At 50.0% G+C, this 243793-nt stretch overlaps 12 protein-coding genes across 41 annotated transcripts; 6 read left to right on the forward strand and 6 right to left on the reverse strand.

Annotated features, from left to right (window-relative positions):
• Positions 1 to 31143: 31143 nt before the first annotated feature.
• On the forward strand, positions 31144 to 56091 carry MEIOB (meiosis specific with OB-fold). Of its 4 annotated transcripts, none has more exons than XM_074322943.1 (14): positions 31144 to 31223; positions 35342 to 35418; positions 37028 to 37085; positions 39132 to 39263; positions 41573 to 41645; positions 43947 to 44142; positions 46263 to 46363; positions 47316 to 47368; positions 47458 to 47553; positions 49878 to 49979; positions 51158 to 51311; positions 52991 to 53174; positions 53898 to 53984; positions 55685 to 56091. In XM_074322943.1, the coding sequence occupies exons 2-14, from the start codon at positions 35350 to 35352 to the stop codon at positions 55793 to 55795; spliced, it is 1416 nt and encodes a 471-aa protein (XP_074179044.1). In that variant the 5' UTR covers positions 31144 to 31223; positions 35342 to 35349; the 3' UTR covers positions 55796 to 56091. The 4 variants fall into 4 exon arrangements, with proteins under 4 accessions (XP_074179044.1, XP_074179043.1, XP_074179046.1 ...); XM_074322942.1 differs by having other exon boundaries at positions 31147 to 31344; XM_074322944.1 differs by having other exon boundaries at positions 31168 to 31268.
• Positions 56092 to 58641: 2550 nt separating this feature from the next.
• Positions 58642 to 60288, reverse strand: FAHD1 (fumarylacetoacetate hydrolase domain containing 1). The gene has a single exon (XM_019713093.2). It carries the CDS (start codon positions 59975 to 59977, stop codon positions 59312 to 59314), a length of 666 nt encoding a protein of 221 aa, XP_019568652.2. The 5' UTR covers positions 59978 to 60288; the 3' UTR covers positions 58642 to 59311.
• Positions 60289 to 60395: 107 nt separating this feature from the next.
• On the forward strand, positions 60396 to 82111 carry HAGH (hydroxyacylglutathione hydrolase). 4 transcript variants are annotated; one of them, XM_019713088.2, is made up of 10 exons: positions 60435 to 60552; positions 60838 to 60975; positions 63477 to 63652; positions 64209 to 64273; positions 66297 to 66414; positions 67281 to 67389; positions 70808 to 70911; positions 71228 to 71329; positions 78358 to 78437; positions 78799 to 82111. In XM_019713088.2, exons 1-10 carry the CDS (start codon positions 60477 to 60479, stop codon positions 78896 to 78898), a joined length of 1068 nt encoding a protein of 355 aa, XP_019568647.2. In that variant the 5' UTR covers positions 60435 to 60476; the 3' UTR covers positions 78899 to 82111. The 4 variants fall into 4 exon arrangements, with proteins under 4 accessions (XP_019568646.2, XP_019568647.2, XP_074179047.1 ...); XM_074322946.1 differs by having other exon boundaries at positions 60436 to 60552; positions 60838 to 60903; XM_019713090.2 differs by having other exon boundaries at positions 60456 to 60552; positions 60838 to 60872.
• Positions 82112 to 91739: 9628 nt separating this feature from the next.
• Positions 91740 to 94928, forward strand: IGFALS (insulin like growth factor binding protein acid labile subunit). Of its 2 annotated transcripts, none has more exons than XM_019713081.2 (2): positions 91740 to 91852; positions 92919 to 94928. In XM_019713081.2, exons 1-2 carry the CDS (start codon positions 91837 to 91839, stop codon positions 94718 to 94720), a joined length of 1818 nt encoding a protein of 605 aa, XP_019568640.2. In that variant the 5' UTR covers positions 91740 to 91836; the 3' UTR covers positions 94721 to 94928. The 2 variants fall into 2 exon arrangements, with proteins under 2 accessions (XP_019568640.2, XP_074178862.1); XM_074322761.1 differs by having other exon boundaries at positions 91774 to 91852; positions 92922 to 94928.
• Positions 94929 to 95880: 952 nt separating this feature from the next.
• Positions 95881 to 101270, reverse strand: NUBP2 (NUBP iron-sulfur cluster assembly factor 2, cytosolic). The gene is made up of 7 exons (XM_019713092.2): positions 101131 to 101270; positions 98648 to 98766; positions 98317 to 98515; positions 97421 to 97575; positions 97198 to 97308; positions 96996 to 97065; positions 95881 to 96548 (listed from the first exon to the last, which is right to left on the reverse strand). Exons 1-7 carry the CDS (start codon positions 101147 to 101149, stop codon positions 96403 to 96405), a joined length of 819 nt encoding a protein of 272 aa, XP_019568651.1. The 5' UTR covers positions 101150 to 101270; the 3' UTR covers positions 95881 to 96402.
• Positions 101271 to 101513: 243 nt separating this feature from the next.
• Positions 101514 to 107675, forward strand: SPSB3 (splA/ryanodine receptor domain and SOCS box containing 3). 2 transcript variants are annotated; one of them, XM_074322596.1, is made up of 7 exons: positions 101514 to 101643; positions 103022 to 103159; positions 105844 to 106021; positions 106113 to 106300; positions 106385 to 106487; positions 106574 to 106699; positions 106937 to 107675. In XM_074322596.1, exons 2-7 carry the CDS (start codon positions 103034 to 103036, stop codon positions 107275 to 107277), a joined length of 1062 nt encoding a protein of 353 aa, XP_074178697.1. In that variant the 5' UTR covers positions 101514 to 101643; positions 103022 to 103033; the 3' UTR covers positions 107278 to 107675. The 2 variants fall into 2 exon arrangements, with proteins under 2 accessions (XP_074178697.1, XP_074178696.1); XM_074322595.1 differs by having other exon boundaries at positions 101615 to 102235.
• Positions 106664 to 111516, reverse strand: EME2 (essential meiotic structure-specific endonuclease subunit 2). 2 transcript variants are annotated; one of them, XM_019713084.2, is made up of 8 exons: positions 111228 to 111515; positions 110762 to 110898; positions 110252 to 110344; positions 109438 to 109529; positions 109153 to 109246; positions 108873 to 108988; positions 108519 to 108708; positions 106664 to 108432 (listed from the first exon to the last, which is right to left on the reverse strand). In XM_019713084.2, exons 1-8 carry the CDS (start codon positions 111463 to 111465, stop codon positions 108262 to 108264), a joined length of 1131 nt encoding a protein of 376 aa, XP_019568643.2. In that variant the 5' UTR covers positions 111466 to 111515; the 3' UTR covers positions 106664 to 108261. The 2 variants fall into 2 exon arrangements, with proteins under 2 accessions (XP_019568643.2, XP_019568645.2); XM_019713086.2 differs by lacking the exon at positions 110252 to 110344 and having other exon boundaries at positions 111228 to 111516.
• MRPS34 (mitochondrial ribosomal protein S34) lies at positions 111509 to 112848 on the forward strand. The gene is made up of 3 exons (XM_019713094.2): positions 111509 to 111881; positions 112039 to 112081; positions 112167 to 112848. The coding sequence occupies exons 1-3, from the start codon at positions 111561 to 111563 to the stop codon at positions 112457 to 112459; spliced, it is 657 nt and encodes a 218-aa protein (XP_019568653.1). The 5' UTR covers positions 111509 to 111560; the 3' UTR covers positions 112460 to 112848.
• Positions 112849 to 113072: 224 nt separating this feature from the next.
• NME3 (NME/NM23 nucleoside diphosphate kinase 3) lies at positions 113073 to 114442 on the forward strand. Of its 2 annotated transcripts, none has more exons than XM_019713096.2 (5): positions 113073 to 113266; positions 113364 to 113494; positions 113607 to 113708; positions 113793 to 113897; positions 114012 to 114199. In XM_019713096.2, the coding sequence occupies exons 1-5, from the start codon at positions 113221 to 113223 to the stop codon at positions 114054 to 114056; spliced, it is 429 nt and encodes a 142-aa protein (XP_019568655.2). In that variant the 5' UTR covers positions 113073 to 113220; the 3' UTR covers positions 114057 to 114199. The 2 variants fall into 2 exon arrangements, with proteins under 2 accessions (XP_019568655.2, XP_019568654.2); XM_019713095.2 differs by having other exon boundaries at positions 113099 to 113266; positions 113793 to 113905; positions 114012 to 114442.
• A 10-nt stretch (positions 114443 to 114452) lies between these two features.
• Positions 114453 to 162452, reverse strand: MAPK8IP3 (mitogen-activated protein kinase 8 interacting protein 3). 16 transcript variants are annotated; one of them, XM_019713075.2, is made up of 33 exons: positions 161980 to 162428; positions 149531 to 149651; positions 147158 to 147228; positions 146751 to 146842; positions 142762 to 142785; positions 140053 to 140101; positions 136020 to 136266; positions 135131 to 135233; positions 134764 to 134882; positions 127573 to 127584; positions 126627 to 126644; positions 125251 to 125308; positions 124781 to 124933; positions 123723 to 123804; positions 122276 to 122406; positions 121673 to 121729; positions 121422 to 121592; positions 120503 to 120629; positions 120250 to 120345; positions 119959 to 120117; positions 119173 to 119338; positions 118727 to 118909; positions 118447 to 118636; positions 118232 to 118351; positions 118074 to 118154; positions 117920 to 117987; positions 117647 to 117795; positions 117078 to 117249; positions 116888 to 117001; positions 116653 to 116691; positions 116317 to 116496; positions 116079 to 116228; positions 114453 to 115997 (listed from the first exon to the last, which is right to left on the reverse strand). In XM_019713075.2, exons 1-33 carry the CDS (start codon positions 162295 to 162297, stop codon positions 115876 to 115878), a joined length of 3942 nt encoding a protein of 1313 aa, XP_019568634.2. In that variant the 5' UTR covers positions 162298 to 162428; the 3' UTR covers positions 114453 to 115875. The 16 variants fall into 16 exon arrangements, with proteins under 16 accessions (XP_019568634.2, XP_019568625.2, XP_019568633.2 ...); XM_019713066.2 differs by having other exon boundaries at positions 139960 to 140101; XM_019713074.2 differs by having other exon boundaries at positions 140053 to 140104.
• Positions 162453 to 165926: 3474 nt separating this feature from the next.
• Positions 165927 to 182657, reverse strand: JPT2 (Jupiter microtubule associated homolog 2). Its single transcript, XM_019713187.2, has 5 exons — positions 182517 to 182657; positions 177283 to 177431; positions 172755 to 172897; positions 169468 to 169516; positions 165927 to 168489 (listed from the first exon to the last, which is right to left on the reverse strand). The coding sequence occupies exons 1-5, from the start codon at positions 182558 to 182560 to the stop codon at positions 168302 to 168304; spliced, it is 573 nt and encodes a 190-aa protein (XP_019568746.2). The 5' UTR covers positions 182561 to 182657; the 3' UTR covers positions 165927 to 168301.
• Positions 182658 to 183417: 760 nt separating this feature from the next.
• CRAMP1 (cramped chromatin regulator homolog 1) lies at positions 183418 to 242797 on the reverse strand. 5 transcript variants are annotated; one of them, XM_019713172.2, is made up of 21 exons: positions 242549 to 242797; positions 240111 to 240457; positions 229017 to 229210; positions 223311 to 223464; positions 217815 to 217898; positions 214445 to 214493; positions 206259 to 206344; positions 205712 to 205835; positions 204523 to 204604; positions 202898 to 204040; positions 199933 to 200110; positions 196979 to 197160; positions 196805 to 196879; positions 194265 to 194346; positions 193248 to 193352; positions 192839 to 193017; positions 192118 to 192186; positions 191296 to 191527; positions 190329 to 190493; positions 188148 to 188293; positions 183418 to 187384 (listed from the first exon to the last, which is right to left on the reverse strand). In XM_019713172.2, the coding sequence occupies exons 2-21, from the start codon at positions 240454 to 240456 to the stop codon at positions 187220 to 187222; spliced, it is 3840 nt and encodes a 1279-aa protein (XP_019568731.2). In that variant the 5' UTR covers position 240457; positions 242549 to 242797; the 3' UTR covers positions 183418 to 187219. The 5 variants fall into 5 exon arrangements, with proteins under 5 accessions (XP_019568731.2, XP_074179083.1, XP_074179084.1 ...); XM_074322982.1 differs by lacking the exon at positions 242549 to 242797 and adding an exon at positions 242217 to 242235 and having other exon boundaries at positions 187085 to 187384; XM_074322983.1 differs by lacking the exon at positions 242549 to 242797 and adding an exon at positions 242210 to 242230 and having other exon boundaries at positions 187085 to 187384.
• Positions 242798 to 243793: the final 996 nt, after the last annotated feature.

Raw genomic sequence — 243793 nt, forward strand, 5'->3', positions numbered from 1 at the left:
GTGACTGATAACTCAATTCCCTTGTTGACAAACAGGCAAAGTACACCCAGGACGCTGATAAATATAGTCAACATGGCAGAATTATTTCATACGAGTTTTGATCAGTATTTTCACTGATGTTAGCAACTTGTAGAAACTATAGAAAACAAAGGCATTTACAAAGATCTGGGGGAGACTTCCCCATAGCATCCCATTTCTGAAATACTTATGTTAACTTTTCCTCTACAAATAACCTAGGCGGCCTGTGGTCTCCTGAAATTTGGGGAGTCTTCCCATGCAACTCTTGCGCTAGCAACACAGGAAACAAACCTAATTATTTCTAGCACCTATTTTTATCAGGTGAAAGAACAAACCTTTGTGACTTTTAAGGGAGCCCACTGGGAAATCATGAAGACGGTTTTAGATGAAAAAGATATTCTGAGAGTTTTATTTATTTATTTATTTATTTATTTATTTATTTATTTATTTTATTTATTTATTTATTTTATTTATTTTTGTCCCTACATTTAGAAGCCAGTTGTGGGAAAGCAAAAATCAGAAAGTTGTCAGCGGAGATTTGGATACTTGATTAAGATAGAATCAGGAGTGGTTACCTATTTAATCCTTGGTTACCTATTTAATCAAGGTGGAAATAAAAATTTTAATAATAAACATCGAAGGCAATGTGATGATAAAGAATCTTAGTTCTGTTTTGGGCGAAGTATCTTTGGGTTTTGGTTTTCTACTTAGATAATCAATAAAGTTGACACAGAGCAAGGTGTTGATTCTGGCAAGACCCAGGCAAAGCAAAGACGATTCTTCAGGTTGCAGGAAGAGGCATCAATCAGTCAACTCAGATGGAAGCTCAGCAGGTTTGAGCAAACTTTGCTAAAATTTTATCATGTTTCATAGCTTCTTTCCAGTCCATTATAAACCAAGGCAAATACAGTTTGCTTTTCAAGTTTTGTCTTTATTCTGCTCTTTCAGATTCTGGGACACACTGACTCTTATTTAAGGAGAACACTTCTCTCTCAGGGGATCCCTGAGGTCAAAACAAATTTCATGACAACACTGAGACATTATTTATGTTAACATTCAATGCGTTCATCAGTGCTATCTTCAAATGCATCAATACATATTTTAGGAATGTCATTTGACCCAATCATGTTCTTTCTAGCATTTTTTTTTCCAGTCCAAGGTCTCATATTGCATTTAGTTGTTGCGTCTCTTTAATGTCCTTTAATCTGGAACAGTTTCTCTGCTTTTCTTTTTTTTTTAATGACATTGACATTTTCATATACTCCAGCCTCACCCCCTTGAAAATAAATAGAATGTTTCTCATTTGGGGGTTTCTGATATTTCCTCATGATTAGATTCCCAAGGAATCTACAGTCGGAATTCCACATAAGTGATGTTGTATTCTTGGCGGGGGACCACGTGTATTGGGCCACAGTCCCAGCTGTCCCTTGCTGGGGATCTGAGAGGGAAACTGTAGAGTTACTATTTTCCCCTTGCACCCAATAAGCAATCTGTGAGAAGACGTCGTGCCAACATCATGTTCCACATGAAAATTGCCCCCTACGTTTGACATTCATTCATGTTCTGTATCAATCTTTACTATCATCATTGCAAAATGGCAGTTTTCCAGTTCAGTATCCCTTCACACGTACCAGTTGGCAATTGGCGCTCTACTGCAAGCAAGGGCCCTGTGTTCTCCTCCACTTATTCATTTGTGGTGTGGACTCATGATTTTTAAAAAATAAATTCATTGCAATTTCTTTTCTTTTTAAAAATTCTCTTGGGGAACAGTGTGTTTTTTCCAGGGCCCATCAGCTCCAAGGCAAGTCGTCGTCCTTCAATCTAGTTGTGGAGGGCGCAGCTCACTGGCCCATGTGGGAATCGAACCGACAACCTTGTTGTTAAGAGCATGCGCTCTAGCCAACTGAGCCATCCGGCCGCCCCTTACAATTTCTTAGTTATCTTGGTGCTCAAACTGTGCGAGCTGTGATCAGTGGGAGCCCCATCAAGCTGGCTCCTCGATCCTTTCAACATGCCCCATCCTTTTATTTTGAACACTTCCTTACTTTCTGGGATAATAAGGTAGTTCAGGCTCATCTTGGCCTTTCCTGTCCCAGTCCTGGAATCCTCCATTTTTTCCAAGGAGCCCTGCTTCCTGTTAGTGAGCAGTCGTGTTAGAGAATAAGATCTGGGTGCTGGCTGTGGTCGTTTTTCTGGGGTGTCTCTGTTTTGAGACTCTTCCAGCAGACGGAGTCAGATATTTAGTACATGTGTCTGCACACATCAATATACACACATCATACCCACACAGATATTCACACATATGCAAACACATGCTTATATTTATGCATATACCTGTTTATATTAACACACATGCCACACTGATGCCTCCACTTCCAACCCATCCTCCAATCCATTCTTGTATTTTCTTTCTCCAGTACCATCAATACCTTTGCTCATTTCTCAATCCTCTAATAGATCTAAAATCGCCTCAGAAGTGCTTCGCTACAAACAAAAATGTAATTAAAAGCTCCGGATTTGTTTGTGGTTTTCCTTGCTATGCTGACCTCCCCCTTCATCCCCACCAAGACTGAGAGCACATAGTGAAATCCTGTATTTCTAAGTGCCTGGGGGGTACTTCTCTTCGGTCTCTTCAGTAGAATAACGATATCCATTTGCACTACAGTTGGCTTGGTTTGTTTTTGTTTTTTTTCAGTTTTAGGGTTTTTATCTTCCCATTCTTATTAATGAGCTTTTATTTTTTGAGTATGTGGATGCTTCAAAAATTCAAAACTATACAAACAAGTATACTTGGAGGAGTATCCCCCCTTTCCCGTATTTCACCCTGTGTCGCTGTGTCTCTTGTAGGTAACCAACTTCATTATTGTCTGGTTTAGCTCTTTGTCTGTCTCTCTGTAAAGATTAGCTCCCTTACACACACACACACACACACACACACACACACACACACACACACTTTCTTCTTTTTCCTTAGGCAATGGTAGCACGCTACTTGATCTTTCGTACTTTGCTTTTATCACTTAATCTTACATCTTGGAAATGACTTCATATAGTATCTGTTCCTAGAAAGCTGCTTCTTCTCCTTTTCCTTCTTCCCCTTCCCCTTCCTCTTCCTCCTCCTCCTCCTCCTCCTCCTCCTCCTTCTTCACAGCTGTAGCTACTCCAATTGTGGAGATAAACCTTAATTAATTCAACCAGTCTCTTAAGATTGGTCAATAATTGATGACAACTTTGTATGCCCCTTATGTGCCTTCCAAAAAAATTGTGACAAAATACATATAATACGTAAATCAAATACCAAAGTAGTGCCAATCATATGACAAATCCTTCCTCTTGCCGATATCATCCAAGATAACCCCATCTTTTATCGCTTGACATTCTGACAAGATGGACATGTGACCTCTTTGCACTCATATATTTGTGTTACCTTTATGGTAATTTCCTCTGGGATATAAGTGTATAAGAGAAGAGGTATTTTTAGGCGAAATTAACTGAATTATCCAAGGCACCTTTGGGAAATAACATTATTTCTAGGCTAGTGTTAAATTTTCTCCAGTACTGAGGGGCACAACTGCTGGGTCCCTTAAGGATTTGGAGGGTGGGATTTGATAAATACAAGCAAGAGAATGATTTATTACTCTTGAGGTGATTGGAATAGGAGGTAAATGAAGTAGGACATTGAGGAAACATCGATTGTACCAAATTAACATTTGCATACTACCACCATGATATTGTAGCCAGATTTTAAAGATTCTTTAGCTAAGTCAAGTTCTAGTCAAGCATGTTCATTTCGCTAATGATTTCATCCTGATTTTGAAACAACGTTGGCCTATTCAGTGACCAATTAGTATTATTTAACTTTCACCTGCTGTGGACCCTTCATAGCTGGAGCTCTGCATTTACACAGCATATTGAGGAGATAGTCTTGGAAGAGACCAAGACTCCCATCTGCCCCGGTGGTTGTCCACTCAGCAGAGGTCTGAGTGGTCTGGTGTGGGATCCAGTCCTGGAACTGGGAAGGGGCGATGCAGTCACCGTGAGCTGCCCACCTCACACTTGATGCTCACTCTGATGGATGTTTGCTGTCTTTGATGCCTCGCATCCCCATAGTATCCCATTTCCTGCTGGAGACTATTCTCTTACCTCCTCTGGCTTCAGCAGTGGGATATGTTACGTATCTTGGGTTTGGTCCATGACAGTATTGTCTTTCTTTGGCCATTGTGTTGAGTTCAAGGATGGCAGAAATCCAAGTCTTGAAGACTAGTCTTCAAGGTTCATCCACATGGTAGCATGTGTCAGAGCTTTATTCTTTTTTTTTTTTTTTTTTAAAGATTTTATTGGGGAAGGGGAACAGGACTTCATTGGTGTACTTGCAGGATTTTTTCCAAGTTAAGTTGTTCTTTCAATCGTAGTTGTGGAGGACGCAGTTCAGCTCCAGGTCCTCTGCCATTGTTAGTTGCAGGGGGTGCAGCCCACCATCCCTTGCGGGAGTCTAGCTGGCAACCTTGTGGTTGAGAGCCCACTGGCCCATGTGGGAATCAAACCGGCAGCCTTCGGCGTTAGGAGCACGGAGCTCTAACCGCCTGAGCCACCCGGCTGGCCCCTTCATTCTTTTTTTAAGGTGGAATAATCTTTGGTGTAGTAAACTTTTTCAACAGGTTTGGAGGGCCAATCTGATGCTATCAAAATTTTATAAATATTGGACATAATATATACCTGTGACCTAGTTCTCTTATTTTTTTAGATTCTACGTATAAGTGAAATCGTGTAGTATTTGTCTTTCTCTGTCTGATTTATTTCACTTAGCATAATACCTATGACCTAGTTCTTCAGAAATAAGTGATGGGTCCTACCATAGAAATTCCGGTTTGATTGGTTTAGGGTGTGGCCTGGACATTAGGTGGTTTTAGAACGCCCAGGTGATTCCAATTTGCAGCCAAGGTTGAGAACTGCTGGCCTGGGGCCTGTTCCTCAAAGTCGGCTCCTGAGAGTCCTGGGAGGATGGGAAGCAAGCAGGCAAGGAAGGCTTCCTGGAGGAGGAATAAGAAGGAGGCCACAAGCATTCCAAGCAGAGGGAAGGGCTTGAGGGAAGCAGGGGACAAGAAACAGCACTGAGGGCAGGAAGGAACAAGCTCGTGTTCCTGGATGTCGCAGTTGGGATCTTTTGGGTACAAAGTGAGAGAAAATGTAGTTCAAACAGGCTTCTGTTCAAAGGGAGTTTACTGGTGTAAGCGTTGGCCTCACCTGGGAGCTGGTTAGAAATGCAGGGCCTCAGCCCCGCTGGGGCCTGTGAATCAGAACCCTCATGTTAACAAGATTTGAGAAACATGTCTTCAGAAGGTGAGAAACAAAAACTGGAATTTAACAGAACAGAATATTCTAGCTAACCAGGAGTTTTTCTACAAGGTGGTGTCTCAGATCTAGTCTCCCTGATTTTCCTGTCTATGGTACAAGTGTCAGGAATGTTACTTTATTGCCTCTGAGCAAGGAGCATGCGCATGGCACATTGTTCCAAGTGGGCCCATGGGGCCCAAGGGACCAGGCAGACACCCTGGATTTTCTTAGCTTCATCCTCCAATAGGGACAATGTCTTACTCATCTTTGTATTCCAGCATATGCATTGCAGGAGTGTTTAAATACTGGGAGGAGCTGGGCTAATTGGTATAAAAAGAAAATTCTGAATTGATCATTTGGAATTGTTTATTTCCGTACCCGGCTCGCATACTGACCTGTGTGCTCATTTCCTGCAAGATAAGTGTGATGAGCTATCCATTCCAGGTATGTTAAAGGTACAGCCCATTCTTGTTACTCAGCAGTGGTGCTGTTCTATAAAGTTACCACGAACACTGAATTAGTGAACACCGAACTATCATTCCCCGGGCAGGAGTAGGTACCTACCAGTCTCTGGTCACAACATTTTGTCAACTGATGCATACATAATCTGGTTTTATGAGTGCTTCTGTTTAAAGACCCTTTATTTAATATATGTTATTTTGCATTGGCATTGAACTCACGGCCAGCAGCTCCGAGTGACGCTTACATAACACGAGTATTTTCTCCATGATGCTGGTCTCAGCCTTTGTGTGCTTAGCAACACCAGATAGCACTTCTGCACGTGAGTGCCGTTTGAAATGGCAAAATCGTCAACCGAAACCACAAAAACGAGAAAACAGGTGGCACTAAATAGACCTAAAAAGCCACTTATTTACAGTACGAGAGCTGAAACAACAAGGCAGAGTGTCATTTTGTTCAACCTTGGCTGGGGTTGGAAGACTCAAACTTTACACGGCTCTGCGCATGTCTGTGAATGACCGTGAAAGTGTCAAGTATTGCTTTTGGGGATACAAATACATTTTTAGCGAGTAGGTGAATTCGCAAATACAGGATCTGAGAATAATGAGAAACGATGGTCCATACCTGGAAGAAAAAAGTGTTTTTACCATTGTGAATTCCAACTGAGAGTAAGTCTGGAATTTGAATGCTGAATAATTTTGGAAGATTGATTTTTTTTTTTTTTAATGGATGATTCGAGAAAAGAAATGTCAGCAGATTGGGAATGGAGCCAGAACAAGCCCCATTTTGCTCTGTTGCTGCTTCCTGACCCAGAATAAGGAATACAGCTCAGTGTGCCACCCCCACTGGGTAGACCCTCCCCTCCCATCCCATCAAGAGTCTCTCAAGATCAGGATGATGTGTGCCGGTGGGAAGGCTCCAAAAGGCAGGTGACACATGAATGAATTTATGAATGAATGCAGATAACCTGTCCACACAGGTGTCGGTTTTCCTACTAGTGGAAAAACTCCGACGAAAGAAGTTTTTAAAAGACAAGGACAAAAGAAAGAAGAAAAAAAACACCCTCCCACAGTCACTTGCCTCATGGGCTGTTTTGCTAGACTAGAATGGAGTGCATTGAATTTCACGAGCCCTTTCTCTGAAACCCAATGTCTGAGGGAGCGGAAGGTCGATTATCCTAAAATCTGATAAAAGAGTCTAATATTCAAAATGGCGTGGGTACATGCACAGCCTCGAAAAGAGACACAAGCTAGATGCTCCCAAGATACACTGGTATTACTTTGTTATCTGGAGGAGACACTAATACTTTTGAAGAGTGATGGCGTAAGACAGCTGAAGATTTTCTGTTATTTGAATGTTCATTTATAATTACTCCCAGTCTCAATCATTCCTTATTTTTCTCAAAAACATCAGCAAGGGGTGGCCGGTTAGCTCAGTTGATTAGAGCGCGGTGATAATAACACCAAGGTTGCCAGTTCGATCCCCGCATGGGCCTCTGTGAGCTGCACACACACACACACACACACACACACACACAAAGCGTTAGCAACAAGACCATGAATAAATGCAGACGCTCCATCAGGTTCTTGCCACATGCAGGGACACAGGTGGGAATCCCACAGATTATGGCCTTCCACGGCAGCCAGGAGAGCTGAGAGCATCTGTGCAGGCTGGACCCCAAAAGGGTGTATGGCTTTCTACTCCTGGATCTGCTGGTCAGGAGGAACAAGAGCCCTTGATGGCTGGATTGAGCTTTGCTTCAGGAATTCAGCTCCATCTACCTGTCACAGGAAGCTGAGTTTATATTTCAGAACTCATCAGAATTTCTTTCTAGCCCAAACCTGGAAATCAGGGTTGTGAAAAACGTGTCGACAGCAGATGTTGTTATTCCTAGTGATGAAGTTAAACTGTACAAAAGATTCCCAAACATCAGCATTTATGAGAAAAATAGAGTCTTAAAAGATAGACCATCAAAATGTCCCATGGTACCTGTTCCCCAGGTATTACTAAGCAAGTCAGACTCATTCTGATGGTGGAAGTTACTCAAGGGTCAGAGTGTGTGTGTGTGTGTGTGTGTGTGTGTGTGTGTGTGTGTGTGAGACTTTTTCTGGAGTTAGTACCATCCCCTGTTCTTCTCATTCTGGTCTGTTTACCTCTACCTGTTCTATAGATACCTGGAAAGGGGATGGGGTGTTGGATCCATAAAAGAGAGAGAGTCCATGAGGAAAAATTGGACTGTTTAAGGAAATAATAAACTATTTATAAAATTATAAAATAATAAACTATAAACTCTGAGACCAACTTGCGAATTGTATACAAACCATATGTCACTACACACGAGCATCTCTAGTTTGTACGCCTATAGATCGCCCTTGGGAATTTAGGATTTGAAACCTGTCCAGGCAGCTCTGATTTCCACAGATAACTCCTTCACTCTTCATTGCGGCGCAGCAGCCTGGCCCATCCGTTTGTGTGCACAGAATGCTTCGACTTTGACACAATAAAGGGAAGTTCTTTCACAATGAAGCGGTCTCAGATAGAATCTACACATTCTACAGTGATTTCAGTGCTGGCTAGGGAATACACTTTTTATTTTAAAGCTAAGAACGTAACTGCCAATGCCACTGTTACAAAACAGGAGATTGCCAGAAACAATCATACTTCGGTGTTTCCCTTACAATGCATTTATGCTGGAAGGTTCTGGATGTCTAAGAAAAGGTCATTAGAACAATTAAATTTGAAGAATGCAATAGAGCCCGGATCAAAAATGGCCAGCATAGGGGCCGGCCCTGTGGCTCAGACGGTTGGAGCTCCGTGCTTCTAACTCCAAAGGCTGCCAGTTAGGATCCCACATGGGCCAGTTGGCTCTCAACCACAAGGTTGCCGGTTCAACTCCCGCAAGGAATGGTGGGCTCCGCCCCTGCAACTAAGATTGAACAGGACACCTTGAGCTGAGCTGCGGCTGAGCTCCCGGATGGCTCAGTTGGAGCGCGTCCTCTCAACCACAAGGTTGCCAGTTCGACTCCCGCAAGGGATGGTGGGCTGCGCCCCCTGCAACTGGCAACTGGCAACTGGACCTGGAGCTGAGCTGCACCCTCCACAACTAAGATTGAAAGGATAACAACTTGACTTAGAAAAAAGTCCTGGAAGTACACACTGTTCCCCAATAAAGTCCTGTTCACCTTCCCCAATTAAAAAAAAAAAATGGCCGGCATAATCTAGGCCAAATAAAGCTTGGCCACTGTTTAATGGGGCAGAAAAGGAATGAGTAAGTCCTGTACATGGCATGGCAGGGAGCTAGGTGCCTGGGGAAGGCCACTGAAGAGGATGTGCCAGGGTCCTGGGGCCTTTTCCTTGATCTTGGGCAGCAGCTCCGAGGGGATCCTGGCAATCTAGATGCGCCTTGACTTATGATGGATCCAGATGAACCCATCCTACATTGAAAACATCATAAGTTGAAAACGCATTTAATACACCGAACCGACCGACCGTCAGAGCTCAGCCTGCACTACCTTAAACATGCTCAGAACACTTACATTAGCCTATAGTTGGGCAAGGTCATCTAACACAAAGCCTTATAGTGTTGACTATCTCAGGTAATATATTGAATACTGTACTGAAAATGCAAAACAGAATGGTTGTAGAGTACTCACCATTACTGGGCACAGTTAAAAACACACTGGGCCTGAAGAATAATAAAAGTATCCATTAGCAACAACGAATGAGAATTGATTACTATTAGATATCAGGCAGCATGCTTTTAGGAATCAGATCATTTACTCTTCATAAGAACTCTATGAAGTAGGTTCTACTTTTGTCTCCTTTTAATAGTCAAGCAAACTAAGACAGAGAGGTTAAATAACTTGCCCAAGGGCACACAGCCATTCTCTCCTTCAACTGAGCCAGGATGACCAGTCTACATGCAAACTTGACCAATGCAGGCTTAAGATTTTTATTGTTCCCTGTCCCCCATGCAAATAAAATCAAGGTCAAATGCTTAAAATAAAAATTACTTTGGTTTGAGAGGTCATTGAGGTTCAAATGGAGGGAAGTGACCTTCAATTGTCAGAGTCCTGAACGAGTAAATTATTAGTCATTTCTTTTATTAAATATGCACTGGATGCTTTTAAAAGGCTTTCTAACACCTCAATAATTCACCTACAAATCCTAAACCAAAAAGTCAGCGGAGATGTTAACAATAACGTACTAAAGTGTCAAAATGAGAATTTAGATTAAAATGGCCGTGTATACCTAACATCTGTTTCCTTGCATTCTGACTATTTCAAACATCATTATTACTCAGTCAGCGTTCTCTTCCCAGCAAGTGCAGCCATTGGATGAAGGAAAGAATAATTAACGCCGTCACAGCTTCCTATTTTTCTTGCCACGACTCAGATCAAATAAAATTAAATTACAAGCCTTCTCATTTCACTTTATGTTTTCTTCTCATTTGAAGTATAAACAAGTCTATATTATTTCACCAGTTGTAACAGCACATGGCATAAGTACGCTTTATATTTGGTAACTTGCAATATGATTCTGATCAACCGTTAAGGTTAAGGTTTTACTTGGTAAACTGTCTTAAAGAATTAAAATAGATTTTTTTAAGAGGCAAAATAAATAAATGAATAAAATTCTTGCCTACCATGCACCTAGTATGGATGAAAGCAGTGTGAGCTCTCATAGGAAAACGGTGTTAATCTTGAACAAATTATTTTGTGAATTATTAGATGCTACTAGGAACCACCCCTCTCCCCCATTTGTATTATCAGCAAATTTTGAATTGATTCTCTCTGGGAACATTAACCACAGTAAAATGTTCTGGACAGGGGTATTAGTAACATCTCTCTATTAATTAAAAAAATAAAAAAGTAATATTCTCTGCCAGGTCCCTAGCTGCCTGAGATTTGCTCAGATCCTTCCGTGAACTAGTTAAAGAAAAACAAGCATGAGCTTGCAGTAAACATTTAAGAGTGTGGCTGCTTCAAGGGCTGCGCCAGGCTAGGTTTAAAGACCTAAGCTACTTTGTGTAGAGAATCTGTTGACACCCCCCTCTGATTGTTTTCAGGATCTTTCTAAGCATCCTTCACACCTCACAAGCTACCCATGAGTAGGAGAAGTAGGATTTTGTGTGTTTTAGGCACTTTTGACATTTGAGGTCGAATGTTTTATTATGGGGGCCGTCTTGTGCGCTGTGGGATATTTTGAAGCATTCCTGTCTTCTCCCAATAGGTACCAATAGCAACCGCACCCCCAGCTATGACAACCATCTTCAGGCATTGCAAATGCCCCCCTGCGGGGTGGCGGGGGGAGGATTGACCACCTTCCCTTTGAGACTCACTGTGCTAACTTAGTCATCTGGACGAGTATGCAGGCCACCTTTGCGGGTGGGTGCCACATTTAGCAAATAAAGCTACAGGGTACCTGGTTAAATTTGAATTTCAGATAAACAAAGAATCATTTTTTAGTATAAACACGTCTCAAATATTACATGGACCCTACTGGGTCTCCTGTATTTTATCTGGCAATGCTAAGCAGCTGCAACGGCTACTGGGGAAAGGTCAAGACTTAGGGAGCAAGAGGACACTGAAATGAGCCCCCATATGCAGCTAAAGCAGTGATTGATTCAGAAACAATCCAAGGATCAGAGGTAATTTCCAGAAGGTAGTTTAGTTCTGATCCAGCTCAGAGATCCCCTGTTAAGACTGAATGTAATTAAATGTTTGTGAAGGAAGTAATGTAAGATATGATTCCCATTTTCAGTAGTTTGGAACAATAATCCAATTTTATGATTTTATAAAAACACTACTGCTAAAATATTTCCTTACTTTTCTTCACTTTTTACTAATTTGTGTACAGAAGTGAATTGGCTTCACTGATTTTTATTTGAGTTCAGACTACTTTTTTTTAAATTTTTGTTTTTTGTTGGGGAATGTTGGGGAACAGTGTGTTTTTCCAGGGTCCATCAGCTCCAAGTCAAGTCGTTGTCCTTCAGTCTAGTTGTGGAGGCGCAGCTCAGCTCCAAGTCCAGTCGCCATTTTCAATCTTAGTTGCACAGGGCACAGCCCACTATCCCATGCGGGAATTGAACCAGCAACCTTGTTGTTGAGACCTTGCACTGGAACCAACTGAGCCATCTGGCCGCCCCTCTGGAAGCTCAGCCGCAGCTCATTGTCTTCAATCTAGTTGTGGAGGGCGCCACTCACTGGCCCATGTGGGAATTGAACCGACCACCTTGTTGTTAAGAGCTTGCACTCTAACCAACTGAGCTATCCGGCCATCCCTCCGGCAGCTCAGCAGCAGCTTTTTGTCTTCAGACTAGTTGTGGAGGGTGCAGCTCACTGGCAGCAGCTCATTGTCTTCAGCCTAGTTGCAGGGAGCACAGCCCACCATCCCATGCAGGAATTGAACCGACAACCCTGTTGTTAAGAGCTCGCGCTCTAACCAACTGAGCCATTCAGCTGCCCTCTGACTACTTTTTAAAATATGATAGTTATTGAAAAATAGCTTTGAGTGCCTTTTGTTCTTTTCAAAATAAAATAAAACACAATTTAAAGTGTTGGTAGTAAAAAAATTAAAGCAATTTAAAAAAGTATATAGTGAAAAGTGAAGTCCCTTTTCCACTATCTCTGATCCCCTAGTCCTATTTCCAAAAGTAATCACGACTGATAATTTCTAATGAATTAATCTGTGTTCTACCAGAAGTTTTCTACATGTAAGTAAGCAAGCAAATAAACACACACGTCCTTCCATGGTGGGCAGCCTCTGAGATGACTTCTGGGGACACTTGAATCCTGGTGCTCCCACCCTGTGTCATCCCTGTCCCTTGAGTGTGGGTGACTTGCTACTGCCCAAGAGAATGCAGCAAAGTTGGAGGGATCTCGCTTCCATGATTGGATTAGTTTTTCTAGCAGACTCCATTCCTTTTCAACTTTCACACTTCGATGGAGCAAGCTGCCATGTTGGGAGGTCCCCTCGAGAAACTGAATTCTGCTAACAACCACGTGAGCCTAGAAGTGGATTCTTTCCCAGTCGATCCTTCAGATGTGACCTCAGCCCTGGATGACACCCTGGTTGTTACCTTGTGCCAGACTCTGAGCAGAGGACCCAGCAAAGGAGTGCCCAGGATCCTGACCACAGAAACTGTGATGATAATGGGTGTTTTAAGCTGCTGAGTTTTGTGGTCGTTTGTTACATAGCAAGAGATAATGAATATACCTTCCTTTTATACAGATGGGCTCATACCCTATATGCTGTTTTGAGTGCTCTAAGAAATTAGATACAAGAGTAGGTCAAAAAGGAGAACTATCAGGATAAAGATTAAGGAGAAAAGTTGATGGTTCCTCAATCCCTAAGTATTACAGTCTAGCTGTGTTATCATAGATCCAGTATATAGCCTGGCCCTTGTTTAACTGAGTTTTTTTAATGAAACAATACGTGTTGCCCTAAAAGTATGGGGAGAAATGAAGCCAGGGTCAGGTTACACCTAATATTTAAGAAGTGCAAAAAGGTGATTAAAACCAGAGAAGGGTCCAAAGCTGGACCTTTCCGCCCTGAGTCAGAAACCTGGGAATGATAAACATGTTTGTAAGCTTTGCTCTTTGTGGGTTACTTAACACTGTTATGGTCCCATTATTCCAGTGGTGAACATTTGAGGTCACACATCCAAGTAAAATGAAACACCACAAATATCTAGATGTCATTAACTTTAGATATGGAATAATTTCCTCTTGTTTTATTGACATTTTTACTATAGGTTTTTCTTTTTTGATATAATGCTCTCAAGATTTTTAAAGAGCACTTTTATGGTGCTTCTTAAATGCCCACAGTCACATTTTCCCTGGCAAAATGTCAGCACAGTAAGAGCCGAGCCTTTCAACTTGAGGTTAAGCCTCCCTGACCTGTACTTTTGCTAGTACTGCAAAGCTTTAATTTACAGAGTGAGGAAAACCAAGCCCTCCAGAATGTAACAGCTACATCCATTCCTTTCTCAGATATTAACCTGTCTCACAAACTAGCAATGTATTTCTAAGACATACTGGCTGCCACCCAATCTCCTCAAATGTACCGTGTTTCCTTGAAAATAAGACCGGGTCTTACATTAAGTTTTGCTCCAAAAGACGCATTAGGGCTTATGTTCATGGGATGTCCTCCTGAGAAATCATGCTAGGGCTTATTTTCCGGTTAGGTCTTATTTTGGGGGAAACACGGTAGTTATTCTCCATTTTATATAATGGATACATTTCAGCCGTGTTGATCATAAAGCAATTCCTATATAGAAACCACTCAGTTCTATGATTAAATCATGAAAGTGCACCCAAGAAAAGATTCCCCAATAGGGCAAGTTGTACTTCTAAAAAAATTTATTATTATTTATTTATTGGGGAATATTGGGGACAGTGTCCTCCAGGGCCCATCAGCTCCAAATCAAGTCATTGTCCTTCAATCTAGTTGTGGAGGGCGCAGCTCAGCTCCAAGTCCAGTCGCCATTTTCAATCTTAGTTGCAGGGGGCGCAGCCCACCATCCCATATGGGAATTGAACCGGCAACCTTGTTATTAAGCGCTCATGCTCTAACCCGCTGAGCCATCTGGCTGCCCCCACAAGTTGTACTTTTTGATGGCTAATTTTTACTTACCCACCAGTGTTTTTAACCCTTGCAAACATAAGATTTCCACCTAACACCAGCCACCTTGCTCAATCCCCCACCACAGGATTGCCTTTTATGCCTAGAGAGTATCTAGAAGGGGGGGGTCAATGAAAATTTTGTATGAAAGGCCAGATAGTAAATATTTCAGGCTTAGTGGGCCATAAGGTCTCTGTTGAAACTACAGATGCTCCTAGACTTAAGATGGGGTTATGTCGCAATAAATCGAGCTATGAGAATTGGATTGCACAATTGTATATTTTCAGAAGGTGCAAATATCTAAAAGATCATATTTATCCATTCATTTATACAGACTTTAAAAAGATTTCATCTGGCAATCTTTGTGTTTTGTTGTTGTTGTTGTTTTGTTTTTTTTTACTGGTAAATTTAGTCTATTTACAATAATTATCATTATTGACATGCTTGGACCTGTTCCTACTATCATTTTATTCCACTTTTTCTGTTTCCTTTTAAACCCTTCTTAATTAAAAAATTGATGTCTGTATTTTCCCCATCATTGTATAAGAATTTAGCACGCTCTCATCCCTTGGCCTTCTCCCACCCCCCATTGTGGTGGTAACTTTTAATCTTGTCTCACTGAATATGTTTCTTAAAGACAACAATAATATTTTTCAAGGAATTTTAGCACTTTACCTCATATATCTCTTGCAGCTTCTCCTGTTATTTCCGCCCCCTCTTATTTAAATACTTCATCCCACACAAGTTTCCATGAGTCTTGTGTCTCAAAGCTTCTGAGGCCTTGTATGTCTTAAGAATTTTGTTTTTAATGGCCAAGTAATATTCCATTGTGTATATATATCACGTCTTCTTTATCCAATCATCTATCGAAGGACACTTTGGATGTTTCCATGTCTTGGCCATCATAAATAATGCTGAACTTAGGGGTATATATACATTTATGGATAAATGTTTTCAGGTTTCTTTGGGATGGATCTTGAGATTATCATGCTAAACAAAACAAGTCAGACAGGAAAAGTCAAGAACCATATGACTTCACTCATATGTGGCATGTAAAACTGAAAGCAACAAACAAGACAAACAAACAAAAACTCATAGACACAGACAACAGTTTAGTGGTTACCAGAGTGTGGAGGGACATGGTAGAAGAGGGTAAAGGGGATCAAATATATGGTGATGGAAGGAGAACTGACTCTGGGTGGTGAGCACACAGTGCAATATATAGATGATATATTATAGAATTGTACACTTGAAACCTATATAATTTTATGGACCAATCTCACCCCAATAAATTTAATAAAAATAAGGAAAGAATATTTTTATCATGCCCTCATATTTGAAAGCAGTTTGACTGGACCTAAGAGTCTAAGTTTTAAGTTTTTTTAATACTTTGAAAATACTATTCCATTATCCTTTCCATGTTTTTTTTTTTTGGGGGGGGGAAGGGGAACAGGACTTTATTGGGGAACAGTGTGTACTTTCAAGACTTTTTTCCAAGTCACGTTGTTGTCCTTTCAATTTTAGTTGTGGAGGGCGCAGCTCAGCTCCAGGTCCAGTTGCTGTTGCTAATTGCAGGGGGCACAGCCCACCATCCCTTGTGGGAGTCGAATCTGCAACCCTGTGGTTGAGAGGACGCATTCCAACCAACTGAGCCATCCGGGAGCTCAGTGGCAGCCCAGCTCAAGGTGCCGTGTTCAATCTTAGTTGCAGGGGGCATAGCCCACCATCCCTTGTGGGACTCGAATTGAACTGGCAACCTTGTGGTTGAGAGCCCACTGGTCCATGTGGGAATCGAACCAGCAGCTTTCGGAGTTAGGAGCATGGAGCTCTAACTGCCTGAGCCACTGGGCCAGCCCTCCTTTCCGTGTTTTTAGCTTGCAGTTTCACTGTTGAAACATTTGTTAAAAGGCCCTGATTTTGATCTTTTAAAAATTATTATTACTATTGAGATACAATTCATATACTATAAAATTCACCCTTTTAAAATGTACAGCTCAGCGCTTCCTAGTAGATTCACAAAATTGTGAAACCATCACCACTATCTAATTCCAGAACATTTTTATTATGTAAAAAAGAAAGCCTGTACTTATTAACAGCCACTCCCTGTTTCCTCCAGCTTCTGGCAACCGCTGATCCAATTTCTGTCTCCGGATTTGCCTATGCTGACCATTTCCTGTCACTGGAGAAGACCACGCTTAGTCTTCACCCTATTAAACCAGCCCCCAGGTCAGGTCTTTACTATCTCTTTCTCTTATGAGTTGAACTGCATCTCTAAAAGCTCTGTCTTCCTCCTCAACCCCAGCACCTCAGAATGTGGCCTTATTTGGAAATAGGATCTTTGCAGATTTAACCCATTTAGGATGAGGTCATTCGGGTGGACCCTAATCCAATACGACAGGTGTTCTTACAATAAAGGTAACTTTGGGGACAATTAGACAGCACAGAGGGAAAGAAGACACAGGGAGGAGATGGCCATGTGACAAGCCCAGAACACCAAAGATTGCCAGCAAACACAAGAAGTTGGACGGGACGCGCAAGGATTCTCCCCTGAAGCCCTCAGAGGGAACATGGCCTTGCTGACAACTTGATCTTGATTTCTGGCTTCCAGAATCACAAGATAATGCAGTTTTGTTGGTTAAGTCACTCAGTTTGTGACGCTTTGTTATGGCAACCACAGGACATACACGTACTCCCCCAGGGAGAAAGAGCCTTAGGAGGGGCTGCTTCTCAGATTGTCCCTCTCCAGCTGGGGGCCTGAGAAGAGGGGCAGGGAAGCCACTGCCCAGGACACTTGGGCTCACCCGCTCCATCGCATCTCAAAAGTGCAGGGATTTTGTGCCTCCCAATTTTACCTGAGGCCTCTTGGACCGGACGTCTGGGCCGCTCAAGTGCAGGGAATAGGCAGGCAAAGTTTGTCCAAAGGCAATAGTGGGGAGACGCCAAAGGAGAACTCACAGCGTCCACTGTTCTTACCGCCCCCCCGCCCCAGCCACACTGAGCTGCTCTTGTCACCTGCCACCGAGGGCTGCTCACAGTTTGTCCCGTTTGCCTCCCCAGCTCCTCCAGGGTTGAGGGAGCTGCTGTTGTGCTAACCCCTTATCTTGGTCAGAACAACCCCATCCACCTACTTATATATTAAAAGAACATTTACTGGGCACTGCCTCTGTACCAGGTCCTGGGCCAGGCACTGGATGTAACCAAGATAAAAATGTGGAAGATACCATCCTGTTCTTAGGATGCCCACAGCCTGGTAGGGAGCCGGGATCACAGATCAAGGATAGAAAGTGGATCAGTCACTCCTCACTTCAAGCTCTTTGGATGAAATTCCTTCGCTGCTCCTGCCTTCCTGCCAAACAGCATGCCATGCCCAACCCCTCGCCCCCTGCCCGCTAGCCCCCTGGCCTTTCCCCAGTTCCTTGGACATATGCTGAGTGATGGAGGTAAGAGAAAATATTATTTTAATTTTAGAGATTAGCTGAAGCTCAGAGAGGTTAGATAATGCCCCTCCAATCACTCACTTGGGTGATATTAAAGAAGGATTGAAACTCAGGCCATCTGCACGGCAGAAATGGTTGATTACCATCCTTCCCCGTCCATCTCATTCTCTCCTTCTTGGATAACAGAAGCTTGAGTTTTAGCGAGTTACTCTGCCACCTGCTTCTCTGGGTAATGAGACATAAATCAAAGCATTGCATGGTTCTCCAGGGAGTCTCCTGCAAAGGACAGAGGTACACGCTTCTTTCCTCCCTTCCACCATCCTGCTACTTGGAACACACACAGGACAGCTAGGTCCACGAGGATGGGGCCACATTCAAGGGGTGGCAGAGCAATGAGCTGGGAAAAGCCTGGGTCCCCAATAGCTTTGCCAAGTTGCCCTAGCGTGCCTGCCTTTGGACTTCTATGTGACAAAGAAACAAACTTCTATCTTTTTTAAGCCTCTGTTATTGTTATTATTATTATCATTATTTTTTACTATTATTTGCAGTAAGGATCAACTTCATGCGTGTGAACTGGTAGCCCAGCTTTCCCCGCTTAGAAGGACCCGGCATTTGCTTTACTTCGCTGTTGTCGCCAGCTTGAAATTCTTCATAATATTTGAACAAGGGACTCTGTGTTTTCAGTTTGAACTGGGCCCTGACAATTATGTAGCCAGTTCTGTCTGCAGCTGAACCTAATCCGAAACAATACAGGCGACTTCGAAGCTCACGTTCTTTCCACTTCCTGGTCAGCCATTCTCCTATTTATCCATTTCTAAGATCAACCTGTTGTGTGTGAAGTGTAGGGGACATATGTTGTTTCGACCGCTTAGTGTCTATTGGTGTTTCTGTTAGAAGGCCCCCAAATTGCCTTTGAATTCATGGATTTGGAAGGGATGACCCCACCCCAGCTCCAGGGTTAGACATTTGAAATAGGCCCAAGAAAATCAGTGCTTTCTATCCCCTGGTCATAAGCATTGATTCAGGATGGTGGCAGTGACCCCCTTCCAGCTGATGACAATCAGATCCAGAATTTTTGTTTCATCTGCAGGGAAAAAGAGCTTCCATAGGATGCAGAGAAGCTAAGACTTAAGGACACCTCTTGAGCCCCTGGATTGAGTTTTGCCTCAGCCACCCCCAGACTTTCCAGTTACTGGAGTTAGTAAAATCCACCATCAGCACCACCATCTTTTTCTTAAAAGCCAGTTGAACTGTATTTTCTTGCAATGGCAAAAGCCCTAGTTGATTCATAACATTTTCACAAACACAGGGAAACCCTCACAATAGTATCATAATGAAAATATTAACAGGACTATTATCTTTGCAGGATTTTGGTGTTTTGTTTTGTTTTCTGGATGTTGATGTTTTGTTTTGCTGCTTTAACACGGCAAATCATATTTGGGGAAATGATCATGTTCATTTTCCCTCTCCTAGGGCCTGGGCTAAGAGTCTAACTAGATTCCTCTTCATGCCTCCAGGTCACAGTGTCACAAAGAATCTGTTTAGCAATAGTACACTTTTAGGTCTTTAAGAATTATACTTAGAGGTACACTGGATAAAAGATAAATGCAATGAACAAGCGTAAAAATTATCTATCAATTTTATTAAACAACTATTTTGTCATCATTGAGAGAATAGGAAAGTAAAAAATACTACAATTTTGACTTCTCTAAAATGTTTAATCTCAAGTCAGTATAATTCATAAGTCTGGTATGATTCAATCTCTTTTGTGTGTGTGTGGTAAAATATACCTAACATAAAGAATATACACATAGCATAAAATTTACCATTTGAACAATTTTTCAGTGTACATTTCAAAGACATTAAATACATTCGCAATGTTTATAAACATCACCATTATTTATTTCCAGAACTTTTTCAGCATCCTAAATAGAATTCAATCTTTTGTACTCTAATATTTTTAAATTACAACAAAGAACACTGATACAAAGATGAGCTTGACCCCGTTGGGAAACTTTTCTACCTTAATAGGCTAACTCCTTCTTAAATGCTACAATGGTGAACATATATTCATACCAGTATCCTGGAAGCATTCACATAAGTAGGCAAAGGATTTTCAGATGTTAATGACCTAAGATGAGTCCTACAGCTAGAATGTGAATTTATCTTGTTCCTAAGTTTTTACTCCTTATAATATATTACTACTGTCTTGCCCAATGGGTTAATGAAAATTGTATTAAAGCTTAGAAATACAAGATGTACCCTGTATCGATATTGCCTATCGTAAAATGATTATTTAAAAGTGAATCTCTGTGGAATCACAATTGTAAGCTGTAATATCTTTGCTCTAGTTATAGTTCAAAGAACATTATTTTTTCAAAATGTTTTCTTCAAGTTTTCCCACTTATAGATATAAACAGACTGATACAATAAATATATCTTGCTTATTTGAGAGGCTGGCAAAATATAAATGGAAAGATATGACATGCAAAGTCTGTTTTTCTATTAATCCTTGGCTTAAAGCCTTTGAACTAACTTGATCAGTAGTTGGTATTGTGTGAAATGGTGACCCTAAAACAGTCTGTCAGTTCCCTGGCATGCCATTTTTCATCAGCATGCCGTAATTATAATGGACTTTATTGACATAATAAATATGAGAGCACAGGTGGTATCCATTTCCAGTTGTTTAATTGAAGAAATGAAAGATCTTGTAATATGGAGTTGACACGGAGAATTTGTCAAGCCACAATAAAATTTTGCAATAGCTGTGACCTTGGGGTCATAAAATGACTGATCAAGAGGAAAAAATTTTTATGATATAGAGTGACTATATTGACTTATTTTATTCTTAGCAGTAATGCCAAAGGTGAGAATGAATGGCTTCCCACCACCATCTAGTCTAAAGCTGAGTGGAAAAAATGTATACAAATACTGTCTAAAATCATACGCTATCATTAAATAATAAAACATGGCCAACTTTTATTTGTAGGAATACTGAAAAAAAAAAGTGAAGGGTCCTGGAATTCTACCACCTAGCCTTTTGAAGCCTTTGTCAGCATGCATAAACACTAAAACATGAAGAAAAAACATTAGAGATTTTCTTCCAAACAGTAACTGAGGCCATGTTACAGATGATTTCTTCTCAAGAAGTAAATATCAAAATAACATTTAACATAGGGGCAAAACATAAAAAGTTGTGTAAATTCCAAGGATCTTTAAAAAAAATATAAGCTGACTGCTTTAGATCAGCCAGCTGGAACATAACTGTGCCATTTATGCAATCTGTCATTCATTGCCTCCCTATTATAGCTACGTAGGAATTAAGTGATACGTGGCAAAGAAGCCTTTGGTTGCTGTGTGTTTTCAAAGGGAATTCATGCTGGGAAAACTTGAATTGAAACGTATTACAAATGTGTTATATATGGGCACCTTTTTTCTCCTCCTCCTCCGTAAACCAGAACGTTTAGGACGGTATAGAAATTTCTGGAAGTCCTCTGCAGACTTGAAGTGTTAGGTTTTTCAGTGCCAAGAAGTTCACAGTTGCACAGTTCTGTGTTTCAACAGGAATGATGAAGAAAGTTGAGGCTCATTTAAAAATATATAATAGCTTTATGAGATATAATTCTTAAAGTATACAATTGAATGGTTTTTGGTATATTCACAGAATTGTGCAACCATCATCTCCCCAAAAAACCCCATATCCATAAAGCAGTCACTCCTCAACTATTCATCTACTTTCTGTCTAGACAACTATTCATCTACTTTCTGTCTCCAGGGATTTGCCTATTCTGGTCATTTCATATTAATGCAATCATATAATATGTGGCCTTTTGTGACTGGCTCCTTTTACTTAGCATAATGTTTACAAGGTTTCTCCATGCTGTAACATGTCTCAGTACTTTATTTAGCCTTTTTATGGCCAAATAATATTCCATTATGTGGGTAGGCCACTTTAATTATTTCTAAGTATATCCATCCATTAGGTTAGGGACATTTGGGTTGCTTCTACTTTTTGGTTATTATGAATTATGAGCATTCCTGTACAACTTTTTGCGTGGACATATGTTTTCAATTCCCTTGGAGAAATACCTAGGAGTGCGGTTGCTGGGTCATACAGTAACTATATTTAACTGTTTGAGGAACAGCCAGACTCTGTTCACAGCGGCTGCACCATTTTACATCCCTACCAGCAGTGTGTGAGGGTTCTGATTTCCCTGAATCCCCACCAACACTTATTATTGTCTGTTTTTAATTATAGCCATCCTGTGGGGGTGAAGTGGCATCTCACTGTTGAAACTCTCTTTTCAATATGAATTATTCCATTGTCTTTTGACTAAATGTTTCTTCTCCATTCCCCACCTTACTTCCTACCCCTTCCCATAACTCCCATTGCTAATTTTAGGGTTATGCTTATTTTAACACCTCGTAAAGCCCAATTTCCCCCCATCAAGCCCTATAGCTTAAACCCCTCCAAAGGCAATCTCAAGTCATTCAGGGTTTTCACTCTGATTGTGGTACCAAGTTGGAACTTTCACTACTTAGTTGCATTTCTATGCCTCCCACCTCATTTAAGCCATTCAATCTTGAATTTTAAGCATTTACTAAGGAGCATATTCCTATAAAGTATTTACAACACTTAGCATATGGATGTAGCTTTATAGTAAATTTTTTATTTGTAATAAAAATGACTACGTTCTACACTCTCATATTTTAATAGCCTACTCAAAGTAAGAAAAAATTATTTGCAAACACAAGGCGATCTCCATGATTGGTCTTCCACCTTTTTAAAGTGACTAGTTCTGAGTGTGAAGAGATTGACATGGCAACCTTGATGGAGGTCGGCTTAGTTACAACACACTGCAGTCAATTCATGCCTTTACTGGATTCGGAAACTTGACTTAGGATGTCTGACATGGTAGAGCGTAAAAAAATGATACATTTTCTCACAATTTATAAGATTCGAGAAATTTTAAAAAGTCGTAGAGATGAGAACAGTGGTGTCTATGAAAATACAGTGTGAGATCGTTCTATGATTCATTTCTATGAATTTCAAAACTAAGCACAACTAATTCATGGCTTTAGAAATCAGGATGGTGGTGCCCTGGTGGGGAGGGTGTTGGGAGAGGAAGAGATGTGAGGGGGGTTCTGGGGTGCTGCTTACTACCTTCTGTTTCTTGGGTGGTGAATCGTCCCCTTTGTGAAAATGTATTGAGTTGTACACTTATAATCTATGCACTTTTATTGATGTATGTTACCTTCGATAGGTTTTTAAATGTGAAAACATTGGATATAAGAATCTTTGCCAGTCTTTTACAGAAAGGTCATGTGAGAATTGTACATTTAACAGAATTTTAGAAATAGATTTCATTTTGTAGATAGATTTAGGTTTACAGAAAAATCGAGAAGGTTGTTCAGAGAGTTCCTTATACTCCTTACCCAGTCCCCCATTATTAATATTTTTAGCTTACGTTAGATGGTACATTTGTTACAATGAATAAACCTATATTGAATCATTATTAACTGAAGTGCATAGTTTATTCGGATTTTCTTACTTTTCCTCTAATGTCCTTTTTCTGTCCCAGGATCCCATCCAGGACCTGCCATTGCATTTAGTTGTCCATCTCCTTTGGCTTCTCTTGTAACTATCTCTCAGACTGTTTTTGATGATCTTGACAGTTTTGAGGAGGACTATTTAGGCGTCTTGTAGAATGCCCCACGATTGGGATTTGTCTCACAATTTTCTCATGACTACATGGGCTATAAGTTTTGGGGAGGTCTAACAGTATTTGGTAAAACTTTCTTGAAGATGGTACCATGTTCTTTAATGGCTCTGTACAAGGAATTATGTGATAAATTCCCTTTTTTATCCCATGGAAAAATAAACAGGTCTGTCTCTTTAAATCAATTTGTATATTCTCTTTGTTGGAGAATCAAAACTATATAATCCAATGTGTTTTCCTTTGTGATTCAGCTACCAAAAAAACACCCCAACCCCAATCTTCTCATCTGGGATGCCTGCACACATTGATCCCCTTTGCTGTTTGTATATGGTGGCTCCTTTGTTGCTTTCCCAATCATTCTATTGTGTATTATGATTAACTTGTGAAGCACCTGTATTCATTTCTTAGGGCTGCCATAACAAATTACCATAAAGTGGGTGGCTTCAAACAACAGAAAAATATTCTCTAACAGTTTTAGAGGCTAGAAGTCTGAAATCCAGGTGTTGGCAGGATTGGTTCCTTCCGGAAGCACTGAGGGAGAATCTTCCATGCCTCTCTCCTAGCGTCTGGTGGCTACCAGTAATCCTTGGTGTTCTTTGGCTTGTAAACGCATCACTTCAATCTCTGTTCCATGGTCACATGGCCTCCTCCCTATGTGACTCTGTGTGTCCTCTCCTCTTCTTGTAAGGACACCAGTCATTAGATTTAGGGTCCACCCTAATCCAGTGTGACCTCCTCTTAACTAGTTACATCTGCAAAGACACTATTTCCAAAAAAGATCACATTCTGAGGTTCCAGGTGGACATGAACTTGGGGGGGGGGGCACTATTTAACCCAGTGTAGTACCTCACATCAGTTTGGACATGGGTGAGTATAAATGAAAAGGATCTTTGTCAACCCTTACTAATCTATTGAGTCATCAGAGTCATTAAGTTCTTCATAAACGTGTCGATAGTCTTAGAAGAAAAACAAACTGCCACATAAAACTTTCCAGTGGACTCTGGCTTTTAACCATCAATTGAGATAAAAAAAATAAAGTGATATGAAAAGTGTTAGAAAACCAATATGAGGGAAAGAATTCCCCCTTTAGCGACCTGTGGATGTCTTTGGTGTGGAACATGGTGACACTCATTGAGCACTACTGAGACTGCAGGGCCCTGCGTGGCTGTTTCCATCTGAGCTCTAAGAAGGAAGGGGGAAGGATAAATGGACACTCCCAGAAAACTTGTGACAATGGTCTGCTTCTTTTGTGGAATAGAATCTCTGGTTAACTTAGGGAAAATTGAGTTGAAAAAAGAAGAATGGTAAAGCCATTTCAACCTGTTTTTATCGTCTGCCTAGCCAAAGACACCATGAGGCAGGAATACAGTCACAGCATTATACAACTCATTTTAGTCATGGTTACCAATGAGACATGGCCTTCTGTATTTTTCCAACCATTATTTCCTAGGGATGGCTGTACTATGACCCTTATGAGTTAAAAAAAAAAAAGAGGGGGCATTCATGTTTATTTACACTTTACATGTCATTTTAAGATCTAGAGGAGTTGAGTAACTCTTCTAAGATCATCTAGCAAATTAAGTTAAGGGCTAGAACCAGAAAGAAACCCTACACTACAAGTCTACTAACCTCCCTATCATGGAGTGCAGCAACCTCTCTGCACCCTAAGTGAATAGAATGCCCTCTCCCCTTTTTTGCAACTTTGCCACATATTAGAGGTGGATATTCATGATTATTGGGTGATTCACTCAGCAAACACCAGCCTACGTGCACGGTACTATATTAGCAATGGAAGGATTCTGAGGTGAATGAACAAGCTTTCAAAAAGCTTCAGTCTAGAAGAGACCGACATATACACACATACATCTACTGCATTTTCCCACAGGGTTTGTACCTCTGTATTCATTTTTGTCCCACTGGATCTGTCCAAACCTTTTATTTGACAGATATAGAAAATGATGCTCAGAGAGCTTTGTTTGACAGACAAAGCTAATTAGTGGCAAAGCTGAGATGCTGAGCAGACAGCCTGACTTTTAGTTTCTATGATTCCTGCTAGCTCCTCCTAAACTCCATTTATTTTCTCTTTTGAGACAACTGTGCGATAAAACTGCTAAGATTAGAGAACTCTGCTTAATGTGTACTGATATTAAGCACATTGAGACATATCTCGTATTGCCCTGTTCTCAGAGTGATAATTTAAAAAATGAAAACGTCTTTTGTAATTGAGGTTTCCTGCTTCCTTTAGCATTTCCCAAATATGTAGACAATAATATAGATAAGCTATCGTGCACTGGGTTAATTCCTAAACATGTAAATAAACCTAATAAAGAACAAAGCCTGGGATTTGGACCCAGAAGGAGGGAAAACATACATTGTTCTTGGAAGTCTTTGCTTTTCCCAAGCACCCATGTTTTTATTGTGGAGTGATTTTGGACTTTTAAGATAACCAAATTGAGTAGTATTCATCATTCAAAATGGTACAGTGGCTTCAGGTCTCAAGGCAGCTCTCAAAAATGTTTTCTAGGAGTAATAATGAAGTGATGAGCAATGAGGTGGAGAAGGACGTGGAAATAAAGATATTGTTACCATAGGATCAGTCGTTGTTACATATCTTTAAAAATATGCATATATATGTGCAGGAAATTAATTTCTAAATATAAATTTGTTACCTATAAAAACGTCTTGGGGAAATGGGCATATTTTAGAGAAATGGTGGGAGTTTTAAAATGAGTACAAATTCAAGAAAGTGATGAATGCCAAACGAAAAAAATTGTTACTTTAATCCAGAGGTCTACAAACTATGGCTCACAGGCCAAGTCTGGCCCACTGACTGTTTTGTAAATAAAGTTTTATTGAGACACAGTGATGCTCATTGGTTCAGGTATTGTCTGTGGGTAGTTTCTGCCCTGTAAGGTTTTTGAGTCATTTCAGCAGACACCATATGGCCCACAAAGCGCTTTATATATGACCCCTTACAGAAAACAATTGGGCCCCTATGAGAAAAAGTATTGAAGGTTCCCGACCAGGGGAATATTGTGATGGAAACTATGAGAAGCTTAATGCGGCAGGAGGGTGTAGGACGGGCTGAAGCAGAGATGGGTAAGGGTCCCCACAGCATGCTCCTACAGCCACCAGGGTCTAAATGAAGGTGGTAGCAATAGAAATGGGGAGACAAAGGCAGGTGTGAGAGCTATTCCAAAGAAAAATAGAACCTGACCCCTGATTAGATAAGAATGGAGCAGAAGAGAGGATTGAAGGCCACCTTTGGGGCTCTGAGCGTGGGTTACCAGGTACATGTTTCTGTCAGAACTGAAAGAAGAGAACTGACCTGGTCTGAGCTCCTGAGTTTAGTTTTAGATATACTTGGTCCCCCAAGTGAGTAGAAATGCCCACAGATGGTTGGCAATGTGCAGCTGGAACTTGAGAAGTCAGTGATATGGTAAATTGCAATGCAGTTAGAAAATGTGTGTTGTAATAATTTAGGAAGGTTTAAAAAATTATGTATGTCTAATGTTAACTGTGATTAAACCTGGTCCAGGAGGGCCTCTAAAGAGATGGGCCCTTCCTAATGTTGTCACATGAGTACCTTTCTGGTGGGGCTGGCTGGGGGGCAGCCAGATTCTCTTCCAAAGACCAAAGCCTGAGCTTTGTGTACTCATGACCTTCTCCTCCTCCTCCTTTCTCCTTTCTTTAACACGTTTTCTTCAATCGAGTGTACACCAGGCATGCAGAGCTTAAAAAGGACACACAGCCATACACAGCAGTTCCCGTGCACTGACTACAGATGTGAAATTATTATCATCCATCAGCTTGTACATCAGTTTCACATCGTAGTTCAACCTTGATTCTTACTACTTCCTGTCAAATGCCACCCTTTATGTTTCTTTGCTTGTGGAACAAATCAAGTCTTTTTTGCTTGGGTCACCCAGACTTGAGAAGGGATCTGTTCTTCCCACAACTCTCTGAATCTTGACTCAGCAGTTTGCATGGATTCTCCCCCAGAATTTTCCAGAACATTCCTGGACTCTCAGTCCTCAGGCTACCCCAGAGTTATTACTGCGTTGTTTTTCATGACGTCTCTCCTTTCTAATGCTTCTTCCAACTTTCCTGAATCCAGCTCTGCCCATATGTTCTTTTTACTTTTTGTCTCTTCTGTTTCCTCTCATTTGCTCCAATAGCTCTTAAGTTGCTTCGGTTACCCCCTAAACCTGATCTCCACATCTACCATGTTTCCCCGAAAATAAGACTGGGTCTTATATTAATTTTTGCTGCAAAAGATGCATTAGGGGCTATATTCAGAGGATGTCATCCTGAAAAATCACACTAGGGCTTATTTTCCGGTTAGGTCTTATTTTCAGGGAAACATGGTAGTACTTCCAACCCCACTCACAGGTTACCTTACTCCTCCAAACTTTTGCAAAACTCACACAAATACCTGTAAATGTTAGCATACCTACAATCTATTTAAATGTTGGCTGGTCCTTCAACAGACAGAGTGGGGAGTGAGACTAGTAATTAATTGATCTATCAGTATTTCAGGTCTCTGGGAGGGAATCATAGAATTAACTTTAGAAAAGTTTGTTGTTAAAGATATAAAAAGTGGTCTTATAATTCATTAAAATAACTGTCCATTTTTCCTACTGATTAGTATGTGTGAAGTTGATTACTATATATTTTCCCTGTCACCCCTTTGTGACATGTTCCTAGACGGTTTGACAGCTGGCATGCTCCAGGGAGGTGGTGGATATAGCCTCATACCATTACTTTAGCCAGACACACAAGCTATTTCAGCTCTGACCTTTGTTCACTCATCCTTGACTTCTACATTAAGTGGCAAGGCTAGGCATTTCTCGTCCTCGCTTCTGTTCACATCCATCCAAAATGTATTGACAAGTCAATTCTACGGTTAAGAACAAACCAAGTTCACAGCATTGTTATAATGGAAGAAATGGATTCTTTACACAATCAGGGGGTCCCAATCTCATTATTAATATCAACAATCCCACTCTTTTAGGCTTGTGTTTCGAAGCAGCATGTCTTACGTGAAAAGCCTGTTGTGTCCTGGTGAGGCTGACTATCCATGCTTAATCTTGGACATCTTTCAGCAAAAATTAATTTACTAAAATATGAAAAAATACAAACGAAAATTTAAGATTATATTCCCCCACCGAGGCTCAAATGAAAAATGCATGCAAACTATTTTTATACCTTCTTTTTTCTTTAAAATTGATTTAAAATGCCAGTTCATTCTTTTGGAAAGATCAAAATATGTTCTTTTAAAGACAAAGACTGGAAAAGAATACGGAAAAGTTTTAAAGCTTTCTCCATTAAATTTGAAATGGTGGGAATGCAGATACTTTATTTTGCTTTCCATTATGATTTGGGAGATAAAAATATAACAAATGAAGAAAGAGAAAACTATGTTTTGATAATAAAACTGGTCTCTGATTTGTGTTTTTCTTTTGTTGTATGGTTGTATAATAAGTACCAAAGTTGTTTTTCCTTTTAAAAGAAGTTCAATAATTTATTTTTATTTAAAAAAATTTTTTTTAAACTACAGTTGGTATTATAGTATATTATATTAATTAATTTCAGGTGTACAATGTGATTTGACATTTATATACCTTACAATGTGATCAATACAATGAGTGTAGTAATCGTCTGTCACCGTGCAAACTTATCACAATTATTATTGATTATATCCCCCTTTACCTTTTTCACCTTTCCCTTCACCCCTTTACCTTCTGGCAACCACCACTTTGATCTCTATTTCTATGAGTCTGTTTTTGTTTTGTTTTATTTGTTCATTTGTTTTGTTTTTAGATTCTGCATATAAGTAAAACCATACAGTATTTGTCTTTCTCTATTTGACTTATTGCACTTAGTGTAACACCCTCTAGGTCCATTAATGTTGTTGCAAATGGCAAGATCTCTTTTAAAAAAAATTTTTTTTTAAACTTTTTAAAAAATTTACCTAAGTGTGATTTTCCAGGACCCATCAGCTACAAGTCAAGTAGTTGTTTCAATCTAGTTGTGGAGGGCCCCACACGTTGGTGGCCCATGTGGGGATCGAACCAACAACCTTGTTAAGAGCACCATGCTCTAACCAACTGAGCTAACTGGCCATGCCAAGATGTCATTTTTTATTGCTGAGTAATATTCCATTGCATGTATATACCATATCTTCTTTATCCATTCATCTGTTGATGGACACATAGATTGCTTCCATATCTTGGCTGTTTTTAAAAAAAAAGCTGCAAAGAACATAGGGGTGCATATATCTTTTCAGATTAGTGTTTTCATCTTCTGATAAACACCCAGAAGTGGAATCGCTGGGTCATATGGCAGTTCTATTTTTAGTTTTTTGAGGCATCGCCATACTGTTTTCCATAGTGGCTGCACCAATTTATTGTCCCACACTGTTCACAAGATTTCCCTTTTATCCACATCTTCGTCAACACGTATTATTTGTTGATGTTATTTGATAATGTTATTTGATAGGTGTGAGGTGGTATCTCATTGTGGTTTTGACTTGCATTTCCCTGATGATTAGTGATGTTGAGCATCTTTTCATATGTCTATTCGCCCACTGCATGTCTTCTTTGGAGGAATGTCTCTTCATGTCCTCTGCCCATTTTTTGATTGGATTGTTTACTTTTTGGTTCTTGAGTTGTATGAACAGGTCAATAATTTAAATAATGCAACACTTGGACAGTAGTAGGTGACAAACTTAATGGATTTAGTTGTTGAATCTTAACTTATTTGTCCCTGATTAATACTCTAACAGAAATTAGTTTATAAGTCATTAGGCTAAAAAGATTCCCAATGATAGTAATCAAAATCATGAAGAGCTGGCAAGTGTTTTGTCAGGTTCACCTAAGTCCAATAGTTAGCACATCTAATTATATGTGCAGTCTATATTTATATCTGACATGATATAAATAGTATAATCAGGAAAATATCTTATTAATCTATAGTAGCAGCCTGGCCTTCCTCGCACTCCTTTAGCAGGTAACCAGGGTCCATATCCAGCACCTGCCCCGCCTTCTAAAGCCCTATCAGCAATTGTGCTCCTGTTTTTCTTCTGCGAACTTTCTTTAATTGAGTCACATTCAATATAAGAAATAATAGAGATCCCTGCTACACTTTACCCACTTTTCCCCACTGTAACATCCTGTAGGATCACAACTAGGTTACTGAAGGGACACAGCCCACCGTCTTTTCCAGATTTCTCAGGTTTTCACCAGCACTCGTTTGTGTGTGTAGTCAGCTGCTTCACTTTCTATAGCAACGTCCTCTGCATCTGACATGTTTCCACAGAAAAGACCCCGAGCACCCTACTGGGTCCCCGCTGAAGTTCTCAGCGCCCCGGACACGCTCGGGACCCCGGGAAAGAAAAGAAACGGGAAAGAAAGGAAAGAAACTGGTTCCCCGGAATCTCCCCTCTCACCCCGAGGACCCAAGGCGGGTAGCGGCGGTCCCCAGGGCGGCCAGGAGAACGGGGCGGGGCCGGGGCGGAGCCTGGGCGTGTGGGCGGAGTCGGAGGCCGGCGCGCGGGGCTGGGCGGGTGCTAACGGTCGCGCGCTGTGCTTCGGCGGTGGTGGTTGCGCACCTGCGCTGTGGGCTGAAGGTGCTGTGGAGAAACGCTGGCCGGGCGGCGAGGCGTCGGTGCGGGGTGGGCCACCTTTCAGGAGCGAGGAGCGGTTAGGCAAGGGGAGCGCTCCCGGGAGCGGCCGGCGCTCACGGCTGAGGTGAAGGACCCGCCGTGTGGCGGCGGCGGGTGGCGGGCGGCAGCTCCGGGCCGCGGCGTCCGCGAAGGGGGCGGCCTCCCTGCTGGGGGCCGCGGGCGGGGCGCGGTGGTCGTGAAGGCGAGGCGCGGCCCAGATCTCGGCCTGCCCTCTGCTCGCCCGTGACACCGCGCCGCGGGGCCCGGCGGATTGGGGTGTGTGGGACCCCGCGGCTGTGAAGTGGACAGACGGAGGTCGCCCACGGTCAGAACCCCAGGGGACAGCGTCCTGTCCCGTGGGACCGTGTGGAACGCGTCTGTGCGCGTCGAATGAATGTGCGCCGACGGAAGCGCCCGTGTCGTCAGTGCAGAAGAGACGCGCGTTCCACACGGACTCCGGATACTGTTGTCGCGGGCGTTAGGCTTCCGTCTCGGGCTTGGACGTTCCGTGGGTCTGAGAAACGCGGCAGGACACGTGTCCACGGTGACAGGGCCCCTAGAAGCCCCCTCCCCCCACCCCTGGCCACCCCATCCCGTGAGGGCTCCACAGGTTTTGCCTTTTCCAGGATGTCACACGGCTGGAATCATCAGAATACATTTTCAGACAGGGAGAGTCTCATGTCACCGCGGGGTTTCAGAGGGACCCATGTTTTAGGTCCCCGTCTTAAAGTGGTTGGGGGGGGGCTTGTCACCTCTATAAAGTGCAAACGTGGGCATGAAATGATAAACTTCAGGAAATGGTATTTGAATGCAGCTATTGCAGTTTTCTTTTTCTTTGAAAGCAGCGTTTAGTTACAAACGTGGAACCTCCTTTGAAAGGTTACTTACGAGGGGGCTTCTGTCTCCGTGACATGGAGTTCTCCAGTGGGATGGCCAAACAGCTGAGTTCTCTAATGGACACCCCAGAGTGTGTGCAAATCAGCTAGAATTTCATAATGCAAAGCCTGCTTAGTTCCCATTGATGGAGCTGGAGTAAAAATGACCTTTTCAAATTGGGTTTATAGAGACAGTTGAACGAAATTCTTCCCCTCTTGAACGGAACTCTTCCGCGCTGTGAGAAGGACCAATTTTACCAAAGTTTGTCGCAAAATCTGTGGTTTGTGATGAGAGATTGGGGAGATTTCCATGTACAGAAATGACCACAGAAAGAGGACTTCTTTGCAGTAGCCTAACCCCGCCGCAGTCTATAGAATAAAATAGGAAGTTATAGGAACATCATCCCTGAGCCCCTTGAAAGCTCCACTTGTCTAGAATAGCCAGATATAAACCGTAATTTAAATACTTGATATAAATGTAAATCTAGTTAACTAAAATTCTATCTAAAAAGCTCATTGTAGCAATATCGTTCTCAAATTACAAATCAGATTGATTTTAGGACTCATTCATTTAGTCAGCAAATAACTGGCAGCTACTATGCACGAGGCATTAAATTAACTAGGCCCTGTAGGACACAATAGGGGACAAGATAAGGGACAGCTCTGTCGTTCATGGAGCCGACCTTCTAATGAAGGAGAAAGACAGTGCACCAGCAACAATTATGAATTCGGAATGCTGAGCGGGGAAATAGAAGCTGGATAGTAGGAAAGGCTTCTCTTTGAGACCCAGAGAATGCTGAGGAGCCTGTCTTGGGAATCTGATGGTGAGATTGGGGATGGTGTTCAAGGGAGAGGGAACAGCATGTGCCAAGGCCCCAGGTCCCACTTGAGGAAAGGAGAGCAGCCAGGTGACTGGAGAGGGGTTTCCCCGGAGGAGAGTGATAGGAAATGAAGAAGAGACAGGCGGAGGCAAGATCAGCTGGGAATTACAAGACTGTAGCAAGGAGTTTGGATTTAATTTAGTGTGCAATTGGGAGAGTTTTAAGCAAGGGGGAGACGATCTAAGTTTGTAAAGAATTCTCAGTTGTGTGAAGAAGAGATGGAGGAGGCAAAAGTGGAAGCAGAGAATGGTAAGGCCAGAGAGATGGGGGGGAAGTGATCAGATTCAAGAAATAATTAGGAGGGAGAATTGGCAGGACTTGGTGAGGATTGTTTTGGATCTGGGCAGTCAAGGAGAGGAAGTGCCTATGATGCCAGTGGGCTCTGGGCCAGGCAGGAGGTTGCCTTTCAAAAGTGGGAGGAGGGCTCAGAGCTCAGGGAGGGAAATTTAGGAGACCTCGGTGGGGGGCTGTCAGAGATCATCACGGTGTATCTCACGTCTGTAGTGTAGAGCCAGCCTCCTAGCAGGCACTCCACAACTATTACCTGTGACATTGCCACCATGTTACCTTAACTCGATTAGTTCCATCACCGCCACCTCTTTCTCTCCACCCTTGTTAAGGACCTGGATCAATGGCCTTGAGGCTGTACACATCTGGTCCCACATCTGGCCCTCTGTTTTCATTGCTCCTCTCTGAGGCCCTGGGTGGGCGACCAGCCCCAGCTTTACCCCAACCTGATTTGGGGTACATATCAGACACTCAATACACTAGGTATAAACCAGGTGATTGCAGTACTCTAGGTGAGGAATGACTGAGTCTTGAGCTGAGGAGATGACATTGGCGATGGAGAAAAGGAAACATATTTAAAATATGCTGGGAAAGTAGGAGGGACAGTAGTTGCTGATGAACGATCTCTGTATTACCATAGTGAGCTCTTTATTTCATATTAACTTTGTCAAAATGTCCAGGGAGAGAAGCAAGTTGTCATTTTTGTTTGTAGACAGACACCATGTATTTTGAAGAATAGTGGAAATTGAAGGAACTTCAAAGAGTTCATGTGATATCACGTAAGTCAGGGACCAAACCACTAAGGGGTAAAAATTTGGAGAAGTCAGTTAGTATGTAGGTGGGTAGTGTTTTTATGCATGATCCAGCTACTGAATCGTTCATCCTCTCCAACCTCAAGTGTCTGGCACTTCCCAGACTCTCAGCTAACGCTTGTTGATTGGATGGATGAATGAATGAATCTGTCAAGGTTTGGCAAGTGTTTCAGAGACTGAAATTGTATAGTGCGCCAGATCAGATCAGACCGAAGAATGAGTGGGAAACTTAACACTGCTTAATTCCAGGTTGTTTTTACTGGCACCAAAAGGCCTTGAATGCAGAAATCATTACATTGGATAAGAATGAAAAGCAGTGTTCTTATCTGTTGAGAGTCTGTGAACTTCTAGGCACTTTACATATATTATTTAGAATGTTCACAACAACCCTGTAGGGTAGATACACATAATCCACATTTCATGGATGAGGAAGTTAAACCTCGGTGATTACAAATTAATGGCGCTAGAATTCAAAATCATGTTTGACTAACTTCCCTGAAATTCATGTGTTATGGGCATGTCTTGAAAACAAAGCTGTAGGTGAGGGCATTTACAGTTAAAGAGGTCATGTATTATGACGAGACGTCGAGTAAGTCTGCTAGTTTGGTGTAGCTGGCAGCTGTTACTATACTAGAACCCTTTATAGTGATAACACTGAGGGACAAGCCACCATTTCATTCATTTGATATTTATTGAGTGCTTTTTATGTGTAACATAGCATTGAAATACACACATAAAAATACATCATCTCTGCCCCCATGAAGCTTACCATCTAAAGGTGAGGTTCAAGTTATTCTACCTATCCCTACACACAGTGTAACCAAATGCGTTATTTGAGGTATTTACAGTAGAGTTTTGCTAAATTTTTAGAAGTAGACTTTATGCTAATATTTAAATCCACAAGTGTCCCATTGAATCATCTTTCATCTGAAACTAAATTTTTAGGGTGCTCAAAAATTGTTACATTTTTCCATTTTTGGAAAATGAAGTTAAAAATGGAAACCTAACTATATCATTCAAAATAATAAAAGGACATTTTGAAACATGTTTTTTATAAGTTGAATCTCTATTAACTTATATTTCACTGTTGTAATAAAACTTTTCCCCAAAGAATGAGTAAAATATCAGTGCTTTCCTAAATAAATTCTTTTTTTAATCTTGGAATTTTTCCTGGTTTATTTCAGTTATTTAATTCATGCATCTAAATTATATTTTCTAAAATGCAGATAAAAGTATGGCAAACTTCTGTGTATTGAAGACTTTCACGACACTTTCAGATCTATGTCCAAATATGGCTAATCTGGTAGGTTTCAATGATATAGTGGTTCTATAATGAAATTTTGTGTGGTTATATTACATTATGTCAACATTATTGATTTTTCTGACACATGCTTGAATAATTGACAAATATACAGGTACTCATTGCATTAGTATAATTATTAAATATTAAGTACCCCTAAACTTCTTTGTATTTATGCTGGCTAAATGAAAATTAGTCTTTCTTTTGTGTATACAGTAGGAGATTGTAGGTATGACTAGCAATTGTCAAAATGATCCAAAGTTTATTTGTATTATTGTAATTAAATATTTAATAACCACTCCCCATTAGTACTGTAAAATTAAAACATTTTTGTTCAGCAGTATCTATTCTCTAATCAAATTATCCAAGTGATAGACTTAAATACTTGCCATTATTCTGCTTTTATGACATAAAGGAGTACAACAAGTGTATTTCTGAAATTCATTTTTAGGGGAGGGGCTGTGGGGGAATTCAATCATTTCAAATATACCAAGACTGTTATTTATTTAAAAGAAATATTGGTGGAATCATCTAATAAGGTGAGGAACTTACTGTAAAGCAATTGTCGTACCCCCTTACATTCCCTGCTCCTGAGCAGTCTGCTATTTACATTTTGCATTTGCAAATCAGATTTTTAAAAATGGGATAAATTTATATGTAACTAATAATTTGCAACCTTAAAAGTTTATTAATGTTAAAAATAATCATTGCTGTTATAGTTTTTCTTAAAAGTTAAACTATTTGCTAATTGCCTCTTCAGTTATAAAGTTTGTCACTATTTACATTAGTTGTATTTTCCTACAAAATTCAGTGAGATCTGCATGCATATGAAATTTAAGAAATAATAGCAGCGTGTCTAAGCATAATAAGACTAGCTATTAGCTCAGCTAGGATATGGCATCTTAGAAGCTTGAATGTATTTTAATTGTAACAGATTATTACAAGGTTAAAATCAGTTGCCAGAATTAATATAAGTTTAAGTGTATTCTTTCAAAAAAAGGTAATTATTTTTATTTCTTAAAGCACTTTTTAAATATTAAATCTTTCTTTAGTAGTCATCAAAGAGAATATTAAAATTTTAAGGAGATGTTAATATCTTTAACGTTTAAGATCTAGACTTGAGAGCTTAGATTTATTAGCAGCAATATACAAGTTTGGTGCAATCTAATTTATATTACTGTCCAGCATGTTTGGATTAAGAAGCTAAGCAATTTTATGTGGATTGTTAGAAAACCTTATATAAAAGAAAGCTTTGAAGACCATGGCAAATTAAATTGCATTATACATGTGCTTTGAATGAATTCAGTAAGGATTGATAGGATAGGGCAGTTACTGTGCTCCACCTAGTGATTGAAAATAAAGTAGAAACATACTAAGTATTAAATGATTATATTTGTAATAGCAGTTAACTGTCTTATTACTTTGTACTATTCCTTGTGGAATTGAACATTTATGAAGTTCTTTTAGATGTTTGTCTGGAATAAATACATTTAAATGGTTCCTAGTCCAATATGTTTGTTAGAGCCAGTAAAATATAACAAGTCCATGAAATTAAATTTACCATCTACATCTGTGTTTAATATTCATCTTCTGTAACCTTTTTGTTTTTCAGAAAATAATCGGTATAGTTATTTGGAAAACAGATGTGAAAGGCTTTCCAGACAGAAAAAGCTGAGTTCTGTTTAACTCTTTGCTTCATTTTTCATCAATCATAGCTTATTACTACAACAAAATATATTTAAGTGATTAAATTTCTCATGCCTGTTTAACTCCGTAAGAGCAATGGCTGTGTTCTCTATTGTATGGTAAAGTACTCAATTTAAGGCTATGTGTGTGAGGACATTGAAATCATTTTTTATGATGTTATTTGGTGTTTCTCAAACATAATTTTAAAGGCTTGTATATACAATGCCAAAATAGCTTCTTAAAGTGGTCAACTCATTAATGTGTATCAATGTGTATTATTGCGTACCTCCACTGTGTAAAGCGTAAAGGTAACAGAGGGCAATTACAGTCTCATGTCATCTTCAGATATCATAGTGTCTGAGAGTGTGGCTAGATTGACTAAGGTCACTTAGTCACTGAGTGATCTCAAATCTGTCCTATGTACAGCTGTGAAATTGGGATAAATAGAGCTGGTGTGAGAATTGAATGAGTTCATGCCTGTAAGGGTGTGTAATCCATAGTCAGAACTCCATGTTAATTATCACTTTCAGCCTAAGAGATACAGGTACACAGGTAAATCTCAAATAAGACAGAAAGTGATAAGGCGGAAGGTTTCCAGCAGAGATAATGTCATGATAAAGTAGTGTTGAGGGAGAGAAGTTTGACAGCAATATCTACATATTTACTCAAACAACCAGACAGTTCAGTGAAAAAAATTCATCTTTCACTTGTGGAAAAAACAGTTTATTTTGGCTTTAGTCATTCTTATTGAGTTGGTTGAACTGTACAAGAGTTTTAGGACTGTGGAAACATAATCCAAGACATAAAGTTGGATTTTAAAAATCAACTCACCTTCGAATTTTTGTAGTTGACATGCAAAGATACAATATAGAATGCGAAAACTAGCAACTCACTACTATTAGCTTTTAAAGTGTCAGTGGTGTTTATTAAAGGTTACAGAATAAGTGCTTATACTGCTTGAGGAATCAGAGCTCTAGTCAGCCAGCCAATAATTTTGGCAGAAGACATTTTGTATGAATCACTTGAGTAATTGTGACCGTGTTATTTGACTCAAGATACAGTGATAGGTACTTTAATTTTATTACATATAATATTCTGTTATTATTTTTGAGGTAAATAGCAAAAACGTCATCTCCCACCCATACTCCTTTGTGTCTTCACTTTACTTTATCATAAGTAATTGGAAGTACCACTTGAATAGTTTGAGAAAGTCTACATGTCTGTTTTCTAAGATCTAAAAGGAATAACTTAAAGTGTATGAATTAGAAAAAAGACATTTAAATATTTGCTAAAATTACAACAATGAAATACATTTTCCACCTATCAGGCTGTGAGGGTAGGGAACCACTTGTGTAGTATTTGATGACTTTTTATGATTACATGTACAGTATTCTTCTTTTGAGAAAATATGCTTACTGACTTTAAAAAACATTACACAAATAACATATAAAATATAATTAATACTTTTTCATTAAAAATTCAAGCAGTACAGAAGGTCATAGAGTTGAAAAGTAAAATTCTTCATTTAACCCCCAACTCTTCGCATCCCAGTCCCCATCCCAAAGGTAAACACTAATTACAGTTCAGTACATATCTATAATATGTTAGGTTGTATTACCTTTTTAATTAGCAAAAAACAGTAGAAATTTTATTTTGGAAAGAAATGTACTGACCCCTAGTGGTGTCATTTAGTAGCTCACGTTTATTTGTTTTCAAATAATTTAGATCTGAATTTGACTTAGGTTAAAACAGTAAGAGAGAAATGGAGAATCTAAGCTAACATCTGGATGGTCCAAGACTATGTGTCATTTCCCTCCAAAAACACAGAGAACTGGGGAAAGGGAACAGAGGGATCAATAGTGAGATGATTTTCTGGCAGCTTTGAAATTCATAAAAGCATAATTTATTACAGAATTTTATTTCAAATAATATTTTATACTATATGTTTGAGAATTTTATTATCATAATATTTGTTGAAAACTATAATTAAACATTTCATTTGAAAACTAAAAGCATTGGTTTTCCCTTAGATATTGGGTCAGAAAGGTACACTTTCAGTTTCATCATTCGTGATTCACCAACCCATTTTGTAAATGCAACATCCTGGGGCAACGAAGATTACATCAGATCACTTTCTGACAGCTTCAGGGTTGGCGAGTGTGGTAAGTTGGCATTGATTCTTAAACTGTTTCTATTATAGTATTATTCCTGTGATATGTATGTGGTAACTACACTGAGGGAGTCAAAGTGAAATACAGTTGTCCCCTTATCCACAGGGGATAAACTCCAAGACCCTGATGGATGGATGCATGAAACTACACAGAGTACCAAACCATATATCTCTCTATCTATCTATCTATCTATCTATCTATCTATCTATCTATCTATCTATCATCTATCTACCCATCTCATGTTTTTCCCTTTACACACATGCCTATGATAAAGTTTAATTTGTAAATTAGGTACAATAAGAGATTAACAACAATAACTAATAACAAAATAGAGCAATTATAACAATATACTATAATAAAAATTATGTGAATGTGGTCTCTCTCTGTCTTTCAAAATATCTGATAACTGATCTGGTAATGGAGACAGCCACTAACTGGCGAACAGGTGGGGAGCATACACATCCTGGATACACTGGATGAAGGGATGATTGACATCCCAGGAAGGAGGGAGTGGGATGGCTCGAGATTTCATCATGCTACTCAGAACAGCACACAATTTAAAACTGATGAATTTTTTACTTCTGGGATTTTTCATTTAATATTTTCAGACTTTGGTTGACTGCAGATCAGCAAAACCATGAATAAGGGGAGACTACTGTAAGACACAATTCATAATTCTCAAGAAACTTATCAGAAAAAGTCAAGTGTTAAAAGAATAACATAAGGCACTCAGCATTATTTCTTGAAATATATTTTTACTAGGTAGCTTTATGATCTTTGATTTATTTCATATTTCAGTTTACATCGATCCCTATTGTTGCGATAATCATTTAATATAATAGGGCTGCTAAATAGATTTTGATAAAAGATGATATTTGAATTTTTAATGGATTTTAAGAAACTTTACTTTAATCAAAAATACCAAATCTTTTGCATCCTCTCCCCACCCCAGTATCCCTCTGACAGTGTAGCATAACAAGAACAAGGACTTGGAAAACGGATCCTAGTTCCAACATTTGTTTACATTGTGGCTTTGAGAAAATTTCTTAATCTTATTGGGCCTCAACTACAAGTCGATACCCTATATGTTCTTGTGAATGTTAAATGAGATAGTGTACCTACTATATAGAACTTAGTCACTCAAAAGAGGACAGCTCGAGCCTCATACAAGCAACAGGAAAGGACGTATACCAGCTCTCTTTCATGGTAGAAAAAAGAAGGGAAAGAGTAATGCAGATAATTAAATTACTCTTCTCCAATACTGCAGTATCAAGCAGTTATTTAGTTATTTAGTTATATGTTATTTATTTAGTTATTTAGTACCTAATCATATATTGCCTTGTACCTAATCATATATTGCCTTGTATTATTAACTTTCAGGGTTATATGTAGTATTTTCTCTAATTAAATAATAAAGTAATTGAATATATGGCTTCAAAGCAGAAAACTTTGCAGACTTCACAGGGCCCAGTACAGTTAGAAACATTTCTTGGATGAATGCCAGAATATTAGTTATATGGAGCTAAAGGTATATTTTTGTGTTAAAATATATGTTGTGAGGATGAATGAGATAAAGGACTTTAAAAAGCATAAAGTTGATGATTGTAAATCTAAACAGGATTTTAGTATGGTAGAAAAGTAGAAAAGATTACAGATTTTTTAATCTGAACAATTCTAATTCTAGCTCTACTACTTTCTAGATATAAAACCTCAAGAAAGTTAACCTCTGTGAGCTTCAATCTCTTTATTTGTAGAAAGGAAATGGTTGTGAGAGTAATTAGCAAAATAGAGCATAAAAAAGTTTAACATAGACCGTAAGAAAATAGAAACCCTAAAATGTTAAGTTGTGGCTTATTAAGTTGTGGAGCTCAAATCAGGACCCAGATTTTGCATTGCTTTTTCCACCCTATCACTGTTGCTTTTCGAGAGCAACTGTGAATTGAGTGAAGATCAAGTCCAGTGTTTGTTTTATAGACGGGCATGTTGTAATCAAATCAAATATAGAAGGGCATGTTGTAATCAAATCAAATATTAAGTGTAACTAATCAATAAAGTAATACTAATGTTGGTCATATATTGGGATTTAAACACAAAGCATAAGAAATGTCATCTGGGATCTAACTGGTGGTTCTACCCAAGATTCTGTTTCTCACAGTGACACAAGAAAATGATTGGGAAGAGTATATACTACCAACTCAGAAATCAGAAATAACATTGTAATGCTCATTATTATGTACACTTGTTTTTTATTTATCCTGTTATATTTTTATAATAGCATCATACTCTTCCCTCTGTTTTAGTGATAATTGAAAATCCCCTGATCCAAAGAAAGGAATTTGAAAGAGAAGAAAAATTCAGCCCTGCAACTCCTAGGTAAATATGTAGCACAGATAGCAACAAGCTTTGTGCTGGAATGATCATTACAGTGAGTTTTGTGCATCAGGTTAGCAGAGAGTTAACTAAAGGTGTATACTTCGATTTGAAAATTAGGATTTTAATTCTTCCTCACAATATTTATTTTTGATTATGAAATTTACTTTGATATAAGATCACATGAAAAATGGCTTTGTTTTTAGTACTTTGAGTCTCAGTCTTAGATTTACAAAGATTTGACTCTAGTCACATTAAAGCTGAACAATGAGAAGAAAAGATAAACCTTGGAAGTCACACATATATATATTTTCATATCAAGGCATAGCTCTATTCACATACTATCTGAGTTCAGGTTCCCTGGAAGCAGAAACTGGAGGAGGATTTTTGTGTGAATGATTTACTGAAGGAGAGCTCTCAAGAGCAGCCTGTAAAGATAGGGTGGGGATGTCGGGGAGCTGAGCAAAGAGGCAGGTTCAGCGGGAGCCCAGTCTCAGCCTGACTCAGGAGGGAGCTCTGGAACAAGAGTGGCACCTCAGGGAGGTACTCCCTGAAGGAAGGGGGCTGGGATTTTGTACACAGTATTTATTAATATAATACAAGTCATTGGCTGCAGTCTATCCCCCACTCCTGGGGGGTGGAGGAATAGGGTTATTCCCCCTTAAAGGCATTTCTGGCTGAGGGCAATTCTGGAGAGAAAAGTGAAGCTGGTGAAGGGCTCTGGGTAGGGTACCATGGGCTTTCCTACACACACACCTGCACCCATCTTGACCCTTTCCCACTGATTTTTCTGACCTCATCATATACCAGCCTCAAGTCTCATTTCTCCACAGCCACACTGAACTCCGAGCACCCTGGGCTCATTCTGCGCTAACAGCTTCTGCGCTTCCTTCTCCTCCCATCTGCTTTGAGTATTTATTTGTTCCTTCTCATTGAAGTGTCAGCTTGCATGTCACCTCCTTAGACTTTCTGCATCTACTGCTGTCTGTAGTAGCCCTTCCAGTCCACTACCAGGTCTTTTTCCTATGCTGTGACCATCAAAACCCCAATCACTATCCGAGATTATTCGATCAATTGTCTTGTTTGTCTCCCCCTCTCACACATGTGAACTCCATGAGATCAAAGGTCTTATCTGTCTTCTTCACCTCGTGCCTAGACTACAGCCTGGTACCTAATAGGCTCTCAGTAAATACTTATGGAATGAGTGAATGAATGAATGAATGAATGGAGGGAAGAGCACCCTTGGCAGAGGGAACTAACATGAAACCTCCTGGCCTTTTCCAGAACAGTTGATAGTGGGTTGAACCATATGAAATTGCTGATGTTTGACTATTTTTTGTCTAAAAATATCAATTTCATAGCTAGTAGTCTGATATGGCTGATTTAGGGCAAAGATAGGTGAGCAGCGGGAGAAGCTTGAGAGAGAAGCAGAGACACTTCACAGACAGCTTTGCCTTTGTACCAACTTCATTCCTTTTTGTCTTTGCTTGAATTAGATACATTTATTTTTTTCTATACCTGAATTTGTTTTATTTTTATTAGTTTCAGGTGTATAAAAACTACATGATTAGACATTTACACCCCTCACAAAATGATAACCAACTTCATTCTTTGGTGATGGTTAGCCCAGAACGTCTTTGAGCTGGGAAATAATGTATTCATATTTGTGGTTTAGGAAAATCGCTTTGGCTACCTAAGGAAGATAGTCTGTAAGGGAAGAGAGGGCAGTAGTTTGGGTGAGAAGTGATGAGGTAAACACCTAAAGCAGTAGGAGAGGAGGAGGTGGAGGAGGGTCTGGAAAGAGGCTCCATGGAGGGGACTTGGGGGTTGATTGGCTGAAGGGGAGGAGTGTCTTGATTTAAGTTCAGTGTTTTAATATTGTGCATGAACTGCATACAGAGCACCGCAGGAGTAGGTGAAGTGCAGCCCTTGATTTAAAGCACGTGGGCAGGGTGGTCAGTGTCATAGGGACACAGAGAACAAGCCCCTCTCCCCCAGTAGGTTAGCAGGCTTTTCTACCCTTATTTCAGAGAAGGAAACTGAAGCTGAGTCTTGGACAAAGTCAGACAACTAGTATGCTTAGCACTCAGGCTCAAATTGGTCCGCAAAATTTTTTCTTAATGAAGATACACCTTAGACAAAAAATATTTTACAATATTTTTCAATGTTTCTAAGAATAAAAAGTATACATTTTCTTAATATAGTCTAAATGAGAAGCAAAATAATTTAACTGTGAACTTGGAAGTATTTTTCTATTAGAAAATCATTTGATCTTAACTTTTTATGTGTGTTTTCACAATTTAGTGACTGTAAACTCTTGCTCAGTGAGAATCACTCAACAGTAAAAGTTTGTTCCAGTTATGAAGTGGACACCAAGTTACTTTCTTTGATACACTTACCTGTTAAAGAGTCTCGTGATTATTATTCATTGGGTGACATTGTTGCAAATGGACAAAGTCTCGATGGGAGAATTATTAATGTGCTTGCAGCTGTGAGGTCGGTAAGTTAAAACCTCAACAAAGTCAAGTTCAATTTGGCAGGGGAGTTTTATAACTTAATTTGTGTTTGGAGTAGTAATCAGTTGGAGTAAATTTTCCTCTGTATCTTGATCTGTAGTCAGTTGAATTAAAAAATGGTACCACTTCTCATTGAAGGGAAAGTAGCATTTTATCTGTGAAATGAGTAGCAAAAGACAACTGTATTTGAATGTTCCAAGCAGCACACACTCATAGATGATTCGCTAACTATCTGAGAGCTTTTCATACTTTGGTTAAACAGAACCGCAAATAGAAAGGGTCAGTTCAGTACTTGAAGATTTCCTTGAAGTTCCTTAAGGGGATGTAAGTTGTATAAATCAAGGAATCAATTCTGTGCTTGTTCTCAGAGCTGTCCTGAGATGGGGGAGGGAATGAGAATACCCACTGGACGGCAGAGGGGTCTGGTGATCTACTACAGGGAATCGCATGGGGGAAAGCAGGGCAGGACAACACTCCCTGGGGCTCTGGGAGGGTTTTCGCCATCAGTTGCATCAGCATCTCCCTCTTACTTAATTATTGCCCCAAGTTTTGAACTCTCTTGGACAGACTAAAGTTACTTGGCAGGGACTGAGAAGTGGACCTGAAAAGTAAAGTTTCACAAAATAAAGTACACAAAGAAAATTAAAGGGCAAGACCAGTTCCCCAACGTATGGAAAGCTGATTGTCAAAAGACATTAAAAAAACAAAAAGGAAATCGACTTAGGTACTTGTAGTTAATGTAATTGCTAATTGCCTTTCCATGTTGAATGACTAACCGATAAAGTGTAAACTGTACCTGATGACAAGCCCATGATGGCAGAGACCATGTCTGCTTTGTTCATCATCTCAGCACAATGCCTGCCGCACAGTGAGCACTCAATAAAATTCAGGATGGAAGAATAAACACCTTATGTGACAATCTTGAAAAGTAGGAGAAATCACTTTCTGGGCAATTTAGCTTCAATCTTACTTAAAAAGGCAGGATATGATCTCTCAATTTTCCTGCAATCCTAGATAACGTCATTATATTACAATATAGTAAGATTTTCTAAAACTCAGTTTGAATAGAAGCAAAAGTCTGCGACAGCTTTTTCCATGCCCCTCCCGCCACCTCCACCCTAATGAGTCTGGTACTTTCTTTCACAGGATTACATTACTTTCTTTTTTTCACCTCCTCCTCCCATTTTGCTTCCATGCGTCTTACATTTCCTTTCTTCATATTTTAATTTAACCTGTTCTCTCTTCCTTCTTGCCTCTGCTTAGGTCTTTTTCCTTTAAACGCCTTTTCATACAATTTTCTAAAGTGCTGTGCTATGGCAGACCTCTCTCCTCCTTTGGCTGTCCTTCCTCTGACTTTCTTTCTAGATCCTCCTCTTCTGCTGGCAGCTGTGAGTCTTCCTTCAGCTCCTTCCCGTGGAGCTCAGCCCTGCCAATAGATGCAGTGGTGCCAGTGACATAGGGGGCAGCCAGCTAATTGTCTGTGCTTGGGCCATTGCTGTGCAGCTGTCCGAGGCACCTGCTGTTCCATGTGAGAACCTCCTCTGGGGACAGAAGGACCCCTGAGTTCACCCCCGTTTCTATCCTCTTACCCCCAGTGTGGATCGAATCAGACAGTGTGTTAAAGCACTTTCCCATACATCTCTCATTTGGTCCTCACCTCCTTATCCATCTGAAGGCACAGAGCAAGTATTGCTATCCATCCCTGCGCTAGCAAGGTGAGGACACAGGCTCAGTGAGACTGAGTTCATCCCGTCACATGCACTCCGTGCCAGGCCCTGCGTTAAGCATGTGCTATGACGATATTGAAAATATATGTTCTGCCCTCAGTGAGTCCACATAGATGCCACCCAGGGGCTTCTCATGGAACATTTTTTCTGATATGTTGAAAAGATCCCACAGTCTTAATGAACTTAAAACACATATATCTGTATCTTTCTTCAAAGTGTATAACATACAACATCATCAAATATATGTTAGTATTCTTGTAATTTTGATATTTCCAATTTGCTGTTTAAACGGTAAGCATTTGAGTGTTTCCTTCGACAAATATTTAGATACCTCTACAGCTGTAGCTGAAGAATAATGATTTCCTTCTGTTTCTAAGGTTGGGGAGCCAAAATTCTTTACAACTTCAGACCGAAGAAAAGGCCAGAGGTGTGAAGTTAAGCTCTATGATGAGACGGAGTCTTCTTTTGCAATGATATGGTAACCTCCCCTGTCTGTTCCAAACTGAAATCCCTGCTATTATCTCCAAGACAGAACATTTCAGTTTTATCAAAAAGATGATGGAGTTCATATAAGGAGAAGAGTGATGACAGGAAAGAAATGGTATTTAAAAAACAAACCTTGCTCTCACATATTGAGTTATTACAGGCTGTGCTGTAAGAAGACCTTGAAATGAGATCTTCAGATGGAATGGGGTCACTCACTGTGACTGGCGTATGAGTGTACTCTGTTTTATAACAAACGGTGATTTGTTAGGTCCCACTGATAATGAACGTGCCAGACTTTCTGGGATTCCTTGGGTAATGCTATGGAGCCAGGCCACAGAAAGGTGATAGAAAAGCAAACGTTGTCGCAGGCGGGCTTCTGGGGGCTCCCAGGGTGTTGGTTGCCAGGCAGGACTGCATTCTGAAGCATTGCAGGGTGTAGCTTGGCATTGTGTAGACTCCAGATGCCTGAGTTCTAAGGATGGCACTTAATTTAAAATGAGCCTTCAAAAAAAAAAAATAAAAAAAAAAAAAATAAATAAAATAAAATGAGCCTTCAAGCCATCAAGTCCCCTGAGCAGTTTATCCATTGGGGGTGGGGGCTGGGGGGCCCTCTCTTAATGGTCTGAAACAGTGACTTTAAAGTCTTCAGACTTGTAGTCAATCAGTCCAACCTGCCTGGAGTGACCTGAGTAGTAAGAAAAGAAAGCAGCAGAAGTCGTTGTTAGAGAGGAAGGTATTGAAGAAATGATCCACCCGTAGTAGGTGTTAAACGCTCTGCGTAGCCTGGCAAAACGCAGGAGAAGCCGACATCGGTGCTTCAGCCACACGGGATAATTAACCCCAGACCTTAAGCCATTCTTTTTTGTTGTTGTTGTAAATAATGTGGTCACTGCCAGTTTTTTCTAATGTATTGAATTTTTATCACTTCTTTTTAAAAAATGCAGTTGGGATAATGAAGCCATTCTACTTGCACAGAGCTGGATGCCACGAGAAACAGGTATCATACTTCAATGATTGTGTTCAGTATTTATCATTTTTTATCACCCCCCATGTAATAATTTTAAAATGGCTTTTCCCCCCAAACAGTAATATTTGCCTCAGATGTAAGGATAAGTTTTGACAAATTTCGGAACTGCATGACAGCAACTGTAATCTCAAAAACCATTATTACAACTAATCCAGGTAAAAAGCTATCTGAAATTTCTTATCCCTTTGGAAATGACTGTCTCACACATTCCAGTATTTGTGCAGTGTGTTTAAGAATGAAAATGAAGCTTAGATTTCATTTGAATTAAAAGTAAAATAGTATTTTATATGACCTTTTACAACTTACAATGAGCTATGTCTTTCATATCTTTGCTAAAGAAATGTGAACATCCAGACTCATTTTTAAAGCATCAGCCCTTGTAGTGATTTTTTTATTTCAGACTGCTTAACCACTCCACCATGCTATATATAGCAATGGGAATTATAGAAATAATTTATTATTACTATTTTATTTTTCAGTTACAGTTGACATTCAGTACTATTTTATATAATAACATATAAGTTTCAGGTCCTTTTGATGATTTTTGAGAGATCACTGCTATTGATTGGATAACCTAAATAATTGACTATTTAAAATAAATTCAGTTTCATTGCATTTAAATAAGTTAGTGCTAGGGCACTGAGAATGTATGTGTAGTATCATTAGTTCATAACTGCAACTCAATGCCCAGTTGGCCCCCTGGCGTGGTTGTTGAAAGGAGGTATAGCTTATTCCAGCATGAAATCAGGGGAGCAGGACTTGGGGAGATGGGGGTTTGGTGCCTTTTAGCCCCCTCCGGGTGCTTTGCGGTACAGAGAGAGGTCAGCCCACCACTGCAGAAGTGTGCAGAATTCCAAGAAATGGACTCACCCTTCACAGTCTCAAGAAGGTATAAATATAATAGCGTGTCATTTAAAACAGAAGGTCACACTACTGGTCAATAACAAAGCACCGATAGTGACTGACAGCTATAAAGCAATTTTATATCTTTGACCAAAGCGTTATCAGAATTTTTAAAAATAGAAGTACTACTGAATTTGGCCTGGGGAAAATATCTAAATGATGGTTGGGTTTGTCTGTTGGAAAGGTTACCAAGCTTGACAGAACTAATTGTATCAAAAACTCAAGACTAAGTTAAGGAGACAGATATTCAATGGATATTGCACATTTGGCTCTGAAAACAGATTCAAAGGTGAAATGTCAAAGTGTTTGGAGCAATGCCCACATCATTAGAATAAATGCCTTATTCCTCAAGGAGAGTACTTGTAAGGGTACATGGATTTCAATGCGCTTGTTTAAATCAGACTTAGTTCTAATTTCCTACACCTGCCATTAAGACCCTCTGACGGTGTCAGCTTTCATCCTAGCCAGGAGGTTCAGGCTTCCTTTTGGCTTTCTGTGCCCTGAGAGTGTTCATCAGACAGGGAAGGCAGACATTCTGACAGTCCCACGTGACCCTGTTGTCATCAGAAGGCATCTTTACGGTGGTGTCTGTGCCACACTCTTCCTACCAGTTTCTGTCCCATGAAGCCCACTGGTTTGATTTCTGTGGCCCTAATCCAGCATCTGCTTCCCTCTGGTGTACAGAAATTCTCAGTGTTTCAAAACCGTTCATTCACTCATTAATTTACAAATATTTATTGAATGCCTTTAATGTGCCAACTACTGAGGTAACTTAAATCCTTTCTGCAGCAAGACAGGACACGAGTGGATGGTCAGTTGATGAGTGGAAAGATAGTCACTACATGTATGGGATACTGGAAATACAGAGATGAGAAGGGAAAATCCCTGCTCACAATTGCAGTCTAATTCTGAGAAAGAATAGTGATGGCTTAATGGGAGGAAGAAATGCCTAACTGCCCAGGGCTGTCAGGGTCCAAGCATAGTCAAGACAATTGGTAGAATGTCGCAGTGGGTGAGTGAGGGCTTTCAAAAGATAATCAGATGTGAGAGGCTCGGTGCCAGTGTCACATGAGAGCCCTTTTTTAAAATCACATTCTTGCCTTCTGGCACCCCATCTGACTATCCCTGAGAAGACTCACATCCCAAATTGAGGAGCAAGCTTTTCAGATAACCTTTTAAAAAAATTAAATTCTGATTGGGAAAGAAATACATACAAAATTCAGAAAATACATAAAAGGATAAAAAGGAAAACTAAGATCACTTACAATCTCACCATCCTGTAAGACAGAATCATTTCTTTGATATATATTCTTCCAGATAAGGTTGCATATACTCATATATGTACTTTTTTAATTGAAAAGAAACTGTTCCACATAGTTTTGTGAGCTGCTCATTACACTAACAATATCTGGTGTGTGTCTCCATGTTAACAGAAGGCTACTTCACATTGTTAATGGCTGCCTAATGTTCTATTTGATTGTCTTCACTTCTTACCATTAAAAATAATTTTGGATCATTCACAATTATTTAAAAAGTAACCAGTTTGCTTTTTCTTATTATGCATTTTCAATTTAAGATACACCAGAAGGTAATATCCTATTGAATTTTATAAGAGAAAATAAAGAAACAAATCCTCCGGACGATGAAGTTGAGAGTTATTTGAAAGAATCTATAAATTGTAAGTGACCTTTAAGTATCATTTGAAAATATAAAAGGCCAAAATATACCATATTCTTATTCTGTAATTGCTGTATTTCCACTTTTAAAAGTAGTTTAAAATTTTTGGAGCTTTCAATAAACTTTTGCCAATCTGATGAGAGCTTAAAAAGTGAGTTGACTGTCTTTTTCTTACTGATTTAAAAAAATTTTTTTTTAATCTTTTGTTTTTTAAATTATAGTTGACATACAATATTATATTAGTTTCAGGTGTACAACGTAGTGGTTAGACATTTATACAATATACGAAGTGATCACCCCAATAAATCTACTACCCATCTGACACCATACGTAGTTGTTACAATATTATTGACTATATTCCCTATGGTGTACTTTACATCCTCATGATTATTTTGTAACTACTGATTTGTACTTCTTAATCCCTTCCCCCTCCTATCTGGCAACCATCAAAATGTTCACTGTGTCTATGAGTTTGTTTCCATTTTGTTTGTTCATTTATTGTGTTTTTTGGATTCCAAATGTAAGTGAAATCACATGGTATTTGTCTTTCTCTGTCTGACTTATTTCACTTAGCATAATACCCTGTAGGTCCATCTATGTTGTTGCAGATGGCAAGATTTCATTGTTTTTTATGGCTGAGTCTTACTGATTTTTAAGAATTCTTTATATATTCTGGATATGAGTTTTTTGTCTCCTTATAGATTGTTAGCATCTCCTACTGTGACTTGCCTTTTCACTCTTCTAATGGCATTTTCTTTTTTTCTTTTTTTAAATTTAAATTTATTGGGGTGACACTTGTTAGTAAAATTACATAGATTTCAGGTGTACAATTCTGTATTACATCATCTATAAATCCCATTGTGTGCTCACCACCCAGAGTCAGTTCTCCTTCCATCACCATATATTTGATCCCCCTTACCCTCATCTCCCACCCCCTACCCCCTTCTAATGGCATTTTCTGATGACCATAAATTCTTCATTTTGATGAAGACTAATTTCTCATTCTTTCCCTTTTTTCCCTTTTTGTCCATTTATATAATCATTTTTAATATAGCAAATATAATAATTTTTCTGCTACTTAACTGAAGCTTCTACATGTTCTCATTTGAACTCAGAGAGAGAGAGAGAGAGAGAGAGAGAGAGAGAGAGAATGCTATAATAACTTCTTTTTATTTTTAGTAAATACAATAGTTGATGTCTATACAGTTGAACAATTAAAGGTAAAAGCTTTGAAGAATGCAGGAAAAGCTGATCCCTTCTATGGCATTCTTTATGCTTACATTTCTACACTGAACATTGATGATGAAACCACAAAAGTAGTTCGAAATAGATGGTAAGCAGCCAAATTACTTTTAGCAAATTCATTCTTGCAAGAAATAAAAAACAATTATTGTTAATAAATTTAAAGCTCTATAAAAGTTTAAGCTGTTCTTTGACATCACAGTGGTTATATATTTGAGATAAATGTATAAATAAATAACCTATACTGAAGTTCCCATGGTAAACTATTTAGATTCAAAGATTATAATTGCCTTTCAAAGTAAAATTTAATTTATTTTAAGTCTGTAGTCCTAAACTATAAAGATATGATATTGCCAGAAACTTTGAACTGGAATGACAAACTGCTGTTTTGTAATGTGTTATATATATTGGTTGTCACGTTCTATAGCAATGCAAGTTGACAGCATTTAAAAAAAATTATTTTCAATTGCATGATGAATATGATTTCCAACTTCTTATAGGTCAAAATATCTCCTTGCATAGAAAAGAAAACCCCCATAGATTTAGTAATCTTATCTAAAAGATGCTTGGCAAGAAACATCTAAAATGTTATTGTGAAAGTGTCCCTATGGAGTTTTATAATTGAAATTTTTATTGAGGTAATTCTAGGTTAACATGGAGTTTTAAGAAATAATACAGAGAGCACCCAGTACACTTTATCCAGTTTTCCCCAATGGTAACATTTTGAAAAACTATAACATCACATCACAGCCAGGATATTGACATTAATTCAATCCATTAATTTTATTCAAATTTTCCCAGATTGACATGCAGTCATTTGTGTGCACGTATATGTATGTGTGTTCATTTAGTTCTATGTAGTAGGTTTGTGTACCTACCACCATGGTTAACATATTGACGTATGCATTTATTAAACATTTTATGCTGTGTAAGGCTGGTGTTTATTTTTTGAAAAATAGTTTTTAAAAATGGAAACAATTTTTGTCTCCCTCATTTTTCCCTACATCTTTAATACTGATGTGTGAGGGAACGCGTCTACAATTTACTTTAAAGGTGATCAGTGGTGAGGTAAGCACCCACTATCTTCAGATCACTCCCTCTACTTGAGACATTTGAATTAGTCTTCCTTTATAAATTGGCTCAAGTAAGGCCTGCTTCAAAAATACGAAATAGCATGTAATTACCACCTAAAGAGAGGTGAACGTGTCACTAGCAGTACCAACAGCATTTAGGTGTGAACTTGGCCAACCCTAGAGTTTTTCAGTAAATGTACAGAAAACCTAGTACAGTGCCAATTAGGAACAAGACCCGATTCCTGCCCTCAGAACTCCAAGCCAGGGAGATAAGATGGACATACCTGCAATAACAAGGAATAGATGGGGCAGGCTATATATTGTCAGTGCTGAAGTTTCAGCTCTGCTGCTATTGGGAGAAGGGAAGGGGTAAGGGCTGGTGTGCGGGAAAGGAGGGCCCCTGCAGGGAAATGAGCCTGGGCAGGAATCCCAACCCCAGGGAGTGGGGGGAAGCAGGAGAGTCAGGAGTGACTTATCCCAGTTACACATGAATCACAAATACTGCAAGTGAGATTGACAGGGAAGGATGCACATTTATTCCTTGTAATTTTGTGTGACTGTCTTGTATCCTGCACAATGCTGAGCGCTCTGAAATTACTTACTCTTATTCAGACTTTTACATCATAATACTTCTGCTAGAGATTAGATTTGTCACTTAGGGACTTCACATTTTATCATTGTCTCTGTTTCTTTTCAGTTCGGGCTGTGGTAACATCGTAAATGAAGCGTCCATCACGTGTACAACTTGCAACAAAGATTCTTCGGAATTTAAATCTGTTTTTGCCAGCTTTGATATGCTAATAGATCTTACTGATCACACAGGTACCCTCCATTCCTGTAGTCTCACAGGGAGTGTTGCCGAGGAGACTTTGGGCTGCACGGTAAATAGAAAAATGGAAAACATGTTTAGAAATATTTCCAAATTGGATTCTCTTACCCCCAAAATACAGTTGTTTTGGTGAACATTTGATAGAAATCAATTCATTAATAAAGAAGTCTAGGGGAAAAAAATCCGTCTTGATTTAAACAAGATGAATAAATAATTACATATAGTATATTAAAATCATAGCTAATATTAATCGTCAGGAGTAATGACAGAGGCCTTGGGCCATCGTGGAGAATAAACAAGACTGTATTTTATAGTCTTGCAACAATGGGTAAACAACACAGTGGAGGCGCTTTCCAGCTAGGAGGTGGCTTTTCCAGAAGGAGGGTGTGGCTGTATCTCACCGACCAGCTGCATGTGTTATCCTCCATCCGCTGCTATCGGGTGGAAGCAGATACTTAGAGATTGGCTCATGCACTTGATGAAATGCACTCGTTTTTATTGTTAAAACCAGAACCTGAAGGTTACCGGTAAACCTCAGCTCCAAGTGGTTTCCAGTTTGTCAAAGGGAGTTTTCTGTGCCAAGCCTCCTGATTGGCTTCAGAGATTCAGTTTAGAGCCTTTCTCTGGCCTTGTTTCCTCCATCAAGAGCATTGCGCTGTAATTACTGTGAATAAAATTCCACTTTTAATGAGTAAGTTTGAGTTTCACATTGTTGTCAGTATGAGATCTATATATACTTTGGAAATATTTGTTTGTTTGTTTTGTTTCAAACCAGGTAAATGAGTTTCTTGCAATGACGGATGAACAGAAAACAGCCCTAAAGTGGCAATTTCTCTTGGAAAGAAGCAAAATTTATTTAAAAGTTAGTGTATTTTGTAGTACTATGTTATTCTATATATTCAAACCAAAGAAAATCCTAGAGTATGACCTAATAAATTAGGGAAATTTTTATTTTATTTTATTGGGGAATATTGGGGAACTGTGTTTCTCCAGGACCCATCAGCTCCAAGTTGTTGTCCTTCAATCTAGGTGTGGAGGGCGGAGCTCAGCTCCAAGTCCAGTCGCTGTTTTCAATCTTTAGTTGCAGGGGGCGCAGCCACCATCCCATGCGGGAATTGAACCAGCAACCTTGTTGTTCAGAGCTCGCGCTCTAACACACAGAGCCATCTCGCAGCCCCGGGAATTTATTATTTTTAATAATGCCCAATTCCCAGATGTGCAGACAGTTTTGACTACTGTAGAAACAGTGAAAGTAATCAGGTTTTTTCATCTAGCATGAAGGAGTTACAAATGACACCAAAGAAATAAGTCAACAAAGAATATATCTGGTAATGTTAACTCCAAGACAAGGCAGCGGGCTTTAGAATCAGAGCTGGGTCTGCTCCACCCCAAAACCCATGAGGCAATCTCACCTCAGTGAGCGGGACACAGCAGCACAGGCAGACACTCAGGCATGCTGAAATAGCTTTACTTACAGATGGAACACTGGCCTCTTCTACTGGGCCAAGTCCATTGCATCTTAACCCAGACAGAATTCATTTGGATTTCTATGAGCAGCAGCACCTGTGTCACTATCAGTTTCCCACAACCTACAGTTACAAAACAGCTCAGCCAGTGCCATGAAAGGTGCAGACCATGACAGTGAACTCAGACAACCTGAAAGGTGCTCTTGCCAACACCAGACCATGGGGAAGCATTCCACTGAAAGATGCCCGCTTATCTTTATTGCCCATTTCACAGTTTTCCACAGTGTTCGCTGATATTAGTACATATTCTTCCCTAATAAGTCTTTGAAATTAAATGGCTAGCTAATGTGTCCTTCCACTCTATAGCAAATAAAATGTTGGTGAAAGTGCTTGGTAATCATCAAAAATAAGACATCATTATTAATAAACTTCATCATGTTCCTATAGTCTAACAGATTATTACTACTACAGGGAAACGTCTGGCACAACTGGTAGTTGGAATACACTATAAGCCTTTTTTTCCTACATGTTGGATTTGACATCCCAACTTTCCTACCAGGGAGAAACGTCATGAAGAAAAATGACATGGAGTTTTACAAAATCACTGGCAGAAGCCAGATCTGTAATTTCTTTACCAAACTCTGCCTGAGACTTGAACTCTTTCTATCTTACAACTTTAATTGAAGTTTATATTAACATCTGTAAGCAAACCTCATTGCAGTTCTCTACTGCATTCTCTGCTGTGGTGATTGGTTTTCAATTTTATATACATGGTGACTTTTTTAAAAATTATTTTCTTTTTTCAGTGACAGTTGACTTCCAATATATTTTATATTAGTTTCGGGTATATAGCATAGTGGTTAGACATTTATGTAATTTATGCAGTGATCTCCCCAATTAGTCTGGTACCTATCTGTATACATGGTGATTTTTTTTTCTTGAAATTAAAGTTTATTGGGGCGACAATTGTTAGTCAAGTTACATAGATTTCAGGTGTACAATTCTGTAATACATTATCTATATCTCACATTGTGTGTTCACCACCCTGCATGGTGGTTTTTAAAACTTAACTCTCTTTTTTTTTTTCTCCCTACAGTTTTTTTTATCCCACAAAGCAAGGGGTGGATTGCGAATTAGTGTGCTGTCATGTAAGCCTGCAGATCCTGTTGAGGCAAGTAGGAACTTGTCTGGACAAGAAAATATTTAAACCAGATTATCATTTTAAGCTCTGGAAAAAAATACGAGTTTGAACCCCCCCCTTAAAGTAGAAAATGGGTTTGAAAATTATGGATAACATTGTATTTTGTTCAAATACGGTGAAAGTGTTTCTCTAAATTGTTATATTTCCTCCTGGAGTTGGTTTGGGGATAAGTCTTAAATCTCTCTCTCACCTGAGCTCATTTCTTAGAAGAAGGCTTTTCTACCAGCTTCGCCCTCTGTCTTCCCAAGTTGGAAAATGTTTGCAGGAATTAATAAACAAGTTTCACCTTTTCCACAGATCGATTTCTTGTCCTAAGCCTCTTTCCTCTTTCTCCTATTTCCCTGGAGAAAGATCAGAACCTCTAAAAATGACTAACCTAGAGCGTGGCAATGGCTGTCTGGTTTCCCGTGGCTGAGAGGCTCTGTCCGTGCCAGTGGGACAGAATTCCATGGGCAACGTCGCACATGACTTTCCTTCTCTGATGATACATTGAGGGCCACCCTAGGCTTGTGAAGACTTGCTGACTCGGGTGACATTTATGAGTCTGAACCAACTGGGAGACCAACTTCAAAAGTTCTATGAGCGGTGCTGAATCTCAGGAGCTTGGAAGGGTGGGAGGCCTATTGGGAGCAGGGAGGGGTCAGGTTGGGGAGGAGAGAGAAGTGAGGGCGCCTACCGGAAGCCACATTCACATCCTCTGTTAGTTAAGCAGGAGTGGGTGTCCCAGAGCACCGGAGATGGGGAAGGATGCCTGGCTCAGATGGTGTGTCAGGAGCTGCTATGCCAGGCCTCCTGGGGCCCTGACCTCTAGCAGCAGGTCCCAGAGTGCCACTGTCTGGGCCAAAGGTGCCAGAACCAACTGGGTTGCTACAGTCCATGAGCCTCAGCTGCTCTGGCTTTTTCACCACCGCCTTCAACTGCAAAACACAGGTGCTTAATATAGGCATTCCCCGAGTAGGCGCTTATGCAATTCCCAGTGTTCTGCACCTACAGCCCGTGGAACCCTAGCAGGAACAGAGGGCTCAGAGTGACCTCCTCACTGCTCCCTCAGTGACCTCTCAATCCACTGGCATTTTACTAAGGAGACCCCAGGCCCATTACGGGATGGACACCCAATTGCTTATTTTATCTGATGACAGGAATCTACAGGGCCAGGTGTCAGGCCACGCTGAATCAGAGGTATTGCACAAAGCTTAACTCCCGCATTTATGAAATGGAGATTACAGATTGGTCAATATCTAAATTTGGTTGTAGATTTCCCAGAATGCACACAACTCAAAGAAGTAAAAGGAAGAATATAAATGAAAACAGAAGTAAGAGAAAGAATATAAATGTGGGGAGAGATAGAACAGCAAATGTTACCAACTATTGAATCTAAAAAACAAACAAAAATTATTGAATCTAGTGAAGAGTATGTGGAGTTTATATTAGTCTTTCAACTTTTCAGTAGGTTTAAATTTATTCAAAATAAAAAGTTGGGGGGAAATGTACCTTTGGGTTCTAGGATTATTATGATTTTAGGAACATCAGGATTTGTGGGAATTGGTGAGTCTCTCAATTTTTGATACTTGCAGCCAAGGACTCTGTATGCTACACCTGCAGTGTTGTTGTCAGCTGTTTGTGACAATGTTTGTGCCACCACTGTGGTGAATACTGACCCCAGGGGCACCGTGTCCCACCCAAGGAAACTCCTGCCTTATATCTTTAGCTTGTTTTCAAGTCTGTTAGCTCGGTAGCCTTGTCTCAGTTGAACCTTGTATCTGCTAACTAGACTAATACACTCGAACCTTGATTCAACTCTTCTACTTCTGGGAACCCAGCCAAAGGAAATAACCACAAATGTGCTGATTCTACTAGCAAATAATTAGAAACAATCTCAATGGCCAAAAATGGACTGCCTTCAATCTGATGCAGTCACTGAAAATAGTACTGAGAAATGTGCAGACTAACGTGAAAAGATAGTCACAACATACAGTGAACAAACTAGGTTAGAAAATTGTGTGTTACAAGCAAATATTTTAAAAGGTATAATTACATCCAGATTTGGAAGAATGCACATCAAATGCTTAACTTTGGTTGGGTGGATGAAATTTTGAGTGTTTTGGTTTGTTTTGCTTACCCATATTTTCTAACGCTTTTGTAATAAACATGTATTGCTTCAGCAATTAAAAAAACTTGATTAAAAAAGAAGTTAAGCTAGCATGACATTCCATAAACAAATACAATTATGGGACTGAATCTTTTTATAGATCTATTATACTTAAAGGAGGCAGCCTGCATTGTGGTCAAGATTTCAGGTTCTAGTCTCGGGATATCTGGGTTCCATCTTGGCTGTCACTCAGCTGAGTGACAGTAGTGCTAGGCTGGCCAGCCTCTAAATTTACCTCTTAAGCTATGTAACAGAGACGATAGCAATACCAACCTCCCAGCTTTGTTGAAGGTTAAATAATACATGGAAAGCTGTTGGCACAGGGCCTAGCAGTACTAAGGGCTCAATAAATGTTAGCTATTATTGTTATAGGTCCCCAGCTTTCTTCAAGGGCCAGCAGATGTCGTCCGTTTACACGTACAGTAGGAGCCCTGCCTAAGCTGAAAGGAGTCCACAGCGCAGTCTCTCACCTAGCATTTTTTTAGAGACGGGAGCAGGAGAGAGCCAAAGTAGCGCCCCCGGGCCACTCAACTTGCCGGAATCCTTCTTATCTCTGGTAGGGAGGTACAGACGCTGATCAACTGACGCTAATAAAGCACAGTGCTGACCAAGCTGAAGGTCAATGACCAAGGTCTGAAGCCCCTCAATGAGGAAGTGCCCTTCATAGCTGCTATTAGGGGGAAAAATGCACTTTTAGGCCACACAAAATCCAGCATATTTATTTGGAAAATAGTAGTTTCAAAATTCTCTCTTAAACTTAGAATCTATGAGCTAGGGTACAAATGAGTGAGGTTATCATTCATTGTTAACTTATTAAATAAAATTTTAAATGAACTGATTATGTGGGGTAATGTTTTTCCACATTTCAGTAATAAGAATCACGTGGAGATTAATTCTGCTGATTAGCACAGTGGGCCTCGTATGGGCCAGTAATTTGGAAATTTTCATTTTTACAAATACCTCCAAGATGATTATCATGATCAGTGTGAAACACTGATGTGAAACATGCTTTTCCACTTCTTTCGCAGGTTTTAATTCTTGAACTACTGATTCCAGAATGACCCACTGAAAAGTCTTATCCTGTCCAGTTTTAGGAAAGGGAAGTGAGCGTTCTGAGCATCTGGTTTGCTAAATTCTCCTCGCTGGAAGCATCACAAATACTCTGTTCTAGTAGTTTCCTAGAAGAAACAGTCTCCTTTCCATTTCTGGTCTGGCTCGTCTAGATCGTGTTTTCCTTGGAGGCATAGCAATACAACCAAATCATCTTTAAAAAATGGCTACTTATTAAAGCACTGTCGCTTTTAATACCTTTGCTTGCTTCTGTCCAGCTCCCTTCGCTCATGAAACTTAAGAAGTTTGGGTGCTTTGTAGAATCAGTATTCTGGCCTTTCCACCTTAAATTTCATACTGAGGACCCCATCTATGCCAGCCAGGATCTCGTCGTTTTCTTTAACGGGTCCAACTCCCTTGGGCGTCCCAGTCAAGATAATATCTCCTTCTTCCAAGGTCATTATCTTAGAAACGTAGCTGATGATGTATGGGATGGTAAAGATCATGGAGGATGTCTCACCCTCCTGCCTGAGCTCGCCGTTGACCTTGAGCCAGAGCTTCAGGTTGTGAGGGTCAGGGATCTTCTCTTTGGGCACGAACGCGCTAACGGGGCAGGAGGTTGTGAAGCTCTTAGCCAGAGTCCAGGGCAGCCCCTTCTTCTTGCACTCTTCCTGCACGTCCCTAGCGGTCATGTCCAGACACAAGGCATAACCGGCCACGTAGTCCATGGCTGAGGCCTCCGGGACTGCGCGACCGCGCTTGCCTATCACCACGCCCAGCTCGAGCTCGTGGTGCAGGTTGTGGCTGTAGGCAGGCATGAGGATGGGCGAGCCCTCGGGGGCGTAGGCGGTGGACGGCTTCAGGAAGAGCACCGGCTCGCTGGGCACCGCGCTCTTCATCTCCCTGGCGTGGTCCGCGTAGTTCCTGCCCACGCACACGATGTTCTTCCCCCACTCCCAGAAGCGAGACAACGGCCTGGACGCCGCCATGGTTCCTGCCGGGCGACCCTACAGTCACGTGGACTCTGCCGGGGCCGGTTACCTGACGTCTACGGCTCTCCGGAGAGGACGAACTACCTCGGAGCGCTGCCCCGCCCGCGTTGGCCCGTTCCGCCTTGCGCTCCGCCGGGTGCCCCTGGGTCGCGGTGCTCAGCCTCCTGGGCGCCGCGGTTCGGTGGCCGCCTCCGGGCTGCCGGGCCTTGAGACGCCGGCCTAGACCCGGCAGAGAGGCGAAGGCTCTAACGTTTCTTTCTTGCTGCCGTAGCTTTCCAGTTCCCAGACGGCGGGGGGCGGGCACCGGTTTGGACGCGGGCTCTGATTGGTCGGGAGGTGGGGCGGGGACGCGACTCTGGCGCTGATTGGCTGGAAAGCGGGGCGAGCGGAGGGCATGGTTTGGATGCGAGCACTGATTGGTCAGGAGGTGGGGGGCGAAGCGGGCACTGATTGGCCGCGGCACTTGTACAGCTCCCCTCGCGCCGCCGCCTCTGTCATGGTGCTGGGCTACCGGCTGCTCGGCCGCCGGAGTCTAGCCGCGCTGGGAGCCGCCTGCGCTCGCCACGGCCTGGGTAGGTCGGCCGGGGCCGGCCAGGGCTGGGGCAGGGCTGACAGCGGCAGGGGCGAGAGGTCGGGGACGAGCCGGGAGCCTCCAGGTCCGAGGGTCCTGGCCCGCGTCATAGCCGTGTAAAGGCGGTTAGGCCAGCTGCGCTCGCCGAGACGTTCCGCCCGCAGCCCGCAGCCGGGCGTTGGGCGTTGGGCGCAGACGAAGCCCGCGGGTGGGCGGGCCCGCGCCGGGGGGGCGGCAGGGAGTCGCCGGCCGCCGCGGCTGACGCTGTTTTTTTTTATCGACACAGGATTTTACCTTTCGCGGACGGCGGCGGGCAGGCCGGTAGGGGTCGAGAAGGCTGCACAGCAGTTGGGTCAGACTTTGACAGGGCTGAAGACAGAGTGGGGTAACTGGTCAGCTGGGGTTGCTGAAGGATTTGTGGTCGGTAAGGCCTTGTGTTCCGGGCGCTCGGACCTGCCTACCTGCCGTCAGCCCAGCAGCCCTCGTCCTTCTTGACACTGCGTAGTCAGGGGGTTCCCACATCTTTTCATTTCTCCAGCCCACACAAACCACGTATTTCTAATGCCCTGGGGGTGATGTGACTGCCCCATGAAATGCTGGGTATATTCTCCACAAGGTCAATCACATCTTTTGATGTGAGCTTTTTGCTGACAAAAGAACCTAAGGCACGTGATTCTAAAGTGATGACAAAGGTCAGAGCCCTGGAGCAATACTTGGGTTCCGGTAAGACTGGGTCCTGGTAAGACCGGGTCCCGTGAGCTGTGGGACCCCTGGCCCTCCCTGGCTCGGTTTCCATCCGCACCTCTAAAATGAGAGGCATTGGACACACTGGCCTCCAACGGCCTGCTCTTCCAGCTGTCAGATTTGATTCTCACTGAAACACTTGCTTTGTTGACATATTTGGACCTTTATTTTGAAATCTCCTTTATTTCCTGATATCTGGCGGATGTAGCAAGGGGGGCAGTAGGTTAACCTGAGTCTCTGGGAGCCGGTTAGCTGTTAGCTAAATGATCTCAGGTCACAAGCTAGGTAGATGAGCAGGCAGTCAGGCCATCCTTGGCCATTTTCAAATCCTGCTGACAGCAGTCAAAATGCTGGGTGGAGTGGTTGATGTGCCGCCCTTACTGAAGAAAGAGCCTGGTTTTGTTTTTTTGCTTTTGTTCTTTTTCCCCATGCTAGTTAGGGACACTTACCAAAGCGTCAGGGCTAAGAGTTTTTGTGTCAGGATTTGGGCAGATGGTGTACGTGGGACTGGAGGGAATTGCCAGGATTGTGGCTGCCTCCTTCAAAGGGAGGCCCAGCCCTTTGATACATTGCAGAAGTATGGGCGCCATTCAAAAGAAGTCAAATAAAACATGTCTCAGGACTTGGTCTAGGCTGTGGGCTGCAGGTGTGTGCCCTCTCGTTACCCGAAAAATCACAGTTGCAAACCAGTGAGCTGGGAGCATTTCTCAGGCAGTGGCGGGCTAGGTGATAGGAATTTTTGGAAAAGGAAAAAGGTTTCTGGTGGTGATCACACCAGATGGATTCTTTCCTTAGAGAAAACGGCATCTTCCCCAGGTTCCCCTGGCTCTTGTAGCACCAACTGTAAATAACGCTCCCTTCACCTGGGCAGTCCTGGTAATGTTCTATGGGAAATACATAAACGGGGCCCCCTTTGGAGGAGGATGCTCCCAGAATCGTGGAGTTCTCTTTTAATCCTTCTTTTCTCCTCCCACCTCTAGTCCCACCCCCAATACGCATGCACACTCTGTATAGTTAGGCCTGCTCAGGCTCAGATAGCCCTGGGGCTCAGGGCAGGTGAAACATCACCAACTCGATTATACAAAAATGTTTGTTTTGCTGTGCATGAGAAGGGCCTGTAAAACGCCCAGCTGGTTGTCAAAGGAATGGGGGGATTGGATATCTTTGTGTGCTCATTAGCACTACAGTTCAGGCAGTTTCCCTGGCCATGGCAGATAAGGTTGAATTGAATTCTGCGGCAGACGGTCCCCAGAGATGTGGCCTGTCATCAATCAGTGGGTGCTGCCTGCTTTCTGGATCCCTTTTGGGAGAGGCCCCCATCCCAGCACCTACCCCAGAATTTCATGGCTGTCTTCTGTCACCTTTTGTTGTGCTGTTTTAGTCCCTTTCACGCTAAGACTTAAAATACTATTGGGGCCTCCGTGAATTTTTAGATTGAATAATAGGAGTTTCATTGTTGAAAATATTCTGGCACTTGTCTGCGGGGTGGAGGAAGCTTTTGCCCCTCGGCCACTCCTGGTCACCCTGGCAAGTCCTTTGGCTCCGTAGGATGGTGATTCTGTACCCAGCACACCTGAATCTAGAACAATTGTGGCCAACTTTCCATTTCTCAGGCCCTGGTGTTTTTTGTGCCTTATTCAAGTTTCTAGTTCCTGCCATTTGAAAGTGAAGATTGTTTTCTTCTCTGGCTGGAGGCCCGAGAAGGGCTGTGAGTAATTGCGGGTGACTCAGGCTGTGTTAGCTGGAGAGGCAGCAGTGTGCTGTGGGTAAGAAACAGCCCGACTTGGCACTGTCACTCCAGGTTCCTCTCACCGTAGTCTTCTGAGTTGGGTGTGAACAACCCAGAACTGATGATAGTCATTATGCGGACAGTGTGAATCACAGCCTTAGGCCAGTACTTCTGTCCTTTTGGAACTCTTGGAAAAGAAAAGAAGGATCATAAATCTGAAAGAGCTGATTTCCATGGAGATGAACACAAATCATTTTCTAGATTCTCTTTAACGATGTGGTTAAAGAAGGATATTCTGTTCTCTAATCAAGGAGCTTAGAAAACTCTGCAAAGCGAGTCTCACACTGGATGCTCGCTGCATCTCGTCCCGGGATGTCTCATCCCTGGGATACCCCGACTGCTGGGTCACGTGCCTCACGTGGACACTGACCAAAGCGTCACTCTGTCTTCAGGTCTAGCCCTGCTGGGAAGCCTTCTCCATCACACAGATTTGAGGAAGAGCTTGACCGTGGAACAGGGCGCCATGAAGGTTGAGTTACTGCCAGCTCTGACTGACAACTACATGTACCTGGTCATCGATGAGGACACCAAGGAGGCCGCCATCGTGGACCCGGTGCAGCCCCAGAAGGTGGGAGGCGTGACCCCAGCACCAGTGCTTCATCCTCTGATGGGTTTGATCCCTGCCGTGCTGCTCTTGCGGCTTGGCTAAAGCTAAGTGGAAATTCATCCATTTAGTTTGTTACCAACAAACTAGTGTCCAGCCTCTGTTCTCAGGGCAAAGGACCAGTGAAAGGGGTGGGGGTGACCAGAGGCTTTGGCGTGGACAGAAAAGGGTTCTGTCTGTAAAGTTCCCAGGCGGAGAAGCAGGAGCTGTCCTTGGTGCTATCTTCTCTTCCTTGAGGTTTTGTGCCCTCGGCCAGAGGAGCTTGGTGAGGTTGGGGGGGGGGGGGGGTGAAGAGAGGGGAACGGAGGGGGTGTGCTGAGCTGCCAAATGGATCAAGAGAGAAAAAGACCACCTTCACCCACTGCTCTACTGAGGCTTCGCTGAGTCGTCAGGGTCAGGATTGGTCCTGACCCCTCGTGGCACACCCCTGGGTTCCTCTGGGCACCCCCATCCTGCAGGCTGCCGCGCAGGCAGTGGGAGTGTGACAGTGGTCTTTGTCCTGCCTCCCATGTGGTTGCAGGTTATAGAAACGGTGAAGAAGCACGGCGTCAAGCTGACCACACTGCTCACCACCCACCACCACTGGTAAGCGCTTTGCCGTGGAGGCAGAGCCCAGCTGGTTGGGCCGGATAGCTCCATGCCAGGCACACCCGAGGATGGTGGTGGTGGTGGGGGTGGGGGGTTCTCACAGGCTCTCTGGGCCTCCAGCACCTGGCAGCCTGGGTCACGTCTGCCCCCACAACTGTGTCCACTATGCAGCTGAGGGTTGGCCTCCAGTGGGATTCTGAGATGGCTTCGGGCTTCCGCCTCTTTGCTGCTGCCTGATTCCCTTAGTCCTCCAGGCCCTGGGCCCTTGGCCCTGTGACGGGGTCTGGTAACTTGGGGCCTCTGTGGGAAGATGCTCGCGCTGTGGATCCTTCTGCCGTGGGAGGACCCCCAGCAGCATCTTTGAAAACGCTTGGGCTTGTGTGATCAGGTGTTGGCCTTGATGTCAGGGAAGAAAGTAGACTAGACATCAGTTTTTTCAAAAAATCAGCAGTCATATTTGGAGAGGTTATGTGTGTGTTTTTGACATTTGAAGGCTAACGGATGAAAAAGCACCTGTGTTTGGGTTTAGGCACTAGAGTTGTTGGTCCAAAGCCCTTCTTTTGGAGTTTTGAAATTTTTTAGTGTCAAAGCCGAAAAAAAAAAGTTTATTTGGCTCTGAATTTTCTTTCCCAAATCACTGCTCTAGGGCAGCTAGCGCCTTGGTATGAACCTATGTCTGTGGCACGGCTGTAATTCAGCCCGAGGAGCTCTTCTTCCCGGGCCTCCTCCTCCTGGTAAAAAGTGAGGCTTTTCCCCTGGAGTGTTGCATGGATGTTTTGGCCAGATGTTAAATGGTGGCAAGTCTGGGTCGATGTAACAGTCGCTGAGTCTTGGGGTCATTTAGCCGCTGGGGTATCAGGTACGGATTCCTGTAGGGAAGGGCCCTGCAGCAGCCCTGACCTTGGCCAAGGCGACTTAGCGCAGCCGCTTTCTCTGCTGAAATCCGCCCACACTGAGCCTCCACCTGACTCCTGGGCTGCCACAGGGCTTTGCTTCTCTTTCCCACGCTAAGTAACCCCCATGTCAGACTGCACTTTTCTGGAGGGTTTTCTCAGCACCTTGTGTTTGTGATAGAACATAAACCCTCAGCCAGGCCCTAAACTGGGCTCTGGAGCAGCCCGTGCCTCCCTCCCCCTTATCGGCCCTGGCCTGAGACAGGCAGAGGGCCCGCCTCCTGTGATCTCCGCCCTGCTGTTGCTGGGCCCAGCAGAAGAGCCCGCAGATGAATGTGTAGTGAGGAGCAGGCATGCAGGTGTTCTCTGGAGACCCGAAAGCCCTTGTCCTGGGACAGCGGATCTCCAGGTGTCTCACACTCCCTGCCCCCACCCCCGTGTTCAGGGCCTAGCTGGGCTCGCCCTGGTGTAACTAGCCCCACACGGCCTGGGAATGGAGCTCCTCCTGACCCCTTTCCTAAAGTGCAGCTCAGGCTGTCCCCAGGGAAGCCCTGGGGGCCCCTGGATGAAGGGTCAGAGGTGCCTCAGCTCTGGCCACACGTTAGTCACCTGGGAGGTGATACCAGGCTGGCCTGCCCCTGGGCTGACAAATCGCCCTCCGCTGGCTGGGCATTGCCATTTAGAAGACAGCTTCACCATCTGCTCAGGGTGGTGGGTCAGAGTCATAGGGGCTTTTAGACCTGCCCGCAGGCCACCCCCAGGTTAACTGCGTGGGGCTGTGGGGGTGGGAGTCAGATCTGACTCAGGTGACTCTGACGTGCCCATAGCGTGGGCACCTTTGGCTAGGGAGTATCCAGGTGTCTGTGATTTGGTTCGTCAGCTCTCACAGCGTCTGCAGCCACAGGGCAGGGGCATCGGAATGCCTGGCCTGGGAACAGGGTGCCTGAGGCCATTCTTTTCAGTGAAGCTAAATGACAGACAAGAAGCCAGTTTCCTGTGTTGGGAGATGTGTTTCTACTTCTGAGAAACATCACTGGGCAAATAAAAATTCCATTTGGTCAGGGGTTACAAGCAAGCAGACCCCCTTCACATGAGCGGTAGCCCCAGGTCTCCTTTTCGACTTCCAGGGACCACGCTGGCGGGAATGAGAAACTGGTTAAGCTGGAGCCTGGGCTGAAAGTATACGGGGGCGATGACCGGATTGGGGCCCTGACTCACAAGGTCACACACCTGTCCACACTGCAGGTAAGGAGGGAGCCCAGGGAAGGGACTCCAGGCCCCAGAGCACAGTGTGGGGCGGGGGCACCGTGGGAACGCTGCCTCCGCCTCCTGGCCGTCCCCTCCGTTACCCCAGGGGCCCAGAGGGACACGTCAGGGCTTGGGCTCTGGAGACAGCCTGACCTGCAAATGGATAGGGGCCTCTTGGGGCTCCCTGGGCCTGGACAGTCCCCTCTGTTGAGAGCATCTCAAGCAAATCATTGTGCAAATGGTGACTAGATAAGGGGGGAAGCACTGAGGGGACAGCGTAGAGACAGCCGGACTCCACATGGAATCACCTTCTCATGTTGATGCTGAAGTTCCTGGATGTGATGATGAGACTGAGGCCATGCAGGACGATGCCTCTTCTTGGGGGTGTAACTGGGGTATTTAGGGGCAATCTGTTAGGATGTGTGCGGCTTAAAGTGCATGTGTGGGACAAGCACATGCCGCGGATGTGGAAACGGTCAGCATTTGGTGACTCAGGTAAAGGTTCATCTTTATTTCCAATTTTTTGTAGGTTTGCACATTTTTGAAGTGAAGAAGTGGGGGGAGGAGGGGAGACAGAAGGAAAACAGAAAAAAAGGCTAAGCACCTAAGGAAAACCACCTTTTCTAGCAAGATTCCTGGTTCAGATTTGGTCTGATTTTGAGGGAAAAATACAAAATAAGCCCCTTTAGTTTTGCACACCAGCAAATACCAGGTTCCGGGGGGGTCGCTGTTCCTGGGGGCACAGGCACGGGCTGCGTGCCACGTGTGCCAGCAAGATCCACGTGCTGCTGCGGCGCAGGCATGGGGTCTGAGGCGAGACTTGTGAGCCCTCGGAGCACATGCCGTTGCGTGCTTTGTTACAGGTGGGGTCTCTCAATGTCAAGTGCCTGTCTACTCCGTGCCACACTTCTGGACACATCTGCTACTTTGTGACCAAGCCCGGCAGTTCTGAGCCCCCTGCTGTGTTCACAGGTGAGGGTTCAGGTGTATGTGCTGGGGGTTGGGCGTTCTTTGCAAAGATCCTGGTGGCGTGGGGGTGTCTTTGGAAACCTCTGGGTGGAGAAGCGGAGCATTTCTTGCTGAGACCACACAGGGCTGTGCGAGGAGGACCACAGCCCTCGGGGCAGAGCCTGGGGCTCAGCTTCCAACACATGGAGGTGCAGGCAGGGCGGGTGGACGCGGTGGGAGCGACCCTCCTGGCGGGGCTGTCCGTACGCTCCTCTCTGACCCCAGTCAGCCTGTCAGGTGCCCTGGGGACAAGCCTTTCCTTGGGAGACTCTGCCTGGTGGGGATGCAGCCCCAGTCCCCTCCACCTCCGGCAGTTGACAGGTGGGCAGGGCAGTGAGCCTCAGACCCGTCTCGTGTGGGCCTAACTGATGCCACGCGGTGCACTCACGCTGCCCAAACCCTCCTGGGCTGTACGCTGAGCTGGATGCGGCTAAGTCAGAAGCCAGCCCACGGTCAGGTGTGCTACACAAAGCCCCTCTGCACGGCAGCCCGATGAGCTCCGACGGTGGTGGGTGAGTTCAGGTCGGGGCTGCAACTGTGACGTGAATGAGGTTGGGAAGCACCACCTCGCCCGGGGCTGTGTGAACAGCACTCAGTCAGCAATCGGAGGTGTTTGTCCTCTTCTGAGAGAAAATGGAAGATGCTGATGCTGGTTGGGGAACCACAGGGCGGTGAAGTGGAACCGGTGGGTCAGGGTGGCCTGAGGCAGTGGCCCAAACGAATGGGAACGACCGAGTGATACAGCCCCAGCACAGAGCAAGCTGGGGCTCTGCATGGGCCCCACTGCCCCCTAACTTGTTTAGTGAACGTAAACAGTTGTGAAGCTCTGAGTGTTCCAGAAATTTTAGGTACGATCATGATACGGTAACTGCCGTGGAAGTCGGTTTAAAAGTATGATGGCTGAGTGCAATGTGGGCTCCTAGAGTGGATGTGCCGTGGAAAAAAGGGTGCTAATGGGAGCGGTGCACTGAGTCTGGGGTGGAGTTTAGTTAACAGCAATGGGGACGCAGGCTCGTGGTTTCGATAAATGTACGTGGTGACGTAAGACGTCAACACGAAGGGAGATGCCAGCTCAGTGGAAGGGGCCTCTTGCCAATCTCTGCAGCTTGTCTAGAAATCCCAAATGACCCCCAGAGCTAAGCTGACTTAAAAATATCCAGCTGTTTTCAGTGTCTTCACCACAGTAGTGGAGGTGTGGGCCCCGGGCCGGGTGATGGGACGCCGGGCACGTTGTGGGAGCCCCTGGCATTCACAACGGGCCGTGTCCGACTGTGGTGTAGAATAGGCAAACTGGTCCACACGCCACGTGTGCATTGCGCTGAAGTGGTTTTGCCTGCGTGTGCAGTGAGAGCAGAGTCTGCCCCCCGCCACCCCCATCTCCAGCAGCGTGGGCCTGAGGTGAGAGGAGTGTGAAAGCGGTACCTGGCCTGGGAAAGCCTCAGTACCTCGCACTCCTCTGTTTACTGTGCCATATACACGCCCAGACGTCGGTCTGCCCACCTGTCAGGTGGGAGAGCAGTGCCTGCCTGTCAGGACGGGGGGAGTGGGCGGTTCCCTGGGATGATCCGCGAGCCCGAGGGGCTCCACCAAGCCCCACTTTGGAAGGTGTGGAGGGCTGACTGTTGCAAACACAGACCTGAAGCATGTTCTACACAAGGTGTTACTGTTGTCTGTGTGACAGTGGCTGACAGGGGAGTGCATTGTTTTATAGGTGACTTTTATCATAAATATGTGAAAATCGTACAGTGTCCACAGTGAGGGAGCCTGGGGCATCCACGGTGAGGACTAATGGGGCAGGAAGCAGCGGGCCTGTGTGGGTAGCTGAGGAAGCCACAGTGTCCAGAGGCGGGAGATTGAGGGCCCCAGGCCTCGAGCCTCAGTCTGAGTGATCCAGGGCCATGCTCCCGTCCCCTAAGGATGTAATGGAAGGAGGTGACAGTCCAGAGAAGAGTGTGGCTTTGGCTGTGGGAAGTGGTGGGCAGGACTAGGCACTGATGGCCCAGGGGAGGAGGGGAAGGTGGTCTGGGGGACAGGCTTGGCCTTGGGAGCAGGGTCTACGATGTCAGCTGGTGGGACATCTGCATTTGAAAGGTCAGGGCCTGGGACCTCAGATTTGGGAGCCCAGCTTATGGCAGTGAGCGTCAAGGTCACAGGAACAGCTCAGGTGGCTGGGAAAGGAGGCCGCAGTAGATGCTAGAACCATGGCCGGCTCTGCAAGGCCTAGGACTGGAGGGGGGCTGCTGTGGAGGTAGGACGCCCCCACGTGCTCTCCACTGCTGATGGTGGAAGGTGAGAAGAAGACAGTGAGAGGCTGGGATGCGGGAGAACGGTGGTCCTGGCTGCAAGGGCGGGACTTGGGGGCCACGGGGTCTCTTAGTGTCCCCGCTGCTGTGATGCTGTCTGTGAGGACCTGGCTCCCTGGCCCCGGTGGCAGGAGGCCCCTGGAAAGCCCGAAGGTGTGGGACTAGGAGGTGCTGGTTGTCCCTGGAGGGGATCCCTGTGCCTGCACGGCCTGTCCTTCTCTGGGTGTCCTTGGCCACTTGCCAGTCCCCAGACTCGAGGTGCAGGTCCCTGACCTGCATGTTGAGGCTCTTGCTCCAAGGAGCAGCCTCGATTTCTGCCACGTGGGCCAGGGCCACCCTGGGAAGAGGCCTGGCCAGTGCTGATGGAAACGGAATGTCATCGACGTCGTGGGGTCCCAGGCCTCCCCACTGCAGGGGCCTGGAGAACAAATGCCCATGGGCATCTGCTTGGCATGGAGCCCGTTCTCAGGGCCGATACCAGGGGAGGGAAACAGCCACGCACAGAGACCTGGTGGGCATCAGGCAGACGGGACGCTGCCTAAGGGTGGAGGCAGGAAGGGGTAAGTGTGCCTGTGGCAGGTCTGTGTCTCAAGGGTCCTCATGGGCTGTGGCCCCACGTGAGGGGCACCTGGAGGGCCCAGGTGGGGCTGGTGAGATGGTGGGGGGTTACAGGATGGTGCTGGCTGCCTGAGATAAGGGAAGATGCAGGGAGGCTGGGCCTGGGAGGGGCTGCTGGGCGGGTGGGGATCTCAGAGCTACAGCTGATAGGACTGGGCAGTGAGGGGAGGAGTCAGGGTGACCCTCCGGTTTGGGTTTGAGCAGCTGTTTGGGGGCCCGGGGTGCAGTGAGTGAGACTTGAGCGAAAAGGTTTGGGTCAGGTAGGAGGCTGCGGGTCATCTTTGGGGCTCTGTCGGGCTTGAGGGCCTGTTGGGGGTGTGGGTGGGGGTCAGGTGTGAGGCTGGGCCCGTGAGCAGAGCCCCCGCTGTGGGTGCAGCCCATGGGGGCAGGTGGTCAGCCCCTCGAGGGGGTATGTCCTGCTGGCAGCCCCGCTGCTCCAGGGCTGTCCTCTTGTCTCTCAGGGGACACCCTATTTGTGGCTGGCTGCGGGAAATTCTACGAGGGGACTGCGGACGAGATGTACAAGGCCCTGCTCGAGGTGCTGGGCCGGCTCCCTCCTGAAACGGTAGGTGGCGCCCCCTTGGGGTGTGAGGACACGGCCTGCTCGCCCACTCTGTCCCCTCACCCCTGTCCCGACCCCCCTACTATGTCTGCCCTGTGTATGGGGAAGTGAGAGAGCGGGGGCATTTTCTCTGGAACTGTGGGCTTTCTCTTAAAGTACTTTTTATTATTGTCTCACATACACCTAAGCATCTTGTCCTAAGGGACGTGTCCCTGAGTGTCACTGGCCCAGCCCAGAGCCCTTCAGGCCCATCTCTGAGGGGTTTGAGGGGGGAATTAATGAATCTCTTCGGGGCTCACGGACTTGGCTTTTTCCTCAGAGAGTGTACTGTGGCCATGAATATACCATCAACAACCTCAAGTTCGCCCGCCAGGTGGAGCCCAGCAACGCTGCCATTCGGGAGAAACTGGCCTGGGCCAAGGTGAGTGGGCTGTGCCTCGGGGCACGTCCGATGGGTCAGTCTCTATGAAGGGACTTCCTGGGAATACGGAGGCCGGGTCGCGGGCACTGACGGCGCCATCTCCTGCGTGGGCAGCAAGTGCTCCTCGGGCCGTGGACAAGCCAGGGCTTACACCTGCCCAACTTTGCGCAGGAATCCAGGCGGCCTGGCAGATTCTTTCTGACTCAGTGGGTCTGGGCTGGGCCTGGGAGTCTGCGTTTCCCACAAGTGCCCAGGCAGCTTGGGCAGCAGGTGGGACCCTGTGGCAGCCATTCGCCCTGGACGCTGCTTGTCTGAAAGGCCTTTAGTTCAACAATGGCCCCAAACTTGCTCCGCAGCCTGGCCCAGGGGTTGGCTTATTGCCCTGGAGGTTCTTCTGTGGGGGATCAGGAAACAGCTGCAGATGCCCTGGGTAGGCGGGGAGCTTCTCCTGGACTCCAGGCGTCTGTCTTCTCCCTTCAGTCACTGAGAAATGGTGTCAGGAAGAAACACACACACTTCGGCAGCGTCCAGTGCTGGGCCCCCTTCTGCTGAGCCCAGAGAGTAAAGCTACCTGGCAGAGTTTGGGTTTTTTAAATTAATCACCTGGTTTTGTTGATCATCTGTATCAATTTGGGGTGGGGCGGGGGTGGACTTATAAGAGAGCACCTGTAGAAATTCAGACACTACCTTAATCAGTGGATAAATAGTGCCCCACTTTTTTACTCTGTGCATATATGACTACTTAATAGAAAAGCTCATTCTGTGTATATACTGCACGTACCGCTTTGTGGTTTCCTTTTCTCTTCATACCTGGTCTTAGCGCTCTTTCCATAGCAATTCATACATACTGAACTCATTCTTTTCATGGTTATCTGCTTTTAAAAACTAAACTTTATTGAGGATAATTTACATACAATTCAAAGGTTCCTGAATGAGCAGAGTACAGGTCACCAGATTTTGACAATGTATGCACGTGTGTAACCCCCAACACAATCACAACACAAAACATTTCCACCACTCAATCTGGGTTCTCGTACTCCTTCCCTGCAGTGCCCCCAACTACTGGTCTGGTTTCTGTCACTGCAGGTTACTGTTTTCTAGATTTTCATATAACATTGCTCTGATGCGTCTGGCTCTTTTGTTCAGTGTGGTTTTGAGATTCATTCATGTTTCATTTCTGAGTAGTATCCCGTATGGATATCCTAAAATTTGTTTATCCACTCATCTGTGGATGAACACTTGGGTTGTTTCTGGTTTTTCATTTTTATAAAAAAAAATTGCTGTGATCGTTTGTGTGGACACATGTTTTCACTGCTTGTGGGAACGTGACTAAGAGTGGAATTACTGGGTTGTATGGTGTCTGTTTAACTTTTAAGAAACTGCTAAACTGTTTTCCAGTTGATTGTACCATGTTGCATCCCACCAGCAATGCAAGCCTGGTTGTTCCATGTATTCATCAACACTTGGTATTGTCAATCCTTCCCATTTTAGCCGTTCTAATAGGTGTGTAGTGGTATTTCGTTGTGTGTTTTTTTTTCTTCTTTTTTTTTTCATTGTGGTTTTTAAATTTACATTTCTCTGATGGCTAATGAAATGGAGCGTCTTTTCATGTGCTTATTGATGTTTATATGTCTTTTGTGAAGTGTATGTTCAAATCTTTTGTCCATTTCAAAAATTGGGTTGTTTTCTTACTGAGTTGTAAGAATTTCTTATATATTCTAGAAACAACTCTTTGTCAGACACTGATCTCAAATATTTTCTCCCAGTTTGTGGCTTGCCTTTTCGTTTTCTTAACAGTGTCTTTCAAAGAATAAAAGTTTACACTTTTGGTGAAGTTCAGTTTATTAATTTTTTCTTTGATGCTTTTTGTGCCCTATCTCAGAAATCTGCATCCCCCCTGTATCACAAAGGCTTTCTCCTGTTTTCTCCTAGAAGTTGTATATAGTCTTAGCTTTTATGTTCATATAAATTTATATTTAGGTCCATGATCCATTTCAAGTTAATGTTTGTGTGGTGTAAGGTAAGGGTAGAAGTTTACCTTTTTGCATATTGACATCCAGGTGCTCAGCTCTACAGAAGGCGCCAAAAAAATGTATACACATTTTAAGAAAGGAAAAACTATTACTCAATATATACCAATAACAAAAGATGAATACAAGTCACGTTTGACTTCTGCAATGACAAGAGGTGCTCAGAGTGGTTACCGTCAGCGTCCAGACACTTCTGATTACAACAAACTACTGCTTGAGCAACATTGACTAAAGGGCCACTTGTATACATTTTTTGGCACCCCCCGTATTTGTTGAACAGACTCCTTTCCTCAGTGGATTTCTTTGGTATCTTTGCTGAATAAATTGGACCCTGTAGGCATGAATCTACTTCTGGTCTCTGTTCTGTTCCGTTCGTTGATCTGTATGATTTATCCTTACATCAGTAATACTGTCTTGATTACTGTGGCTTGGGGAAGTCTGAGAATCAGATAGTATAAATCCTCTAACTTCATTCTTTTTAAAAGTTGGTTCTGGATCTTCTAAGCCTTTTGCATTTCATATAAATTTTAGGATCATCTTATTTCTACAAAAAAATTCAGCTTGGCTTTTGATTGGGACTGTTGTAACAAAAGATTTGGAGAAAATTGAGATCTTAACAATGTTGAGTTTTCCATGAACATGATGTAACTTTCCATTGATTGAAGTCTTTAGTTTTTCTCAGCAATATTTGGTAATTTTCAGTGTTAAAGATCTGGCACAGATTGTTAAATGTATCCCTAAGTACTTCAAGCTTTTGGATTTTATTGTAAACTATTATTTGCTAATAGTCTTTAGAAAAGGAATTGATTTTTATATTTTGACCTCATATTCTTGTGACCTTGTTAAACTCATTCTAGCATCTTTTCCATAGATTCCTTAGCATACAATCATTATACCAACTAATAGAGACAGTTTTATTTCTTCCTTTCCAAATTACATGTCTTTTGTGTGTTTTTCCTACATTATTGCACTGGCTAAGATCTTCAGTACAATGTTAAATAGAAGTGGTGAGAGTGGCTTGTTCCCAGTCTTTAGGGGAAAGCATCCAGTCTTTCGCCATTAAGTACGGTATTAACTGTGGGTTTTTCATAAATCCCCTTTATCAGGTTGATGAAGTTCACTTGTATTCCTGAGAGTTTTTCTGAGAGTTTTTATCATGAGTCGGTGTTGAATTTTTCAAATGATTTTTCTTCATCTATTATATAATCATTCTTTCTCCCTCTTTTACTCTGTTAATATGGTGGAATACATCAATTGGTTTCAAATGTAAAAGCAACTTTGCTTTCTGGATGAACCTTCGTCATGGTGTATTACCCTTTTCATATGTTGCTAGAGTCTATTTTTGTGTCTGTGTTCATAAGGGATGTCGGTCTCTAGTTTTATTTTCTTACATTGTCTTTGGTCTTAATATAAGGGCAAAGCTGGCCTCATAAAACGAGTTGGAAAATGTTTCCTCATTCTAGTTTCTGAGTTTTCTATGATTATTACTTCTTCCTTTAATGTTAGCATTCACCAATGAAGCTATGTGGACATTGAAATCTTTTTGTGGAAAGATTTTTTGTTATGAATTAAATTGTGTAGGGCTAGTAGAGTTTTTTATCTTCTTGAATCAGTTTTGTTAGTGAGTTACATTTTTCAAGGAATTTAAGCATTTCATCAAGCTTTTCAAATTTAATTGACAGTTTTCATACTGTTCCCTTTTTAATATCAACATTGTTGAGGTAGAGTTAACATGTAATAAACTGTATCAGTTTTAAAGTGAACAACTGAGTGAAGTTTGACAGATGCACATATACCAGTGAAATGACCACCAGTCCAGTAAAGACACAGGACATTTCCATTGACCCCAGATCTTATTCATGCCTCTTGTTCTCTGCCCTGGCTCCAGAGGACTACTGACGTATTGTATGCCACGAGAGCTTAGTTTGCATTGTTTAGCATTATCTATATATGGAACTATACAGTATGTACTCTTGTATCTTCTTTTTCACTCAGAATGATTTTGAGATTCATTCATGTTACTGCACGTATCAGTAGTTCATTCCTTTTTATTGCTAAATAGTATTTTATTGTTCGGATACACCACATTTTGTTTATCCATTCATCTGTCAAGACATTTGTGTCGCTTCCACCTATTGGCTGCTGTGAATAAAGCTGCTATGAACATTTGTGTACAAGTCTTTGTGTGACATATGTTTTCATTTCTTTTGAGTAAATACCTAGGAGCAGAACGGCTGGGTTGTATTAGGTGTCTGTTTGGCTTGTAAAGAAACTGTCAAACTATTTTCCTAAGTGTTTGTATTATTTTATATTCCTACCAGTAAAGTATGACAGTTCCAGCTGTTCCAATCCTCACCAACACGTGGTACTGTCACTCTTTTTAATTTTAATCATTTTAATGGGTCTATAGTGGTGTTACATTTAAATTTAATTTGCATTTATCCAGTGCCCACTAATGCTGACCATCTTTTTATATGTTTAGTGGCCATTTTGTGAAATGTTTGTTCAAATCTTTTTTCCCGTTTAAAACATTGGATTGTCTTCTTATTGAATAATAAGAGGATGTTTTAAAAAAGTATATTCTGGATATAAGTCCTTTGTCAGATATATGTATGGGGAATAGTTTTTCCCATTCTGTGGCTTGCCTTTTATTTTCTCAACAATGTCTTTTGAAGAGCAATATTTTTTAGATTTATTTGTTTTTTAAGTTTAATTTTGTTATATTAGTTTCAGGTGTACAAAACAACATAATGATTAGACATTTATACCCCCTTAAGTCTACTATCCATCTGACACCATATGAAGCTATTACAATACCACTGACTGTATTCCCCATGGTGTACTTTACATCCCGTGACTATATATAAAATTATCGTTGATGCTCAATATTATTCTCCTTCAGCTTCAGGTGTGCAGTGCAGTGGTCAGGCATCTACACAATCTACGACGTGATCCCCCTGATAAGTCCAGTGCCCATCTGGCAGCCTATATAATCTTTACAACATTATTGATTATATTTCCCATGCTGTATTTGAAGAGCATTTTTAATTTTGATGAAGTCCAGCATGTTAATTTTCTTTTATGGTTCATCCTCTTTGTCTCCTAAGAAATCTTTGCTTTTCCCAAGGTCAGAAATTTTCTCCTCTGTTTTCTTTTGGAAGTTTTATAGTTTTAGCTTTTACTTTTAGATCAATATAATTCCCTCCCCACCAATATCTGTTGGCTCTTTAGTGATATCCCCTTGTCCATTTCTGACATTGGCAATTTGTGTTCTTTTTCTTCATTACTAATCAATTTTCTTGATTTTTTAAAAAGCACAACTTTTGCCTTAATTTTCCATGTTTTTTATTCCATTGCACTGATTTCTGCTCTTTTTAAACTCCTTCCTTTTATTTACTTTAGATTTACTTTGCTCTTCTTTTATAGATTCTTAATATGGAACCCGAGGTAATTGATTGTAGACCTTTCTTCTTTTCTAATATAAGCACTTAAAGCTAAAAACTTACCTCCAAGTACTGCTTTAGCAGCACCCACCAATTCTGAAATACTGTATTTTCATGATCTTCAATTTGAAATATTTAAAACATATCCCTGTGATTTCTTCCTTAATGCATGGGTTATATTGAATTATGTTAAATGTTTTTTAGCCTTTTCAAAACATTTTATTATGAGAATTTTCACACATATAGAAATGTTGAAGGAATTTCATAGTGAACATTCATCCACCCAACACCTACTCTCTACTACTAACATTTTACTGTACCTATTTTATCACTGTCTATCCATCCATCTTACTTTCAAATACACTGCGTGGGTGTCACCCATATATCATTTTACCAATCTTGTTAGAGAGGACGTATAGGGTTTCCAACTTTCTTGCTCTTACGAACTACACTGCAGCGTTTACATTTCTGCATCCGTCCTGCTTCTGTCGGAAAATCACTACCTGTTAACCCTCACTTTAATAGATAATCCAAAAGGTTATGACAGCTTACACTTCCCCAACTATACATGTAAGGACCTGTTTTAAAATTATCCTTAGAAGCATTGGTTTCTTTCTTCATAGGAGGTGGAAGATTTCTTAGGAGAGTACTGGAGGAAGCACAGGGAATATTATAAAACAGTCTAAGCTTGTTTTCACCAGAAGGGAAAGAATAGAGATTAGCCATAACCTTCATCTTGACCTCCTGCCAGATCTCTGCTCGACACACCTCCCACAGTTAAGCATTAAACTTATGGATGCCATTCCTCACAGTGTGTGGGGGGCATGGGATCTGGACCCTCAGGTCTGAGGGACCCCGATGGTCAGGAAGCCAGGGCGTGGGTACCAACAGCTACTGTCCAAGCTTTGGCCCCGTGAGCTTCCAGGTTAGCCCGGCAGAAGGGCAGGGGTTTGGAGGAGGGTGGAGACCCCTAGCTGTTAACTCTGACCTTCTCTCTGTAGAGTTTCCATAGGTGCTAATGGGGCCACATGGCCCCATTTGCATCTTCTCTGTCTCCCCAGGTCAGTGTTATGAGGAGTCAGACCATGAGGGCTCTTCCTGGGTGCTTCTCCCTTGGGAGCCCTTGTACACCCCATGATGAGCACGCAGCTCCCTCTAAGGGGACTGTATCTGAGGGGAAGGACCCTGGGCATCTGTCTTCTCACTGCTCCCAGCGATGAGCTGTGCATGACCCATGAGCTGTCTTGGGAGTTGGGCTGTGGGGGTTTCCTTCTTTTCTGTTTTCTGCATTTTTGCTGGTTATTCCTTCTATAATGTAAAACAGAAACTTCCTACTAATGAAATAAAAGCTCTGTGTCCCCCTCCACCTCCAAGACGGCAAGGGAAGGTGGACAGGCTGTGGGTGACAAGTGCCACCCTCCAATCTCCTCTCCCTGAGCAGCAAGGGCCTGTCCTCCCGCTGACCTCACTGCTCACTTTGCCTTCTCAGTCAGACCCTGTTTTGAAACATTATCCTTAGAAGTTTCTGTATTAAAGTGACATGTTTCTTTTGCAGGAGAAGTACAGTAGTGGGGAGCCCACAGTGCCATCCACCATTGCAGAGGAGTTCACTTACAACCCGTTCATGAGAGTGAGGTGAGGGGGTGAGCAGGTGGGTGCAGGCAGGGCCCACACGGTCCTCGGGCGTCTTCGCCTGGGCTTCACTCAAGCGCTATTTTCCACTCACCGAAACTCCTTCTGAAGACCCCCAATGGAGGAGACTGCCCTGAAATCTTGCTTACATGTAGCCGCAGAATCAGATGCCTTTTCTTAAAGGCGCGGGGCAACACTTTCCTTAATGCCCTGGCAAGGGCACGAGGTCCCTTCCGACCCAAGTCAGAATCTAGGGGCAGGCGACTTTCCTTCCCTGGTGGCCCAGGAGGGGTGGTGGGCCGGCCGGGCGGGCGGGCGGGTGGGCGAGGCGTGGGGCCTGCAGCCTGGTGCTTGGCTTCTGCAGGGAGAAGACCGTGCAGCAGCACGCGGGGGAGACGGACCCGGTCACCACCATGAGGGCCATCCGCAAAGAGAAGGACAATTTCAAGGTGCCCCGGGACTGAGGTGGCTGCAGGGCCTGGAGCCCATGGCAGCTGCCTTCCAGCGCATTTGGATGGTCAGATGTGTTACGTAAACTGCCTGCTGGGAGTGCGGGAAATTCAGTCTTGGTTTAATTTTAAATTAATTTCAGAGCCCTTTGATGGTACTATCAAATGTTTTAATGCATATTTATAAGAGAAGAATTTAGAAAGTGTTTATCCCTGGAAGTTCTGCTTATAGACTGTGTGTTATCTCTGGCTATTTTTTTGTGGGGCCCCCCATGACACCCCAACAAGAGGTACTCCTGTTCCCCCTGCCCAGACCGGCAGCCCCATGCTCACCAGCTCAGGGCCCCTGGGATGGGGGGCCCTCCCCTCCTTTTCCTGGCACCACAAGGAGGTATCTGGCGTTGCGCCCGTTTCTTCCTCAGTCTCCCTCCCTCAGCTCCTCTCACGGATCCTGTGTCAGCATCTTCACAAAGTCAGTTCTGTGTTGATGTGCCCAGGAGCCCCTGCCTGGCTGCGGCACTGACGCAAGGGGCCGGAGGCTGGGGCCAGGCCTGGGGCTCGGGCTGGGAGCCTCTGCCACCTGGTGCGGTGGGGGTCCCAGCGCCACACACCCTGCTCCTGCGAAGGCTGGCCCACCCCGGGGACATTCCCAGGGAGCAGCGTGGGGAAAAGAGCTGACAGGAGCGATGCCAGGCTGGCCTCTGTGGTGGGGAGTGGCCAGGTATCCATGTCGCGGGGAGACACTGTCGGCACCTTGCAGCCTTGGTGCAGGTCTGACCCACTCAGGCTCGGGCAGGGAGAGGCCTCCACATCCTTCCTCCCAGCGGCCTGTGGAGAGGCTGAGGCTGAGCTCTCTATATGGGGGGCCCGCTCTGCCTCCGTTCCCTCTGCTTTCGCCTGAGAAAACTCCAAGCACGGCCTTAGCCGCAGTGTCCAGCGAGGCCTGGGCTCTGGGTGACCGGATGGGTGCTGATGTGCCAAGGCCTGTCCCAGGCGGAACGAGCAGGCGTCTAAGCAGGAGGAACTGGGAGAGGCAGCCACGGGTGTCCTGATGGCACCCAGGGCCTTGAGGTGGGGGGGGGCGCTAGGGGACAGTTGGGGGTAGGAAGGGGCGTTTGTTCCCAATTAATTAGTTTCTGGATCTGGAAGATTTCCTGTGTTCAACGTTTCCATTTGGCTTTGATCTGTGACAAAAGAACAGCACCAAGCACAGGTGCTGAGCTGGTCCCTGCGGCCTCGGGTCCCTGCGGCCTTTGGCCCGTTGTGCTGTGTGACAATATTTATGCAGATGGTGTGCTGCCGCTACTGACGTGGTCCTGTGGGCACAGTGCCCTCTCGTCCCGGCGCCTCAGGTGTTGTTGGCAGCCCCTCCCCAGGGACGGTGGGGTGACTGCTAATTCCCCCCGGCAGGAGAGGCTTCTTCTGTGGCCGCAGGAAGGCTGCGCTCAGAAGCGTTTCTCATCCGCTGCCAACGGGCCCCCCTCCCATCAGCGTCTGCCTTGACCCCCTTCTCTCTTCTGTTTCCTGTGTTCCCCATTGCATGTTGAAATGTCTAAGAGTAGAAACGTTTATAAAAGCTAAGGAACCTAAGGAAAACGTCCCCCACCACCCAGCTGCCGGGCCATCCCTCCTGCTCATCCTCTGGGAGAGCTGAGCCAGAAGTGGGTGCCTTCACCTTGGTGTGATGGGCTCCTGGCCCTCGTGGCCTGGCTGCGTGGACCCTAATTGCAAGTGGAAGAAAGACCCCGTCCATCCGCTGGGCTGGGGTTTGTCTGTGTTTCTTGTTTCCATGGAAGATTTCTCGGTGTGGGGAACTTCTGCAAAGCACAAGAATTACAGGGGCATGTTTCTCTTCAATACTTCAAAGGCACCGCTGTGGCTAGTTTGTAATTGGCTTAATTACGGGAACAGCCATTACAATGGACTCTCTGCTCAATGGGCTTCGCTGGTGCGATGTGTGTGATGGATTAAGATGGGCCTGAGTTGTGCGTCTGGCGGTTCGTAGCCGGCTTGGAATCTAACCTCCCAGTTCCTTCCTCGGTAAAAGTAGTCTTCATGCCCCTTCCCTATACTAATAGCTGACCTTCCTGGGATTTCTCTGGGTGTCATGGCAGGGCTGCTGGAGAGGCAGCAGGGGCGCAGCCCAGGAAAGGCTGGGTGGTGAGGGGAGAGGCAGTGGTGCCCAGTGTGAACTGAGGCGGACGCGAGGGCATTTGCTCCCAGCTCAGATCTGAGCTGTGAGTGCCTTGTTCAGGGGGCTCCACGTCCGTTTACTCACAGGTGGCCTGTGGGGTTAGGTTTGGGCAAGTCGTATTTAAATGCCTGTGAAACATCCCAGTAGGCAGAGGAAATTCAAGGCAAGGCCCAGCCTGGAAATAGACAGGAGAGAGTTGCCAGCAGAGTGGGTCCCAAAGCCAGGAGATGGGTGCAGTCGTGTGGGAATGAGGTCAAGGTGTCAGGCGTTCAAAAGTCCGGAGCCGAAGCGGAGCCCATGCGGTGGAGGAAAACCAGAGGGGCCGTGTTGCCAGGAGGAGGTGGCGGGGGTGGCACAGGCGCGGAGGCCGTTTGTCCCCTCGAAGGTTGGTGGTCAGGCTGAGTAGCTGCTGTCACATTGAACTTGATCCTTCTCCCTAGATGGCATCCCAGTGGGAACTGGATCTGTCACCCTGTTTTTCTGCATCCGTTGACCATTCCCCTTTGGTCTGGTAAATTATGCGAATGGTTTTTCAATGCTGGGTTGTCTCTATGGTCTTGGGCTAAGTCCCATTTCATCAGAACTTCAGCTGCTGCTTCCTTTCTCGTACAATCCGTCTGGTTCTGTTAAATGATAAAGTGACGTGGAACATTTCTTCGCTTCTTGAGGAGTTTGTACAAGGTAATTCGAATCTGAGCCTGGTGTTTTCTTTTGTGGGTATTTTTAAAACCAGTGATTCCATTTTTAAAAGTGGTTCTAGGACTATTGCTTCTACTCTTTTGCAGCCGCTTTTGCTAAGTTTTTCTTCTTTCCTACATTTTCCAATCGGGTCTTCGGGTTTACACCATGGGCACCTGGGTTCCCTCCCCATCCTGACAGCGCCCCTTTTGCCTTCTGTTCTCTTGCTCCTGCTTTCTCAGCTCTTTGGGGAATCTGTCATCTTCCTTCCCAGTAAGAACTTGCCACCTCGAGTGTCCAGTGTCAGGCACGACACGGATGGCTGCATAGAACTTTCATGACTTCTCATTTTTTTATTTTTTTTTAAAACATTGCTGTAAATTTATTTAATAAAAGGGCAGATTTATTTATGTTTACAAACAAGTTTCAAAAACAAGAGGGAAACATGTATGCTTCTACTTATTAACCTTTTTCAAAATGCCAACAGCCCTCATTCTGTATGAAGGTTTCTAAGAATTTATTAGAAAAGTCAATACAGTTCACTCACAGTTCACCAAGACATCACTGAACTAACATGTTTAGACAAAAACAAAAAGGACTAAGGTTCTCTTGTAGTTTGATAGTTTAATTTGATTTGCCTGAAATAACAAAAGCATTTCAAGCATCTTTCATTATGCAGTTGATGTCCCGCATTAAACAATCTACTAAATTCTGAACAAAAGGTTATTAGCAAGTTTTCAAAAATTTTAAAAATTAAACAGTTGTTTCAAAACCATTAAGTAGTAAATGTATTTAAGAAACTAATTAGGACAGATGCCATAACTTCATTAGAACACCACTGCTCATGTTGTTTTTTGTTTTTTTTTAAACAAAGCATTAGTGTTATCTATTTGGCTATCAGTATTAGCAATTTATCTACAATATTTAACAAGTTAAATTGTAGGCAAAAATTTAGTACAGTTTCAATAGAAACACCCCCCCCTTTTTTTCCTGAAAATACAGCAGTATTTGTAGGACTAATTTTTCTCTGCATCAGTTATAAGGAAGCTTCCCATCTATGAACAGGAACGAAAAAAGTATCTACAAACCTTGTAAACAGATCTGTATCATTTATAAACATAAATAATCCCAATTATTAACAGCCAACAGCAGAAATTAAAGTATCAATTCAACAATCCAGGGTTCTTTGCTTGCCCAGCTGTACTCCTCCCTCTCCCATCAAGGACTGAGATAAACTAAAGCTCTGCTAATCCACTGTTCAGGACCATTCTTAGGTACTACTGATGATCCACAGGTCAACTTATGGTGAGTTACTGTTTATCTGTCAGTTCATTTCTCCCACCCCCCAAAAAGCACCCTCAGTCTGGCAGAAAGCTTTGTTTTTTAAAAAAATAAATCTACATTCGTACAAGTGTGTCTTCTGTTGAAATCCAAAGACAAGAATACAATCTTGTCTTGTCACAATATGTGAAGAGACCCAGTTTCAATTTGTTTCTTTACAATGCAGCTAGTGTGTTAACATTCAGCGTACAATCAGAGTGATGTTTCCAAACTATGTAGTGGGCTTCCTGGGGATGAAGAGGTAGCAGACTTGTTCATTTCTATTGTAAGATAAATCCCGCTGTCAATAGCATTGTTATTTTTGTTGGGAGAGGGTAGAGGACTGGAGTTGTTTTGTAGGAGCATCATCTTCTGCATCAGATGACTTCTCATTTTTATTTTCTTCCCTGACACATGCACAGGTGTCTGAGGCGGACTGAAGTTATCCCATCAGATATAAACAGAGCCCTTGTTACTGATTCCTAACCACTCGTTACTGACTTCTCCCTCTTTCCTCTGAGCACTTTTATTTGAAAGTATTTCCTGACTGCTCTGTCACCTGTGTCCCTGGGTGCAGGCTTCATCTCTCACCAAGCCACGTCCCTGGGCATTTGGTGTGATCCTTTGCTGATGCCTCTGGGACGTGCCCCAAGTGGTAGTCTGACGTCCTGGGGGCCGGCACGCTGGTCCTGCCCGGTCCTCACTGTTGCTTTGACAACTGCCTGGCTGACCTGCCGCGTGTCATGCGCTAGTCCCAATGGGGTACCTGTGGGGAGCCATGGTTGCAGTTAACTTTAAAGCCTTAATGGCTCGGTTTATGCTTAACCTATTTCCTCCCCCTGAGGCAATTATCTCTGCCTGCATCTGGAGAGTGCTTGCAGGCTGCTCAGGAATGTGGTGGGAGTGGCCAGTTCCCTGACACAGAAGGCTGATGGCTATTCAAGGCAATTGATAAGGATAATTGCCTTTGGGAGTTTTAGTTATTTTGTAGTTTCTGTGTTTAAAGTTAAAGATTTACTGTCAATGAGGTAATGCATTTTTGTGCTTGTTAAACTGCACGTCCACAGAAGGTATAAATTCTGGGGACAGAATAAACTCAGCGTCTTCAGGATCACTGGAGTCCGCGATCGCCATCATCAAATTGTGTGAGTGTCTTTTTTCATTCCCACTCCCCTTGTCAGGAACCGTTCGACTCGTGGCGGCTGGCTCGCCACAGGTACCTTTCTCTCCAGCTATAAAATCACTTAGGTTTTAGTAGTGACTGTGTTTTACTAATCAGAACTTTTGAGAATTACTGTATTTAAAGTGAGGTGAGATTCACACAACCTACAATTAGCCACTGAAAAGTGTACAATTCAGAGGCACTTAGTACAGTCACAATGTTGTACAGCCCCCACCTCTGTCCAATAATCTGAAACTTGTAATGACTACATTAATCTGTGAGTAAAACTGTAACAGAAGAAGCCGCTCCTGGTCCCCCCACTTCTACGGACGACTGGTTCTGAGTTGGGGCATCAGAGGGCCTGGGGAAGAAACAGATCTCAGTGGATCCAGGCGAGAGGCTGGCCCAGGGGCCCTTGATCCCCAGAGGAAGGCCCCCAGGATATACACACCCTTTCCGTGCAGCTCTGTCTGCTGGAACCTCCGCTCACGGACCCTCAAACCCATATGGGATTCTCCTGAGGCCTGATGGGGCTGAGAGGTAAGCAGACGAGGAGGCAGGATGACTTTCTCTTACTTACTTACTTCTCCAGTCCTTTCCCGACCCCAGCTCAGTTGTTTTTATTCTGTTTGTCAGCAAATATTCTTAGGCCCTAACCTTGACCTCTTAAGCTCTACAACCAATAATTATTTTTCCTTTTCTCTATGATTTCTGTTGTAACAGTCCTCTGTTGAAGCAACGGATACCTCATGTCTGGTGTAATAGGCAAGGGTGGTAGGGCAATCGATGGGGAAAAAGAATCTTGGAAATTAAAAGGAAAAATAGGTAATTTCGCAATAATAACTGAAGATTTTAGAACAACTAGACAAAGCATCAGCAAAAATATAGAAGGAACTATCACTCAGCTGAACCTACTTATTTATAGAACATTCCACCAATATTCTTTTCACTTATCCACAAAACATTCTCCAGGACAGACCATATTTTAGGCCACAAAATAAGTCACCATAAATTTTAAGAGGTTGAAATTGTACAAAATTATGTTCCCTAACCCAGTGGAATTAGGTATCTACAACACAGTGAAGTCTGGAAAAACCCCAAGCATCTGGAAGTTAAATAATACATTTCTAAATAGCACACGGGTCAAATAAGAGTGAATCAAATGTTGTGGGATGCAGCGAAAGCAGTGCTAGTGGGAAAATTATAGCTTTAAACACCTACATGAGAAAAAAAAGAAAGACCTCAAATAGAAAACCTAGGCTTCTACTTTAAGAAACTAGAAAAAAAGACCAAATGAAACCCGAAGGAAGCAGAAGAAGGAAATAATAAATATTAAAGAACTGAATAAAATGGAAAACAGGAAAACCAAGTTCTTTGAAAAGATCAACAAAACTGGTAAACGCTTATCTTAATTATCTGACCAAAAAAATAGAGAACACAAATCACCAAATCACGAATGAAAGAAGGAGAATCACTACCGATCCTACAGAAGTTAACAGGACTTACAAAGGAATACAGACGGTCCCATACAATGGTTTGACTTAATGATGGTGCAAAAGCCATATGCATAACAATTACATGAGATATTCAACACTGTTACAAAACAGACTTCATGTTAAATGACTTGCCTCAACTGTAGGCTCATGTGAGTGTTCTGAGCACGGTTAAACTGGGCTATGATATTTGGTAGGTTAAGTGTATTATCAGGATATAACCACATTGTAAGTCCAGGAGCATCTGTAGTAGGAAAATTCTATACCAACAAATTAGATGAAAAGGACGTATTTCTAAAAATACACAAATCACTTAAATTGACTTAAAAAAAAAGCAGAAAAGCAGAAAAGACCTATAACAAAAAAATTCAATTCATAAAAAGTCTTAAGTCTTCACGCAAAGGAAAGCCCAGGGCCACACGGCTTCACTAATGCATTCTCAGTAACACCAATCACCCACAAAGTCTTTTGGAAAGCAAAGGAGGGAACATTCTAGAAGGGGAGGATCTCTTCTGACCCCCTCTTCTACTTTTAAGGACCCTTGTGATTACAGCGTCCACTTGGAAACTCCACTTAATCTCACTATTTTTAAGGTCAGCTGACGAACAACCTTAATTCCCCTTTGCCATGTAACCTGACGTATTTACTACTCCAGGCATAAGGACATGGGTCTCTGTGGTGGGGGACAGCACTCTGCTTGTCACAGCATCTGTGAAAAACATCGGCTAGCATAATTCATGGTGCACGACTGAATGCTTCCCTCTAAAATCAGAAACAAGGCAAGAATGTCTGCTCTTGCCACTTCAACTCAACATCGTATTAGGTATGCAATAAGGCACAAAGAAAGGAAAGAAAAAGCTTGTATACATATTGGAAGAAATAAAAATGTCCTTATTTGCAGATGACATGATCCTATATGTAGCTAATCCTGAGGAATCCAGGTACACACACTTACCTGGCACTAACAAGTTTAGCAAGGTCCTGGGATACAAGATTAATCAAGAAAAATCCATTTTATTTCTATATACTAATAAGCCAAAAATGAAATTAAGAAAACAATCCAAAATAATATCAACACTAATAAAATACTTAGGAATTTCTTTATCAAAAGTAGTGGAAGAGGGTGGCCCGGATGGCTCAGTTGGTTAGAGCGTGAGCCGGTTTGATTCCCACATGGGCCAGTGAGCTGCGCCCTCTACAGCTAAGATTGTGACACAACAACTTGACCAGGAGCTGGGCTGCCTTGAGCGGCTGGCGGACAGACAGCCAGTGACCGTCCAGGAGAGCGCAAGGCTCATAAAACCCGCATGGGCCAGGGAGCTGTGTCCTACACAACTAGACTGAGAAACAACGGCTTGACTCGGGGTGGGGGGTAAGGGGGAAGAGGGGAAAAAAAGTAGTGAAAGATTTATACACTGAAAACTACAAAAAATTGCTAAAGGAAATTAAAGGAGATCTACGTAAATGGAAAGACATATTTGGAGACAACTGTTAAGATATCAATACTCCCCAAATTGATCTATTCATCCAATTCAATGCCTATCAAATTCCCAGCAGGCTTTTTGGGAGAAAGTAACAAGCTGATCCTAAAATGTGTATGAAAATACAAAGGACCTAGAAGAGCCAAAACAATTTTGAAAAAGAACAAAGTTGAATTACTTACACTGCCCAATTTCAAACTTACTGTAAAGCCATAGTAATAAAATATGTTGGTGCAAGGATTAATATCCATGTGGTTTAACGGATCAGAATTGAGAGGCCAGAAAGAAATGCTTGTATTTATGGTCAATTGATTTCAACAAAGATGCAAAGACATTTCAATGAGGGAAATGATAGTCTTTTCAACAAATGGTGTTGGGACAATTGGGTATCTATGAGTATATGTGAAAACGTGAGCTGAGACCCTCACCTCACACTATACACATAACTAAAAATGGATCGTAGACCTAAATGTAAAAAAAAGCAATCAAGCATTTAGAGGAAAACGTAGAAAACCTTTGTGATCTTGGGTTAGGCAGGGTTCTTAGACATGACAGCAAAGTGTGAGACGTAAAAGAGAAATTGGTAAATTGGACTTCATTAAAATGAAAAACTTTTGCACTTCAAAAGACAGCATTTTAAAAAATGAGACATTCCATAGACTGGGAAAAATACCTTTAAATGTTATATCTGTTAATCTATAATATATAAAGTCTTAGGACTCGATAAGAAAACAATTTGAAAATGGGAAAAAGACCTGAATAAACATTTTACCAAAAAAGATATAAGAATGGTCAACAAATATATGAAAAGGGCCCAACATCATAAATTGTCAGGGAAAACACAAAATTAAAATAGCTGAAAACAAAACAAAACAAAACCTGACCACACCAAATGTTGGTGAGGAAGTAAACAACTGGAAGTCTCATACTTTGTAAAATGATACAATCACTTTGGAAGTGTTTTTTTTTTTTTTTTTTAACTTAAGACAAATCCTATATGAACCAACAATTCCACTCTTAAGAATCTACCCAGGAGGAATGAAACACACGGTCACACAAATGCTCCTGTACCAATATTCAGAGAAGCTTATTCGTAATAACCCTAAGTGGAAACAACTCAAATGTCCACCAGCTGATGAATGGACAAACAGAAGGAGGCAAATCCATACAATGGGATACTGTTCAGCCATAACCAGGAATGAAGTACTAACAGGCTGCCATATTGATAAACCCAGAAAACACTATGCGAAGTGAAAAAGGTGAGACACAAGAGACCACCTATTGCCTGAGAATGTTCTGAAGCTAGATTGTGGATATGGTTGTACACATTTACTGAGAATCAATGAATTGTATACTTGCAATGGGTGCATTTTACGGTGTGTGACAACACGTCAATAAAGCTGTTTCAAAAATTTGTTGGGTAAAAGCACCACATCCGTAAATACTTTATTATGTTACTCCAATATACTTCTGGAAAGCAATTTCAGCCTACACAAACAGAAAATGAAATTAAGGAGGTAAAAAGACAACATGTATAATAGTATCAAAAAGTAACCATCTAGGAAAAAAAAAATCTAGAAAATACATGCAAGATCACAACACAGAAATCTACAAAAACGACAGAGACCAAAGACCTAAATAAGAGAGGGAATTATACCATGTCTACGACCGACCGGAAGACTCAATATTGTGAAGATGTCAATTCTCCCCAAACTGCAACACAGCTCATAATTCAAGAGCCTTTGGTTTTGTTTTAGACACCTGACCAGCTGCTCCCACCGGGGTTAAGGAGATGCAAAGGACTGCCAGTAGCCCAGTGCTTTTGAAGGAGGAGGCAGGACTTCCTGTACTAGTTACCGATGGAGAAGCCGGTGGTTCAGGTGGAGTCCAAGGGAGGTGACGAGAGCCCAGACAGGGCCTGGGCTGAACTGGACTTACAGCAAGGTGGCACCGAAGGGCAGCCACTGACAAAATGGCGGTGAGGCCATTGTAACCCAGCAAAAAAAATTAGACTTGAGCTCTGCCTCACACTCGTTGGAAGTGGACTGGAGAGAAGGTAGCTTTCAGGTGTCAGGGTAAAAGGTAACGTGTTTTCAAGGTATTTTAGAACATATACAAGTCATGTGCCAAATAGGACTTGAAACCATAGAGTTTGATAAATGGGGCTACATCAAAAAACCTTTTTGGAGTTTTTCCATCTTTCTTGTTGGCATTTGAGGAATCAAGTTCAATATGTAATATTTAAGGACTATCTTATGGATCACATTAAATAAGAACTCTCATCAGAACCAGGATGAAGAGAACAAAAGGCAAACTACAGAGGAGAAAACATGGGCTGCACACCTGACAAAGGGCTGGCATCTCATTGTGATGTAAAAAAACCCAAAAAACTTATAAATCAGACTTGACAGATCATGAGACAGAAAACTGGCCAGAGACCGAAACATGCATTTCACAAAACAGGCTAACGCACAGCCACTGGGCTTCTCAGGACTTGCCATCTTGTTGGTGATGGAGAAGACTCAATGACAGCCACTGTCCCCTCTGGGCTCAGAGCAGTGTGTGGCATCGGCCCCAGGAGGGTGTGGCCCCCTACCTACCTAGGAAGGGTTGGCCTCACCTGCTCAGAAGACGTACCCTTTCAGAACCACCAGAAAGGTGCCCATGCCCCAGGAGATGCAGGCCCCCAAGCCTCGCAGCTGCACTGCTAGAAACGCCCCGTGTCCTTTGGCAGATGGATAAATGCATCCTGTGACATGAATGAGAACGCAAGGACAACTATATGCAGACCTGGCTAGTGTCACACGTCACTCATGTGTCCCACAAGCAGCCAGACCCAGTGCTTCTGTGCACCACCATTGACACGAAGACCCGAATCAGACAAACCAAACCAAACTCCTCAGAGGGACCCTCAGTCAGTCAACTAGAAAGATAGGCCAGGGCAGTGAGTGACCTGAGTGAAGCCAGGCCACTGTTGGGGGCACAGGGACCGGAGCCAGCCCAGGAAGCGGTGACACTGAGCACTGATGTTATTGCAGGACTCAAGAAAGTTTAAAAATGCCCAACCCAGCTGCAGAAATCCCGTCAGGTTTCCCCGCCATGTAAGCCTGATGGGCATTTACAGGAATTTCCTGTCCCAACCGTCAAATGTGCAACAATGAGGCTGCAAACTCTCGTTTCCCGGCTCGTGTGAGCCCTGCTCCAGTCTCATCCTCGGGCAGAGGGGGCCCTCCATGCAGGGAACTTTCTGGAGAAGAGGCCCTATTGGCCGCGGAGTTTCTGCTGAGTCTGCACTTTCTCCTGTGTAAATGTGTGTTTACCCTGTAAATTTCTGGGTGTGGACTTTCTCCCTGCCGATCTATAATTTCTCAGAAGCTGAGAAATGACCTGGAAAAAAATCAAAGCTCAATAAAGGGAGGGAGATAAAGCTACCTTCCCTCCACCGCTGGCGAGGCTGGGATGAGGCGCCAAGGGTGGGGGTTGGGAGGGCTCCAGCCTCTCCTGGGCCGAGCCACAGATAAGGACAAGGGCAGAGCTTCCAGACCCCACGGGGACGGTGCGGGCAGCCCCCACCTGCCTCACGCCTTCCCCTCCACCCAGTCAGACACAGATCTGTTCTGTTTGAGAGTCCCCTTAACCTCCACAAGCCTCGGCCTCCCCAGATCTGTGCCTTTACCAGCTCATTCCAAACACAGGCCCACCCCCTCCAGGCAGAGCTAGGGACTGCTGGGCAGCCGTCTGCAGAGGAAGGGGCAGCCAGGGGGCCAGACGACAACTGGCTTGAGGAGGAAGAGCAGAGCCAGGCGCTGGCGGGCAAGGACGTGGTGGGGCTCCCCTCAGCGGCCGCAGCTCCCCCGCGATCACCTTCTTCTACCTCCCGACCCAGGACTACCTCCGGCCGGGCACTGGGCACATGGTCCAGCAGCCCATGCACACAACGGGAGCCTTGTCGCGTCCCCACAGGAGCCTTGCACGACAGCACGGGGCCCCCGGCAGGTGGAGGCTGGCCCTGCGGCCAGGCTGCCCCCCAGTCTCCCTCAGGGAGAGCAAGGCCCGTTGAAAAGCAAACACAAGGAGGCTGGGCCCTGCCAGATGTTCTTAGAAGAGAAGCCCGGGGAGGGGCAGTGGCCAGACACCAGCTGACCCTGAGGTCACAGGAGAAGCCAGTGCTGGGCTGGGCAACCCCACCCAGGCTGTTAGGAAATGGGGAGGGGGGTGGGGCATGGTTCGTGTGCCAGGACAGACGGGCAAGCCCATTGGGAAACGTGGTGGTTCCCACTTAACCCCCACTGGCCATCTGCTACGTGGGGGGACCCCAGGAACAGCCCCAGGAGGCTGACCCATGGGCAGGGGGCCTGCTGAGCGCAGGGGTAGGGGCTCAGGTGCGTTAGCCCTTGGCCCTTGGCGCTGGACCATGGCCGCCCCCAGCCTCTCCCGTGTGGGCTCCACGCCAGGCACCTGGCCTCCTGACAGGAGGGGGTTAATGGAGCCCAGGGCCAGCAGGGCTGGGTTGGCTGGTGACAGGGCGCTGGCTGGCCTGGAGGTGGGGCAATCCAGAGGGCAGGGACAGCAGGAGCCCAGCAGACTGGACGCTCCTGCCGCCTGTGGCCTGCTCTGCATGCGGGATGGCCCTGAGGAAAGGTGAGGCTCCCGTGCCCCCCGAGCCCACTGGGGCAGGGGCAACCCCCAGAGCCTTTGGGAGCCCATGGGGGGAATGGCACTGCAGGGGTACTGGGGGTGCAGCTGCGCCCGGCCACAGAGGGTCTCCTTTCCCTCCTCCTGCCCAAGCACCCAGGATGGCAACACAAGGGAGACAGGGTGGGCATCTAACACCCCCCAGCGGGGTGCCTCGCCCTGCGCCCTCTGCAGGACTGGGGCCTGCTGCCCTCCCAGCCACTTGGAGGCCAAGCCGCTCCTATCTTGTCCCATCTCGGGGCCTAGCCCCACCCAGCTGGCTGTGGGGCACCCTCTAGCACTGCCTCTGCCCCATTCCGAGACCCCCTGAGCTTTCCAAGGGCAGGGATGGGCCAGTTCGGGGGGCAGCCTGGTGCCCAGCAGTGGTTTTGGGGGTATTGCTGCTGAGGGGCCTGGCACCCTTTGTCCCAAGACACAGCCTGACCCTGGTGAGCCGACAGGCTTGAGTCTAGGGTCCCTGGCTGCCACTGAGACCTGCACCCTGTTCCTCTGTCCACACAGGTGCTGGGCCGAGTCCCCGGGTGCAGGCCGCACTCACCCAGCTCACTGTCCAGCCCCAAAGGGCAACAAGTGCATAGCCACCCGGGCCCGCTCCAGAATATTCTCTCGCTCATGCCGTCCTCTAGGCCCACCTGGCAGCCTGGCCTGGCTCAAGTGTTCCCCTTGGGGACGCAGACAGACACGTGGCCTAATCGGCAGGTGCCCAGACCTCAGTTTTCCCTGGAACAGGCGTTGCCACCTCGCCAGTCCTATGATCGTTTTGAGCTGGAGAACGTCCCAGCCGACCTGCCGGCTTTCCAATTCTGGTTTAAGTGAGGTGTCGCATATCATAGCTCACACCTTCTTTGAGTCCCATTAGCAGCATCTCCTCTTACGGTCAGGTGCTGCGGTCCGGGTGCTATGTGGTGGCCTGTATGTGTGGGCTGAGGCCTGGAGGATTCCATGTCTTGACCCCAGGGCTCGCCTCCCGGACCCCTCAGTGCCGCCTCTCCCCAAACCCTTCTCTCTGCAGAAGGCCTGGCCCTGGCAGTGCTGCTGGCCTCCTGGGCAGCACTGGGCCCCTGTGGCCTGGAAGGAGCAGAGCCCCGAGTGCCAGGGGATGCTGAGGGCCTGCAGTGCCCAGCTGTCTGCACCTGCGGCCACGACGACTACACGGACGAGCTGAGCGTCTTCTGCAGCTCCCGGAACCTCACGCGGCTGCCCGACGGCATTCCAGACAGCGCCAGGGCCCTGTGGCTGGACGGCAACAACTTCTCCTCCATCCCCGAGGCGGCCTTCCGGAACCTCTCCGGCCTGGGCTTCCTCAACCTGCAGGGCAGTGGGCTGGCCAGCCTGGAGCCGAAGGCGCTGCTGGGCCTGCAGAACCTGTACCACCTGCACCTGGAACGGAACCAGCTGCGTGGCCTGGCCGCCCGCACCTTCCTGCACACACCGGGCCTGGCTTCACTGGGTCTCAATAACAACCTGCTCAGCAGGGTGGATGAGGGCCTCTTCCAGGGCCTGGCCAACCTCTGGAACCTCAACCTGGGCTGGAACAGCCTGGCCGTGCTTCCCGACACCGCGTTCCAGGGCCTGGCCAACCTGCACGAGCTGGTGCTGGCGGGCAACAAGCTGGCCTACCTGCAGCCCCCGCTCTTCTGCGGCCTGGGCGAGCTCCGGGAGCTGGACCTCAGCAGGAACGCCCTGCGCAGCGTCAAGCCCAATGTCTTCGTCAAGCTGCCCAAGCTCCAGAAGCTCTACCTGGACCACAACCTCATCACGGCCGTGGCCCCGGGCGCCTTCCTGGGCATGAAGGCGCTGCGCTGGCTGGACCTGTCGCACAACCGCGTGGGCGGCCTCCTGGAGGACACCTTCCCGGGCCTGCTGAGCCTGCACGTCCTGCGCCTGTCGCACAACGCCATCGCCGGCCTGCGGCCCCGCACCTTCAAAGACCTGCACTTCCTGGAGGAGCTGCGGCTGGGCCACAACCGCCTCCGGCAGCTGCCGGACAAGGCCTTCGAGGGGCTGGGCCAGCTGGAGGTGCTCACGCTCAACGACAACCAGATCCAGGAGGTCAAGGCAGGGGCCTTCCTCGGCCTGCTGAACGTGGCCGTCATGAACCTGTCCGGCAACTGCCTGCGGAGCCTCCCGGAGCAGGTGTTCCAGGGCCTGGCCCGGCTGCACAGCCTGCACCTGGAAGGCAGCTGCCTGGGCCGCGTGCGCCGCCACACCTTTGCCGGGCTCTCGGGGCTGCGCAGGCTCTTCCTCAAGGACAGTGGCATCGCGGCCATCGACGAGCAGAGCCTGCGGGGGCTGCCTGAGCTCCTGGAGCTGGACCTCACCTCCAACCAGCTCACGCAGCTGCCCAGCCAGCTCTTCCAGGGCCTCGGCAAGCTGGAGTACCTGCTCCTGGCCCGCAACCGGCTGTCAGCACTGTCGGCGGACACGCTGGGCCCTCTGCAGCGCACTTTCTGGCTGGACGTGTCCCACAACCTCCTGGAGGCCCTGCCCGAGGCCGTGCTCTCGCCTCTGGGGAGGCTGCGCTACCTCAGCCTCAGAAACAACTCCTTGCGGACCTTCGTGCCCCAGCACCCCGGCCTGGAGCATCTGTGGCTGGAGGGCAACCCCTGGCACTGTGGCTGCCCCCTCCGGGCCCTGAGGGCCTTTGTCCTGCAGCACCCTGCTGTCGTGCCCCGCTTCGTCCAGGCCGTCGTGGAAGGGGACGACTGTCAGCCCCCCGTGTACACCTATAACAACATCACCTGTGCCAGCCCGCCTGGCATCGTGGGACTGGACCTGCGTGATGTCAGCGAGGACCACTTTGCTCACTGCTGACTCGAGGCTCGTCACGGCCAGACACCACCCGGGGGCACAACAGGCCAGGCCCCATGCTGCTCACTTGTTGGGGTCCCCTCCCCGGGGGACACACAGTCCTGGGCCTTTGCCAGCGTGGGCTCAGGAACTGTGGGCCCCTGCCTGGTCCCTGAGGGCCAAATCAGGAGGGTGGGGCTGTCATCCATTAAACGCAGTCTAATAAACACCACCTGTGAGCACAGAGCTGAAACTTGGGGGAGGGGAGGGAAGCATCAACCTGGGTACCTGCAGGCCCACCTCCTCAGCCAGCTCGGCCCACACCGGCTCTGGCTGCTTCAGGCGCACACAGCTTTCCACTTCCCTTCCTGTGCTCACTCTCTTCACGTCCTCCCACCCCGGGCCCTCCCAGGATGCCCACCTCCACCTGAGGAGTGGGGGGCACTTACTCAGGTCCTCTTTGGGCAGCGTTCTTGGAGGTGGCCTGTTCCTGGGAAGCTGGAGCACAGCAGAGGTGGCCGCTGCTCCAAGACGCCCAGCAGTGCCACCCAAGGCCAGCGTGGGTGCCAATCCTCTCCAAGATCGTGTTCCAGGCCAAACCCCTCAAAGGAGCTTCCTTCTCTCCCCCCCGGCCCCCCCGCCTTCTTCCTTTTGGCACAGTGCCCCCCCCCCAGTACCCCCTTACACTCCCAGGAAACATCCATCCACCCTGCCCCCAGGAAGTGGTACTTGAGGTTACCTCCCTGGACCCCCTGCTATCCCCGCCCCAGGTCTGCCCTCTCTAATGACAGCCTAACGTTTTCCCTTGGCAAGAGTGGCACCATGCTGCTCTCCAGAGTGGTCTTGCCTCCTCCCTTCCTGGGAAACGTGCAGAAGAGCCCTGGGACTGACTGAGTTTCTCGCACCTCTTCTGCTCTCAGCTCTGCCCTCAGATCCCTCCAGTCTGGAGAGCAGGGTGGGCAGTTAGTGCTAGTAGCCAAGGCCCCCCCACCCCGCACACGTTTCTCCAGCATCACAAATTCCTCCCACCAAACTCCAAACACATCCTGGCCCAGGTCTTCAGGGACCTGCTGTCCTTGCCCCTGGGACTTAGGGACAAACACTGTCTGCTATAGAACACAGCCCCTCACTAAGGCACAGGCGGGACCGCGGTGGAAGGATTTAGAAATGTCAGACTTGTAACCGTGGCGACCAGACACGTTTAATCGTGGGCTCCTCTGAAGTTACAGGTTTAAGACCTCACCGGGTGCTCCCGTGTCACCACGATCTCTCCCAGCCTTGCCGGCTGCCGAGCCCCTGAGGACGACGAGACCCCAGCCCGCTTCCAGACCCACAAGCTTTGTGGACAATGTGGAGACACGGGTCAGGAGCGGCCTGTCCATCTGCCTGGGGCACGTGAGTACGACAGCACGAAGAGTGAACGTGCCAGCACCAGAGCTCAGGCCACACACCAGGATCCCACGCTGATCCCCTGGGGTCTGTCACAGGCCAACCCCGCAGAACCGCTCATTGTCAGTGGCCCTGGCGCTGACATGCTGGTGAAGCAGCACTGACATGTCTCCAAGGGACTGGGCAGGGACACGTGCTCAGTGACGGCCCCTCAGCCAGCCCTACAGGATCCAGGAGCTGTGCCCAGGGTGTCTGCTCCAGTTGGTGAGCGCGAGCCCCACAGCAGCGCCAAGAGAAGACACGTGGGGCTGCCTTGGTCAAGAGAGCTGAGCAGACGTCTCGTTCAGAATTTTCTGGGCTATGGCGTAGAGTACGGGAAAGGCAGGGCTCTGAGGGAACTCCTGGATGAAGTCTCGGCCCTCCTCCAGGCTCCTCGTGAGCTCGGGGTCCAGGGGCACGGAGCCTGCGCAGATAGAGGGAAGGGGCCAGGAACGGGGTGCAGTGGTGAGAGGGAAGCCTGGGAGGCCGTGTCCACGCACCTCCCACTGCCCAGGAGCTGCTGTCAGTGCTGCTTTAGGCCAGAGCGGAGTTCAGTCGGCAGAGCTCGGGCTGAGGTGCCTGGACGGGCTCTCGGGCTGTTTCCACCTCAATGGCCGGCAGCCCACCCAGCAGGCCTAGCTCTGCCGCCTCGTGCTCTGCAGGGCGAGCACAGGGGACACATGCCCCCCCACCCCAAGAGGCACTCCCAGAGCCAGAGCCACAGCCTTCCCTCTGCTTCTCCCTCGAGTCTCAGCAGGTGTCAGCTCCGCTCAAAGCCTGGGTAGCACGGCCTTTGTCTCAGGCCGTTTCTTTCCGGCTGGTCAGCAGTGACCAGCGTTAGAGATAAACTGATGCCCGCAGATCTGCTCACCTAGGAAGGGGACCCCAGCGTGTCTGGCCAGCTCCTCACCACCTCCCCTGGAGAAGACGTTGGTGCACTCCTAGGACAGAGCACAGGGTCCCCCTGAGGCCACAGTCGAGGGGTGGGGACTGGGCACTGGGAGCAGGGCGGGGGGCCGCAGGACGTCCTCCCCCGGGGGCTGGTGATGGCCCCACGCCGTCCCACGCCTCACCGTGCAGTGTGGGCAGACAAACCCACTCATGTTCTCCACGACGCCGATCACCCGCAGCCCTGTCTTCCTACAGAAGGTCAGCTCCCGCCTCACGTCCCCCACGGACACTGCCTAGCGACCAGGGGAGAAGTGGCACACACAGGCTGATGGGCATCCTGAGCAGGGAGAGGTGTCTGCCCGGGTGGGGCAGCACCCTGGGAAACGGGCCGGTGCTCCCCAGTACCTGGGGCGTGGTGACCAGGAGGGCCCCCAGGGGGCTGTAGGGGCGCAGGGCATCCAAAGCGGCCATGTGCTCGTCAGAGGTCCCTGGGGGCGTGTCCACAACCAGGTAGTCCAGCTGTCCCCAGGCCACGTCAGACACGAACTGCTTTATCAGCGCTGTAAAGACCCCGGAAGGTCAGACGACAGGGGTCTCAGGAGGGGTCTCCTCAGGCCCACCGCCTCCACCCGGCCTCCAGGGCACCGCGTCTCTGCAGACCCCGTAACCCTGAGCGTACGAGAGCTGCACGCCGCTCCTCATCCAGAGTGGGGGGGACACAGTGCAGCAGGGAGGCCCTCCCATCCGTCCCCCACAAGCACCCCTTTCTTCCCAGCTGTTGGCCACGTCACCCTGCAGGATTTCTGTCCTCTGGCGGAGGACGGCTGGAGCTGTGACCCTCCTGTAACCCCGCCTGGCCTCGGGGACACCTCAATTTTCAGTGGCCTGAGTGGGAGCAGCCCCTGCCCTGTGCCCTCTACTCACACCTGCAGGCTCACCGCCAGTGAGAAGGGCTTTAACGTCACCTGCGGGTACAGCGGCATTGGAGCCCAACCTCGGCGTCACCCCCGCCCCCCTCAACACACTGGGCTCGGGTCTGTGCAGACTTGTCCTTTCGTCCCGGGGAAGGGGGCTCCACAGCTGATGGCCACACAGCTGTGTCTCGCTCTCATCGCCCACACCCACCGTCTGAACTCGCACACCTACACCCACTGGGGCCCGACGGGTGGTGAGCAGCAGGAGGCCCGTGGGGGCAAGGACAGCCCGGGGCGCCTGCTGGACTTTGGCTTTTTAACTGAGCACAGAGGCGTCGGCTAGGGGAGGCTGGAAGGCCACCGTGCTGTCGCCTGCCCCGTCATTACCGTTTTTCTTGGGGCCTCGCCACACCACAGCCTGGTCTGGGTTCTCCAGCAGGAAGCCCACAGACATGAGGGAGATACTCTGCTCCTGGTCGACGAAGACGGGCACCCAGCCGCTGCCACACTGGTGCACGGCCCTGCCCTGGGCCCGGAGCATGCGAGGGATGCTGGGGCCACACAGGTCCACGTCAAGGATCCCCACCTGCAAGATGACCAGGCCGTGGCAGGGTCTCCCGAGGCAGGAAGAAACGAGCTGGCTGCCCCGTGTGTCCACCTGCAAGGGGCAGGGGCTTCAGAGAGGACAGGTGGAGTGGTCGGGGCCAGAGGTACTCACCTTCTTGCCTGCGTGGCGCAGGGCCAGGGCCAGCTCTGTGGAGATGGTGCTTTTCCCAACCCCGCCCTTTCCCGAGAGGACGAGGATGATGTGCCGGACGCCGGCCAGGTTTCCAGGCTCTGCTCAGAAGGGTAAGAGGAGAGACCCTTTGCACAGATGCACTTCACGACCCACTCACCGTGTCACCGTGCACCTCCCATGTCCCAAGACCTGCCCCTTCAGTGGAGGTCGGGCCCCAGGCCTGACCACTAGTTCCTTCAACTCCTGTCTGAAATGCCCCAAACTGCTCCTTTCTAGTGTGTGCATGTGTGTGATCGCACACCTATGAGCTCACACACACACGGGTGAGGAGCCAAAGACTGCTGCCTCCCAGCCAATTCCAACAGAAAGGAGCAGATACTAATGTAAGTGGGATTGTCACAGCCATGAGGTACCTCTGAGCCTGGGCAGCACCCACCCTGCTCCTAGGACCCAGGTCTGACCTGCAGGCGTCCAGCCTGCTCCTCTGGGGTCAGAGAGGCACTCAAGGGAGCCTTGGCCTCCAGTCCTCAGGAGGGATGCTTACAGCTCTAGGGACCCAGAGCAGCTGCAATCAGGCAGGCGTGTGGATGTCCGTGTCACCTGGCTGCCAGCCATGCCGTAAGAAGCCCCAGGTACATAAGGGCAGCCACAGGATGCACCTGCGTCATTGGTCACTCCCATACAGGTCCCGGGCCCAAGAACTCTGCGGATCCCTGTCAGCCACCACCAGCCACTCTGCTCCAGCTCCTCTTCCTTCCAATGTCACCAAATATTCACCGTCCCAATCCCTGCACCTTGCATGGGCTGTCACCTGCATACACACAACCCTCAGCCCCTCTGCAATACCCTCACATCCTTGCCCCGTGCCCTCAGCCCCTCCCCATCCTGACTCCTGCCTGGTCTCCCACAAGCTGCTCTCTCTACCCCCGCCCTGCACGCCTGGGTCCTTGGGCAGGGCTCAAGCATAAATACTGTCCCTCCTGATTCTTTCTCAAGGGTACATTCAAAGGCCGTCACCTCCAAAGCCTCCCCAGGAAGAACTGAGGGCACCTGCCCTGGCTTTCAAGCAGGTCCTTGTCACCAAGGCGTTCCTTTACAGTGCCTGTCCTAGATCTGCTTCCAGCACTCTGGGCGGGGTTACCTTGTAAGGTGGTAAGGAAAGGGCACGGCCCCCCACCCAGCTGACGGCCTGCAAACACCAAGCCCCAGACCATGGCTCCAGGTCACCCCTGCGGCAATTTAAAACGTTACTTAAATTGCTTTCACATTAAAAGGTATTTGGGAGTTTACGTCACTTATGTTGAGGGCGGGGAAGGAGAGGGCTGTGGTGGAAACACAGGAAGAGCCAGATCTGGGTCCTGGTTCAGCCCAGCTGCTAATCACTGGTGGGAGGGGAATTTTATCTGAGAATCAAACAGGACACACATGCGCTCGTCAGGTAACCGGAAGGAGCAGCAAACTTCTCGGACAGCAATCCTTTCACTCCTAAGTAAACTGAGAAAGTTTATAAATGGACTATCAACAAAAGACATTCACCATGTGCCTACTAGGTTTTGCCGAGAGGGTTTGCTGGAAGGGGCAAGAAAAGCAGTACCTCCCCTGAGAAGAAAGTAAGGACCCCGGTTCCCCTTTATGGATAACAAATAACGAGTCTTAGTGAGTCTCATCCTTAAGTACAACTATCCATTATTTGATACACTGGAAAGTTCATAAGCTTCTAAGTAAGGAATCTTTCTAGAACCATACAATTGACACCAGCGATTGCTTCTGGGCACAGGGAGGTTACTCTTTCTTTTTTTTTTTTTTACTGCATACCCGGTTAGGCCTTTTGAAGTTTTATGTGCATTTGCAGAAGATATTCTTATCTTGTAGCAAATCTGCCCTTATAACAACCTGTTTCAAATGGTTTTCTCCAATGTCATGTTTATAATCTGATGAGTGAGTTGGTACCAGACCCAGGCCTTTCAGAAGATAATGGGGCAAACCCTTATTTATGAAAGCCTATTTTAGTTAATCTGTGCAAATCTGATTATTCCCACTTGTATGCATTCTGTCCCACACGAGTTTCATTTTTTTTCAGTATTAAGCTTTAGAAAGCTAGAATAAAAATTTCAACAAAAAATTAAGTGTGCGATGTTTCTTCTTTTTAAAACCCCCTTTTTAAACAAGACTTCTTACTAAGTCTTAAAATCTAAGCCTCAACTCTTGCGACATCACTAAGCCACCAAAAAAAAATCAAAAAAGAATCATGGCATAAAACGGGGCAGTGTTGTGTTCTTAACGACAAACAGCGGATGTGAGTTCCCCAGAACTCACATCCACGAGCAGCGCTGGTTACGTGAAAACTTGTAACTACACGCGTGCCTCCATAACCCTTACTCTGCAAATAAGACGATTTGCTAAACACTAGCAGCAGCTGCGGGCCGGCCCACCCCGCTCCTTAGCCGAGCCCGCAGACTCACCTGCCGCCGCCGCCTCCATCCCTCCCGCGGCGCCGCGCGGTCGTCGTCCGCTTCTCCTCGCTCCGTCCGCCTCCAGCCAGAGTGAAGAGCGTTTGGGCCAATGGCACCTCTTGATAGGCCTGCTCGTGCTTCTCTCAGCCAATCAAGTTGCAAGAGGCGGTGTACGCAGGTTCCGGCGCGGACGTTCGTACCGGAGGTGAATGCACTTCCGTATCACGCCCTAGTGTGAGGCCACCGCCCTTCCTCGTCCCGCGTCCAATAGGCACGCGGACCTTGTCCCCGATCGCTCGAGATGTGACCAATGGGGGCGCCGAGTCAGGATTGACAGTTACAGGAGCCTCTTGGCAAGAGGCATATGCCGCGCGGCCCGCCCCCCTGTCGAAGACCCCGGCCGGGATCGCCCGCGGGCAGCAGTGGGGCCAATACGGCGCGGGGGGCGGGCCGGGGGCGGGGATTGTTTACGTCTTGCTCGGGAGCGGAAAGTGGGTCACGGCCGGCCGCGGAGCAGCTCAGGTGAGGGCGGGTCGCTTCCGCGCTTCCCCGCCCTCCCATCTCGGGACGTTGTGGGATCGCGGGCTGCACGGCCCGGCCGCGCCTTTGTTCCCGCAGGTGGCGCCAGGGGCCCGGGCGGGCGGAGGGGGCAAGCTACCCCGCACGGTAGGCCCGCCGCGCCGGGAGGAGCCGCAGCACCGACCAAAACTGGAATTAGTAAGAGGCCGCTGCTTCGAGGCCGGGGACGTGCCGCCGGCTTCGGGGCGGGGACAGACTCGTGGGCCGGCCACTTCGCGTGCATCGCGTGGCGTCCACTGTGCGCTGCAGACGCAGTGGATGTGGACTAGGCCGGCGAACTAGAGCCGGCTCCAGGGCTGGCTCCGGCCGGTTGGGTGAAGGACCCGTGCGGCGGCGTTGCTGGAGGGAGGGGAGCCTGGTTCTGCAGACGGCGCTCCCATCCCTGGAAAGCAGGACCTGCGCTCATTCACCGACAGTGCTGGCCTGTGTGCCTGGCGGGGTCCTCCCTGGGGGACAGTGCCTGCCCTCCTGGGGTCTTCAGTCCGAGGGAGAGCTAACTAAGCTCGATAATCATAGAAATCGAGGTGTTACTACTGTAAGTAGGATCTATAAGCTGAGCTGAGGGGAGGGGAGGCATTCAGGGCAAAAGGCAGGGAAGAACTACGGCAGCAACTGGGACAAAACCAGTGTGACTTGGAGAAGCGCCGGGGAACGTGATAGGATTTGGGGGCTTTTGCCTTTTATCCTAAGAACAATGGCAAGCCCTGAAGTGTTTTAAGATTTATTAAGATTTGTTGCAAATGTAAAGATTTGTTTCAAAAACAGTCAGCTTGGCTGTAGGGAGAGAAGTGGGTGGGGTGAGACTGGCGTGGTGGACAGATGGATTCAGGGCGTGTTTTGGAGGTGGTGTGGGGTGTGGGGGCCCTGAGGCCACGGTGGGAAGGAGGAAGGCGGGTTGGGGATGACTGTTGTGAGCTTGGCATGAGGAACTGCCAGACTGGAGATGGCATTTGTCAAACTGGGCGACGGAGGAGGAGCCAGGCGAGGTTTGAGAACCCGAGGGACGTACAGGCTGGACAGCTGGGTTCGTGAGGCTGAGCCCAGACAGGGGCTGGGATATGCATTTGAGAGGCATGGATGTCTGGATGGTTTTCTATACACTCTACCTGAGTTTTATCAAGGTGTTTGGACACTGGAGCGAGGTAGGAGCTTTTAAGGAGCCTTCTGGAGCCCCAGCTCAGATTCCACACGGCTCATGGAAACCTCCGTTTTGGGGGTGTGGGAGCTGGCATAGCTGGCCAAGGGCCGAGTGCAGGGCGAGCTGGGAGATCTTCCAGTGTGCTGGGTGTTTCCTGTGCTCAGAACCTGTGTTTTCTTTCAGATCCTGTCCACCATGGCTAGGCGGCCCCGGAGCAGCAGAGCCTGGCATTTTGTCTTGAGTGCAGCCCGCCGAGACGCAGACGCCCGGGCTGTGGCTCTAGCGGGGACCACTAACTGGGGCTACGATTCTGATGGACAGGTAGGTCCCCGGAGATGAGGTGCGTGCTGCTGGACTAAGGTGTGGAGACCCCACCTCCGAGGGCAGAGGGCGGGGACAGGAGGATCCTACTGTTCACCCAGCGCTTACCCTGGTTAGGGACTCAGGTGGCCCTGGGCTGACTGGACCTTAGGAGATATACCACGTTCCTCTCTGTACTCGTTCCACTGAAGAAGGTGGCCATTGGTTCTGTGGTCAGTTCAGTCAACAGAGCACCTCCATTCCATTTACTCAGTCAGTTTCCAAGGTGGCCATTGTTAACTTGACGTGCATCCTTCTGGACTGTTCTTTGCCTGAGCGAATACGTGCTCTGTATTCGTGTATATGTATATAAAGAGGATCTCCGGGTCTTAGAGCCCACGATTTCTGTGCTTTCCCCCACTCAGTGGCTGCTGAGTCTGGGATCCCAGGCCGTGGAGGTGGTCAGCAGAGCAGCTCAGCAGTTTGTCTCAGTGCAGGCTGCCAAAGTACCTAAGGGCGTCCAGCCGGAACCCGGCTGCACTGACTCCTGCCATGGCAGGGCTGTGGCCTTTGCGCCTATTTTCGGGGCACTGGGGGTGGCTTCTCAGTCATCTTCCAGAATGTCTTAGATCTGAGCAGAGGGTTGGCTCTGTCCTGAGTCACCTCTGCTGCTTCCTGCAGGGGTGATCCTTGGGTGACTTGTCTGTGGTTTGTCACAGCCACCCTGCGTTGTTGCTCTGGCTCAGCCAGGTGTCCTGGGTGGGGGTGGGCACCTCTCCTCCCTAGAGTGAGGACAGCTGAGCCCCATGGAATCACCTAGCCTTAGATGAGAATTAGCGGTGACTGTTCTGGGTTGACAGTGTCCGAGGCCCGTTCTTGGGGCCTCCCCAAAATCTCTGCCCAGGTCAGCAAGAGGCCCTGGATTGCATTCCTGTCCCGCCTCTAGCCCCTGTCCAGACCACGTGGCCTGGGGCAGTCTGTTGTCCTGTCTCTGCCTTGCCAGCTCATCACTGTAGGATGCAGGAGGTGTTGGGGGGCTGGGGTGCAGTGTCTGACACATGCTTACATGCTGCTTGCTTTGTCACCTGATGGGCCTGGAGTACTTGTGTGTGTGGGCAGGGAAGTGGGTGTGTCATCCCGGCACCTTTGAAGGCTGAGCACATAACACCTCTCTTTCCTTCTGCTCTCGTGGCTTGCGGTGGGGCTGGCTTTGCCCCCTGCCCAGGTTGACTTCTGGGCCTGTGGTGCTCAGGTCTGCCCCTGGCTCCTGACACCATGGGAAGGGGGTTGCCTTGGCTGGCAGTATGCCTGCCTTGGCTTTTAGGGGATCACTGTTCCATGCTATTTGGGGTGATTTGGGCCTGCATCTAGTCTCCTTTCTGGCGGCTGTCTCTCATTGGGGCTCAACCCCTCAGCTCAGCCTCTCTGGCTGATTCACGAGCTTCAGTACAGGCCCTGAGAGCAACAGAAAAGAAACGAGGACCAGGCTCTTCCTTGCGATTTGTGTTCTAATGGGAGGAGGCAGGTCGACAGGATAAAGGAGATTGTCAGGGGAGCAGCTGAGAAGGAAGAGGACCTGGGAGGGAGGGCTGGGTGAACCTTTGAAAGCTACCATCCAAGGACAAAGAGACACCCCCCTCCCCATGACAGGTGGGGGAAGAGGAAGAGGCGCCAGGGTAGGGAAGGGGCTTGGTAGGCTCTGATGGGGGGATGGGCTCTAACGCAGGGTGGCAGGATCTGTGCCAGGTCTGAGTAAGCACACCTGGACTGCTGTGCAGAGGGTGTTTCAAGCAGGCACGAGGCCAGGAGACCAAGAACAGAGACTGGGACCTGACCAGGACCCTGAGCCAACCCTCGGCTGGCAAAGCAGGCAGGCAGAGGCTGTCTGCACCCTCTGGATCCTGGGCAATGAGACCCCAGCTCCTCGAAGGTTGGGCTGAGGTCCAGAGCCAAGGCGGGTGTCCGGAGCAGCGTATGTGGCTTCAGAGGAGGAATGACGAGGTGCAGAGGCGTCCCTTGCTGGAGCCTCCAGAAGAGTGTGGGTCAGCTGCTCAGCAGAATCAGACCAGCTCAGCCTGCAATCAGGCCTCAGACTTACGAGCAGGTCCCATGAGGACTGAGCTTCCCAGGCAGAGGGCAGCGCCCCCACTCAGTGTTTTCCTGTAACAGAAGCTTAAAGCAGCAACATGAGAGCCTTGGGTTTGTCAGGGCCTTGGGAGGGGGTTAAGAGCCGCCCCTTGAAGGATGGAAAGGGGGCCGTGGCCCAGGAAGGCATGCAGGTACTGCCATAGCAAAGAGCCCGGACTGCCCCTGTTAGGTCAACACTGGGCTTTGCCAAGGGTCAGCCCTGCTTCGGGCCACCCAGTGGGCCCACAGCTTGTCCATGCTCTAGACGCTACTGGAGAAGGCGGAAGGCCGAGCGCGCAGCCCTGCCCTGGGCTTCCAGGCCCCTCGGCTGTGCAGGGAGTGGGGTTGAGCCCACTCCCGGGAAGCCAGCAGCGCGGTAGACCTTTGGGAAGGAGGCCCCCCCACCCAGTTCCTGAGGGAGCAGGTGTCCAGGGTCATGCTGGGGACACTGGGACCAGGGAGACTCCCAGCTCCCTTCCTTGGGGCATGCGCAGTGTACCCATTGGCCTGTGGCGAGTGCTGGGGCAGGCGGAGGGCGGAGGGCAGAGCAGGGGAATCAGCCCGCCCTGTCGCCCCAGCACAGTGACTCCGACTCGGACCCTGAGTGCTCGTCCCTGCCGCTGTCCATCCCCAGCGCAGTGCCTGTGACGGGAGAGTCCTTCTGCGACTGTGACAATCAGAGCGAAGCCTCCTTCTGCGGCAGCCTTCACACGGCCCACCGGGGCAAGGACTGCCGCTGCGGGGAGGAAGACGACTGTGAGCCCCTGGGGTGGGGCCTCCCAGGCGGGGCGGGGCGGGCCTGCTGGGGCTCCAGACAGGGCCCCAACCTGAGCCTCTCCTGTCCCAGATTTTGACTGGGTCTGGGACGACCTGAATAAGTCCTCAGCCACCCTGCTGAGCTGTGACAACCGGAAGGTCAACTTCCACGTGGAGTACAGCTGTGGCACAGCGGCCATCCGTGGCACCAAGGAGCTGGGGGAGGGCCAGCACTTCTGGGAAATCAAGATGACATCGCCCGTCTACGGCACTGACATGGTGAGTGGCTGGTGGGGTGGGGGCGGGGGTGGGGGCGGGGCCAGTACCCTGGCCCTGCCCCTCTGCCCCGCCTGTTAACCCCAGATGGTGGGCATCGGGACGTCGGACGTGGACCTGGACAAGTACCAACACACATTCTGCAGCCTGCTCGGCAGAGACGAGGACAGCTGGGGCCTCTCCTACACGGGTGCGTGGGGCTCTGAGGGCGGATGGACCAGGAAGGGGGAAGGACCCCCAGGCAGCAGGGCTCACCCCCACCTTGCTGCCCCCCAGGGCTCCTCCACCACAAGGGCGACAAGACAAGCTTCTCCTCGCGGTTCGGTCAGGGCTCCATCATCGGCGTGCACCTGGACACCTGGCATGGGACGTTGACCTTCTTTAAGAACCGGAAATGCATAGGTGAGGGCAGCTGGGACGGGGGGGCGGGGGGTACACATGCCCGCAGGCAGTGGAAATGGGCCCAAGCTGAGTGGCCCCAAGGATTCCCGAAAGGCTGTTCTGGAAGAAAGAAGCCTGAGGGTCCCAGGGCCTCCCGAGAGTGGGACAGCACAAGGGCCAAGCCCTCAGTTACTGCAGGGTGTCCAAGTGGCCGGGCTCCCTCGCAGCCCAGGCTTCAGGCTGTGCCCCCTCCTCCAGGAGTGGCGGCCACCAAGCTGCGGAACAGGAAGTTCTACCCGATGGTGTGCTCCACGGCGGCCAAGAGCAGCATGAAGGTCATCCGCTCCTGCGCCAGCGCCACCTCCCTGCAGTACCTGTGCTGCCACCGCCTGCGCCAGCTCCGGCCCGACTCCGGGGACACACTGGAGGGCCTGCCCCTTCCACCGGGCCTCAAGCAGGTGCTGCACCACAAGCTGGGCTGGGTCCTAAGCATGAGCTGCGGCCGTCGCAAGTCCCCTGTGCCCTCGCCCAAGCCCACGGCCAGTCCCAGCAGCCCTGAGACCCGGCGCTGCCAGAGGAAGCGCTGCCGACGGACCTAATGATTTTCCCATTGAAACTGCCTTCGGGGCTGGGACAGCATCTTCTCCATCCCTTCCTTTGGGCCTCGCTCCAGGGCAGCAGGCGAGGGAGGAGTTGGGCCCAGAGCTGTCTGGCCTGATTGCTGCCATCGGAGGCTGGGACAGGCCTTGCCACAGGGGCTTCGGGTCCTGAGACCAGTACTGTCCGATCCACCTGCTTCCTGTGCTCGGTATGGGAGGCGCCGCTTCCCTCCTTGGAGTCTCCTGGGAGTGGCTCCCCCGGCTCCTCTGGACTCGGACTGCAGGCCGTGGGGGGCCTCAGGTTTGTCTTCACTTGCTTTGCATGTTGTCAGCTGCTGTTCCTCTGGTCTGAGACTGAGAGTGACAGTTGGTAATAAACTTGGAGTTCCTGTCTCACACCTCCTGGTGTCATGTTTCACACCAGGCCCTAGCGGTAGAATGAAAGGAGCCCAGATCCAGCTCGGGGGCTCGTGGGTGTCCATGGCTTTTCCCCTGTAACTGATCATGTTGCAACAGCCTTGGGAAGAAGTGGCCTGATTCTCTTCTCCCTTGAGACTTCATCTCACTGCTTCTCCTCTCTGAAGGTGTCACGGCCAAGCCTCCAAGTAATGGGTGTTTGTCCCCTGGCAGGGACTTGGGTGCTCCCAGCCCTTGACTGTCCCCGCTGGCCACCAGGCCTGTGGCCAGTGTGTCCAGTACTCAGGGGCATGTGAAGCCCACCCCCATTCTCTTGCCCCTCCAGCCGGCCGGCATCTCGTGGCAAGAAGTTCTGCTCATCTCAGTTACCCAAGAACCTTTCCTGCTACCCGGGCCTGCCCCTTGGGATGAGATCTGACCGAGAGCCCCTTCCAGGCAGAGTTGCAGGTAGTGCTGGGTGACTGCTCTCCTCCGCCTACCCCTCGTGGTTTCTGGTCACTCCCTTGCTGGACGGCCTGCTGTCCTGCTGGGTGGCGGGAGAAGGCCCAGTAGGTGTGGCAGGCATGGTCAGGAGCTAAGGTCCAGCAGGAGGTCAGGGTTGGTGGCAGTCAGGAAGAGGCAGATGCGGCGGGAAAGGTCAGGGCCCAGCCTTCGGGGCCTCTTGCCCTTGTCTGCCTTCACAGGGAGGTCAGCCAGCAGATCCAGGCGCTCCTGCTCTGTGCCGCAGGCCACGTACGCCTAGGGCAGGCACAGGGATGAGCAGAGCAGGCCTCGGGGACCTGACCATCGTATCTGGGGGGTGGGGGTGGCGGGAGGGGGCCCACCTGCTGCAGAAGACGTGGAGAGGGGAAGGCGGTGACAACAGCATCGGCCATGGCCGGGCTGACCCGGTTGAACTGCCTGATCTGCCGCCACCAGGCGCCCCGCAGCCCTGTGCCGTCTCTTGTCACTCGTGCACCTGCCACCCAGCACGCAGCTGTGCAGAAGGAAATGGCCCGGCGCTCCTGGAAATGCCTAAGGACAGCAAGGTGCAGAGAGGTTTCTGGAGGCTCCCTCGCTCCTGACCACCCAGTCCCCCAGCTCAACAAAGCCCTCAGCCCTCTGCTCCACAGAGGCTGGGAGGTACCACCCCTCCAAGCGTTCCTGTCACCCTCCTAGCTGGGGTGGGGGCCACGCACTTGAAGGGGTGCTGGGCGAGGGCCTTGGTGAAGGCACACACATGCTGACTCAGCTCCTGCCAGGAGGCCACCAGCAGCACATCCAGGTTCGCCCAGAGCTGCAGGAGCACCAGGGCCTGAGGAGGCAAGCCCGTGGGAGGGTGAGAAGAGGGCTCCCCTGGGGGACACCCAGCCAAGAACAACCCCACATGCCACCCTGGGACCAAACCCAGTGGCTGGGCCTCGGCAGCCTGAGACCCAGGGCCAAGGCCAACCACCACCCAACCCGCCATGCCCTCACCTCCTCCACCTCGGGCCAGCCGACTGCCATCATGGCCTGGGCCATCCCTGGACTCTCCGGCTGCTGCATCTCCTGGGTGTTGGGCTGGCGAGACCTAAGCAGAGGTGATTATCCCTTCAGCTTCCCACACCCCATAGATCCCACCCTCCTTGAGTTCTGCTTCCCCTAGAGCCCGCCCAAAGGAGGAGGTGAGCCGTGTCACAGCAGCCCCAGAGCTACCCCAACCTTTTCCCGGAACTGCTCCATCCCAGCCAGGCCTGCTAAGGGTATGAGGGTGGCCAGTACCATAGGTAGGCATCCAGCCCGATGACAGCCAGGTGGGGGCAGGCGGGGCTCTCAGGAAAGATCCAGGGCACCGAGCAGGTTGGGCCACAGACCTGCAAGCCAAGGTTTACCACACCTGCTTCTCTGGGTTGTGGCAGGTAGGGCCCACAAGCCACCAGCCCACTGCCAGTTTGCAGAATGAAGGGGAGCCAGGAAGGCCCAGTGGTGCTGAAATGAGACCGAAGTGGGCTTCCTCTGCTCAGCCAGTTCTCTGGAAAACCAGCTGTGTGCTTCCCATGAGGTCAAGGGGACCCCAGGCCTGTCCCAGCCTCCTAGAAGAGTTGGGCTGAGTCTCCCTCCCCATTCTTGGTCCACCTCTGCACCCCAGCCGGGCATTTGCCTGGCAGCAGATAAATGCGGAACCTCAGACCCTGGGGCAGACAGAGGGTCTAACCTCATGACAGGCTGGCACAAACATCTGCTGAGCAGTCGCTATTCCTCCAGCCAGGCGGGGGCTAGGCTCTTGGCTGGCACAGGTGGCCTGGACAGCCAACCCATAGCCCCAGTCCCCCTGTCACCAATTTCCCACCTCTGGTTTCTGACTGAGCTCTCCAGAGGGCCCGCTTTATCCTGGCTTCTGCCCTCTGTAAGCAGCTGCAGCTCCCGTCTGCTCCCAGGCCAAGCCCAGGTGGCTTCCCCCATCTCACCCACAACATCTGAGCTGCTGACCAGAGAAGAGCCCCTGCCCCTGCATGCCCTCTCCAGCCCCTCTGCCTTGGAGCAGCACTGGCAGAGCAGCACATCCAGGCTGGGAACCCAACCCCCCACCGAGCACCTGCGTGAGCTGGAGGATGCCCTGCAGAAACTCTCCAGGCTCCAGCAGCAGCAGGAGGTCCTGCTCACCGGCAGCCCACACCTCAGGAGGCACCTGTGGGGACACCAGGAGCACCGCTGCCCACCCTCGGCCTTGAATGCCCCAGGGCCTTGGTCTGGGCACCACACAGCTCTGAGGCTCATGGCCACAGCCAAGTCCATGCCAGCCAGGGCCGCTCTACAGAATCCAATGTGGTCTCCTGCTGAGGCCAAGACCAGCCCTGGTCTCCGGGCTGGCAGGAGCCCTGAGCACAGCCTCTGGGGGTGGATCATTCCTCGCACCAGCTGAGTGCAGACCCTGGACCCAGCCCTGCACCGGCACCATAGCGTGGGCATCACCCATTCTTAGTTTATGTGCATGATTAACAGCAGCTACCTCATGAAATCATGGAGATGAAATACCGAACTCAGGGCCGCACTACAGAAACCCAGGAAATGAAGCTGCTGGTGGCAAGGAACCCGGGGCACTCACACCGCTGGGGCAGGGTTCCGGCTTCACTCTGCTCCACCTGAGGCTCCGAGCGGGGCGCTGGGGCTCGATGTGGTACTCACAGCCCAGGGAGCTCAAGGCTTCCAACAGGATGTCAGCACCAGCATCTTCTAGGATGGCTGGGGTGGGCCAGAGAGACAGCTGTCACTCCTTTCCCCCCACGTGAGGACGCTCCTCACAGCCTGACCCATAGCCTGGGCGGCGTGTTACAAACACATCGATTCACCATCAGCTCCAAGAGCGCAGATCGGGCCCAGATCCCAGTCTGTTTTTTAAACAATCTCTCCAGTTGGGAAACCTGCGCCAATTCCTGGCCAAGAGGCGGCCTTGACAGATGCCCCTCTCACCCCGCAGTGGGCCGAGAACCACCTCCCAGTAATTAAGGGGCGCCTCCAAAGCCCGAGCTCCAGCAGAAGTGCAGCTTCTAGGCCCCTGGCCCTGGGCGCACCTGGGTCCACCTGCACCACTAGGCGCCGCACCGCCTGCTCCGGCCGCAGCAGCCGCAGAGCCTCGGCGGCCGCCCTGCGCTGCTCCGCCGGGTCCCGCGCCCTGGCGACAGCCTCCGAATTGGCTTCCGCGCTGGCGGGGCCTTCGGTGTCCGAGTCTGAGATCTCCCAGGTCGGGGCCCGCCGCTGGCCGCGGCCGCGGCGCGAGCCTCCAGCCCTGCCGGCCCCAACCTTCGCCATGGCCCGCCCGGCCTCTACTCCGCTTCCGGCCCCGCCCGGCCTCCTTTACAGGGAACACCGGCCTCTTCCGGCGGCGGCGGCGGCGGGAGCCAACCATGGCGCGGAAGAAGGTGCGGCCCCGGCTGATCGCCGAGCTGGCCCGCCGCGTGCGGGCCCTGCGGGAGCAGCGGGAGCGGCCGCGCGACTCGCAGCGCTACTCCCTGGACTATGAGACGCTGACTCGGCCGTACTCGGAACGTCGGCTGCCTGCGCGGGCCTGGGCCGACGTGCGCAGCGAGAGCCGCCTCCTGCAGCTGCTCGGCCGCCTCCCGTTCTTCGGTCTGGGCCGCCTGGTCACGCGCAAGTCCTGGCTGTGGCAGCACGACGAACCGTGCTACTGGCGCCTCACACGTGTCCGACCGGACTACACGGCGCAGGTGAGTGCGCCCGTCCCCACTTCCCCGCTGCCGAGCTCGGCGAAGCAGCACTGCTGCCCCTGTACGCGACGTTGTGGGACAGGGGGGGTCTCCTGCGTCCTGATCTCTGGGGACAAGAAAGCTTTCTGAGCTGATTCCCTCCCCATTTGTTTTGCAGAACTTGGACCACGGGAAGGCCTGGGGCATCCTGACCTTCAAAGGTAAGGCGTCGGAGACCGGGTTGGGTGGCTGCTGGCAACAGACCGTTCCGCGACTGTGCAATAAACCACGTCCTTCTTTCCCCAGGAAAGACGGAGAGCGAAGCCCGGGAGATCGAACAGGTCATGTACCATGACTGGCGGCTGGTGCCCAAGCACGAGGAGGAGGCCTTTACTGCTTTCAGGCCGGTGTCCGAGGACACTCTGTGCTCCGTGCCCTACCCGCCGCTGCTCCGGGCCATGATCCTAGCAGAGCGACAGAAAAATGGGGACACTAGCACCGAGGAGCCCATGCTGAATCTGGAGAGAACACGCATTGAACCCTGGGACTACCCTGCGAAGCAAGAGGCAAAGAGAAAGGCCAAAGGCACCCCAGTCTAAAATGTCAGAACCCGCGGGATGCCCGAAGGGTGCAAGGCGTTGGGCACCATTTAGATGAAACAGAATGTCTTTGGGTTACACCTCAGAGCTCGGATCTGACGTCAGCGACTTGTTCTAGGCTCTGTACTGAACAAAGAGTAGAAAGGGGTGGCTTAGACCCTGCACCTATGTCTTTCCTCTGTTCCTGTCGCCCCAACACCCAGATCTGACTGAGGGGGCCACACAGGAGGCGGCTGCTGCCGGGGGAAAGCTGACAGAGCAGGGCTAGTGGGTGTGGAGCCCCGCCGCTGGCACCTGTCACTCCCAGGCTGGCTCCCCTTCCTCATAACGTGTTGCCTCAGCCAGGACGCAGATAGAAGCTGTGAACGCGAATAAAGTCAAACGAAGTAGCCCTGGTTTGTAGTACCTTCGATTTTGGGGGACCGTGGCGGGTTGTCTCGTGGAGAGTGGGGTGAAAAAAGCTGACATCGTGGTGAATCTGGCTCGGTGGATGGGAACACCTGAGCGGATTGGGGGGAAGGGGTACAGATGCAGCCGTCGCAGAAAGGTCTCGGGGCCCCGTGGCCGCAGGGGTTCCGGGGTGAGCGTGGACAAGGCACGGCCTCATCGCATAGTCCGCGTTCCCTCAGCCCCCACCCTCGCCGCACCCACGGAGGCAGCCGCGCCAGGGGGCCGGGAACGAGGGGATTCGGGCTGCGGCCCCTTTAAGCACAAGCCCCGCCCCCTCAAGTCCGCGCTCCGCTTCAGTCGCCGTCGCCATCATGATCTGTTTGGTGCTGACCATCTTCGCCAACCTCTTCCCCGCGGGTGAGCGGCGCGGCCGGGGCCGGGGGTTGAGCCGGGCCGGGCCAGGTGGGGTGGGGCTGCGGGCGGCCTGACGCGCGCGCTCCCGCGGGTCCCGCAGCCTGCTCCGGCGTGCACGAGCGCACCTTTCTGGCGGTGAAGCCCGACGGCGTGCAGCGGCGGCTCGTGGGAGAGATCGTGCGGCGCTTAGAGAGGAAGGGCTTCAAGCTGGTGGCGCTGAAGCTGGTGCTGGTAGGGACGGCGGCGAGGGGTCGCGGGGGTGGCGCGGGCGCGGGAGGGGACCCGGCGGGACGGGAGGGGGCGGGGCCCTTGGAGCTGGCGACCCGGCCCCCTCCCTCCCCAGGCCTCCGAGGAGCTGTTGCGCGAACACTACGCCGAGCTGCGCGAGCGCCCTTTCTACGGCCGCCTGGTCAAGTACATGTCCTCCGGGCCGGTGGTGGCCATGGTGAGTGCCGGAGCGCGGGCGGCGTGCTGACCCCGCCCCGACCGCGCGCTGACCCCGCGTCGCCGTCCCCGTCCCCGTCCGCAGGTGTGGCAGGGTTTGAACGTCGTGCGCATCTCGCGGGCGCTCATCGGAGCCACGGATCCTGCGGACGCCCCTCCCGGCACCATCCGCGGGGATTTCTGTATCGAGGTCGGCAAGTAAGGCCGCAGCCGGCCCTCGGGACGTTCTTAGCGCGCGTCCCAACTCCCCTCACTGGGCTGCGTGGGACTCCTGCCCGCGCTGACACAAGCCTCTCCCGCGCAGGAACGTGATTCATGGCAGCGATTCTGTGGAGAACGCCCGCCGTGAGATAGCGCTCTGGTTCCGTCCCGAGGAGCTCCTGTGCTGGGAGGACAGCACGGAGCACTGGCTGTATGAGTAATGGAGCCGCGGGGACCCGGCCTCCTGCAGCGGCAGAGGACCCAAGGCCGGGTGCCCGGGGCCTCTCGGGCAGACGTGCTGCAGTAGGTTGTGGCTGACTTGGCACGCTCCAGTCCCCGGAGGTGGTGCTCAGAACACCCCTTCTGTGACAGGTATCACAGGATCCCTTCAGGACCTCCCAGAGGGCACCTGGGTCTGCCCAAGCCCGGCATGCGACTGTTTGGAAAATGCCTGGAAATGCACCAGGGCGCCAACCCTGGCACTGAGCTTGCTCCAGCATTTCTTTTTATAATAAAATGAAGAAAACCCTTGTACTCACTCATGTTGGTTTGGGGTACCATGTTAAGACATTTATTACATACAGAGCAGATACACGGGTTTGCTTGCAGGGCCAAAGCCTGAGGAGAATTGTCACCCAGCCCCTTCTCCCAGTTGCACCCACCCCGGATAACCCCCGAGTCATTTCATGGCCCTGTGGGAACAGACAAAGGACCTGACGGACATCACAGTGGAGAGTGGCAGGGCGGTGGGGAGAAGCCTGCAGTGGCGTGTGACTGCAGTGGTGTCTGGCTGGGCTGTGGGGTGGCTGCCCGAGATCTGTGCTTCTCTGGTGGGAGGTGGGTGGACAGCAGGGCATGGAGCTGCCCTGATCAGTGCCTTTTGGAGCAGGACTAAAGCCTGGGCAGGTGGGGAGGCAGCAGTCCAGGGCAATGCCCTTCAAAGTAGGCGGGCGCACACTCCTAAGAGCTGGGGGAGGTGGCCCTTGTCCTTAGCCCTTTGGGCCTCTGTTGTTAGCCTGTCGGTTGCCCTCAAGGGAGCAGGCCACACCACCAGCCCAAGGCACTTAGTAGTGTGTCTTGGGAGCTGGGCTCCTTGGAGACTGCTTGGCAGGCAGGCCCTGGAGCACACCTTCCCCATCACCCTGAGGCTAAGCCTGCATCCTAGGACTGACCCCAGGAGAGGCCAGGGGCGCCCCTTTCTTCCTGAGGCTTGGGCCTGCCCTGGCAGCCTGAGAAATTCACCCTAGGGGCTTCCAGGAGTGGCAGGACTCCAGGGTATGCTCCTACAAGGTGGGTCTTCTGCCCAGGAAGGGGGAGGGGACATGGGTCAGTGAGAGCCAGTGAGAGCCTGCCAAACAGGACGATCAGGGTTTGAATGGGATGAGGGCATCTGTTTGTCTTCTCAAACAGCTGCCCCATAGAGTCTGGTTACGTGCTTTCATGCCAGTTCCCGGGGTGGCAGAGATGGGGGGAAGGTCTAGTAGCTGGGCCAGCTCCCTAAGGACCCCCTACCCCTGCATACAGCAGGCAAAGGCAAGTGGACTCGGGTGGGGAGACTTGGAGGTGAAGTCCCTGCTTCCTGCCCTGGGGGTCCAGGGAGTGAGTGATGAGAGTAGGGAGCCCAGGGTGCAGCTGGGAGCGACCTCGGGTCTGTCTCGGCCCAGCCCACCCCAGGACTCTGCGTCATTCTGGCCCTGCAGTGCCCTGGGACTGGGCTGGGGGCCAGCCAGGAGCTGCTGGGAAAAGGGTGTCCGAGAGGTTCTTCCCTCCCACCCACGCCCCCCTCCTCCCAGCCAGACCCTCTTTGCAGCTCTCCGCCCCCTGCCGGCCCCTGGGATGGACCTAAGGTGAAAGCTGCAGGTTGAGAGATTAGAAAGGGGCTGACAGCAGGGGGCAGCCCGTGGCAGCTGGGTGGGGCGGGGTGTATGTACACGATGGCATCAGGCAGGGGCGGTAGAGGCCATGCCTCACTCCGGGGAGTACGAAACCTGCCACACAATGATGTGGCTGCGCTCAGCCTTGGACAACATGGGCTTCACCTGGCTCATGTCCCCCGCGCTCTCCTCCGACTCGTCATCTTCTCCGTCACCTGGGGAGAGCAACTGGCTGTGAGGGGCGGCCCCTGCCGTGCCCTGGGAGCCCCTGGGGCCCGCGGGCAGTGCCCACTCACCTATGCGGAAGTCAATGTAGCCCTCCCCGCCGCTCAGAACCAGCACGTTCTTCAGCTTCTGGCTTTCTGGGTCTGACGCAGCGGCGGCGGGCCCAGGGCTCTCGGATGGGCTGTCCAGCACGCTGCCATTGAGAGTGGCCAACACGTTCCCTGTCATGGGTACAGGGACCTTAGCAGGGCAGCCAGAGAACCCTGAAGGGAGGACACAGCTGCTGCCCTGCAGGACCCAGCCCCTTACCTGGCACCGAGACAAAGAACTTGACGGCGTCACGGTGCCCGTGGAAACAGAGCTGGGCCTGGGCCATGGAGCAGTAGGGGATGAAGCTGCTGGCTGATTTGTCGCTGCTGTCATCACCATACACGTGGATGACGCCCCCTGGGCGGGCCCCCTCCCCAGATGTGGGGGATGTCTTATTGGCTGGGGAGAGAGAGACCCAGAAGGGCTGAGCCCACCTTGAGGGTGGAGGGTAGGAGAGTGCCCGCTGGTGGGGCGTTGCTGGGGCCCATGACCTGGGGCAGGCATCTCCGGCGGGGGGCTTCCTTCTGAGAGCAGGAGGCGGGCGTCTGCACTTACCTCGGAGCCCCAGGAGCTGGCCTCGGTGCAGGACCACGGCTGAGGGCGGCCAGAGGCAGAGCACAGAGGGGAGAGGAGAGAAGCGGTTACAGAAGGGGCAGGTTGAGGGTGGCCGCGGCCAGGGCAGCCCGCCTCCTCCTGAGTGTGGCCTGGCAGAACACGCCCGCCCCGGAACCCTGCCACACGCCCTTTCGCAGCCGCCATCACCATCTCTGCAGATGCCTGGGTCACTCACTCTCGGTCAGTGGGATGGAGATGACGACGCCATTACCGGTGCCGACCCACAGGCGATTGCCCGCGATGAGCAGGGCGGTAATGCGCACGAAGGAGAAGCCCAGCTTGCCTGTGCCTGGGGGAGGGGGCGGCGAGGTCAGTGCCACCTGCTGGCCCCCCGCCCCCCCAGGCTCAGCCCCACGCAGTCTCACCCAGCATCTTGCTGACATAGGGCTCGATATCCACGTCCTGCAGGTGCTGGTGGGTGTGGGCGTGGTACAGCCGCAGCGTGGAGTCCAAGCGGATGGACACCCACACGCCATCGCCGATCCATGCCAGCTGCCGCACCTGGCTCTCCCGCCGTGGGTGGGCGTCAAATGACTTCTGCGGGGTAACAGCAGCCCATCAGGGGGGGCGGGGGAGAGGTGCGGAACCCGCCACAGCCCACGCTTGGTTCTGATTTGCTCCCAAGGGCCCAGGCTCCTAGGGGAGCTCCAGCAACTCGCCCCCCATCCTAGGCCCACATCCGGGCCTCTGAGGGTAGGTAGGTAGAGCCCACACTGACTTATTTCAGTGTGAGGCAGCAGATGGGCTCCAGACAGATTGGCACTCACAACCCAGCGGGCCTCTGCTTGCCTGTGACCTTGGACAAATGAGTCACTTCCCGAGTGTGGTTGCTTTGACCCCATAAAGCCCCCGCCACCTATTAGAAGGTGTGTCGGGAGCCAGGCCCGCAGCAGAGCCCCTTTCCCTCCCCGGAGCCCCTGCCGCCAGCACTCGCCTCGATCTGCATTGTCTTGGGCTGGATGACGTGCACCTTGTTCTTGTAGCCGCACCAGACGCGGTCGTACACGACGGCCATGCAGCGGATGGAGTGGTGCGGGTGGCCCAGGTCCATCAGGTGGTAGTTGCTCAGGTCCCACTGGCCGTCTACAGAGAGCCCACCACACCTGCTCAGGCCCGGCCGGGGCCCCAGCTGCTTACAGTGAGGCTGGTTCACAGCCCGCCAGGACCATCAGATGCCGCCCGCCTGCCCACTGCTGCCAGGCCTCACCTTCGCCTCGGTGGAAGATGGCCAGAGTCCCGTCTGCCAGAGCCACCAGCACTCGTCCTTTCACGTGCCTGGAATGGGAAAGTGGTGAGCCAGGCTCAGGCTGGGCCGTGCTCGGTCCTTCCCGACGCCCGGCCCTCAGCTGGGGGTCACGTACACCAGGCTCAGCACGGAGTCCTTCAGCTTGATGGAGTGCAGACACTTCTTCCAGTTGGCCACGGCTGAGTGCACGTACAGCCTGCAGGAGGAGGCCGAGGTGGGCAGGGGGCTCGCCCAGGGGGCCCTCCCCCACCCCTGCCCCAGGGCCCCACCTACCAGCCATTCTGGGCTCCCAGCCACATGGTGGGTGCGGCGCTGCTGCTGGTCCCCTCAGGGTCTCCGCTGGGCTCCGGCTCGGGCTGCACACCACTTGAGTCGGCCTCTGGCCCATTCTCACTGCAGAGAGGATGCTGGCACCATGGAAGCCCGTCCCCACCCACCTCTGCCAGCCTCCTCTCCCCTCCAGCTCTGCCCCATCTGAGAGAGCCCACCTGCCAGGCTGGGTACTGGGGGGCGGGGCAGGGGCCGGGTCGGTGAAGACGTGCTCTGTGAGGGGCCCGGGCCGCACCGCAGCTGCCTCTGCCTCACTGGGCCCAGAGTCAGGCACCTCCGTGGCCTCTGTGGCCTCCTCCGTGGACTGAGATGGGTTGACCTTCCCATTGGCGACCGCAGCCACCTCCCCTGTGGAAGGGAGGGGTGAGCTTGGCTGGGCAGGGGGAGGAACAAGGGGGCAGAGAGAAGGCGGCTCCCAGGCTATGGCCCGGAACTCACCCTGGCCCTTGTCCAGCACTGGGGTGTCCCCTCGCGAGGAGCAGTTGCTCCGTGGCACATTGCAGCGCGTGGCACAGCCCACCAGGGTGATGCCGGCCAGCACGCCGTCTGCACCAGAGGCCTCGGGATTCACGTCGCTGTCCAGGAAGATCTCCCCCGGAGGGTAGTCGCTGTCGCTGGCCGCTGTGGGGAGTCACAGCCCCGTCACCCCACACTGAGGAGTCACTACTGCACTCAGCACTCATGGCCCATGGGGGTGGGGGAGGAGATAGGGGCTGCCTGCTGACGTCCCCCCCTTCGAATCGGGTGTCTTATCGAGCCCCTCCTTGGACACGCACCCACTGGCTCCCGTGTGCGCACAGTGTGTCCCAGGGGACAGGTGCCACTCTGCAGGCCTCCTCCTCGTCCACCCTCCCGGGCACCGGCTCAGGCCCGGCAGCACTCACCGGGGATGCTGGAGACGCACAGGACGTGGGCATTGCAGACGGTGAACTGGTCCACGACGGTGCCGGGCTGGTTGGCATCAATGATGACCACTTTGCTGGTGGTCAGGGTGCTGGTGAGGATCCACACCCGGCTGGAGGTGGCATCGGTCTCGGAGAGCTCCTTTGCCTGTCAGAGCACGGGGGACAAGGCCGGCGCCCGAGCGTGGGTGGGGTCCTGGAGTCGTTAGGACCCAGCCTTGCCCTACATGCCTGTCCTCCCCGTAGCCAGGAGGGCGAGCACTCAGAACTGTACTTTGCATCTAGATCGCGGCACACGCTGTCTCACGTACGCAGGAGAAGACCGTGGGCTCCGAGCCATTAAGTCACGGCCCCCAAATCAAGCTGGGGCATAAAATGACCTTTGAACTGCAAGTGTGAGGCGCTTCCTGCTGCCCTCCTTGCTCAGCCCCTTCCACTGCTCCGCTACAGGCAGTGAAATGTGTCCCGTACAGGAGAGAGGCCCCCGGGGACCTGCCTGCTGAGTGTTGGCCTCGCTGAGCTTCCCTGCCCGCCACAACTGCTGGCTCCTGGGTGCTGGGCTACAGGACCAGGGGCAGCTCAGGCCCGGGCCTGCCCTAGGGAGGGGCAGGGAGCCTTAGATGAGCCCAGTCTTGGGGCACTGTCCCCAGCTCTCCTCTGTTTCTGGCACTGGGCACAGCCTGAGCACGCAGACGGCCGCAGACTGGCTTTGCCCGGCCATCAGATACTTCAAGGAGAGGCAGCCCTGGCCCCGCCCGCCACTCTGACCTTCTTCTTCTCCGGGGACGTGTGGTTGCTCTTGGCCTCTCCTTCCACTTCCCGGTCACAGGTCAGAGGGTCGCAGCCTGGTGCCGGCTTGACTCCATTACCAGAGTGGTCCTCGCTCGGTTTCCACCCACTCAAGTTGACACCCGCGGCACACCACAGCTGAGAGGACAGAGGCGTGAGGGCTGCGAACATGTGACAGGGCCATCCCCAAATTCCCAAACCCGCGGGACTCGGCTGCTGGGTGTGGTCCTCTCCCTGCCTCTCCCCCTATCCTGCCAGGCCCGGGCTCACCTTCATGGTCGGGTCCTTCTCCACCAGAGGGCGGCAGTACACGGGGACAGGCACGTTCTTCATCCGGTTGTCCTCTTGGCCCCCATTGGGACTCAGCTGCAACCACAGGCAGAGGTGCCGTGGGCACGAGGCCTGGGGCGGCTCAGGCGCGTGGACAGCGGTTCAGCTCCCCGTCCCTCCACAACTGGGGCTCAGGCTGTGGCCCCGCCCTGTATGCCCCCCCTCCCCGCACGCGCAGTGCGCCCCGCAGCACCTGCTTGTACTTGGCCGGCAGGCTCCAGCCGCAGGCCTGCAGCCGCCCGTCGTCGTTGCGCACGTGCTCGCGCACCTGGCGGTACTGCTCCCGCTTCTGCTCCCGCCTGGCGGAGGAGGTGCAGTCGCTGGGCGGGGGGAACCATAGGGTACACTCAGTGTTTGGTGATCCGAGGTCCCACAGGCCTGCCTGCAGGGAGCACCCGAGGCCCCGGGAGCTCTCCATCCTGGACCTGTCCTGTCTTTTCCTGGCTCCTGCCCCAGTTGGGTGCCCATCTGATGCGAGGGTGGCTCTTCCCAGCACTGGGCTTGGAGACCACACCCAGCACCTGCCCACGTCCAGCTGGCCGTCCTGCTGTCCCCGTCACTAAGGGCCAGTGCACCTTCCCTCCCCCTCAGCCTTCCCAGGGAAATGTCCACAATCTCTGACACAAGGCACAGAATTCTCCACTTCTACCCTGGAACCCTGGAACCTAATTCTTGGTTTCAGAATGAAGGAAAACACAAAGTTACAAACAGAAACGTATTCCCCAGGAGGAAACCCAACCCTGCAGGGAAGCTTCCTGTCAGCTCCAAGAATCCTTGCAGGGCCCCGGTGTGCAGACCAGCCTGAGGAAGGGCCTGAACCGGCTGCTGACAGCAGTGAGGGCCAAACCCCATGGGACTAAGAGGAGGGACCCTGGGGAACGCAGAGGGACAACCAATGCTCCCCCCAGGGGTGGAGGGGTGCGCAGTGTGTACTGGAGGGGTCACGAGCCCTGATGCCTCGGCCAGGGTCCTTCCACTGGGAGGACGGACCCCATCCCATAGCACAGGCCCAGAGCAGCCAGGTGAGGCAGGTCCTGCTTCAGCACCCCTGGGCCATGGCTTCCCCCTGTGCTGGCCAAGGGGGAGGCGCAGAAGGGGGGTGGGACACTCACTCGTCAGGGAAGAACTCCAGGGGTCGGCTGCCCCCCGAGATCTGGCACAGGGCGTGGCTTCGGCGCTGGCTGAAGCCAGCTGTGGTGGGTGACTTGTAATGAATGTTCACCGAGGGGTAGGACCGCTTGGCTGGAGGGGGGCTGGATGAGGAGCTGAAGAGGCGGCTGAAGCTGCCAGCAGAGCACAGGAGGTGAGGGTGGGCCCAGGATAGGCCCTCTCACCCCCTTCCCAGCCCAGTGCCCCGACTCACAACTGCCAGATGGTAGACTTCTTTTTCTCCTGGACAGACGGGTGCTCCCGGGATGCTCTATGCGGGAGGGAAAAGGAAGGGGCCCAGCTAGGCCACTGCTCAGCCTGACACCCCTCACACCCCGCCTGACCACGCCCACCTCACTAGGCCCCACCCACTGCCCAATCTGACCACACCCATGGGCAAGACCCGCTCTGCCCAATCCAACTATGTCCCATTCTTGCTAGGCCCCCTCTCACCTCCCTTGCTGGGTATCCTCGCACTGGACACACTTGGAATGGAGCATCAGAGAAGAGGGAATCCTGGGCAAGTCAGTCAGAGCTTCCCAGAGGGGTCCTGGCTCACCAGCCCCCATGTGCCCCAGCCCTACGCTAGCCCAGTGGGCGTCTCCTTGCCAGGTCAGGGCTGCAGCAGTCCCAGCTCCCCTGACTTCCTGCAGGCTCCACCAGGGAAGCCCAGCACCCTTCTAATTCTCCCAGAAGAGAGGGAGGTGGGGTTGAGGTCAGCCTCAATCCCATCAACGGGACCTCCTTATAGCGACCGTGGCTCACACGTGGAGATGGGAGTGAGTCTCTGGGACCCTGCGGGCGGCTCGGGACCCACCTGATCATTTCGGTCCACCGCACAGCCTCCTGGAGCTCCATCAGCCGCTCCTTGTACTGGTTGCGCTCCATGAGCACACGGGCCATCTCCACCCGGGTGAAGCGGCGGCGCTGTGCCATGGGGATCTTGTCCTGCAGGGCACAGGCGCTGCTGTTCAGCCAGCGAGGGGCCGGCTGGCAGGTCAGTCTGGTGCCCTCAGAGGCCAGGTCACACCACGGGTGTGAGCCAATCCAAGTGTGGATGCCCAGAGACCCTCAAGCAAACGGGTGGGGAGGGCATGGCAGGGGGACAAGAGACATGGGAGTCTACCTGCCGACAGGGCCACCTTCTTTCCAGGAGGTCACAGGATACACTTGAGGGACACAGCAGTGACTCTCCTACAAGGCCCTGGACACTGGGTCCAACCCCAGTGCCTCTGGTCAACACTAACAGGTGGGACTGGTCCAAGGTGGAACCACAGGAAGAGGTTCTAGGGAAGATCCTGCAAGCAGGATGTGGGGTCACCACGTCCAAGCTGGATGCTGGAGGTTTGGGGGGATCTGAGAGGGGTCTGCTGTTGGTGATTCTGTGGCAGGACCACGTCTAGTCTGCGAAGCTGTGCCCCAGGCACCACAGGCTGGCACAGGGCCAAGGGGCCCACGAGGAGCTGCCAGGTGAGTAAGGGTCTGCACCCTCCCCATGTGGCCTCCGCCACATGCAGCCCAGGCCCCACACAAGCAGGCAGGGACCCCAAACAGGCCCCTCCTCCGTACACCACGTGGGTGGGGCCTGGGGGAGCTCCACAATTCACCTGCAGCTTTGTGTCTCTCTTAGAGTATTTGGAGTGAGGGGCTGCACAGGATGGGCAAAAGGTACAGCTACTGTTTCGCGAGTGCCTGCTGTGGGGGCTGCATCCCGATGCAAGCGTCGTATGACTCCGACAATAACAGCTAATGAGTAGTGAGTGATGTCCAAAGCTCACCTGGGGTGAAGACCTGTGCCTGCCTACGCCCCGCACCCCCCCCACACACACACACACAGCAGAGGGGTTGACCTTCCTCAGAACATTCCATGCGCCTTGGTGGGGAGATGAGGGCAGAGGAGCAGTCCGAGGGCCTCACAGGGCCTCAGCTACTCAAGCGGTTCTGTCTGGGACAGTGGTGATGGACACTGTTTCCTCTGCCTTGCTCTGCAGTTTGGAGCATACGGGGCGGCAGCTGCGCCGCGTAGGTGGGGAGACCCTGCTCGTGACCGTGCAAAATGCGTCCACTAGGACCTGGGGCTGAGGGGGCTGGTTTGGATTTCACTACATCCCGGGTTTGGGGAGCATGCTGCTGGGGATACTGTCATACAGGTGGGGTGAAGGGGGGCCCAGAGGCCAGAGGAATGAATACATCCCTCATAGCCCACCGCACTCTCCCCCCAACCCACCCCATCCCGTGCCCCACAGGTTAATAGTGAAATATACCAATTCTGTACAGAGATAGCTGCTTCCATCCTCCCCCTCTTCTTTGGGTTCACGGCGGGCGATGATGGCCTCCGACTTCACTCTGCAGCCAAAAGGAAGCCAGGCAGGGCTGAGGGCCGGCCTGCTGGGCACCTGCCCAGAGACGGTTCCACCTCTCAGCCAGACTCAGTGCTTTCACCTCTGGTTCTAGGCCCCGAGCCTCCCTGCCAGTGCCCTGGGGAGGGGTGGCCCTGCACCCCTGCTCACAGATGCCCTGACGCCTAGACAACTGTCCTGGCTGCTCCGGCCAAGGGACAGGACTTCCCTTCAGCAGTCAAGTGCTGCTGGGAAGACAGAGCCAGCTACAGTCCCAGGCACGGGAGCGCCACCTTCAGGTCTGGCTTCCTCTCCCACAAACCAGGCACAAGGGCCACCTGCCTGGGGCTCTCCTCTCACACCTCCCCATTCCCACCAGGGGAGAAGGGGTGAGGATCTGCAGAGAAAAGCTATAGAGAAGCGTAGACTGCTGGGGAGGAGACCCCAGAGCTTCCCAGCTGGGCTGCATGGCTGAACCTTGGCTGTTCAGGGGCTGGGGAGCAGAGGGGAGTGCGGAGTACGGCGGGCAGCCAGCACTCAATCCTCCCCTCCCTCCTCCTGGATAAACACAATGGTGTGAGAAGAGCAGGAAGGCCCAGCTCAGCCACCACGGAAAGGGCACCAAAGACAGGACAGCCATCCCTCTTGAGGGATTCCAGAGAGGAAAGGGGCGGGGCCTGCAACAGCACAGTAGCTGGGTGGGTGGAGTCAAACATGAGTGACAACTGAGAGAGGAGCCAGAGGCTGACAGGTGAGCACGCAAAGTAAGCCACTTTGAGAAGGAATGACCTCCCTGGGTATAGCTGGCAGAAGAGATGCCGGTGGAACACACAGAGGGGGGCGTGGCGGGGATCTGACTCCACCCCCCACACCAGATGGCCCCGCCTCCTCTAGGAGCCCCACGCTCCGCACCAGCAGCCTCTGCCCCTCCCGGGAGACCCGCCCCCAGCCCCGCCCCCAGCCCCGCCCCCAGCCCCGCTCACCTCCTCAGCTCCTCCTCCAGGTCCTTGATGCGGCTCTCCAGCCTTAGTTTGGCCTGCCTGGCGGCTTCCAAATCCCCCTTCAGCACCTCCTGTTCTCCCGACAGTTGGTCCACTTTGGCGATGAGGTCGTTCTTCACCACGTTCAGGGCATTTCTTTGAAAAGGCGGAAGGACCAGAGTCCACGTGAAGCGGCATTTACATTAGGTGATGGGGGTCCCAGAGGGGTCCGCCCGCACTTATGTGTCTGAGAAGGCACATCCCGGTCCAGAACGTGGTGAAAGGTGGCGACTACGTACGTGCCCTGGGAAAGGCAGTGACCACACCATCCCCCCCCCCCAGGAGGGGCGGGCTCAGCCACGCGAGTCCAGGTCGTCCCTGGGGCAGCCATCCATGCTGGGCTGACAGGGTTGTCACGGGGAGTCCCCGGGGAGCTACCTCAGGAACGCGGTGCTGCAGAAGATCATTCTTACTTGGTTTCTAGAAGCTGTGAGTTCTCCAGCAGCAGATTCCCCACTTCCTTGCCCATCCCTGAAACAAAACGTGCGATGCACTGTGCCTGATGCAGCCAGACGCTGATACCACCACACTGGCCTCAGAGTGACAGACAACCCCGGGGGGCGGCCTACCCTGGGAGGGCTGATGCGAGGGGATAAGGGCGAGGCCCGACCTGGAGGAAACCGGGCTGCAGAGGGAGGCCCAGCAGACCTGCCGGTGGGCTCTCCACCCCGCAATGCGGCCAGGGATGGACCTGTTGCGTGCACGCCCCCGGGGGCCCCAGAATGGCCTCTGGGGGGCACACAGTAGGTCCCCACTGCCTTAATGGCCAGCAGCCCGGGGCTTACATTCTGGACCTCAGGGTTGGTTTCCCACAGCTCTCTGCCGACATGGAGTCCGTGTACCAGCAGGGCCCAGACGACACCAGCTGGAGCCAACCCTGAATCGTCTGTGCTGCCCCCTCAATCTGCCCCCTTCCCAGCATCACCTCTTCCCCCCCCCCACCTTGTGGTTTCCTGGCCTGTCATGAAACAGATCCCTTTCAGAGCTGCCCACCAGGGGAATGGAGGTTGGAGGTGTGGTGATAGGACCAGAGAAAACAGCACAAGAGGCAGAGAACCCCTGGCCAAGGAGATGGGATGGCGCCATGGCAGGCGCAGCCCTCCACCTGGGCGAGGAGCAGGATTGTGGGGTGACCTGACCTGAGGCCGTGGGCTCAGCAGAAGGCGGAAGAGAAAGTAGAAGTGTGGAGAAGGGCAGTGCTCCCTGGGGCCGGTGCCCAGAGGGGCTGCCCCAGCTCCTCTGTGACCAGGCCCCGGAGCGGACCTCACAGACAGCTCTCTGCAGGCATGGCGCGAAACCCCCCCAAAGCACCAAATCTAATCCTTTGGGATAGCCCCCAAACCCAAATCCTATTCACTTCCCTCCACGGTCAAACGCAACCGTGAGGCAATAGACGTGCGGTGTGCTCAGCTAGGGCTCCGCCTGTCCCCATTCTCGCCTCTTGGCCTCACACGGGGCCTGCCTCCCCCTTGGATGGGACGCAGCAGGCACCAGGCTCACCCAGACGGGCTCCGGGATGCATCCAGGGGCTGGCCGGCCCTGAGCTTATGGGGGCTCAGAGAGGCTAGGGCTGTCCCTGCTCAGCTCCCCACGGGTCTGCTCTGAGGGAGGCTACTGGGGAGGCTGGCGGAGGTCCCCACCCCCCAACCCGGCCCGAAAGCCCTGCTGACCCCACCACTGCCCGAACCCCAAACCAAGTAGACAGCTCACGAAGCATGAGAAGGTGTCGGGGAGACACGGGCAGCCCGACACGGGACAAACACATACGGAATCAGGGCCGTGGCCTTACCAAAAAAATCATCGCGCACTATGGGAGCGGTCCCGGTCCCACGGGAGATGGGCAACCAGGGTGGGAGGAAGGAGCAGGAGACAGCAAGGAAGAGAAAACAAGCGCGTTAAGCCCGTGTGGACAGCAGCTGAGATTCTTTTAAGGCTACTTCTCGCTGGGGTTAGGGGTGGACACAGGAGCAGGATGGGAGGGAGCCAGCTACGCCTTCTGGAAAGTTTATCGTTGGGTTGTGCAGATCACCAGGCCCAGAGCACTGGCGCTGAGGTGGAAGGACAAGGCAGAGAACCGACATCGTACATCACAGCCCTGGGGGTGAGGGGTGGGGTAAGGACGGGAGAAGTCTCTGCAGGGAGGGAGAGCTGTGCCCGGGACCTGGGACTGAGTGTCTCTGGACACTGGAGGCTGCACTTGGGGGGGGGGCGGGGCCTCAGAGCCTCCTGAGGCAAGACGAGAGAGGAGGAGCCCGGCCTACCTGCCCTATGGGGAGAGGACCCCCGAGTTGTACTTGGTGGGGGCCTCACGGGACCCTGACTTCTAAAGTGCACCTGACAGAGGGGAGACACTGCAGAACTAGGCCTGCAGGCCTTGTCCAGGTAACTGTGCTATGTTTCGAAGGGCTCCACAGAGCCTTACAAAACGGCCCTGGGGGATTCTCAGCCTTTCAGAAGATGGGGTCAGGGCACAGCTCCTCCCTCAGATGTCAAGGTCACTGTCAGTGGGCTAGGGGAGCAAACCCAAATAAGCTTCCGAGCAGTAGCAGGCTGGTGAGCAAAAGCACATGTGCCTTAGTGGCCTGGAACGGAATCAGGAGGGGGCAGGCTGCACAGCCAGCGGTGACTAGAGTGTGACAGCAGCAGGGAGTGTCCCTGGACCATCACTCCACTCCACCTAGACTCCACTGTGGGGAAGAGGGGGCCCCAAACAGACAGACAGGAGCGATACACACCTGAGAACTCCCCTGGGGCCATGTCCAGCGAAGCACAAAAAGACGGGGAAAGGAAGTGACAAAGGTCAATTGGTGACTGAAACCAACAAAATAAAGAAATTCTTATTAAAGAAAAAGCAACAATGATCAGCCATTTCCATGTTGAAGGGCAGGAGAGAGTATAAGCAGATGTCACAAGGCATGTGGGTGACAAATCCCACTGGGGGCAGAAACCCTGAAGGAAAAGGAAGGCCAGAGCAGAATGGCCCTCAGGCCCTGGGGGGCCTAGAGCGCCCAGCCCACCGGGGTGGGTGTGGGAATCTAACGCCTGCTCACTCCCGCTCTATTTCCATTCTCCTCCCATCAGGAGGGCCAGCCCTCGACAGGATGGTTAAGGTCTGTAAAGATAAGTGTGTGTGTATGTGTGTGTGTGTGTGTGTGTGTGTGTGCGCTTGCACATGAGTGGGGTGTGGTGGTGCCAAGGGCGTCTGGTCACAAAAGTGCCCCTCAGAGTGAATGAGGGCCCCCTGACTAGCCCAGGTCTTTTGGGAAGGGCACGCAGCCTCAGGTGAGGGGTGACCAGAACACAGGGCCCCACTGTGTGGGGAGGAAAACAAGAGAGCAGAGGTAGGGGCTGGCACGCGTGGGGCTGGCGTGTGCCATCCTCAGTGGGTTCAGACAGCTCTCTGCTACCCAGCTGAAAATTTGATGAGACAATACCGTCCCACCTGGTTCATTTCACGCAGAAAGGAAATGGTACAAAACGTCACTTGACTTAAACGACAAAATACATAAATTGTTGTAGGAATACAAATAAAGACGTGCACCAATTCAAAAGCGCCCTCTCTCTCCTCTTCTTCCTGGGGCAACCACTGTTAACACCTGAAATTCTTCCTCACACCTCCTTCTAGATAAACATCAGCTTTTAAAAACCAAAATCACAAGCACACATCTCCCTGGGCAACTTGCTTAGTTCCACCAACACTCGCACAGAACCCTGCCCGTGGAAGACCCACAATCACGCTGAATGCTTTGTCGTATTTCTGTATAGGACTGGCCCATCGTTTACTACAGCACCTATTCCTTTAGCAGATATTTAGGGCATTTTCAGTTTTGCACGATCATGTAGGACGCAACAGTGCACAGCCTCACGTGCAGGCAAGGTGACCCTGTTCGAGAACTTGTGGTCCAGCCACTACCCCACATTGCCAGTGGCGTTCCACCGGACGACACAAATCACCTTCCACCACTGGGGTGAAACACAGCCTGCTTTGTTTTTGTCAATCTTTTTAGGAAAAAGATTTCTCTCTATTTTCTCTTCATTTTCTTCTGTATTATTCCTGAAATTGAGCATCTTTTCATAGGTCTGTTGCTTATCTTCTGTGAATTTCCTATTTTATCATCTGCCCATTTTCTGTCGTGCTTGACTTCTTCCACTTTTAATGATGGAATCATATACATATATTCTTTTTTTTTTTTTTTAAAGATTTTTATTGGGGAAGGGGAACAGGACTTTATTGGGGAACAATGTGCACTTTCAGGACTTTTCTCCAAGTCAAGTTGCCGTCCCTTCAATCTTAGTTGTGGAGGGTTCTGTTCAGCTTCAAGTTGTTGTTCTTTCAGTCTTAGTTGTGGAGGGCGCAGCTCAGCTCCAGGTCCAGTTGCCGTTGCTAGTTACAGGGGGCACAGCCCACCATCCCTTGTGGGAGTCGAACTGGCAACCTTGTGGGTGAGAGCCCGCGCTTCAACCAACAACTGAGCCATCCGGGAGGCAGCTCAGCTCAAGGTGCCGTGTTCAATCTTAGTTGCAGGGGGCAGAGCCCACCATCCCTTGTGGGACTCGAGGAATTGAACTGGCAGCCTTGTGGTTGGGAGCCCACTGGCCCATGTGGGAATCGAACCGGCAGCCTTTGGAGTTAGGAGCGTGGAGCTCTAACCGCCGGAGCCACCGGGCCGGCCCTATATTCTTAATTTTCATGTAGTCACACCTGTCACCATGTTCCTCTATGGCTATGGCTATGCAGAGACCCAGATTATGAAGACGTTCTCCAATGCTCTTCCAGCTTTATAACCCTTGTATTTCTATGATAAGATCTCGAATCCACCTCGATATTACTTTTGTGTATAGTGTGAAGTTGGGATCAAACTTCAGTTTTCTCCAAGTGGCTGTTCAACTAATCCAGTGCATAGATTGAATAATCCACTCATTTCCAATGACTTAAAATGCTGCACTTATCATATGTGATTTCCCACATGGCTCCAGGTCTGTCCTCAGCTCTCCAGCCAGGAACCCACGGAGTCACTGGTTTATCGCTGCCTCTTTCCATCATCATCAGTTTTACGAAATGCTCTGATATCTATAATAGCCATCCTGTCACCTTGTTCTTTCTCAAAATTTTCTGGGTTATTCTCAAGTATTTACTCTTCTGAATGACCTTCAGAATCCACTCATAAAGTTCCAGAAAAAAACCTCAACTGTGTGGGTCTTTCTACTGGTCCTGAATGAATTCTGTGATGGTATCTGACAGCTTTCTGTAGCTCAGTCTTTAGAGCTAAGAGCGGGTCATAATTCTCTATTTAGGTGAGGCCTCGTTTATGTTCTTCAATTATGTTTTCTAACTCTCTTTATAGAGGCGTGTCTATTTCTCAGGGTTATTTCTAGACATTTTCTAGGTCTGGTTATTATGTAAGAACCCCGACTCCCTTGCAGCAGAGCGGAACGACAGTCGGATCCACCTGCACAGAACTTCAGGTTCTAACTAAGAAATGCTGGGCAAGTTGTTCAGCTCCTCTGAGCTTCCGTTTTCTCATTTGTGAAAAGGAGATGTGATCCCCTTGGCACAGGCTCGTTGTTAAATTGCCTTGTAGAGTACCCGGCATCTGCTAAGTGGTCACTAAGTATTAATTCCCTTACTCCCCAGTTACATCTATATTCTAAGATGCATGTTTTCATACCTTAACATTTCTGAAATTGTAAGTGGGTTTTACAATCAATGGCATGTTCTAGTTTAATTTGCAGCAACTTTTTTTCTTCGAGATTTCTAAAATAATGGTGTATCACACAATGGGTTGTGTTGTGAATTCAACGAAATACATGTCTACCTGGGGTTCTTTTCCATCTTTCTCTGCTAAAGGAATTCATAGTCCAAATGGCAAGAGAGGCGTGGGACAGCCCATGCAGGCATTTAGAGCTTGAGTATGTCACCACCAGCCATGCCAACGGCCTGAAGAAGCACCTACTTCATTGCTTAGCCAGAGCATTAATGTGTTTCTGAAATTCTAGCATCTTTCCACTGTGAAAACTGTCACAAAACCAGGACTGACAGAGCCACCCACTGGCCCAGTCTCTTCCCCATTTAGCAGCCGCACAGGGAACCTCGGGCCAGGTACTCACTGCTTCAAAAGGTATCTCCAGAGACATGGTGATGGGGGACCAGGACTCCCGTCAGTGACATTTACTCTAGCTGAGCCACACTCTGGTGACAGGGTCCCCGCAGGCGTGGGGACTAGAGCAGACCCCAGCTCATCCCTCCGCCCTGTCAGACACAGAGCAGGCCCCCTGCATGCTCTGGATGCTCCATCAACAGGTCACAACAGCCCTTGACCTTCCTCAGGTCTCCAAGGTGGCCTGACGTGCACGTGCCTATTGTGTTCAAGGCTCTGGAGAGACACCAAAAGGCCCATCACCCCGAGAGCAGGGGCTCGTTCCAATTAGAACCACGCCGTGCTCAAGATGGTCACCACCCTGCAGTGGAGATGCTGAGTGTGCGGTGACTCGCGCTCTGTCACCATATGAGACAAGGGTTTTGGTTTCCAGATCCTCAGAACAAAGCACCATGAGGTGCACTGGGCATAGGCCTTCTCATGAAAACATCGCCCTGTGCTAGTGACCTGACCCCAGGAGATTCCGCAGACATTGTTGTCCTTCCAGGAACCTGTTACACCCAACTGAGAGTGAGCGACTCCATCCTTAGTTACCGATTCGGTCAAGGTGGTCTCCAGGTAAAATTCACTAACGTGGAGTTTCTAGTTCTCAGCTTTTTCCTCCCATCACTACATTTGGAGCGATGCCACCTGAACTGAGAGGCAACCATGACCACAGGAGGTGGCTGCGCGCTGGGCATCCAACAGCCCCTAGGGGGTGGTCACGTGGAGAGGCCCACCAGGGGGCGCTGTGCCAGCGGGCGCTGCAGGGAGAGGACAGCTCTGCCTGCGGCCATAGGTGGACATCCAGAGTCCCCGAGTAGTGAGGAGGCTGGAACCGTGAGAGGGGCCAAAAGTGCAGCAGGAGCATCGGGGACAACAGGCAAAAGTGGAAATGATCCAAATGTCCATCCGTGGATGAGTGGTACGGAAGGTGGTCCATGCAGACAATGGAACATTACTGAGCCATAAAAAAGAAAGAAATTCTGCCACCTACCACAGCTGGATGAACGGCATTATGCTAAACGAACATGGCCAGACAGGAAAAGAGGTCTACTGATATGAAATGTCCTTAACAGGCAGATGTACAGACAGGAAGTACAGGAGTGGGTGCCAGGGTGACTACTGAGTACAGGTTTCCTTTGGGGGGTAAAATGTTCTAAAGTTATGTGCTGATGATTGTATAACTCTGAATACGTTCACAGCCATTGAATTGTACACTTAAGTGGGTGAATCGAACGGTGTCAAACTTCACTCAATAAGGTTCTTTAGAAAAAAGCATAGTGGGTGGTCAGAGTCAGGGCTGCCACTCTGGGTGGGACCTGGGTTCGAATCCTGACACTGACACTTTATCTCACCCTCCCTGACCTCAGCTTGTTCACCTATAAAATGGTGACACGAACAGTCTAATGGATTAATGGTGGCCATGCACATGAAATGCTGGTGTACTTTGGAAACAGGGGCAGTGGGTTCCCTCCCCTCCCCGCCTCCCATCTCCCACCCCTCGCTGGCCAGCAGAGGGCCTCAGACTTCCTCCAGGGTTCCTGGGCTGCAGCAGGAACGCCCAGCGAGACCCCGACCTGGAGTTGCAAATGTTACCTGCTTGTGTGCTTTTCTAGGGAGGAGGCTTTTATCCATTTATCAAATTCCGCAAAGCTCAAGAGCTCATCACAACCCGCTATGTCAGACCTCAGCACACACGAGACCCTCTCGCCCGAGAGGTGCCATCCCAGGACCTGCTCTCCAGTGCCGCCCTCGGCAGGCCCTCCAAGTGAGGCCCAGGCTAAAAGGCACTCCTCTGGGGACTCAGTGTGGCGACTGTGTGACAACCTTGAGCCCAGTGCCTTCTACCTCTGCTGACGTGTGGCCTTCCCATGGCCACAGCCAGCCCGGTAGGTACAACTGCCTGACGTCACAGCCAGGCCTACTGGTGTGAGTACAAAGCCACGGGAGGCACTCTCTGGGAAAGCAATGTGTCGCTTGAGGAAAGCCCTCAAGTGTTCACACCCTTCACCCTGGGGTTCCACGTCTAGAAATCCGGAAGAAATCATCAGAGCTGTGGGCAAAGACGGAAGCCCACGAGCATCTGTGACAGCAGCATTCACACAGCAAAAATGAGGACCAAGAGAAAACCGATAGGTAACCTACAGTCACACGAAGGAAACAAAGTTCAAGTATGTAGAGGAATATTAGGGGTCCAGAGAAACGGGAACGCCACCCACAAAGAAAAGGATAGGCATGAGCTGACAACCCACGTCCCCTGTGATCCATGATACCTGGGAGGGTGTCACCAAGACATAAAAACACTCATCACAGTGTGGGAGGTTCCTTTGGCTTTGACTTTCTCCTGGGTGATTTCTGATATTATTTGATTATTATAGGCATGTATCATTTTTCCAACTGGTGCTGAACACCCACATAACTATGCCCCCCTCCAAGTAAGACAACCAACTTATGAAAACAACCAAGGGGTGGCCCCAAAGCAAAGAAAGCGACAATCTGCCAGATTGAAAATGCCAGCACGACCCTTCCATGCAGGTGGGGCAACTTCCATGCAGGCGGGGCAACGTCTGCAGCCGGAAAGCAGCTGACCCACTGGAGGCAGTACTGTCCACACAGGGGGGCTGAGCAAGGAGCCCAGACCCGCTCCAAGATGCCCTCAAGTCCCTGATGGCGAAAGGTCGTCAGGAATGATCAGGGAGTGACAGCCCCACAAAGACAAGCAATAACAAATCTTCCGTGTGAGACGGCTCTGCCTGCTCGGGCAGCGGATGACAAAATATGGACCATAATGCCGCATGGAAGGCAGCCCTCAAAGACACTGGAAGCACAATCGGTAGCCCCCTGACTTGCCACATGCACAGGGGAGGCAGCTGCCCAGGGCCAGAAGCTGTTCCTCCCGAGTGATGAGGAGAGAAGCCCCTTCTTTTCTCTGAGCCAGTTCAGGGGAGCCGGGTGTGGGGTGAGGACCAACAGAACCACTGCTCCCCTGACAGCACAGCCACATGCGGCCCCTGAAGCCCACCTTGCTGGGGTGCTAAGTGGGGAGGGAGCACTGAGCTGCAGCCCCTGAGGTCCTGGAACTCTTCTCAGCAGGGCTTTGGGGACAGGCTGCTTCTCAACACTCAGACTCTGGACACGTGGTTGGGGTCAGGGGCCCCCAGGGGTTGTGGGGGGGGGGACACATAGTTGGGGGCAGGAGGAGCTTGAATCCCACTGAGAGAGTCTTGTGTTGAAACTTCTGACTTCCTGCCTGCCGCACCCCAGGGCCCTGGTCTGGCCTTGTAGCCATGCACGTGGCCCTCGGCTACCAGCAGCCACCTGGCAAAAGCCAGGCGCTCTGCACGCCCGATGGCCATCCCGGAACTGGAGGGCGGACGAGGAGCCACCTAAACCAGGCAGCTGGCTCTGCACCCGCCTCACACCCGGGTGTGGGGAGCTTGGTGGAAACCTGTGGCACTGACCTTGCCGGGCACTTTCCTTGTGGAATGGACGAGCTGGCCATGCCACCCTCGCCACGCGGTCCTAGCAAGCGGACTGCTCAGAGGGGGTGGGGCAAGGCCAGGGCTGAGTGCAAACAGGCATGGGTTTCTTCCTGGGTGACAAAATGTGGCACAACTCTGAGCACCCACACACCCACTGAACTATATACTGTCAGTGGCTGAATTCTACAGTGTGTGAACTATATCTCAATCAAACCGTAACAAGAAGTTCCGAGCTCACAGCTGACAGAGACTTTGCTTTCATTACAAACAAAACCCCCAGGGCGCTGGGGTCCCTTGTGTTTACCTAGTAGGTCAGCCCCTTCATCCACGTCCCCGATGACCTCAGACCCTGCAGTGGACAGCTCGTGGTACAGGGAGTCAGTGTTGATGCCAAAAGCCTTGTTGACGATCCCCTGGGTCGGGCTGCGAGGACACATGGCGGGGAGGGCAGAGTGAGTGGGCGGCATCACAGGCCTTGTGTGGGGACTCTCCCACACCCCCCAGGAGGGCTTGATGCCAACACCGCTTGTGCAGGTGCCCGCAGGGCAGGAGAGGGCCGGTCAGCGCCCCAGACGTTCTCCCGTGAGGAGAGGCTGTGGGGGCACCCTCCCCAAGGGCACCGACTCCCATGGTGAATGCCTAGCCCACTGGGCCCCCGGCCCGGTGAATACCTGTTGCCAGTGCGGTCCAGGCGGGGCTCCCGGCCCATGTCCAGCTCGGGGGTGGAGTCGATAATGTCCTGAACGTCAGACCACTCGTCACTGCTGCCCATGCCTGGGGGACACAGTGGGGCCGAGGTCAGGGGGTGCCTGGCAGTTCCCTGCACGACTATGGGTACCCTGTGGCCCCATGGCTGGAGACCCCCGCTAGACCACCAGCAGGCAGAGAGTGTCAGGAAAGGAATCCTCCCTCACTGGCGGTGGGTGGGTGGGGGACGTCCTCGAGAACTGTGTGTCCTTCTCGTGATCTCATCGGAACACGCCAAACATCCTGACGTGTCTGTTTTTTCTCTAGTTAGGCTGTGTCTGCTGGATGACGGCGGGCTACTGTTAGAAGCTGTGTGTCCCCCAAATTCATATGTCAAAAGGCCCGTCCCCCAGGACCTCAGAATGTGACTGTATTTGGAGAAAGGGGCTTTAAAGAGGTGATGAAGGTAAAACGAGGCCATGAGGATGGGCCCTGATCCCATCTGACTGTGTCCTTATAGGAAGAGGGGAGTAGGACGCATACACAGAGGGGTGACCATGTACGGACACACAGAGGAGATGGCATCGACACGCCAAGGAGAGTGGCCTCAGGAGGAACCAGCCCTGCCAACACCCTGACCTCTGATTTCTGGCCCCTGGGACGAGCAGGAAGAAACACGTGTGGTCCAAACCGCTCAGTCTGTGGTGTTTGTGATGGCGGCCCCAGAGGACTAACACCTCTACCCAAACTACAATGTGTGGAGGGAGAGATCTCTCCGGGAGGCTGAGAGAGCAGCGGTGGCAGGTGGACGGGGACGGTGGCCGGGCGGCCGGGCCCCGCTCCCCAGCCCGGGGACCAGCGGGGCCGCAGTACCTATGCTGACATTACGCATCTCCTGGGTGACCTGCACCTCCATGTTACGGCTGCGGCGCTTCTCCCGAGCCCGTGTGCTGTTCTTGGCGCCGGCGCCGTAGTCCCCCAGGGTCTGCAGGCTCTCGTTGAGGGGTGTGACTGCGGCCGAGGGCACAGAGGACGTGGGCGTGTTGGACTTGGTGCCCGTGGTGCTGGGCGTGGCAGCCGCGGAGGACTGGCCCGACTCTGACATCTCATCGTGGGGACACTAGGGCCAAACACAGGAAAGGGGGAAGCTCGTTGGGCGGGTCAGGCCCCCACGGCTCCGGGGGAGACCGGGCAGACCGCAGAGGCATGAGGCCCCTTCGCGTGGCTTCTGTGCCACTCGGCCACCATAAAACAATGCCCCAACTGGAAGGGACAGGAGGACCCCTCCCACTGTCTCCTGTCGGGATGATTCCTCGTGGCCTAGTCACTTGGCTCATCCAGCTGCTGCCGCTGGCTTTCTGGAGGCAGCTGCCACCGTATTCGAATGGTTTGGATCGGGGCTTTTCCGCTGGCACACTCCCCGATGATGGCACGTGTGATGGACATGATGCTACACAGATGTGGCAGGCAACCCTTTGCAGCCAGCGAGTGTTCAGAAACAAGTCGCAGCCCAGGGTGGGCAGAGGGCTCTAACGGGGCGGGGTGGAGGCCTCCTGCTCCACTGATCACTGTTCTGTGTGGCACTGGCGGGCTGTCCCACCCGCTCCGGTGTCCTGCTTCCGGCCCTGGCCACAGTCAGAGGCTGTAGAGGGGTGCACACCTCCCGGATTCTGCCCGTCGTGGCCTCCCAAACAGAGAGACACCAGAGGACTTGTAATGCTTAACCCCATGGCTCAGCTGGACCCAAGTCTGTCCTAAACATCTACTCAAATACAATCAGACTGAAATTCCACTTCCACAGAATGGGACATCCCCAAAAGATTCCAGGAGCCAAAAAAGACCAGATGATTAAAAACTGCAATCAACAACCTTAAGTAACCATAAGGATCTCATGGAGAGAACACATGCTATTTAAATAAACACCTGAAACAAACACATACTTCTCCTGTGGTCTTTCCTAATGGAACAATTGGACAATCGCAATAAAAACAGCCCCCACTCCTCTATTAAATCAATAACCCCGACTCACACCCAAGCAGGTGCCCCGGAGACTCCTGGCAGCCTGTGGGCGCAGTTCCCCTTGGCCCCCTTGGTCCCCATTTTGTGGTGCTGAGAAGGAGCATGGCCTCAGGTGGGGCTGAGGCTCCTGGGGTGGGGGTGCCGCTGAGAGGTGGCTCATGGTCCATATTCCAGTCACTCTATGGTGCTGGGTCACACGGTTTCCTCAGAATGCACACTTCAGGGGACCTTTCCAACAGAGGAGGGGCTTACGAGGGGGTGTCAGCAGGCCCTCTATATAAAGCTGGATGAATGCTGAGACCAATCCATACCCGCCTGTTACTAGGAAGGGCTGGCCTCTAGGTGACCAGGAGCCAGAGCTGGTTGGGAAGCTTCTGAGATCGGCCTTTTCCCCACCTGGCTGGTCACAGCCAGGCCCAGGGCAGGTCACTGCCTCTCCCTGGGATGGCCATTTCTGGCTTCATTTAACAGGCTGCTAAGACTTCTCCACCAGGAATTTCATACCCACATCTCCCTCTAGGCACGGGCTCTTCACCTGGGAGGCTGTGTTCCCAGGAGACGCCGGTGATGTCTTGAGACATTTGCGGTTGTCGCAGCTGGAGGGGGGGCAGTGAGTGCTCCTGGCATGGACTGGGTGGGGGCCAGAGGTACCACTCACCATCACCCAGTGCACAGATGGCCCCATGTCCCGGAATGCCCATGTCCCTTACTTTCCAGAAGCGACTCTGCCCAAACATTTCAATTTGGGTTAGGGTTCTACAGCTTAGGGCCAAATTAAGAAGGAAAAATCCTTTCTTCTTCTTAGCACCACATACACTGAAGGCCTCTGGGATGGCTCCCCAGTGCTGTCACCCACACGTCAGAGGCACCCGCTGTCCCATAGGGAGGAGGCCCTCTGCTGCCGTCCGGTCCCGTGCTGGCACTTGCGGAGACAGGTGCAGGAGACTGGATGCACAGGAACCCCAGGACGACCAGGGGAGGGGAGGTGTGGGCGTCACCCCTCACAAAACCGCATGTTTTCCAGACCTCCTTCCTCATCGGCCATGTTTCCCAGCCTGCCTGTGACTCTCCGATTTGTATCTGTGGATTTCCTGTGGGCCTCCTTGACCCTTGTAATCACTGTGGGGAACTCTGTGCCATAACCAGGCCTCCCCCAAACTCCCTCAGCTCTCCGTTATCCTATGGGCCACCACTTACCCACGGGACACGCCCCCTGGCCACCACTTACCGAAAGGAAAACCTCTCAACCTCCTAAACATCAACGTGTAGCAGTGACCTTCAAATGCAAAGAACCCACACTCTTAGCGGTCTTTCCTCACCATGAGTAGCCACAACTGTTTGGTTAAAACACTGAAAATACAGTACATAAAAACAAAAAAACAAAACAAAACAAAAATGAAGAAATTAGAAAAACCTTAAAACCTAGAACATGAAATTAAGAGAACTTAAATGTAATTGTTTAAAAAAAATCAAAGTCAAACAAAACACACCTAAGAACTAAAACATAAAACACTATGATTTATTAAGAGGAACACTATGTCAGACAACATAGAAGGAGAGAGAAGAGATGTCATGAGAAACAGAGCTGGCTCAGACAGGGGCAGGAGGGGCGGCTGGAGGAGAGAGCGAGACCCCTACGGCTTTCCGAGGCTCTATGACTTCTTTTAGAGCTTCTGGAAAACCCCTGTGCAGGCCTGCTTTGCGTGAGAGAGCAAGTGTGAACAGCAGGCTTAAATGGCCAGGCCTGGCCTGGACCGCTGGGAGAGCCGGGACCCCACAGGCTTCTGCCCTTCTGCCCAGCACCCACCCATTGGCAAGACAGCCGACAACTGGCAGGTGAGCACCTGGGTGAAATGTCACAGACACCTGCTCATCTCTGGAACCAAAGCAGAAGCGTGTGGGGTCACTTTCTGACAGAGCTGACAGCTTGCAGCCACCTCCTGCAGGCAAGCTGGACACTCAGAGGTGGAGGACAGTCAGCAAGGAGCTACGTTATAGCAGGAAGGAAGTTTCTGGATGTCTGGGCCCCATGTCCACAACCCAAGCCTGCCCAGAAGCTGAGGTGCTTTGTCTCCGATGGGTGTCTTCTGATGGCCTCTGTGGGAAATCCACCAGCCCCGCGTTCGCCTCCTCCACCCCCGAGGGTGGCATCCTTACCGGGCAAGGGGGCCAGTGTCCCATCCTGCCACAGCCTGCCTTCACCAGACAGGCTGACCTCCTGGACCAAAACTGTCTGCAAGTGACCGGGAGCCCTGAACGAGTGACGTGCCATGGGAGGCTCCTGCCCTTGGCTTTCTCGGGGCCCCCATTCCGGGGTACACTCTCTGGTTAGCTGTGCACACCCAGGATGTCCCTTCTCAAACTCAGACCCAGAAGCCATTCGCATGGATAGGTGGGTGAGAACAGCCCAGAGAAAAGAAGCTGCCTCCTGGCTTCTGACTCTCCGGGTTGCAGTGCAAACCTCAGACCCCAGAAGCACAACGTACTCTGGGCTAGCGTCTGGCCTGGCCACAAGGCTCACACTTTGGGGTGTGTCTGGGGGACAGTCAGTAAGCTCAGCCCTAACAGACGGGCACATCCTAGCTGCAGAGGGGTCTAGCCTAGACTAGCAGGTAGCAATACAAGGCCATGCCTCCCGGAGGTGGTCAGGTTTCTCCATTGCTGTCATATCTGACGGAGGGGTCCCACTAACCCAGGGAAAGCTGCAAAGGGTTGTATGCAAAGACAGGGCTTCCTGAATGGACATGGGGCAACAGGAAGAAGACCCCCCAACTCCACGGCACGGCTACAAAACCTGGTAGCTGGAGCTGAACTGCAGCTGGCCGAGGTCACTCAGGTGCCAGTGGTCCCCCGCAGGCATGAGTTTGCCCCCCATCTGTGCACGTACCATGCCGTCGGTCAGGGGAAAGACATTCAGAGAAGTGGGGCGCTCCTTCCTGCTGAAATGTGAGGGAGAGGACAGGAAGTGGATGGTTAGACAGTGGCTCATGAAAAGAAAACCGAACACTCTTTCTGCACATGCCCATTCTGCAGAGAGCTGCTCCCCATAATGTCCCTCCCCCGGCTTGGGGGGAGACAGGTCAGCTGTGGGGAGGGCGTCCCCTTCTGAGAGCCCGTCACGCACAGGGACCTCCCGTCCCTTTGGATCCTTAATTAAAGGTGTTTGCACATTTAAGGGAATTTCTGCTTCACTGTGATGCTGTATAACATTTCCCTGTCGGCTACGTCGTGATTTATCATTTTTAGTGATTCTGATTTTAAACAGACACCTGCTATGTATGCTAAGACAGCCTGCAACAGGACCAGCGAGGGGCCCTTTGGAATCACTGCCAACACTGACTGGTTCCTTGGAATGGCAACTGGTACAATGATTGTCTTCTTAGGTGGAGCCAGACTCAAGTCCTAGGGACAGGCAGAAGGAATCAACCCTTACCGGCCCTGTTCTCTGTTTTTACACCGCCCCCCCCGCCCCCCCCGCCATGGCCCCTGCCCTCACTCCTTTATTGTTTTTTCATGAGACCTCACTGGAAAATGCTTGGACAGCAGAGTACAGAGGAAGAGTGCCCCACCCTGCTGCTGGCCCCTGGGCACCTTTCTCTCGCTGCAGGCGTTCTCCCCATTACCACAGAGCACTAGCGCCACAGAGGGCTTCTGCGAAAGCTACACTATAAAACTAGGAGTGTCCAGCAGCCTGGACTTGTAAGAGTGAAGCTCAAAGCCGCCTGCCAGGGGCTCGTCCCCAAGGAGACTCCGTGGGCCATAACACTGGTGATGGCAGAGACCCTCCTCCATTGGGGGCTCAAAGTCAGGTACCGGGCGGTGAAGCCCAGGCCTGGGAAAGACACACTGCACCCCCAAGACTGGCATCCACAGAGCCCACGCGGCTCAGAGCTAGCTGTTCAGGCCAAGAATTAGAGTCCCTGCACCACAGCCTCAGGCTTGGAGCTCGATCCCCCGAGACGGTGGTGGGAGGGGTAACGGGGGCTTCCTCAGGGGTCCCCAGGGGCCGGGTGCAGAGGCTGGACTGTCTTGGAGAGAGAAGATGGGGGGCCACCCCGCCGTTCTTGGTGGATGCAGGTGGTGAAGAGGGGGAGTGGGGCGGCCTCCGATGACCAGAACTGACTCTGGCCAGGCAGGTGGCCTCATGAGGTCCACTCTAGGAAGGGGCCCCCCACAGGAGGACACACGGAGTCTGTGCGTCAGTCCTGCTTGACCCCTCCGTGGCCGGCTCCTCTGCCCTGTTCAGGAAGATGCTGCCTCCTGCAGAGCAGGGTCCCCTGGACCCCATGGGACCTGGCTGTGCTGCCACGAGAGCTAGTGTGTGGCAGGGACAGAACCAGAGGACCAGCACGCTCCCAAGGGGCTGGGGCTACTGATGCCTGTGGGGCGTGTTCAGGGGCTCGGCCTCTCAGGTCACCGGGGACAGAGGACACTTTCTTGGACATGTCACTTAGGAATTAAAGAAACTCAGAACCTAAGAAAGATTTGATCAAGTTGGGAAACTCTGAGTGTGCAGGTCCATCAAGACCTCAGCGGCCCACAGCTTCGGCCTCACTCAGGCCCTGACACAGCCCACAGGCCCGGGGCATCTGGGAAGCAGCCACCTCGACGCTCAGCACGTCCCTGGGGGGAGGGGCAGGCCAGGACGGGGGCGTGATTCCTGTCTGCTCCCTCAGAGGCTCCCAGCCCCGCCTTCACCCACTTTTCATTCTTCTGGGGGCTCACAATGCTGATATGGGAAGCCCCTCTCCTGGCCAGCTCTCACGCTGGATGAAATAGACACAATGGGTCCCTTGGCCCCAGGCGAGTGTGATGCTGGCTGTCACCAGATGCTACAGGGTGACAGCAGTGGCAGAGAGTGGGCATCCTGCCTCAAAGGATGGGGGACACGTGTCCACCCCTCGCTTCCACAGCTCTGTGTGCGGGTACACACTACACCTGGAGACAGCCAGGCCGCTCTCCATCGACAGAAATCTTCCCCAGGAATGGTGTCTTGTCTCTTTCCACGTCTCGGAATCGCCAATGGGCTTCGTGAGCCTTGCTGGGCATCGCTGGCTGACAGCCCAGCTCTGTCTCAAGCGTGGCCATCGTGTCCTCTCATTACATCCCCACAAAACCCTCGGGGGAGCCAATGCTCATCCACTTCAGGGGATAACCCCAAGGGGGTCATATTCTCTGCAGAGGTCGTGCGACTGTGGGGTGGTGATCATGTCACTGGCTCTGGGTCTAAGTGGCCAAGCTGGGCTGTCTGACACCCACCCGCTGCCCACCATGGCAACGCCAGCCCTGGGCTTTGGATAGGCTGTGTGGTCTGCGGACGGGTGGACATTTGCTGAGGGGGGGTCCTAGTACCACTACCTACTCGGGGGCTGACTCGGGGACCTCGGGCCAGCCTGCTATCTCCTCAATGCCATGGCCCTAGGAACGCCCCATCAAGAGGCTGTGGTCTGTACCATCGCGGCAGGAAACGTGTCGGGTGCATCGAGGGCCTGCCTGTGCTTATATTATAATCAGGCACCACCAGAACCCTGACGCTCCCGACCCTGCGAGCCCCTGAGCGCCCAGCAGGACCACACGAGCACCATACAGGCTTTACCTTTTCCTCCACGACTGGCGAGGGCTGTGGAACAGCGACAGACACAGGGCCAGCACACAGCGGTGACAGCACAGAGGGCAAGACAAGAAGACAGCATTAGAGAGCGTCAGCAGCTCTAGGCACACATATGCTCACACGAACAGTACGTGTGCAATGACACCATCGGGTACCCCACTCTGAGCTCCACAGACAGACAGATGCTGCAACATGCAGACGTCGACACATGACACACATGACACACGTGGATGAGAGGCCTCAAACAGGGCCTGTGCAACAGGTTGGGTGACACACACTCAGCACAGGGCGAGTGTCCTTTCCCGGTGGCTCAGCACATGCGCACACGCAGGCTGGCGGGGATGGAGTGGAGAGTCGGCCACACACGCTCACAAACGGCCAAGCATATGAACCGAGTATTTCAAGCGCACACGGAGTTTTACTATAAAGACACACAATTCAGGAAACCAGGCCAGGAGTGAAGGAAAACACCTGTCTCGGGTTAGGGGCGACCAGAGGCCCCCCAGCACTAAGGATGAGCCCTCACGGTGGGAGCCAGTCTAAACAAAGAACCTGGGCGGACACACACACATGTGTCCCCAAAGGATCCCAACTTGTGGCAGGAGAGCTACACTCCAGAGAAGAGTGGGCCAGGATGGCAGGCGGGGCATTTCCCTTAACCATCAGTGCAGCAGCTCAGGTCACAAAGGAAGGCTGACCCTGTGAGCCCTACAAAGGCCAGTGCCCGCACAATGACAGAAGGCTCATGCTTTCTCTGTGTCCACCAGTGTCCCCTCTGGAAACGTGAGGCTGTGGCTGCATCCATGTCTATTCACCCGGAAACAGGTCCAGGGCCAGAGTCCAACTTGCACGGTGGCCCTTGGAATGTCTCGCTCCCAGTGCGTGTCTGGGCCACGGGGAAGTGGCTGCAGGGAAGGCAGCAGCCCCTGTAAGTGCTGCAGTAACCACGGGGCAAACAACTGTGGGCTGGTGATGAAGCTCAATGCCTCTGGCCGGCTGGCAAAATGATGGGGGCGCCCCGACCATGGCACCGCCCCTCTGCTTCCTGGCCATGCTTCCAGTCACTCCCGACCTCTCCCCTGGGAGCACACTCCCCATCGTGGCCACAGGACCTCAGGAGGATTGTGGCTGTCAGTCCCAGGTGCCTTCTTCCTGCGGCAGGTCTCTGACACGGTGGTGGCCCTGGCCCAGAAAGGGCTATTACCAGAGTGCCGAGGGCCTGGACACAACGGTGACCCAATGTGCACAGCTCGGCCTCAGGGATCCCTTCTGGCAGGATCGGATCAGTACACAAAGTTCGCAGAAATCTGGACCAGAGCCCCAACCTCTCTTGGATAGCCAGCGGGTCTGTTTTACAAATGAAGGGGCTCCCAAGGGCCATGGCTTGGGGGGCGAAAGCCCTTGCCGGGCACTACCCTGCATGGGCGTGGCTCTCTACTCTGGGCACCGAAAGCCATGCCTGCCCAGAGGCCACAAACGGCGGTGGCCGGGCAGCGGGACCTGGACTTGCCAGCGGACAGAGGAGACCCGCAGACTGGTCCCTTATGAAACAGGTTCAGGGGCTTCTCACGACCGGCCTGTTCTGGTTCTCTGGGAAGGGGGAGCTGACACAGAGCCGCTGAGGGGCCTGAGATGGGACCCTGCGAGCTACCCCGTACATACCCAGAGTCCTGACCCAAGGGCGGTGCCCACCACAGGGCCGGGGGCTTCTCTGGGGAGAGGGGAGGCTAACTTTCCACAGGCCTGCCTGCCACGGGCGCCAAAGCCTAACTCTGAGCAGCAGGGAGACTGGAGGGGCCGGTGCCGCCCTCATTCCAGACTTCTCAGGGCCCAGGGACGCAGGACCCATCTTGACCGCAGGTTCCCAGACCAGTCCCTGCCCCCACTGCACGTGGAGACTCCCACAGAAAGCACAGCCTGCACTGCAATCATGGCCTCTCTTCATGCAGAGGAGGAACCGGAGGCCCGACAGGGCCCCCCCGGTGACAGCTGGACCCTCAGGGCCCAGCGATGGAGCACGGGCAGCTTGTGTTTGGCGGAGCCCACGTGGTCCCGAGGTCCTGAGGACTCTATTTCTGGGGCCCAGGATGTTCCCAACCTCCAAGTCCTGAGTTCTGAGGTCACACCTCCCTGGCTCCCTGGAAAACTGCACCCCTTTCTCTGGGCCCTCTCCTGTGTGACCTCTCACTGGAGATGCTCTAGCTCAAACGGCCCTGCCCCTCTTCCTCCAAAACAACACGAAGCCCCGATTCCAGGTTAACATTCCAGTGCGGTTTCTTGGACGCTCCCCCAGCAACTTCTGAGTGCCAGGAGTGAGGATTTCACAGTGCGCTCGGGAGGAAACGTGTGAAGCCACGGAACGGTCGCTTGGAGACCGGTGTTCCCCACCGTCAGATACCCCTGACCCAGAAATAGTACCTGCAGAGTTTTGTAGTTTAACAAAGCCTTTCATCCATATCCCCTCGCTTGATTCTCACAGGCCGTGGGGTCAGCGCGGGAACAACGTCCATATCCTTCTCTCGAGTAGGAGCGTTTCCGGGGAGAGCACCCACGGCGGTTGTGGATCCTGCTCCCCACTAAAAGCTCTGAGACTGTCTACAAACATGCTGGGGATCCCCTCGATGACCACCCTTCCTGGGCCCTGCCAGGCCTTTGCATACGCACTTCATACTTCTGTTTTCACAGCCAAAGACTCCGGTACAGGAACACAAAGCTTTGCCTACAGTGACCCAGAGAGTAACTGACGGTGACCTCAGAGGAAGGGGCCGAGTCCACTTGTTTGTAGACATAACTCACCAAGGAGCCAGGACAAAGAAAACTTTTGCAGCATTGCCTCGCAACAAGGCCTGTATGTGACTTGACGGGGGCTTGCAGGCGTTTGCCTGCAGGAATGAGGGGCCACAGCTGGACACGGACCAATGGCTGAGCGCGATCTGTGGGGCCGGGGATTCCCACTTGGGCCCATTTTCCAGCTGGATGGAGACTTACAACACCAGTACCGACCTCCCTGGCCCAGGTTGGTTGGCGATTCTGGTCTCCCACCAGCCGACTCCTAAGCTAGCAACACCCTGGAGATGGTTGACAATCTGCTCCCTTGGGGACCATGGTCTGGTTTCATCTGGCTGAAGGGCACAAGATGAAAGGGCCCGGCCTCTGCAGGCTTCTCTCCTCTCCCTGAATAAACCAGCACTGAGCTCTTGAGTTCAGACAAGCAGGGCCTCTGAAGTCGGCCGGCATCGCCCTGCCTCACAGCAGGAATACGGCTCTGTCTGCACATCACCAAGGTGTCCCAGGCCTCTTTCCCACCCACATACAGTTGGTTCTCGTGATTCACGGTGGTTCTAATCTAAAAAGTCCCTGCAAACACTGAATTGGTGAACATGGACCCATTGCTCCCAGGAAAATATGTGCATATACAGATACCTATCTCACGTAGATTCGAATCGTAATTCCTAATTCTTCCTGGTAGATTCTATCTGCCTTATTTTACAAAAGAGAAAAATGAGGAGCAGGCGTGTATAGCGACCTGGGGCCGCCCCACGAACAGGAGCCAGAGCTGGGCTTCCAGGCCCATTGGACGGCCCCCGAATCCGAGCGACTAGCACAACACTGCCCTGGCCTCCCACCTCCTCCCCAGAGGGCGTCTGCGTGCTGGGGACTCAAACCTTTCACCACTTTGAGCACATCTGCGAGTGACTGAAAAGTGCTACGCATGTTGATTTTGAGGCTACAAATACATTTTAGTGAGTAGGCAAATTCACGGACACGGAATCTGTGACTTTAGCATTGACTTTAGCATTGACTGTACACGATTTCCCCTGGGCCTTCGTGACTGCACACGGGCCAGGAGAGGTCCACCCATGTCCCCTCAACCCCGCTCTGGCACCTGGGGCAATCTCAGCACACATTCCAGCCACACACTCTGACCAGACCCCCACCTTCTTGAGTCAGGATGTGGCCCCAACCCCGCCTACCTCCGCCCGGGCAGGCTGCTCTCGGTCTGGCTGTTCCCCCCAACTTGCTGCATCTTGGACCTCTCGATGTGTTCCACGTAGGTCTGTATCATCTGCGGAGAAGGACACGCTGGCGTGAGTAATGCCTGCTGAGCGAGGCCTCTTTGCCTCCCCACTCTAACCGGTCATGTTCTTGACTTGCTGTGCTCAGACAGAGATAAAGACCGAGCTCAGCAGAACGGAGTCTGACCAGCACGAGGCTGACGGCCTTCAGGGTTGGCAGTAGAATATCAGGCAAAAAAGGCCGAGGAGGCAACCCAAGGTCAGCAACCGCTACACGTGTCCGGCTGCGGCCGCCTCCTTGGGGCGTGGCTCTGAGTATGGCCTGTGTGGGCAGGAGACTCATATTAGGTCAAGGCTGGACCTACCTCGGTGTGTCGCTGGTGCAGGGCGTTATACTCCTTCTTCATCTCCGACTCCCGCTCCTCCAACCGGGAAACTAGAAAACACAACCGCTGTCTGTCAACCACACACCTGCTTCTCACCACGCTGTGCTGCTCTGGGCTTAAGTAAATGGTGGGAGGACGGTTCCAGGACCAACCGATGCCTGGCGCAGACCGGCAGCACCTCAAGCTCAGAGATGGTTACCAGCAGGAGAGAATCCCTGGGGGCGCTAGAATGCAGATTCTGACTCCGTCTGAGGCAGTGTGCTGTATTATTTGAGGCTATTCAATGCTGCTACAAAGATATACGACACGTAAAACGCACAAAGTATTACTACCCAAGCTTAAGTCAGCAGGGAGCTTCTGAGAGGCAGGCAACTCACAGGATGTGTCAAGTGTAGATAAGAAGTGAGTGGCTTGTGGAAAGAGAGAATTCACAGTGAGTGACTTCTAAGAGGTGCTAAGAGCAGAAGAACACCCTAGACAGGCGACGGCCACACTAGTGTCCCTGACGTGCACCAAGGGCCGGACAGACCAAATCACGACCATGCCACCTCCACGCTGGCAGCTGTGTCACCCCTAAATTGGCAGCACCTATGACATGCAGGATGGTCCCCTCTGGCCAGCATGTGCTCTGCTGCCTGACTGCTCCAAGGACTCACTGGGGAGCGACAGCGGCAGCTGGTGACCCCACCTCTGCGTCCTGCCAGCGGAGTGAGTATGTCACTGGACTTGGACACCTTCTCTCTGTGGCCCTTTGTTTAAACTGCATCTCGGTCCTTGCAGCCCCACCAAGTGGGGATGACTGATTCACAGAGCCAGGGACTGGACATGTGACAGTCATGGGCCAGTGACTCCCGTGGCCGTCCTTCCAGGGCCCTCCCCGTCCTCAGCGTGGGAGCCTCCCCGCCTGCCCTGCTTCCTGGTGCTGGTTGTAAACTGATTTTACAATGACAATATTCAATATCTCATTTGGTCCATATGCTCTTCTGTTCCATGACCACCGGTGTCCTTGGAGGCTACACTGTCAAGGTCATTCCCCACCTAACAGCTGCTGGTCAGGGGACCAAACTCTGAGGAGCAACAGGGGTTTTTGCACAAAGCAGAGTAATGGCTTAGTCTTCCCTGGAAGAGCTAAATGTTTCTATAGACTCCGGCCCACAACACACGCAGGACCGGCCGCCAGGGGAACGTTCTTCATCCCATGTACGTCTGACCCCTGGCCTCTGCTCCGGCCTCAGGAGGGCCTGCCTGTCTGTGCACGAGTCCCTGGAGAGGGCTGTGCAGCCCGGGACCTCTGTGCAGCCCGCTGCCTGGCTGAGGGAACCAGGAGACTCGTCCTCCTCGCTCCTCCGGCCCTCACTCCGGGTGCTAAAAGCCTGGACATCAGCTGATATGCTTTCCTTCTAAGAAGAGCTGCAAGGGTTTCACCTATGAAAAGCATCCTCAGCAAAGGGATATTAAAGAGTCTGTGTGACTATAGAAAGGGTTTACCTATGCACGCCTAACCTGGGCCTCTCGGTTTGCTTCCAGTGTGCAAATATGAATATGCTTGCACATGTACTAACCAGCCAACGCCTGCTGGCTGCCCACAACTCGTCAATACACCGCGGGACACCAGCCTTAGCAAAATGGCCTTCAAGTCTTGGTTTGGGATGTGGATGGACCCAACGCATCCAACCATTTTTCTTCCCAACTTGATCGAACTTTTCAGAGACAGGAAAGTTCCTGGCATCCAAGGGAACAAGGTAAGGCAGCAAACTAGGCCTCCATCATCAAAACCTCGAACTACAGAAAACTGAACTCACACAGCTCACTTTCACTTTGATCTGTTGTTTAAACAAAGACTTCTGAAAACGAAGAGAATAGTTCTTATCACAAAAAAACAAACAGGGAAACATCTTTCTTCTCCTCTCCTTGTGAGGGACAGGCCCCCTGGTCAGCAGTGTGCCCCTCCTTGGAACTGTCACTACAGGAGGCTGCGTCGTTGGGTCCAACTTTCAGGTCACAAAAGAGTCCTCTCTCCCCAGTGGTGTGCAGACAAGAGCCCCACATGGCAGGCAGCCAGGAGCTTTGTCCTGAAAGACCGCACATAGCCACAGATTTGAAAATTCGGGGTCAGACGGCAGTATACGCAAAAAAGCTGTTATCAAAGGGCTTTACTTATTTATTTCCACAAAGGATTGGAGGCTGATTACAGGCATACAAAGCAATGTGACTTAAGGGAATCACAGTGACAGTAAAATAAGGCTATGCCTGGGTTTTCTCCCTCTCACGACAGCCTGCCCAGTTGGGACAGGTCTCAGAGCAGCAATCACAGGGAAATGCAATCCCCCTGCGTAGGCCGTGGCTACTTACTTTGATCTGCATAGTTTTTGGCCTTCAGTTCCAGCTGGCGGGTCTGAAACTCATAGTGCTCCACCTGGGTTTGTAGCTCTTTCTTCTCTTGTTCCAAAGCATCTTCAAACTCGATGAATTTCTATACATGGGAGGGAGAGAGAGAGCAGGCATCATGAGTGTGGGTGGTCAGATGACAGCCGTTCCTCACGGAAGGGCTGCCGGCTCCAAGGGCCAAGGTGAAAGGCAGGGCTCAGGGTCAGCGTGCAGGTCTCCCTGTCCCAGAGCCTGCTCCCTCCACGTCACATTGCCTGCCACCCCACTCAGGCAAACCTTGACACAGACCCCGTGTGGCAGAAGGGGCAGGAGGAGTGAATAACTCCGGAACCTTGTAACCAGCTCTCCGGGAAGTCCCACTGGGACCCTGAATTTCCAGGTTGGCATTGGGTCGCACAAATTATGTGCCTGGTCCTTGTGCTAGGTTTCTGGGCAACCAAGTGAAAAGAAAGCTCTTTGCAAAATAAAAGAAACTCTTAAAAGGTCTTAGGTGACCAGCTTGATGCTGAAAGTGGCTTATAAGAGAGATAGGCTCTGGCTGCTGCCCAGATACCACCAGCTACGCAATTCCTCTCCGAAGCGGAGCTCTGACCCCATCGATATTACTAAATAGAACACGGGACTATTACTGAGAAATTTCATCTGTAGTACGCATACGTATCAGCTGGATTCTTAAGACATAAAGAGTTTCTCAGAAGATGGGAATATGAAACTGATCATGGATTTCAGGTTTTGGGCATCTGGAAGAGTCGATTAACTTGTGGGCATGGCTGTGTTTCCCATACTAACTGTACCCTGTCCCCCAACCCTGACATGGGTCCCCAGAGATGTTTCTTCCAACAGTAGCTACTCAAAGGTCTTTGTGCTGCAAACCATGGGTGCGCCCGCCCGCCTAACGAATGACTCACTCTGTGCAGTGACTGAGAGGGCGGAAACCCCAGAGGGCGGGCAGGGAGGACAGGGCTTCAGACAGAAAGTCTGTGCTAATGACATCACCTGCAACGTAAGTAAAACGAAGAAAAAAATGTACGTCCCCACAGCCAGAAAAACGCACACAAATGGTGCGGCTGTACAACGTGTAAAAATAAGTGAGTCTGAATAACGGGATAGAACCAACATATAAAGAATGAACAAATGCTATGAATTAACTGGTAAGGGTAATTTTTTAATTGGGCAGTTTTACCTCCTATTACTTTAAAAAAATGAAAAGAATGACATCAACAACATATGAGTCTGTAGAAAAATTGGATGATAATGTTAAGTAAAAAGATGAATATTTTTTAAAAACCATAATTCTATCATCCAGAGAGTCAGGTGAAATTGGGTGACATTCTTCCAGGTGTGTGAGTGTGTGTGTGTGTGTGTGTGTGTGTGAGAAAGAACCAGTTCTCCTGTCCTCAGGAAGGGGTCCCTGCTTTTGATGACCAATGCTCACAGCAAGATGTGGGATGAGGGCAAAAACGCACCTTGGGCCAGTGAAGAGCCACTTGCTAGGGCAGCTGGGCCTGGAAGATGGAAAAGTCTCCCTTAAAACCAATCCCTGGCCTCCCTCTGAGGTTTTACACAAAGAAAATGGTTCTTTGGTGCTCGTGTCACTTCACTAGAATTTTTTCCCCATCTATATTTGATCATATTACCTGCATTTGATATTTGCAAGTCACCTAAAAAGATTTTCAAACTAAAGACAATGTAAAACAAACAAACAAAAACAAAACAAAAGAGAGTCTTAAGAAGGGCTGACAGACTTTCCTTAATCTATCCTGGTAGACGATCATGAAAATCCAACAGAGGTGACGGTGCCAGAAAGCCTTATCATACCATAAAACAACCCATAAGCCTATAGATTCCTGACGAAGTCGGCCCCAAACCAGGTCACATTCAGAAATCCTCTAATGTTGTGGTATTTTAAGGCCTTTTAGCATCAGGAAATAAGAAGACATTAATCTAGAGAGAAAATAACTACATAAGCTGTGTACCCGGGTGGCCTGAGGCCAAAGGCAAAAGACACAGAAGGGGTAGGGTGGACAGACATTTGGGGTTCCTGGCCATATGGAATCCTGGGGCCAAAGGGATAGTCCCATGGGGCGGGAAACATTCAATCTTTAGTAACTGACACCTTGTCATTCTCTAAGCACTGCCAGCAGATGAGAGGTGTCAGGGCTCAGGGGGAACAACCCTCCAGATGAATAAAAAGGCCCAAGAAACGTATAAGCGACCACCAACAGACTCCAGGGGCCCCCAGCCTCGGCCAGCCTCACCCTCCCTGCCCAGCTCCCTGAGCAGGCTGAGGACCATCCAACGTGCCACTCCTTTCTGTTTCTCAGAGGTCAGCATCTTACCAGACAGAGCCCATGAGAAGGGACGCTCAGGGGCTCCGAATTTATGAAAATGTTACAGACACAATACGGTGCTCTCCAGCTTAAAAGACACCCTCCTCTTTCTTTCCCTCTTGAAAAAATGATTTCCATGTCATGAAGGTAATTTTAGTTAACAAACATGCAAGCTAGCCATGGAACCGAAATGGAACGTGCCATGCAATCTTCATCAGACATTCTAAGGAACAGCTAATGTAAAGGAACAAAGCTTGGCTGACACGAAACAAACATTTAATCTTTGCTTTTTTATGAGGAAATTAACGTTCAGGGCTAGACTTGGGATGAAGTAAAAATTATCTTGACAAGCGAAGAATAGGTGACACGGCCGGGAAAAGGAAAGGCTCCTTATAGTTGGTAGTTAAACGAATACACGAGGAAGGGAGGTTGTACATCGAAGCTCTCGTCCAATACAAGGGAGTGGAGCAGTGGCAGGTGGGGAGAGGTATCAGTCGGGAACTTTATTAACTGGGTTAAAGTCACAAAAACTTGAATCCATGTTTTCAAAGAAGCAGAAACCATTTTTATTTCCAGATCATTTCCTTTAGATTTAAAAGAGTCAAGAATTTTCAGTGGTGGGGAAGCGGGGAGAGACTAACTACAGTGAATCTACAAAGAAAGTCTTCTGTAAGAACACTAAAACATTTTTAGGTAGCATCTGACTGTAACAAAATATGAATGGAATTGAGAAGAATCAAAATTTAACTCTCAGCATTTGAGTTGAGCGGGTCTGCATGGTACTTACTGGATTGTAAAAAACGTGTCTCAGATCTGAAATACTCTTTGCACAGAGTCGTGTCTGAGTTCTCCAGAAGGCATGACTAGAGCAAAGAGAAAACTTCCTACACGTGCTAATTATACGTACTACAGATTTGAGTTTATTTGGAATTATCAGCTGTCTAACCATGTCTCATCAAAATGTCACGCAGCACATGACAAACCATGGATAATTAAGGCGACTCTTACAATAAACCCTTTGAGCGCCCCAAAAAAGAAACGACAACAATTAGACAATTGAAAACGCACCCGCGTGGCTTGGCCTTAACATCTAGACATGAATCAAATATATGGTGATGGAAGGAGAACGGACTCTGGGTGGTGAACACACAATGGGATTTATAGATGATGTAATACAGAATTGTACACCTGAAATCTATGTAATTTTACTAACAATTGTCACCCCAATAAATAAATAAAAACACACATCTAGACATGAAATACCTAATTCTCACTTCTAAAGACCAATGTAGCATACAAGTCCCTTTTTAGATTTATTTTTAAGCTATACTTCCCCCTCCCTCCCACTAATAAAACACTCTGTTTTAAAACTAAATTCAGCTTTGGTTTTCAGAATTTGTTTTTTGGTGAATTTCAAGATACATAGCGAAATAACCTGAGTGTGGACTCTTCCAAAATCTAGGAATCAGAGGAAGCTTTTCTCAGCATTCCATGGAATGAGACCTTTTTCCCATTTTATACATAAAAGCAAAGTTAAGAAGTGAACTGACTTTTCATGTCAAATATAAAATTAAGACAACAGAAATCAGCACTCCCAATGCCCAGAGAGCAAGAGAGATGACTACGTAAACAGTTTTTCAGAATGTAATCATTAGAGTTTTGGTAACTTTCATAACTCATGGCTATTTTAATAGCGAAGTAAATTAACACTTTCAATTTATTTCTTCCTTTAGATATCCCTTAGGCCAGGGTCACACATAGGAAGTAACTCCACTCTGGCTGGTTTGTGAGAAATGAACCCAACTGGAATCAAAGATCTTGTTCTTTTTGCATTATCCATCATGGAATTCCTTCCTGAGGGTGAGGGGGGAGAGTGAATTTCCAGGAAAAAAATGCTCTTTTTGGTCTTTTATCTTAGGCAGGCAGACTGGGAAACACGTGGGCGGCTGAGCGCAGGCTTCTGTGCCTGGTGGCTGATTCCTGCTCCTGACAGAGACTTTCCAACATGCTCAAGTGTTTCCCAAGGGCTCACAGGGAGCAACGAACTCCTAAGCCCTCAAACCACGAAGTTCTTTTACAGCTTCCTTTCCATTTTCCACGACTGTGTCACCACTCAGTTCTAGAAGGCTGTGTGCGCAGGTGAGGAGACTAGGACATAAGTAGGGGGGCCCGCACGAGGCGGGGGCCCTGGAGTTACACGAGCTGCCTCCGAGGCCCTCTGGGTGATGTGCCGCAGAGGGAGGGAAGGCCATTTCTGTATTCAAGCATTAGGCACGTGTCTGAGAGACCAGGCCACTGTGCAGGAACCCAAGAATCAGGCTGGAGTCATAAAAAAAAAAACACGCAAAGATTCCTCGTAATGATGTTAAAAGAACTGCTGGTTCAGCACCTGCCTTAAAAGAATTCCAACAAATGGCACTGGTTTAATTCACACTGATTTTCAAGAACTGCTAAGACAGAAAAAATGTGTATGTGTGAGTGTATAAAAAATGGATATCTATTTATTTTTATACTATATATTAAGTATTAACATATACTCTACATACAGAGGGTGCCAAAAAAATGTACACACATTTTAAAAAAGGAAAAAACTGTATTAAAATTGTAATACTCGATATATACCGATAACAAAAGATGAATACAAGTCATGTGTATACATTTTTTTGGCACCCCCGGTATTCAAAATATTATATAATATATATATGATACGTTTGGTACCTGGGGAAAAAAGAAAAAAAAAAAAGATAAAACTAAAGCTCTGAATGTCCCATCCTGGGAAAAATGTCCCTGGAAGAAATTATTCTCAAGTAAACTGTATTCCGCGAAACATTCTTGGTAGTTTATGCCGGCTTCTTAAACTTCCTAACACTCCCAGCTTTCACCTCGCTCTTGTGCAATTTCACAGGCGACAAGCTAAGGATGCTTCTGTCTCCGTTCCTCAGACAAAGCCTCTTGTCCAGAACAGAGCCCTGTACCCTCGAGACAGGCCCTCAGCCACAAGCTCGCACCGGGGGGCTTTCGCCCTGATCTGGGGATTTGTTTCCTGGGAAGAGAGAAGTGGTAAGAAGGCCACTGTGGGGAAGGTGAGGGAACAGCAGTCCAAGATGAAGCAGAGTAGAAGGAAGGGCGCCCAGTGAGCATGGGAAACACGAGACGTGGGGAGGCGTGCCCAGGAAACTAATGAAAGGCATCACTTTGAATCCGATGCTGATCATGAGAATCTAAGCTTCCTGACGTGTCTCACACACCCGACCACAAGGAGGTGCATTCCCCAGGAACAAGGCCCTGTCCCACTTGGCATTTCCCAAATCTCTTGCCCATCAGGGGGCTCAAAACAGATGTAACTGATTAAAGACTCTGCAGGCTCTAAGTGTCTTTGCGAGTATTTCGAGTATTTCGTTTCTTTGGGGTGAGTCACGTTCACCTTGGTGGTGGGAATGCTCTCTTAGGATGCGCTTGGCCCACTGGGGCCACCAACGGATTCTAGCCTCTCCAGAACGAGCTCCAGTGGGAGGGCCGCAGGATGCGGAATGTACGTGCTTGATGTCATGGAGTCACAGGGAAGCTGATATTCCATCAAGGGGACACCGCTCAGCACTAAGGAATGAATGCAAGGACGGCACTCTCAACAACCTGGACGAATTTTCAAATTATTATGTCGAAAGAAGTCAGACAAAAAAAAAAAGAGTATGCATTGCACAATTCCACTCCTATAAATTCTAGAAAATGCAAATGAATCTACGTACAGAGACCAAAAGCACATCAGTGGTTACCTGGGGCTGGGGAAGCAGGGAGAGATGACCGATGGGCATGAGGAAACTTTGGGGACAATGACAACCATCATTATCTTGATTGTGGGGATGGCTGCTGGGGTGTTGAAGTGTCAAAATTCACCAAATTGCACACTTCAAATATGAAGGTCAGACAATTAAGTTCATGAACTTTCCACCGTGCACTTACATGGTGGAAAATTCACGAACTTAATTGTCCAACCTTTTCGTAGGTACCGTTTAGTGCCCTGACCTCAAGAAAGTGCACTTACCAAGCAAGTAAGAAAGAAAGAACGGAGAGAAAGAGAGAGAGAGAAAGGAAAGAAGAAGAAGCCCTGTGTCATAAGCACCAGATGATTTATTTCTAGGTGCTGGGATTTCCCACCAACCTCCTCTCAGCCTTTTGAGAATTTTACCCCTTTCTGTTGTTTCCTAAATAGCGGGCATTCTAGTTGTTGTTGTTCATTTCACATTTTTTCCCTCTGTCTGGTCTCCTGTATGAAAACCCCCTGCTTTGGGATCTCCCCTCTTTCTGGAACGTGTTCACTGAAACAACAAAACCCCTACCTTTTAGCATCTTCCTTCCTTGCGTGAAGCTGAATGACCGAAATGTTTACTGCCTTCCCTGATAGAAACGTGACAGAGCCAGACTGTCTACGTCTGTGATGCCCAGGACGGTAGCCCTAGCCACATGTGGTTATTTACACTTAAATTAGTTAGAATGAAGTAAAAATAAAATTCGCTTCCTCGGTTGCACGAGCCACATTTGAAGTGTCAATCACCCCGTGTGGCCATGAGCTACCGAGGTGGAAGCACAAAATGGATCTTTCCATCACAGAGTTGTGCTGGACAGGCGGCTGCTCCACACTCAAACCACAAAAGAGTCCTTGACCTTCAGGAATGAAACATACAGCTCAGCGTGGTGTGTACCGAGGCAAGAAAGCTGCTTTTCCCCTCACCCACCCACGGCCAACTAGCATCACTTTGGGGTGGTCGGTCAGAGAGAAAAGAACCCAAAGGGCACGGCTCCCTGGTGAAGCAGGGAGCGGGTGTGCGGATGGTGGGGTGCAAGGACAGGGCTGGGGCCCGTGGGAAGTCTGAGGCGGGCCGCCTGCAGTGACGGGGCCCAGTCACTCTCATCACGGAGCATGTGTAGATGGGCACAGGAAGTGGCCAGTGGTCTAAGGCAGTGGGGACAGCGTGCAGAGGACATGGAAGGAACTGGAAGGGCAGTGGGGCAGGACAGAGGAGGTGGGCCATGGCCAGGCCCCAGAGGGGTTCAAGCAGAACGGGGTCCCCTCCTGGAAGAGTCCCCTTCTCTGTCTACTCAAAGTAGTCCTGTCCCTACCTTTCACTCCACATCCCCTGCCCCCATTTCATCACTCTCTTGATATGTGGCAGCACCGCCCCACATTCCCCACCTGAGTGTCTGCCCCAGGACAGCAGGGACCTAAATCCCCACAGCCTGCAGCCAAGCCTGGCACTCACAGCATTTTGTTGAATGAGGGACCGGATGAGGGAGGGAGGGAAGTGGGATCTGCTTCCATACAAGTTGACTCTGGCTGGAGAAGGGGTGGGAATGACGAGAGTGGCTGGGGTGACCCGTGTGACAGTGGTCACTGGAACCCAGATGGTGGCAATGAAGATAAAAAAAGAAGGCATATTAAAGCAAAAACTGGGCCAAAAGAATGGCCAGAACTTAGGGAGCGACAGACATGGGAGGTGATGACGGCGACTCCAGGGCCCTGACTTTTTTGGGCGCAGCTCAGTGGCCCATGCGGGGATCGAACCGGCAACGTTGGTATTACTAGCACCACGCTCCCACCAACTGAGCTGACCGGTCACCCCAAAGGGCCCTGACTTTTAACAGAGCACAGGAAACAGACACCTGGAAACTTGCCTCGAGACAGCGCTCCTGGTTTGTCTGCTGCAGTTATCTTTTCACACACTGATGGGTCATCCTCCAACTCTCATAATACATGGGAGCTCGGGAAAAGGAACCCTGTCTCACACTTGTGTGTCCCCATCCATCGAGCACACAGTGAGGATTTAAGAGACTCTGGGATGCGCTTGCATGTCCCGAATCCGGGTGTGAGGTCACGGGAAAGCCACACTGAGGGACATCCCACAAAATAACTGGCCTGTGATGTCACAATCATCAAGGTCGTGAAAAGCAGAAAGTGAGGAAACGATCCAGAATGCAGGCGACAAGAGGAACACACAGCAGAGCGAGAGGGAGGGGTGGAGGAAGAGTAACGTGGGAAAGCTTTCCCACTGGTGAATCCGCGTGGGAAGCAGGATTTTTGCAACCTTTCTATACATTGTATAAAAAACAGCAAGTTTTTAAAAACCTAAAAATAAAAACAACAGACATTACATTTAACTTAGAAATCCTATTTGGATGAACGAATGTGCACGCTGTCTATCTGCCAGCACAGGCCCCAGAAGGTTCCAGCCCTGGTAGCTCAGGCCGAGCTGCAGGGCTGCAGGCTGCAGGCCTCCAGACCAAAGCAGCATCTTCCTCACATGTTACCTCTGGCTGGGGAGTGCCTTTCTACTCTTCTACGCCTATTTTTTTCCATTTTGTGGGGGAGACTTTGTTGTATTTTTGGAGTCAGGTACAGCTACAATGGACCAATATTTGGAGGCAGGAAAGGAGGCAGGAAAGAAGGCAGCTCCACCACCAAATCTCAATGGCTTTATCTAAAACAGTTTTTAAAAACTGCTCTTAATATTACAATGTGGCAGAACACATCACATACCTTGTCCAAGTGGTGAACTTACTAGAAAAACTTCTGATGCAATGTATTAATTTGCCTATGAAAAAATGGCAAAATGATCGTCTTTATAGAGCAAGATGATGGCTTTTCTCCCCCTCCAGCTTAATCCTATCCAAATGCTCTTCTATGAAACGGATTACTTTTATACAACTAGAAAACAACAGTTTGGGGTCAAACTTTCCTCCAGTCATGTGCTTTCCTGACAGCACCAAATGCCACAGTATCAGCAAACAACCTACATATATGTCTCTTCAACAACACATCCACTGGAGTTGCTTGTGGTGAGTTGGGTTGGGGACGGGGTGGGGGTGGGGGTGGGTGTCGCTAGTAGTTTCTTCAGGGCAAAGAAGATTTTAAGGCAAATGATGGCTACTAAACTCACACCTTGTCTCGCAAACATTAGTTTTCCTTCTATAAGTTAAGCGCTTGCTCACTGCAAGGGAGAGAGCTCTTCGCAGGCTAGGGAAACAGAGTGCATGGAGCCCCCTGCTCACTTCCCCCGTCAGGTTACCCTGGGCAACTCTACCGAGGGGCATCTATTAGCTCTCCAGCTAGCTCAGCCAACTGCCCATTTCCAACCTTCTTTTCTAATGGGAAAGAACTTGGTGGATTTTAAAAGCTTTCAGCTTTGCTAAGGCCTCTGTAGAAATGATAGAAGCCGGATATAGGTCCAATTACCTCTGCAAGCTTGAGCAGGATTCACCGCTCTCGATTGCAAAGACACAACCTGCACAATCAGAGACTGAGATGCCCAGTGCTTGCCCACAAAAGCTGCCCCACAAATCCACTAAGGGGCTCCTCCCTGACTCCACAGTTCTCCAGACAAACAACAGGCAGCAGTGGGACCTGGCACTGAGATGAAAGCGACATGCCCTGTCTGGCAACCCACTTGCTTTATAGAGGCAGCCACTGCAGCCAGAGGGGGAAGACCGGCTGCTGGGCATGCAGCTCCCAAGGGCAGGGCTGGTGGCACTCAAGCCTGCATCTGGGGACTCCAGGGCTTCGGCCCTCTCCCTGGACCCCATTATCTCTCGCTACCATTACTCCTATGCCATGAGCCATCCCGGGACATAGGAGCCACTCCAGGATCAGAACATACTTGCAATCTCTTGCTGAGGTTTTTATGGGCAAAAGTAGAGGACAGGGTTGTTTGCTCTGCTCAAGCCTTTAAAAAAAAATCTGCAGGTTCTGTCTGCTCAGAAGGCTGCAGGCAGCTCAGGTTACCCAGCTCTGACTAAGCCTTCCAGAGTGGCCGGGACACAGGAGCTGCTCTGCAACACGAACATGCCTATGGCCTGTGACGTGCCTGCCAGCTCCTGTGTTATCAGACACGTATCTGTGATCTCAATTCAGTGCACACTGGTCCTTTCCACAAAACTGAACATGCATGTCTGCTGGGTTTCAGGAATGAGCTAGCATGCCAAAATGGCTACAGGATGTGGCCCTTTTCTTTAATTATAACATCACTTGAGGTCTTTCCAAGGGTAGACATCTAATCACATCTAATCAGAGCCTCGTTGCTGGCTGGCCAAGCATTTGTTTGCTTCATGGCTCTCTGCTCAGGAAGCTCTGTGGAGATGCTCCTAACAGCTCAGGCAACGGTGGGTCTCAGCCTCAAAGGCAGTCTCCTCCAAACCACACGCACCCGCACCCCTGCCCGCAGCTCAGTCCAGGGGAGTGTAGGTGGGAGGCCAGATGTGCACTTGCTTGTGGCTGCACCTAAACTGCACAGAGCAGAGCAGACACTGAATCCATGCAGAGCAAATTCTTAAGCTACAAGGTTACGATTCTTAGCCTGAAGATTGTCCATCTTGGTTTTTTCCTTCTAGTGCCTTCTCATCCACTGTGTACAGACCACATAAGTGCAGATGAAAGAAAACAAACCTACTTGAAACCCTAGGCATCAAACGGCTACCGGAAGTGGTCAGAGAAGTGGAGGGCACTGCCCAACTAGGGAGGCAGCCACAGCCCCATGGGTGGGCGAGGGGAGCCCCAGCCTCCAGTCCTCTGGGGGTGCAGCTCTCTGACCTTCCACAGCAGCATGACACGGAAGGAAGAGCCGAGGCCAGAAGTCAGGGGAGACTGGGTCGTTACCTGGCTCTGCTGGCACGTGGGACCTTGGTCCAGGCCGCCCACCACATTCATGGAGCCAGTTCCTTTGCCAGTAAATGTCTAGGACCACACTGAGCTCTAAAATCCCATGAGCTCTTGCATCCCCTTGAGAGCTTGAATTCAGTTTTGTTGGACCTTGGCACCCCAATCAATAGACAACAGCTTCTTGACAGACACATAAAACCCAAAAGCAAAACAAATCACTCTAAGTAGGAATAATACCAGACCTTGTTAATTTGTATAAACATGCTTTAAACTGGGCTTAAGGCATAAACCACTCTGGTTCAGGAAAAAGGAGAAATACTGAAACAATCTTGTACTTCAACACTGAAGACAAGAACGCATTCAGCCACACTAACTGCAAAGGAATTGAGCTCATTTAATAAGAAACTTCCGATTCGTAAATCAAAGAGCATCACCTAATGCCTGGAATAACAGAATGTCAGAGCTTAGAGAAGATCTAGAGCAACTGACTCATTCAACTGATGGAAAATCAAAATGCAGAGCGGGCAGAAGACGTGGACAAGGTCACAGAGGCAAAGCAGGGATGGGAACCCACGTCCCCTGAGTCCCCTTGGGTCTGGCACAGATTTAGTCAGCGCTGAATATCTGATGACTAACGAAGTTAAGTGGGATTCCCTACAATGCACAGTTCCTCTAACTGACTAACAAATAAGTGATTTCCAGGTTATAGAGACATCCTAGAACACAACTATTTCAAAATTCGGCTTCCAGCTCCTCACAAGCCAGACAGGAATGTCTCACCTTTCCCACATAGAGCTAAGAATCTCCCTTCCCAACTGAGGGAACTACAGGGCAAAGAAATCACCTCCAGAAACCTGGAGTCTTTCACCTGGTGCCGGCGGAGCAGCCGAACGGTGGCTTTCGTTATGTGTTTACATCAATTATCAAGTTGACCCATGTCACACACCTTCAAAACCTTGGAGTGGGGACAAGGAAGAGAGCTCCTGACAACAGCCCTCTTCCCGCTGCAGAACCGTAAGATCAGAAATCCCTTTTCGGGGAGGGTTTAGAAATGCAGTAACCAGAGAGAGTAACTGGGGTCTAGGAGACTGGTTTGCAAAATATACACAAACGCAAAAAGAATTGCGCCTGGAGTGAGAGGTAGGTATCGGAAAGGAGACCGAGGCCTGGCCCGAGGCTCGGGACCCTTTTTAGGCTGCAAGCTCTGTGGGTTCAGGGCTCCGGGCTCCGAGCCCCGGGCTGGAGCACCAGGCGGGGACGGAAGGGGAGCCAGGGCTTGTACCCTGGGCCGGTCTCGGGGCTCCGGGGATTGGGGGGCCGGGCGGGGCGGGGTTCCCGGGCGGGGCCGAGGGCGGGGCGGGGCGGGGGTCCCCGGGCGGGGCGGGGCGGGGAGTCGGCGGTCCCCGGGCGGGTCCCCGCGCGGCCGGCCCACGCACCTCCTCGGCCTGCTTGCGCAGCGCCTTCTCGCGCTCGTACTGGGTGAGCAGCTGCTCGTTGTCCTCGCGCAGCAGCTCCAGCTCCACCTCATGTTCCTGGTTCTCGCTGAGCACCGAGTCCAGGTTCTCGAGCACGTTGACCACGAGCGGCATGAGCTCCTTGACCACCTCCTCGTCGTAGCAGTGGATGAGGCGCTCGAACTCGCGGTAGATGGAGCCCGCCAGGCCCGACACTCGCTCCGACATCACCGAGCCGGAGCAGTAGTCGTCCTGATACACCACCACGCCGCCGCCCTCGTCCATCTGGATCTCCATCATCGCGGCCACCGCCGCCGCCAGCGCGGCTCGCTGTCTGCCGGCGCGTCCGCCCCGGCTGCCCGTCGCCCGCGGCCCGTCGCCTCCGCTGCAGCCGCTGTCGCCTCAGGGCTCAGCCGCCGCCGTTGCTGCTGGTCCTGATGCTGCGCCCGTCACTCAGCGGCCGGAAGTCCCGCCCGCCGGCCAGAGGGGGTGGTGCCCGCCGGTCTCGCCGCGGCCTCACAGCGCCGCGCCACTAGGGGTCGCAGGGGCCGTGACGTACGAGGAAGGTGGTCTCTGGGCCGGAAGCTCGGCCGAGCCAGGCAGGGTGCACTTCCGGTCAGGCTTGTCCGCGCTGCGACCCGCCAGCGCCTGTCGCCTTCATCGCGTTCCCCTGCAGCTCCCAGACGCCGGCTCACTTTTAAAGTGACTTAGCATATGTCCCAAGACGGTTGTGTGCGGTTTAAAGACTTAAACGAGCCTCCGTGCGCCCAGCCTCCCTGACTGAGAAACGGACCTTCTTTCTGCGCACCCCTCGCGGTGACTCTGGTGCTGACCTGGTTACGTGTGTTGTTGATTTACCTTCAGTTTTACTACACGGTAGTGCACCCTCCACACAGTGAGCACTCCAGCCCTTCAAACAATCCACTGTCCCTGCAGGGGTTCCTGTGACGCGCAAGTTGCCCATCTCACCCTAAAATCCAGGAACAAGCTTTCGTTTAGTCCGCTTCGATGTCCTGCGTTCTGGGTCACTTCTCTCGATTTCCCAGTTTCACTTCAGCTGTGTGTTAGCTAGTTCACTCAGCCATTGAGTTTTAAATTTCAATGGTTGTATGTTAAATTTCTGGTTGTCCTATTTGGTTTTCTGAGAGCATGAACCCAAGACTTAAACTTTCAGCTTGGAGGCCACACTGCTAGTGTGAATTCTAATTAAAAAAAAAAAAAAAGCCCATTAGTGACAGCTTCGCACTAACAGAAATGCTCTCACCCCTGCCTTTCACCTAACAAAATGCGTCGAGGTCAGTTCATCCTAATAGGATCCTCTCATCCTAATCTGATTGCACCCAATCAGTGAACTTGCCCTAAACGCTATCGCACACATTTTTCCCTTACAGCCTAATTTGCTCACCCACCCACTAAAAGGTAAACTGAAGTTTCAGTCTGATTGATCCTGGCTACTGAGTACATTAATGATCCTAAATTTCCATTTCCAAACCTGTAAAACTGAGCCTAAAAATATTACCAATTTACTCTGAATGTTACAAACTAATCCATGAAAGGGGCTTAGAAACATCTCTTGCAAATGGGAAGCATGCGATAATGTTATGTAGAATTGTTCAATGTCCTCAAAATGAGCCAGGACAGATGAAATGTCTTCTTGCTGGTGAGCAAGTTACAGAGAAAGCTTGAGAATGTTTTGAGGAATGTTTACAGACTTCAGCCTTCGGCCTTTTTCAGCAATTTGACGTCTGAATTCCTGAATACAGTAGGGCAGCTGCCAGTACCACAATGAGAAGCCAACTGAGTCGCCATCAGCTTTATGTTTTTATTACTAACATGATTAGACAGATTTGTTCCTTGAGATTGGTTAAATCAAAATGAAGTTTTAAGATGATATGCTGGATAACTGTTGATGCTTACTGTCGTGGCATGCAATTAACCCCTGGTCGTTCGCAAAAGGTGAAAGCAGTCACAGACTCTACAAAGGAAGTTTTTATTAAAGTTAGGGAAGAGAGAATGCCCATGGCAGTGTCCAAAGATGAAGGCTGCCTTGGTAAGAGAGAAACACGGGCAGGAGTGGGAGTCGCCGGGACAGAGTCCAGAGTCTTAAATAGCTGCACCAACCTCAGGTTAGCTTTTTCTATGTAGGAAAGGGGGAGTCGGTCAGGCAGGTTTTAGGGCTGACATCCTTCCTGGGGCCTAGTCTGTTTGAAGATGATGTTATCTCTGGACTCTGGACTTGGCCATTGAGGCCTGAGACTTTAATGCGTTACAAGTAAAAACTGCAAGAAGTTGTAAATAGGATTCCAGTGTCCCGGCGCCTGAGGATTAAGAAATTGCTCTTTCCCAGATTAGGATGTTAATTAACGAGGTAGGGTAGTCTTCAGCAAGGGAACAGAGTTCTTCAGTTAACAGTGAGGGGAGAAACGAAAACAGATGAGTATCAGGATGGCTCAAACTGCAAACTAAGTCTAGTTACAGGTGGTTAGATAGCGAGCTATGCAGTGAGTTAAACTACAAACTAAGTCTAACTGCGGTATTGATTCCCTGAATTTCACCCTTACACTTACTTTAGAGTGCAACTAGAACACTCCTGAGAATTGAAACTAACTGAATTAGAACTTACTTCTTAATAGCCTTCCTTTTAGATTTGTAAAGATAATTTGGAATACAACTTGTTTTTCTCACTACAAGACTCTAAAATATAAGATAGGCACACAGGTTTCAAAAGTTCTATTTTGATTTCTAAGCATCTGCCTCTAAGGCCTGCTAAAGTCACCGAGGTCCCTGTAATGTCCCTCACTTCTTCCTAACGTTTCATTTTAGATAGCACTTTTTAGTCACACATAAAAAGAGGAATATGTCATTCTTGATCTCTAAGAATGCTTCAAGATTAAGAACATCGAGTTCAGAAGAAATGAACTGGGTAACACAGGTGGTTTACACACCCTTAAAGGTTTGATTGCCAAAGATAATAGAACAAGCTATGCCCTGTCAAAAGAGCCAGTGTATTTCTGAACAAGGCACAGGACGTGAAGTGGCAATCCACTGTTCTTCACCCCCCACCCCCACCATAACATAGGTGGAACTACCTTCGTCCTTTCAGACTTAGCCATTGCCTCGCCTCTGGAGACAAATCTCTTGTGACACTGAGACCTCAGTGCTAACCTGCAGCTGGAGTGGCTGCTACAAATAGGTGACGTAATGCTGCCAGAGCCTAATCCAGTTCTGGGAACAAGCTCTGCACTCCCGAGACGTGTTTTCAGATGAACAAATGGAGACTGTGTCAGGAACCTCATGTCGGGTTTCTTTGTGAAGTGCTGTCCTGGTAGTCGGCCCCGATTCAGCAGGCAGAAAGGTGGAGCCTCTTATAGGGGAACTCTCCAGGTGGGAAGCCTGAGGCTTCATCGTCCTGAACCCGCATCATATGTATATTATGTTTGCTTGTAGGGCATAGGAAAATAGCTATGATGTAAGAAGGAAAGATGTTCAATCTGCTTTCTCTACAGGGTTTGAACCTACAGGCAAATGCTAATAGCTCAGCACCTCATCTATTTATTACAAGGCTCATCAAAGCCAACTCAGAGGCAAGTTCAATACCTTCAGTTCTTTAAGGGAAAAAGTGGTGGAAGAGAAAAAAAATCATTAACTTACAGAAACTGTAAAGAACACTTGCATATTCCCGCTCATTCTACTCAAAGCTAAGTCTTTGGTTTTCAAATGAAAAAAAATCTAAGTCTGTAGTCTTTGAGGTTAATTTGGGCATCCTCTGGCTAAATGGGGGAAGGAAAAAAAGGCAAACCCCTTCACCAATGAAGGAGCAGAGGTCAGGCACGCTGGAGAACAGATGTTGAGGAAGGCGCATGTACACACACACACACACACACACACACACACACACACACACACACACACTAGGCAAAGACGCTGAGTACCTGATTGCTAAGTTTAATTCAACTGTTATACTCAATTCCACCTTGTAAAAGTAACAAAATGTTCCTATCAAAATTACATCGTGAGGTGAGTACAGCTTTCTTGTTGTTTTTGAGACAGCCCTAGAAAAAAAGTTGGCACCAAATGCACATAAAGTTTTTCAGGCTTAATAAAAATACAGACTGGTAATTTCTCAATGCGGCTTAGAGATTGAGAGCAGGATGCTAAAAGTTAACAAATCTTCCAAATACAGGTGACCACCCCCATCAGGGCTCCTGTGAGCACAAACTTGTCTTCTGCCTCTCACGGTGACCAGCACTGTAAACGTACTCCTGCAGCCCCAGGAAGGGAAAGGGGGGAAAGATGGGGAGAAACAGAGGCAGGGAATTGTCACTGCTGCCCAAAGGCTCTTTCTATAGCACGTTTCCCTCACTCCACCATCTCCACCCCAGAAATCGCTGCCAGTGGACACAACTAGAGAGCCTCTCTCTCATCCGGCCGACAGTGAGGGTCGGGGTGAAGCCCCAAGGGCCAGCACTAGTGTCAGGATTCTTTCTGGCAACCCAATTTGGAATCCACAAATCACTCTTTTGTATTAAAAAATAAAAGTTATAAATTGCAGTTCATTTCCACCATTAGAACATTTCATTATAAGTTAAACGAGTGTGTTTGCGTTTAAAAGCTCACTGCCATTTATGACATTTTGAAATGGGGAAACAAAAAATACTCTGAATTCCAAACAACATTCTTATGAACGACCATTTGAAGGATGGAGACAGGAAGTACTTGACAAAGTCACACGGAATGAGTGTTACCTGGCTCCAAAGACAGCAGGGCAACTGAAAGGAGGGAAACTCTTTGGTTGACAAAGCCACACGCGGATGCCCTGAAGAAGTGGGGCTGAAAGAAGTGGGGCTTGGCAGGCGGCTCGAGCAGGCACTTAAGTGTGTCGCCGGCCACTGTGAGTGTAACTGAACATTGTTGCTTTTCTCAATTTTAATAATGACGAAGACAGTTCTAGCACCTGGCATTATTAGGTCTGTAGGCACTTTTAACAGCCACCACCACACGAGTGACTAGACTGTAGCCCTTAGGAGGCTGAACGGGGGAAACGTCTGCCTGACAGATTAAAGCAACACAACTCTTGCCAGCCCATTATCTTTTTTTTGGGCAAATACGGAATTTGCCAGTTGAGGTTTTGCAGCCAAACTAGTTATTCTCCTGGCCTAAGGTCTCTAAGTCTCTCCTGGAAACTGTGACTATGGTCCAGAGGTTCTGCAAAGCTTTATGAAGGGTGGCCTCAGCAAACTTTTCTTTGGTGTACATGAGCGACTGGCTTTTTTCTAGAAAGGTGTCAGAAACAGACCACAGTCAATAGTCCCTTCTGTAAAGCCGGTGTTTAGAATAGCTCTTTAGGTATTATTAAAGAATTCAAACCTACGAACCCAAGGCTCTCAAGCACCTTTTTCCCAATGTCAACAGCAACAAAGTAAGACCAATGAAGGACTGAAATAACCCTATTACCTGGATGTACCTGGGCCTTGCAGATAGAGGAACCGTCCATATTATTGCTGAACAGCAAAGGCCAAGACTTAAAAAGGACAGGAAAAAAGGAACCATTCACAAGCAAAACCGGTCCGTGACGAGACCAAGTCCAGGCCTTGTGAGTGAAAGTGAGATTCCTATCAGAGGATGGGGGACGAACTCTCCCTATAAAGCGTAAGACTGAGAACGTTTTGGGTTTTGTTGACAGCTGTCAAGGAAAAGCAATGGAGATATTTCAAGAAAACACTGCAGAACGCACTGGGGCTGAGTGAAAAAAAGGCCTCGGGGTTTAGCAGCGGTAGTCCCAGGAACGGGGAGGTATCGTGACAGGTAAACAGCATTAGGAACTGAGGGGGGACTGATCTGGAGACACCCTGTTAGTGTTTCAGCTTATGCCTAACGTACAGGTTGTTTCTGGCTTAATTTCAAAGGCTTTTAATTAGGCTACTGTGTTAAGATTCCTAGACACCAATTGGCTGGCGGATCGCCAATGCAACAAGGACGTGGAAGATCCCCCCACTTCATCAGGACCCCCCGTGGCCTTGCACCAGCTCCCCACTTGGCCTTCGTAGAGATCCTCTCACATCCAGAATTACAAATGAGCACTCATCAGGGAGTCACATTTGATCCCCAAAGATGTGTCTCTCAGCAGCCTGGAAGGCGAGGTCCTCTGCGGCTCCCACGGTGGCACTGAGCCTGAGCAGCGGCTTCAGACACACGACAGACCCTGTCCCCACCCCCCCTGTTCCTTTGGGCTAAAAGAAACTCTAGTATTTGAAATCCTATCTCTCAAGTTTCTTGTGTGGCTACAGGGGAGGCAACAGCTTCTCTAGTAGAAGGAGATGCTGGATTTGCCTCCAGGGGGGTTCAGGACTTTGTTGTGAGATCGGGGCCGTGGGCCCAACCTGGGCTCATGGCTGTCAGCCCCGGGCGTGGGCTGGGGCTCCTGCGCGCGGTCCGCTTCTCTCAGGCCGCCTTTCTCACCCGGCTCTTCTCTGGGCACGGTGCTCACTGTGGCTGTGGGACAAAGTCAGCAAAGCATCCCGTTAGAGGCTCCCCATTACCTGGGCGGGCAAACTGTACACTTGAAAGGTCTGTGACATAAACCAGCTGGCAAGAAATGCAGACTGGAAAGGGAGGAGAGGAACAGAGCGCAGGCTTCCCTGTACCAAGACTCACAGGTTGGCAGAGGCTGTGCTTGGACTGGATATGAAGTGGGGGCTTAGACTATAAACAATCCTGGATAAATTCCTCAGTAAGTTCACTACTGCTTTATCTTCTTGTTGGACTCCATTTCCCCTTCTTTCACCTCAAGGACAAGAAGCAAACTTTCTCAAAGTGAGCATGAAAAAGAGAGGGAGCCTGCCCGAACTGGTGAGGTGGGGTCTGACACTATTACTCTGGACTTTCTGAGCGAATGAATTCCCCTGTATCTTGGTCACGAACTGAGGGAAATGGCAGATATCAGTGCTGACCGTCAGTGTGGAAAAGCCGTGGCACTCAGTCACGTCCAGCCCCACCATGGGGGCGGCTCATGCCCCGAGTGATGGATGATGGAAGCAGTAATTCTCCCCACCACGAGCAAGCCTCACACTCTCCCTTCTCCCTCTTCCTGTCCTGCTCCCTGGAAACCCTTCTCTTCTGCATTCGTTTTGCCAGCACTAGCCTCAGGCGCCAGTATATAATAATGACTCTGGATCCCGCCCTTCTCTACACCAGCTTAGCTTCTAGAAGACAACTGGGTCTTAGCAACGACAAGAAGTGAAGAAGAGCCAGTGGTGACCAGTTGGAAAGCTTCCATCAGAAATAACTGAGCCCGTTTCCCTGGCCTTCCTCAGATACTAAATCTTCTGGGCAATAAACACGACCTTGCTTGTTTTTTGTCAGCTGGCCTGGAAGGGGCACAGGAACAGTTACTCTCGTCCTCTGGGGCACAACAGGCAACTCTTCCAACGGGAGAGCAGTGGGGGGAAGGGACAGGAGACAGCAGCTCACCTTTAAGGTCCGATTTGGGGTCTTCTCCTTCACACAAGAGCACGTGGTCCTGCAACATGGAAAACCCCAGGTCAATATGGGATTCAGAAACTTTTTACCCTCAGTTAGATGGACAGTACAAACCAAGACATGGATGACTTTGGGTTCATTTTTAACTTCTAAAAATGTTTTTATGGACAATTTAAACCATAAATAAAGTGGAGAGAACAGCACCGCAAACCCCCAGATGACCCGCTGCCATCCTGGCCTCAGCACAGGTCTCCTAACCTTAGTCCCTCCACCCCCTTGTGGAATCATTTGAAAGCAAATCCCAGCTATTTCATTTACCCATCAATATTTCAAGATATGGCTCTTAAAAATGTCCTTTTGAAAAATAACCATAACAACACTCTCACAACTGCAAAAATGAACAAGTCCTTAAAGGTATAACACCTCGTCAAATTTTAGAAAAGCAGGAAATATTTACAAGGGTCATCCATGTTCTACATGTGTCAGAAACGTCATTCCTTTTTATGGCTGAATAATATCCCATTATATGTGTATAGTACATTCTGTTTCTCCATTCATCTGTTGGTGGACACTTGGGTTATTTCCCCCTTTTGGTTACCGTAAATAATGCTATTAAAATAGATGAACAAGTATCTGTTTGAGTTCCTGTTTTCAAATTTTGGGGGTATATACCTAAGAGTGGAATAGCTGGACCATATGGTAAATTCTATGGTCAACTTTTTCAGAAACCGCCAGACTGTTTTCCACAGTGGCTGCACCATTTTACATTTCAGACAGCAAGGTATAAGGGTTTCAATCTCTCCATAGCCTCCCCACCATTTGTTATTTTCTGCTTTTTGATAATAGCCATCCTAGTGGGTGTGAAGTGGAACCTCACTGTGATTTTCATGTGCATTTCCTTAATGACTAAGGATGCTCAGCATCTTTTTAGGTGTTGATTGAACATTTGTGTATCTTCTTTGAAGAAATGTCTATTCAAATCATTTGCCCATTGAATCAGGTTGTCTTTTTGTTGTTTGGTTGTAGGAATTTTTTTTCTTTTAATTTTCTACTTTTTAATTTATTTATTGCTACATAAATAGCATTATTTTTTTTTTTTTTCATTACAACTTAGCTATTCTGCAATGTTGGATCTTCCCCCTGTAGGAATTCTTTGTATTGTCTGGGTCGTAAACCTTTATCAGATATCTGACTTGCAAATATTCTATGAATTGTCTTTTTATTCTCTTAATAGTGTCTTTTTTAAAAATTTATTTTTCAATTACAGTTGATGTACATTGTATTAGTTTCAGGTGCACAGTATAGTGATTAGACATTTATATACCTTACGAAGTGATCACCCTGATAAGTCTAGTACCCATCTGACACCAGACATAGTTATTACAATATTATTGACTCTATTTCCTATGCTGTACTTTACATCCCTGTGACTATTTTATAACTGGTAATTTGTAATTCTTACTTAATCCCTTTCACCCATCACCCCCAGACCCCTCCCATCTGACAATCATCAATTTGTTCTCTATGAGTTTGTTTCTGTTTTATTCATTTATTTTGTTTTTCAGATTCCACATATAAGTGAAATCATAAGGTATTTGTCTTTCTCTGTCTGACTTATTTCACTCAGCATAATACCCTCTTGGTCCATCCATGTTGCTGCAGATGACAAGATTTCATTCTTTTTTATGGCTGAGTAACATTCCATTATATACAGTACTTCTTTATCCATTCATCTATCGATTGACTTAGGTTGCTTCTACATCTTGGCCACTGTAAATAATGTTGCATTGATAGCATCTTTTCATGCACAAAGTTTTTAATTTTAATAAACTCCAATTTATTTATTTAAAAATTTGTTGCCTGTGTTTTTGGTGTCATATTTAAGAAACCACTGCTAAATCTAAGATCATGAAGATTTGTCCCTATATTTTCTTCTAAAAATTTTATAGTTTTAGCTCTTAAATTTGGGCCTTTGATCCATTTTGAGTTAATTTCTGTATATGTTATAAGGTCAGGGTCTGCCTTCATTTTTTTTCCATGTGCATATCCAATGTTTCACCACTTGTTGGAGAGACTGTTCTTTCCCCCACTGAATGATCTTGGCATATCAGTTAATCAGTTAACCATAGATGCCAGAGTTTATTTCTTGGTGCTCAATTCAATTCCACCGGTATGTCTATCTTTATGCCAGTGTCACGCTGTTCTGATTATTGGAGTAAGTTCTGAAATTGGGAAGAGTGAGCCTCCTGCTTTGTTCTTTAAGACCGTGTGGCTATTTGGGGTCCCTTAAGAGTCCATACGAATTTTAAGATGGGTCTTTCCATTTTTGCAACAAAAGCACTGTTGGGACACTGATGGGGATTGCGTGAAGTCTGTTTTGTAATCATTAGGACCTCCCTCTCTGACTGCTATGTAATTGCCTATATTTTGGATCATGCTGATTGAATCCCTGTGGTGTCGACTAATATGAGGTTTGGTCTGATTCACGCCTGGTTTTTTCACAAGAATTCAAAGCTGGTCCACAATGGCCTTCCAGCTCAAGAGCCATAGTGTCTGGTTCTCTCTCGTTTTGTGATGCGAGCAGCCACTGATGAGCACTGCCTAGACCCACAATTTCATTCTAAGTTTGCGAAAACAGTGATATTTGAATTCTGTTATTCCTTCTTCATTTATAGGCTGGAGTATTTTTATAAAAGGCAACTTTCCCTCAACAACTATAATCCTGAGGTACAGTTCATGCACGAAATGCTGGCTGAATGCTTGATTCTGTCTTTGAGCAGTTTTCTTCATGAGTTGGTCCCCTGGCGTTCTTCAAAGGTGACAGGTTAGGTTTTTTTAAAAGTATCAGGAACCCATGAATTCTAAATATTTGGTGAATTTTAGTCCAATGCAGTTGTACTTATGACCACTAAAAATAGTGCTATTTTTATGAAACGTGAACTCCTCCATCGTATGTTCAAGTTTGTATCTCTCCTCTCCACCCCTCAGTGATGTGCTGAGAAGAGCAGCAGCCTATCTGCAGTGGGCAGTCGCTGCTACCGACACATCACGACCAGCTTCCCCCAGGGCTCAGTCATCATGAGTTTGGAATCTATTTCTCTGATGACTCAGGGTGGCTTCGAAGTGCAAGGACTAATGACTGCACCCAGGAAAGCCAACGTCACCCTTCTTGTCTTTCTAATAACATGTCACAACGGCCTCAGCTCCTTTGAAAAGAGAACTTGGCTCCGTGTTCGCTTTTCTCACTTTCATGTCTGCTATCTGGGTGTAGTCCATACCTTAGGTTTGTTTGGGTGTGCCACGGGCAAAGTGGCACTCACTGGGGACCCAAAAATGTCACTGGTCTTCCCACCAGGTGGGTTCAGACGCTGTCGAGTGTGCACAGGCGTTGATTCGTCAAAGATACCACTTCCTTTGCCCCCTGTAGAGACAATCACACAACAATGAGCAACCAGTAACATCCCCCTGCTCCTGCCTCCACGTTCCTTACGTCAGAGACGCCTCTCGTAGTAACACCTAGTCCAGTTCTGAGTTTAGGCCACTAAGGGTGGGATGATGAGGGTCCCTGAAGCTCAGTATCAAACTCAGTCCCTTCACCAAGGGCCTGCTGGGCCTTCATTTCTAGAACTGAGCTGAATGGGGCTGGCCTTTAGAGGCAAGATGGTGAGATGGCACAGAACAGTATTTTCCCCTCTAGCTTTTCCCTAACCCTGAAATTTTCATGCTTTCCAGTTGAAGAATCTTCTTCACTAAACCATGAAAAGTTCTTTAGTAGATTAAACGCAAACAGATGCAAAATGTTTAGCTCAGACAGAACTGAATTTAATAACATGCCCCATTACAGGCAAACCTGTAATCTGGAAAATAACATTCACTTATTAGTCATTCTCTGACCTCATTCTGGCTGGAACTTCCAGTGACAACTAGATATGTCAGTGAATCACAGACACTTAACGTCTCTGCTGCCAACTATAAGTGATTTGATAAGCCATAATGAAAATAGGTGTCTATAATGTAACCTCTTATAAGCTGATGACTTAGGCCTGGACGTGAAAAGGAAACGCCTGCATTAAGCAGAAAGACGGCTGCCATACGATACCAACGGGTTACCTCTTCCCTCAGCATCACCGCACACCTCCTTTCCAAAGCGCTATGCTAAGTGGAGGTGGGGCCAATACAATCATGGCCCCAGTGTACCAGTAATTTATAATCTTATGGGAGGAAAGAAGATGCACTCCACTCACTAGCTATATGACCGTACACGTTACCCGGCCTTCTGTGCCCCAGATTCTCCCTGTGTAGAAGGGGATAATAAAAGCACCTTGTTCACAGCGCTGTGAGAGGATGCAATGACTTACTGCAGCTCGTATGTCAAATGCTCAGAACAATGCCTGGGGCGTAGATGCTCCATAAATGTGGGTTATATTTCCTATGTACTGGACATAACGCTTGGTGAAAACAGGTGCAAAACAATCTATGCAGCATACAAGCTCTTAATGTAAAAGGAGGGGGTATTCTTTTTGGCTCGTATGCAAATAAAGTACTTACTCCACTCCTCCCGCCCCCGAACAAAAACGTGGTTATCTACAGAGGCCGCATGTGTGCAGGAAATGGGATGGATGGGTGCAGGGGCTTAAGGCTGTTTAACATGTTCTTTTTATAGAGTTTTGTATTTTCTGTTTTCAAGAAATGAAATTTTAAACAGTCCCTTCGTGGCTGAGGTAACCCACCGCTTTGACAGAAGTCACGAGCACCTTAAGCCCATGGATGACGAGCTCCGAGGAAGGCGGCCCCACTGGGGCTGGTACTTGAGAGCCCTCAGACTCCGGCTGCCAGAGTGCAGGCTAACGCAGCATGGCCTTCTGGGATGCCAGGCTTCGAGGGGACACATAAAAGCACAGAACATGGGGAGCAGCGACTGGGTTGGGGTTCCCTGTCTTTTCAGGGTAGAACAGAGAGCACATGGGAACGCTCTGTAGGAAAATGCGCACGCGTGTTCATGTCCTGCCAGGTGACTACAAACCTGAACCTCGGCCACGGACCTCCCCGGGAGCCACAGACCCCACGTTGAAAACCTTTGGGCCGGAGAACCAGCACAGCACGGTGTTAAGGGCATGTGTCCTGTGGCCAGACTGCTGGCTGGAGTCCCTGTTCAGTCACTTGTTGTGCGAGCCTGGATAAGGGACCGCGACCCTCTTTTGTCTCCATTTTCTCAACTCTAAAAGGCAATAACAGTACCTTCCTCGGGTCACCGGGGAGATACGTGGGTTAACACACGTGACGTGGGTAAGCCCTCAGCAATGCTGCTGGGCTGTTGTCATTAACGTCTAGACCACAAGGTAGAGAAAAACGACGGCTGGAGGCCATCTCCTCAGTGCATTGCTTCTGGTTATGCTTAAGCAAATTCTTTGAAAAATACACATTCGGCTTTTTCAAAAATGGAAGATAAAAGTAACTCAACTTGAAGGTTTTGGCTAGAGGCACTGCTCATTTCAAACATTTTTTTTAAATTGTGAAATGCAACAAGAGAAAAGTTCGTAAGACACAACCATCATAAACAAAGGCAAACATTCACGTAATTACCACCGTACAGATGCTCCCAGCTCCCAGAAACCTGTGTATTCCTTCCCCATCATCCCAGGTCACCACACACCTGAACAGAAACCACGAACTTGTTATTTCTTGCAGAGTGTTACTGTGTATATGCCCAACCCCAAACAAAAGTTGTTTTTGAACTTTATATATAGTCACGCTGCGGGTCTATTACTCAACATTTTACCTGAAAGATGAATTCAGTTTTGAAGACGGAAAAGATGCTCAAGCCACTCACAAATAAATGCAAGACACACTTTTTAAAGAACCAAAGCGTGTTGGCAGCGTGGCAGCAGCATCACAAACGTCACGACGAGCACTGGGCCCCCCATAGTAGACTAGTCGGAAGTATCTAGCTGCCCTTTAAACTGATCCGGCAATTCCATGTTGAGAATTTTATCCCGGGAGGTAAGTGTGGAGCTCTGGAGTCAGGAAAAGCCATGCCACAGGCTAGTTCTGCCACCCGTAAGCTGCGGGGCTTAGGCAAGCCAGTGCTTGGGACCTCCCCGAGATTCAGATTCCTCCTCTAAAAGAGGGAACACCACCTACCTCCCAGGGGTGTAGAGAGAACCAAATGAATACACGCAAAGCATTTAGCCCAGTCCCTGGCAAGTATTAAACAATCCACACGTACCAATCATCCTCATTGTTAGAACGGGAAAAACAATTTGTGGAAGCCGTAAACTAGGCGAGGAGCAAAGCACACGAATGAAGAGTGAATGAAACACTGTGTAGGACAATCCTTGGTAAATTAAAGTGACTCACGTGGTAAGTCACACACTCCGCCCTGCACACTTTTCTCAATGACACCCTCTTGCTGGAGGGCTGTGGGGGCTAAGTCTGTAAGCCTAAATGACGAAACGAGGGCTGGAGTTTAGGTCTGGGGTCATGGGCTCAGCTAGCAGTTTCCCCTTTGGGGCGTCCCTTGAGAATTTATCACAGATAATTTTAAAGCGCACTTGGCAGGACAGAAAACAAAGTCCAAACCACAGGACCACAAGAAGCAGGACCTCAACACAGGGAATCATGTTGGATGATTGGGGACCGCACACAAAACAGAGGCTTTCTCATTCTCTGGTCAAGAGCGGCCCAGGCTGCCCACTGGGCATGAGAGCTGGGGATCATGAGAGTGTGGCAAAGCAGTAAGGTGCCACACTCTCCAGGGACTCCGACACCCCAGGAAGTGCTCCAGACACGCACTCTGCTGAGCCAAGGAAAAGGGAGCCGGCTCATCCACCTTCAGGTGCCTCACACTTGATTCTATCTGCCATGTGACCCATCATTCTGCTGCCATTGGTACAAAGGATGTGCAGGGCTGACCACGCCTGGCCCGACACCCATAAACTGGATATGGGGAGAACGTTACTCACTCAATAAAACCACCTGTGTGTCTACTCATAACTTAATACTCATACTAACATAATATCCAAAACATTAACCCTCCACCCCACCCCAACAACCAACCAACCAACCACCCGAAACACTAGCTTTTGAATCGACTGCTCTGGGTCCTCTAGGTCCGGTCCAGAAGTACGTGGTACCCAGAACTGAGGTGGGTGGCGAGCAGCTCTGGCTCGGGCTCTGCTCGATTTTATTATCTGTCTGAAATACGGACTCCCTCGTCTGGCCTCTCCAGTCTGTACAGAGGGAACCAACTTTGCTTCCCCTCATGGATACAGACGGGGCGAGCTTCTGTAGGGATGGCCGCCAGCACTGTGTGATCCCTCAACCGAGAGAGAAACACTGTTGTAGAAGAACCGCCAGAATGTGGGAAAGGACGGTACAGAGGTGCGCTGACCAAGTCCCCCTTTTTTAGTTTCAATCCCACCAACAATCTGATGAAAAATACCCTTCCTAAGAAAAATGTTGAAATGCACAACCTGCGTGCAATTTCAGGAACCTCAAAGAGACCATGGGGCAGGTGGGAGAGCCCCCGGGCAGCAGCCAGAACCCCCCCCCCCATTGTCCTGGACCCCACTGAGGGAGCTGTTGCTAGATGAGGGAGAATCCCGAAGGATCGAGCCACCTTCAAGACAGAAAGTCAAAGGCAGGAAAAAAACCTTCCTCCCATTCTGGAACTCTGATGGCAAGGGAACACCTGTACCCGAAAAGATGGGAAAGGATCATATAAAGAAAAAGAATTTTTATCGAGAGAGCAGCGCAGAAAAGAACAGGTAGAGGCCAAAGGATGAACGAGTCACAACGGCCTGGTACCTGGAGGGTTGGATCTCTTAGGCATGTTCTGAGGTTCTTCCGTTGGTCCAAAAATATTCGATGCCATCCTGTTGGGCCTGTTTGAAGGCACGCTTTCCTCTGGGCTTCCGAAAAGATCGCTCGATGCTCCTCCTGGGGGCTGCATGGCCCTGCAAGCACAGAGCAGGCACGTGTGACGGGTGGCTGACCCGGACCTCACTGTCCGTAACTAGACAGGGCACATGTACTTTCTTAACGTCTATGCAAACATTACACACTGCAATTATTTCCTACGGGCACTAGTTTACAGACAACCATACGGCAAACTTCCTTACTACCCTGAAGACTCCCTTAAAAGTTTTCTTTGTAAGTCCTGCTTATGCCCAAAACCCCGGGAATGTGAATGCTCTTGAAATTATTCCTGGGACCTCTTCTAAGTAAATTCAAGTTTCCTTAAAACAAGGAAATGGAGCCACAATCGGTAGAGTTTAATACAAATTTTCATCAGTATACAGTAGGGTCTAACACCATAAACACATTCAGTGGTACTTAATACTGGAGCTGACATTTGCTAAGTGCTTACTGTATGTCAGCTATTGTTCCAAGGACCTTACACAACAACCCTCTAAGGCAGCCATTCTTGTCACAGACGATGAATCTGAGATGAGAGAGGTCACAGGACCGGTCACAAGCTCAGGCAGTCTGGATCTGGGGCTCAGACTACTGTGTTTCCCCGAAAGTAAGACCTAGCCAGACCATCAGCTCGAATAGAAACACATTATGCCCTAATGCCGAGCAATCATAAAAGCCTCCAGAAAAAGAAACAAAACAAGGGGGACAGCACACCATTTATCCAGCTCAATCCTGACCCCCGAGCTGGGCCTTCAGGAGGGCAGGCCCTGCGGCTAGAGAGCGCTTGGGTGTGGGACTAGGACTGGATTTGCGGTTAAGTGTAGACTACACACCAGACTGTGAGGATGGAAAAGCAAAGTCTCTCTTTAATCTTGTCTTTTATATCGATCACATGTTGAAACAGGGTCTTGTATATATTAGGTTGAACTGTATCTATTCAAATTAATTGTCCTGATTCTTTTCATGTTTTAAAATGTGGCTACCATAATAGAAAACTTAAAATTCCGTATGTGGCTCACATTTCTATTAGAAAGTGTCCGCGCAGACCAGGCGGAGTCACCGACGTAATGCCGGTGGGTCCTGGGAGCGACAGCAGGATAATCATCTCTAGTCCTTACGTCGGGTACAACCGGTGACAGGTTCAATGTCAGGGGTCAGAGAACACACCCTCCAGCACCACTGCTCGTTTCAGATCACATATATGCACCGAGCGTCACCTCTGAAACACACTCGCCTTCTTCGAGGGTTCGTTTTAATGAAACGCCCCTGGAGAACAGTGGCACTGCCACTGCTCAGCCACCAACAGCAGTATCGACCTGAAGTGTCCATCTCTGGGAAACGGTCACGCATAACTTGGAGGTGTTAAAGTGGACACTTCAGAAGAGGGAGATCAGGCCCTTGAGTCACTTTTTATTGAAATAACTGAAGAATTAATAAAATTTTCACAAAGCTCGGCCCTGATACCCCCGAGTTTCGGTCTACTTGAGCAAAGCAGTTTAACACACTGAATTCAGAACACCTAGGAAGATTTTTAAAACGCATCTCAAAGGAGAGAGGGACCTGCTGAAATAGAGTTTTAAATGGGTGAGTGGCCCAGGCTCTTTACTAGTCCTAAGCAACGCGACTGTCTGTGACTGCAGACATTTAGAAATAGATGCAATCGCAGAGCTTGACACCACAAGAAAGCTCCGAATCGAGGTTAGGCCTCCCTGGAAAGCTATATAAACACTGCCCCCGATTTAGTTCACCAACAGAACAGGATATTTAAAATGTTGTTGCTTGAAAACGGCTAGGACAGGAGCTGATCGTTCGTTGTAACTGAAAGTGAACAGAGTTCTCAGATTCCTTGGCTGAACAGCAGGCCTGCAGAAAGCGCTCATCTGCTTTACAGAGGGCAGACAACGTGCCGGCCCCAGCGTGGACAGAGACCCACAGGCCAGCCACTCAACAACACAGAGGCCAAGTGTGCAACTGGCAGGCTTGCAATGATGCCCAGAGCCCCTGTCGGCTCGGGAAGATGGGGAAGATGGACTCCCGTCCAGCAGGTAGCATTTCCTTAAGGATTTGATGAAGGAAAAAAAAAATGACTTCAGTTGGAGAAAAACATTTTTTTAACCAATAACCAGACTTAAATTGGGAAGGGCTTAAAAGGACCACACGTCATGCATTTTCTTGGTGGACATGGTGAAGCCATCTGAGTCCTGCACCCACTTAGAAGTCACAGAGCCCTGGTCACAATGACAGTCTCCATATTTTTCTTGGCTAGCTACAGCAGGTCCAACACGCTTGGGTCTCCACGGCCATTTCTTTGAAAAGATGGGATGGAGTTTTGCAATTTTCAGAAATGAACTGAATTTAACAACAAGTCTCATGCTGGCACAAGTTAAAATTCCCATTTTACTGACTTATTAGAAACACGGCTCTTCTTTCAAACCCTCAAGTTCCCACAAATGGTCAGATCAGATTCAAAGTAAACTCATCTCGATTCAAAGCTCTCAGGGATCTCCTGACTCGCAACGTTCTACATTCCTGGATACCCCAGGTCTCTTCAGCCTCTCACCCTTTCCTCATTCAGTTCAACTCACTGGCTCCCTGAGCACCTATCGCTGGCAAGCCTGCCTGCACCAGACCCTGTGGACAGAAAGACAGATGAGAACAAATCCTTGGCCTAGAGAAGCCTCAGGTTTACCAGGAAAGCTAGAGCTCTGCGGAGGTGGTTTTCAGTGTTCTGTGAGCTATGTGAGAGGCGCTGAGAATTACTGAAACTCCAAAGACAAATTCTTAGAGGAGGTGACACCCCAACGGAGCCTGCTGTCTCTGAGAAAAGAGCACCTCGGAGGCACAGGAGGGAAGCGACAGCTATTTGAAGTGACGAAATGTGAAGTGGGGGTGGTGGAAATACAGTGTTTATTCTATTATTCTGTGTACTTTCCTGAATTTTATTTTACTTTGAAAACAAGGGAAGAAAAAGCAAGTGGAGCCCAAGAACGCTGCAGCAGAGATTACTGTGCAAGCTCCCTGGGAAGGAGCAGCGACCATCTCCATCACTGCCTTTGTGATGGCAGGAGGGGTTCACAGCCACGTGGCAGTCATGCAAATTGCACAGGCTGCCCCAACAGGGTCTCCCATAAACGGGACCAAGAGTTAAATAGACATTTCAATAAAAACAGTACCCACAACAACGGCTCAATGTGGCTTCACTAGGCTCTTGATCAGTTATCACTATGACACCACTTATGGGGCAGAAGTTGGGAATACAGTGAGCTCGACATTTTGGGGATGAAACCACAATGTGGGGCTGCTTCCCAATTATTTTTTCCTTTTCTATTACCCCTTTGATATATTTCAACAAAGATACTCAAACTACGCAAGAGCCACTAAGGAGCGTGTGACAAGAAAAGCCACATACACAGCTCAGGCGCTGTGGCAGGGACAGAGAAAACAAGACCTAGAGGGGGATCTCCACCAGCCCCCCGAGAGCTTGTTCCTGTGTCAGAAAAGCTTTTGGGGACTGGTCAGGTTCAGAGAGAAGCAGTGCAGCACCTTACAGCTTAAAGGAAAGACCCTAATGATGGCTAAAGCAAAATGCTTTTATAGTTCAAAATCCCTTTAACACAAAATGATCCGTCACCACAAAAAGCAAAGACGTAGGTCTAAGAGAAGAAAACCTGGCTGGGTGATTATACAGCCACCACTTGGCTCCCTCTCTGACTAGTCAAATAAAGGGTACAAATCTAGCTAATTAAGTCCTTCAAGATGGCAGCCAAATGCAAAGCTCCCAATTACACTTAATCATCCAATTAAGAAGGCTGCTTTTCCTTCGCCAACGTCCTGAAAGGGAAGCTTTTTCTCCTTTTCATCATATCCTGTCCAAAAATGAATCTCCCAAAGAAGTGTGGACTGCTACCTTACAGCATCAGCTCTGCAGCTGACATCTGTAGCTCCAAGTAGAACAAGTGTTACTCTGGGGCTTATTCATTAATGCAACCAACATTTCCTGGGCATCCAGTGCCAGGCAGCGTAAACAGAGTGAACATACTTAATGGACACAACTGAGAAAGTACAAGGAAGAAGCCCTTGCCCAGGCAGGGTGGGTGTGCAGAGGTTACCAGGCACCAGAAACGACTCATCCTGAGTAATCCCAGGGAAACTTCTAGCCCCCTATCAGTGTAGATCTAGACTCGAGTGATTAGTAGTCATTGTTGCATGCATTAATGACTAATTATTTCATTAAGGAATAATGACCTAACTCCCCTAAATTTACATGGGTTTTGAGCAAGTCAAAGCAATTCTTTTAGTTAGTATTTAGTATGTATCTCAACAGTCGTCACAGATAGAACACGTTCTCTTCTACTCTGAGGCTGGGCCACAGAAGAACTCAGAATAAGGAAAACTCTTGGGGAACTGAACGCCTGGCATTCCACAGTGCAAGCTGGCTCCTCACTGGCTTGACAGAACTCGCCAGCTCTGGTAACACTAATTTATCTGCGTTCCAAAACACACAGCACACTTTCAAGCGCAAAAGAAAGCAAGCGTGCTGTGGGGTGTTCCTGAGTGTTGAAGCCCAGCTGGAGACCTGAAATGGGAGCTCCGCTTCTAGAATATCATTTGCAGTCCGGCCTGGTTCCCCATCGGCGAAGGAGGGCGGCACCACCTACATCCCAGGGCTGCAGGATTAGGCGAGGGCACCACCTGACCCCGGGCTGCGGAGTTAGGGGCGAGCTCTGCCTGGCCCCCGGGCTGTCGAATGAAGGGACGGCACCGCCTGGCTACAGGGCTGCGGGATTTGGGGAGGGCTCCAGAATGGTGACCTTCCCCCGAAGCCCGACCACGCGCGCGCCAGGCACGAGCCCAGACCCCAGGAGGGTGGCCCGCACTCCCCGCGTGTCCGCACACACCGCCTCGTGGGGACTCCCGGCACTGCCCGCCCCGAAGCAGCAGCCCGCTCGGCCGGCGTCTTTCCGGCGCGCCGAGAAACGCGGGAGGCGCGCTTCGGGCCCTCCGCCGAGACCCTGGAGGGCACAGCCCGCGTGTGCGTCAATCTTTCCGACACGGGCGCGGAGGCCGAGGCTCTGTGAGGTCACCCGCCGGCCTCCCCGCCAGTCCCAGCGCTCGCACCTCACCTGGAGCTTGCCCGGCTGCCCTCGCTCTCCGGACCCCGGAACATGTCGCCCGCTTCTCGGCGTCTCCTTGCCTGCCGCGCCGCGGTTCCCGCCCAGCCTTGCGCAGCCCGAGGCCCGCTCGCCCGTGCTTATTGGATAGTGCCGGCGCCAATCACGCCGCCGCAGGCTATCGCGACGCCAGGCCCCGCCCCCGCCCCGCCCCCGCGGCTTGGAGAGGCCCGCGCCGCGCTCGCCGCCGATTGGTGGAAGCAGTGCTGCGGCCGGCGACGGGCCCCAGCGTTGGGCAGCGAGGTGGCAGCGGGCAGGCTGCCCCTGGGGTGGGTTGGTGTAACAGGACATAGGTTGGCCGTGGCCTGGCCCGGCCTCCAGTCCCTCTCCCTGGCGGAACCGCCTCCTGGGCCTGAGCGGGCACGACCTGACCAACAGTCGGGGGTGCCGGACATGCGCCCCGGGAACCCGAACACGCGGGGGAGTGGGGTAGGGCAAAGTCTAGACTTTCTTCCGGCGGCAACCTATGCCTGAAGGCCACTGACCCGCTGCTCATTCTTAAGCACAGTGGGAGATGTGTGGAGTTTGCAAACCAGTCAATGGCACGTGCGGTAGTTGGCAAAAGGACGCTAATCTGAATTCAATCTTTTCAGGATTCAGCAGTTCCTAGTTTTGCCCAGTCCTGGGATGTGGAAGGGCGCTTCAAAAGACATACTCATAAATAAATAGGGACGAAGGGATAACGTGCGCCATTTGCCCTATTTCTGACTCAACAAAAATAAACAGCCAGCAGAGTTTTGTGGCTAAATTACACCACGGACATCCCATCTAGTCTTCTAAGATCTTACGAAACGGACGTCACTTGAGCTATTTTTTTAAGTGCACACTTAAAAAAAAAAGGCAGAAACAATAATTATTAGATCAAGTATTAGTATGTATTTATGCACAATAATAAAAACAGATTTACAAGTTAAACTGGAAATTTAAACATAAGTTTAACAGCTTTTGTTTATTATATTAAATAACCAAAACACCTTTTATTCCCAAAATTGGTAAAGAATAAATAATGTAATTTACAATATGGTACAAAAAATAATCAGGGAGGACAGGCATTCTGCTTTATACATACACTATATATGCATATTTATAATCTATAAAACAAATTCACATCTCAAACAAGCCGAAAACCTTAGGTGATATGGCTTAACAATTATTAAAAGAAACAGCAATATGTTCTGCTACCCGGATCAGCTCTGGAGCCAATTATCCTGTCACAGAACGAAGGGGACACGTTGCTGTAGTGCTTCCAAGACTGAACTTACTTACTTCATGTGATGTACAAATTGCTGTGGGAGTAGGAGACCTCTGAGAGTCAGGAAAGGTTTGCTGTGGTTTCTTTCCCTGTTTTTCTCCTTCCTTAAGACAAAGTGCCCTGTTTCTTCACAAACGCATCTGATAGATCTCAATGTCTTAGAAAAACAAAACCAAAAAACCCCCAGCAGCTGCTGTTCTCCTCCTCCACTTGTTTCCAGTGTCTTTTATTCCATTACTTTTCTCTGCACGAGCTTGGATTCAATGGTGTGATCTAGGTAAAGATGCTATTACACTGAAAAAGACACCCACCAGTAGACGCCATGACACAGCATGATAAAGAACGGGATTCTGAAGGCTCAGAACTCAGAGATGTGGGAAAGCAAGGAGATCAACTGATGAACTGTTTCCAATTATACCACTCCCTGAGGAAGTGCCCTACACCTAGAAGATACAGAGAGATGGAAAAATGTCATCACACACATCGTGTGGAACCGTGAACTTCACCCTGCCTCTGTGTCTTCTAAAGAACGGAATGCTCACCACTAGAAGTCACAAGAAGAATCAAGGTCTAAACACCAATTCCCTTGAGACCAAACATAGTCTCAATCTTGACAAAAGAGGAATCAGCAAAAGATCCCAGGACCTGTGAGAGTGACCAGGAAAAGATGTTTCCAAAAAACTGATCTGCTCTTAATTACAACATGCTCGAATGCACAAAGGAAGCCACAGGTGCATAGTGAGACTATCACAACTTCTGTTGGGCAGGCAGAGGAAGATGCAGGAAGTGGGAGGTTTCTCTGCTTGGGTCTTTTGAAAATTCCAGCCTTTAACAGTTGCTTATTTGTATACATATATATATTCATTTAGGCTGGGGGGAAAAATGCATCCGTTGTTTTAATGCTACAAATGATACCATGTTCCTTAATATGGCAAGCAAACACTTATACTGGGTGTCTGGTTGCTAGAGAAGAATTCTCTGGAATGATGTGAGCTTTATTACAGGTGAGAAGTGTCAGTCCACTCTCCTCCCTCACCTCCCCAGTGGATGACACTGGCCACAGTCGGCAGCTCCCTGATGGAGTCTATGCCAGAGACCCAGGTGAGGTGCTGCTAAACAGCCTACAAGAGCGGATCTGAATCTCGTTTTCCTCCTCTTCGATGTCACTGGGTAACAGGTGCCAACCTACCCACTAGACCGTCTCAGGGTGTCCTGATGGACAAGTAGCTCAGGAGCCCTACCATTCCTGGCACAGTACACATGGCCGTTGGGCATCACACGCAGCATCGGTGCTGTAACGTTACTTGGCATCTCTGATCCTAGACAGTGGGGGGTATGAGCAAGCGAGTTGTGGCCTCAAGTTGGCCTGGTCTCCCAACCTACTGCAGACCTAACAAAGTCAGATGCCCAGAGAAACAGAGAGAGCTCCAGATCTTGTTCAGCCCAGTAAGGTACTAATTTCAGGAAGCTGATATACTAATCACAAAACACAAGGTTGCTTAAAGAAACTGGTTCAAACAACACTGTCTTTATCTCTTAATAAAGTGGCACCATGTCCCTTTCTTTAGTATTTCCATGGCTTTGGGACTTTTCTTCTTACGAGCCCAGAAGGCTTTTCTTGATGTTTGTGGCTAGAACCAGATCTGAAAGAAGGAAGCCACCTTGGAGGCAAGAGCTCTGAGAAACACTTGAGACAAAGGAAGGAAGCTATTGGTTGGAAGCCAGCTGTCCTGTTTCCTCCATGGCCCGGAGTGAATGACCCTGTCTGCAGCCTAGAGTAGCTGCAAACGGCTGGTGAGGTTATGGGATCAAGAGCGTCTACTCTTCTTGCACATGAGAAAGACCTTTCTCCCTTTTTCACATGTGTAGAGGGCCAGGACTGGCCTCGAGGGAGACACTCCGCTGCCAGTGGGGGAAGAGGAAAGGTGAGCGGAGAAATAGTGGCCGGTTCAGGTGGGTGATCCTGTCTCCCGGGGAGGGTGATGCCGCAGGTGGGATGGTGGCATGGGTATGACTAGCCCAACACCAGTGCACTAGCTCCTGGCCACACAGATGTGACTGGACCGTGTGTTACGTGTTGAGTCTCCCAAGACTGAGCAGGCACAGGGGCCTTGGCAGTCCTGTTCTAGGGAAAGACCGGATGCTGGACCCTCTGCAGTGGTGACTACTGGTCACCCAGGGAGGCTCACGGAGCGAGCACACCACAGGGGCGTGGTTAGTGCTGTGACTGCCCCCGGACGCCTGACCACGCCTGACCCTTCCCTGCATTCCTTGAACAGGAAGAGAAATAGGAGACCACAGGGCAAAAGAAGATGCAAGGGATGAAACACACATGGTGGCGTGCTCTGCTCCAAGGCAACTGAAAAGAAGAGGAGACTGAAGAAGGGAACCATCCCTGCAAAGTCCATTTGGCTCAGATGCTAAATAGAAACACGTCAGAAATTCAAGGACTCATCAGGAACGTCTTAACTGTCAAACGAGTGCTTAGAGACCATCCCAATAGAGAGAGGTAACATCTTAGATCATCTAGAAGAAACTTGCAGGTGGATATAGGAAGGAAACAACTAAACTCTGTTCTTCCTCTTCATTGTCTCCTAATTCTTAAAACACAAGAAAAACATTCTGCAACCAGCGTAGCAGGATTTTTTCTAAAAGTCCACACAACCTGCCTATGACATGATTCTTTCCCCTTCCTGTGCAGTTGGTCACAACATAAGTCTAGATGGGGAAGCACTAGGCAAAGATCAGTATTCCGGGGGTGATGGCACCAGTGACACTGCCCTGGGCCTCTGCTGCCATGTGATCAGTGTCTACTGTGTCGGCTGCAGACACCACCAGGCAGAGCCCAGCCCGGCCCAGCTGGCCGCCCCCCCTCCTTCATCACTCCGCAGAGAAGCAACCAGTGAGGCACAGGTTTGGCAGAAAGAATGCAGCCGTGGCCTGGGCACTCCCTGCAGAGAGCGGGGAGGTTACAACTACCCAGGAAGCAATGACTAGGCCAGGGCACACACACTTCTTTCTCAGTAAGAAAACCCACCGGACCATCCAACACAACAACCAAGGCCAAAGTGTGGGTGGAAATGTGGTCACGACACAGACCCTAACTTGAGACCCCACGATTGGCGAAGAACTGCTCCAAGCCACAGCGATGTCTGATGTCGGCCCTTCCAGAACTCGTCCTCCTCTCCCAGGCCACCACTGTCCTCTGCCTGCTGGGACAGGGCTTCTAGCATGCTGTGCGTTCTGGGGTGTAGAGATGTCTCTATTCAGACCGTCTCCCGGGGGTCCTGGGCTTGGTTTGTTTCCTCTAGTCTGAAGAGGGCTCCACCTACCACAGTTGAGGATCACCAGCTGCGTAAGCCCTCCTCTGGCGTCTCCAGGATGCCCCCGCCACGAGGTGCGGTCACTGGGATAGGTCAGTGACAGGGGGGCCACCACCACTGCCATCAAACAGAGCCTCTCTGCGGCTAGGCTCGGTGATGGACAGCTCCTGGGCCAAATCGTTGAACCGAGAGATGTAATCGACGCTGTTTTCATTCATCATGCAAACCAGCTGGGAATCCACGACCTGCGGGCAGAGGACACCAGGCAAGACGGCGTCAGCTGGCAGCTGGCCTGCCATCTGGACTGGAGGTGACTGGCCACCACTGGGACTTCAGTGGAAGGCGAATGAACCTGCGATCTCTACCATGAAGATCAGAACCTCCCATCAACTGGCCACGTAACATCAGCACAGCGCTCTGGGGAGAATCACCTGTTGTTTTGAATTCTCACTCTTTTAACAAGTGTGAAGGGAGCTGACCATGAACCTGGTACATCGGGTTGCGAGGATCAGAGTGGTGGTTCCTTCCACATGAGACGTGTGTGTGTGTGTGTGTGTGTGTGTGAGTGAGGGGGTGGGGGGAGTGACAGTCCAACAAACAGGCAGATGGCACAGAGTGGAACGCAGAGACTGTGGGGTAACCTGAAGGAGACGCGAGTGGAGAAAGGAGACAAAGGCTGCCAGGGCGGTGGGCAGCACGTTCCTGTCATAAGAAACAGCAAGTGCAAAGGCCCTGGGGTGGGAACAGGCTTTGGCTCTTCCAGAAACAGGAAAGCTGGTGGACATGACAGTAAGTACAAAGAGTGGAAGACAAAGTGAGAGACTCGAGTGTGTACAGTAGGGCCTCAGGTACTGGGATTTTATTCTGTGGACAAATACACGGAACATACCGTCTTCAGGGCTTACTGTATGTCCCTTTGCTGGAGTGGGAGCCTCAGGAGAATGGGCCTGTTCTGTGCACTCAGAACAGGGGCTAGTGGTCAAGTTCGGGTGTAAGGTGTGCACTTACCTCTGCTACATCGGCCAGGGACCTGGACACAAACGAGTCTCTCGAGTTTCCATCCAGCAGGCTGGGGCCAAGCAGGGAGGTACCACTGTGGGTCCCCACTGGAGTCGGCAGCATCTTCCGGCCCTTCTCTGAGGAGATGAAGCTCGCTGCCAAGAGAAGGAGGAACACATTCTAAGACTGGCGTGGTTGCCGCCAGGCCGAGGGGAGAATGCTGAGGGCTGCAGGTGGCTGGGAAAGGCCTGAGCAGGCGTCCACCCACACGTCCCCGGCTTCTCCGGTGTGGGCAGCCTTGGAGGGTCCCCAGCAGCATGAGTAAGTCGGCCGCATTTTTCCAGGGGCCCCCAGTGCTCCTGGAAAAGTGCTGTCCGGACACCACCCTCACCTCCAGGTAAGGTGGTTTGCAATTTTTTTCGTGATTCATATTTAACTTTGCAGAGGTCTGCACTGTTGTTGTTGTTTGTTTTTTTTGTGTGTAGAAAATTCCTTTATTATAGTGCAATTAACTTTCAGCAGTGACATAATAATGTAAGAACACATTTAGCATATTTTACACCACGCAGTAAATAAGAAAGTGTTTCCTTGAAAATATCTCATCAGAGGCACATTATTTCTACATTAATGCCAGACAATGCCAAGGCTGTTCCTCTCAAGGCAACAGAGCTTCCTCCCTCTTTTGGATACTTTCTTTTTAATACAAATGAAAGGATCTGCCATTTTAACAAATCACCACCAATTCTAAGAGTGATTTGTTAGGGGGGTTTGAACTGGGGTTGGCAAGATTTGAGATGGGGTTTCAAATTTAAAAAAGTAATAATTTTAGGACAATTCTGGGATAACCCAGGAAGTAGAAGTCACTTCTATTAACTTTTACATAGATATACACACTCACTCCAATTGTGATGCGGAAATGGACGGATTGTCTAAAACTGCTTTTTATTCCCCCAGAGCCTGATTGTTAGTTACACTCCTCGGATTTGGTCACGTTGCAAAACGAGGGCTCTGGTTAGAAATCACTCCTTACATACCCAAATGCGTTCCTGTGACGCTTCAAATTGCACTTTCCATCCTGAATTCCCACCTTACACCTCACAAGCCAATGAGAGGATGGGAACACTGTTTCCAGTTTACAGCTAACGATTCGCAGAGCTAGGTTAGGCCCCTGCTAATTTCGCTGTATCTGAATCAGACCAGCACGTCATTTAGATGAAATCCAACAGAGCTTAACCAAGAGGTTCCCACTGACCTCACAGAGAAATGGAGGGTTAACCGTGTGTCTTTATATTAAGCTGCCTAAGGGACTGGCCGCTAACCAGTCTGCTGGTAGGTAGAGAACAGTGTCAATTCCAATCAGTTACACTCCCACCTCCTCTGTGCACTGTTCTATGGTAACAGGAGACCCTCATCCGGCGCTGGCTCTCCCCGTCACCCGGACCAGAGCCCACGTTCTGAGCCATCACGTGTGGCACCCACACAGGGTGCTGACCCAGATCAACATGAGTACTGCATACCCCTGTCTGGGGCCACAGTGGCCCTGTGCACACCCTGGGGCTCAGTAAAAACGCAAAGTGCATGGATCCCAGAGGTGCCCCAGGAGCCCCTCCTACGCGGGACCATTGAGGCCGGCGTGTCTTTCCCCAGCAACCTCTTCCCACCACACGAACCCCTGGTGCCCAGTGAGGATGAACACATTCCACGAACACGCCAATCTGTGGTCAACACACCACGAGACAGCTGGACTATCCACGTCAGAACACTTTACTGAGAACAGAAAGAGGGCAGCTAAGAGCACGAAGAGCCTATTTCTTCTGCCCCCGCTGTGGGCAGCAAGAGCAGAAGTCCCTAGGGAGGGAGGTGCCGAGACACCTGGCTGGACTGGCGAAGGGCACAGGGCGCTGTGTGGGGACATGGACGTGGGCTACATCTCAACGGGGCTGTGGGTTATAGGGTGTCATGGTGCCAAAGCCCCGGGAACTGCACACTGGAAATCTGGGCATTCTCTCATATATAAGTGATGCAGAAAAAAATCAACTCTGGAAAATGAGCAAACAGTCCCAGTGGGAGTTCTGCCAGACAGCAGACAGAACCCAGACTCCTGGCCCTCCCCCAAGTTCACGGTGTGGAGCCCGGCTCATCCCCTGCTGATCTGGGATGGAGACCTGGGCACCCTCCACAGACACTCACCAAACAAGCTGCTGAGTGACGAGTCCGTGGGGTCACTGGGGCACCACTGGGGGTCGTGGGTTGGGGAGGCGATCCAGTCTGGCTGGGGGCTGCTGGATGGGGAGGGAAGACTCTTGGAACTGTCACTGCCATTCAGTTTTGCTGGAGAAAGAGGGACTCCTTCACCTGTCAACCAAAACCCGGGGTCAGAGATGCCATGTGGGGGGAATAGCAGCCCGCTTCCCCAAACTGCCACGAAGGCAGCGGGACAGCACGGCTGCTAAACTCTGGAAACGCAGACCCCACTGGGACCTCGAGAGGGTGAACAACACTGGTCTGCAAAGGGGGTCCCCCCAGTAGGGACACGTGTCCATCTTAGGGAATGACAATGGCCGTAGCTATCACGGATGGAGCCAGCCCTGTGCCAAAAGCTTCACCTAAGTCCTCTCACAGCTGCTCACAACAGCCCTGTGAGGTGACGCCATCTCCAGTCCACTGCTGAGGAAAGTAAGGCTCACGGGAGCCAGTGACCTGCCCACGGCCACACGTTGCCAAGCTGAGACCTCAGCTGTCTGAACCCATGGCCTGACTCAGACCAGAGCACACGAGCCACGGCCCTGCTACCAGGACACCGGCCCAACCTCCATGAATCTGCAAAACCCACAGGCGTCCACCCAGATTCAGAACCCCTCCACATCTGATCCGTGGGCTGGAGGGGCCTTGTGGGCCTGCTCTCTGTCGGGTCAAGGCCAAGAGCAGTTCCACCAGAACAGCTGTGGGTCGTGCCCATACCTCGCCCACCTGTGCTGCCTCTGCTGGGACGGCCATGTAGGCGGCAGGTGCTTGATACGCAGAAGTGAGATCCGGATGGGAACATACCCAGGAGGTTTGGCAAACACTTAGGTGGGAGGTCAAGGGTAAGTCTGGGCCCCCTGTCCTGACAGGCACTGATCCCAGAAAGGCTGAGCAGGGGCAGCCTGCGCCTCACCGTACTGGCCGGAGCTGATGGCGATCTCAATGATGGAGTCGCTGATGTGCGTGGCAGGCTCCCCCTGGGAGAGCACGTCCTCGGGCGGGCCCGGCAGGGAGATGTCCAGCAGCGCAGAGACGTTAGGTGGAGAGAGCCGGGTGCTGGAGCTCTCTACCGACGGCAGTGGGGTGGAGAGCCCGTTGTGGACAGGAGCCTTGGACAGCTCAGGTAGGGAGAGGACAGGTGAACCCTGGTGGGAGACGGGGACTGTTCAGACACAACTCATCCACCCATCCCTAGTAAGGAACGAAAAATCAACCTCAGACCCACAAAGTGGCAACCAAGTGATGGGCAAGTCAACAGAGAGGTGATGACCCCACAGGCACCTCTTCCTTTCCCATAAGAAACACCCTGGGGCATTTACTTCTCCCCAAACCATCCAGGGATGCAGAGTCGGAAGGCCACGCTGAGGTGGCCTGCACCTGCTTCCCCTGCCCACAGGACAGCTGGTAACACCAGGGCAGAAGGTGCATGTCAGGGAATGCTACCAGCTGATGACCTCCTCCCCTTGACCCAGGGAACCGAGTTCTTCCAGAACTGTGTCTGAATCAGCCCTCCTCACAGAGGGGAGGACAGAGCCTGAGATGGGAGATGTGTGTTCCTCCATCTAGGCAAGTGAGTGGCAGGAATAAGCCATTGGGGGTCCGTGTGTCCTTTCCACATCCTGGCAGTCCAGGGCAGAGGGGGCAGGCCTGTTGGTAGGACCATGAGAACGGGGAGGTGACACTGGAGGGGCGCCTGGGGTAGCTACTTGGCTCAGCAGCCAGCAGCACACTCTACCTGGAAACTGTCCGTCACTGGCTCCTGCTCAGGCCTGGAGGGGACAGCGACAAATGGGTCACTTGCACCCTACAAAAAAGGAACACCAGGAAAGCCAGTGAGCCCCTACACACAGCATGCCAGAACTCCGCCTGAGGGCTCGCCGGCCACTAGGCTCCGGAGGAAAGAGCCACAGCACTCCCTGGCTTCCTGACAGCCAGCAGCACAGGAACCCCTCTCAGCCTAGGTTGGAACTCTCCTCTGAGCACAAGCCAGCCCGCCACTTCCAGAAGGTGGGCCACCGAATCCCTGAAGTGAAGATTGTCAAGTCAAAGCCTCGTGGAACCAGAGCCATCAGAGCACTGGGAGCGTCGGAGACGAGTGCCAGTCGGGGGTCACGAGGCCCACGGTTGGCCCACCTGGTTAAAGTTCTTTCTCAGACCAAGCGACATCTGACAAGTCTGCTGATGTACAGACCTCTGTGCTTGTCTCAGTTCTAGAATCTCCAGTGTCACCCAGCAGGCCCGTCCCCAGTCTGCCGTGGCTCTCCCCTCTGGGCCACGCGGTGCTTGCTCACACCACAGACCCCTGGTTCAGTGACTCTCCTTTGGGCCATGAGGCCCGTCCCCTCTGGGGTCCAGCCTGACCTCAGCCCCATGGTCTTGGCTGCCATCCCTCTGGAGAGTGACTGACCCATCCTGAAAGCTGGGGGTAACTCGGAGGAGCCCTTTTAAACACTCACCCCCACGGTGGGGATGGGGTCTCCATTCTGGTGGGTACCGGTGGAGTCCTGACCCGAGAGGGCAGCTGTCGCTTCATCTGAAGACAGTGGCGAGATGCCAGACAAGCCGTCGGCATCCAAGACAGGGAGAGGGCTCCCAGGGATGATGCCAGCACTCGTAGCTGCTAAGTCAACAGCACCTGGCAACAGAAAGGACACTGCCAATTGTCGCTCCGTGGATATCCCAAACATGCCCAGCAGGGCTCAAGGGAACAGCCTCTCCCTCACGTCTCATTTCAACGCAAGGTCAACGGCTTTCCTGTTCTCTCTGTAGGGTAATGAGACGGCATGGCTTGGGGAAGAAGAAAACAGAAATGTCACTCTGAACCCTCGCATGCTATCTGTCAGCGTGCTGGTCACAGAAACTTACTGGCCAGGTGGCCCGTGGCCTGGGGCGGAAGGACCTTGGGCATGATCGGCCGAGACAGAGCCGCTTTGGTCAGGGAGGACTGGATGGGCCGGAACGAGCCTCTCCCTGTGACGACAAGAACAGAAGCAGCCGCATCAACCCCGCTTGCCTCCCAGTGTCCTCTGACTGCGTGGCGAGGACAACAGAGGGTTTGTGTCACAGCCACGGTCAGGGCCACAGAAGGTGAGCCAAGGCAGAAACCACTGAACATCCCAAACACTTGCTAACTTGAAGAAGTCAGGAGTCAAGCAGGCCCCAGAGGAAGAGGAAGCTCTGGCAGCTGTGATGGCAAGGCACCGCTGCCTCCCAGGGGCTGAAAGGCTGTGACTGGTACTGCCAGCCCATGAAGGGTGACAGGCACCCGAGTTACCCGAGTTAAGCTACCGGCTCCTCTAAGGGACTCAGAGCACCAAATCTTGGACCAAGATTCTGCCTCTGCAATTGGGCTCTTTCCTACAAGGCTTTCTGCAGGTGAAAAGGAGGCATGAGAAACAGCAGTCTGGTCTATAGAAAGGAAATCTGAAATGTGAACATCAAGACTGACTTAAAAGACCAATCATGGAGTATGTGCTTCACTAAACTATCACTCACTGTTCAAGAAAATGTACTTCACAGAGCCGGGGCCCCCAATGACCTTAGAGACCTGTGAAGGCCTCAGTTGTATACCCCAAGGTCACATCTATTCTGTAAAACTCCTGACAAGACATTACAGCGAGAGGGCTCCCCTAAACCTAACTGAGCAAAGCTTCCCCAGCAGGGCTGCCTGAGCCCACCTTGGAAGGAAGCTGCCTGTGCTCCCCCGTCCGAGGTCCATGCCTCCCCACACCGCAGCCTGGGCCCAGCACAGAGCCACACTCGGTGTCTGGTGACAGAATGGATAAAGGAATGCTGGGAACGTCACTCTAGGAGCCATTCCCAAAGACGAGGCCACATGCAAGTAAGGAGGTGAAAAGCCGACGTGAGGAATCCCGTGCTTACCGGTTATGGAGGAATTTGACAGGATGGAGAAGGAGCAGACGTTGTGCGACTGGTTTTCAGATGGTCTAGGAAGCAGGGTTCTCTGTGGAGGGAAGACTGCCAACAATCAGCTGATGAAAAGAGCCCAAGGCCACAAATCACTGAGGAAACCAGCAAAGAGCTGTAAAGGGATATTCCCGACAACAGGGAGCTGAGTGTAACCAGATGGGGGCTTCTAAAGCTGATGGCACAAGGGTTCCTGGGACAGCCTATGTCCTGTGCACCCCAACCGATGAACATGGGGTCCTTTCTGAAAAAAGCCCCAAGGGATCAAATTTCTCCCAGGGAAACTGGAGGAATGTCAGAACGATCCACTGTTAAACCAGAACATTCTTCTGGATTTGGCTGGAATGCAACTAGTCATATATCTGTTTACAACCACTCAAAATGGACTGTTGTAAAAGACACCTTATTCTGGACCTCCTTGAATTCGGGCTAAAGAACATAAAGTGGCCGTTTGTAACACGGACAGGCTAAGGGCCTGAGGCGCTCTGCCTCACCCAACAGTCCAGGACCCGCCCCTCCTGCGGACCTGCCCAGGGCTCTTAGGTGTGAATAATGAAGTTCCAGTGTGACGACTACCGTCTGAAGGAAAGAGATTAACTGCTGACACTGTCACTGAAGTCAAATATTAACAGAAAGGATCTGTCAACACAGAGGTGTCCCGAGGACCTCTGGCTCTGAGTGCACAGCTGTGTCTCTGCTGATGCACAGAAGACATCTCCACGCCCCTCAGAAGCGCCCCAGGCTGTTGGCACAGAGCAGAGGAGGTGCTACTGGGGCTGCACACTCGCCAGGAAGGGACACAGGTCTGCTCAGCTGCCGAGAGGCAGTGAGTGGGGTGACCCGTTAACAAGGTCAGGAGCGGCAGGTGTGCCACCTTTGCTGCAAATGCACTTCCTCAAAGGGGCAGGTGAGAAATATTTTAGGCTTTGGGGCCATATGGTCTCTGTCGCAGCTACTCAGCTCCATGCTGGTGGTGTGAAAGCAACTGTGGACAGTAGGGAAATGAATGATGATGGCTATGTGCCAATTAAACTTTTCATAGAAACAGTAAATGGAAAAGACCACATATTGTATGTGATTCCACTTATACGAAATGCCCAGAACAGGCAAATCCACAAAAAGTACATTCGTGGTTGCCGGGGGCCGGGGCAACGTGGGTGATGGGTGATGGCTGCAGGGTTTCTGTCAGGAATGATGAAAATGTTCTGGGATTGGACAGCAGTCCTGGTTGCACAGCCCTGTGAATGCACTAAAAACCACTGAACTGTACACTTAAATGGGTGAACTTCACAGTATGTGAATTATCTCTCAGTCAAGCTGTTAAAAAACAAAACAAAAAGCAATCATCGCAGGCCAGGGGACTTGGTTGGTGAGCCTGGACCTAACAGCTATGGAGCTCCCCACTCAGCCAGGGCGGGGATTCATGTACTTCCCCAAATACACCAAAACCAAACGCATGAACACTAAATGACCGTTGGCCCTAACACGGGTTTGAACTGTGCGGGTCCACTTACAGGTGGATTTTTTTTCAATAAATACCTGTACTGTTTTCGATCCGCGGTTGGGAGTCCGCGGATGTGGAGGGCCGACTGTTTGCACTGTTCTACGCCATTTTATATAAGGGACTTGAGTATCCGCAGATTTTGGTACCCGTGGGGGGTCCTGGAACCAATCCCCTGCGGATACCGAGGGACAACTTAAGTTTTGGGGGAGTCAAAAGTTATACACGGATTTTTGACTATGCAGGGGGTCGGCACCCCTAACCCCTGCGTTGTTCAAGGGTCAACTGTAGTCTGCACACATACACATACACGCACACACACACACACACACAAAATCTTGGGATTTAGGACACAACTTCTTTCCTAAGACCTGCCATGCAACGTCTCATTTCTAAATAAATTCATCTCGAGATTTCTAAGAGTCTAACAAAAGGAGACCTATGCATTAACCCCAAAACAATGCATATTCCTAACTCCCTACGTCTATAGTCATGTCAGAATTTCAGCTTCACCTCTTTTATCTTTTTTCCTCCGAATAAAACTGCCCTCTTTCTCACGTGCCTCTCATTCCTGGATCGCCCCTGTGGTCTGCAGATGGCATCTATGGGTCCCCCCAGCGTTCATCCTTCTGAGCTCCAGAGAGGTCTGACCTCTGGCCAATCCGTATACTTTGCCAACTGCTTCCACTGACTATGTATTTATAAATAGATGTTCTGAGAGTCCTCAAATATATCCCAATCTGGGACATGGTTGGGACTTGAATCCCAGAACTTTCTTTTTTGCAAGCAGTGTTGAGGTTGTACCTGATGATTTTCAGCTGCAGTTAAGGTCACTGTTACTACTTTATTTATCCTATTCATAAAAGGAAGGAAGGGGCAGGGGTTCCCCATTTCACGTGAACACCCAAAACACGGGAGAGAACCAGTGTGTCCGGGCAGCTTGGCTAGTGGGAATGGGAGGCCAGCCCTCGCAGGCCCGACCGGGGTGCCTGACCTGGACCACCAGCGGCTTCCGCAGGTGCCGGTTCTGCAACTTCCGGGGCTTTGGCAAGAAGAAATCCGACTGCATCTGTGAGGAAAACAGTACCCTGAGCGTGTCTGCTCCACAAACATAGGTCGGAAGGCAAGCGGGGGTGGGGTGGGGGGAGTGCGCGATCCCCTCACTTACACTGATGGAGTTCAGGTGCTGAAGGAAAGTCAATTCTGTCTCTTTATTGGGAGAGAAGAGCTTCCCATGTCGGCTGTTGGGTGGCAACGTTGTTGGGACAGCAAAAAGGCCACCATCTGAGTCACTGCTTCCTGTACTGGAGGGACCAGCCACCAAGAGGGGTCTTGGAGGGTTTCTCAAACCTAGAAAAGCAGAAGGGAGAGTGAACACAGCTACCCTCACCCAGTGATATCTCCAGTGTGAATGGAGGTCTACCAGGAAGAAAATCTGGAAGAACTCCTGATTCAGTTTCCTGGAAAGGAATTCCCTGTATCTTAGTCCCATAAAATCTGCTGTTCCATCTTTCTCTCTGAAATTCCAGTGCCCACTGTGAGCAGACAGGATAAACGTTCTTTACCACTTTGATACTCACTGGGAAGGGCAACTACGCCTTCAAAGACTTTTCAGAGTCTGAAGAACCTTCCAGATCATCTCGTATAGACCAGGATCAGCAAACTCTCTTTAAAGGACCGGGTAATCAATGTTGCTTTGGGGGCCTCACAGCCTCTGTTGAACTCAGTGGAACCAGTTCTGCAGCTGGAGCACACAAGTAGCCACAGGTAACATGTGTGTACTAGTGAGCACAGCCGTGTGCCAATAAAACTTTATTTACAAGTAGGCTGTGGGCCGAAGTTTACTGATGCCTGGTCTAAATCTCTAACTGTACAGAAAACAGACCCAGAGACAGAGCAACAGAAAGTATTTATTAGGAATCACTATTTTGGGCCTCTGCTAGCAGTTTTCATGATCATAGGTGCTGCGGCAAAGCATCCTTGATTCATGGTAGGGTGGGTCTCTTTATTTGCAAATCTGTGAGTTACACTGACATTCGTGGCATTCAGAGACCAGGTCTTCGAAGCACTAGTCTGGATTCTGGCACTGCAGGTGCACTGGTCTAGAAGCATCCTCAATTCAGAAAGAGGGTGGATATTAAAGAGTACACAGAATTACAAAACTTTAAAAACAGAATGGAAGGCGGGAAAAGACTGTACAATCCACGAGCTAGCCCCACCATCGAGTACCATGCCTTTATCTGTGAGGACCACCGACCCACAGTGTGCTGTGCTGGGAAACAGGTTTATGGTGAGAAGAAAACAAAAGGGAAAACTGCAGGAGGTGGTGCACCTGACGCGCAGCAGCTTACTTTTCTTACTTTTCTCGAAGGCCCCCATAAAGTGCTCTCAAGGAAATGGAACCTTCCAGTACTGACAGGCAGGCTATTCGCCACACAGTAAGTTAGAGAAAACATAAAGCTAGTGACATTCTCTGAATGGAAAATAATCCTAGAGAACCGTTAACACATCATGGCATTAGGTCTGTTCGGCCAAAAATGTACTGCAGGTTTTGGAGCACCCATCTAGATCAGAGTAAGAACAGAGGTGGGGCTGCGTCTTGTATGATGCACCCTGGTCATCACGGCAGGGACCCCGGGTAGTCCAGGACGCCCAAGGTTCTGCAGTGAGAATGTCTCCCTACAGGAGCCGTTTCGATGCCCTTTCTGCCTGGTGTGGAGGATTCTGGGGTACAGGACACCAAGGAACTCTCCAGCCCTCAGCTCCTGCTGCTCCTGCCTCCCCATCTCATCAGTTCAGTCTCAGGAAAAGCTGTAGGACTTTGAGGGGCGTGGGGAAGGAGCAGGGCTCAGCTGCATCCACCATGGACTTAGGCATAGGACACGTGGTGGGGCGGGGCTGCAGAGCGCATGCAGGTTTCTTATTTCTACCTTTCAAATGCACCCAGGTTTCATGACTCTAGCCACGATAATGAATGTTTTATTACAAAAATACTAGGCAAGGGGCCGGCCCGGTGGCTCAGGCGGTTAGAGCTCCGTGCTCCTAACTCCGAAAGCTGCTGGTTCAATTCCCACATGGGCCAGTGGGCTCTCAACCACAAGGTTGCCAGTTCAATTCCTCGAGTCTCGCAAGGCATGGTGGGCTCTGCCCCCTGCAACTAAGATTGAACACGGCACCTTGAGCTGAGTTGCCGCTGAGCTCCCGGATGGCTCAGTTGGCTGGAGCGCGTCCTCTCAACCACAAAGGTTGCCAGTTCAATTCCTCGACTCCCGCAAGGGATGGTGGGCTGTGCCCCCTGCAACTAGCAACGGCAACTGGACCTGGAACTGAGCTGCACCCTCCACAACTAAGACTGAAAGGACAACAACTTGACTGGAGAAAAGTCCTGGAAGTACACACTGTTCCCCAATAAAGTCCTGTTCTGCTTCCCCAATAAAATAAAAAATTAAAATTAATAAATAAATAAAAAATTAAAAATATATATTTAAAAAAATACTAGGCAAGGAAAACCGATGCCTTAGGGAAATGGTTCATGTTGATTTTGGTGTTTTATGTACCCAGTAACCCAATTAATTTAAATTTCTCCCAAGATATACAACTGGGGTAAAGGAATACCGTGAACTGGCAAAAAGTACATTCGTGGTTGTCTCTTTTCAGGGCTTGAGTCAAAGTGCTAGAGAATCCTTCAACTAAGGCTTCTTTAATATTTGATTTTTTTTTTTTACATTTTTTTCCTTTTGGCTTTTATTTGAGGCTTCTTTAATAGGTTAGATGTGAAGAAAAACAATCTCTAGAAGTTTCAGAAAGTACCAACCTTTCTCAGACTTCAAGCCACCAACTCAGCATGTTATGGAGGCTTCGGTTCACCTCACAAAGCGTGAGTCCCAGAAGTGAACAGACTGGCAAGGGTCACATTTCCCGCCAGCTTCCACAACCCCAGGACCCGAAAGCCCTTGCTGACAGGCTCACCTTCCCTGAGGCAGTGATTTCTGTACTGTCACCCCACCTGCTGGACCGTGGCTGGATGACTGGGCATCCCTGCACCTCGGCTGTGGCACAGCCCCCTGCCCCACAGCCTGCCCCGGATAGGGGGATTGGGGGAGTGTGGCTGGCGAGCCTCACCTGAGGGGCAAGGTGCGGAGCTGGGAGAGAAAGTCTTGCTGTTGCGCAGGGCAGACTGGTTTCGAGGACAGCGGGGGCTCCGGGAGCTGATGGTCACCACCTTTCCTGGGGGAGTCGTCGACTGCTCCTCCTGGGCGGGCCTCACCGAGGCCGTGGAGCTGGTGTTTGCTTCTGGAGCCTAGGACAGACATGGGCCGAAACGACGGCCAAACTCAGCCGTGAACAACGGTTCTGGAATGAGTGTCCCAGAGCAGGAGGCACAAGCGCTCTCAGAGGTCAAAGGGACAAACAAGGCCCCGAGACCACACTTTCATGGCGGCAAAGGTCTGCATCCCCGAGTTACTCAGCAGCGCCCACGTTCAAAAACACCAGTCAGGCAGACACTCGGGAACCACCGCTCTCCCTCCCGAAACCTCTGTCCTCACTGCCTACAGGCCGGTGGCACGGACAGGCAAACCGTCAGGGAGGGACAGCTGAAAGCAGTGGGCACCCCTAGCAGCCCAGGGACTGCTGAAGCTGCCAGAAGCTGCTGCTAAAGGGCAAGCGACTGTAATTTGCCTCTTCGTGAAGAAAGGCTAAGATGACCGCAGTGGCGTCTTCTGATTGTCAGTCAGAAAAAGGCAACACAGATTTCACTTCTAGAACTAAACACAATCACAGCTGAAGAGCCCTCTGCTGAGTCAAAATCCCAACTGCGGGGGTTTCGTACGCCGCCACTGGCTCCACTCCTGGGTCCTTGCCAGACACGCTCCCTTCCAGCCACAACCGTTCTCCCCCTGGTGACTGCACCATCCATCCTCCTCCTCTCTCTTCCCCGGCACCCATGCCCAAGACCCCCCTGGGGGACCGTCCCATGAATTGCGGGACCCTCGTCCGCACTCTCAGCACAGCCTCCTGTGCTCTGCTCACTCCGCGGCCCCACACCTCCCCCTGTACCGCCCGTGGCCCTTCAGGCCCCGGCCCTGACCCCACTTCTCCTCTCCGTGGCGTGCCCCCACCCCCACCTCTGCATCCGTCCTGCTGGGCGTATTCAATCTCACTCTTCAATCCCCCGCCAGCCTGTTGCCAGCATCCTGACCCCCCCGGGGCACCTGCTTGTCAGGACTGCACAGGGCCAGGCTGTCCATCTCTAATTAAAGGTCCCCAATCTCCGCTGGGGCTTCTGGTCCCAGCTGCATCAGAACCACCTGGTGGAGGGGGTCAAAACATGGTCGACGGCCCCAAGAACCCGAACCTCTAACGAGTTCCCAGGGGATGCTGAGGTTGCTGACTGGGGACCCCACTTTGAGACCATGGCTCCGAGCCCCCTGCTTTGCATTCCCTGCAATAGTATTTCCAACCTGCTCCTCCATCCTCTTCGTTGAGGAGAAGGCCACTACCTCTGCCAGGCTGCCTCCCGCCTCCTCGGGAGCCGGCCCAGGTCGGCATGTCTAGGCTACTGGACATGCTCGTGCCCTCGTCTCCTCTCCTGACTCCTCCGAAAGACAACCTTGAAAAAGTGCTTCCAACTCCTCATCTCTGCCCAGCCACCCCAGTATGGCGTGTGCCTGCCCATGTGTCACCTCCACACTGCTCACCCGCAGGCCTTGCCTTACCTTGTAGCGCGTGCAGCCAGTTCCCACCCACCCCTGCCAGAGCCACCTCTCACGAGGCACTGATTCACTTCTCCGCTGCTACTGAGCGCGTCTCCATGCGAGCACCGTGCAACGGCGAAGCCCGAAAAACGGAGAGGTGCCCAGCGCGAGACGCACACTGGAAACCAAGACGGAACAGTGAATGCAGACCAAGTGCGCCTGCCCAGGGAAAGCGGGAGTGTGGGGCGTGGCCTCAGGCACCCCTTGCACTTGGCTGTGAACTTGACTCAGCACTGAGGGCAGCACAGTGAGCCCGCAGTCGCAGCCTGTCCACGAGGCCTGGACCAGCTTCCTTAGCGGTTTCTTCTGGGACCTGTGACCTCCAGGCTTCTAAACACCACACGCACATGCACACACACACACACACACACACACACCACACACACTACATACATACACACACCACTCACACACACACACACTCCACTCACACACACCACACACACATGCCACTCACACACACACGCCACACACACACACACACCACACACACACACGCACACTACACACACCCATTTTGGGACCAACCTGCTTTGGACTCTGCTATCGTGTGTCCCGCAGAGCCTAGAAGACGTTCCCATCAGCGGTACCTTCTGCCCATTTGCAGCTCTGCTAATCAGCCTCCCCCAGTGTGGGGGTCACAGGCCATGGCCTGCCCGGTGTGGCCTCCCCCTCACTGGGCCACCACTGCCACTCCCTGGGCTAAGGGACACCCACACACCCTGGAGCTCCTGAGGAGCCCCAGACCACTTCAACTAGCCCCTCCTGGACGGCTGCCCACGCTGCTCTGCACGGCACTGCCCCCACGGCAGCCCCACAGTGCAGACCACAGCCCGGCATCCCATCTGTCCCCTCCCAGCTCCACCACTCGCTCCATCGCGGCTGTACCAACACCGTCCTCCCAGGACAGCCGTTCTCAAGCGCACTCGCCCGTCATTCTCTGCGGACACCTGACAGTCCTGACACTTAGATATCTCAGCCTGATCTGCTCAGCTCCGGGCCGAGTCTGCCCCCTCGCCTGAGCACAACGTGCCGTCAGCCGGCACGCTCAGGGTCAGCAGAACCAGTGAAGCCCAGAAAGGCCCACAGGAATGATCTGCTGGTCGCTGTCCTCTTTGGAGCCCTGTGTGAGCCCCACAGGACAGGGAGCCAGAGCCCCGACCCGCGCTCTGCGTAGCCCTGCTCAAGAGAACAAACATGGTCTGCGAGAGCCTCCGCCTCCCTGGTCACCAGGGTCCCTGCCTCCTGCCCGGCTGCAAGGAGCCTGTGGGACTTCTGGCCGACTGCCATGGGGCCGGGCCTATTTGCTGAGCCCAACGACGCTCACTCACCAGCCTGGGGTTGACCTCAGTGGAGATGAGCTTCAGGAGGCAGCCAAGGAGGCGCTGCTTGTGGAAGGCAGCGGGCGGGGAGCTGCCAGGGGCCTGGCCCTCGGGGCCCAGCACGGCCAGCCAATCGTACTCCAGCTGCAGCTTGCTCGGCTTGCCCATCATGAGGTAGACTTCGGCCAGCGTCAGGCTCTCGGAGGTCTGCAGGTTCCAGCCCTCCTCGCGGAGCTGCTGGGCCAGCCGGCTGGCGGGGACATCTTTCGGGGGCTTGGCGGCAGGCTGTCCCTGAGGCGGCGGGAGGTCCGAAGGGCTCGCCTTCTCCTGGGGCTCCTCTGCAGGAGCGTCTGCTGAGTCTTTAGTGCAAACATCTGGCTGGAGACCTGGCCTGGGCTGAGGCTCTGGGCCAGGCGGGCCGCGGACGGGAGATAAGGCCCTGGCACGGCCAAGGTCGGCTGCCTCGGCACTGCTGGGGGCACGCGTCTCTGGGGAGGCACACGCCAAGGGACGAGAGTCTGTGCAGCGGCACAGCTCGGGGATGATGAGGTCTTGGCAGGACTTCATGTAGCGGGGGAAGGGGTCCAGGAGGGAGATCTCGTCCTCCAGTTCCGGAAGCTGGCCACAGGCACACGTCATGGCCCCGGGCTCTTGGGCAGGGCCATCCCCACCCTCTGCAGGAGTGGCTGTAGGGGTCTTCTCAAGCTGTACCCCAGAGTCCTGGAGCCCGGGGGGAAGCCTGTCGGGAGCGTCGGGGCTGCTGAGGCTTGGGGTGGCCCCCTCCCCAGGGGCACTTTCAGGGGAACTTTCTCCGGAGCTCTGCGAAGCATCGGTGGAGGGAGGGGGCCGCCCCCCGACCTTGCCCTCGGTGCCGCCCCTTGGGCACTTCACCTGGCCCCTGGCCGTGCCCTGGCCACTCTGGATGCCCAGGATCTGGGCTGGAGGCAGCGTGTGGGTGTCCTTGGTGCTCTGTTTGCACCGGCCGCCCTCCTGCCAGTGCACCGTGCAGAAAGCCTTGGAGTGTACCACCCGGGCCACCCCTGGGAGCGGGGTTAGGGTGCAGTTCTCTCCTGGGAACAGGTGCAGCGCCACCTTCTCCTGTAATGGCTCCACGAATGAATCCTGCAGCTGCCGCTCCGCAAGCGTCTTCCGCTGAAGGCACTGTCAAGGAAGCATGCGTAGCAGTGCCCGCCCCGGTCACCGCGGGGCCTTGGGGAAAGCGTGAGCCAGGCATTTCCTTCTTTGGGAACCTCACACCCCACACTCTCCCTCCTGGTTAGGGACTGGGCAGGGCTGGGAGCCAGCCACGTACAAGAACTGGGTCTGTCCTTGGTCATTTCGTTCAACCTGCTGGCAGGGATGCTTGGGCCACCCTCCATGGGCTAGAAGGCGGCCACTCACCACATGGAGGGCTGCTGTGACAGTTCTAACACTCTAAGGTCAGAAAGGGGGCACACACTCAAAACCCAGAGGATGAAGGGATGCAAGTTCTAGTTCAGGTTCGACACCATCTGACAGCACAGCTGTGACACCCACGGGGCCCCCGTGTAACCTGAGGACTGAGACGTGGGACCCCATTCCCCGGCAGCAGGTGCTGCAAAATTGGGGGGGCGGTGCTTAAGTAGGAAAGATACGATTCGTACTTCATGGAGCGCCCACTTCTGTTTCAAGAATTCGATGAGGCTGGAGACCTTCCGATGGAGCTCCACGATCATTCTACAGGAAACAGAGAGGAAGAGGGAAGCTGTCAGACAGGGAGGGAACCTCCTGAGGAGCCCCGGAGGCGGCCGGCAGCATGACGATGCTGTGAAGACTAATGACATCCGGAAGGGCACCAGGAGGGGCCAGGCCACTGAGTCCTTTTCTTAAAACTTAACCTTTTAAATTGAGATAACTGGTGACTCACATGCAGCTGCAAGACAAGACGAGACCTGTGTACCCTTTGCAGTGGAAGATGTCACCCCGGATGTGGACTTTGGCACCACCCACCATCTCAGTCTATTAAGAGCCTTCTGGGTTCTAGAAGGGGACGCTGGCCAGCCTCAATGAATCCCAAGGAAATAAAAAATACGCATGGGAGGAATGAAGCACTGACACATTACAACATGGCTGACCCTCAAAAACATGATGCGAGTGAGAGGTCACTGAGAAAGGACCACACAGTGCGCGGTTCTACTGACGTGTAATGTCCAGAACAGACACAGAAGGTAGATTCATGGCTGTCGGGGGCCAAGGACCAGGGCAGGGGAGTGGGGAGCGACTATTTAGGGGGTAGGAGGTTTCCTTTTAGGGTGACGAGAATGTTCTAGAACTAGATAGAGGTGGTGGCTACACAAGGCTGTGAAGGTACTCAATGTCCTGAAGTGTAAACTTTAAAATGGCCAATGGCTGATTCTCTACGTTCTGTGACTTTTACCTCAATCTAAAAAAAGACGTATAACTGGAAAATGGTCCATACCTACAGTGATGCCCTGCCCATAAACCAGACGCAAATCTTCAGGGAGATGGTGAGAGGAATGGAAAGGGGCTTAGGGGGCAAAGATGAGGAAAGGATTCTGCAGCATCAACCTGCCAGCCATGACGTCCTTCTACATCCCGCTCTCGACCTGAGACCCATGCCAGGTGTGTGTGCAGCTCGGTGCCTCCAGGCCCCCAAAATCTGAGGGCCCCAACGATGGTGCACCACCCCCACACCCTGCCCCCACGTAATTTTACAGCACTGGGTGAAATCTTCTCATCTAGGGGCCCTCGAGAGGACCTGAACACCGCCCTCTGGCCCCAACCCTCACAGCTGGCTCCCCCACAAATGCCCACGGCAGTTACCTGAGCCTGGGGTTCTGGGCAAGGCTCTGCACGCGAGCCCAGGCGTGATTGTTCCGCGGCTGCAGCTCCACGGGGACTCTCAGGGGCAGGCGCACTGGCTTCTGGTCCTCTTCGTCACTCACGCCTGTGACAGGAAGGGGCCGTGAGAGCCTGGCAGAGACCGTCATGCAGAAGGCAAAGCATTCGGCCGGACAACTCAATGAGGAAGGAGCTGTGGGCTAAGGGCCCGGGAGGGAAAGCAGGGCTGGCGGAGAAGCCTGTGAGGACCTGTGCCGAGAGGAGCACCGGCACCCACAGGGCCAGAGCCACGACCAGGCAGCTCTAGACACGGCTGCCGCTTCGTCTGAATGCTGCTGTGGGTCCTGAGCTGACCCTGACTGAGTGGACACAGTGCAGTGACCAGGAGCTCTGGACCCAGACACTGCCCATGGGATTAGGCAGGCCCAGACGCAGAGCCACTAAGGCAGACATTTCTAGCTGGACCTGTCCATCGATGCATGGAGAACAGAACGCCTCCCGACCCCATCGCAGCCCACCTGCCACATACCGTCTGGGTCACAGAGCTTCTTCAGGGCTCGGCACATGGGTGCTTTGATCCGCAGGTTTCTCCCTTTGTAACGTACTGTGGTGGCCCTGAGAAAAGTTTGAAAGAAGTGCTGAGGTCTCTAACTGAACAGTCACTCCCCACCCAGTGCAGTGTGGAAGGGCCAGCGTGTCCAATACACACAGAGCTCAGAGCAGGCGAGGGCCCTGGCCGGACGCCCACCCTGGTCTCCGGAGCGCCTGCTCAGCCCATGACTCTGGACGCCCCACTCCTTTCCCTACCACACCTCACACTGCAAAGGGGACACCTGCCACTTACAGGAAACGTGCCCTGCCCTGCCCACCTGCCTAGTGACTGGTGTGGCACGAGCTGCTGTCCCCATCCCATGGAAAGCCCATGACAATGGAGCCGATGTCAGATGACACGCCCTTCTCTCGTCCTCCTTGGGGTTTCGTGAGAGCAGGTCTCAACCCGTCTGTATATGACCTTTCAATCTAGCTCTAGGCGACGGCATCTCCATGTCAGTGACATCCCTTGGTCCCTCTATAATCCCCACCATGGAGGCCTGGGGACCTGGAGCACGCAGCCAGCAGGCATGGGGCATCATGTGCTGTGCTCCCCCAAATGACCTGCAGGCAGGCCCAGCGTCAGCAGCCTGCCCCGAGTCTGGTGACACTCTGTCTGAACACTGCTGTGGCAGTAATTTATGTAACGTTAGAATTAAAGAAATACTACAAACGAGTACAAAAGCCACAAAAATAGGTCCTTCTAAAAAACATACTTGGGTTGCTTTGGAAATAATAAAGGTAGGTTGTTTTAAAAAATGGCAGTCAATTTAAGTGTGGGGGAGATAACTATTAAAGCCTAAGGGGGACCTAGAAACAGTCTGCAGTCCCAAGGCTCGTTCCACTTGAAAACGGGAAATTGTAAACAACGCATCTTGGCTAGTGTGTCTGAGATAAAAACCACCCAGAACTCTGAGGCTCGGCCCCCGTCAAAGAATAGGCCTTGGCCAGCCACCCTGGGGTTGGTGAACAAACGTAGGTTTATGTTTTGTGAAAGGTCCAAGGTCCCTGTATATTGTGTTTATGACTCTGTGCTTTAACTAACTTTTCAATTGACCAATTCCCAACCGTGATTCCAGGAAGACCCCAAGAAGCCAGCTCCCCCCGCCTTTTGACAATTCAGAGAGGGTAAGTCTGCATGAACAAGCACCACGCTCCACTGAGACCAAACGCTTGTCTTAGCCACCTGAACCCAAGGGACATTCAGGCTGCAACTATGGAGGTGTGACAGTAAATGACGCTTGAGCAGAGCTGAAGGGGAGGGAGCTGGGAGGAGCGTGTGGAAAGAGCAGTAACTAAGTACCGAGTGGATTCTTAAAGAACCTGCTCCAAAAAGGGCTCCGGGAACAAGTGCACTTTTCTGCCCATCAACATTTTTTGCTGCATCTGCCCCAAACAAAACAAAACAGCAGCAGGCGAGACGTAAAGAGCAGGTGGAGCTGTGTCATGTGGCACTTGTGTTTGTCATAATCACATTTTCCGTTAAACTGCTATTTTGTGACTTCCTTTTTTTTCTTTTTGAAGTAAAATTGAGCAGTCCCCTTTTTACGGCTAGATAAGCATTCTGAGATCACAATCCCTTCACTTTTCTCTCAAATGGAAGTGCTAGGAGCAGCCCGAAGCTGGAGTCTGCACAGGTAAAGAAAGTCTGGCTCAAGGGAGAAGGCCTCTCAGGCCTGGCCTTGGTCTCAGGTCAGGGTCCGAAAGCCCACACCAGCGAGACTGACAGGCCAGGGCTTCCTCAGGCAAAGGGGTTTAAGAGCACTATCTGCAGAAGAATCACAGCTTGATCTCTGATGGAATGTAACACAGAGGGTTCTATCTGAACCCCTGCACTGAGTGTCACTTTGATAAAACAGGCAACAGAGCAATCCCTGTATGTGTATGGAGGCCTGGCTTTCCTGAGAGATTTATTTTCTTTTCTGCAGTTATTTGATACATCTGATAATAATGCTGCTGGGCTGTGACCAATGTAATAAGATTTAATTTTAGAGCTTTTCGCAATTCATTTAGTCCTTTATCTCATTCTACAATTTTATAACAAAAGGAGATTCACAGTTCATTGAAGGTCTACACGAGAAGCGTGGACAGGAAGTTGGTTAAATACCAATGCTTTTTGGTCTTAAATCAAGGCACCGTACTTATTTCCCCCCATCTGTTTCACCTTTACAGGCTTTTTGCTTTGTTCTTAAACACTAATGCCTGTTGGTGAAAGAATGGACCCATTAATCAGTGGGAGAGAATTGAAAGTCCGGAAATAAAACTACACAGTACAGTCAGTTGACCTTAGATGCAAAAGCTGCTGATAGAGGAAGGATGGTCCTTTCAGCAGGTGAGGCTAAAACAACTGTACCCCCGTGGGCCAAAAAAAAACACACCTCGGTATGAACTTCACATCACATATAATAATTAATCCCAAATAGATGATGGATTTCAACGTCAAGCCATAAAACGTTTAGAAGGAAACAGGAGAATATCTTGGTGACCTTGGATTAGGCAAAGGGTTTTTAGATACAGCACTAAAAGTAGAAAACATAAAAGAAAAAGATGCCAAATTGGACTTCATCAAAGCTAAACACTTCTGCACCGTAAAGAGCATGACAAGTCCCAGACTGGGAGAAATATTTGCAAATCACCTATGTGACACGAGACTTGTGTCTAGAATATATAAAGAACTCTCTAAACTCAAAAATAAGAAAACGGGCACCAGATTTGAACAGCCACCCCACCAGAGACAATATATAAATGGTAAATAAGCACAAAGGTGCTTAATATCATTAGCCATCAGGGAAATGCAAACCCAAACCACTACGAGATATCGCCTCACACCCACTAGGATGGTTCAAAAGAACAAACCACTTGGTAACACCGAGTGTGGGGAGTGACTGGAGCTCTCCCTGGAAAGCAGTTTGGCAGTTCCTTATAGTTAGGCACTATCTCCTACCTTGGAGGTATGTGCAGGAGGTGACTCTCTTTAACAGCCCTTGTCCCTCTCTGGCGGATGGTAACAGACCACGGAAGAGCTACACGGGGGACCTTACTCCACAGGAAAAGGCCTGAACGGACCCACGCAGCCACGTGGATGGATCTGCGAGTGTAGACTGCAGAGTGGGAGATGCCGGCCTTAGAAAACCACACAGGTATCATCCTGTTCACATAACATTCTGGGAAAGGCAGAACTAAGGGACAGAGAGCAGCTCAGTGGTTGCTGGGGCCCCGGGGGGCAGGGGATGACCCCAGTGGGGACACACGAGGGAAGCTGGGGGTGACGGATCTGAGCTGTACCTTGGTCGTGGTGGTACACAACTCCATGCATTTGTAAAAACTCACAACTGTAAGTGAAAGAAGCTGCTCTAAAAAGGCTACCTGCTGTATGATTCCAACTCCATGACCTTCTGGAAAAGGCAACTATGGAGACACTACAGATCAGAGGTTGCCAGGCCTTAGGGAGAAGGATAAATCGGGAACATGGGATTTCTAGGGCAGTGAAACGACCATTTCCCTAAAAATAAGACCGGGTCTTATATTAACTTTTGCTCCAAAAGATGCATTAGGGCTTATGTTTCAGGGGATGTCATCCTGAAAAGTCATGGTAGGGCTTATTTTCATGTGAGGTCTTATTTTCAGGGAAACATGGTACCCTTCAGGTCCTATAACGGTGGATACAGGACACTGTGCATTTGTCAAAACACATGGAATGTACAACTCCAAGAGTGGACCCTAATTAAACCATGGACTTTAGTTACTAATAATGCATCGATACCGTTCACCAATTCTAACAGGATGTACCATTGAATACAAGATGCTCGTAATAAGAATGTGTGCAGACGAAGGGGGTACATGGGAAAACTCTGTACTCACGTCTCAGTTTTCCTGTAAACCTAGAATGGCTCTCAAAAATCAAGTTTGTTTTTAAAAAAATTATGGAACTATAAGCAAAACACAAGAGTATATAAATGATTAGAAATTAAAAAATGGATGCTGTACACCCTCCCTTGCCCCACACGGAACTTTCACCCAAAAGAAGGGGCTCTCCTGCTGCCCCAGGACTGCCAAGATCCTCAGATCCCCACGCTTCCTGCAGAGGGGTCTGGCCCGACTCTCCTGGCTCCACTCCTCGCCCCACCCCCACCCACTCTCCAGCCACCTCAGTCCCGTGGCTCCTTTCTCACCTTGCACCTTCCATTCCTTTGGCCTGGGCCCCCACTGCCCCTCTGTGCCACCCAGTTCACCTTTAAGACCTGATCCTAAACGCCATCACCTCCGAAAGGCCTTCCCTGGGCATTCGATGTGTAGGCTTCCTGCATCCTGGCAGTTTCATGATTATTCATCATAGGTTATTATGCACGTGTCACACACACACACAAATGATCTCTGTTCTATGAACATCGTTAGCTGCCCTGCCCTGGCTCTGGCACACATGGGCACTCAGATCCTTCTAGAACTTATGAATGAACATGCCACGCAGCAGGCTTTCAGACCTCTCTATGGCTACAGACAGAAATCTTTTCAATGAGCTGGCACGGCACCTCATGCTGTTTCAAACCTTTTCTTGGGTGTCTCAGCACCTGAGAGACAACAAAGGACCAGCTATGGCACCCAGGCCCAGAGCAGCCGGGTGAGCAGGTCAGGACCCTCAGAGCTGAAGGCGCCTGTGACGGGGTTCCTCACAGTTGGCTCACTGCACGTCCATCCAGGGCGGCGCTGTGGTGACCCATTGGCTGAAATCCTTGTTGACAGGAGCAAACGCCCCGTGGGCACTGCCTGAGCGGCTTCTGCTTCCTTCACCACCTCTCCGTTTTTCTTTCCCACTATGCACTGCACGAGGGCCATGTGAGCTACCTTGAAACTGGCCTCTACGCAAAAAGAGCGTCTCATTTTCTTCACTTCTACTGGGACATGCAGACGAAGGGTGTGCAGGTGGCCGCTGTGCTATCCTAGCAACTTCACTGATGTTGGAACTTTTTCATAACATTTTCTGAAAGATTAAAAAAGCGGCCATCTTGCCTCTTAGATGCAGAAGGGTTTGGAATGACACTCTTCTGTCACAGCGGAGGAAGGAGCTGGTGGCACCTGGCATCAATGTGCTTCTCTGCCAGAGGGTTCCTGGGACTCGGACTGAGCAAGGCGCAGGGCCTGGCCCGACACACCAGGCTGGGGATTAGGGACAGACCCGTACAGAGGTACAGCCTGGTGAAGAGCCTGCCAGGCAAACACCGTGGCAGCAGGGGGAGCGCGGTGCTGAGTCACACACGAAGGGCACGTGACGTCCAGATTTTGCTGTGTCTGGGGGGTGTGGGTGGGGGGGTGTCAGAGCTCACAGCCAAGGGCTGAGCAGGACCTTGTCACCTAGGGAGGGGCTGCAGTCGGAAGGAAAGCCCTGTCCCTCAGTAGCACTCCTGCGCCCCCACGTCGGACACTGTCACAGGGCCTGGAAGAAGGGGCAGGAGAGAAGCAGAGGGTGACGGGCCCTCTGCTGGACACTCCTGGAGCCCAGGCCTCTCTGGGCTCTGCCGCAGCAGCTCCTGCTGGCCCTGACCCCTGTGGTCTCCGGGCCACCCTGAGGGACTGACCCCCCTCACCCCACAACCCTCCAAAGGCTCTCAGAGGGTTTTGCCACCACACAGCAACAGCGTCCACTCACGACACGACCCAACCAAGGCCTAAAAGGCACATGTGGGACATTTTTGTTGCCAGAAATACAGGTAAATGCATTTTTATAAATATATCCCCACAGAGAAAACTTGGCCACGGCAGTTTCAAACGAATAAAAAGAACTCTTTCCCCAATAGGGAATTTCTCTCCTCTGATCAAATAAAAGTATATTCCTGTTAATTATTCAAATAAAAAAAATACGTATGGAGCAGAAAGTGGGGACGCCTGTGTACCCATCACCCCAAGAGAACCCTGGTATGAGGTGGGGGTTATGAATCTAGATGCCCCAGAGGCCACATGGCCACACAAGCAGCTGCTCGGCCTTGATTCTGGAAACGAGAATGGGACCTTCTGCCCGGAGCCAGATCGTCACCTGGCGACCCCATTGCGAGGGCAGGCACTGCTGTCATGGGCAGCCTCACACCAACGGCTCGCCCTGATCTAATTATTTCCCGGAAGTGGGACTGCCGGGCCAGCGGGGGCGCACACTTATGGGTGCGTTGACTTACAACCTCAGTCTGTTCCTGCTGTTTGCAAACACAACCAGCTACGATGCTGAGACCTCTCCATCCAGGCGTGAAACGTGATACTCTTTCAATTTGCCTTTCTTCTTACTCTAAGCCCAAAGCAGTGGGTGGCGCAAGGGAGGCTTCTGTGAAGGACGGGGGTGTAACATGTGTTCTGGTTCCTGATCTGGGTGGCACCACTTTGAGACAACTCCTGGAGCTGTGCACTGAGGGTCTACGAGTTTTCCTGCACGTTTGTTACATTTTAATGCTCAAAGAAACTGCACTGTGATGTTGATTGCAACGGCACATGTCTGTCGATTAATTGAAGGGGAGCAGACATCTTTACGGTGCCATGTACGTCCATGCCATCCATCTGGCTTATCACTATTGGCATCGACCTGGATCTGGCTGAGGCTGAGGTCGTGTCTGTCAGGTATCTCCACTCTAGGATCCTCCCCGCTCCTAAATGGTTTTAAGTCACAGGAGCACAGCACACTTCAGGGAGGGAAGCTACGTGACCTTCCCTAGGGCGGAGTATCTGCATACATTATGTGGAATTCTGCATGGGAGATTTGTATCTTGTCCCTCATTTATTTTTTTACTCAATCATTGATTTTATCAGTATGGACTGAGGGAAATTTGTTTTAGTATTTTACCAAGGAAGGATTCAAAGCACATACGTGCTGCAGACACTCCTCCTGAATCCCTGCAGCACCTCAGCTCAGCTTCACTGAGGTGGCTCCTTGCAGAGACTGAGCAGTCTCAGCTCCGCTCCTGGGTTTATCGGTACCTTCAGACTTTCACCTCAGAGCCTTGGGGCTCTCCAGTCTCCAGCAGCCCCTCAAACTGTCCCGCTAGCCATTTTCAGACTTATCACAACAAGCCTTCCCACCTCTCCGATCAGTCAGGAGGCGTCAGGCCTGGAGGTCCCTCTAGACATAAAGGGGAGACTCCCACACACCCTCCTCTTTGTGCTCTTGCAAAAAATAAATAAATAAACAAATAAAAAAAAATTACGACAAAGCCAAGCAAACTCACTGCTTTTCCATCAAACCAACCCGCAAACGCCCTTGAGCACCAAGCAGAAAGCCGGGGACACCCGTTCACCCAACAAATCCAGGGCAACTGAAATAAAAGGCGGGGTGAGATTTGCTTCCAAAACCGCAGCACAGGGGTTCCTGAGATGCGCCAACACTGCCTGAGTAGCCCAGCTCCCGGAGCAAACACAGCTTCCACCTGACAAGCGCAGGGCAGGTGTGCGGGTAGAGGAAGACGGGACACTGAAGCTGCAGCAGGCGAGCGGGGTGTGGGGGTGACAAACGGCCATGGCCAGGTCGCTTCCTACTTGCCTTGGACCATACCCCACACCCCTCCGGGAGGACCCCTTTGCTCAATAATACCAGTTTTTAATTTGAAGGCCACCTGCACGCCTGGGCACTTGGGGTGCAATCGCTGTTTTCTCGCACAGCTCTGACAGTTTAGTCACTACCATGCCTGGCTCCAAGCAGGTGGCAGCTCACAGATCTAAAACCTCAAGAATCCGACACCGGCACCTGTAGGAGCAGGCACTGGGCTGGAGCCAGGGCAGAAGCGCGCACAGCCAGCCCCACCTTGCAGGAACTCACACCTGAGCGGCGGCTCGTAGGCTGTCCCACCCCAGGCTGAGGGACACAAGCAGGGGTGCCAGGAAGGCAATGTCCCGGGGATGCCGCAGAGGCCAGTGAAGACTGTTCTAGGCGACAGCTCGACCTACGGGACAGCTGGACCAGGACCAGCAGGGGTCTTGGGTGGTGGTGGGGGGGTCCATCTGAGACACGGAGCGGAGAGGTGTGGGCGAGAGCACAGAAGCTCTGGTGGGGTGAGGGCAGGGACAGGTCGGTCTTTCGAGGTCTGTACCTCAGAGAACAGTGCAAATGCCCGACAGGCGCAGATGGAGTCTCGCAGCACAGCTCCCACTTACCCGACCTGAATGAGCTCATTCAACTTCGTGGCGTTCTTCTCATCCATACCTGTCAACGGAAAAAGAAACAGACGTGACCTTGAAGCACTTAGGAGCAAAACTGGTAGATTCCCATAGAGTCACCTTCAATGGAGAGTCAAAACGCTTTACAGAATAGCTCAATTCTCCCGGAATAAAACCCCTACGTTAGCTGCAGCCCCTTCCCAAAGTCAAAACAAGGTGCCACCGTACTGAGGGCGCAGTCCCCACTGCACATGCTCTGCACCCATGCAGACTTTGTCAGAGGGACCACTGCTGCCTCCCAACTCCTTCCCAGGCCCCTGGCTCCGCGGAACCTCCCCAACGCGTCCCCGACCGCCTAGTTCAGAGGCGCCTTCCCCAGGGTGACCACTGTCCTGTGCACACTTCCGATGGGCTCTTGTGCTACCTGCCGGCCTGCCTTAGTCCGCTTCTGAGTGCTGTCTTCGAGAAGTGTGAGAAAACAAGAAGAGTAACCAGGGAATGGGGCAATCTAGGTGGTGGGTGCTTGGGTAAAATTCTTTGACCACTTCTATGTATTTTGGTGGGGAAAAAACCCGCAATAAACCACAAACACATAGCCAGACCGAAAACCAAAGACAAGGACAAAACCTTAAAAACAGCCAGAGACAAACAATGCATCCCCTGTCGAGGAACAAGGACACAGCTGGCCGGTGAACTGTGCCCAGAAACAGTGCAGGCCAGATCCAGTGAAACTCTTTAAAGTGATAAAAGGAGAAAACCGTCAGATCACACTCCTACACGCAGCAAAAATAAGAATGAAAAGTAAAGAAAGACGTTTCAGATAAATACTAACTACAAGAATTCATGGCCTCCACAACTGTATGACAAGACAGTTCTACAGGCTGAAAGTTCCAGATAGAAGCAGATCTTTAGGAAAGAAGACATAGCCCCGGAGAGGGCGAGTGAACAGACTTGCTCATGAATCAAGTTTACGTGCAGCCCGGCCCTCAGACAGGCAGGCAGTCAGATGAGCACACATGAGTGCCAGCAGCAGCTGTGAGGCTGCAGGAAGGGAAGGTCTGCAGTGCTGGAGTGTGTGACACGGAGGCCCAGCCTCCATGGAGGTTTGTGGGTGTTCGAGCTGAGATTCAAGGGAAAGCAGGAGTTCACAGGCAAGGGAAGGGAAGGGTCTATGGGACCACCACAACTTTGGGGTTGGAGATACCACCACATGGGGCACTGTCTAAGGAACCACCTTTGAAGAAGAGCTGTCGGAACAAAGCGGTGAGGCCTGCAGGGAGCTGAGTGTTCCCCTTCACCCCGACCCCACACCGGTGCGATGGCCGACAGAGTAAGCATGGGGTATAAGAATCAGGCCTGCGGAGCGTGGGATCTTGTCACTTAATAGCCGAGGAGGCCTGAAGTCATTTGTTTTTCATCCAAATGGAGTGTTGTCGTCCCTTTTTCAAACGGGGACAATGCCAGCTCACGTAGCTGCTATGATGCTTGACACAAGGTAATGTGTGTCCAAGTCCCTGGAATAACAACAGAGACTCAAAGTCTACTGTTAGGATGTGCATATGTCTGAAGGCCTCAGTTAGAAAAAGGTGGTAAAGAAAAGCAAGCTCTGACCTCCTGAACGCTGACACATTTTCTGAACAGCCTGGAAAGGGCTATCAGTGAGCAGACATGAGAGGCTACCGTGTGCGGGGCATTGTGCAGAGGCCACACGTTAAAGCACGTCCTCTGAAAATATTCACGAAACGACACAACAGTATCCCAGCACATGGATCAGAGCGGGGGCTCAGAGGGAGAAGCCCCACCGGGGTGTGTGTGTGTCTGCGCATGTGAATGTGTGTGAGTGTGACACGCAGCTAGGCCGAGAGGGACAACCAGGCACCGGCGGCAGGATGGAGGCAGCGAGCTTCCTGGCAGGAAGGTGCACTGCAGCCCAAGTGCAGAGGCCCCTTGGGTCAGGGGCCAGGTGATAGATACCCTGGGGGCAGAAGGAAGCCGTCCATCCAAGGTCATGGATCCCACCGGAGGATGAGGCCAAAGACTCCCGTGGAGCCAGAGACGGGCTGGCAGGCTCCGGCTGAGCAGCTCAGATGTGGCAGGGACGGAGAAGGGGCCACAGCAGCATCATAAAGGAGGTGGTGCCCAACACGCTGCCGTGACCAGAAGCATTTTAGAGCGAGGACAGAGAGGAAGAGAGAGGAAGAAGCAGAGATCAGAGGGAGGTGGGGCCCAAGAGGCCCCCACAACAGATCATTCAAAGCGGGAGCTGAGGGGACTTACAAAAAGTCCTCAGACTGTGGGAGGATGGGGCGGGGAGGGCAGGGAAGTAAGACGCCTTCCCATTCGGAGCCCCGTAGGCTTTCTTGCCTGTTTCAGGAGAGGGGAGGTCACACAGGCCAGGCAAGCCATCAGTGTGTCCATCCTCCCCGCCTTCTGCTTTTTCCACACCCCCAGCCAGCTGCCCATTCAACTGTGACATATAAGTGACTCGCAAGATGATGGCTTATGGTCATCGCATATGATTTCCTATAACCTTTAGAGTCGCCCTGTGGGTGTGTGCTCTTCCAACCCATGTGACGGCAGACAAGCGACACCTGCAGAGGCAAAAGTGTTCCCACATGTCTGTGGTCACACGGAGAGGCAAGCAAGGGATGTGAGGCCCTGGGCACGGGGGCCCTGGGAAGGCCAGAGTGCCTTCTACATCTAAAGGGGATCTAGTCACAACGACATGGTCAGAACAAGGCAAAGGGACAGACCTGGACCCTTCAGAGTACCAGTGTCATGAACACCCAAAAAGTGGAGGCTATTCTAGGTCAACAGACTCAAGGGACAGCACAGCTACGAGCAGGGTATGTCCTCAACAAGGCGCCTGACAGGCGTGCTGGGACATCTGAATATGGGCAGGATATTCGGGAAGCCTGACATCCCTGCCTCATAAACGTGAAGTGTGCTGGGTGTGACAACAGGATCGTGGGTACGCAGGAAAATGTCCTTGTTCTCAGGTGACAGAGGCTGAGGGACGTCGGGGTGTGCTAGGATGTCTGCAATTTACAAACGGCCGAGCAGGAAAAAAGTAAGTGTGTGGCCGCGGTGAGGGAGGGGGAGGGTACACACAGAAACAAGGCCGACGTCACCGACCAGGAAACCTACGTGCAGGTATGGGGGGGTCATTACATTCTCCTTCAGTTTTCCTGTACATGAAAAGGTTTTCCAGACGGAAGTTGGAGGGAAAACAAATGCCCCTGGGACCAAAGACCCCACAGAGCCAGGACGGCAGGCCCTGCCAGAAGGAACCCCAAGCGCGCGTGGAAAGCCGCGTCACTTTGAAGCCAGCGGTGGGGCCAGGGCAGCATCAGCGGCTTGTACTCACAGCCCCCGATCTTCTTGCGCAGCTCGCCATAGCAGATAAGACCGTACAGCTCCTGGGAGGACTTCTTCAGCCCACGCGAGAACACTGAAAGACAAGAAATGACAGGCTTTAGGAGGGAAGATGCAGCCCTTCCGAGGTGGGCCAGCTCGTGTGCACGAGCACGGCACTGGCAGAACATTTAGTGCTGCTGAGTTCTCAGCCCTGATCGCCGTGCCTCGGTTCCAGATATTAACATCAGGGAAGAGGTGGGAAGAGTATACAGGAAGATGGCGCTGTTTTTACAATTTTCAAAATAAAAAGTTAAACGAGAAAAAAGGGGGTGGGTTAGAAAATGCATCCTAACAGGCAGATCAACATCCCCTGGGAGGAGAAAACGGGACCTCTAGCACAGCTGGCTCCCGTGGAGGCAGAAGAGGTGGGAAGCGACCGTCACTGAATCTGTCATCCACCTCTCTCTGCACCGCAGAATCTGCCTGAGTCCCATGTGAGGTGGGCAGCCCTGGAACCAGGAAAGCTGACCTGTCGCACCTCCTCTGACCAGCGATGTACACGCCCCGGGCCTGGGGCCAGACCAGAGAGGAACCATGGCTCGAAAGCTCGAGACTGCCGATACCCGCTCTCCCTCATTCCCTAGTACGAGGCCTGGGTTATATCTGGGAAGCAACATGTACGAGTAAGGCAGCACATGTCCCAGCCCACCCCGCAGCGAGGCGTGGCCACACCACTAAGTCCTGGCCTTCGAGTGAGCAGTGTTGTGGGAAACTCCTTAGAAGACTGATTTAAGCAGAAATGGGCCCCATTTTGCTCGCCTACCCCTTTTTCCTTCAGAGCTGCTGTCTTGGTCACAGCGAGGCGCTAAGGATAGCAGAGCAGAAAGACGGAAGAACCTGGTGCCCATCCTGGACCATTTACTGCAGGCGTCTCTGACATGGGAGAATACATTCTTATACGCTTAAGCCATTGCTATTTTGAATGGTTTTTGTATTCTGTGGAGCCAAACCTAATCCTGAGGAAGGTCGGCTACAGCACCACCTGGGCACCTTTCAGATCATCTCACAAAGCACTGACCAATGTCATTTGTCCCTCACCCTCACAACTGTCTGTCCTCAGAGACCCTTCAAAGTCCTCCTATTCAGCTGTGTGTGATTATAACGACAAGAAATGAAAAAATTATCTATATTAGCAAATGGAGAATGTTTTAAGTAAGTGATCTAAAACAAGGAATGAGAACTTGGACAGGCTGCCAGCATCACTCACCAACCGCTCCTGAAGGTTCTCCTGAAAGAAAGACCGCAGATCTCATCGACTCTCACAGGGGCCCACCACTCAGGCCACTTTAAGATCCACTATCCAATGAATGAACAGATGTGGTCTATCCAGACAACGGAATAGTACTCAGTCATAAAAAGGAACGAAGTTCTGACAAAGGCTACAACCTGGAGGAACCTGGAAAACATCATGCTAAGCAAGAGAAGCCAGACGCAAAACGTCCCGTATTATAGGATGCCTTTTATATATAATGTCCAGCACAAATTCACAGAGACAGAAAGCAGACTGTGGTTGCCAGGGGCTGGGGGAGGGGCTATGAAATGGCTAGACTGAGCCCAGCCCTGAGGCAACTGCCAGTGAAGCACTCAGAGGGGTCAACTGGCTGCCACCAGCCTGGAGACATTAGGACCAGCTTGAGAACCTTGGTGGAGCCGTCAGCTCAACAACAGACAGAAGGCACTTCTCAGGGGGTTCAGACCAAGACACCACCAGGAAAAAGTTGCACAATTTATGAGACGCCAAGAAGGTAGGAGATGGAGGGGAGGGAGAGGGAAACACAGGCCACACTACGGAGCAGGGAGAAAGGACTCGTGCTGCACTGATCCCACAGAGCTTGCCATGGACGAGGCGTGGTGTGGGGGCGGAACCTGACGGCGGTATCCGACTCGCTCAGCCTTCATCCACAAGTTGGTTACAGGGCCCAAGAGAAACAAAAGTTCCAGGGCCCAGGGGAGGAGCTGAGGAGGTTGCCCAGCAGGGAGAGGTGACAAATACTTAGAAAAGAAACATTCCTTTAAGTCCCTTCTGAAACCTACACAGGAAAAAAGCCTGGGTGTGGCAGGCCCTGGGACGTCCCCTACTCAGAGCAGAGGAGACCCCGTCTACACGGGGAACCCAAGCAGCCCCCACAGCACTGCTCACTCTGCCCGCAGCATGGAACAGGCTGGATCGTGGCTCCTAGAACCGTCTCATCCCTCCCTCCACACGCTCACCAACGGCTTCCCAATCCTTTCACACATCGGTGACCCCCTTCTCATTGGAAGAGAGCTTTTCCTGACCAGCCAAAGGGGATGAAGGACCACTCTCACGGACTGACTTTCAGAAAGTCACTTAAGATTATAGTATGTGACAATAAAATGTAAGACAACACAGAAAGAGCCGAACAGCTAAAACTCCCTCCTGCATGCCACCTTGGAAGGTACGGAGGGTGTCTGTGAGGACGACAGATATTAACAAGAGCCTTGGATAACCTAGTGACCTGGAAAACAGCCGCATCTATGGCCGAGCACAGCAGCACACACACAGACGCTGTGCTGACACACGCAGGAGGAAGAACAAAATGTAGCGGACTTGCCGTAAGACACCAACGCCAGAGGACCATCTTACTTTAATGGTCATGTGGACGCTGAAAGCAAACAAAACGTATCAGTCAAAGACCTGCCGAATCAGATCTAGGCACTGTCCCCAACACGTGGGTGCTGACAGCCCATTTCTGTGGATCTCTAGCAACAGGGGCGATCGCCCATCAATAGATACGCTGTTAAAAGGTCTTCAGTACAATGTTGTTTGTGTTGTATTTTCTCCAGCTAGAGGGCCTACAGTTGGGATAGCGAGGCCTCCTCCAAGGCGGTCCCCTGGTCAGGTGTGGTCAACAGAGGACTGGAAGAAAGACACCCCGTCGAGTGCCCGCTGGAAGGCTCTGAAGCAGGAAAGGTACCTTAAAAAGACTTGAGAGAAACAAGAGCATTTTACTGGCCAGAGAGAACCTCAGTGGGACCACATAATTGGCGGAAAGAAGGCATGACACGTGGGGTCTTGCCGTGAAGCTGGCACTTGCTCTGAGTGGCACGCACTCGACCACCAGGTGCTCCTTCCTGCCTCTGTCAAGGACAAAAGCAGATGGGGAGACAGCAAACAGCAGACAAGCCAGTCCCCCAGGCCAGGGGGCTGGACATTCACCCTCCCCGAGGACAACCAGACTCCTGACAAGACTCTCACCCGAGACATAAAACACCCATTTACACAGACTTAGCTAGCTCAGCCGTGTGAAGTCAGCTGACGAAAGTATTTCTCCAGAAGAAAAGTGCTGTATGAATCAAGATGTCCACACCTGCATTATTTAGTAACCCTAGAAGTGGCTTGCAAGTCCAAAAGGAAAGGCAGAATTTAGTCATTTACAGATGTCAACTCAAAGAATTAACATTCAATGAAAAACACACAGGGAAATTCTACAGTCACATGAAGAGGCGGTCTGAAAAGGCCACATTTACAGAAGAGAAAGGTGAGGAGACGCAGGTCCCGACTTGGAGTTCAGCACCTCCGTGTATCGTCCAGGTGGCTTGGGCCAGGGCCCCTGTCACTGAGCCCGGGTTTTCTTGTCTGCAGTGAGTGACAGCATCTCCAGGGACAAGCATGTCACATGCCCCATGACAGGCACAGAGCAGGCCCACACAGTCAGGTGGCAGTGGGAGCAGAAGAGGATTCTGGGAAGGATTTCTGGGAGCACTGACACGGGAGCTCAGTCTTGAGAGCTGAACAGGGTGAGGGTGGCCGAGGCAAGGAGGAAAGGGAAGTGCCGGGAAGCAGGAGCATGGCAACCCCATGCGGCGGGGGGGAGCAGCAGCAAGTCAGGATGAGGGTGTCAGGTGGTGCAGGGGGCGGAGTCAGGCAGGGAGCAGTCAGCAGACGCAGGTCTTGTGTGGATGAGCCATGCGGAGGGCGGGTTAGGAAGGGCAGGACCAGAGCACAGGAGAAAAGCAATGATCTAAAACAGGACCACGGGGGACCTGGTGGTGAGGACAGGTCTGATCCTTGGAGGCAGATCCAGCCTGACGCTGACTGGCCGGGGAGTGTCCATGAAGAATCAAAGGGAACATATTCAGGGGCACTGTCAGCTAACAACTGGGACAGCCTGGAGCGTGGGCCCCTGGTCCCCAAGAGCTCCTTGCTGGCCAGGGGCAGCGAGAAAGGCTTTCTCCAGGGTGGGGTCAGCAAACGATGGCTCCTTGGCCAAATCCTGCCCAGAGCCTCTTTCTGCAAATAAAGTTTTGCCGGAACAGAGTAACATGCATCTGTTCCCACTGTGTCTACAATGAGCTAAGACAGCAGAGTGAAGTCGTTTTGATAAAGACTGTAACCCCCAATGCCCAAACTATTTACCATCTGACCCTTTGCAGAAAGTGACAGCTGGATTCAAGCTCTCTGGGTCTTTCTAAGGCTGGAGAAGGAAGCCTGGTCCTGGTGTCCTGATGGGTCGCAGGTCGGCCCAGAAAGGTCACGAACCAGCCAGGACGATGAACACCCGAGGGCGGGACGAAGAGAGAAACACAGAGGGGTCAAGGGCTGCTATGGAGGGCTCACAGCACAGGTTCCAAGGGCAAGTGACGTCACAGCAGCTCTCACAGTTATTCTAGATCAGAAGTGATATACTTTGAAGAGAAGCATCAGAAATAGGTGAAGTCAGTAGAAGCAAATGTCTGGAATGACTGAACTATGACCGAAGCTGCAGAAACGAAGAGTAAGATGACAGGACGTGGAACTGAAGACTGAGAGGGAGGATTGACACAGAGACGCAATTTTCCTGACACATGGAGACAGGAGGGGGTAATGCCTCCTGAATCAGAAAGGGTGCTGAGCCGGAAGTCAGAATCACACCTGGTGATAAGCTAGACAAGGGAATTAAAGATGAGACGACGCAATTCTGGATACAAATACCGACAACAAGAGCCTTGGGAAAGCTGGGTCTCTGTCCCGGGGCAACGTGCAATAGGCCCTGCCACCCCTAACCCCAACGAGCCCCCACGTGGGAAAGAAGGCTGGAGGGGTCCCATTCTGGCCTCTCCTCGACTGTGGTTCCCTTCCTCCCAGTGGGGGACACAGACCTGCAGCAAGCTGGCAACCCAGACGCCCCAGGCACTCAGAGCCATCAGAAACACACACACAGCTTCCTCATGATTCCGCCTGACCAATGGTTACCAGCCGTGCGTCCCACCAGCCCAGGCCGCGTGGCTGGGCAAGAACAATGCCAGAGAACATGCCAGAGAACTTGTGCGGTGGGTTTGCGAGAGCCCCGCCCCTGACCAGAGCCCCGCCCCGCCTCCCAGCCCCGCCCCTGACCAGAGCCCCGCCTCCGACCAGAGCCCAGCCCCGCCCCTGACCAGAGCCCCACCCCTGACCAGAGACCCGCCCCGCCTCCCAGCCCCCCAAAGACGCAGCCTTCGTGCTCACCATTGTCAAAGTCGATGTACTTGGTGATCTTGTGCCACGTGCGGTAGTAGAAGTGACGCACCTGCTCCTTGTTCTTCACCATGCTGGCCGGCTTGCCTTTCTTCTTGTACTTGAGGGCTATGTTGTTCTGGATCGCTTCAAAGTCCTTCCCATGCTGAAAGACAAGGCCACGGTAAAAGCACAGAGTTTAAAACTCAGCCGCCTTCCGTACGACGTGGACGCCTCCACAGAAAGGGGACTGCTGGGGAAAGCACGTGTCCTTCAGGGCTCTTATGTGCGCATCAATTTCAGCCTCGCTTCCCTAGAACCTCAGGGTTTAATCAGAGTAACGGATAAAGCAGCGATGGGAACTGAGGCAGAGAACTGTCACCGCATGTGGGTATCAGCGGCAAGGACCCTGGAGCAGGATAAACGCAAAGCGTAGCACGTAAACGGCTTCGTCTCCAGTTCTTTAGGGACCCTGAAATGCGACAGCTCCGTAAAGACAATCATGAGAAGACGCAAGGTGACAACAAAGGAGGTCAGGGGGTTGTGTACCTGGCATCTTAAAATACAAGGACACAGCGACTATTCAGAAACACCCTCATTACTTCCATCATGCAAAATGTACTCTATATTCGAACAGGGATAGCAAACTTGAACATTTAGTAAGAGAATCACACAGAATATGAAAACACATCTGTGGGCCGTCCTTTTAGAACAGAATTTGTGCTCCAGAGAACACAGTATCCATCTTTGCTGTTGCAGGAACTGCCATGAGAACCTCCTGTTGATACTGTCATCAGAACCAAGCTAGTAAGAAGGACTGGGGGGCGGCCAGATGGCTCAGCTGGTTAGAGCGTGAGCTCTGAACAACAGGGCTGCCGGTTCGATTCCCACATGGGCCTGTGAGCTGCGCCCTCCACAACTAAACTGAAGACAACCAGCTGCCGCTGAGCTGCCGGAGAGGCGGCCGGATGGCTCAGGTGGTTAGAGCGCGAGCTCTCAACAAGGTTGCCGGTTCAATTCCCACACGGGGCGGTGGGCTGTGCCCCCTGCAACTAAAGATTGAAAATGGCAACTGGACTTGGGGCTGAGCTGCGCCCTCCACAATTAGAGTGAAGGACAATGACTTGGGGCTGATGGGCCCTGGAGAAACACACTGTTCCCCAATAAAAAATAATAATTAAAAAAAATACTGTGGGGGAATAAACAAAGTACTGGGAAGGGCCTAGAGGTAATGGCACCCCGGCATCAACAAGCACTCTTAGCTTCTAAATCCCACATTCCAAAAGAACCAGGACTCCTTGGAGAAGTGGATGATGCCAGGTCTGGGGCAAGGAAAGTACCAGGGGAGTCTGGAGTATCTGGTGGTGGCTGAAAGTGAGGAAGTGCTCGAAGCACAACAGGAGAGTGTTAAAAGGACACAGAAGGCAACACAGAGAGGCTACTAGCGGCCAAATCTAGAACAATCTGGGCAACAAAATCCACGATAAGAATGGATTATGACGTCAGAATAGTCTAAATATCCCTGAGTCCATACAGATATAAATAAATAAGTGAATAAATAACATAAATGGGGGAGAAGGGAGCGCTCTTCCATGCACTGGGTTTGCAAATAATAAATGTAGAAATGATGGAGTCAGAAGATCATTACTGGGCAAACATCACAGTAAGTCGTTCCAGGGGGGCTAAAATCAGTGGGAAAAAGAATGAGAAACGGGGTGTTCACGTAGTCTCAAAGTAAAGACATGGCTTGGGGGGAGAGACCCTGGGAGGTGCCCCGGGAACGCAGTGATCACATTCACACCCCCAGGCTGGAGGCAGATCGCACCCCATGCTCTGGACAGCACAGCGCTCGGGTGGTGCGCTTGACAAAAATGCAAAATGCAAACTGTACCACAAAGGAAGCCTCCGTCAGTCAGCCCAAACCGAGAGGTGCTGCACAAACAGCCCAGGAGTCTTTGAAAGCGTCAGAGTCATGAGAGAAAAAGAAAAACGGGAGGGAGGACGTGCCCCAGGTGGGAGGACTTAGGAGTCCTGACGGCCAAATGCAACGTGGGAGCCTGATCCAGAAAGGACACCCGTGGGAACAGCGGCTCAACCTCAGTGAGGCCTGCAGGTCGGGAAGGCGTGGTGTCCACGCCGAATCTCCTCAGCCTCAGGTCACCCTGCAAGCGTGTGAATGCCAGGGAAGCAGGGTGAAAGGCATGTGCAATTTTTTGTGCTCTTTTTGCAACTTTTGCTAAATCTGAAATGGTTTCAAAATAAAAAGTTAGAAAATAAACTGAAAATAATTAAAGCTTGTTCTTAAAAAAAAAAAAAAAAAAAAAACCACACAGAAAAAACCAGAAACGCAATGGCAGGCAAAACGTAAAAAGGCCAAGCTGCATGTGAAGCGGGGTCCAGCTCAGGTGCTGTCTCCCCCGTAAAATGTCCCTCAGCTCCTGATCAGAGAGAGTCATGACGGAAACAATGTAGACAGCCCCCCAATCTCAGGACTTCATTTTGCAGCCAGAGGCCGAAACCCAAGGAGGTGAACTGATTCACCAAGTGGGGACTACAATCTGGTTTTGCGACTCCTTCTGAATTCTTGTGACATCTGTTAGCGTTTGCTCTCTGATCGTCCAGCTTTTACGCACCTGTGACATTTACTGAATTAGACTGTTAGCCCCTTAAGGGGGTCTTCCATGCATTTCTAGCACGACCACAGTGCTCTACACTTAGGTGAGGCTTTCGGCAATCATCAACCCAGTGAACAACAAGCACAGGAGGCTGGCCTTGTGACTCTAAGGTAGGAATCAAGAATTGCATGGCAGAAGCAAATACAGACAGACAGACAGACAGACAGACAGAAGGGAAAATGAAAAGTTAGCAACAGGCTCTGTGAAGAACCGCCATTGAAATGGAGTAAGAGGTTGTCAAGGATAACTTGGGTGAGGCATTTGCCCTGATGACCCCCCAGCCTCCGTCATGAGGGCCACAACCTACGCCCCTGGTCATAGGGAGGAATCTGGGATGGACCCCCACAATCTGTGTCCTGTGCAGACCGGTCCTAACTGGAATGGGGTGGGGGTGGGACTCTGGCCTCAGGGGAGTGTCTGAAACAGGAGAGAAAGAGCACAGAAATGTCATTCCCGATGACAGAGGCCCGCATCGTCGGCTTGAGCCAGCCCTTCCCTACCCCTCGGTCACGAGAGCCACTCAATCCCCTTGACCCTTTCCGCTGCTCTGAGCTGGGTCTCTGTCACTTGAAGCCTAACTAAGTCAGACTGTGTGCCTCAACAGACAGGGATGACCTGGACAAACCTGCAGCAGCCACACTCACAGAGCAGAGGCCGCTGCCCACACCTCAGTTCAAAACGTTCATGGTCATATACGCCCCAGGTGATCAGCCACATATCATGACCCCCACAAGAGTCCCGCCAAGTTTTGGTGAGACACACAAAGCAACACACATAAAGCATGCGCTTGTTCGTTCTCCTCTCTCTCTCTCTCAGACACACACAAATACACTAACACACGTACTCTCACACTATTTGGGGTACGTGGTAACAATAGTGGAAAGTGGAAAGCATTAAGTGATGAGAATAACCAATTATTTATTATTATTAATCAAGAGCTTCAGTTGAACCTCAAAAGCAACACCTACAGGGGCTGCCCTGGTGGCTCAAGGCGGTTGGAGCTCCGTGCTCCTAATGCCGAAGGCTGCCGGTTCGATTCCCACATGGGCCAGTGGGTTCTCAACCACAAAATTGCCGGTTCGACTCCCGCAAGGGATGGTGGGCAGCACCCCCTGCAACTAGCAACGGCAACTGGACCTGGAGCTGAGCTGCACCCTCCACAACTAAGACTGAAGGGACAACAACTTAAAGCTGAACGGCACCCTCCACAACTAAGATTGAAAGGACAACAACTTGACCTGTAAAAAGTCCTGGAAGTACACACTGTTCCCCAATCAAGTCCTGTTCCCCTTCCCCAATAAAATCTTTTTTAAAAAAAGAAACACCCACATGATAGAAAAATTAGAACAAGAAGGCTAGCCAACAAGAAAGGAATGAACTAACCCACCTGAAGAAAGGTAAGGGCAGATCATTCATTCATGGGAATTCTTCTCCGCCTACTTTTAATAGACAACACATCTCCCGTTGCTTTTAGCAGCCAGACCCCCTCCAGAGCCCACATTGTCCCCTAGGAAGGGCCACACGAAAACACTAATTGTCTCAGGTTAGAATCTTCAATGGTTGCTATTTCAAGAACATTACAGGAATCACAAGTCTTCTATGCTTAACAAAAAGCTTAAAGAAGGCAATGTGGATCTATAATCTATACTTTAAAACTGCCAAAGGGAAGAAAAAGAACACATATAAATTTATCTGAAGGGCTCTGCACCCACTGGAACAAGCCTCCTGCACACACTGCCTTCTCCTTGGACGACTGAGTCAAACGACACCGACATGTGGGGCTCCTCTCCCCGGGACGGGCAGGACGAACCATCAGCCCCAGGAAGGGAGAAAACCAGCCACAGGAGCATTCAGAATAGGCGCTGACTTCTAGTTCCCTGCCTCCCCTTCGGAGTCTCCTTTTCTGGTCTCTCTCTGAGCACTTCAGAGTAGTTTCCACTCCAAAGTCTCCTTCTTTTACGAGCTTGTTTCGCAGGTGTCGCCAGACGTTTCTATCACTCTAATTCCTTCACTATTAAAAGAATAAGGTTCAATGACTGAGCAACTTACTTCAGACACTCACTATACCCCAAAGATGGAGTCCAAAATACGGAATGTGCCCAAACATGTTTCCTGCACTGTTATCTATAACAGAATCTGGAAGGAACCACGACACCCAACAACACAAGAATGGTTAAATGGAGCAAGTCTTGGCCAAAGGGTAAACACTCAGATGTCGCAGCCACTCAGTATCTGTCATAACTGCCCAACTCTACCATTGCAGTCAAAATCAGCCAGAGACAATATACGAGTGAATGGGCACGGCTGTGTTCCAATAAAACTTTATTTACAAAAACAGGGAGCAAGCATGTAGGCCACGGGTTTGCCTACACCTGGAGTAGAATATTTCTAGGCATGAAAAAAATACCGAGCAAAAGATCTATGAAACACCATCAAAAATGTACCTGACAATTTTAAAAACAGCATGTTCACTATAATTACAAAGATGGGAAATAACAAAACACGGAAGTGAAAATGGCTGGCAGGGAGCACGGCCATTTCTTTGGGCTGTAGGATCAAGGATCTGCTTCTCTCTATTTTTAGGACTTTCTAGTCTGTCCCAGGTCAGCTGCAACATCTCTCAGGACTGAGCTGGCTGCTCTGACTGATGTGGCAAGTGTCCCCTTGGCCCTCCCCCTCAAGGGACACCCCCTCCCGACCGGCCCACTCAGCTGCAAGGGTATCACGCTTCAGTCAACAAATTTTAAGAGACAACAGGTACAATCTGAGCAAGGAAAAGCAGCATACACAAAGGCTTCCGAACAGCCACCTCACTAGTAACCGCTTTTAAAGTCACAATGAGGTAATGAAAGGCCATGATCAGAGGGTGACCTTGGCCCTTGGCCCACACCTGCCACAGCCACGTGAGGGGCTCCCCACTGAAACTGCTAACCTAGTAGATCTAGGAGTCCTGGGGGAGGAAAGGCAAAGGGAGACGGAAAGAGAGATACAGGTGATAGAAGGCGAAGGGTTGGAGCTGCCTTTTCTGGCTCCTGTCACTCACCTCGTACAGACCCTCAAAGAAAGTGTTCTTGTCCTCCGTGCTCCACGACTCCCACTGCCGCCGGACCTTTTTACCTTCTTCCTTCTCAGCGCCAGAAGACCCTAAGTTCCGGGAGGAGGAGCGCGAGCCCCCTGCAGGTGCAGCAGGGGCCACCCCAGACCCATTTCCGGACGATGATCCGCCACCATCGGCTCCTTTGAAAGAAAGAACTATACAGTGATCTGTTCCAGAAGCTGGTGAGGCTCAGGAAGGCGCCACTGCCTGAGGTCCCCCTGAGGGCCCAAGCCACAGTCCTCAATCCCTGAGGCTATAGCGGGACGGCACCTGGGACCTACTGTGTGCCTGGTAGGGCTGGCCGGTCAGGGCATCAGCCTGACCGGACCTCACGACTCTTTCAAATGTTTTCACAGTGGGCAAAGAAGAAAGAGCATTTCCGTGGAATCAATTAAAGGGCACCAGTAATACCCATGATGGAGGCACACATGTCCTTGCCCTGCAAGCTAAAACCGCACACTACATTTCACATTGTCGTTTTCAAATGAGGTTTCGGCTGGAAAAAAAAAACCACGCTTATCTCTCCAAATAAACAAATTGAAATTTCAAACTCAAGAAAACATTAAAATGGGTATAAAAACACTGCCTTCTTTTAGAGAGAATCAATACTTCGGAATATGAATCATTTGATGCCTAAGAATCTTTAAAAAGTCTTAAAACTCCTCTTTCTTGATCAATTTCCACCGGTAAACTCAGGTGCTCTGAGAGTGACCCGACAACCTCAGCGTCGGTCCCTAATCTCCAGATAAGCCCTTAAAAGCCACGCTGAAGGGGAAAGTGCGGTCAAGTGCAACATGGGGCTTCCATGCCCTGCCATGGACCAAGAACTTGGCACTCCTAGGACAATGGAGGCAATAAACGAGAGTTAAAGGTCACAGATAAAACACTTTTATGACCTAACCCAGCCCTCCCACCCATCTAGTTCCTTCCTTCCTCTCAGAGGCCACAGGGACTCCCAGCGTGTCCCTGTGATAACCAGCATTCTCTTTCCATGGAACCGCAGAACCATCCAATGGGAAGAAATCTTGAAACGCTGAACAATGAGGGTAAAAATAAAGATCAAAAAAATAAAAGTACTTTAAAAAGCAAAGCCGAATAAATGCAGATTACTAAGATGCTTTTCTAATGAGGTAATCGAGAGCTTTTCCGTGGAGATCCACTTCCTGGTCAATCTGTTCGGCCGTCCCTGGGCAGCCACGTGCACACTGGGGCCACGTGTCCGTCATTCCTGCAACGGGGGGTCTGCCTCCAAAGGAGGAATGAGAGACAGGGAGTTTCACAAAAAAACATTAGAAATACAAGAAATGAAAAATAAATTGAAAGTCTGTTCATTCAAATGTGCTTGTAAGGTCCATCCCTGGAAACACAAGACATTGGTGCAGAGGCTGCCTGGGCGCAGGGGGAGGCCGTCACCCTCCCGTTACACCTTTCAAAGCACGTCCGATGGATTGTTACTACATCAGAACAGGGAGTATCTGAAAACAGTTAATCCCATCAGCCAGCGATCAGAAAGCAGAATGTGTTTTCATACACACTGACAAAATTACTCAGCTACATGGAATGGTTTGATTCTTTTGTGTGGAAAGGTTTAAAAATGGGCTGACTTCCTAAGGTGACGTGAGCGGGTACCAGGAATTGCTGGTTTATCAGCGCTGTACTGGCCAATTAGCCACTATCCATATGAAGCTATTTCAATTTCAAGATTGATTAATTACAATTAAATAAAACAAAAACTCAGTTCCTCGGTCACACTGACCACATTTCTAGTTGTCAATGTCCACGTATGCTTAGCGGCTACCGTGCTGGACAGCACTGAACATTTCTACCATCACAGAAAGTGCCACAGCCACCGCTGTATTTGAAGGTCTGACATTCACAGTTCTAAACACACTGTTACAGGACAAAAGACAATCTAGCTTAAAGCCTTCTACATCCCAGCCTGCTTTCCAGGTGCCCCTTCCCATCCCACACACACGTACAACAGAAACATAATCCAGGTGTCTGTACTACAGAGTGAGCTAGGGAAGCACTGGACACACGATTTGACTTTGTCCGTTCCTCACCAAACCAAACCTAAAACGTGACCTAGTTAATGAACCTGGCACTTCCCACGATGTTTTCAACAGGCATGGCAACTTTAGAGCACATTTCCAGGGATAATCAGTTTCATTCCATTTCTAGCAGATCTGAGATGCTTTTGCTAGAACCGAAGACCAGCTTGGGATGCCATTTAAAACACCACATGTAATGGGGTGGCTGGGCGGCTCAGTTGGTTAGAGCTTGCGCTCTTAACAACAGGGTTGCCGATTCAATTCCCACATGGCACCAGTGAGCTGTGCCCTCCACAACTAGACTGAAGACAATGAGCTGCCACTGAGCTTCCAGAGGGGCAGCCGGATGGCTCAGTTGGTTAGAGCGCGAGCTCTCAACAAGGTTGCCGGTTCAATTCCCACATGGGATGGTGGGCTGTGCCCCCTGCAACTAAAGATTGAAAACGGCAACTGGACTTGGAGCTGAGCTGTGCCCTCCACAACTAGATTGAAGGACGACAACTTGGAGCTGATGGGCCCTGGAGAAACACACTGTTCCCCAATATAATTTATGAAAAAACAAACAAACAAACAAACAAACAAAAACACCACACATAAATACAGGAAGTTCTGGCTGATTTGAATTGAAGCCTCTAATTCCTCACGTGTCGTCGTTCCAGGAAGGGCTGCCTGTCCACCTCCACACCACCCACAACAAAGGATTTCAGAATCATGTTCAGCTTCTGGTGAAACAGTCACTAAACTCGTTTCCCCAAACAGCAACTTGCTAACCATCCCTATGGTCACGGCTCAGGTTTACCTTTGCCGGCCGACGCTGGTGTTAGGTGTACTTGAAAGTAACAGACATGTCACTTTTGAAAATTCTGTAATGCAGGTATTTTGCTAGCTTTTGTGAGATTTCACCAGTTCACAGCACTGGTGACCTCACACAGAGAGAATGAATGGTGAAGGAAAACAGAATAGAAACACTTAGGAGCTGGGAGGGACCTCAGGGGTAGCGCACAGAATAAAGCAAAACACTGAAAGAATGTACGAGAGCCAAAGCGGCTCTGTGGAGATGCAGGAGGCAGCAAACCAGGCCTCAGAGCAGCCAGAGGTGAGCTGCAGAGATGCGCAGCCTTTCCTTCTGATGGTTCCAAAATGATACATTCTCAGTAGAGAAAATAAAGCAATAGAATGTTCAAAAAAAAAAAAAAAAGCAAATCGCCTCCACGTAACCTTTTCTAACATTTGCTGCCCATCATTCTAGACCTTGAATGCCTTTCAAAAGTAAAGTACTTTAGAATCGCGGAGCTTCTGAGTAGAAAGAGAACATGGCATCTGGTCCATTCCCAACATTTCAGGTGAGGTGAGGTTTCATTGCTTGCCCTCCGGCTCAGTCCAGGACTCCAGCTCAAGTGTAAAAAACAAGAAGCAGGATCAAGTGCTCGGAGAACACGACAGTGCCCACCCGGAAGAGGGTACCATCAGGGCGGAAAACTTCAGGAGAAAACGGTAATTGCCAAAGAGGAAGAGAGAGAAGCAAGCAAAGAGAACAGAGGTAGAGAGGCAAGAAGCGGAAAGAGAAGACAACTTGAACGAGACAGGGTGGGCATGGGGGCTTTCTCCAGGGGTGGGCGTGAGTGCGAGGAGCCCAGCAAAAAGCAGTGGGTCCGTCAACCCTCCATCTGCGGCTACATGCCTGAGGCCACAAAGAGGGTTAGCAAGAGTCTCTATGATGAGAAGTCAGTATCCTCGAAGCATGAAGGAGTGAGCTACAGAAGTAGCACCCCCCACAGTGAGCTCTTTGAAAGCCAGAACAGTGCCTTACTTTCCCGTGCCCAAGGCTGGCACCAGGCCTCACACACAGCAGATGCTCAATGAAAGCTTGGGCACCAATGGAACAGAGCAGGGGACTCTGCTGTGCTCACTCTGACCCTCGCCCGTCTCTGTCCCCAGGGCCCAGTGCCTCCAAAACAGAACCCACGCTTCCCTCTCAACCCACTCAGTGCTACAACCCTCCAGCAGCCCAGATACCACTGGGCTTCTCCCCGTTCCCATTTCTGCTACCACTTTCCCAGGCCAGCTCTGCAACACCAAGTAACACAATCTTTACTGCCTCGTCAATCCAAACAGCCAACACCAGACGCAGCCCCCTCCCCAGAGCTGGCACCAGAGGGACGCAGCCACGTGCCCTCCATCTGCCTTCCCTACTACCCGTCTGTCCATTCCACCTCCACAAGCTAGGCTGTCTGCCTCCCCACCACACACCTCTGCCCTGGCCTGGAGGGCCGTCACCCATGCCCCCTCACACGGCCCGAAGAGCAGGAAATTATCCCCATCTTTCACCTGGGAAGGTGAAACTCAGGTGGAGCTGCTTGTCCCCAACTGCCCAGCGGTGATGGAACGTGGACTTCCACAGCACCTGTAGGCACAGCAAACACTCTGCTCCTTTCTATCCTCACGGTGTGCAGTTTTTATCCACATTTTGGAAATGGGGAAACTGAGGTTCTAAAGCATGAAAGCCCCAAGGTCACCAGGCCTCTCATTCCAAAGCTGGGTGTTTTCTTCTGGGGCCTCACAGCACCACGGTGGCTGCTGCCGGAGTTGCAGCTGCTTCTATATTTGTATTATGCAGAGTTACGGGAATCAGAGGGTTTTATGATAATGGAAACTTGACCTCAAGGTTGGTCCTTCAGTCTGTGGCAGATAAGGAAGCTGAAAGGTGCAATGACTTGCCCAAAGCCACACGGTAAGTAAGTGGCAGGAGTGAGAAGTTTGGAGGATGCTCACCTCTGCAAACAAAACTGTGTGACTTAATTTGACACAAGATGTCACGACGATCTGTCATGTCAGACAACGACCCCTTGTCCTGAGCCTTCCTCTGGAGTTTGGTGAACTTCCTTCCAAGAGTCAGGAACATTAAAATCTCAAGAATGACACAAGACCAACCACACCCGAGGCATTTGATAATGCCTTGGGACGAGAGGACACGCAAGCCTCCCCTCTTTGTCCATTCTCAGCTAGAAAGATGGTTCAAGTTCAGCCAATGCAAGTGTCTCCAGGGATGCCCGCCTCCCGCCCTTGGCCAGGAACGCGTCCTCGTCACCCGAGTCCACAGTATGAGGGCAGGGGCCTTTCAGAGGCCGACTGCCCCATCCCCACACGTACACCTCAGGTCACAAAATGCCACGGTAGAGACTGGAGACAAAGTGCCAAGGTCTCCCATAGGGTGCTGCTTCTGTGCCTCTCAAAACACATGCCATCCATGTCAGATGCTGAAACGGCCAGGTTTGCTTTCAGAACCCAGACGTAACCACGGGGACACCCTCTCCACCAACGCCACACAGAGGAGGTGTGCCGGCCAATCTCCAGTAAGAGTGTCACCTCAACAGGTGAATCCCAACACTGCCCCCTGGGCCACTCCTGTCATCACTCACACACAGGGCTGCTCCATCTGCCTTCGGAAGCCGCTGGACTCCACACGCAGGTGTTCAATAAGGACCCGTCCCGGCTGCTCGCTGCGCGGTCGGTCTCTATAGCCTGTGCAGGTGGTCCAACCAGGACATCCGGACCCCAGGGCAGGGTCCCCGGCCTCCGTGATCTGAAGGTGACCTGGACGCTGGTGGTCCCGGGACGTGTCCCCCACAGCATATCTACTCCTTGGCACCCCGCAAGGCCGGGCATCCTTAAGGACCAGGGCTGGCCTCTCTCCAAGACCCTTCCCCTTCCTCCCACAAATATTTCAGAAAAATTTAACTGAAACCCCACTGTTCCTATTAAACCGTACGCCCTCTACATCGAAGAACGTGAAGATTTTCTAATGGTCTTCCGTAGATGATTCTTGGTATCTCACCCAAAGCACAAGCACGTGGGGATGTCTTCTTTTTTTGGCATCTCACATTGTTCTCCACGGCTAAGAACATTGCAGTTACATAATGTGATAAAATGCTTCTACACACCACTGTCTACAACAAAACGGATTTTTACATTTGTGACTCTGCAACTGGAAATCATTCCTCTGTTATCTTTACATCTTCACATAATCCAAAATGAGACACAATGGTACAACGTGAAAAGAAAATCCTAAAGTACACTTCGTTGGCAAAAGATAATTCCACAGACTGCCAGATGCCACAGAAATGACGTCCATTTTGACACTAAAAGTCCCTGAGGTATTAGTTTTTTTGACATTAAAAGGCGAAAGGAAATTTAACTCTGTCTTCAAACCAATATTCAAACACGACCTTGTTTACTCATCTATACTGTCTGTCCGCATCTTTCACGTGATGCATATGCAATTTGGACAACTCTGAACTTAACAATTCACCAAGAACCTGTGGTTTACAGGTATTTTCCTGTCCTGCACAGCTCCATCGTGACCTGTCTTTGAGGTGGCCTGGGCCACAGGTCTCCTGACCTACTGTGCACAGGGGTTTTATGTCACGTAACAGGACCACGTGTCGGGGTTACTGTGTGCAGCCATCACATGGGGTGTGCTGGACAGAGTTGAAGGAATGTCTCCCCTTCCTTCTCCTCTTCTCCCAACGAGGTCTGAAGGTTTTCAGCAGAGCTTGACATGCCAGCCTAGGCGGCCACCGTGGCTCCATGCAGTCGTCATTGCACTTGACTTTATTAAACATCACGTACTGGATCGGACCGGGCAGAAGAACCATAGTGCTCCGGCCGCAGTGATCTGATGTTTCCCCCTTCCCCGGAGTATGGAGGGCAGAGACTTCAAAGTATGCACGACCGCACTCCAAGCAGCCACTCGGGGCCTGGCCCGTGCCTGATGACGGGACAGTGAGAGCAATGGCGGTACAGGTGAGAGGTGGGGCCATCCCAGGCACCAGAGCTCCAACCCCGGAGGGCGGAGCGCAAACACGGACAACCGGTGCTGAGACAAGACTAAGCAGAGCCCACCAGATATAGAACTATCCTGATGGGAGGCAACTGACCTTCCAGAACCCTCTCTTAAGAACACACAGGACCCAAGTCCATTCTGTACACCCGCTGAGTGTTAAGGTGAGCACAGCTTCAGCCACTATCTCACCAGACCATTTATGAAAGCAAGGAACCTCAGGTCTGGGCACGTTGAGTGACTCTGCCTTTGCCCCCCAGCTGAACCAGCCACCTGGCAGCTCTGGGGGGAGAAGACAGGTCTCCTGACTGCTGGGCTGAACTTCCTTCCCATATGGTTCCAGTCTCCCAAAGGTTGACCGAATTAGAGTGAGATATTTCATAAGACGCCTTTTAAGAACTAGGAGCTACAGGCAACCCACAGATTCTGCACCATGTTACGTTCTGTGCAGTGATTTACTGATGCTAAGCACAAGCGCAGTGAAACCAGTCGGGGGTGCAGGGGGGACATGACAATAAAAATGGAGGATCTGACTGTACCACCTCAGGCACCCCACCTGTCCTGACAGGGTAGCAGCTTGGGGGCGTTCCTAGAACCTGTACCCGCTACCTCCCCAGAGGGCCTCCCCTTCCCGGCCACCTGCTCAGACTCAACCCATAGACCCGGAAGGCAAGCACTGGGAGCCCATTAAACACCAGCCAGCAAAGTCTTACTGTGGTGTTTACTGCGCTGGTATTATGCCCATTTAAAAGAAATCGAGATACACTAGTTTGCCCAGCATCACCCACATCACGAACTACCAAACACGGAAAGACATCGGGGCTCTGTCCCCTGGCCTGTGTTCTCACGGATCTGTGAATTCTGGGGTTCGGTCTCAAATGCATCCTTGGGCCACTCTGGGAAGCATGGCCGGGCCACAGGAATGGGTGTTTTGGCATCAAGCACGTCTTACTGGCATCTCCTCTGCAGCTCACCTTCTGTGTAGGCCAAGCACATTATTTAAACAACAAACTCCAGTTTCTGCACCTCTTTAAAAGTAAAGTAACAGAGATGCAAGCTGTCTGACACATAGGTACTAAATCTTAACCACTTTCCCTTTATTCATTCAGAAAGAATTCGGAATTGTACTAGGAAAAAAATAGTTTTCTTTGACTTGACAAGAGTCTGTTGTTCCAGAGGGAAACAAACACAGTTGTGTGGAGAAGCAAAACCAGGAGGACGTCCCTTTCTCCAGTCTTCTCCTTCCAACTCGCTGAAGGTTCTCACACTTGTTGACACTAAAACTGCAAAAGCAGTAAGTGACCAACCTAAGGAGCCTCCCAGGACTGGACTGCGATTATTCCTTAGGCATAAGGAAATGATAATGTTTTGAAGAGAAAAACTCAAAATGCTAATACCGGAAGTCCTCACTTAACATCTTTGATAGGTTCTGCAATTTGAAGCGAAATAATGTGTAATGAAACCAATGTTACCACAGGCTAATAGATATAAACGACAGTTAAGTTCTTAGGGCATCTCCTCCACGTTATGAACGAGGAAGGAACTCAAGTACCCGCTGGACTGTTCATTTTCTTACTGATCTGTGTCTCACTACCCCGGATGGAGATTCCGGTCAGCAAGACAAATGCTCTTCTAAGAATGTTTTCAAAGGTTTCGGGCATGCTGTCACAACCTGACCTTCTCTCTGGCTGTTCATCGAGGAGCTCAGCGTTGCCCTGAGGCATAAGGAGGGGGATGTTCTGGGCGCGCAGAAGAGCTTCCAAAGGATCCTGGTAGCCAAAGCGCAGAGCACAGTCAAGAGAAGCTAAAGGCCACACGCTGCCCTTTTCTGTAGAGCAAAGGAGACACACCTCCCACTCCTCTCCAAAAAGCCACCACTAAGGTTTGGCTTTATCATTTACTTAAATATTTGCTTGCTTGCCCCTCTAGGAAGTGGGGTGCTGGAGTGAGGGGCAAGCAGAAAGCATTTTTATTTTACATATACCCTTCTGTTCCATTTGAAATCTTAAATCAGGAACATACCAAAAATTACAAAAATGTATGTATACGTACACATACACATATGTCTACATGTATACATGTGCATGTACATACATGTATATGGGGAAACACGCATATGCATGAATATATGTACACACATATATACACATCCATCATTTCGGATTTTTTTTCCCTTTGAATGTGTTGTAAAACTCACGGGTACCTGTTTTCAGACAGCTAATGCTGCCTTGCAGTCAAGATCTGTGTTCTTTCTAGTGGTGCAATCCTGCAGTATCACTGTCAGTGTTTTTCCCTAAGGTAAAGCAGATTCTAGAAAAAATAAATACAGATGGTACAATAAAATAAAAAAGTATATATTTGCTTGCTATAATAGGAAAATGCATAAGTCACAAGGAGCACAAATTCTCACAAATTTCCATTTTACTAATGGAAAGTCAATATCTGCTCCAAGCCACACACTGGGGACAGGAACCAAGGAAGGAAGTACCAAAGATCTGACGCGAGGCTGATCCAGGGAACCTTTTCCATCTAAGCAAGCCACATTCAACCACGCAGATGAAAGCATACATACCGTCATCACCTGACTGCCAAAACTATAACTGACCACTTGAGATTTAGCATCTCAAATACAGGTAGCCTTTAACAGAGTGCTTTTGCACCAGCACCTCGTCTCCTCTTAGCAACCACACCTCCAAAGAGTGGAGTGTCACTGCTGTTCCCCATTTCACAGGTGAGGACGCCTCTCTGATGAAAAAGCAGATTCAAGAGGTCAAGCAGTATATGGAGGTGAAAGGGCCAGGGTGGAGGCCGGGATCTCTAACTGAACTCCAGATCCAGGGCCTCTGAAGTCACAACGCCTCAAAGGCACTCAGGAGCTTACACATGACAGACACACCTGTAACTAGGAATGGAAAACTATTTTTCACAAAACAAATGAAGCCGGTAAAACAAATTGGTATTTTCCTAATTGATCAATGATCACATCCAAAATACACTCATATGAGGCAAGTTTTAGTTTCTGAAATATACTAAATTACCTATACTTACATCTTTAAGTAAGAATACTTACGTCGAAATGCTTTACCAAAAAATGAGTACGGCCATGATTTCAGAGGCCAGCCCTCCTCCGTTGAGAATGAAGCAGAAACAGCAAGTTTAATGGTACACACACATTTGGCACAGATCTCCAAAATAGGTTCTCTGTTAGCTTCTGAAATATTTCCTTTTTAAAACTATCAGGACCATCTAATAAATTTAAATGACCATTTCCCAAGGAGCTACATGAAAGCTTTTATTATGCAAAACTCACTAGAAACTGACATGATATTAATATTTGCTATATCTACCAAAGTGTTGCAAACTTGTCCTGAAACAAAAAGGATATTAAGAGTAATTCACTTGTACAATGAAGGAAAAGCAGAATGTTGAAACAGAAACAGATGAAAGAAGAAAACAATGGAGAACCAGCACAGCAGTAACAAAACTGACACGTGGTTTTCTTATTTTTGGTAGGAACCCTAGTAAAGCTGTAATATTTTCAACCATCTCCGAATACCGTCACAAACACTGTAGACTGTTGCTTATTTATATCAGGCCACAAATGTTTTCACTACCGTAGGGGAAATCCTTTCCATGGCACTGAAACTCAAAGGACCACGTCTTAATGCCCTTGATACTTTTGAGCCTAGAATACTTGAAGCAGAGGGTGATGAGCTCCAGTCAGATCCTGGGATCATTTTCAGTTTCTTATCAATCTTCCCCCCAAAGGAGTTTCAAAAGCCCATTCCTTTGTTGTATTTCCATCGTCTGGCAAAGAGAGACCACAGGTATTTTTTCTCTCCATTTCTAAACTATTGTCTGCTGTGTAAAATAGCCTACCATATAAATCATCAATGATCCTTTGAGATTAAAAAAAACCGAACCTTCAGGAATCTATTGTACCTGCCCAAAGAAAGGATACTTAAAGCCTCTTAGCAGAGTTTAAAAATAGAAAGAAACAGCCACTTTGGAGGAGGAAGGGGGCACGTCCCCTCCAGAGTGCGACCCCAAGTGAATGCTGGACACATGCGAGAGCGGGATCAGGAGCTGGGGTGGAGGCCAGGAGGCGAGCAGACTGCACACCCTGGAAGGCGCTGGGGTCCCCCGTACCTTTTCCGCGGGGCCCGGAGCTGCCAGCGCTGCTGCTCCCCCCGGCGCAGGACGAGTCCTTCCTGAGCCTCTTGCTCTGCGGCCTCACGCTGGACCGGAGGAAGTGGTGCTGGTCCTGGGGGCAGGCGGGCGGTGGGGATGGGGCCTGCGGGCCGCCCGCGGGGGCCGAGGGGCCGCCGCCACCGCCCCGGGGGGTTTTGCCGTCCCTCTTTGTGCCACCGCTGTCCTCCGCCGCGTCCCCGCCGCCGGCCCCCTCTCCCTCCAGTGCGTCCTCATCGGCTGCCCTCTTGCCCAGCCTCTTGAGCCCTTCCTCCCCGCCGCCGCCGTCTCCCAACTTCACTGTCATCCTGCGGGAGAGGAGAGGGGCCCCGGTGAGGCCGGCGCGGCCCGGAGCCGCCGCGAAGTTTAGCCGCCCGCCTCCCTCTCAACATGGCCGCCGTTGTTTGTTCCAGGTCCTCCCGCGGCCCGCCCGCCGCCGCCCGGCCGAGCCCGCCGTCCCGGACCCCGAACCCCTGCCCGCACCCCCGGCCGGACCCCGTGGCCCAGGACACAGCGGCGCCGGGACGGCGGGCGGCAGCTCGGTGGCCGCGCCCGGACGGCCCTGCCCGCGCGGCGCCCCAGCCCGGCGGGGTCGGGAGGGATCCGAGTCTGAGGTTCCAGGTTCGGGTTCCGGGGTCCTAGGGTCCCGGCGTCGCGGCCCAGAGCCACCTACCCGGAGGGGCCGCGGCTCATGGCCTGCGCGGCGAGCAGCCTGCGCGCTGGCCTCGCTCCCCGCGCTGCCTGGGCCGGCCGGGCCTCGGCGCCCGCGCCCCCCGACCCCACCCCTCCCCACCCCTCCGAACGCGCGGGGCTCCGGGCCCGCGCACCTGCCCCGCACGGCGGCCCCCAAAGTTGGCCCCTGAACGGGGTCTCGGGGCTCGGATCCACCCCCGCAGGGGAGAGGCGCCGAGTGTCCTGCGTGCACAGGGAGCTCCATAGTAGCCCGCGGCTGCCTGTCCGCCTGCTTATTTTTAAACAGACATAAAGAATAATAAGCTTGGGGTTTCTGGGAATCTTGCTTCCCAGGGTGGGAGATGTTGTGCTGCTATGGGGATTTACGAAAGAAAAATGTTTTTTTTGCAACAAAGGAGCCTGTTGCATGGAACAGGTTGGGGCCAACCCTGAAAGGGGCAGCACAGCTACGTCCAGGTCCCGATGCAAGCCTGGGTCGGAGAGAATTGCGTTAAAACTCTTGGTAACCATTAATGCAATGCTTGCATTAACTTTGGCACTCACTGTCCTGTGAAACGTCACGACAACAAAAAGCGATGACTCTTTAGACGTCTGCACCCCAGGAAGCAGACCAACTCAAAAAATAAAGCAAATCAGGTCCTTCGCTATCAGGGTAAAGCCCAGAAGAACGTGTGCAAGCGATGCAGCAAGAAAGAGCGTCCTCAACAGGTGTTGATGCTATGCCCGAAGTGTGTTTGACAAGCTCAACACAACGGCGAAGGACCATGACCTTTTCCGTTGAAAAGGAAAACCAGAACAAGCCGTCAAGGCGGACAACAAAACACAGCAACAGGTACCAGGGCCTCCCATAGAAAGATTGGGAATCCAGTAAAAAAACTCATAGCAATACCTACTCCTGCTCTGACGGATTCTGTCACAAAATGATCTGTACAATTTCCATCTGTGGTAAGGGCGCTGGCACATCATTTGAATTCATGCTAGTTTTTAAAAAAGACTGTCACAAGAATAGAACGATGCGAGACAAATATTCAAACGTACAGAACTTCATTGCACAGCCCTTCTCACTATTCATGGCCCAACCTGTCCATTTCCACTGAAGATACCGGAAAATATCTCAAAAGGCCTTGCTCCGGGGTATCATGTGGAAAAGCCTACTTCCAGGGGCCTGGCATCCCGAAGCGACCCCCAGTCACCCCTGGGCCCAGGCAGAGCACACAGCAGCCACAGCAGAATAAACTTGCCCGATTGCAAGACTGGAAGACACTTAAACTGATCGCAGAAGGGCGTGGGTTTTCACAATTAAAAGGATACTAACACATTCCAGAGTTTCCCCCTAAGGGAAAAGGTAAAAACACCGGGATGAAAACCTTTTACCGAAAACCTCCAACATCATCACTTCCTGATCGTGCCGAGGTGGAATCCCCTCAAGCCCAATCCCGGCTCGACACCGTCTGGTCACGTTTCGGGAAAAGGAAAAGCAACACCTTCCTCTCGAGCCGATTTCTGGCTGCACACAAAGCGCGCTGTCCACGCAACACTTCTCGGTCCCGGCTCCCCCGAATCGCTCCGACAAAGCACCGCGTGCGTAACCACCGCCGCAAGGATGCAGGCCGCTCCCCCGCAGCCCTGCTTCAGCTGGGAGCCCGGCCTTGCCGTGACAGCCGGGCGATGAGGCCCATCCCTTCCCAGTCCCAGCCTCCGGTCACCTTTTTCATCAATGCCTCGCAGCAGCCTGGCTTCCCGGACCCCCCCGGGGGCCTCCCGGGCGCCCGCAGATCCGGCCGGGCTGGGCAGCCCCGGGACCCGAGCTCTGGCTGCAGCGAGGCCGCGACTCCGATGTGGTACTCCCGCCTCGGATACAGTCGCCGAGCAACAGTCGTAGCCCCGGCACGTTCCCTCCGCGGCCGGGGTGCGACTGACTGGGCTGCCGGCGCCGCTGCTGCAGCCGCGCAGCCTCCCGCAGACCCGGCCCGCCGCGCTCAACAGCAGTTCCGGCTACGGCGGCCGGCGGAGACCGCAGAGGTGGTGCGCGGGGCGGGGCCCGGGCGGCGGACCGGGGAGGGGCGACAAGCGCGGGGACGAGCACGCTCAAAGTTTTCAGCGGGCGCACCCTCTAGAGGCGCTCCCATTGGCCAACAGCGAGCTAGCGCGCTTGCACGCACGGACGTTGGGCGGGGGCGGGAGGAGGGACTGCGACGCGGGTAATGTTGTGACACCGCCTAGCGTCCTTGCGGCCTGGTACGTCTCTCTGGATTGGTGGATCGACGGCCAATAAAATCAGCGCCAGGACTATGATTGGCTGGGGCCGTGTTGACGGATGCGTGAGAAGAAAACGCCGCCTCAGCTCCGAATCTTGAATCTGGCGCGAAAGAAAAGGTGTAAGAGTGCAACTGAGGCAGATAAACACACCCTTTATTTAGCGTGTGCTTTTGAAGCTATTTCGCGTAGTGGGTGGTGCTGAGCATTTAGGCCCTTTTTCTTCGTTAGGGAGGTAAAGGAGTGTCTTAAATTCTTGTGTTTATGGGGAGGGAATAAGAGTGAAGGTGTTTAAGGATACAAACTTGTATGAAATAGTAAAATAAGCCATAGCGATCTAATGACCAGTATAATGAATATAGACAATATTGTACTACAATTAATAATGTATATGAGCAATTATATTACAATAGGTAGAACACGCTGTATACCCTACATTTACACAATGTTACATGTCACATTTATTCAATAAAAAACGCTAGTGTTTATGAAAAGGGTGTTTTTAACAATAGAATCTTACTTGTCTGCCGGCCCCTATTCCGTCTCATCCAGTAGTATCTACATTTTCCTTTTGTTTTTTTCATTTAATCATGTGGACCTTTTTGCTACCTTTGGCTAGAGTAACTTTGTAAGATGACATTTGCTTTGTTTTTCAAAGTTAATTTCAAAGTTAGTTTAACCGCGCTGATCGTAAG

Source organism: Rhinolophus sinicus, linkage group LG18, assembly GCF_036562045.2.
Source record: "Rhinolophus sinicus isolate RSC01 linkage group LG18, ASM3656204v1, whole genome shotgun sequence".
NCBI classification, from domain to species: Eukaryota; Metazoa; Chordata; class Mammalia; order Chiroptera; family Rhinolophidae; genus Rhinolophus; species Rhinolophus sinicus.

What these genes read in the sequence shown, in the direction of transcription:
- NME3 (XM_019713095.2), top strand. Translation starts at nt 113,221, where the DNA reads ATGATCTGTTTGGTGCTGACCATCTTCGCCAACCTCTTCCCCGCGG. An exon ending in TGGCGCTGAAGCTGGTGCTG is followed by an intron (nt 113,495 to 113,606) that starts GTAGGGACGGCG and finishes CTCCCTCCCCAG; the next exon opens with GCCTCCGAGGAGCTGTTGCG. An exon ending in TTCTGTATCGAGGTCGGCAA is followed by an intron (nt 113,906 to 114,011) that starts GTAAGGCCGCAG and finishes TCTCCCGCGCAG; the next exon opens with GAACGTGATTCATGGCAGCG.
- NUBP2 (XM_019713092.2), bottom strand. An exon ending in GCGAGGCCCCAAGAAAAACG is followed by an intron (nt 97,576 to 98,316) that starts GTAATGACGGGG and finishes GGGTCTTTACAG; the next exon opens with CGCTGATAAAGCAGTTCGTG. An exon ending in TTGTCTGCCCACACTGCACG is followed by an intron (nt 97,066 to 97,197) that starts GTGAGGCGTGGG and finishes GCTCTGTCCTAG; the next exon opens with GAGTGCACCAACGTCTTCTC.
- EME2 (XM_019713084.2), bottom strand. Translation starts at nt 111,465, where the DNA reads ATGGCGAAGGTTGGGGCCGGCAGGGCTGGAGGCTCGCGCCGCGGCCGC. An exon ending in CGGAACCCTGCCCCAGCGGT is followed by an intron (nt 110,345 to 110,761) that starts GTGAGTGCCCCG and finishes GTGTCCCCACAG; the next exon opens with GTGCCTCCTGAGGTGTGGGC. An exon ending in GCATCCTCCAGCTCACGCAG is followed by an intron (nt 109,530 to 110,251) that starts GTGCTCGGTGGG and finishes CTTGGCTTGCAG; the next exon opens with GTCTGTGGCCCAACCTGCTC.
- MEIOB (XM_074322943.1), top strand. Translation starts at nt 35,350, where the DNA reads ATGGCAAACTTCTGTGTATTGAAGACTTTCACGACACTTTCAGATCTA. An exon ending in CTTCAGGGTTGGCGAGTGTG is followed by an intron (nt 39,264 to 41,572) that starts GTAAGTTGGCAT and finishes CCTCTGTTTTAG; the next exon opens with TGATAATTGAAAATCCCCTG. An exon ending in TCTTCTTTTGCAATGATATG is followed by an intron (nt 46,364 to 47,315) that starts GTAACCTCCCCT and finishes TAAAAAATGCAG; the next exon opens with TTGGGATAATGAAGCCATTC.
- HAGH (XM_019713088.2), top strand. Translation starts at nt 60,477, where the DNA reads ATGGTGCTGGGCTACCGGCTGCTCGGCCGCCGGAGTCTAGCCGCGCTG. An exon ending in CTGCGCTCGCCACGGCCTGG is followed by an intron (nt 60,553 to 60,837) that starts GTAGGTCGGCCG and finishes TTATCGACACAG; the next exon opens with GATTTTACCTTTCGCGGACG. An exon ending in TGCTGAAGGATTTGTGGTCG is followed by an intron (nt 60,976 to 63,476) that starts GTAAGGCCTTGT and finishes CTCTGTCTTCAG; the next exon opens with GTCTAGCCCTGCTGGGAAGC.
- CRAMP1 (XM_074322981.1), bottom strand. Translation starts at nt 240,842, where the DNA reads ATGAGCCGCGGCCCCTCCGG. An exon ending in CTCCGGGCCCCGCGGAAAAG is followed by an intron (nt 229,211 to 240,110) that starts GTACGGGGGACC and finishes TTTCTTTCAAAG; the next exon opens with GAGCCGATGGTGGCGGATCA. An exon ending in GGCCACGGGCCACCTGGCCA is followed by an intron (nt 193,018 to 193,247) that starts GTAAGTTTCTGT and finishes TTCTGTTGCCAG; the next exon opens with GTGCTGTTGACTTAGCAGCT.
- FAHD1 (XM_019713093.2), bottom strand. Translation starts at nt 59,977, where the DNA reads ATGGCGGCGTCCAGGCCGTTGTCTCGCTTCTGGGAGTGGGGGAAGAAC.
- JPT2 (XM_019713187.2), bottom strand. Translation starts at nt 182,560, where the DNA reads ATGTTCCGGGGTCCGGAGAGCGAGGGCAGCCGGGCAAGCTCCAG. An exon ending in CACACCCAAACAAACCTAAG is followed by an intron (nt 169,517 to 172,754) that starts GTATGGACTACA and finishes TCCATGTTGCAG; the next exon opens with GACCACGTGCTCTTGTGTGA. An exon ending in CCCCAAATCGGACCTTAAAG is followed by an intron (nt 168,490 to 169,467) that starts GTGAGCTGCTGT and finishes TTTGTCCCACAG; the next exon opens with CCACAGTGAGCACCGTGCCC.
- SPSB3 (XM_074322596.1), top strand. Translation starts at nt 103,034, where the DNA reads ATGGCTAGGCGGCCCCGGAGCAGCAGAGCCTGGCATTTTGTCTTGAGT. An exon ending in CTGGGGCCTCTCCTACACGG is followed by an intron (nt 106,488 to 106,573) that starts GTGCGTGGGGCT and finishes GCTGCCCCCCAG; the next exon opens with GGCTCCTCCACCACAAGGGC. An exon ending in TAAGAACCGGAAATGCATAG is followed by an intron (nt 106,700 to 106,936) that starts GTGAGGGCAGCT and finishes CCCCTCCTCCAG; the next exon opens with GAGTGGCGGCCACCAAGCTG.
- MAPK8IP3 (XM_019713065.2), bottom strand. Translation starts at nt 162,297, where the DNA reads ATGATGGAGATCCAGATGGACGAGGGCGGCGGCGTGGTGGTGTATCAG. An exon ending in CGGTGGACCGAAATGATCAG is followed by an intron (nt 121,730 to 122,275) that starts GTGGGTCCCGAG and finishes CCTCCCGCATAG; the next exon opens with AGCATCCCGGGAGCACCCGT. An exon ending in CTGGAGTTCTTCCCTGACGA is followed by an intron (nt 120,630 to 121,421) that starts GTGAGTGTCCCA and finishes CCCCCCGCCCAG; the next exon opens with CGACTGCACCTCCTCCGCCA.
- MRPS34 (XM_019713094.2), top strand. Translation starts at nt 111,561, where the DNA reads ATGGCGCGGAAGAAGGTGCGGCCCCGGCTGATCGCCGAGCTGGCCCGC. An exon ending in GACCGGACTACACGGCGCAG is followed by an intron (nt 111,882 to 112,038) that starts GTGAGTGCGCCC and finishes TTTGTTTTGCAG; the next exon opens with AACTTGGACCACGGGAAGGC. An exon ending in GGGCATCCTGACCTTCAAAG is followed by an intron (nt 112,082 to 112,166) that starts GTAAGGCGTCGG and finishes TTCTTTCCCCAG; the next exon opens with GAAAGACGGAGAGCGAAGCC.